Below are 288,358 nucleotides of genomic sequence, written 5' to 3'. Positions count from 1 at the left end.
AATATTTTAAATAACCATGTATGGTAATGAACGTTAAGATTGATCATGGTGATCATTTTGGAATATATATACAAATATTAAATCATTATGTTGTAAGTTGAAATTGCTTTACAATGATGTGTTAGTCTCTGCTGTAACACAAAGTGAATCAGCTACACGTATACATATAACCCAATATCCCCTCCCTCTTGCATCGCCCTTGCACCCTCCCTATCCCATCCCTCTAGGTGGTCAAAAATCACGGAGCTTATCTCCCTGTGCTATGTGGCTTCTTCCCACTAGCTATCTATTTTACATTCGGTAGTGTATATATGTCCATGCCACTCTCTCCCTTCGTCCCAGCTTACCCTTCCCCCTCCCCATGTCTTCAAGTCTATTCTCTATGTCTACATCTTTATTCCTGTCCTTCCCCTATGTTCTTCAGAACAATATATATATTTTTTAGTTTCCATATATAAGTGTTAGCATACAGTATTTGTTTTCCTCTTTCTGACTTACTTCACTCTGTATGACAGACTCTAGGTCCTTCCACCTCACTACAAATAACTCAATTTCGTTTGTTTTTATGGCTGAGTAATATTCCATTGTATATATATGCCACATCTGCTTTATCCATTCATCTGTCAATGGACACTGAGGTTGCTTCCATGTAGTATTATAAAGAGCGCTGCAATGAACATTGTGGTACATGACTCTTTTTGAACTATCGTTTTCTCAGGATATATGCCCAGTAGTGAGATTGCTGGGTCGTATGGTAGTTCTATTTTTACTTTTTTAAGGAACCTCCATACTGTTCTCCATAGTGGCTTTATCAATTTACATTCTCACCAACAGTGCAAGAGAGTTCCTTTTTTTCTGCACCCTCTCCAGCATTTATTGTTTGTAGATTTTTTGGTGTTGGCCATTCTGGCTGGTGTGAGGTGATACCTCATTGCGGTTTTGAGTTGCATTTCCCTAATGATTAGTGATGTTGAGCATCCTTTCATGTGTTTGTTGGCAGTCTGTATATCTTCTTTGGAGAAATGTCTATTGAGGTCTTCTGCTCATTCTTGGATTGGGTTGATTGTTTTTTTTATATTGAGCTGCATCAGCTGCTTGTATACTTTGGAGATTAAACCTTTGTCAGTTGCTTCATTTGCAAATATTTTCTCCCATTCTTAGGGTTGTCTTCTTATCTTGTTTATGGTTTCCTTTGCTGTGCAAAGCCTTTGAAGTTACAGTAGGTCCCATTTGTTTATTTTTAGTTTTACTTCCCTTTTTTCTAGGAGGTGGGTCAAAAAGGATCTTGCTGTGATTTATGTCATAGAGTGTTCTATGTTTTCCTCTAAGAGTTTTATAGTGTCTGACCTTACATTTAGGTCTTTTTCATGTCAATCCATTTTCAGTTGATTTTGGTGTATGGTATTAGGGAGTGTTCTAATTTAATTCTTTTACATGTAGCTGTCCTGTTTTCCCAGCATTGCTTATTGACGAGGCTATCTTTTCTCCATTGTATATTCTTGACTCATTATCAAGTTAAGGTGACCATATGTGTGTGGGTTTATCTCTGGGTTTTCTGTCCTGTTCCATTGATTTATATTTCTATTTTTGTGTCAATACCATACTGTCTTGATTAATGTAGCTTTGTAGTATGGCCTGAAGTCGGAAACCTTGATTCCTCCAGCTCCATTTTTCTTTCTCAATATTGCTTCAGCTCTTCAGGATCTTTTGTGTTTCCATACAAATTGTGAAAATTTTTGTTCTTCTGTGAAAAATGCCATTGGTAGTTTGAAGGGAATGGATTGAATCTGTAGACTGCTTTGGGTAGTACAATCATTTTCACATTGTTTATTCTTCCAATCCAGGAACATGGTATATCTCTGTATCTATTTGCATCATCTTTAATTTCTTTCAGCAGTATCTTTTAGTTTTCTGTGTACAGGTCTTTTGTCTCCTTATGTAGGTTTATTCCTAGGTAGTTTATTCTTTGTGTTTCAATGGTAAATGGGAGAGTTTCCTTAACTTCTCTTTCAGATTTTTCATCATTCGTGTATAGGAATGCAAGAGATTTCTGTGCATTAAGTTTGTATCCTGCTAATTTACCAAATTCCTTCATTAGGTCTGGTAGCATCTTCAGGATTCTCTGTGTATACTATCTTGTCATCTGCCAACAGTGAGAGTTTTACTTCTTTTCCAATTTAGATTCCTTTTATGTCTTTTTCTTCTTCTCTGATTGCTGTGGCTAAAACTTCCAAAACTATGTTAAATAATAGTGGTGAGAGTGGGCAACCTTGCATTTTTCCTGATCTTAGAGGAAATGGTTTCAATTTTTCACCTTTGAGAATGATGTTGGCTGTGGGTTTTTCGTAGATGGACTTTATTATGTTGAGGTAAGTTCCCTCTATGCTTACTTTCTGGAGGGTTTTTATCATAAATCAGTGTTGAATTTTATCAAAACCTTTTCCTGCATATATTGAGATTATCATATAGTTTTTATCCTTTACTTTGTTAATATGGTATATCACACTTATTGATTTGCATATATTGAAGAATTCTTGCATTCCTGGGATAAACCCCACTTGATCATGGTATATGAGCCTTTTAATTTGCTGTTGGATTCTGTTTGCTAGTATTTTGTTTAGGATATTTGCAGCTATGTTCATCAATGTATTGGCCTGTAAGGTGTGTGTATTTGTGTGCGTTTGTGTGTGTGTGTGTGTGTGAAATATCCGTATCTGGTTTAGTATCAGGGTGATGAAGGCCTCATCATCATCAGTTTGGAAGTGTCTCCACCTCTGCAGTTTTTTGGAATACTTTCAAAAGGTTATGTGTTAACTCTTCATTAAATCTTTCGTAGAATTCACGTGTTAAACCAACCAGTCCTGGACATTTGTTTCTTGGGGTTTTTTAAATTACTGATTCAATTTCAGTATTAGTAATTGGTCATATTTTCTATTTCTTCCTTGTTCAGTCTTGGGAGATTGTACCTTTCAAAGAATTTCTCCATTTTTTTTAGGTTTTCCATTTTATTGGTGTACAGCTGCCTGTAGTAGTCTCTTATGATCCTTAGTATTTCTGTGGTGTCAGTTGTAACTTCTTTTAATTTCCAGTTTTATTGATTTGGGCACTCTCCCTTTTTCTCTTGTTGAGTCTGCCTAGAATTTATCAATTTTGTTTATCTTTTCATAGAACAAGCTTTTAGTTTCATAAATCTTTTCTATTGTTTTTTAATTTCTATTTTATTTATTTCTCCTCTGATTTTTATGACTTCTTTAGTGGTATATAGTTTAGCCTCCACAACTTCATACTATTTTGAAGGGTTGGTTTTTTTTTCTTGTTGTTGATTTCTAATTTTACAGTGTTGTGATCATCAAAGGTACTTGAGATGATTTTAATTTTTGTAAATTTACCAAGGCTTGTTTTGTGGTCTAGTCTGTGATCCATCCTGGAGAATATTACATGTGCACTTGAAAAGAATGCATATTCTGCTGCTTTCAGATGGAATGCTCTATAAACATTAAGTCCATTTGGTCTAGTGTGTTATTTAAATCCTGTGTTTCCTTATTGATTTTCTGTCTGGATGATCTGTCCTTTGATGTAAGTGGGGTGTTGAAGTCCCCTACTATTATGGTGTTACTGTCAATTTCCCCTTTTATGTTTGTTAATATTTTCTTTATATACTGAGGTGTTCTTATGTTGGGTGCATTTATATTTAAAATTGCTATATTTTTTTCTTGGATTGGTCCCTTGATCATTGTGTAGTGGTCTTCTTTCTCTCTTATAACAGTCTTTATTTTAGAGTCTGTTTTGTCTGATATAAGTATTGCTACTCTAGCTTTCTCTTTATTTCCATTCCATTTCCATACCTTCACTGTCAATCTGTGTGTGTCTTTAGATCTGAAGTGAGTCTCTTGTAAGCAGTCTATATGGGTCCTGTATTTTTATACGTCACCCACTCTATGTCTTTTGGTTGGAGCATTTATTCCATTTATATTTAAGGTAATTATCAATATGTTCTTATAGCCATATTGTTCATTGTTTTGGGGTTGTTTTGAAGGTCTTCCCCCCACTCTTTTTCTTTGTTCTTTTAGCTTGAGATTTGATGATTAACTTTAGTGATATGTTTGGATATCTTTTTCTCTTTTGTGTATATCTATTATAGGTTTTTCTGGTTTGTGGTTATCATGGGTATTTGTATAGAAGACTATATACATACATGGTTGTTTAAAGCTGCTGGATTCTTAATTTCAAATGCATTTTGAATTCCCTATATTCATACTCTCTTTCTTCCATGATTACTGTTTTTGATATCATATTTTACATAATTTACATATTTTACTAACAAAAACAATCTAATTGTTTTTGTATCCCTTAATTGCTTATTGTAGACACAGATTATTTTAAAAGTTTTGTCTTTTAACTTTTTAACCTTTTAACTAGCTCTGTGTGTGCATGATTTCATACCTTTACTGTATGCTTGCCATTACTGGGGAGTTTTTCCTTCCATAGTTTTCTTGTTTCCTGCTGTGGCTTTTCCTTTTCCTTTTCTTTTCTTTCTTTTTTTTTTTTTCTAGAGGAAGTATTTTCAAATTTGTGGTAAATCACGTTTGGTGGTGGTGAACTCTTTTAGATTTTGAGTGTCTGTAAAATTTTTTTATTTCTCCATCCAATCCGAATGAGAGCCATGCTGTTTAGAGTATTCTTGTTTGTAGCTTTTCCCCTTCCATTACTTTGAATATATCATTACAGTCCCTTCTGGCTTGCAGAGTTTCTGCTGAAGAATCAGCTGATAGCCTAACAGGAGTTGCCTGGTATATTATTTGCTGCTTTTCCCATACTGCTTGTAATATTCCCTCTTTATCTTTATTTTTTTCATTTTGATTGCTATGTGTCTTAGTGTGTTCCTTTTTGGGTTAATCCTGTATGAGACTCTCTGTGTTTTCTGGACTTGGTTGACTGTTTGCTTTCCTAGGTCTAGGAGATTTTCAGCTATTAGCTCTTCATATATTTTCTCAAGGACTTTCTCATTCAATTCTCTTTCTCGGACCCCTATAATGCAAATATTAGTGCCCTTGATGTTGTCTCAGTTATCTCTTAAACTGTCCTCACTTCTTTTTATTATTTTTTCTTTTTTTTTTCTGTTCAGTGGCAGTGATTTCCACTATTCTATCTTCCAGCTCACTGGTCCCTCCCTCTGAGTCATTTAGTCAACTATTGATTCCTTCTAGTGTATTTTTCATTTCAGTTATTGTATTCTTCATCTGTCAGGTTGTTATTTATATTTTCTACCTCTTTGTTAAATCCTTCTAACTGCTTACTCTGTGTATCCATTCTCTTACCGAGTTCTTTGATAATTTTTACTATCATTACTCTGAATTCTTGCTCAGGTAGATTACGTAACTCCACTGTACTTAGTTCTTTTTCTGGGGGGTTAATCTTGATCAATAATCTGGAAATTATTCATTTGCTGTCTCATTTTGTCTAAGGTTCTATTGGCATTTTTCTGTATGTTGTAGGGTATTTACGTTTCTTGGAGAAGTGGCAATCTGTAGGAGACATCCTATTCCTGCCAGCAGTTTACTTTCCTCTCATTGCTTGAGGTATATGCTCCAGAGGTTCCCCCTCAAAGGGCTGCATGGTCCTTCTTTCACGGTTAGCTGACCATGTCAATGGTCTTGTAGGCTTGCTTGGCCCCTGGTCCTGCCTTATGTGGATGCTATTGCCTACAGTTTGGTGGGGCCTTGTCATGAGGTGGCTGGTTGCCGAATCCTAGGGGCCCCTGGAGCTAGTGCTGGTCTATTTGTTGGTGGAGCAGGGTCCTGACTGGGACCCTGGGGCTTTTGCCCACCCAGTGACAGGTGAATGCAGACCCTGGGGTTAGTACCAGACTACTGACAGGCAGAGCTGGTTCCTGGAGTCTGGCTGTATGGCCCAGGGATCCTAGAGCTCATTTCAGATCATGGTGGGGGACGTGGGGAGGGAAGATTTCTGATACTGTTGGGTATGGGGCCCAGGATGTCAGAATGATTGTTTTTGGCCTATTTGTGGGCAGAGCCAGGGCCCAGCTGGTCAGAGTAAGGTCTGGCATGCATTGCAGGATCATAGTTTTTTGCTTCTCAGGACTGCTCTCTGGTGGGTGAGGCTGATCTAGAGGTTTTGCCAGGCTTCAAGGTGGGAGGTGCTGGTGCCTGTCCAGTTGTTCATGAATCTGGCTCTTGGCCTGCTGGTAGGCTGGACTCTTTTTAGGGACATGTTTAGAGGTGGATGTGGGCTCTTCAGTCTTTAGGCAGCCTGTCTGTTGATGGGAGCCAACAGGCTGTTTGGGTAGGGCCAGGTCTTGCATTAATGATCCAAGATATGAGGTACCAGGAGTGTTCACATGGCTGAATGTTCCCCAAAATGGCTGCCACCAGTGTCTAAGTCCCCAGGGTGAGTTGTAGCTTCCCACTCTCTCACCAGGAGACTCTCCAAGATCAGCAGGTAGGGCTCGCCCAAGCTCCTATAAAATTACAGGGTTTGCCCTCGGTCATTGTGCACATGAGGTTTTGTGTGCATCCTTAAATAGTAAAGTCTCTAGTCTTTGGGACTTTTGCAGCTAAGCCCCACTAGGCTTCAAAGGCAAATGTTCCACAGGCTTGGCTGGGAAGCCTGATGTGGGGCTCAGAACTCTCACTCATGTGGGAGAACCTCTATAATATAATTATTATAGAGTCTGCCCTGGGGGATTCGGGACTTGATTATATTGAAAATCTGGTCCTCCTACCCCTCTTGTTGTGTTTCTTCTTTACATCTTTAGTTGTGGAAAATCTTTTCTGGTAGATTCTAGACTTTTTCTCTGATGGTTATTATGCAGACAGTTGTGATTATAGAGTGTTTGTGAGAGGAGGTGAGCTCAGGGTCTTGCTACTCTGCCACCTTGGCCACACTCTTCAATCCATTATTGAGGGTACATATTAATGTCCCCAAACATTATTGTATTATTATTTCTCCTTTTAGCTCTCTTAGTGTTTGCTTTATACATTTATGTGTCCCACACATTTTCAGCTGTTGGTTGCATAAATATTTATAATTGTTCTATCTTCTTAATGGATTAATGTTCATTATCATAATGAAATTCCTTGTCTGTCATTTTTAGTTTAAACTCCATTTTATCTGATATAAATATGGCTAACACTTCTGCCTCTTCCTCTTCCTCCCCCTCCTATCCCTCCTTCTCATTTGTCTTCTCTTTGTTTCAGGTTCCCTTTGCTTGAAATGCCTTTTACCATCTCTTCACTATTGGTCTGTGTCTATTTTAGATATTGTATTATTGGAACTTATGGTTTATTCATTCAGCCATTCTAGGTCTATGTACTGATAAGTAAGGACTTCTTTTTTTAACATCTTTATTGGAGTATAACTGCTTTACAATGGTGTGTTAGTTTCTGCTTTATAACAAAGTGAATCAGTTATACGTATACATATGTTCCCATATCTCTTCCCTCTTGCATCTCCCTCCCTTCCACCCTGTCTATCCCACCTCTCTAGGTGGTCACAAAGCACTGAGCTGATCTCCCTCTGCTATTCAGCTGCTTCCCACTAGCTATCTATTTTACGTTTGGTAGTGTATATATTCATTGTGGCTCATAATTCCTGCAGTCTTTTTGTCCCTTTTCAATTTTTTTTTCCTTTTTACTCCTGTGACCTCCTACCTTCCATGTCATTGATTTTTCTGTAAATCTCTACTGAATTCTTCAGTTATTTTATTTTTCAACTCAGAGCTTTCTGTTTGCCTTCTTTGATGTTTGCTATTTCCTCATTGAACTTTTTATCTTCAGTCATCATTTTCCTAATTTTGTTTCACAGTCAGTATGTGTTTTCTTGTAGTTCACCAAACTTCCTTAAGTGAGTTACCCTGAATTTGTCTGACAGTTCACAGTTTTCCTTTTCTTTTGGGTCAGTTATTAGTGTTTTATTTGATGTCACATCTACCTGATTTCTGTGAACCTTTATTTCTTATGTTGTTACCTGTACATTTGAGTAATGGAACTCCTCTTCCAGACTTTACAGGTTTACTCTGGCAGAGAGAGTTTTTCACCAGTCAGCTCAGTTTGGTTTTCTGGGTTTGGTTTTCTGAAAACCATTTCTGGGAAAGTCCTTGGGCAGGTGGGTCCTGTTCTTATTATTTATTTGGGAGATGAACAATTCTTCAAGATCTGAGAATGGGATGGAGGGATGCGACCCTGGCTTAGAACAGTTAGGCTTCCTGGTTCTCTATGCAGGTTAAGCTATAGAGTACACTACACATTTGCCTAGGAGCTCTGGTCAGGCTTACTACATGGTCAGGATTGGGTACTCTTTTCAGTAGTAGATGAGGCTATGAATTAGCTTCTTTGCCATGACAGGCAGCAAGGTGTATCCCAGGACCTGCACAGCTCATTGTCTGGGGATCCAAGTCAGCCATTAGTGTGCACTAAATTCCCTGGTCAGGTCATACTCTCTATTCAAGTGTCACTAAACATAGGCTGTTGCATGGGCTTTGCAGCTTCCCATGTGATCTGGTTTGGTCTCCAGTCTGGACATGCTGACGGCTGTGTTCTACAAAAAATGGGGTTACAGGTTAGATTCCCTGCAGTGGGAGAAGCCGCTCTAAAACCAGCAGCTCTTGTTTTCTTATCCCATGCCAACCCCCATTCTAGTTCCCTGGCCAAACTGGGCCACTGTCTTTGTTCTCTAAACCATGTTTTTGTCTGCAATACTCTCACTACAGTGCTGCTGAGCCCCATAACTTTCAGGTCTTTTTGTCAGGACTTCTGGTGAGATGGAACTGAAAGGCATTCTCCATAGGAGTTGTGGCTATATTCCAGCCCCCTTGCCTGGATGGGAAGAGGAGGTGCTGCTTCAGGCATATCTCAATTTCCAAAACAGCCTCACTGGTTGGGAGGGGCTGAGGGTTACACTCAGCCCTAGCTATGAATTAACCCCCTACCTATCGGTAGCAGGGGACACCTCCATGGCTGATACTGACTTTAATCTGGGAGTAATCAGCTCTGCCCTCCTGCCTCTTAGCTTGAACATCCCTGGACTGCATAGCTTCCAGTTATCATTGACCCTTCTGGTCATGAGACTTGAAAGCACTTTCCAGTGGGTGGTGCTTCGACTCAGCACCTTGACTGGGCAAAGACAAACTGATATCTAGGGCAGGCAAATCTAGTTTGTGGATCCTCATCAGGCAGATATGCACCCCACCAAGTTACCTGCCAAGAACGTGCCAACTTAGTTCTGCGGATGAGAAAATCAGTGGTTGAGATTGACTGGATGCTGCAGGCGTAAACTCAGCCTGCCAAAACTCACATGCTGGTTTTTGCAAGTCCCTGCTCCATCACAGTCAGATACCCAATGGTTGTGCCCAAAAAAACTCTACATTGCCCACAGTGTGAGCTCAGATTACAGGTTCCCACAAAGCAACCCACAATGCTGAGGATAATGCTAATTGTCCCTCCTGGGTTCTTTCTTCCCAATGGGGTAACCAACCAGAGGGTCAGAGGAACCTCTTCACATGGTGCTGCGTTTGACTGGGGGAAGTTTTCTCTTACCCTCTTAATGTGCTCTGTCTTGGTCTCAGATGCAGGGGTGTGCTTTAGGCTCACCTCCCTCCCACCATATTTTAGGATTCTATGTTGTCTTGTTCAGAATGGTTGTTAATTTTCCCAGTGTGGGGGAGCAAACTCAGGAAAGACCCATGTCCCAATCTTGGTGACATCATCTCACCTCCTGACTAAATTTTGAGGAATTTCTACTCATTCCCATACCAGCTACACAATTTTACATTTCCCTAAGCAATTTACAAGAGTTCTAATCTCTCCAAAACTTCATCTTATTGTTATTTTGCCTATGTCATTTTTGGACTAGCTGGTATGAAAAGGTACCTCATGATTCCGATTTGCATTTCCCTAGAGATTACTAAAGTTTCATTTCCTACCTTATTACATACCTTCTTTGGAGAAGTGTCTATTCACTTTCTTTCCCAAAATTTTTACTGTTGTCTTTTTGTTGTTGAGTTGTAAGAGTTCTTTGTATATTCTGGTTAGTATAACCTTATGCAACATATGATTAAGAAATACTTTCTCTCATTTTATAATTAGCTTTTCATTTTCTAGAAAATGTTCTTTGATGTAAACTTTTGTAAATTTAGTTGTTGCAATAGAGGGGCTGACTCTCAGCATTTTCCAACCATTGTTCACAATATTTCTCTTGACCTCTATTGTTTAGTGATGTATCTGGACACTCAAGACAAATATTAGTTTTCTTCTAGGTTGTTCAACCAAAAAATAAAAATTTGCTGCTTTGCTTATGTAGACTTAGGTAAACACAATTTTTGGTTATCAAAACATAATTGAATAAAAGACACTGAAACTCCATATACAGATATCCCTTACTAAGGTCATCTAAGACTAAAGAAATTCATAGTTTTTAAAGCCTTGGCAAAAGTTACACTACAGCTATCTTCTAAAACACCTACTTTAAAAGAAAAAAATAAGGTGTGAAACAAACTCTGGCTGAATAAAACGACTTCTGCCAGTCAGTCAGGGGGTGGTATCCTTTACCCCACACCCCACCCACTTATTTAAATGGTACAGTAATTACCTATGCTTCCAAGGCCTGAGAAATCAGCCATTCACAATTATCTTTTCAGTTGATTATTGTCATATGAAGTCACATTAAGTTAAAAGAATACACAGAGACAGTTAAATTAGTCATTACATATTTACTGAACCTTTAACAGAGTAGATGAAATAAAATTCACATTTATGAAAAATCTACAAAATGTCTTTGAATTGCAAAATAAGACTGTCTCAATTTTTTATCTTCAGGAAAAATGTAAGCTGTAAAAATAAAGCAGTGTATTTAGCACTTTTCAGTTTTTCATTTACAGTTTGAAAGAGGTAGGTAATTCTGCAACACCTGAGAAATGTATGGTGATAGCCAACTGTAATAAAAGTTTCAAAAGTAACTAAAAAAAATTGGTCTCATAACCACAGAATGTCTTCCTACACATCTCAAAATAAAATGGTAATTTATTCTACATCCACATTTTTTCTGTACCTTGGTATCCACTGCCACTATAGATTTTACAACTCTAGAAGATTCCATAAAATGGTGCAACGAGCACAATTCAACTCTTCGCAACCTTTAAACTTTTCATCATCCAGCTAAAGTGTTTTCAAACAAGGGTTGAGGAAAAAAAGGGTCATATAATAACAATTAGCCAGAGGAAGATTTCTGAAGGGAAACCAAATACATCCCAAACATAACCCAGAACCTTTGTATATCTCTGTATTATTTCACACAATTATCTAATATACCTAGCTACACCCAAAACAGTAGACTTAAATGTTGTCAACCACATTGCTTTCAGCCCAAGATTTACTTTCCACAGAAAACAAGTGCCACAAAGAAGTGTGGTGCGCCACACAACTACCTTAACATTAAATGTCAGGATCTTACATGCAGCAGGATTCTGGTGAAATATGATCAATCACATTAGTTTTAAGGTAAATTCTTACTTCTAACATACATGTTCATTTCCTCTCATAGAAGTGAGTCCAATATTTAACTCAGTAACTAAAGGAGATATTTATAAAAATTTGTTAAAGAACTTTATCTGCTTTTGTTAATTTTGGTAGGGTAGTTAGTCAATTTTCATGTACTTTGTTTTGCTTTCATGTACTGTCTGGACCCTTGATCATCAAGGTCAGTGATGGAACTTTTTAAGTATCTCACATTCGGGGCTCTCTTTCCCATTATATAATTAAATTTTGAATCCATTTTAGATCATAAATGTGACAGGAACATATAAATAAGATTATTCAGCTGTTAGATATCAAACTAACAAAGTTAAATAAAGAACAAACTTCAGAAAACTTCCCCCTTCTAAATACTATTTTTTTTCTTCAATCATCTGTTCCAACCTGTAACTAAAGGAATACAAATATTTTTAATTCACATTCAACCTGTCTGTCCAACAACTTGCCTGAATATAATGCCTTCTCTACAAATGACATCTTCATTTACATATTCTGCCACAACTTTGAAGGAGTCAAAACTTGCAGTTATCTCAGTTTAAGTGATAAAAATATTATCAAAAACTAATCTGAATCAAATATGCTGTGTTTTTTCATATCACATACTGCACTTTTATTTCTACCTGGCATTTAAATGAGCTACTAGACAAAAGTAATCATCTTTATATTTTCTTTTACATTAATGAACTAGAATTTAAATTAGTATTAGTTTTTACAGAAAGGAACCATTATCAGACAAGTGTCAATTTAATTCTGATAAATATATGCAAGAGGCAGGGAGAAGGCAATGAGCAGATGAACCGATACATTCAAAGGAGAAGGCAATGAACACATACAGTCCAATGAAGGAAAAAGAAGGCAGATGTGTATAATACAGCTGTGGAAAAATGTATACATTAAAACAACACCTAACTGCTAAGCAGCCTCCTGTACCATGTAGTACAACAGCTAAGAAAATACAGATATGGTAGAAAAAGTAAGAAAATTTTCATCACAAGAGGAAGAGGAACTACTATAGAAAAGTTATATGCAAAATATATCTCTCATTACAGTGATCACACTTCATCTTAGTCAACTGAATCAATGCCCAGAAAAGATCACGTGGAGAGGATCTTTTAAGCTGCATTTTGTTTCATTTGTTCCTTTGGGCTTAGCCTTCAGGTTGCCTCCTGGAGCTCTTTTAGAGGAGGTGTTCAGCTCTTTCTTAGAATCAAGAGCAGTGCAGGGCTGTATTACAGGTGTTGCTGAATCTACATCCGCTGCTTTTACACAGACCTGCTCTTTCAGGATTTCCACCTTCTCACTGAGCTCATTTCTTTCCATCTGAAGAGCTCTGCACAGCTTCTCTAATCGTTCCAGTTTTATCTGAAAGGGCTTGTACTCTTTATCACGGACAGTTTTCTGGGGAAAAAAAGACAAAATTTATGGAACCTTCATATTTGGAAACACAAGTTAGGTTATTATGTACAAAACTAAGTTATCTGAGCCAATCTGTAAACTACTTTTTATCATTTCTTGAACACCACTATATTTAAATAGTTACAACTATTCGGGAGCAATGCAAAAATTAAATTCTCTTGTATTTCTTGAAAGCAAGCAAAATCCACTTCTTGACTTAATAAGTACTAAGTAGACTTAATAAAGTATTATGGAAATTCAGGATCTTAATTTAAAATGCTATAAGTAAGAAGATGAAAGTTCTTATTTCTACAAGTTTTCTTTCCTTCCACCACTTTTGAGTTCCAATATTTTCTCTTGTGAAATATTATAAATTACTCTTATCAAGTATATTAAAGTGAGAAAATTACTAACTGCAAATGAAATACATTTCAACAGCAAACCAGACAAACAGTACAGTGTTGCCTTTTGTAAAATAATAAGTCAAGGTAGAAAAGCAGCTGAGTTTGTGCTCTCTCCATAAAAAATATAAAGAAAGTTGTGTTTTCTGAAGAGCAGAGTCTCTCAGGTTGCAGCCTTCCAACGAGAGCATCAGTATTACCATAATACATGAAAGAAATGCAAATTCTTGGACCACACCAGATATTTAACTAATTAACTATGGGGGAACAGCACACCAGGTTTAACAAGTTTATTCTGCAAAAGTTCAAGTTTGCTATGGAACAAAGCCAAACCCAGATACTTTATAGCTGTCTACACCATAAACATGAGCTAACTGATTAAGAAAAAAAGTTTAAACGCCTCTCTCACAACAATCTAAATCACTGTATTAAAGAGAACATATAATCAAACCTACAGTTACCTAGCAAACCTTCGTAAGTTCTAGCCTGCATTAATACTGAAATAAATGAGCATTTTCTATTCAGTCATGTAAAATCTTCTCACCTCTTCAGCCATTTGCAGAAGTGCTTTATTATTATTTTCCCATTTGGTACGCCATATTATCATTTCTTTTTCCAGTTTTTTAATTTTCTTTGTCATCTGTGAACCAACAAAATTGCAAATTTAAATTCTAAACTGCCTGACCCACCACAAAAACATTTTATAATGTTCTTCTAATCCCTCAACACTCACTGTACTTGTCTCACATGGCTGATAGCTATTTATATCTTTATAAAAGTGGCTGTGATGGTCTGTTACATGCAGAGCTAACAGAAGTCCCTATGGTAGAGCAGTAGGAACCAAAGTTGAGACCTGCATATTATGAGAAAAACATATTTGATCTCCTCAGTTTCACAGGAAGCAGCAGCACATGGAAACTTCAGATACCACATTCTGAACTCTCAATTAGGGTTGGAGTGCAATTCATTCCAGCTGGAGGTAACAAGAGATGAGAACTCCTTCTCCCCAAGTTGTATGAAAAAAGTGTCCATGTTCTCGAGTAACTCATCAGATTCTTGGAAGGACAGAGATTCACAGCCCCCAACAGATTTAAGAATCATAAGACATATTAGTATCAGAACTAGAGGCAGGATAACAAGTGATCACGAAAAATACTTTAATTATTAAATCCTTAGCTTTAATCATCCTCACAACTCACAAGACAGTTTTATTTCAGACTTTGTTAAAGATAAAATGATTCAAAAAATGACGTCCCATGCTACAAGATCTCAGTTTTCAGAAATTCAGAATAAGATTCAGGTATGCTGGTCTATCACCCTTGTTTCTAATAATACTTTATTGTTGGTCTGCACATTAGGTCTTTTCTAGGTAGAGATATTGAGTCAGGCACTGTTGAGGGAAACAAGGATAAGACAGAGCCAATGCCGTGTGCCACGGTATTTTAATTACCCACAAAATACCACCATGCAGTGAGACAAAGACTATGTGGCTTGAGTGCTGATCTGTAGTAACCTCTACAGCCACTAGCAGAGAGGAATGTGTTCCAGTCCAAAGGATTCTCCAGCAGGATAACAAATTTGGGAGTCCCCGTCTTAAACTGTCCTTCATCAAAAGCATACATGTGTTGGAGTCCAGCTGACACTTCCACTGTGTCCCTCGACCAAAGCCTCAACTGAGAGGACTGTCACTGAATTCTCCACATTACTGGGTGTAAAAATACCTGAAGGTGGTAAACAGAGCACTTAACATCGCCAAGCACTGTTTGAAATACAGCAGATACATTTATTACTTTCATTTTTAAGAATAAAGGAACAAAAAGGAATAGAAAGGTTAAACAACTGGCCCATGGTCTACAATAAATGACAACAATTATTGATCCAAGAAATGTGACTGCCAGGCATGTGCTCTAAACCACTATGTTTGTTAAGATTTAATAATAATCATGACTAATACCTATTGAACGCTTACAAAATTCCAGGCCCTACTGTTACTTATCCTCCATTGACCACCTTTTATAAAAAATCCCAATTTTAAGGGGAAATGCCAAGCTAAACAGCTTGCCCCAAGGAATTCACACAACGCAAACAAGAGATCTCAGTTCCAGCATCCATGCTCCAAACCAAGGTACTCCCTGCTTATTTTGAGAAAGAGGCAGGTAACTATACACTTTAAAATTGTCCTTTAGCCCATATTCTGAACTAGAATGACCCAAAACATTTTTGTACACCAAACTTTAACTACTTTATAAATTTTATAAAGATGTCTCTCTATATTATATGTATAGAGATCAAATTTAAAAGACTAAAAACATTTTAGGCAAATAATCTACCAATGTTTTATGAAAGAACTGGGAGTGATCATCTGAAGTGACTCTTTTAAAAATCTACTCCTAACAACAATTCGCCTTTAGTACAAAAATTTAATTTTAAGAGTATTAAGATCATTAGCAACTTGGGGTAATTTCAGGGCAAAATTTCTAAACAAGCCAGCAGAGGATAAGAAAAGATAAAGTTAAGATCAGGATCAGACTCCATCCAAATAGTAATTATGCTTAAAATAACCTCTTATAAATTTAGTAGTGATATTCTACTAAAAATATGTAAATACCTTTTCCATTTCCTGCCTGAAGGTTGTAAACAGTTCATTGCTTTTTGCCATGGTAGTCTGGAATTCTTCAAACTTATCCATATAAACAGAAAGCTACAGAAAAAAGTATCAAATATTCTGAGTTCCAGATAAGTGACATAAAATCCCAAAGACTATCAAAATAACACAATGTGGCGAAACATTAGTTACTTGTTATAAGTGATAAAAAATGAGGGCAAATGCATAATAAATCTTTGAGCAGACATAAATGGCTAAAATTCTTATAACTCACTGAAATGCACTGAGACTTACGAAATTTTGTTGGTCTAATGTAACTGTACATGTTTAAAATGTACATTTACTAGCTCCATTTCACCAATATAAACTACAGTGGTATAACTACACATTTCATATAATTATAATGCTTTATGCACTACCCTTCTCCTTACATTTGTAAAACTGTTCTTAGAAAAAGATCAATCTTTCAGAGTACAACCTGCATAATTATTAGCTTGATATCAAGGCTATGTCTTTCCGTACCTAAGCAGGAAAATACAACAGAAGTCAAAGAATAGTTTGGCTGAAGGAGAAAGAATTTAGTGGGAGTACGGTTGAGAAAAAGATCTTCGAAAAGAGGCAGAAACAACAATTTTTATTTTAACCCCTATCCTCAAGGAATTTTTATTCTAGCTGGGAAAATAATGCTAACTGACAAGACTAAAGAGAATACAGAATGCAGAGTCACCTTTTCCTCTTCCACAGAAAATGAGTTCAGTTGGGGAGGGGAGTGCTACTGTAATATAACTGTATTATCTTCAAGACGAGGAAACAGAGGTTCAGAAAATAAAGTGGTTTGCCAGAGAAGTAGAAAAGAATAAAAGATGGAGGACAAAAAAAGTGGCTTTTCCACTTTCATTAGTGCTATATTAGGAATATTAAATAGATTCATGTGAATAGGATGGGGAGGGAGTAGGATACGATGCAATGACACTTAAGGGAGATTAGAAGTTATGGCAGTTTTAGCATGGTCCATTTTTACTGAAAATGGAACATCCAAGTATCCTGTTCCACCTGAGAGTTCAGTGCTGGCCAATACTGTGTAGTTAGTACGTGGTAACTACCATACACTTGAACTTATGTGCCTACATTACTAAACAGTGGTCAAGACACACCAGTAAGACTATGAAATCATCAATGAAAGCTGGAAACTGACATAGTAAGAACATACAATGAGACTAATACTTGGAAAGGACAGCCACATTTAGGGAGCAGGTGGCAGTAAAGAAAACTAATGATTAGATAGGAAATGTCAAAAAGTGACACGTCCCTAACAACAGAAATTGCACTGATAACATTACAACAGAATCAGAGCTGGCCTGTGAGCTTGGTAAATAGGTCCTCTTGGTGTCTCATCCTGGAGAAATTATCAATGACTCCCACATTAAAGACCATCTCCCAAAGCAAATACAGAACTTTTTTATACACTCTCCACATCAATTCTCTTCTCCATTTATATGAATCACTGAGTATACAGGGATAATAAAGAAGGTAAATAAACTGGTAAAACTTTACAAGATGAGAAGCATAATCCTTCCAATATCTTTCCTTTAAAGCAAGGATGCAGCATCTGCTCAAGGCAACCAAATTAGAAACTGGAAAGGACAACACAAGAAGGCTGAACTGAAAACCAGGGAGAACTCCAATTCTTTTAAAAAGAACAAACATGCAACCTTACCTGGAAGTGGACCTAACACTACACATACAACAAAATATGTACTTTCTACTGTTTTATTTTCCTCATAGGAGAAACTCAAAAGATACGGGAGAAACTATCCGGGATAGTATTGATAGAATGGGAACACTGAAAACAGTCTGACCAGACATACCAATTTGCCTGGAACTGAGGGGTTTCTTGGGATACAGGACTTCCAGAGAAAATTCCTAGTCAAAACATGATAAGTAAGTCACCCGAAGTGAAGAGGAAAATTTCAGGAGGCCAAAAGACCTATTATTCCGTTCAGCTCTGGCTCTGGCTGGGAACCAGGAGACTCACAAACTCTGCTAACCTCTACTGTCAAGTTACCTGTTGTTTTAACTGTACTTCTTGCTGTTTCATTTCTTCAAACTTGTGCCTCGATTCTGTTGCTTCTTTTAATAGCTAGAAAACAGAAACATTCTGGCAAAACACTAGTAGTAATTACACATTTGACTAAAGTGTCAGATGGCCGAACACTAAGCCTCTCCTTCATTATTTTAACAAGAATCATGGGTCAGTGAAACATCCTATTACATCAATTGCCAATTATCCCTATCTTTGATCTGTTAAACCCTTGTTAATACTTAGGAATATAGAAATAATCTTTAAACCACTTACAGATAAAAAGTACCTGAGAGGCATAGTAAGGTTTATAAAACTCAGGGTTGGGCTTCCCTGGTGGCTTAGTGGTTGAGAGTCTGCCTGCCGATGCAGGGGACACAGGTTCGTGCCCCGGTCTGGGAAGATTCCACATGCCACGGAGTGTCTGGGCCCGTGAGCCATGGCTGCTGAGCCTGCGCGTCCGGAGGCTGTGCTCCGCAGCGGGACAGGCCACAGCAGTGGGAGGACCGTGTAACGCAAAAAAAAAAAAAAACCTCAGAGTTAAATTGTTCTGTTATAGGTGAAAATAATCAGATGTCTACACTTCAAAGCAGAAAACAGGGTGATGAATCTTGACCTTATCTGGGTGGTTGAGAAAGCTCATTGACGTCATGAGAGGCAAGATGAGGCAGGTAGAAAGTATGTGTAGCAAAGCAATGAAGACAAACTGGGTCTCCAATTACCTTTTTAAAAGTGGGGCAGATGAGTATCTAGTTAATACACCCGGGTTTTTAAGAAAATGGTACAGTAAATTTTCTTGGTAGGCAGCTGTGAAATTCAATCCTTGAACTTCTGAAATAATGTTACATACAGTGTAAATAAGGCTTAAAATATCGTCAAAGCAACCAGAAAGTATACTTATGTAATACGTGTATGTATGTACATGTGTTATATATGTACACACACAGACACATTCACGTACACTCATGTGTGCAAGCAGTTCATAGTCCACATTGAAAACAGCAACTGTATCTTCACTGTCTATGGCTTTGTACTGAAGGTCCATGCTGTAAAAAATGTATGTCTCTAAACCCTAGACTCACACTAAGGGTGAGTTGTTTACATCATGAGGGACACACAGGAATACTACTCATGGTATATGTATGCCATACCATGTTTACCTCAGTGCCTAGGCTACTTGAATGAAATGCTGGATGGAATAGTCCACATTACTAGAATCATTTCTCACTTTATTAATTTAAGTTAAGCACAGATGATTTAATTTATGTATGATAAATATGAGATTTCACTATGTTCACAATTGACAAGCAAAATAATCTGAGCAGACTCAAGGAACAATACCATATGATTAGGAAATAGAGAATTCTGTTAAATTTAATCAGAAAGTTATACCAGAGTAATTAAACAAGCAGTTTACCTGCCTTAAACTTTTAGAAAAAATGTAACAGAGAGTGTAGGAGACCCATTTTTGGTGTGAAAAAACTTGGTGTGAAATTTAATTGCCCCTCACTCTCAAGGCCTAATTTGCCAATAACTGGCATAAATCTTGAACCTGGTGACTCACTATCTAAAAATCAAGACAACATTCTACATACAGAAAATCAAACATGTGCAGGTCTTTCCATTAAACTTGGTATAATAGTTCCAGTATATATTTTATATGAAAATTTCATCAGAAATACAAAACCAAATGTATTCTTACATTTCTCAATCTAGACAGTAAAAAAACAAATCACATGACCCAAGATCTACGTAAAATAATGTTGAATGAGTTTAAGAGATTTAAGTGGCTTTGGTAACAATTTTGACACTATAATTAACTTACCATCTCTCTTTCTCTTTGATGTTTGTCATCAGCTTCCTTTATGAGCTGTGTTGTTTGCTGAAGCTTGGCATCCACAAGTTGTTGTTGCAGTTCCTTGTGTTTGAACACTTTATCAATATGCTAGAAGGAAAATAAAATTTCTTCCATCACTTAATGAAAAAGGGTACACACTGGTGAGGGAAGTATATAACACAAGTTACAGTATCTTGCCTCCCTGTTGTTCCTACCAATACTATGATAGCTAACAACACTGGGTCTTTCTGTGCATATGCTTGAAGAAGAATCTATTTATATTACCTTGCAAACCACCCTATACCTACAAGAAATATCCCCTCTGACTACTTCCCCATACTTGTTCCTTGTTGGAGGTGGGCTATTACCATCAACAGTTTTGTATATCCTATTTCTGCTCTATATTGAATATTAGGCTCAAACTATCAAGAAAAAGACTGAAAAGGAGCTCAAACTATTAAACCCATTCAACATACACAGGACTCCCGGACATTTTTTTCTCCTCATTAAATTTTCCAGAATTTCATACTGTAGGTAGTAGTATGTAGTACCATGGCATAATGGTAGGAATAGCCTGGAGTCATATCCTGGCTTAGTGGAGGATCTTGGACAAATTCTCCCCATTGATGAATCCCAGTTTTCTTAACTAAAAAGGTTGATAAACACATCTACCTTGCAGAGTTATTGTACAAATCAATGCAATGGTTAAACTAAGGGGCTTGGTGCCTGACACATTAGTAAACACTTGGTAAGAGAAGATGTCATATTTCCAAACTAAACTGTTAAGTGGCACTCATGTACAATAAAGTAATCAGAACATCCATCTCAGAGAAATAGTAACTCTCTTAGTTAAATAACCCATGTAAGAGAAAGAAAGGCTAATTGATAAGACATAACCTAATTAGCTTTTGAGGACTGTACCAGATCTGTCTTGAATTGCAGACAGTTTGATTATTAAATTATATTCTTACCCAAAGGAAGACAAAATTCTGTAATATCTCAAAAAAGATTTAGAAGTAATATGACTTGGACATACATTTTCCAAATTCACTACATTAATAGCCAGGTAGACTGTCATTCTTGAAAACAACAAAACATAAAAGACTCCTTTAAGAAAGTGCTGACTCTATAAAAATAAATACAAGAAAAAAGAAAATTCACTGCATAGGCTTAAAAATTGTCTCTTCAATAAGCAGAATCCAAGGAGAAAAAAAGAGAGGGAAACCTATATATTACAAAGACTTGAGACGTAACAACCAATCAATTGTTTAAGCCTTATTTGGACCTGATTCAAACAATCTTATAAAGTGGGAGATGGAGAAATGTAAACAGTGATAAAGTATTTGATTAGTTATTGTGAAATTTTTAGGTATGAAAATGGTATTGTATTCTGCTTCAAAAAAGTCTTGCCATTTCAAGATATGCATTTAAACAGTGGACTGAAATAATATATCATCTTGGATTTGCTTGAAAGTAGATAAAAAATGTTACTAGGCACAAAAGTGAATAACTGCTGAAACTAACTGATGAATTCTACTTTTAATTTTCAAATTATGGAAGTTAGAAAACTGTTAAAAGATAGAAGAATGGTTTGGAAAATGCTCAAAATCTTAAAAATGTTTTCAAACACTACATAAAATTATAAATTGAAATAATCTGAAATTTGAAACTGCACAAATGCCACAATCTTTTTCTGTTGTTGTAAAATACATATGAAGTTTTCCATTTTAACTGGAGATAATGTTTTTTAGTTAGCAATTTTTACCTGTTTGCATAAGGATCAAAATACATAAAAGAATAATATTTTACTAGCTTAAAGCACATTAAAGACAGGGTATGCACCCTTTGGAAAACCCAAAGCCTCTCATCCTGCACATTTGACCTGTGAAAGTAACAAAACTTAGATGAGCAGGTTATCACCAATTTGCTTTTAATCTAGACACCACCCAACTTCCAGACTAGTTTGTAAAGTAATTGCAATGACCAGGTTCTGCAGCCACAGATCATTCCTATTAATTTTTTACTTCATTAAGTATACCAACAGGACTAGGTAATGGGTTATTTTCTTCTCCCAAATACAATATAGTAGGGGGAAAGCAATGGTACTGTACTGTACAGATTATTACAGAAGTCTGAGATATTCAGTGTTTGGGTGCCAAATATTTATTTATTGTTAGGTCAGATATGGGAAAAACTGTCTCTGTGCTAAAATCATATTCTTCCAGTACTACATGGGAAACAAGTACTACTTAACATGTCTCCTAGAAATTACCTTACATATCCAAATCCACTGACTCCTGGGACATCAAGTGATGATCCCAATTCAGTTCACATAGTGCCTAACCTTCTCCTAAGAAATCACTGACTTCCACTATAAATATGCATAAGTTCTAAAACTGTCCGGTGACAATAAAATTTGTAAGAAGTGGCACAAAGTTTTTGGAAATAACAAGATGTCTAAACACAGAAAACATCTTTACCTCCTCCCTCAGTGCATACTGTTCAATGAGCTTCTTCAGTTTCTCTCCCAGTTCAATATTTTCCTGGTGGAGTTTGGCGTTGTGTACATCATGTTGTTCTAGTTGTGCCTGGATTTCATTCAAAGTAAACTGGAAATGTGCAGTTGCTTCTTTACGTCTTTCTTCTTCTTCTCTTGCCTGCTGCATATTTTCTTCCTAATTAACCAAAATCTTTTTGTTAATACTGTGAAACTATAGCGCAAATGCTGAAAAAAAAGATGTTGCCGCTATGTGCGTTCATATAATGCTGCCCAAAGTGTTACTTCTGAACTAAAATCTTCTCCCTTCTGGTCTACAGCCAGAAAGCTCTCACTGAAAATCAAGCAGATTTTCCAAACTAGACAGAGTAATCATAGAAACACAAACTGCCCTGCTATAAATAAAGTGTTATCTGACCATCTACATAATCACTATACTACAGTACAAGTGAGGAGCCTGTCCACACAGTGTGCTTCTTCCACATTATTTTGCCAAATATCCTCCTCACTGGTTAAGCAGAGCATCTTCTTAGATCAGCCTCAAGTGATATATATCCCATTTAGCAGCTTACTTTCTGAGTCACATTCCCTAAAGGGCAAGGGACAAATGGAATCTTTATTTTAAAAAGCTTACTTTCAACTCTTTCAAATGCCAAAAGACCTTTACCTAAACAATTATTAGTTCAGTCAAAATTTTGACCTGTTGTAAGAAAAAAAATCTACTTTTACTATATCTAAATCCAAGGTTTCAAAAGCAAAGGGGAAAAAAATACCCACACACTAGATGATTATTTCTTGAGTTGTCCTATATTCTAGGTCCTTGAGACTTTCAGAGATAGGGGTAATCAGAGATCAACCATGCTCAATCAAAATCATACTCCAACTGTACCTCTTTATTGCTAAAGGCAGACATGTTCCCATTATAGGAGGTAGATTCTTTCTAGAGTCTACTCTTTGTCCTTCTTCCCCTACTGATACAAATTTTGATACCTGTTCCCTCTTCCTTCACTTCCTTTACTAATTCCTTTATATCAGCTCAGGTATGACTAGTATTCTGAAGTATTCAGCAACTAAATAGTTGAAAATGCACTGAGTAGAAAGCAAACTACCCAATTAGCATCCATAGGAGAGCTCTGCCACATGCTTTTCCTTTAAACTCATTCTGACTCAAGTCTGTAAGTTTCTTCATTTCAGCCAAGCCATTTCATTCCTTATCCAGGGGAAACATGGTAATCAACTACATTAATGGTCAGAAGACTATGCAGCAGCCTTAAACTTCCTAAGCAGGGGGATTATTGACATAAACATCAGTACATTCTAGCTTCCCTGTGATCAAGTATGAGGTAAGGAGCTCTTCCTTGAATCTGAAACCAAATGTTAGATATAAAAAGTCTTTGATTTACAATGACATCACACACAGCATTAGCCCAAGCAAAATAAAAAGCAAGGTAGTTTGTCTCTGAGGACCCCACAGACTGGTCTGCTCAGGAACCTAATCTACCAGAGCAATTGTACCCAGGATTTATCAACCAGCACCCATTAATGTAACTAAGTCCCACTAAAGCAAATGACATAAGGATTTACTTCAAATACATACAGGGTAATTATAAAATCAGCCTAAGTACCTCCTGTAAAACAGAAAAAGAAACCAACTAACCTTTAATGTCTTATTGTGACGCTGAAGTTCCCTGCAAAGAGACTCTAGTTTGCTTCTTGCCAAGATAGCCTTGCTGTGTTCACTCTGCAACTGAACTTTCTCTTTCACGATCTGGGCTTGCTTCTTCTGCAGAATCTTCACTTGCTTCTGAACGTTCCTGCTCTCCTCCAGCTAAAAGTAATAAGCACTTTCTTTAGGTTTAGAAAGTAAAAACTTTTGAATTAAAACTGGAAAAATAGCAATTATAGTCATGGAACTTTTTCTCTTACTTTTTTACTCAGATGTCACAAGAAAGTACACAAATCATTTAATGCAGGAAGAAAACCAATTTCATTGTCTATTATTTTATTAAAAACTAAATCTCTTAAGAACACTTCTTATGAATCAACACTATCTAGAGTTTTATTTTTCTAAAAGAAAAATGTGAAACACACTTTGTTGAAAAGGGTAAGCAGCACTCAGGAGTCTTTGTGAGTAAAGAAGGCAATTTTAGAGTTAGAGCAAATTCTTCTGTTTTATGCTAACAGACATTTCAATAAAGCTTTCAAAACGAATAAACGTTCACCCAAATACTCCAAGTGCAAAAGTAACATATCCAAGAAACCTATCAAGTCTCCTTACAGGTAAAATATTTACAGCTACTAAAAACAGCTTTATTGAAATTCCTGCAGGGAAAAAATAATCTTGCTTTTGTATCTTACTATGGTCTATGAGCAGAGCACACTAATTTAAGTGTAGGTTAAACAGGTTCCATAGGTTCTATACAAATTATCTGTAACCAGACCTCTTTCTTTCCCCGTCCAAAGTTCTCACATACCAGAGGATTAGTATAATCTCTATTGTGCCTATTGTAATTATACTCTTCAATGGTAACAATAATTTAAAAAAATACTGGTACTGCATCTCAGAAGCTGATATATTACACTGAATTGATTAGGTACTGACGTTGAAATAATAAACATTAATAAACATTAATGATTAAAAAGACTGAATGAGCGTCCAGAAGATGGGCACAAATGCAATTAATTTTTTTGTTTGGTTATTTATTTATTGGCGCGTTGGGTCTTTGTTGCTGTGCATGGGCTTTCTCTAGTTGCAGAAAGCGGGTGCTGTTCTTTGCGGTGCACAGGCTTCTAATTGCAGTGGCTTCTCTTTGCTGCAGAGCACCAGCTCTAGGCGCGTGGGCTTCAGTAGTTGTGGCTCATGGGCCCTAGAGCGCAGGCTCACTAGTTGTGGCACATGGCCTTAGGTGCTCCACGGCACGTGAGATCTTCCCAGAGCAGGGATCGAACTCATGTCCCCTGCATTGGCAGGCGGATTCTTAACCACTGCACCACCAGGGAAGTTCCTGTATTTAATTTATTTGATGTGGAGACACTGACAGATTGATGGTTTCTCTACAGAAATATACTGCAGAGAGGTAGAGGGAATTTGAGGATTAATATTTAACAAAAAAGGTATCATCTCACTGTGGCACTTTTATAATACTATAGTGACTGTGGAGAAACAGGTATTAAAATGATCTTCAGCGATGAAGATCCAGTTGCATTTTCATCTGCCTAGTTATATTTTTGGATACCCAGAGTTGGCATTACACCAGGCAGGTGGAATGAACAAAGGGGATAAGGAGTATTTCCAAAGAGAAATACTGATTATGATGATGTATGAAACCTAAGGGAAAAAAACAGACATAAAGACAGAAGGTGGTATGGGTAAAGACAAAGCAGAGAATGTAGAGGTGGCTACAGCAGTTACAGAAAACAACTGCAATGGGAATACTTCAACAGGTATGCTGCACCAATGGTTACAGTCTGAATAGAGTATCTTTTGACTTTTCACCTCTGGAGCAGAGGACAGCCAGGGAGGGCACAGTGATGAGGTAGTCAGGAACAAGAAGCTGAAGTGACATCAGGGAAGATGGCACAGTGGACAGAGCCAGGAATCTGTCTCCACATCTAGACAACAACTACACTGACAGAAACTGATATAATTATTTTGGAACTCTGAGGTCTATTCAAAGGCTTGCAATTTCAAGAGAAATACTTGGTCAGTAAATTGTAATTAATTTTGGTTCATTTAAACCAAAAGCAGTGTAGCAGTACTTATTCTTCCACTCCACAGCGCCATGGCAGGCGGCCATACTAAAATTCTTGGAGCGACTCACATGAGCCAGGGTAGGCAATGAAGACTCAGTCCTCCAAATGTCAGGGATCTGTGTTCTGACTCTGGATTTATAAATACACCTGATCATAAAAGGGTAGACACAGAGGTGAGCCACCAGTGTTGCAAACACCTCCATGTGAAGAAGCATGTAGGGGACTGAAGGAAACAGGATCAATTTTATTATTTTCCCCTTCATTTATCCTTTTTTATCCCCTTTGAAGAGACATTAAGCACTAGAACATGCAAAACCAACCCCATCTGGGGAAATTTAGAAAGTCACCATGCAAGTCTAGGATCAAAGATGACGTGAGAAGACCTTAGATTTGCATCACAGGCTGATCTCTAACAAAGAGACACTCTACAACAATAACAAAACAAAATTAAACAAAACAACAAACCTTGGCAAAGAGAGAGAATCTCATATCCAGAACTACCACACCGTAAGATTCAAATGTCCAGTTTTTAACAACCACAAAAAAATCAATAGGCATACAACAAAATAAAGTATGGCCCATTCAAAGGAAAAAGACCAATCAAGCAAATTGCCCTAGAGAAACACCAGATGGTAGACTTATCAGAGACTTTAAAATAACTGTAGTTAAAATGCCTAGAGGTAAAGAAAGATGCAGACAAAGTCAGGAAACAATGTATAAGTAAAATGGAAAAATCAATAAGGAGACAGAAACCACAGAAAGGAACCAAAAGAAAAAATCTGGAGTGAAGAGTACAGTAATTGAAACAAGAAATTCACTAGAGGGATTAAAAATCTGATTTGAGCAGGGAGAAGAAAGAAACAGTGAACTTGTAGAATAGAAATTATCAACTCAGAGGAAATAGAAATAAAATAGACTGAGGAACGATCTAGGAGCTAAGGTACCTGTGGGACACCATCAAGTGGACCAACACACCCATTGTGGGAGACCAAGAAGAAAAAAGAGAGAGGGAAAGGGGCAGAAAGGTTACTTGAAAACTAATGACCAAAACTTTCCCAAATCTGATTCCAAGATATGAATACACAAGCCCAACAAACTCTAAGAATGATAAAGTCACCACACTCACACTGCGACAGATAGTAATAAAACTGTCGAATGTCAATGACAGATCTTGAAAGCAACAAGAGGAAAAACAACTCATCACATACAAAGGATCCCATTAAGATGATCTAATTTTTTAAAAATTAGAGTATAATTGCTTTACAATGTTGTGTTAGTGTCTGCTATACAATGAAGTGAATCAGCTATATGTACATCTCCTGCCTCTTGGACCTCCCTTCACCCCCACCCATCCTACCCATCTATGTCATCATAGAGCACCCAGCTGAGTTCCCTGCGCTATATAGCAGGTTCCCACTAGCTATCTGTTTTACACGTGGTAGTGCACATATGTTAAACTTATTCTCCCAATTTGTTCCAACCTCCCCTTCCCCTCCCCCGTCCGTGTTCACATGTCCGTTCTCAACATGTCTCTATTCCTGCCCTAGAAATAGATTAATCTGTACCATTTTTCTAGATTCCACATACATGCGTTAATATATGGTATTTGTTTTTCTCTTTCCAACTTACTTCACTCTGTATGACAGACTCTAGGTCCATCCAAGTCCCTACAAATGACCCAATTCCATTCCTTTTTATGGCTAATACTCCATTTATATATGTGCCCATCTTCTTTATCCATTCCTCTGTTGATGGACATTTAGGTTACTTCCATGTCCTGGCTATTGTAAATTGTGCTGCAGTGAACATCAGGGTGCATGCATCCTTTCAAATTATGGTTTTCTCCATATATATGCCCAGGAGTGGGATTGCTGGGTCATATGGTAGCTCTATTGTTAGTTTTTTAAAGAACCTCCATACTGTTCTCCATAGTGGTTGTACCAATTTACATTCCCACCAACAGTGAAAGAGGATTCCCTTTCTCCACACCCTCTCCAGCATTTATTGTTTGTAGAATTTTTGATGATGGCTATTCTGACTGATGTAAGGTGATACCTCATTGTAGTTTTGATTTGCATTTCTCTAACAATTAGTGATGTTGCACACCTTTTCTTGTGCCTCCTGGCCATCTGTATGTCTTCTTTGGAGAAATGTCTATTTAGGTCTTCCATCCACTTTTTTGACTGGGTTGTTTGGTTTTTTTGATATTGAACTCCATAAGCTGTTTGTATATTTTGGAGATTAATCCTTTGTACATTGCTTCGTTTGCAAATATTTTCTCCCATTCTGAGGGTTCTCTTTTCGTCTTCTTTCTTACTTCCATTGCTGTGCAAAAGCTCTGAAGTTTAATTAGGTCCCATTTGTTTATTTTTGTTTTTATTTTCATTACTTTAGGAGGTGGGCAATAAAGCTCTTGCTGTGGTTTATGTCAAAGAGTGTTTTTCCTATAAGAGTTTTATAGTGTCCTGTCTTACATTTAGGCCTTTGATCCATTTTTAATTTATTTTTGTGTACAGTGTTAGGGAGTGTTCTAATTTCATTCTTCTACATGTAGCTGTCCAGTTTTCCCAGCATCACTTATTGAAGAGGCTGTCTTTTCTCCATTGTATATTCTGGCCTCCTTTGTCATAGATTAGGTGACCATAGGTGTGTGGGTTTATCTCTGGGCTTTCTATCCTGTACCATGGATGTATATTTCTGTTTTTCTGTCAGTACAAAACTGACTTGATTACTGTAGCTTTGTAATATCGTCTGAAGTCAGGGAGCCTGAATCCTCCAGCTCTGTTTTTCTTTCTCAAGTTTGATTTTGCTATTTGAGGTCTTTTGTGTTGCCATACAAATTGTGAAATTTTTTGTTCTAGTTCTGTGAAAAATGCCATTGGTAGTTTGAAAGGACTACCATGCATGCACCAAGAAAAAAACAGAACTCATATAAATAGAACTAAAAATGAAAGAGCAGGCATTACAGCTAATGCCACAGAAATACAAAGGATTATGAGACTACTGTGAATAATTATACACCAATAATGAACAATCTAGAATAAATGGATAAATTCACAGGAGCATTCAACCTAAAAAGAGATTCACAAAGAAACAAAATCTGAACAGATCAATTACAAGGAAGGAGACTGAATTAGTAATGAAAGAACACCCAACAAACAAAAATCCAGGACGATATGGTTTCACTGATGAATTCTACCAAACATTTGACAAATAAATACCAATTGTTCTCAATCTCTTCCAAAATCAGAAGAGGGAACATGTTCAAACTCATTTCATGAGGCTTGCATTACTCTAATACCAAAACCAGACAGGATATTATGAGAAAATTACAGGTCAATATCTCTATTGAACATAGATATAAAATTTAATAAAATACTGGCAAATTAAATTCAACAATATTAAAAGAATCTTACACCATTGATCAAGTGGAATGTATTTCAGAGATGCAAGGATAATTTAGTATCTGCAAATCAATCAATGTGATATATCACCTTAACCAAATGAAGTATAAAAATCATAGCATCATGTCAATAGACAGAAAAAAAGCATCTGACAAAAATTAACATCCTTTTGTAATTAAAAAAATAACCACCTTCCCAACAAGTGGGTATTACAGGGAAAGTATGTCATTACAAGAAAGACAAATATATGACAAGCCCACAGCTAAAATGTCCCTCAGTGGTAAAAAGCTTAAAGCTTTTCCTGTAAGATCAGGAACAACACAAAGATGCCCACTCTCACCACTTTCAATCAACATGGTAATGGGAGTCCCAGCTAGAGCAATTAGGAAAAAAAATAAAACATATTGAAATTGGAAAAAGAAAAATTGTCAATATTTGCCAATGATATATAAATTCAGTAAAGTTGCAGAATACAAATTTGATATACAAAAATCAGCTTCATGTCTATATACTACTAACAAACTAACAGAGAAATGAGAAAGCAATCCCATTTACAAATTGATCCAAAAGATAAAATACCTAGGAATAAACTTAACCAAGGAGGTGAAAGACCTGCAGTGAAAACTATGAGACACTGATAAAAGAAACTGAAGACATAAACAAATGGAAATATATTCCATGCACAAGGACTGGAAGAATTAATATTGTTCAAAATGTCCATACTACCCAAAGCAATCTATGGATTCAGTGCAATCTCTATCAAAATTCCAATGGCATTTTTCACAGAACTAGAACAATCTTAAAATATGTATAGAACAAAAGACTTGGAATAGCCAAAGCAATCTTGAGAAAGAAGAACAAAGCTGAAGGCATCACAGGCTATATTACAAAGTTATAGTAACCAATGCAGTTTGGTATTGTCATAAAGACAGACACACAGATCAATGGAAGAGAATAGACAGCCCAGAAATAGACCCTCACACCTATGATCAATTAATCTATGAAAAAGGGGCCAAGAATATACACTGGGGAAAGGGGAGTCTCTTTAATAAATGGTGTTGAGAACACTGGACAGCCACATGCAAAAGAATGAAAGAGGACTCCTATCTTATATCATATACAAGAACTAGCTGCAAAGGTAACCATCAACAAAATGAAAATGCAACTTACTGAATGGGAGAAAGTATTTGCAATTATATATCTGATAAGGGGTTAATATCCAAATTCAACAATTCAATAGCACAAACAAACAAAAAAGACATTCAGTTAACCAACAGGTACATAAAAATCCTCAAGGTCACTAATTTTCAGGGAAATGCCAACAAAAAACAAAATGAGCTATCACCTCACACCTGGCTCAAAGGCTATTATCAAGAAGACGAGAATAACAAGTATTGGAGAGGATGTGGAGAAAAGGAAAGGGAACCCTTGTGTACTGTTGGTAGGAATGTAAACTGGTGCAGCCACTATGGAGAACAGTATGGAAGTTCCTCAAAAATTTAAAAATAAAACTACTACATGATCCAGAAATTCTACTTGGGAAAATTTTTCTTGAGGAACCAAAAATACTAACACATAACTGGATAGCCATGGCATAAAAAAACCTAAATGTCCAAGGATGGATGAATTAAATTTTACAATGATATACACACATACACTCACATGATATACATATATATATGATATAGACAGCCAGAAGATGATATAGACACACACAGACAATGGCATATTATCCACCTACAAAAACAGAAAGAAATGCTGGCATTTGTGACAACACGAATGGAATTTGAGGGCATTATGCTAAGTGACATAAATCAGACAGAGAAAAACAAATACCATGTGATCTCACTCATATGTGGCATCTTTAAAACAACAACTCAGATACAGATAACAGATAGGTGGTTGGCAAGTGAGTCAGGGAGCCAAGAGGGGGGCCATAATTGGTGAAGATGGTCAAAAGGTACAAACTTCCAGTTATCAGATAAATAACTGCAGGTGACTACAGTTAATAATACTGTATTTTATACTGGATAGTTGCTAAGGCAGTAGATCTAAAGTTCTCATCATAGGAAAAAAAATGTATAACTATATATGTTGATGGACGCTAACTAGACTTATTGTGGTGATCATTTTGCATTATATATTGACACATATATACATATCTATCATTATGCTGTACATCTCAATGAAAAATATAAATAAACATATATAAACACAACTGAACTATATACTATCTATGAGATTCATTTTATATCTAAAACATAAACAGGTTGAGTATATGACAGAAAAAGATATTCCACGTAAACAAAACCAAAAGAGGTGTGGAGGTAGCTATACCAATCAGAATATCATTAAGATCACAATACTACCCAAAGCGATCTACAGATTCAATGGAATCCTATCAAAATACCAATGATGTCTTTTGCAAAAGTAGAAAAATTCCTCCTCAAATCCTATGGAATCTCAAGGGATCCAGAATAGCCAAATAATAATGAAAAAGAACAAAGGTGAAGGTCTCAAACTTCCTCATTTTAAAACTTACTACAAAGTTAGAGTGATCAAATAATGTGATACTGGCATAAAGACAAAAAAGGGAATAAACACAGAAATAAATTTTCAAATATGTGGTCAAATAATTGTCACAAGGGTGCCATGACCACTCAATGGGGAAAGGACTATCTCTCAACCAAAGATGCTGAAGAAACTGAACATCAACACTCAAAAAAGAATTTGACCCGGGCTTCCCTGGTGGCGCAGGGGTTCGTGCCCCGGTCCGGGAAGATCCCACATGCCGTGGAGCGGCTGCGCCCGTGAGCCATGGCCGCTGAGTCTGCGCTCCGTGACAGGAGGGGACACAGCAGTGAAAGGCCCGCGTACCGCAAAAAAATTTAAAAAAAAAATCCTTTGCTCTTTAAAAAAAAAAAAAAAAAGAATTTGACCCTTACCTAACACTACTGCAATAATTAAATCAAAGTGGATCAATGACTTAAATGTAAGTCCCAAAACTATAAAACTCGCAGAAGAAAACTTAGGGGAAAAAACTTTGTAACATTGGATCTGACAATGATTCCTGAGTCTGACAGCAAAAGCGAAGGCAACAAAAGGAAAAAACTAACAAATCTGACTTTATCAAAATGTCATCAAAGGATACCATCAAATTAATGAAAAGGCAACCCTCAGAAAAGCAGGAAATATCTGTAAATCATATAGGTGATATAAGATTAATATTCACAATATATAAATAGCTCCTAAAGCTCAAGAACAAAAAAAATTTTTTTAATGGGCTAAGGACTTGAACAGACATTTCTCTAAAGAAGACATACTCATGGCCAATACATCAAAAATACACAACGTCACTAATCATTAGGGAAATGCAAACAAAATCACAAGGAGATAATCATATACCCACATAGGGTGACTATTACCAGAAAAACAGAAAACAAGTGTTGGCTATGATGTGGAGAAATTTTAATCCTTGTGCATTGCTAGTGGCATGCAGTCACCATAGTAAACAGAGCATTACCATATAATCCAGCAATTCCACTTCTGTTCGGAATACACACAAAAGAATTAAAACAGAGTACTTGAACAAATGTTTGTACACCCATGTTCACGGCAGCACTATTCAAAGCAGCCAAAAGACATAAACAATCCAAATGTCCATCAAAGGATAAATGTGATACAAACAAAATATGCCTAAATAGACTTTCATCAAGGAAAACATACAGATAGCCAAGAAGCACATGAAAAGATGCTCAACATCACTAATTATTAGAGAAATGCAAATGAAAACTACAATGAGGTATCACCTCATGCCGGTCAGAATAGCCATTATCAAAAAAGCTCGAAACAATAAATGCTGGAAAGGGTGTGGTGAAAAGTGAACCCTCCTACACTGTTGGTGGGAATGTAAATTGATACAACCAGTATGGAGGTTCCTTAAAAAACTAAAAATAGAACTACCATATGACCCAGCAATCCCACTGCTGGGTATATACCCTGAGAAAACCATAATTCAAACAGAGACATGCACCACAATGTTCACTGCAGCACTATTTACAATAGCCGGGACATGGAACCAACCTAGATGTCCGCTGACAGATGAATGGATGAAGAAGATGTGGCACATATATACAATGGAATATTACTCAGCCATAAAAAGAAACGAAATGGAGTTATCTATAGTGAGGTGGATGGACCTAGAGTCTGTCATACAGAGAAAAGTAAGTCAGAAAGAGAAAAACAAATACCATATACGAACATATATATATGGAATGCTAAAAAAAAAATGGTACTGATGAACATAGTTGCAAGGCAGGAATAAAAAGGTAGACACAGAGAATGGATTTGATGACATGCGGTGGGAGGGGGAAGCTGAGGCGAAGTAAGAGTAGCCATCGACATATATACATTACTGAATGTAAAATAGTTGGCTGGTGGAAGCAGCAGCATAGCGCAAGGAGATCGGCTCGGTGCTTTGCGATGACCCAGAGGGGTGGGATAAGGAGTATGGGAGGGAGGCTCAAGAGGGAGGGTATATAGGGACATGTCTATGCATATGGCTGATTCGCTTTGTTGTGCAACAGAAACTAACACGGTATTGTGAAGCAATTATACTCCAATAAAGATCTTTTAAAAAATAATTAAGTAAATAATTATCGCTAATCACACACACACAAACACACAAATGTGGTATATACATACAACGCAGTGTTAGATAGAAAGGAATGAAATTCTGATACAGGCTAGGACAAGGATGAATCTTGAAGATATTACACTAAGTAAACTAAACAAGGCACAAAGGGACAAATACCGTATGATTCCACTTACATGGGATACCAAGACTAGTTAAAACCATAGAAATAGGAAGTAGAATGATTGCAATTAGTGGCTGAGGGAGAGGAGAATAAGGAGTTATTGTTTAATAGGTATAGAGTTTCACTTGGGTATGATGAAAATTTCTGGAAAAAGACAGTGGTCAATGGTTGCACAACAATGTGAATGTTTTTAGTGCCACTGCTTTAAAATGGTTAAAGTGATAATAATATTATAGATATTTAACCACAATTCAAAAAGTTCCTCAGGGGCATGGGGGGAACCCAGCAAGTGCTGACAAGAATGTAGAGAAACTGAAGCCCTTGTGCACTGTAAGACTAAAAGAATGCAGGTCCTGTGAAGAAGACAATTCCTTAAAAAATTAAATAGCAATTAAAAACATTTTTTAAACAGTAATTTTATGTCATGTATATTTTACCACAACAGAAACGAAAACAAAAGGCCAGGGTCAGAGTTTCATCTGGACTGTTCACAGTGAAGAAGCAGCGTAATTACTGGGACCACAGTGGGTCAGTGCAAAAGCATTCAGTGTGGGAGAAATGATCAGGAAAGTTGGTAAGTGACAGCAACAAAAAGAACAGCAGAACAGCTAGATTTGTCTTAAATCTTAAGATAAACGGAGGACACAGAAACAGGAAGGGTCCACTTACAAGCACTGAGATACACGCAGAAGAAAAGACCAAAATGGAGTAAGGTCTTAAGGCGAAAACCAGCTTTCAATAAATACAAGCTGAAGTACTGATCACAGAAGTGGCCATGAGTTTTGGAGATTGCCATTTCAAAAAACCATTAAGTTTTTATTCTTTGTTTTTCCTTGGAGAAAGGCGGGGCAGGGGAGGACCTTTTCAGATACCTTCCATCTTCCAAGCCCTAATCCCCCCAGTCCAAGATACTATGGATTTCACTGTGCTCAGAAGGCAAGGTTTATTCTGGCTTTCTTACAGAACAATAAGGGGCAGGGCTTCCCTGGTGGCACAGTGGTTGAGAATCTTCCTGCTAATGCAGGGGACACGGGTTCGAGCCCTGGTCTGGGAGGATCCCACATGTCACGGAGCAACTAGGCCCGTGAGCCACAACTACTGAGCCTGCACGTCTGGAGCCTGAGCTCCACAAGAGAGGCCGCAATAGTGAGAGGCCCACACACCGCGATTAAGAGTGGCCCCTGCTTGCCACAATTAGAGAAAGCCCTAGCACAGAAACGAAGATGCAACACAGCAAAAATAAATAAATTAATTAATAAACTCCTACCCCCAACATCTAGGAAAAAAAAGAACAAGGGGCAAGTCAGAGCCGACAAATCTGCTACAGTTTGGTATACAGACTGGGAAACCAAGACCTAGAAATTTATTTCTCAAAGACAACTGGCACTGGCAGCTGTGATTATGCAGGAGTTAATAACAAATGCAGAGACGAGGGGAAGACGGCGGAAGAGTAAGACACGGTGATCACCTTCCTCCCCACATATACACAAGAAATACATCTACACGTGGAACAACTCCTAGAGAACACGTACTGAACGCTGGCAGAGGACGTCAGACCTCCCAAAAGGCAAGAAACTCCCCACGTACCTGGGTAGGGCAAAAGAAAAAAAGAAAAATCAGAGACAAGAGAATAGGGATTGGACCTGCACCAGTGGGAGGGAGCTGTGAAGGAGGAAAAGTTTCCACACACTAGGAAGCCCCTACGCGGGCGGAGACTGCGGGTGGCGGAGGTGGGGAGCTTCGGGGCCGCGGAGGACAGCGCAGCCACAGGGGTACGGAGGGCAAAGCAGGGAGATTCCCGCACACAGGATCGGTGCCCACCAGCACTCACCAGACTGAGAGGCTTGTTTGCTCACCCGCCAGGGAGGGCGGGGTTGGGAGCTGAGATACGGGCTTTGGTCGGAGCGCAGGGAGAGAAGTGGGGTTGGCGGCGTGAACACAGCCTGAAGGGGTTAGTGCACCACGGCTAGCCGGGAGGGAGTCCTGGAAAAGGTCTGGAGCTGCCGAAGGCAAGAGACTTTTTGTTCCTTCTTTGTTTCCTGGTGACCGAGGAGAGGGGATTAAGAGCGCTGCTTAAAGGAACTCCAGAGACGGGCGCGAGCCGCGGCTAACAGCGCGGACTCCAGAGACAGGCGGGAGACGCTAAGGCTGCTGCTGCCGCCACCAAGGGGCCTGTGTGCGAGCACAGGTCACTATCCATAACCCCCTTCCAGGGAGCCTGTGCAGCCTGCCACTGCCAGGGTCCCGGGATCCAGGGACAACTTCCCCGGGAGAACGCACGGCGCGCCTCAGGCTGGTGCAACGTCATGCCGGCCTCTGCCACCGCAGGCTTGCCCCACACTCCGTGCCCCTCCCTCCCCCCTGGCCTGAGCGAGCCAGAGCCCCCGAATCAGCTGCTCCTTTAACCCCATTCTGTCTGAGCAAAGAACAGACGCCCTCAGGCCACCTACACGCAGAGGCGGGGCCAAATCCAAAGTTGAGCCCCCAGAGCTGTGCTAACAAAGAAGAGAAAGGGAAATCTCTCCCAGCAGCCTCAGGAGCAGCAGATTAAAGCTCCACAATCAACTCGTACCCTGCATCTGTGGAATACATGGATAGACAACGAATCATCCCAAATTGAGGAGGTGGACTTTGAGAACAGGATTTATGATTTTTTCCCCTTTTCCTCTTTTTGTGAGTGTGTACGTGTGTGCTTCTGTGTGAGGCTTTGTCTGTATAGCTTTGCTTCCACCATTTGCCCTAAGGTTCAATCTGTCCTTTTTTTTTTTTAAATAATTATTTTTTAACTTAATAACTTTACTATAACTTTATTATAACTTATTTTATTTTATCTTCTTTCTTTCTTTTTTCCTTCCTTCCCTCCTCCCTTCCTTCCTTCCTGCAACCGTCCCTCCCTCCCTCCCTCCTTTCTTTCTTTCTTTCCTTTTTTTCTTCCTTCCTTCCTGCCGTTCTTTCTTCCTATTTCTACTAACTTTTTCTCGCTACTTTTTCTCCCTTTTATCCTGAGCCGTGTGGATGAAAGACTCTTGGTGCTCCAGCCAGGCATCAGGGCTGTGCCTCGGAGGTTGGAGATCCAACTTCAGGACACTGGTCAACAAAAGACCTCCCAGCTCCACATAATATCAAACAGCGAAAATCTCCCAGAGACCTCCATCTTAACACCAGCACCCAGCTTCACTCAATGACCAGCAAACTACAGTGCTGGACAACCTATGCCAAACAACTAGCAAAACAGGAACACAACCCCACCCATTAGCAGAGAGGCTGCCTAAAATCATAATAAGGCCCCAGACACCCCAACACACACCACCAGACGTGAACCTGCCCACTAGAGAGACAAGATCCAGCCTCATCCACCACAACACAGGCAATAGTCCCCTCCACCAGGAAGCCTACACAACCCACTGAACCAACCTTAGCCACTGGAGACAGACACCAAAAACAAGGTGAACTACGAACCTGCAGCCTGCAAAAAGGAGACCCCAAACACAGTAAGATAAGCAAAATGAGAAGACAGACACACCGCAGATGAAGGAGCAAGATAAAAACTCACCAGACCTAACAAATGAAGAGGAAATAGACAGTCTACCTGAAAAAGAATTGAGAATAATGATAATAAACATGATCCAAAATCTTGGAAACAGAATAGGCAAAATGCAAGAAACATTTAACAAGGACCTAGAAGAACTAAAGATGAAACAAACAACAATGAACAACAAAATAAATGAAATGAAAAATACCCTAGATGGGATCAACAGCAGAATAACTGAGGCAGAAGAACGGATAAGTGACCTGGAAGATAAAATGGTGGAAATAACTACCAAAGAGCAGAATAAAGAAAAAGAATGAAAAGAACTGAGGACAGTCTCAGAGACCTCTGGGACAACATTAAACGCACCAACATTCGAATTATAGGGGTTCCAGAAGAAGAAGAGAAAAAGAAAGGGACTGAGAAAATATTTGAAGAGATTATAGTTGAAAACTTCCCTCATATGGGAAAGGAAATAGTTAATCAAGTCCAAAAGCACAGAGAGTCCCATACAGGATAAATACAGAGAGAAATACGCCAAGACACATATTAATCAAACTGTCAAAAATTAAATACAAAGAAAGCATATTAAAAGCAGCAAGGGAAAAAGAACAAATAACACACAAGGGAAACCCCACCAGGTTAACAGCTGATCTTTCAGCAGAAACTCTGCAAGCCAGAAGGAAGTGGAAGGACATTTTTAAAGTGATGAAGGAGAAAAACCTGCAACCAAGATTACTCTACCCAGCAAGGATCTCATTCAGATTTGATGGAGTAATTAAAACCTTTACAGACAAGCAAAAGCTGAGAGTTCAGCACCACCAAACCAGCTTTACAACAAATGCTAAAGGAACTTCTCTAGGCAAGAAACACAAGAGAAGGAAAAGACCTACAATAACGAACCCAAAACAATTTACAAATGGGAATAGGAACATACATATCGATAATTACCTTAAATGTAAATGGACTAAATGCTCCCACCAAAAGACACAGATTGGCTGAATGGATACAAAAACAAGACCCATATATATGCTGTCTACAAGATATGCACTTCAGACCTAGAGACACACATAGACTGAAAGTGAGGGGAAAAAGATATTCCATGCAGGGCTTCCGCGGTGGTGCAGTGGTTCAGAGTCCGCCTGCCGATGCAGGGGACACGGGTTCGTGCCCTGGTCTGGGAAGATCCCACATGCCGTAGAGCGGCTGGGCCCGTGAGCCATGGCTGCTGAGCCTGCATATCCAGAGCCTGCGCTCCACAACAGGAGAGGCCACAACAGTGAGAGGCCCATGTAAAGTTAAAAAAAAAAAAAAAAAAAAAAAGATATTCCATGCAAATGTCAATCAAAAGAAAGCTGGAGTAGCAATTCTCATATCACACAAAATAGACTTTGAAATAAAGACTATTAGAAGAGACAAAGAAGGACACTACATAATGATCAAGGGATCGATCCAAGAAGAAGATATAACAATTGTAAATATTTATGCACCCAACATAGGAGCACCTCAATACATAAGGCAAATACTAACAGCCATAAAAGGGGAAATCGACAGTAACACATTCATAGTAGGGGACTTTAACACCCCACTTTCACCAATGGACAGATCATCCAAAATGAAAATAAAGAAAGAAACACAAGCTTTAAATGATACATTATACAAGATAGACTTAACTGATATTTATAGGACACTCCATCCAAAAACAACAGAATACACATTTTTCTCAAGTGCTCATGGAATATTCTCCAGGATAGATCATATCTTGGGTCACAAATCAAGCCTTGGTAAATTTAAGAAAATTGAAATTGTATCAGGTATCTTTTCGGACCACAACACTATGAGACTAGATATCAATTACAGGAAAGGATCTGTAAAAAATACAACACATGGAGGCTAAATGATACACTGGTTAATAACAAAGTGAGCACTGAAGAAATCAAAGAGGAAATCATAAAAAATACCTGGAAACAAATGAGAATGGAGACATGAAGACCCATAACTTATGGGATGCAGCAAAAGCAGTTCTAAGAGGGAAGTTTATAGCAATACAAGCCCACCTTAAGAAAAAGAAAAAGGAAACATCTCGAATAAACAACCTAACCCTGTACCTAAAGCAATTAGAGAAAGAACAAAAAAACCCCAAAGTTAGCAGAAGGAAAGAAATCATAAAAATCAGATCAGATATATATGAAAAAGAAATGAAGGAAACAATAGCAAAGATCAATAAAACTAAAATCTGGTTCCTTGAGAAGATAAAATAGATAAACCATTAGCCAGATTCATCAAGAAAAAAAGGGAGAAGACTCATATCAATAGAATTAGAAATGAAAAAGGAGAAGTAACAACTGAAACTGCAGAACTACAAAAGATCATGAGAGATTACTACAAGCAACTCTATGCCAATAAAATGGACAACATGGAAGAATTGGACAAATTCTCATTAAAGCACAACCTACTGAGACTGAAACAGGAAGATATAGAAAATATGAACAGACCAATCACAAGCACTGAAATTGAAACTGTGATTAAAAATCTTCCGACAAACAAAAGCCCAGGACCAGATGGCTTCACAGGTGAATTCTATCAAACATTTAGAGAAGAGCTAACACCTACCCTTCTCAAATTCTTCCAAAATATAGCAGAGGGAGGAACACTCCCAAATTCATTCTGCGAGGCCACCATCACCTTGATACCAAAACCAGACAAGGATGTCACAAAGAAAGAAAACTACAGGCCAATATCACTGATGAACATAGATGCAAACATCCTCAACAAAATACTAGCAAACAGAATCCAAGAGCCCATTAAAAGGATCATACACCATGATCAAGTGGGGTTTATTCCAGGAATGCAAGGATTCTTCAATATACGCAAATCTGTCAATGTGATAAACCATATTAACAAACTGAAGGAGAAAAACCATATGATCATCTCAATAGATGCAGAGAAAGCTTTTGACAAAATTCAACACCCATTTATGATAAAAACCCTGCAGAAAGTAGGCATAGAGGGAACTTTCCTCAACATAATAAAGGCCATATATGACAAGCCCACAGCAAACATCATCCTCAATGGTGAAAAACTGAAAGCATTTCCACTAAAATCAGGAACAAGACAAGGTTGCCCACTCTCATCACTCTTATTCAACATAGTTTTGGAAGTTTTAGCCACAGCAATCAGAGAAGAAAGGGAAATAAAAGGAATCCAAATAAGAAAAGAGAAAGTAAAGCTGTCACTGTTTGCAGATGACATGATACTATACATAGAGAATCCTAAAGATGCTACCAGAAAACTACTAGAGCTAATCAATGAATTTGGTAAAGTAGCAGGATACAAAATTAATGCACAGAAATCTCTGGCATTCCTATATACTAATGATGAAAAATCTGAAATTGAAAACAAGAAAACATTCCCATTTACCATTGCAACAAAAAGAATAAAATACCTAGGAATAAACCTACCTAAGGAGACAAAAGACCTGTATGAAGAAAATTATAAGACACTGATGAAAGAAATTAAAGGTGATACAAATAGATGGAGAGATATACCATGTTCTTGGATTGGAAGAATCAACATTGTGAAAATGACTCTATTACCCAAAGCAATCTATAGATTCAATGCAATCCCTATCAAACTACCACTGGCATTTTTCACAGAACTAGAACAAAAAACCTCACAATTTGTATGGAAACACAAAAGACCCCGAATAGCCAAAGCAATCTTGAGAATGAAAAAAGGAGTTGGAGGAATCAGGCTCTCTGACATCAGACTATACTACAAAGCTACAGTAATCAAGACAGTATGGTACTGGCACAAAAACAGAAAGATAGATCAATGGAACAGGATAGAAAGCCCAGAGATAAACCTACGAATATATGGACACCTTATCTTTGATAAAGGAGGCAGGAATGTACAGTGGAGAAAGGACAGCCTCTTCAATAAGTGGTGCTGGAAAAATGGACAGATACATGTAAAAGTATGAGATTAGATCACTCCCTAACACCATACACAAATATAAGCTCAAAATGGATTAAAGACCTAAATGTAAGGCCAGAAACTATCAAACTCTTAGAGGGAAACATAGGCAGAACACTCTATGACATAAATCACAGCAAGATCCTTTCTGACCAACCTCCTAGAGTAATGGAAATAAAAACAAAAATAAACAAATGGGACCTAATGAAACTTCAAAGCTTTTGCACAGCAAAGGAAACCATAAACAAGACCAAAAGACGCCCCTCAGAATGGGAGAAAATATTTGCAATTGAAGCAACTGACAAAGGATTAATCTCTAAAATTTACAAGCAGCTCATGCAGCTCAATAAGAAAAAAACAAACAACCCAATCCAAATATGGGCAGACCTAAATAGACATTTCTGCAAAGAAGATATACAGACTGTCAACAAACACATGAAAGAATGCTCAACGTCAATAATCATTAGAGAAATGCAAATCAAAACTACAATGATATCATCTCACACCAGTCAGAATGGTCATCATCAAAAAAATCTAGAAACAATAAATGCTGGACAGGGTGTGGAGAAAAGGGAACACTCTTGCACTGCTGGTGGGAGTGTGAATTGATTCAGCCACTATGGAGAACAGTATGGAGGTTCCTTAAAAAACTACAAATAGAACTACCATATCACCCAGCAATCCCACTACTGTGCATAGAACCTGAGAAAACCTAAATTCAAAAAGAGTCATGTACCAAAATGTTCATTGCAGCTCTATTTACAATAGCCCGGAGATGGAAACAACCTAAGTGCCCATCATTGGATGAATGGATAAAGAAGATGTGGCACATATATACAATGGAATATTACTCAGCCAGAAAAAGAAACGAAATTGGGCTATTTGTAATGAGGTGGATAGACCTAGAGTCTGTCATACAGAGTGAAATAAGTCAGAAAGAAAAACACATATACTGTATGCTAACACATGTATATGTAATTTAAGAAGAACCTAGGGTAAGAGAGGAATAAAGACACAGACCTACTGGAGAACGGACTTGAGGATATGGGGAGGGGGAAGGGTGAGCTGTGACAGGGCGAGAGAGAGTCATGGACATATACACACTAAAAAACGTAAGGTAGATTCCTAGTGGGAAGCAGCCGCATGGCACAGGGATATCGGCTCAGTGCTTTGTGACCGCCTGGTGGGGTGGGATAGGGAGGGTGGGAGGGAGGGAGACGCAAGAGGGAAGAGATATGGGAACATATGTATATGTATATCTGATTCACTTTGTTATAAAGCAGAAACTAACACACCATTGTAAAGCAATTATACCCCAATAAAGATGTAAAAAAAAAAAACATTATTACTAATAAGAATGTCTATACCTCTTAGAATCTCCACCATATAATCCAGTACTTGATTATGAACTGTATTGAATTCTGTTGTTTCATAAGTAAATATTTGTCTTTCCACCTAAAAGTTAAATTTCTTTTAACTTTTTAAACTTCTTTTAATTATGAGGCAAACTCCATTCCTCATATTAAACCTAAACTGTCATTTCTCATGACATCACCATTTTTGACTGACAGGATTAGTAAAATATTAAAACAGCAAAAACAAACAAAAAATCAGATCAGAAATAAATGAAAAAGAAAAGTAGGAAATGATAGCAAAGATCAATATAACTAAAATCTGGTTCTTTGAGAAGATAAACAAAATAGATAAACCATTAGCCAGATTCATCAAGTAAAAAAGGGAGAAGACTCAAATCAATAGAATTAGAAATGAAAAAGGAGAAGTAACAACTGAAACTGAAGAAATACAAGAGATCATGAGAGATTATTACAAGCAACTCTATGCCAATATAATGGACAACCTGGAAGAAATGGACAGATTCTTAGAAATGCACAACTTGCCAAGACTGAATCAGGAAGAAATAGAAAATATGAACAGACCAATCACAAGCACTGAAATTGAAACTGTGATTAAAAATCTTCCGACAAACAAAAGCCCAGGACCAGATGGCTTCACAGGTGAATTCTATCAAACATTTAGAGAAGAGCTAACACCTACCCTTCTCAAATTCTTCCAAAATATAGCAGAGGGAGGAACACTCCCAAATTCATTCTGCGAGGCCACCATCACCTTGATACCAAAACCAGACAAGGATGTCACAAAGAGAGAAAAACTACAGGCCAATATCACTGATGAACATAGATGCAAACATCCTTCACAAAATACTAGCAAACAGAATCCAACAGCGCATTAAAAGATCATACACCATGATCAAGTGGGGTTTATTCCAGGAATGCAAGGATTCTTCAATATATGCAAATTATGTGATACCAATATTAACAAATTGAAGGAGAAAAACCATATGATCATCTCAATAGATGCAGAAGAAAGCTTTTGACAAAATTCAACACCCATTTATGATAAAAACCTTGCAGAAAGTAGGCATAGAGGGAACATCCTCAACATAATAAAGGCCATATATGACAAACCCACAGCCAACATCATCCTCAATGGTGAAAAACTGAAAGCATTTCCACTAAGATCAGGAACAAGACAAGGTTGCCCACTCTCATCACTCTTATTCAACATAGTTTTGGAAGTTTTAGCCACAGCAATCAGAGAAGAAAAGGCAATAAAAGGAATCCAAACTGGAAAAGAAGAAGTAAAGCTGTCACTGTTTGCAGATGACATGATTCTATACATAGAGAATGCTAAAGATGCTACCAGAAAACTACTAGAGCTAATAAATGAATTTGGTAAAGTAGCAGGATACAAAATTAATGCACAGAAATCTCTGGCATTCCTATATACTAATGATGAAAAATCTGAAATTGAAAACAAGAAAACACTCCCATTTACCATTGCAACAAAAAATCTAGGTATAAACCTACCTAAGGAGACAAAAGACCTGTATGAAGAAAATTATAAGACACTGATGAAAGAAATTAAAGATGATACAAATAGATGGAGAGATATACCACATTCTTGGATTGGAAGAATCAAAACTGTGAAAATGACTCTATTACCCAAAGCAATCTACAGATTCAATGCAATCCCTATCAAACTACCACTGGCATTTTTCACAGAACTAGAACAAAAAACCTCACAATTTGTATGGAAACACAAAAGACCCCGAATAGCCAAAGCAATCTTGAGAACAAAGAACAGAGCTGGAGGAATCAGGGTCTCTGACTTCAGACTATACTACAAAGCTACAGTAATCAAGACAGTATGGTACTGGCACAAAAACAGAAAGATCAATGGAACAGGATAGAGCCCAGAGATAAATCCATGCACATATGGACACCTTATCTTTGATAAAGGTGGCAGGAATGTACAGTGGAGAAAGCACAGCCTCTTCAATAAGTGGTGCTGGGAAAACTGGACAGGTACATGTAAAATTATGAGATTAGTTCTCTCCCTAACACCATACACAAAAATAAGCTCAAAATGGATGAAAGACCTAAATGTAAGCACAGAAACTATCAAACTCTTAGAGGGAAACATAGGCAGGACACTCTATGACGTAAGTCACAGCAAGATCCTTTTTGACACACCTCCTAGAGAAATGGAAATAAAAACAAAAATAAACAAATGGGACCTAATGAAACTTCAAAGTTTTTGAACAGCAAAGGAAACCATAAACAAGACCAAAAGACGCCCCTCAGAATGGGAGAAAATATTTGCAATTGAAGCAACTGACAAAGGATTAATTTCCAAAATTTACAAGCAGCTCATGCAGCTCAATAACAAAAAAGCAAACAACCCAATCCAAAAATGGGCAGACCTAAATAGACATTTCTCCAAAGAAGATATACAGACTGCCAACAAACACATGAAAGAATGCTCAACGTCAATAATCATTAGAGAAATGCAAATCAAAACTACAATGAGATATCATCTCACACCAGTCAGAATGGCCATCATCAAAAAAATCTAGAAACAATAAATGCTGGACAGGGTGTGGAAAAAAGGGAACACTCTTGCACTGCTGGTGGGAGTGTGAATTGATTCAGCCACTATGGAGAACAGTATGGAGGTTCCTTAAAAAACTACAAATAGAACTACCATATGACCCAGCAATCCCACTACTGTGCATACACCCTGAGAAAACCATAATTCGAAAAGAGTCATGGGGCTTCCCTGGTGGCACAGTGGTTCAGAGTCCACCTGCTGATGCAGGGTACACGGGTTTGTGTCCTGGTCTGGGAAGATCCAACATGCCGCGGAGCGGCTGGGCCCGTTAGCCATGGCTGCTGAGCCTGCGCATCCAGAGCCTGTGCTCCGCAACGGGAGAGGCCGCAGCAGTGAGAGGCCCGCGTACCGCAAAAAAAAACAAAAAACAAAAGTCATGTAACAAAATGTTCATTGCAGCTCTATTTACAATAGCTTGGAGATGGAAACAACCTAAGTGCCCAGCATCGGATGAATGGATAAAGAAGATGTGGCACATATATACAATGGAATACTACTCAGCCAGAAAAAGAAACGAAATTGAGCTATTTGTAATGAGGCTGATAGACCTAGAGTCTGTCATACAGAGTGATGTAAGTCAGAAAGAGAAAAACAAATACCGTATGCTAACACATAGATATGGAATTTAAGAAAAAAAATGTCATGAAGAACCTAGGGGTAAGACAGGAATAAAGACACAGACCTACTAGAGAACGGACTTGAGGACATGGGGAGGGGGAAGGGTGAACTGTGACAAAGCGAGAGAGAGGCAAGGACATATATACACTAACAAACATAAGGTAGATAGCTAGTGGGAAGCAGCCGCATAGCACAGGGAGATCAGTTCGGTGCTTTGTGACCGCCTGGAGGTGTGGGATAGGGAGGGTGGGAGGGAGGGAGACGCAAGAGGGAAGAGATATGGGAACATATGTATATGTATAACTGATTCACTTTGTTATAAAGCAGAAACTAACACACCATTGTAAAGCAATTATACCCCGATAAAGACGTTAGAAAATAAAAATAAAATAAATAGTAACAAATGTAGATAACCCACGAGCTTCACCACACTGGGGTAGTCCAGGAGAGATTCCAGGCAAATGCAGAAGGTATTCTGCAACATCTAATCTCATCTTAGACACACAACCAGTGTTTCCAACAGAGAAAGTACCTCAAAGATGGTTAGAGTCCCACAAGGGACTCATTGCTACTTAAATGTCTGCCCCATAGGAAGAGGCACTGATAAAACTGTAAGATAATAAAAGTGGCAACTCAAAGGCCTATCTCTGTTCTTTTTGTCCTATTTTGGCGGGAAGTAGGTGGATAAGATTGAGATTTTTGAAACATGGCTTTTGAGTCAAAGAAGTAAAATTATGTTCTCTTCGCTGTAATAAAAAGTGCACAGCAACATTCCAAGGGGAAAAGGGGCAAAGGAAACTAGATAATCAATATGCACAGAAACACAATTAATCAATACATAAGAAAATATTAAAGTCAACGAAGTGCAAAGATATTTTCCATTTAATAAGCATTACTGAGGAATTTCTATATATTCTATCCATACTTTTTCTGTTATCTCTCCCACTTAAAAAATGTACAAACCAAAACTTTTTCTCTTCTTCAATAAAATGCCTCATGTCTCCTGTCCTTTTTCTACTGGGTTATTTGCCTGTCCTTACCACTCTGTACATGCTATTCATATATTCATGATTCTAATCCTTTGTTGGGTATCTGCTGACAATTTCTCTAAGGTGTCTTTAATGAGACAGGGTTAATTTGAATAAAGCCACACTTTGCCATTATTTTCCCTTATAAGTGTGTTTGGTTTCTTAAAGAATTCCTTGGTTCAAAATTGAAAAGTACTTATGTATATTATTATCGCAAACAATTTAGTTTATTTAATTTTTCTTATATTTTTGATTTTTAAAATTCAGGTATAACTGACATAATATTCTATTAGCTTCAGGTGTACAAAATAATGATTTGATAGTTGTATACACTGCAAAAGGATCAACACAATGAGTATATTTAACATTTATCACCATATGTTGTTACAAAACTTTTTTTTTTTCTTTTGAGGAGGATTTTTAAGATCTAGTCTCTTAGCAACTTCCAAATATGCAATACAGTATTATTAACTGTAGCCATCAAGGAGTACCTTACATCCCCATGACTTATTTTATAGCTGGAAGTTTCTACCTTTTGACCCCCTTCACACATTTGTTCACTTCCCATCCACCTCTGGCAACCACTAATTTGTTCTCTGAACCTATGAGCTTGTGTGTGTTTAATTCCACATGTCAGTGAGATTATATATTTGTCTGTCGTATTTCACTTAGCATAAAGCCCTCAATGTTCATCCATGCTGTCTATGCAAATGACAAGATTTATTTTTTAGTGATCAAGACTGAATATTTCATTGTTTGTATGTATATATATTGTATATATATTTCCCAGATATACATGTATACATTTCCCACATCTTTTTTATCCATACATCCACTGATGGACACTTTGGTTGTCCCAAACCTTGGCTATTACAAATGATGCTGCAAAGAATACTTAACTTCAAATTAGAGTTTTCATTTTCTTTGGAAAAAAACCCAGAGGAGAAACTGGTGGATTATATGGCAAGTCTATTTTTAATTTCTGGATACAGCTCCATAATGTATTTACATTCCCACCAACAGTGCACATGGATTCCCCTTTTCCCATATCCTTATCAACACTTATCTTTTATCTTCTTGATAGGCATACTAAGGATGTCAGATGATAGCTCATTATAGTTTTGATTTGCACTTCCTAATAATTTGTGATGTTAAGCAACTTTTCATGTACCTGTTGGCCATGTCTTTTTTGAGTAAAAAAAAAACAAAAAAAAGGTCTATTCAAATCTTCTACCCAATTTTTAACTGAATTGCTTGGTCTTGACTATTGAGTTTTATGTATATGTATTTATATATTTTTTATCTACCTTTACATATCCTGCATATTAACTCCTTAACAAATATATGATTTACAAATATTTTCTCCCACTCAGTAAATTACATTTACAATTTTTTCATGATTTCCTTTGCTATGCAAAAGCTGTTTAGTTGGACATAGTCCTACTTATTTATTTTTGTTCTTGCCACCTTTGCTGTGGCATCAAATCCAAAAAATTACTGGGAAGACCAATGTTAAGGAGCTTACCACTCATATTTTCTTTTAGAACTTTTATGGTTTCAGGTCTTACATTCAATGGATTCTTTAATCCATTCTGGGTTAATTTTTATATATGGTCTAAGACATAAGTCCCCTTTTTTTCTTTTACATGTGGTTGTCCAGGTTTCTCAAGACAATTCATGCAAGAAACTGTCCTTTTCCCATTGTATATTCTTGGCTCTTTTCTTATAAAATAATTTAGCCATGTATGCATGAGTTTTTTGGGGGCTCTCTGTTCAGTTTCACTGATCTATGTGTCTGTTTTTATGACAATAACACACTGATTACTATAGCTTTGTAGTACAGTTTGAAATCAGGGAGCAAGATGCCTCCAGCTTGTTTTTCCTTTATAAGTTTGCTTTGATTATTCAGGGTCTTCTGTGATTACATCAAAAAAAAACTAAGGTTGTTTGTTCTATTTCTGTAAAAAAAATGCCATTGGTATTTTCATACCAATTTTAATGAATCTGTAGACTGCTGTGGGCAGTACAGACATTTTAGTATATTAATTCTTCCAATCCATGAGCATGAAATTTATTTCTTTCCATTTAGCTGTGTCTTCTTCAGTTTCCTTCATCAATATCTTATAGTTTTCAGCGTACAGGTTTTTCACTTCCTAGATTAATTTTATTCCTAGGTATTTTATTCTTTTTTTTTTTTTTTCTTTTTGCAGTACGCGGGCCTCTCACTGTTGTGGCCTCTCCCGTTGCGGAGCACAGGCTCCGGACGCACAGGCTCAGCGGCCATGGCTCACGGGCCCAGCTGCTCCGCGGCACGTGGGATCCTCCCGGACCGGGGCACGAACCCGTGTCCCCTGCATCGGCAGGTGGACTGTAACCACTGCGCCACCAGGGAAGCCCTATTTTATTCTTTTTGATACAATTTTAAGTGGAACTGTTTTCTTAATAGCTCTTGCTGAGGAGAAATGCAGCTCATTTTTGTAAATTGGTTTTGTATCTAGGAACCTTACTGAATTTGTACATTAGTTCTAAGAGTTTTTTTGGTAGGGTCTTTAGGGGATTCTGTACAGTATCATATAATGCCACTTGCAAATAGTGACAGTTTTTACTTCTCTTTCTTGCCCAATAGCTCTGGCTATGACTTGCAATACTGTGTTGACTAAAAGTGATGAGAATGAGCATCCCTGTCTTGTTCCTGTTTTAGAGGAAAAGCTTTCAATACATCATCTTTCAGTATGTTAGTTGCAAAATTTTCATACATTGACTTTTTTTTATGAGGTACATTTTCTCTACACTCACTTTGTTGAGAGTTTTCATCATAAATAGATGTTGAATTTTGTCACATGATTTGTCTCCATCTACTGAGGGGATGTTATGATTTTTATCCTTCATAGTATTAATGAAGTGTATCACTGATTGATATGAGAGGCTGAATCACCCATGCACCCCTGGAATAAATCCCACTTGACCATAGTGTATTATTCTTTTAATGTATTGTTAGATTCAGTTTGCTAATAGTTTGTTAAAGATTTTTTATCTATATTCATCATGGATACTGGAGTGTAATTTTCTTTTTCTTGTGGTATCCCTGTCAGGTTTGGTAACAAGGTAATGCTGGCATCATACAAGTAGTTAAGAAGTGTTCCATCCTTTTCAACTTTTTTGAAGAGTTTGAAAAAGAGGTATTAATTATTAAATCTTCTTTGATTGTTTGGTAGAACTGACCAATGAAACTGTTTGATCCTGGACTTTTGTTTCCTGGGATATCTTTGATTATTCAATCTTTCTACTAGTTATTGGTATGTTCAGTTTTCTATTTCCTCATGATCCAGTCCCGCTTGCTGGTATGTTTCTAGGAATTTATCCATCTCCTCTACAATTTGCTAGTATATAACTGTTTATACTAGTGTGGACTAAGAATGCCACCAGCCATTGCACTAAACAAAGGATGCTGCAGCCATCAAGCCATCAAACACTCCAATTGCCCCCAACTGTGCACCCTGAGGGGACTCAAGATAGGAGACAACAGGATAGTGACCCTACATAGCTAAGGTGTGTATCAAAGGAATGATTTCCGTCAGCCCAGACTCCTGCACCTCCCCATAGAGAGAAACGTGCTAAATTCATTCACTTGAGATGTCTGGTTTTCTTTAAATAACAGAAAGCTTCTGATGTTCCAACTACCTGGTTTTTGTTGCAAAAACTCCTATATATTCTGGCTCCTCCTTTACCTCTCTGGAGCAGTCCCCCAGAGCTATCTGAGAGGGTGTCTCCCAGGCTACAGTACTCAGAAAGTCTGCCAAATAAAACGTAATTCTCAACTTTTAGGTTGTGCATTTTTGTTTTCAGTTGACAGTACACTCTTACAATCTTTTTTATTTCTGTGGTGTCTGTCTCTTTTATTTCTGATTTTATTTATTTAAGCCCTGTCCTTTTCTTGACGAGTCTAGCTAAACGTTCATCAATTTATCTTTTAAAAGAAAAAAAGCCTCTTAATTTCATTCACCTCTTCTATTGTCTTTTGAGTCTTTGTTACATTTATTTCCATCCCGATCTTTGTTCTTTCTTTCCTTATAGTAACGTGGGGCTTCATTTATTCTTCTTTTTCTATTTTCTTGGTGTGTAACAGTTAGACTGTTTATGGAGTTAGGCATTTTATCACCAGGAACCTACCTCTTACAACTGCTTTTCCTGCATCCCATAAATCTGTTATGTTGTATTCTCATTTTCTCGAGGTTGTTTTTCTTTAAATTTCTCTTTTGATTTCCTCATTGACCCATGGTCGGTTCACTACATGTTGTTTGATCTCACACATTTGTAAACTTTCTAGTTTTGTTTCAAAATTGATCTCTAGTTTTATACCTGATGCTCAATACACTGAAATCTTCCTTTATTTATTAAGAATTGTTTTGTGGCCTAAAACATTTCTTCTCCAGAATGTTCCATGTGCACTTCAGAAAAATGTGTGATTCTGCTGGATTCCTTTTTCTTTTTTTTTGATGGAATGGTCTGTATATATCTGATAAATCTATGTGATCTCACATGTTCTTTAAGGCTGACATTTTCTTACTGATTTTCTGTCCGGATGATCTATATGGTTGATGTAAGTGGAGTATTAGAAGCCCCTACTATTATTGTATTGATGTCTATTTCTCCCATTAGGACTGTTAATATTTGCTTCATATATTTAGATGGTTCTATGCTGGGTGCATAAATGTTTACACATGTTATATCCTCTTACTGTACTGACCCCTTTATCATTATGTAATCCCTTTGTCTCTTATTACAGTCTTTGTTCATAAACTCTATTTTGTCTGATATATATATATACCTGCCACAGCTTTCTTCTGGTTTCCATTTCTATGGAATATCTTTGTCCCCCCTTTCACTCTTAGTTTGTGCCTATCCTGATACCTGAAGTGAGTCTCTTGTAGGCGGCGTATAAATGTTATTTATTTTAGCCATTCAGTCACTCTACTACTTCTGAATGGAGAATTTAGTCCATTTGTACTTATTGCCATTTCAATTTTTTTTAATTGTTTTCTCATTCCAGCATTCCTTTCTTGTTTCTTGCTCTCTTCCTTTGCACTTTGCAAATGGTATTATTAGATTCCTTTGTCATTATTTTTTGTGTTATCTACCACAGGGTGTTGCTTTGTAGTTACCATGAGGTTTACATGAGGTAACAAATTATACCATTCCATTTTAAGTTGATAACAACTTACGTCTGAAAGCATTCTAAAGCTCTAAATTTTTATCTTCCCACACACACTTTTCAAGTTTTTGATGTCATGTTTTATATCTTTTATCTTGTGTATCCCCTAATACCAATTATTATCCACTAATACCAAAGTAGTATTTTTACTACGTTTGTCTTTTAACCTTCATACTAGCTTTACAAGATTAATCCACTGTCTTTCCTACATAATTACCTTTATCAGTGACATATTTTCATATATGTTCCTGTTAATTAGTGCCCTTTCTTTTCAGCTTAAGGAAATCCCGTTTACATTCCTTATAAGACTGGTTTAGTGGTAATGACCTCCTCTAGAATTGCTTGTATGGAAAATTCTCTCTCCTTTACTTCTGAATGGTAACTTTACTGCGTATTCTTTTTTTCTTTCAGCATTTTGATAATATTGTGCAACTTCTTTCTGGGCAGCAAAGTTTGTGCTGAAACATCTAATGATAATCTTCTGAGTATTGCCTTATATGTAACAGGTTGCTTTTTCTCTTGCTGCCCGAAGTCTCTGTCTTTAACTTTTGACATTTTAATTATACTGTGTCTTGCTGTGGGTTCCTCTGAGTACATCTTATTTGGAACTTGGAGCTGGATGTGCTTCCTTCCCCATTTTAAGGAACTTTTCAATCATTCTTTTTCAAATAAGTGTTCTGCCTGTTTCTCTCTCTTTTCTCCTTCTGGGTCCCCTATAATATGCATATCAGTGCACCTGATGTTGTCTCACACATTCCTAAAGCTGCCTTCACTTTTTAAATTTTTTTCTCCTTTTGCCGCTCTGCTTGGGTGAATTCCACCGCCCTTGCTTTAAGTTCACTGATCCTTTCTTCTACTTCATCTAGTCTGCTGTTGAACCCACTAGCGTATTTTTCAGTGTTTTTCAATTTTCTAGTTCTGTGACTTTGATTTTTTACTTTCTTATATTTTCTATCTTTGTTGAAGTTCTCACTGTGTTCATGCATTCTTCTCCTAGCTCAGTGGGCATCTTTATGATTATTACTTTGAACCCTTTATCAAGAAAATTACCTATCTCCACTTCATTATGTTTTTCTCCAAGGTTTTATTTTGTTGTTCCACGTACAGCATATTTCCCCTCTTCCTCATCTTGCTTGACTTTCTGTGTTTGCTTTTATACACTCCATGAAATAGCCACCTCTCGCAGTCTTGGAGGAGTGGCCTCACTTAGGAGATGAATCTTATCCTTCAACCTTGCAGCTCTTCCTTGTCTCTCAAACGTTGGTGATTGCTTGTGCAAGCAGCTTATTTTATTTTTAATGCCTCCCGGTTGTTGAGTGTGTTCCAGGACCTGTCAGTGTCCCAAAGAGGTCAGGGGAGACTTCAGCACAACCTAGGTTCAGGCTGATTGGAAGCCTGACCCTGAAAGGCAGCAGTTTTTAAAGAATGCAAATATGTACAGTCCTGTACAACTGTAAGCTAAGCTCTGCTGGCCACCAGACCAGGCCATCTGCGGGTGCCCCTTTGGTGACAGCTGTAAAATTCAGGCCTCCATAAGAATGGATCAGCACCTTCTTGTAGATTATGGTAAGCTGTAGTGAGGCAATGGGAGAGTACAAAGATCTCATCCTTCAGCCTGTTTTCCTAGAGAGCGAGTCCATAGGCCTCTGGATGTGTGCAAAACCCAAAGACTGACCCTCACACCAACGTTCCTGGACAAGCAAACAGGTGTCTTCCACAGAAGGAGGGGGTGTTTTCAGTGTGCTATCTGTGCAGTGCCCTGGGTGTGGTAGCCAGCTGTGTCTGTGACTCGTATGAGACCCAGGTACACAAACCTCCCTGGTCAACAGGCCAGGCATTCATTGGGGGCGGGGGGGATTCCATGGTCAGCAGCCACAAAAGCAAGGCACCAGACACGTGTTAAGAGCTCCGCTCCAAGAGAGTCTAGCACTCTGGAGCATAAGAGGGGGAGCTCAAAGATAACACCTGCTTTCCTAGGTCTCTGGAAGGCTTACAGTTAGCCCTTTGATGTGTGTTTAATTTAGAAGCCTGCCCCTCAGTCCATAGCCATGAAAATAAGCTCATCAGCCTCTTTCACAGAAAGCCCTAGCTCCCTGTTCCATTGCCTCCTGCTGTGCTCTGGGATGGTAGCTGTTTAAGAACTTTCCTCCATTGGATACGGTCTTCTGGTACCCACTGACCATCACTGGCCCCCAGAACCAAGCAATGTAGAGGTGTCCCCTGGCAGCAGACACAACAACTGGGGCACCAGATAAGGTGCGTTATGGAAGATAGCAGCAACCTGAAGCAAAGCAGAGGGAGAGTGCAAAGATCCTGTCCTCCAGCCTCTGTTCCCTGACAGCAACTCCACAGGCCTTTAGAAGTGTGCCACACTAGAAGCCTTCCCCTCAAGCTAAAGCTCCTGGACAAGCAAACAGTCCTCTTTCTCAGAAAGACTAAGGCTGGGTTTAAGTCTGTTGTCTGTGCAGTGCCTTGCAAGTGGCAGGTTGCCAAGAACTGTCTCTCCAATTGTTATAGTCCTGAGGTACCCAGGAACCCAAGACTGCTGGCCTGCAGGGCCAGGTGATCACAGGGCATCCCCTGAGCTGCAGCTGCAAAATCAGAGAACCAAACATGTATAAAAGCTCCTCTCCAGGAGGTACTGGAGTGGAGCAGAGGGAGCATGAAAACGTCTCCCACTGGCTTTAGCAACATTTAACAAGATTTAGTGAAAGTGCAGAAATGGCACCCTCCCTAGAAGAAAAATGTCTAGAGGGAAAAATAAGGCACCCATTGGCTTTAGAGTGAGAGTACAGAAATGGCGCCTGCACCTCCATCCTTGGAGAGTATCTCAACCAGCCCCTTCTTCTCAGGCCCATGCTCTGAGATTAGCAAATCAATCTCTTTCACATAAAGTCTGCATGCTTTTCAAACAGCTGCATCTGCACTGGGCCCCGGGGAGAGTAAGTCTGTGCAGCTTCCCTTTAAGAAGCATTTCTCAGTCAACTACAGCCCTCGGGGTCACACGGGTGCGATTCCCCTGTTGTTTTTCAAAGCCAGATGTTTTGGGGGCTTCTTTCAGGTGCAGGACTTAAAAATGTTGGGGTGCCTGATGTGGGGTTCAGACCCTTTGCTCCAGGTTTTTTTGTTCTCTTTTAATTGTGGGTTGCTACCCTGAGGGTGAGGTCTGTGACTCAACTTCTCCAACCCACCTTGATTTGACAGTGATGTTATACTCCCAAGGTGATCCAACTGTTTAGAAAATGAGTTTTTCAAGAAACAGTTTTTGAACATATTTTTTAAACCAAAATACACCTATTTTGTATTATTCACCAGAACTACTGATCTCCACAAGGATAAAACCACATCAAAAAGAGGCTACTCCTCAGTCAAGTCTCCAATGTATCACTTTTGCAAACAAATGCAGTAACTCTTACTTGCCATATCCTCCTCCTTCAAAAACATATCTAAATAAATAAATAACTTGATTCCTGTTTCTCAAAGTCTAGTCCCTGGACCAGCAGCTCTGGCCATCAACTGGAAACTTGTTAAAATGCAAGTCTATCTTAACCATCTTCCCCATCTCCACTTAAAATCTACTGTAAAGTGTCTTTTGTATCTACTGACTCAGAATCTGCAATTTGACAAGATCTCTAGGTGATATGTATGAGTCTGAGAAGGACTGAGTTAGCCCACTATGCTAGTTAATTTCTTTCTTCCCTAATCCTTTCATGGCTGGCTGCTGCTGTCACTTCAGTAAGTCAAACTAACCTATTCTGCTGCTTTTCCTACCCAAATTTCACTCCTTTCTCCTTTTTCTTTTCTCCCCTTTTTTCTTTTTCTGCCAATTCTTACTTGATTTCCATCATGTGACTATACTATTAGAGACTTTGATATCCAATGCAAGCATTCTTTTCTGAGGCCAGCAATGCATCAACACTGACTGCTGCCATCTTTGCATTCAGATGGCTCTAGGTCATTTTCATTGATACTCGGGGGGTTCCTACTTCTCAAAATATCAGAAGATGCCAGGCTCCTAAATGAGACATGCATGTACCACTTGAAGAAACAGTAACTAAAGTTGTTCCAGCTTTGTTCTTAGAACCGTTACTGACAAAATATAGTAAAATTTATGATACAGGATAGTTTTTTAATAATAGATGAAAATGCACAAAGTTTATCAGTGATAATTCACACAAGTTCTTCACAAAATCAAGAATTTTGGCATTTAAATTAGAACCAACTATTCTAAAAATTTCCCACATCTGTTCTTCAAAAGATTCTATGCCTTTTCCATTCTTTGCTTTTAAAAAGCTAGCAAGGTTTCCATGTTGACAATGCTTCCATAATCCTAGAAGAGTGCTACTTGAAATAACATAGGTTAGAACAAACTCTTCCATGAGTCAATTTCTTTGGAAGATGGAAAAAGGAACAATGCCTAGCATATAGTAGATGCTCAGTAAATACTTCCTGAGAAACAGTACTGTTTTTCAGGTAACTCAAAATTTCAATCAAAATGGTTAACACTTTTATTTCTAACATTCCTTTCATGTATAGAATTCCTGAACTTGAATACAGAAACCACTCCCTCCCAACTGGGAGGCATCTAAAATGCTGATCTGGAAACACTAAGGCTGACTGACTCTCAGGATACATCTCAGAAAGCACTGTAATATACTATATAGCGTATCATAAAACTAAGCCATACTATCAACAACAGTGCCAAGAAATTTAATTCTTCCCTTCAATTTTGTAATAAAATATAATTTTACGTGTGAAACTATATCAAAATTATATTTTTAAAGTTTATTAAGAAGTTACACATATTTTGCCCTACTATATACAGGTCTCACTCCCTTAATACTCACGAGATCAGCATATTTCTTACACAGTGCTGCCAGCTTCTCCTCTGGAGTTGAAAGAGTGTTTAAGGCTTGCATCAATAATACTACTTCTTTTCCTAATGATTTATAAAAGAAAAAAGGTAGCAGAAGGATGACTTAAATTCAACATAAAACTAATGTTTACAATTTAAGGCTATAATTAAACATAGAGATTCACCTACTAAATTAAAGAAGCTATTTTCAAATCAGTTTATTAGCCTCACCATCATCCAAATTTCTTCACTTACCAACACTGCTACCCGTTAGCTATTTAGCATTTGAACAGTGAGAACACCACTTTAAAGAGTTTTGGTTTTTTGGGAGTTTTTTTTTTTTTGTGGTACGCGGGCCTCTCACTGTAGTGGCCTCTCCCGTTGCGGAGCACAGGCTCCGGACGCACAGGCTCAGCAGCCATGGCTCACGGGCCCAGCCGCTCCGCGGCATGCGGGATCTTCCCGGACCGGGGCACGAACCCGTGTCCCCTGCATCGGCAGGCGGATTCTCAACCACTGCGCCACCAGGGAAGCCCTAAAGAGTTTTAAATGAGTAATTTAATAGCTTTGGCAGGGAGAAGCAGGTGATCAAGACAGGTGAAGGCAAATGGGCTTTAAAGTAAGAAATAACGTTCTATTGCTTACCTTGGTGGTAGAAAACTTTTTATTTCCTAAAATGTTCACTCTTGTATGTAGACTATTTCATCTAAAAAGCTGAAGAAAACTTTGATTTGATATCAAACTTATATTTGATATACTTTACATGCTGCTATAAGGGTGGGAGAGAGGAGGAACAGGCCACTTTCAAAAAGAATACTTTCCTATCCACATAAAATTTTAGTACTGAAAATTTTTTACCTTCAGGTCAAGATGAAATAAAAAAGAGGAAATATAATGATTGAATATTTAGACATAACAGTAATGTGCACTTCAGTATATGAAGATTTTAAACTCTAACCATTTTAAGCTATTTAAATGATTTTAACCTGAAGCTACATTTTATGCATAGCGGTGGGGTTAATGACTCTGAAGGTATTAGTCTTGTACGGAAGGAATTATAAACACTTCTCATATTCATATAAATTTTAAAGTCTTTAAACCATAGCAGAAAGTAGATTAAGAAAGAGAATTTCAAGTTACAATCCTATGCACAAATCACTGAAACCAAACAAGGTAAATATTAGGTACAATAGGAATGAAAAATTGAGGGGTAACCAATAAGGTGAAATAGGGTTTCAGGTTTCATTCATAAAATTTAACATATCACGTTCTTAGTCTGAACTGTCAAACTAAGCAGAGGGATAAAACATATCCTAGAAGCAATCTTATTAAGCTACTTTCTAAACTGCAAAAAAATATCATTTCCAAATTTTAGTGAATATTCTTTAAAAAGCTAGGCAATTATAACAGTTTTCATAGTAATTATTAGTCAGACTACTTTAAATGATCAAACAACAAAGGAAATCAAATACTACTTCTGCCAAACTGCCCACAAACTCTTTCTGGAAAACAAGTCTTAATGAGAGAGAAAGAAGCAAGGTACCCATAACTAAGCTTTCCACTCTGCTACTTGAGCCTCCTGCACATAATTGCAGGAGACAGGCATACTGACCTGACCAAAGAAACTAGATGTGTATTAGCTAAACATCTACCTCAAAAATGGTCATGCTCAATAATTACCTGTGCTGCAGAAAATATAAGTTAAACAAGCAGCATGTGCAAATGTCCAAACCCTAAGCAGAGATTATTACCTAAGATATTTCCTTTGTTTCTGCGGCATTCTGAATCTTGCTGACCATCAGAGGGATCTGCTCCAGCTTCTGGCCCTGAAGGTTCCTCTCTTGACTCTTGTGTGCAGTACACTGGACTCAGCAAATCCCTGCTCTGTGTTATAAAGTTACTGCTTTCATCCTCTTCCAGTGAATGCTTGTTAGTTGGGCTACTGTAATTTGAGTCACGACGTTGAGGAATATCATTTGATTGAGAGTTATGCAACATATCTGCGTTTACTCCTAGTCTGTAAATTCTAGATTCTTCAACTGTGCCAATCACAAGCTACAGAAAAAGAGCAGAAAAAAATATGGAGAAAGGAATTAAATCAAATGTAATCAAGGGAGGAAAACAATGCAGTATATAAAAGCTCAGTGTTCACCCCATTCTGCTCATTTTTTTAACAGTGAAATCAACCTGTTTTCCTTTCCTTTTGTCCTGGCCACACAGCTTGTGGGATCTTAGTTCCCTGACTAGGGATCAAACCGGGGCCCCCTGCAGCAGAAGCGTGGAGTACTAACCACTGGACCACCAGAGAATTCCCCACTTTGCTCATGCTTAAATGTAGTTTTCACTTTTTGTACGTGGTACAATCAACAGGCATGTCACTATTAGACAGTTTAATTTTTTCCCTTTCATACTGGTTCATAAAACAGCAGTGCTTCTTAGAATCAAAGGAGGAAAAGGGAGGGGAAGAGACTACTGTAATAGTGGAACAGGGAAAAAATCCAAGTTTATGTCCCTCTGACAAATAATATGCTGGCAGCATCTATCAGAATCAACCTCTGCAAAACTCTAGAATCTGCTAAAAGCTTGCAAAAGATAATTCAAATTTACAGCCCAAATTTACAGCTTAGTGAATAAAAAAAAATTAGGAGAGCACGATAGGATTTTAAACTTCTTGTCTACCATCATGCATACCCTAGGTCAACAAAGACCATAAGGAGAGCAGCCCACACTCTCAGTGAAGGCTACTGGTGCCAAAGGGAACAATACAAACATTATTTTCAAAGGACTGGGTCTCATTCATTCTTTCGGGTAGCTCCCTAAGAAATCTGTACAGGAGTTTGCCTTTGTTTCGTCCTTGGAAGAGCTGTTTCAGGACTAGGGCAGCTTCCAGGATAGCTTTAGATACAAGTATGAAAGTACTGACTTCAGCAGCCTGGGGTATGGGGCAAAAACTTGGAAAAAGCAATAAACATAAATATCTGAGTAGAGAGAGACTGAGAAAGGAGATGACATAGGCATATGAAAGCTCCCACATTAGACTAATCTTATTATCTCTGCCTGGCCTTCAGTCTGGCCTTCCAGCAGAATTAAAGGCTAAGGTAAAGTTGTAAACACCCTGACTAAATATTCTAAGCTGATGAAAAGTAAAAGAGAAAACATGTCTTGCTTACTGATGTGAAACTAATCTGTCTTCACATCCACTGATTTCTCCCTGGGTACTCTGTGTGTACCCTGACTTTAGCCACCTTACGCAGAAAGGTGGCTAGGATTGTGACCAAATTCTCCCCACCCCCAAATGGAACCCATTTTAGTATGCTGGGGCGCTGTGGAGACTAGAAGGACTCAAACATTTATGGCTCTTTGGAAACAGGTATCCAAGTCACTCACTGTTCCATCTGGTTCTGTAGGGGAATACGACCTCCAAACTCCTGCTTCCCCAATGAGTATGCCAACCTTTCATTTGTATGCCCCTCATAACTGGCTTGCCAATGGAACCCAGGGCAGCAGCTCCTCACCTATCTGCCTGCTCTCCCTCTGAGAACGTATTCTTGCTTAAATAAATCCTCACTTTACTTCTTAACCTCGCTGTCTCATCTCCAGATTTCTTCCACGATGAGGCAGGAACCTTAAATTCACTGGGAACACACAGACTGGTGGATAAAAGTACCACAAACTGGAGAAATAAATCATGGCTACTACGGGAATCATATGGTTTATTCACACAGACACGTATGCTGAGTGAAGTCAAGCTACTGATCAAGCCTGCACTGCCTTGATCATTGGGTACGATCAAGATGGGTATGATTGCTATCTGCACTACACTCTTTGCACTGATTATGGCTGTGTGTCTACCCTCACAGAAAGGGCACCAAGTAAAAGAGTCTTTTTTTTTTTGCAGTGGCTACCTTGTGACGCATGCTGAAAGGTGACCCAGTTGTCTCCAGATTGGGAAGGCCATGACACACAGAGCATTGATTCTCCTCATTCTGGAAGTCTGAGTGCATCCAACCTTTAAACCTATTCAGGTCTATTCATCCTGGATGCCCCATAGTTGACCACCATTTCAGGTCATGGGATTGATGGTCCACACCAATCAGCTGACTCTGGCCACATCATTGTAGCCTTTGAACTGATCTGCCATGTGGTCAGCTTTCTGGATAATATGCAGTCTGAAAATGGTACACATTCTACCACAAAAGTAAAAGTAGTCAATGTACCTCCACCATTCCCATCCACACTCCCTGTCATCCATAGGCATCTGGAATTATTGAGCATTAGGTCTGCTTTTCAAAAACTGACTCAGAAAAGAATCCTGATATTAACCCCCTCACCTTCACCTTTTCTACAAACTGTGGAAAGGCAAGTTGGGTCACTGAATGAGCTGGTCCCAGAGAGGGACAACCCCCTCTCAGTCTCTTCCTTGCTAAGGATCAGGACAAATTGGGTGCTGGGTTATACAAACCCATTTTAAAAACTCAGCATTGAATGTCAAGGAGATTCAAAGAAACTTAGCCATTCTTAGGCTACTGTTTTTTTCTTTCTGCCAATAGCATAACCATGTCAGCCCAAGTGGCATGCTCTAGTCCAAACTGGCACCTAGAGGATTCAAACTTGGTTTCTACTACCTGGATTCTCTTGTGAGACTGAAATGGTTCTAGATCAGTGTACCCAGTGGATAATTACCCCTTCCTAAATACACTGCCTATGGAGCCTCCCTATGGTGACCTTTGCAGGTCAAAGAAATGGGGCATAATGGATCTCTGCAAGGCTTACAAAAATCCCCTCACTCCTCTAGTACCTGGCCTTTGTGAGCCAAAGGACTGTCATGAGTAGGTGATGACTGATTGGACAAAAGTTGAAATTATAGCTACTGGAAATACAGCCTTTGTTAACAAACCTAACAACATTAATCTTCCCACATGTTTAAAAACTGTCTCTGGAGTCTTCATCATAAAAATAGGTGTCCTAGTGTGGCTCTCCCAAATTGCTGCAAGCCTCTTGAATTTAAGGGTGTTGAATCTGCCTTCCAGCCAGAGAGCTCAGGTGACAATTTGACTGCCATTCAAATAGAAATAGCAGGAATGTCCCAGCTACTGCATTTCCTATGCAAAACACTTAAGTGTCATCACTGAATGTCTCCCACACCATCATTTCTCTAACCATAGATAAGTCATTCCAGGGGTAGACAAATGCCATCCAGCTGGTATCAGAGCCAGACGGTAGGACTGTGTGGCCTTCGGCAGGCCTTTTAAAAAGAAGGATGTGATTCAGTTTTTCACCTGGAAACGCTAAGGTTAGTAACTGGCTAGGGAGACATGATGTAAAGCACTTTAAATCTGTGCCCACTTGGAAATACTAATGTTAAGTCCCATTTGAGGACTTACATAATCAATCAGAATCAACCCTTTCTTGCCAGAGGTACCAAGTATGCCCTTTCTCACATGGAAGCCAGGAATTAACTTGCATCTCTCTAGAAAACACTGTTTCCCACATTAAGGGGAGGGCATAACAGATCATCAACTGTTTCAGGAAACATAGTCAGTAGTCATGCAGCCTTTGGACAACTGCAAAGTGCTCTCCAAAATGAGGCCACTTTTGGTTCCTTGGAGAAACTCACCAGAGGGGCAACTGACCTCTGGCTTAGGGTCACACTGCAGGTAGTTATCCTCTCAACGGGAGCCATTCATTAATGAAAGGTAGTATGAAATCTCTCCACAACTTCAGCTGAAACGATCAGTGGACTGCATTCAAGTGCGTCTCGAACTGTCTGGCCACAGTTATCAGTTATGGCAAAATTGCCCTAGACTTTTTTCTTATGGGCCATTCATGAATATATCCTGCTGCAACTGAATCGGTGATTCAGGCTAAGTGGCAAGGTCAACACATAGCCTTAAGGAAGCCAGATGGTAGACTCTGATTATGTATGGAACTTGTTCATTTGTTTAGGTCTGGGACTCTGAAGTCAATCCTAAGTTTTGGGCTCTTCCTTAGGCTTGGAGTCCTGTTCCTAGTATTCTATAAGATAAACTGAACAGATCTGGTCCTAGCCTATTTTGACCAAATTTAACAGTGTGGCCAATGAACTTGCATACTCAAGGAAAAACTCAATAGAAGCCATGACAGTGTTTCTGCTTCTCTTGTGAACAGAGGTAGTGACTGTCTTTGTTTCAAACTATCTTTTCAAGGATGCTCATACAGCAAAGAGCCTTAGAAAAAAAATAGAAATGATGTCTACCTCATCTGCAATGGGCAGGTTTGCTTATTGCCAATATGTTTCCAATTGCTGTTGTAATAAAATACCACTCATTTATTTACCTTACATTCCTTCTGGAGGCTCCCTGAGAGAAAAGAGATTTGCCTTTGCTGACTTCTAGGGGCTGACTGTATTCCGTGGATCATGATCCTTTCCTCCATATTCAAAGCTAGTAAAAGGCAAGGCAAGTCATGCAAAATGCCATCTCTCTGGATCTGACGTTTATCTTCCTCTTTCTTTTCTAAGTATACTTAAGATTTCATTGTGTATACCATGATAATCCAGGGTAATGCCACAAAGTCCTAATCTATGCAAATCCTTTTAACCAATAAGATAATTCACAGGTCCCTGTTTAAGACACAAACAGCTTTGAGCAGCCACTATTCTGCCTACCACACTGCCCATTATAAAAGATTTAATATCCCTAAACTTAGGAGTTCTTTTTTGTAATGCAAATATCTAGTTCTCTTTATATAACCCTGTAGGAACAAAAGCTCGGGAATCAGGTGCAAAAGTGGACACTAGTAAATACTACTGTAAAAAAGTATCCTTTGTCTCCAGATTTCTCCCAGTATCCATAAGTTATGGGAAAATTATGAATTTGCAAGTAAATTAAAATCTCTGACCCTTCAGAGTTTCTTGCTGCTATGATTACATATTCAAATTTGGGTATCTGCCAGACATTTTTCAGAAAATGTCTGTCAAGATAAACCAACTGACATTATTCGTTTTAATGATAATATCTTACAGAGTTTAAGTTTAGATAAGGCTATAAATTGCTGGCCCACAACAGGACTTTCATAATAATTTGTGAAGTTTCCTACTACTGTTATAACAAATTATCACAAACCTAAAAATGGATTAAAAATTCACATTTATTATCTTACAGTTCTAGAGGTCACAAGTCCAAAATGGATCAGCAGGGCTGTGTTACCTCTGGAGGTTGAAGAATTATTCCCATGCCTTTTCCAAGTTTAGAGACCACCTGCCTGCATTAGCTTATCATCCCCTTCTCCATCTTCAGGGTCTGAAGCATAACATCTTCAGATCTCTCTGTCTCTAATCTCTGTTTCCATCATTACATCTCTTCTGATTCTGACCCTTCTGTTTTTCTATTATAAGAAACTTTGTGATTACACTGAATCCACCAAGATAATCCAGGACAGTCTCTTCATCACAAGATCATACTTAATCAGATAGGATAAACATATTCACAGGTTTCAGAGACTAGGACATGAGCATATTTGGGGGGGGGCATTATTTTATCTACCACACATACATTGTCACATTAACATGGTCCACACTTCAATTCTTAAAGAAGAAATTATCTTTTAAATTACTGGCATAACTTCTACAAACTATATACCCCACCAAACTGCTCTGCACTATAGGAGCAGGAAATAAAGTATCATCTTAGCAAGTAAATATTAGTTATGGCAGATTAAGGGCAAACACTGGGGAGAGTGAGGGGCATCTGGGAGATACTTTGGAAATATTACATGGGATTCAAATCAACACTCAAAACAACAAATATTTGTTTGTTTGTTTGTTTGCAGTACGCGGGCCTCTCACTGTTGCGGCCTCTCCCGTTGCGGAGCTCCGGACGCACAGGCTCAGCGGCCATGGCTCACGGGCCTAGCCACTCCGCAGCATGTGGGATCTTCCTGGACCGGGGCACAAACTCGTGTCCCCTGCGGCAGGCAGACTTTCAACAACTGCGCCACCAGGGAAGCCCAAAACAACAAATATTAATAAAACTTGCTCAGTAGCACAGGGAGACAGCATAGGTCGTTTGGTGAATCTTTTCCATCAAGTCAAAGAACTTACAGAAATTCATTAAAATAAATAAATTTAACTAGGAAGTGGACTGAATTATAAAAATAGAATCCCTAGGTGTGAATGGAACTTAAAGCTTATCTAATACTTGTTCTCTTCTGAAAACTGCACAAATGGAAAAAGTTAAACATAGCTGATACTCAATAATATATTAAATTTGTTTAACACGTTAGGTATGTCAAATACCACTACATTCATTATATTATCTGAAAGTGACTCATAATCACATTAACAGCAAAGAAAAAGGAATTGGAAGGAGGGAAGGAAAAGGAGGCAATAAAGTTTATTTGGGACATTAGTATAAATCTTATTTTACATAAACAACAACTGACTATGAAGTAAGGTCTGTCATATGCCCTATCAATTAATCATGTATTAATTATAAATGAAAATCACTCTCTAGGAACTATGTCATTTAAACAAGTTTTAATTTTTAAATAAGAGGCATTATTTATCCAGATACCACTACTTTATAAAGGTAAGCTCATACCTGGAGAGGAATATCACTAAAATTGATAACGTATTAATCTGTGACAAAGGGGGCAAGAATATAAAATGGAGAAAAGACTGGTGCTGGGAAAACTGGATAGCTACATGTGAAAGAATGAAATTAGAACATTTTCTAACATCATATACAAAAATAAATTCAAAATGGATTAAAGACCTAAATGTAAGGCTGGAAACCATAAAATTCTTAGAAAAAAATACAGGCAAAATGACAACCTACCCGATGGCAAAAAAAGTTTTGCAAATTATATGACTGACATTTTGGTTAATATCCAAAATATATAAACAGCTCATACAACTCAACATAAAAAAAACAAACAATCCAGTTAAAAGATGGCCAGAAGACATAAATAGACATTTCCCAAAGACATACAGATGGCCAAGAGGCACATGAAAAGATCCTCAATGTCACTAATTGCCAGGGAAATGCAAATCAAAACCACAATGAGATTATCACCTCATACCTATCAGAATGGCTATCATCAAAAAGAACAGAAATAGCAAATGTTGGTGAGGGTGTAGAGAAAATTAACCCCCTCTTACACTGTTGGTAAAATGTAAATTGGTGCGGTCACTGTAGAAAATTGTATGGCGGTTTCTCAACAAACTAAAAATAGAACTACCATATGACCCAGCAGTTCCACTCCTGAGTATATATCCGAAAACACGAAAACACTAATTCAAAAATACACATGTGGGCTTCCCTGGTGGCGCAGTGGTTGAGAGTCCGCCTGCCGATGCAGGGGACACAGGTTCGTGCCCCGGTCCGGGAAGATCCCACGTGCCGCGCAGCGGCTAGGCCCGTGAGCCATGGCCGCTGAGCCTGCGCGTCCGGAGCCTGTGCTCCGCAACGGGAGGGGCCACAACGGTGAGAGGCCCGCGTACCGCAAAAAAAAAAAAAAACAAAAAATACACATGCACCACAATCTTCATAGCATTATTTACAATTACCAAAATACTAAAGCAACCCAACTGTCCATCAAGGGATAAATGGATAAAGATGTGCCCCCCATGCCACACATACGCACAAAGGAATACTACTCAGACACAAAAACAAATGAAATTTTGCCTTTTTCAACAACATGGATGAACTTGGAGGACATTATTCTTTGTGAAATAAGTCAGACAGAAACACAAGTACTGGATGATTATCACTTACATGTGGAATCTAAAAAATAAAACTAGTGAATAAAACAAAAAAAGAAGCAGACTCACAGATCTAGAGAACAAATTAGTGATTATCACTGGGGAGAGGGAAAAGGGGAGGAACAACATAGGGGTAGAGGATTAAGAGGTATAAACTACTTTGTATAAAATAACCTACAAGAATACATTGTGGGGCTTCCCTTGTGGCGCAGTGGTTGGGGGTCCGCCTGCCGATGCAGGGGACGCGGGTTCGTGACCCGGTCCGGGAGGATCCCACATGCCGCGGAGCGGCTGGGCCCGTGAGCCATGGCTGCTGAGCCTGTGCGTCCGGAGCCTGTGCTCCGCAACGGGAGAGGCCACAGCAGTGAGAGGCCCGCGTACCGCAAAAAAAAAAAAAAAAAAAAAAAAAAAAAAGAATATATTGTGCAACACAGGGAATATGGCCAATATTTTGTAATTGTAAATGGAGTATAACCTTGAAAAATTGTGAATCACTATGTTATACACCTGAAACTTACATAATATTGTACATTGACTATACCTAAATTTAAAGAAAAAAATTAAAGAAAGAAAATGGTGAGGTAGCAACCTCCCACTTCTACACGAAAGCAATGATTATGGTGACAAAAATTGTCCAAATCAACTTTTTGGAAACTCTGGGAAACAGTTGAAACCAACAACCAGAGGAATCTTTAACTAGGAAAGAAGCTGCTGCAGTTCACTTAAGGAATATTGTAACTTTTTATTTTACCTGCCTACAACCCCCTAATCCCCACCCTGGAAGGAGCGAGCATATCTGGTGTGGCTTGCTGGTGCCAGATGGATAAGAAACCTTGTTCTTAAAAGTTCTGATAGTGGGCTTTGATCTATATGGCAGACCCCCAAAGGGAGCTCAAGAATATCCTCCTGTTTTGCCAGCCTCAAAATTTTCTCACAGTTGGTGCAGCTTCTTGGTGTGAAATGTTGAAATAACAGCCACAGCTACGTGGGCTAAGGACAAAATGACAAGGCAAATGGCAGACAGACTGAAAAGCCCCAAAATAAGGAGGGTGTTAAGAAGAAACATGGAAGGATAAGGGCTTTGAATTGGCCCCAGGTATACCAGGGAATCTCAAAGCCTACATGCATGTCCAGGGCAACATACATGCCAGAAAAGACTGCAGAAGACCCTACACTTTTGTATCTGGCTCTGTGCAAGAAGGAAGTACATGCTAAGCCTGGGCTTACCTAAGCGTTAAAGGAGTGGCCTAAACAAAATCAATTTGCAAAGACGTGGAGTTTAGTTTTTGTTATTTTTGTTGCTCCAGGATTTCAAGAAAATCTCTTTTAAATTCCTGGCTGACCTCTAAGCTACCTGGCTGACCTCTAAGCTACCACAGAAGACTTCAGAGACCACGCAGGACAAAGAATACAATCTTTATAGAACAGCTTACCACAGAATTACTAAGCAAACATTTACAACCCATAACAATCAACAACAACAAACCCTAGGGATGTGGGGAGAGTCTGATTCCCAGAGTATAGGGTTCACAATTGCACATTTCTTAACTGTCTTGTCTTAACCAGACTTCAGTCAAGCTTCTCTCTTCGCATAAACCCCTGGATACTGGCTTACCCACCATGATCAAGCACTCAAATGCACAGCGTGCCCCTAGTAACAACTCATCCCAAGGATCCAAGAATCAGCTGACAATCATCTCCCATCAACCATGCCAATTATGCTGTCTGCTCACTCTCCTTTGCTTGCTCGATTTCCCCTTAAAAAGTTTCTATTAACCTGTTTACCTGTCTCAATAAAAGTCATTCTCTGATTTTAAGACATTTTCAGATTTCTGAAATCAGAGTGTTCTCCGTATTGCAGGAGTGCCTCTGAATAAGGTCTCTTGTTATCTAAATCAGGATTTGTTTTTGTTTGACAGTCACATTATAATACTAAAAACATTCAGTTGCCAACAAAAAAAATCACAAGTCATGCAAAGAAGAAATTAACTATAGGCAAGTCATAGGAATAAAAGAAATTAAGAATCAGCCATCAATAAAAAGGTAGAAATTATTTTTTAAATGAACCAAAGAAAAATTCAGGGCTGAAAAGTATGACAACTGAATTTAGCAGGAAGAATAATCAGCAAACTAGAATCTAAGTCAATTGAAAATACAATCTGAGAAACAGAAAGAAAAAGGAATAAATAAAAATCAACAGAACTTGAGACTTGTGGGACACTAGCATATACATAATGGAAGTCACAGAAGAGGAGAGAAGGAGGCTGGAAGAATATTCAAAGAAATGAAAAAAAACTTCTCTCATCTGATGAAAACCATTAGTCTACACATCCAATGAGTTAAGTAATGAGTAAACTCTTAAGTATGATAAACTCAAAGACTATCTTTCAAAATGAAGAAGACATTAAAACATTCCCAAATACACAAAAGCTGAGGGAATCCTTTACTAGTAGACCTGCCCTGAAACAAAACAAAACAAAACAAAACACCACAAAGGAAGTCCTTCTGACAAAAATAAAGGGACATTACAAATTAACTCAAAAGCCATACAAAGAAATAAAGAACAATAGTAAAAGTAACTACATAGGAGAAATTATCAATTACAGATCCCAACAGAAGAATCATCAATAGGAAAAAATTCTCAACTACCAAAAGGTGCCAAAAGGGAAAAAAATGTACAGTGCATCTCCTCCAAGAAATCGACTACTTCAACAACTCAGCCAGTGAGAAATTATCAACATCCTGAACTCTCACTTTTCTGCAACAGATTTTCATTCAAACCTCCCACAACCTCTCCTTTTTGTCTATAAAATAAGATTTCTCTTCTTTGTTGGAATATCGTAAACTGCATTGTTGTCGGTTTTTTTTTTTTAAATCAGAGTTGTCCTTGGAGAAAGTAGTGAAAGTGATCATTTTGAATCTCTACAGTACTATGCACTCAAGTTTTTTTCGCAATCCTTTAAGAACTGGATCTTTCTTTCAGAATACAAGGAGAGAGAAAGGAAAAAAAAGAAAGAAAGATGTGAAGTACTGACACCTTCATACAGAGGCACAAGAAAATACCTCACCTCAGAAACAGGTCAAAAAAAGCTAATTCTTGACACTTTGCTCAAATCTAAACTGAGATTTTTGAAGTTCATGAAACATGTTAGAAAAATATTATTTCATACGTTCAAACAGGAATGAACGCTTCAACAAGTTTAAATGAACGGAAAAAGAAAAAAGATTTCCACTGTACCAAGCCCTTTCCCTGCAATTCTCAACTCTAGGGTAGGGCTCTGGAAACCGTATATACCTGTATGCAGCCCAGTCATTGTGGAAAACTTCCTGATTCTACAAACTCAGCCCAGGAGAAGTGGGATTTTTACAGTCTGAAGCAGATCTAGATTTTCCTGTCACCAGAGGAACAATGAAATGCCCCTGATGTAAGTAAAGTAAGACAAGGGGAACGTTCCAGCATGTCTACCGGATTGAGAGACCAAAAGTACGGGAGGCGCTAAAGCACAAACCAAAGGAAAGATAAAGGTGTTCAGTTTTGTTTTGGTTTGTTTTAAAAGGAGTTAGAAAGACAAGTTATTGCATGATGATGCTCCCCAATTAGGTTGGAAAGAGGTACTTCGGCGTCACCTCTGTATCCTAAGCCCCGAATGTTGCCTTGTCAGTGACGCTAAGCAGCAGCCCTACCAGTTCCGCCACCGCCGGCCACCATCTGCGTGGTAACAGAGAGTAAAGGAGGACTGGGAAACAGAAACGCAGCGCATCCCCGGCCCCCGCGCCATTATCTAAGTACGCAACAGCCTTGCCGGCGCTAACCCCAACGCACCATGCAGAGCGACGCATGCAGTCGCCGAAAGCTGAGAAGAGCAAATCCCTGTCACTAGTCGACCGAAGGTGGCGCCGAACGCAGGGAGCACGAGGACGTCAGAAACTGGGAGAGAGAACATCAAGCTCACAGGACCCCGGAGCACCCGCAGTACATCGTTGCAACACATGGCGCACCCCCGCCTCGCACCCTTTCACCCACAGACAGGACTGCGTTCCCCGCCTCTTCTAATACCCAAGCCGCACACATCCCTCCCCAACCCACAGCGGTCCCCTCCACCCCATTTATTCCGATTCCACCTCCTCGCCACACAAACGCCCTAGTATCGCCACCGTCTGAAGAAAGCGGAATGTTTGTCCCGTACCTAAAGTAACTGAAGAGAGTGCACAGGCAAACCTGTAAAAGGTAATACTCTCCCTCACACTCCACCCTCGCCACCCGGTGGAAACCAGGACTGACCTGCTTCTGGCTGCTCAGTCGACCGCTGCGTCCGGCCTCAATCGTCTCCTTAGCCCCCACTCCGCCGCCTCTTCCCGGCGCTCTTTATCCTACCTGCGTCGCCAAGAAGTGACGGAAGCACTTAAACCGGCACCTTTGACCCAAAGAACGGAAGCTCGCAAGGCCTATCTACTACCTTCCAAGCCTCAGCAGCCAGTCGACGATCCGGCCCTCTCCACGTGACGGCTGGATGTTTGCCTCCAGAGAATTGAGTGAGGTGGGGGAGGGGAGCATCGGAGGCCAAGCCCGGTCTCAGGGCCAAAGGGCTAACAGAATGCCCCAGTGACTCTGCGCAGAAGAGGATAAAGAGTGTGGAAAGAACTGCAGGTCCTAGCAAACTGTCCCGCCGTAGTTTGCAAGCCCAGATTGGGTTTAGGGCGGAACTCCGCGGCATTCTGAGACGGGAGGAGTACTTACTGTGCTGCGCCTGCTGCTTAATGGGATTTGTAGTTTTTTAGGGGCGATTTCACGCTAAAGGAAACTACTTTGAAAAGGGAAGAGTTTAGGGTCAGGTGAAAACAGGAGTATCTCCTGTTTTTGTTCTTGTTAGGTTATCCTTATTATGGGCCCTACTAGCTATTATTATCCTGAAATAATTGGGGGTAAGAGGCGCTGCAGGCATACCTTGTTTTATTGCACTTCACACATATTGCATCATTTTACAAATTGAAGGTTTGTGGTAATCCTGCATCCAGAAAGTTTATTGCCACCATGTTCCAACATTATTTCCTCACTTCCTGTCTCCTGTGTAAAAAAATTAACAAACAGAAACCGCAGTTAAATAGGATTGGGTGACCAGAAGGGTAAGACCACTGCAGACCCTTCCCCTCCGCCCCCCTCCGCCCCGCCCAGGAAGAAGAGAGCCCTCTTCTTGTCAAGGACTCAGCCAGTGAGAACCCAGGGACTCTGTTTGCTACCGCCCTCCCACCTTCTTTCTCCTCTCTGCAATAGCGTTCTCCTGCTGTGGGGGAGTTACATGTGGCCTGCCCACTGTTGCGGGTCCTAAATTACAATTCTTTGCTGATCCTGAAAAGAACCCATCTGTGCTGGAGAAATAACCGTGAGTCTATTTGTTTCAGCTAAATACTCAATTTCAAAATTTTTCATTATTACATTTGTTATGGTGATCTGTGTCCAGTCATCTTTGATATTACTACTATAACTTGCTGAAGGCTCACATGATGGTTAGAATTTTTTAGCAATAAATTATTTTTAATTAAGGATTGTACATTGATTTTTGTATGTAATGGTATTGCACACTTAATAAACTACAGTATAGGGGAAACATAACTTTTATACACACTGGGAAACCAAGAAAAAAATGTGTGTGACTCGCTCTATTGCACTGTTCACTTTATTGCAGTGGCCTGGAACAAAACCAGCATAATATCTGAGATATGCTTGTACTTTGCAAAAAGCAGAGGAGTATTATCTTTCAGAATTTGAATTTTCCAGCTCCAGCACCTGCCCAGGGTCCTGACCCTTCACCAGAACTTTCACCATTGTTTACAAGTCCTGAGTTAATGTGCCTTGGGGGCCACACCCTGTTCACCCTGTTCAGTAAAGCCTGCGCTGCATCTTTTACTGCAAATTTGCAGAATTCATTTATTACATTGTGTCTGTGTTCATGTTCCTTGTATATACAAGAACATGTCTTGCAAATAGTGTTACTTCTTCCTTTGCCAATCGGGATGCCTCCAGTTATTGTTTCTCCAGAGTTTCTCCAGGTGCTCAATTGTTGAGAAGTTTGGAGGGATGCTTCAAGCGAAATAACTGGAACATAACTTTCCAAGGTAAGACTTACCCAACTGTTTCAATAGACCAGAGAACTACATATTTAGCCCTTAGTTTGGTAAAGGTAAGTTCCAGAGCCTCTTGCTTGGTGAAGGAGATGTCAGGGAAAGTCTTTAAAAGAACTCTTTTCCACACTCTCCCTCCCCACTCCCCCACACGCCCACCCCCCCGACAGCAGCCATCCTCCCCACTATCCATCCAACTTCTGGCAGTCAATTATCACTAGACTACTGGGGATCTTCTTACCTTATTATACCATTGGACCGACTCCTTCATGGGCCCCAATGTGGGCAGTCAAACCGCATCTCTGGGAGCCAGAGATCCGAAGGAAAACCCCAGCTCTTCAGTCTAGGGTAGGGACAGGTAGTTCCGAGTTGCTTACTCTTGCACTGCTTCCCCTTACACCCGTGCCCCATGCATGTATACACACTCTGTGTGCTGTGCCCAAGGAAAAGTCATGAGAAAGACTGCAATGCCCTCCTTCCAAAGTGCAGCATGCTGGTAATTAGATCAAAGCCAGCTCCCACGATCCCTCCAAAAAGGTTGCGGTGGTTAGCAGGGATTTGTGTGCTGGTTGTTCAGTGTTCCACCACATCCCCAGGATCTGAGGAAGGGTCTGAGTAGTAATGCCCGCAGCAGGATGGGGATCTCTGACGGTAAATCCCTATTTCTGAGATTGCCCTTTCAACCTCTACTCACACTACCATAGTTTCTACTAGTCATTTTTTGCACTGAACGCAGCCTACTGCTTTCTTGAGCCTACAGGTGCTTGGTGTTCAGTGAAAGAGCATCCGTTTCACCCCAAACCCCCGAAGCTTACTTTGTAGTTTGCAAAGACAGACTAATGCCCTGCTGAGTGGAGTTAAACAGATTCACACCCTAACCCAGTGGGTCGCGGTTTGCGGTCTGCTGCTCTAATGACTTCCAAACACAGAAAATACAGATTTCTGGCTGGACAGGAGAAAGTCAAGCCAGTGTTGTAGACATTAGAGAAGCTCCTGCGTCCCTCAAGGCAGACCCCACGAGTTTTCCAGAACTTGAAACTCTGGCACTGTAATCTTCTCCAGTGATTAAATGTTTCTTTATGACTTCCTTCCTCAGTGTGGCTCTTCATTCCACAGAACTGGAATAAACAGATGTGCAAAGGCATGCAAAACTGCACTCTTCGTGCGAATACTTGTCTCTCAGGATTCCAAAATATGGCGTGCCCTGTGTCTCCATGCATTGTTTTTCACTCAAGGTCATGGACTAGATCCAGGACACACAACTGGGTTTCTACCCAGCCCAGGCAAAATCTAAATTTACTGGGAAGGAGAGCATATACTGACAAGACACCTATGCCTCCCGTTCCTGTGAGAATTATATCTATCACAGATATTGCTCTACCCATAACAGGACCAATCCTGCTGTCCCTCCAGGAATCAACTCCCTCACAAGCCCAAAAGCTATTGCAACAGTCCAGAGGGTCCGTCTGCAGGAAAGCTTTAAAAATTGTTCTCCCTGCATTAGGTGAACAGAAACAGTTGAAAGACACAGTTCCTGCATTTCCAGGCTGTGGAAGGAGCTGCCTAAAAATGTGTGCTGCTGGGACTGCCTGGGCAGAATATGGTGTGGATCTCAAGCATACAGAGCTCAGAAAAGGATGCAGTATTTACTGATGACATTGACCTTTACGGCAGGTGGGGGCAAAAGGAGGCTAATTTTATCTGGTTTCCAACCAAGGTCAGTGAGTAATACTAGCTTCCTGAAACTTACCTGGTGAGACGACTTATATATGTGATATGTAATATGAGAATAATAGCTTCATCCTGCAGAATTCACATGTGTTTCTGATGACCAAAAGATAGAATATGTTAAAGCACTTTGTAAACATGGCCTAACCTCTCCCTTTCACTGTGAATAATGTTTAGTCTCCCTTCTCCTGGAAAAGGCATTCATTTCCTGATTTAAAGAAAGAAAAAGAAAAAAAACGGTAAAAGACTTTGCAAATCCATGTAGGAATGTAAGAGATAAAGAGAATCCAAAGCAATCTAATATTTTGAACCTCTCTCTGTTACATTACTTCCAATTCAGTTTCTTAAGTAATAAGCACATGGGGGATAAACAAAAAGATTCCTGATATCTTCAATGTAAAACTAAGCAATGTTTACATTACATTCTTCCAGGTTATAAAATTCTATCCTTTAATTGTCTTACAGCAATGCAAAATTCTTCTACAGACAGATAAATGAATTCTCTGAAGTGGAATTTTCATACTTTCCCCTACATGTACTAGCCAAAAGATGCCCATGATTATCAGCAAACCACTGAGAGCTAGGAGGAAGTCATGAAACAGATTCTCCCTCAGAGAAAGCCCATAGAATGAACCACCCTATCAACCCCTTCATTTCAGACTTTTAGGCTCCAGAACTGTGAGGAAATAAGTTTGTTGTTTTAAGCCACCTATTTTGTGATAATTTTTTTATAGCAGCCCTAGAAAAATCATTTACGTGTGTTTCTCAACATTCCTATACTCCATATTAAAAAGGTGCTTATTTGACTTGTGTACTGTTTATGGTACCTCACTGATACCCACATTTATAATATAACCACAATCTTTAACGTGCTTTTTAGTGTATTTGTATGAGTTATGACTTTGCCCTTTAAGTCCTTTGACATAATTATTTTTAAGAGTTGGGAGTAACAATGACATATTTTGCAGATCTCAAGGGACCTCAAATAGCCAAAACAATCTCGAAAAAGAAGAACAAAATGGAGGAACTCATACTTTCTGATTTCAAAACTTACCAGAGAGCTACAGTAATCAAAACAGTATGGTACTGGCATAAAGGCAGACATAGAGACCAATGGAATAGAATAGAAAATCCAGAAGTAAAAATCCCATTATGGTCAAATTATTTTTAAAAGAGTGCCAAGATTATTCAATGGGGAAAGGATAGCTGGATATCCACATGAAAATAATGAATTTGGACCCTTGCCTAACACCATCTACAACAGTTAACTCAAAATAGATAAAAGACATAAATGTAAGACCTAAAACAATAAGACTCTCAGAAGAAAACATAGGGTAAAAGCTGTACAATATTGGATGTGGCTACTACATCTTGGATATGACTCAAAAGGCACAGACAACCAAAGAAAAAATAGACAAATTGGATTTCATGAAAGTTAAAAAATTTGTGCATCAAAAGACATCAACAGAATAAAAAAGCAGAAAATATTTGCAAATCATATATCTCTGATAAGGGCTTAATATTTAGTATACAAGGGGAACACCTAAAACTCAACAACAAAACCAAACAATCCAATTAAAAAATAGGCAAAGGACTTGAATAGGCAACTCTGAAGGATTTTCACAAATTTCCATAAATAAGTTTGTTGTGCATGGCCAAGTGAAAAACAGTGGTGTAGAAGATGCTAGATCCAAATTGAAGTAAAGTTGTGAACAAACATTTAAAATAAAATAAAAACTAAAATTATTACTTTACACACTATATAGTTATTGCCTAGTATCATCCAGCAAAGCACTAAAAGACAGAGAAAAATGCAACAGAAATTAATTAACTCATAGTCAATTTAACCAGGGTTTTCTTTGAACCTAAAAATATAGAAAGTGATGACACTGACAAAACTCTTGAACGAACTTCCTCGTATAATTGGATAAAGTATGCAATTTCTGAATTTAAAAAAGTTCTTCACAAAAAATAAAATATTTAAATTAAATCTTTAATTTAAATTTAATTTAATTTTAATTAAATTAAATTAAATTTAAATTAATTGCACTTACAGAAATAAATTTAACCTAGTCAAGACTGAGTGTCTCATTTGATTTGAAAATTTTCCTATGCAATTCTTTAATAGCAACATATATCATAAGCATATATTTCTAGCATCTCTCTTTTTATAATATGGAAGAACAAATCTCTATAACATTTTCTGTTTTTTGTTTTTGCGGTACGCGGGCCTCTCACTGTTGGGGCCCCTCCCATTGCGGAGCACAGGCTCCAGACGCTGAGAGTCAGCGGCCATGGCTCACGGCCCAGCCGCTCTGTGGCATGTGGGATCTTCCCGCACCGGGCCACGAACCTGCATCCCCTGCATCGGCAGGCGGAACCCCAACCGCTGCGCCACCAGGGAAGCCCTGAAAGATAGTTTTAAGTGTTAAAGATATTCTGAATTTTTTTCTATGCTTAGGGTATCTTTAGAAGGCAAAAGTCAGAAACATTATCTGAGCAGAATTGGACATGATTAAAATTAGTTTTTTGATATATGATAATAAATGCTTATCACCTATTTAATTAAATTGACAGTAAAAATATTTTAAACATACACGTAACATGGCTGTAAATAAAACAAGCTCTTCTGTAAGTGATGAAATATTTTGTCTGTCTTTGTTTTTTCCTAAATAATAAAACAATATTAAAGTCAACCTAAAGCACAGAAATTATTCTGGTAAGTCACAAATCTTTACCATGTAGGCAAGTAACACAGAACGTTAAGAAAATCCTTTCATATTGTAGGCAAACACATTAATCAGTAAGACAAAACAAGGAACGCCATGAAAACAGAGCAAACATTGCCAAAAAAATCAGTAACACTTCTTCTCACGTTCAGGTAATATAGACCAATGCAGGTAAAATTCACTTTCCAAATTTTTTGGAAATATATCTTTTTATATTCTGGAAGAAATTAACATTTTTCTTGAACATGGAGGTTTTTTTCTCAGTGGGTACTCAAGATCAAAACAATTCAAGATGCTATTTGCATAACATCTTACATATGTTAACCCATGCAATATGTGTATTAGTGCTATTTTAAAATGAATCAGCAGGGAATTCCCTGGCAGGCCAATGGTTAAGACTCCTCGCTTCAGCTGCAGGGGGCATAGTTTGGAGCCCTGGTCAGGGAACTAAAATGCCACATGCCTCGTGGCGCAGCCAAAATAATAATAATAATTAAAATGAGTCAGCGATAAAATTACTATTTCATTATTGATAATTATAACTCATGTAAAGAAAAATATTTTGGTGTCTTAAATAAGACTTCAGAGTGTAACAAGGTCTGGACACCACCAACAACAAAATAATAAAGACAACAAACTGTTGAAATCTGAGTTACTTTGTTAGAACGAAAAAACTATTTTGCCTTGAAAAACAGAAACATGTACAATTTATTTCTCTGCCATTGTTGCTCCTAATACATAAGATATTCTATCTTACTTAGAAGTAATCTAGGAATTCAATAAATAAACATTAACCTACTCAATTTTCTAACAGTTCAACATTTTAAGATACCTAAATATCTTGGAAAATAATCATCCAACTTACAAATTACAAAATATGATTACTGTTGAAATCAGTTTGTCATAACAATGATTCAATTTGGTTTAAAAAACAGATTTACTTTCTCTGTAAGCCTAAACATTAAATGGAAATAACTTTAGCTTACTTATCAGTAAACCTGGAAAAAGAATACCTAAGTAGGATAAAATGTATGCTTGTATTTTACCTAACAATTATTAATCAGACAAGACAAAGGTGTTTTTATTGAACAAAAATGGTTAGTCTCATTTGAAAAAAATTTGACTGGATTTGTGAATTTGGATTTTTAAAACTGTTCTGAGTTGTTTCCTACAAGAAGAGTATTTATTTTCCTAGCACAGTTACATTTTAAGGAGCTTCATTTTATTTTCTGGATATTTAGAAATATTTAATTCAGAATTCCTTTGTTTTGTATTCTAAAAAATTACAAACACAAAATGAGAGGTACCTTCTGAGTTACAGAGAGACACTGGGACACAAGAACAAAAGTTTGCATCTTCAATTAAACCATTCCAACTACAAGAAAAGTTAAACATAGAAACTGACAGGCAAAACACTCATTATTCCAAATATCAAAGATCTATTATCTTGCTTCACAGGATGAAAAATTCTTAATTGCTTTGAGCTAAAATAGACAGAGATTAATAAATTAGATTCTTTCATCTAACCAGATGTCCATAAACCTCTAATTGTTTTACAGAAAACATCATCTGATCAGATTATACAATTAAAGTCCCCATCATTGCTACCTTTAATGGGAAATAATTTCACTATCATAAATGAGCTAAAGTCGATTCAAAAATAAACGCAAAATTAGTACAGGGGAAAAATAGAGAAACTAACAGCACCCAAAATTAAAGTCTTATTATAGCTTGAAATGCACGTGTGGGAGCTTATAAAAGATGTGTGGCGTTGAAGCGTCCACTTCCCACGCAATTGAGTTTAACTTGCTCTGTCAAGCTCGAAGCCATTGCACAATCTTCCGGAAACCTCCGAAAGTGTTTTGGAAAACTATTTTTAAAGGTCAGTGTAACTGTGACTTTCAGAAAGGCTTGGGCAGCTAGGTGATACCTGCAAGCATCGAAGGAAGTTGAGCCAGTGGGTTTGAAGATGCTGTCTCCAACACTAGGAGTCCTTGTGAGGACAATCTATGAAATTAGTGGTTATCCTGTGCAGCAGCCTTATGAGTTATCCGCACCTTATTGTCACGGACCTTTTTACAACTGTACAAAGTGTAGACAATTGAAATGGACCAACAGTACCTCCCTCTTTTCTTCCCACTTCTATCCCGGCTATTTTTCTCTTCTCTGATCACGCAACCCGCTTCCTCCAAAAAACTTGGAGCTTATATGTTGCTGAGAGGTGGCATGCCTGCGAGTAGGTTAACCGGTTCCCAAGAGGACGGATTAATTTGACATATTAAAAGGGACGACTTTCAGTAAAGGGTAAACCATTCCCTCTCGGCTTTACCCAGGCTGTTGATCAGCTGCGGTCAGGGAAAGATCCCTACCCTGCGCTCTTCACGCACGAAGCGATCCCCTCCTACCCGACTCGCTCATTTCTTCCGTAACAGACCGACACAAATGCCAAGAAAGCACTGTCTGCTCTTGCAGACGGTGGCTGCAGCCCAGGGCTGTGCCCCCCACCACCTCGCGTCCCAGGACGCGGCCGCCCCCTATAATTACTCCCCACGGCCCACTACCAAGCCAGCTCATCCTCTTAGCAGCTTCTTGTTTGGGCTTCGCGTCCGGAACTGCAGGCGCAGAAGGTCCTGCCATCCGGAGCCTCGGGCGGTTCCTTGGTGGGGCGGACCTTTCACCGAGTCCTACACAGCACTCACCAGGATGCTTCCCTCTGAGCCCTACTCCTGGTCTTCATTTAACAAGCCAGGGCTTCCCTGGTGGCGCAGTGGTTGAGAGTCCGCCTGCCGATGCAGGGGACACGGGTTCGTTCCCTGGTCCGGGAAGATCCCATATGCCGCGGGGCGGCCCGTGAGCCATGGCTGCTGAGCCTGCGCGTCCGGACAACAGTGAGAGGCCCGCGTAAAGCAAATAAAATAATTAAAAAATAATAAAATAAAAAACAAGCCAGCTCTGTGCTTCTTCTCAACTCCTCTACTCCGGGCTTTTGGGTCTGCTTTTGCCATTCCCCTTAAGGGCTCCTACCCGCTAGGGTAAAACTGACCCGCCCCCTTGGAAAGGCAGAGCCAGAGCAGGCAAGGGGACTTATCTGATTTGTGGTCAATCCTAAAAAGAGACCAAACACCCCTCAGACCTCACACTGTCCCCCACTTTCAGCGTGAGTGAGCTAAGTGGACCTTTGCTTACTCCACCCTCCCCGGCTCTCCAAGGTTGAAAACTGTTAAGTGTTGGCTCTTGGAAAATACAGTTTAAACACCTGTTGGTAAAACAAATAGCTTACTTCATTATTACCGCGATAAGAGAGTTCACTACCTCAACAGGTCCCAACGTATTAGTAGGAATTAAAGGGGGCTGGAAAGGACAAAATTGGTATGCATTTTTGAAGATTTCACTTTTCAATTAACACTGGTGTTTTCAATTGGCAGTAGCGTACTTGGTTGGTTAGTAAGGTGTAAAGATCTTAACACAATACAGCGTTAATTGGTACAAAGATTGGAGAGTTTTCACGGAGGATATTCAAAGAGAGTTGGGGGATATAAACTGTGGTTTGATGCGTCAGCAGAATAGTCTTTCAGCGACTTTCATTAATAAAATTTATTTGACATTTTTATCTTCCAGGCAACTTTCCTGAAATACTGAAGTATGTTGAAGAAGAAAATGAAATAATAAAACCTGAAACATGAAACTATCTTCGGATTTTCAGCATGAAGCCTGATTCTAGGCCATTCTTAAGGTGTGTGTGTCTGAGGAGCGTTGTGCAGAAAGCACTACTTTGAGTTTACTCATGATTTTCTCCCCAGTCCCTCCTTACTGGTCCAACAATTCCTGCCCAGGCTACCGCATACCCGGCTGCTCCGCAGTGGCTGGCATCGATGTTAAGTTACCACAGCCGTGGCTAAGTAGTCTCCACTAGGTCACAAGGTCGGCTAATTACAACTTGCTCTGTACCTTTGCGCTCAGTCGAGCTGCTAGGTTTCCAGCTCGGTTAACCTTACCAGCTTTCCCTCCACCCTGTGCGCCGGCCTCTCTCCCGGGTCTTCCTGTAAGCTTTTCCCCTTCAATGTGTGCCTCTTGACCCCTGTATCGAAGTCAACTGCCTTTCCCCAGACTGAAAAGTTTTGTACTTTCCGAGGATAACAGGCAAGTGCTTCCCTTGTTTCCCCCTGGCGGAGAGGTGGAGAGAAAAAAAGAAAAAAGAAAAGAATATTCAGTAGGGAAGTGGGGCACGTTGATTCCCTCTCCACCCCTTAACATCCTACACTCCAATTTAAAACTCTCTCTGTTTTGCTGGTGGTAGTGCTGGTAACTTTGAAGGAAAGGATCCTCAGGGCCACTGGCACGCCTCACTTCTAGGCTATTTCTCCTGCCTAGTATGCTGAGCGCCCCATTAGCAGGATTCTGAAGTGCTTCTCCCTTAGGACAGTGACCAGCAACCTCACCTTCCCCTGCCCCCTTTTCCCTGCGAACGTGCTGCCGCTGTTTGCTTCCTTTCTGGGTACCAGAGGAGCCCTGAGTGACCTGGGGCTGTGGTCGGCCCCCTATGCCTCCAGGGATATCAGAAAGTTAAAGCTAAGTGGGATGGGCAGCATGTAAATGCCAGAAGTGCTCCGAGAGAACTCAGCAAGAGCCCGACAACCACTTTGCGTTCTATTCATATTGTCTCAGGAGGAAAGTTTATGGAAAGAACATACCCAAAATTTGTCTAAAATATTAGGCCCATTACCTGTTGGGTGTGTGTTTATGTGGGTGCACCACTGTTGTCTACTATTCCTGGGACTCTGAGAACAACTATTTTTGAAGCTTAAAGCTACATTCAGCATTGCTGTTGTTGCTTTTAACTTCTTAAAAAGAGGAGTGTGTGGGGCTTCCCTGGTGGCGCAGTGGTTGAGAGTCCGCCTGCCGATACAGGGGACACAGGTTCGTGCCCCGGTCTGGGAAGATCCCACATGCCACGGAGCGGCTGGGCCCGTGAGCCACGACCGCTGAGCCTGCGCGTCCGGGGCCTGTGCGCTGCAACGGGAGAGGCCACAACAGTGAGAGGTCCACGTACCGCAAAAAAAAAAAAAAAAGAGGAGTGTGTGTGTGGAGGGGGGTTGGAAGAGGGGTAAATTGAACCTCTCTTGAACAAAATGTACATGTTTACAGAAAAGATTGGTTCTCTAAATTTACAGACTTGAAATAGCTCAGAGGAATGAAATGCTCAGAATCCCTACAGATCAATATAAGTGACTACTGTAATTTGCATAGTTTATACACATATACATTGCTCTTGTTGACTTTTTTTTAACATCTTTATTGGAGTATAATTGCATTACAATGGTGTGTTACTTTCTGCTTTATAACAAAGTGAATTAGGTATACATATACATATATCCCCATATCTCCTACCTCTTACACCTCCCTCCCACCCTCACTATCCCACCCCTCTAGGTGGTCACAAAGCACCAGGCTGATCTCCCTGTTCTATGCGGCTGTTTCCCACTAGCTATCTATTTTACATTTGGTAGTATATATATGTCCGTGCAACTCTCTCACTTTGTGCCAGCTTACCCTTCCCCCTCCCTACGTCCTCAAGTCCATTCTCTACATCTGCATTTTTATTCCTGTCCTGCCCCTAGGTTCTTCAGAACCACTTTTTTTTTAGATCCCATATATATGTTTTAGCATACGGTATTTGTTTTTCTCTTTCTGACTTACTTCACTCTGTATGAGAGACTATACATCCATCTACCTCACTAAAAATAACTCTGTTTTTTTCTTTCTGACATAACTTCAATCTGTATAACAGACTATACATCCATCTACCGCACTACAAATAACTCAATTTCGTTTTTTTATATGGCTGAGTAATACTGCATTGTATATATGTGCCACATCTTTATCCATTCATCTGTCGAGGGACACTTAAGTTGCTTCCATGTCCTGGTTATTGTGAATAGACCTACAGTGAACATTATGGTACATGACTCTTTTTGAACTATCGTTTTCTCAGGGTATATGCCCAGTAGTGGGATTGCTGGCTCGTATGGTAGTTCTATTTTTAGTTTTTTAAGGAACCTCCAGACTGTTCTCCATAGTGGCTGTATCAATTTACATTCCCACCAACAGTGTAAGAGGGTTCCCTTTTCTCCACACCTTCTCTAGCATTTATTGTTTGTAGAGTTTTTGATGATGGCCATTCTCACTGGTGTGAGGGAGGTGATACCTCATTGTAGTTTTGATTTGCATTTCTCTGATAATTAGTGGTGTTGAGCATCCTTCCATGTGTTTGTTGGCAATCAGTATATCTTATTTAGAGAAATGTCTTTTTCAGTCTTCTGCCTATTTTTGCATTGGGTTGTTTGTTCTTGTGATATCGAGCTGCATGAGCTGCTTGTAAATTTTGGAGATTAGTTCTTGGTCAGTTGCTTCATTTGCAAATATTTTCTCCCATTTTGAGAATTGTTTTTTTTTTTTTTTTGTCTTGTTTATTTTTTCCTTTGCTGTGCAAAAGCTTTCAAGTTTCATTAGGTCCCATTTGTTTATTTTTGTTGTTATTTCTATTTCTCTAGGAGGTGGGTTAAAAAGGATCTTGCTGTGATTTATGACATAGAGTGTTCTGCCTATGTTTTCCTCTAAGAGTTTTATAGGGTCTGGCCTTACATTTAGGTCTTTTCATTTTGAGTTGATTTTTGTGTATGGTGTTAGGGAGTGTTCTAATTTCATTATTTTACATGTAGCTGTCCAGTTTTCCCAATGATTGAGGATGCTTTCTTTTCTCCATTGTATATTCTTGCCGCCTTTATCAAAAATAAGGTGACCATATGTGTGTGGGTTTATATCTAGGCTTTCTATCCAGTTCTCTTGATCTATATTTCTGTTTTTGTGTCAGACTGTCTTCATTACTGTAGCTTTGTAGTATAGTCTGAAACCTGGGAACCTGATTCCTCCAGCTCTATATTTCTTTCTCAAGATTGCTTTGGCTGTTTGGGGTCTCTTGCGTTTCCATACAAATTGTGAAATTTTTTGTTCTAGTTCTGTGAAAAAAATACCATTGGCAGTTTGATAGGGATTGCATTGAATCTATTGCTTTGGGTAGTATAGTCATTTGCACAATGTTAATTCTTCCAATCCAAGAACATGGTATATCTCCCATCTATTTGTATCATCTTTAATTTCTTTCATCAGTGTCTTATAGTTTTCTGCATACAGGGCTTTTGACTCCTTACATAGGTTTATTCCTAGGTATTTTATTCTTTTTTGTTGCAATGGTAATGGGAGTGTTTCCTTAATTTCTCTTTCAGATTTTTCATTATTAATGTATAGGAATGCCAGAGATTTCAGTACATTAATTTTGTATCCCACTACTTTACCAGATTCATTGACTAGCTCTAGTAGTTTTCTGGTAGCATCTGTAGGATTCTTTATGTATAGTATCCTGTCATCTGCAAACAGTGACAGCTTTATTTCTTCTTTTCCAATTTGGATTCATTTTATTTCTTTTTCTTCTCTGATTGCTGTTTCCAAAACTATGTTGAATAATAGTGGTGAGAGTGGACAACCTTGTCTTATTCCTGATCTTAGTGAAAATGGTTTCAGTTTTTCACCATTGAGGATGATGTTGACTGTGGGTTTGTAATAGATGGCCTTTATTAAGTTAAGTTCCCTCTGTGCGTACTTCCTGGAGAGTTTTTATCACAAAAGGGTGTTGAATTTTGTCAAAAGCTTTTTCTGCATCTGTTGAAATGATCATATGGTGTTTCTCCTTCAGTTTGTTAATATGGTGTATCACATTGAGTGATTTGTGTATATGGAAAAATCCTTGCATTCCTGGGATAAACCCCACTTGATCATGGTGTATGAGCATTTTAATGTGCTGTTGGATTCTGTTTGCTAGTATTTTGTTGAGGATTTTTGCATCTATATTCATCAGTGATATTGGCCTGTAGTTTTCTTTTTTTGTGACATTGTTGTCTGGTTTTGGTATCAGGGTGATGGTGGCCTCATAGACTGATTTTGGGAGTGTTCCTCCCTCTGTATTTTTGGAAGAGTTTGAGAAGGATAGGTGTTAGCTCTTCTATAAATGTTTGGTAGAATTCGCCTGTGAAGCCACGTAGTCATGGGCTTTTGTTTGTTGGAAGATTTTTTTTTTTTTTTTTTTGCAGTACACGGGCCTCTTACTGTTGAGGCCTCTCCCGTTGCGGAGCAACAGGCTCCGGACGCGCAGGCTCAGCGGATGTGGCTCACGGGCCCAGCCCCTCCGCGGCACGTGGGATCCTCCCGGACCGGCGCACGAACCCATGTCCCCTGCATCGGGAGGCGGACTCTCAACCACTGCGCCACCAGGGAAGCCCTGTTGAAAGATTTTAAATCACAGTCTCAATTTCAGTGCTTGTGATTGGTCTGTTCATATTTTCTGTTTCTTCCTGTTTCCGGGTCGGAAAGTTGTGCTTTCCTAAGAATGTGTCCATTTCTTCCAAGTTGTCCATTTTATTGGCATAGAGTTACTTGTAGTAAACTTTTGTGATCCTTTGTATTTCTGCAGTGTCAGTTGTTACTTCTCCTTTTTCATTTCTAATTCTATTGATTTGAGTCTTCTCCCTTTTTTTCTTGATGAATCTGGCTAATGGTTTATCAATTTTGTATATGTTCCCAAAGAACCAGCTTTTAGTTTTATTGATCTTTGCAGTCGTTTCCTTCATTTCTTTTTCATTTATTTCTGATCTGATCTTTATGATTTCCTTCCTTCTGCCAACTTTGGTGTTTTTTGTTTTTCTTTCTCTAATTGCTTTAGGTGTAAGGTTAGCTTGTTTATTTGAAATGTTTCCTGAGGTAGGATTGTATTGCTATAAACGTGTCTCTTAGAACTGCTTTTGCTGCATCCCATAGGTTTTGAGTCGTAGTTTCATTGTCATTTGTTTCTAGGTATTTTTTAATTTCCTCTTTGATTTCTTCAGCGATATCTTGATTATTAAGTAATGTATTGTTTAGCCTCCATGTGTTTTTATTTTTTACAGATTTTCTCCTGTAATTTATATATAGTCTCATAGAGTTGTGGTCAGAATAGATACTGGATACGATTTCAATTTTCTTAAATTTACCAAGGCTTGATTTGTGACCCAAGATATGATCTATCCTGGAAAATGTTCCATGAGCACTTGAGAAGAAAGTGTATTCTGTTGTTTTTGGTTAGAAAGTCCTATAAATATCAATTAAGTCCAATTTGTTTAATGTTTACTTTAAAGCTTGTGTTTCCTTATTTATTTCCATTTAGGATGATGTGTCCACTAGTAAAATTGGGATGATAAAGTCCCCTACCATGATTGTGTTACTGTTGATTTCCCCTTTTATGGCTGTTAGCATTTGCCTTACATACTGAGGTGCTCTTATGTTGGGTGCATAAATATTTACGATTGTTATATCTTCTTCTGGTAGATCTCTTGATCATTATGTACTGCCCTTCTTTGTCTCTTGTAATAATCTATATTTTACAGTCTATTTTGTCTGATATGAGAATTGCTACTCCAGCTTTCTTTTGATTTCCATTTGCATGGAATATCGTTTTCCATTCCCTCACTTTCAGTCTGTAATTATCCCTAGGTTTGAAGTGGGTCTCTTGTAGACAGCCTTTCTTGTTTTTGTGTCCATTCAGCCAGTCTATGTCTTTTGGTTGGAGCATTTAATCCATTTACATTTAAGGTAGTTATCAATATGTATATTCCTATTACCATTTTCTTAATTGTTTTGGGTTTGTTATCGTGGGTCTTTTCCTTCTCTTCTGTTGCCCGCCTAGAGTAGTTCCTTTAGCCTTCGTTGTAAAGCTGGTTTGGTGGTGCTGAATTCTCCTAGCTTTTGCTTGTCTGTAAAAGTTTTAATTTCTTCGTCAACTCTGAATGAGGTCCTTACTGGGTAGAGTAATCTTGGTCATAGGTTTTTCCCTTTCATCACTTTAAATATGCCCTGCCACTCCCTTCTGGCTTTCTGAGTTTCTGCTAAAAGATCAGTTGTTAACCTTATAGGGCTTCCCTTGTATGTTGTCTGTTGTTTTTCCCTTTCTGCTTTTAATATTTTTTGTTTGTATTAAATTTTTGACAGTTTGATTAATATGTGTCTTGGCGTATTTCTCTCTGTATTTATCCTGTATGGGACTCTCTGTACTTCCTGGACTTGATTAACTATTTCCTTTCTCATATTAGGGAAGTTTTCAACTATAATCTCTTCAAATATTTCTCAGTCCATTTCTTTTTCTCATCTTCTTCTGGGACCCCTGTAATTGGAATGTTGTTGTGTTTAATGTTGTTCCAGAGGTCTCTGAGACTGTCCTCAATTCTTTCCATTTTTTTTTCTTTATTCTGCTCTTTGGTAGTTATTTCCACTATTTTATCTTCCAGGTCACTTATCCGTTCTTCTGCCTCAGTTATTCTGCTATTGATTCCTTCTAGAGAAATTTTAATTTCATTTATTGTATTGTTCATCATTGTTTGTTTGCTCTTTAGTTCTTCTAGGTCCTTGTTAAATGTTTCTTGTATTTTCTCCATTCTATTTCCAAGAATTTGCATCATCTTTACTGTTATTACTCTGAATTCTTATTCAGGTAGACTACCTATTTCCTCTTCATTTGTTTGGTCTCATGGGGTTTTACCTTGCCCCTTCATCTGCTATGTGTTTCTCTGTCTTCTCATTTTGCTTAACTTACTGTGTCTTGGGTCTCCTTTTTGCAGGCTGCAGGTTCGTAGTTCCTGTTGTTTTCTCTCCAGTGGCGAGAGGCCTGTTGTTTTCGCTGTCTGCCTCCAGTGTGTTGTGTAGGCTTCCTGGTCAAGGGGACTTGTGCCTGTGTTCTGGTGCATGAGGCTGGTTCTTGTGTTCCTGGTGGGCAGGACCACATTCCGTGTTGTGTTTTGGGGTGTCTGTGTCCTTATTATGATTTTAGGGAGCCTGTCTGCTAATGGGTGTGGCTGTGTTCCTGTCTTGCTAGTTGTTTGTCATATGTTATCCAGCACTGGAGCTTGCTGGTCATTGCGTGGAGCTGGGTCTTCGCGTTGTGTTGGAGATCTCTGGGAGAACTTTCGCCATTTGATATTACTTGGAGCCGGGAGGTCTCTTGTGAACTAATGTCCTGAACTCAGCCCTCCCACCTCAGACGCACAGGCCTGACACCTGCATGGAGCACTAAGACCCTGTCAGCCATATGGCTCAGAAGAAAAGGGAGAAAAAAAGAATGAATGAAAAATAAAATGAAGTTATTAAAATAAAAATAAACTATTAAAAATAAAACAATTAAAAAGTAATAAAAACAAGAAAGAAAGAAGGAAGAGAGCAACCAAACCAAAAATCAAACCCACCAATGATAATAAGGTCTCAAAAGCATAGTAAAAAAAAAAAAAAAAAAAAAGGGCTTCCCTGGTGGCGCAGTGGTTGAGGGTCCGCCTGCCGATGCAGGGGGCATGGGTTCGTACCCCAGTCCAGGAGGATCCCACGTGCCGCGGAGCAGCTGAGCCGGTGGGCCTTGGCCGCTGGGCCTGCGCGTCCGGAGCCTGTGCTCTGCAACGGGAGGGACCACAGTGGTGAGAGGCCCGCGTACCACAATAAAAAATAAAAAAAACCAAAACAAAACAGAAAAACAACAGACAGAGCCCCAGGACCAATGGTAAAAACAAAGCTATACAGACAAAATCACACAAAGAAGCATACACATACACACTCACAAAAAGAGAAAGGAAAAAAAAAATATATATTTATATATATATATAAATAAAGGAAGAGAACAACCGAATCAAATAAACAAATCTACCAATTATAATAAATTCTAAATACTAAACTAAGATAAACATAAAACCAGAAACGAATTAGATGCAGACAGCAACCAAGTCTACAGCTGCTCTCAAAGTCCACCTCCTCAATTTGGGATGATTCGTTGTCTATTCTTGTATTCCACAGATGCAGGGTATATCAAGTTGATTGTGGAGCTTTAATCCGCTGCTCCTGAGGCTGCTGGGAGAAATTTCCTTTTCTCTTCTTTGTTCGCACAGCTCCCAGGGGCTCAGCTTTGGATTTGGCCCTGCCTCTGCGTGTAGGTCGCCGGAGGGCGTCTGTTCTTCACTCAGACAGGACGGGGTTAAAATAGCAGATGATTAGGGGCCTCTGGTACACTCAGGCCGGGGAGAGGGAGGGGTACGGAATGTGGGGTGAGCCTGGGGGGCAGAGTCCGGGGTGACGCACCAGCCTAAGTCATGCCTTGTATTCTTCCAGGGAAGTTGTCCCTGGATCACAGGACACTGGCAGTGGCGGGCTGCACAAGCTCCTAGGAGGGGTTGTGTGGATAGTGACCTGTGCTTGCACACAGGCTTCTTGGTGGCTGCACCAGCAGCCTTAGTGTTTCATGCCCATCTCTGGGGTCTGCACTGATAGCCGCAGCTCCCACCCATCCCTGGAGCTTGTTTAGGCGGTGCTCTGAATTCCCTCTCCTTGCACACCCTGAAACAATGGTCTCTTGTCTCTTAGGCAGGTCCGGACTGTTTCCCAGACTCCCTCCTGGCTAGCTGTGGCACACAAGCCCCCTTCAGGCTGTGTTCACGCAGCCAACCCCCGTTCTCTCCTTGGGATCTGACCTCTGAAACCGGAGCCTCAGTTCCCAGCTCCCACCCGCCCCGGCGGGTGAGCAGACAAGCCTCTTAGGCTGGTGAGTGCTGGTTGGCACCTATCCTCTGTGTGGGAATCTCTCCATTTTGCCCTCTATACCCGTATTGCTGCACTCTCCTCTGTGGCTCCGAAGTAGATGTGTTTCTGATGTATTTGTGGGGAGGAAGGTGATCTCCATGTCTTACTCCTCCAACATCTTCAGGATGACTTTTCTGTTGATTTCTTTTTAAATCTCATAAGAAGATGAAATTTTGTTTTTCTGAAGGTTTTCATAAGAAATCTCATTTAAAAGCCCCTAAATCTAGAAAGTCAAATTCAAGAACTGACATCAGATTTTACTTGCAGCACTTATGTATTTCAGTGATTCCTCTATTTTTGAGGTTCCCAATACTCTAAGTTAATTGGGTCAGCCAGGAAGTGACCCTCCTTACTAACTGTACACCTAGACCCTCTAAATGAGGTACTGGTCCAGTTTTCCCAAGACAGCTCTGTGAGCACTGAATCCACAAGGTCAAACTTAGTTCCTTGAAAGTCCCTGGTCATATCTTTTTGTGTCCTTCCCTGCTGGATGTATCATGCCTGGCTCTCTGTGGAGTAGCACTGGGGAAGAAGACATAGATTGATTGGTGTTTTCTTTTAGACTTTGAACTATAAGTTTGACCTGTGGGCAGTAGTTCCCAGCCCTGGCAGATTTTTCCTGGATTGATTTGATATTAAATTACTATCATTTAAAAATATGACATTCCAGGCAAGATCTTGGTTGTCTACAGTGCTTCCAATTGTATCTTGTTAACAGGAAGGACAGTTCTTATCAAACCTATGCAAATAACTATATTGCCATGAAAATAAGAATACTCAATAAGAGATTCCAATGTCGGACCCTTCAGAAAGGTCAGGCAGGGAGAGTGAGATATTCTTTTTAACTATTTCATTTCAGTTTAGCAAAGCAGAATAAAGCTACTAAATTGTTTTGAATTATAGATAGCTTAAAAAGAAAGAGATAGGGCTTCCCTCACAACCAAAAGTAGAGCCTCAAAACAATATCAACAATATTTCCCCATCAGTTCATTCAGTCCTGTGTATTTAATTCATGTTCTGTTAGATCTTAGGATAGTTGTATTATGAAAATTTTTCTCTACTAAAAAGAGTGCTGGAGATCTTGATTCTGTCCAACAATACAACTGCAATATTGTCTAAACTATATTACCAGAAGCCTACCCAACAATATATTTGAAGTGGCAATAGTTTGAATAACCATGGGGTCTGAGACAGTCCTTTCTGTGGAAGATGAAGTATTCTGGCCTGTAGATGATTGCAAGTACTTTCAATGAAACAAATAAAGAGCTATCTACAGACAGACATCTAAAGGCTTAAAATGGTTGTAGTTAACTTATTACTGATCATTTTCAAATGTGAAAAATCTGATAATAGCTTATAATGAGTATTGCAACTGATAAAGAAATTTGGTTGTTTCTGTAGCATATAAAACAAAGCTAACTCATAAAAGTTTTGAACAAAATGTCTATAAAAAATAATAATATGGCTACTTTCAAATAAGGCAGTACACAATATATTTGACACAAAAATAAGCAAAAGTTTTACAGTGGAAAAATCTTAACATAAAACATAAATCTAAGACAATGTGCATACTATCCAATGGATATAGCAAAAATATTAAGGATATACCAAGAATATGTTAAGGATATACCAAGAACATCAAATGAAGAATATCAGTAAGTCTGAAAGAGATCATAATCATCTGTAAATAAATAAAATTCAATAGGTAAATCTGACATGCAACCCAATTGAAAACCACTGGCCTAAAAGATGCTGTACTCAATAGAAGAAATAGAGTTGTGGGACTTCCCTGATGGTCCAGTGGCTAAGGCTCCATGCTCCCAATACAAGGGGCCTGGGTTCGATTCCTGGTCAGGGAACTAGATCCCACATGCTGGAACTAAGAGTTCAAATGCTGCAATTAAAGATACTGCACGTGGCAACGAAGATGCCTTATGCCTCAATGAAGATCCAGTGTGCTGCAACAAAGATCCCGCATGCTGCAGCTAAGACACGGCGCAGCCAAATAAATAAATAGATAAAAAAAATAAAGAAAAAAAATAGGGTAGTGATCAAGTTAACACTGAAAACACTAAAAACAACTGAATATGACTGCTAATGCTGTATCGTTTTTGTCTAATATCAGTCAAAGTAAATGACATGAACAAATCTCTAGGAGCTTTGTGTAAATTATACAAGTTCTGAGCCATTTATGTTAATAAGATTTTCCCTATTCAAATTTAACAGAGCATAGGCTGAGCATCCTTTCTTATTTGATAACACTTTCTATCATATTGACAGTGAAGTTGAACAAAAAACAAGGAAATGAGCCCATCAAAACTGAGTAAACTTTGCTAGGATAAAATCTCTGAACATATCATAGCTTTTCAAAGTCAAGCAAAATTTGCTTTCAAAATTTTTTCCTTCATTGTTTAAAACTATCTGGAACAAATTAACATTTTAGGGTACATTATAGAGGGTGTGCTTCTCATGGCAGCGACTTCAGACACTTAGCTTTTGGTGCAAATAGTGGGGTATGGAGGAGGAGGACATCTGTAGGAAGTCTCAGAGCTTAATAGTGGCACATCCTCAAAGTTACTGGAAATGAAAAAGCTGTTACTATATAGCAATATCTGCCCTAGAATTTCCTTTCCTCTGAGGGATGTTTTTCAGAGGTTCTTGTTGGTCCCCAAAAATAGGTGAACCCCAGACTCAAAATACCTAATGCACTTACAGGCTGCTAGGCCTAAAAATAAGTCAGAAGGGGATCTGTAGCAGTCTGAGGGTATTAACTTTACCTGTTTGTGTTCAGAGAAAAGTGGCATGTTCTTTCTGTTTGATAGTTTTCTGACAATCATTACAGGACAAAGAGTCATAGGTGCATTGACTGTTATTTCCCAATACTTCTTCCCTTTTACCTAACATTTATTATTTCCCATACTATTGCCATGAATTTCTGAGGTGATTTCTCAATCTTATAACCAGGGAAAAATTTCCAAGTCAATCATACTACTTTCAAGCTATGATAAAAGAAGGGAGTCTATAAAATTAATAATATTATATGGTGTCTAAGACGGCACTTCAGTGGGTTTTTTATCATCTGGAATCCTTAGTTCCTCTTGTTTTTCTGGAGCAGAAAAAAAATAATGTCTCAGATGTGTTTATTCTCCTTTGGTTGTGCCCCATGAGTATATGAGAATCTTGCTTGTGTTTAAGAGCAAGGAAAAATGTGTTTTTATGTTTTCATTATGAAGAAGATAATTTGTGTTTTTGTCTACGTAGGTGGTTATTTGCAAGCAGAATTATAATCTTGCTTTTCTTCCCTGAGAACTAGCCTTTTTCTACTGGATTCTGTTATGGCAGGAGTGTCTAGCCACCTGAGTTTCTTGTTTGTCTTACTTCTACCATCTAGCTATCACCAGGCCACAGGACAGACTGTGCGGTTTCCCAGTACACTGGCAGATTTTTTTTTTAAGTGTGAGAATAACATGTGTATGTGTTAGGGTGGGTGCTTCGAGCACAAGAGGGAAAGCTGCAGGTTTCATCCCAGGCTGCACCGGCTGGGAGAAGTTATAGTTAATAAGAGGTGATTGTGATCACCTGGGGAAGGCAGCAGAGGACCTGAGATTGAAGGGTTCTTCGAACATTATATGGTTCCTACTTACTCAGACAGGTGTCATACGGGTCTCTTTCCATTGTCAAGGGACCCACAGACGGAAACTAATTGGAGTGTACATGTCTTGAACTACAAAGTTAAATAACTTGTTAATCAAATCTACCAGGGCGGAGATGCGAGCTCGAACTCTCCAGGCGCGAGCTCGTGCCAGTAAACTTCACATTGTCTCGGGCTCAGGGAGGGGGAGGGAAAAGAGCGGGACGGATCAGTGATGACCACCCCCTCCACAGCAGATCTCAGGGGAGTTGGTGTCCTGGTCCCCTGGCGAGGTTAAACTGGGCAAGCTAGTCAGCGCCTGGCTGCATGCCTCAGCGTCTCGGCTGCGCGGCTGGCACTCTTGCATTTGTCATAGGCCCTCTCTGGCTCTCTCCTTCCACTTTGTCTTGCTATCAGCCCCTGCCCTGCCATTACCAGAGTCTGGTGTGGACTTACAGTGCTCTGCCACACCCAGTATGTCCTCGCTTTAACACCAGCTTACTGTTAACAGCATTTGTGGCCTCTGTACTGGACTGACTTTCCTGAGCTTGGGCTCACCTTGGCGTCTCTCTACTGTGGAGAATTTGAGCACACGGTACCGCCACTGGCCTGAAAGTTCGCGGGACCTGTTGGCCCGAGTAGGAGTGACAGAGGTGTGTGTGTGTGTGTGTGTGTGTGTGTGTGTGTGTGTGTGTAGGTGTGTGTGTGTGTAGGTGTACGCTCGCATAGCATCACAGGCACTCTCGGTCAATTACCGGTAGCGTTGGGGGAAATTTGCCAGACTCCTGCGCTTGGGAAGGAGGCCAGCCGGAGGCCTAAGAACACCCTAGGCTTCCGTGCTGGTGAAGAAATCCTTCCCAGCCCGCAGGGAGTTCTCTCCTATCCCCTGTACAGCACACTGTGAGCTTTCGCGGCGGAAACAGGGACCAATTTTTTGAAAGTAAACTTGCCACGAGGGGCTAGGGAGAGGATGTGCAAGAGTGTCTGCCCGGGGAGGTGGGGAAGGCTTGTGTCAAGTTTCAGCCACTAATGACATTAGGTGGCTGTGTCTATATGCCCAGTCCCCGGGAACGGCAGTCTGCGCTGAAAGCTCGCGAGGAGGCGGCAGGCAAGGGCACCGGCAGGGGCTGCACTCCTACGCTTTCTAATACGCCCGTTTAGTAAGCGGCTGAAATGCGGCCGCTGACAGCATGTGGAGTGCGTCATGTGTGCTCTCCATGCTTGGCGACCGACCCCTGGCAGCTCTGCTCTCTTTGCTTTCCAAGGACTTGCATTGCATTCCTGTCCTTTATTAGTTCCAGGGAGCCTTACAAATAGGCCTGATTTATTTTCCAGAGAAAATGTCTAATTTGTGTATAAGAAAAATTAGAAAGTATGAAAAGAAGGGGTTTGAAGTTATATTTTAGCAAGTAGACCAAATCAGATTCGCAGCTTTTTCAATATGTTGATTTTTTCATGTGGAAATCTGACCACACTGGCCAAGAGATCATTTCTCCTTCCTTCAACCTGAGAACCTGACAATGATGAAATGAAGTGAATCGTATCTACCCTAGAAAGACACTAGCAGGATTTAGAGGTGAAAAAACCCTACAGAATTTGAGAGTAAAATCTGGTCACAAAAGCAAAAAAGGCTCAAGTCCTAGCAAGTCAACTCTGAAGAACAAAGTAAAAGATCCCTTAAAAGTTTGTTCAGTAAATAAGCTTCATTGGCAATAAAATGAACAAGAAAGATGGAAACTCTGGCTTAAGATAGTGAAAATATAATAAAAATAAATAACTTTGAAGTGGCCTGAACATGTGCTCAGGCCACCCTTCTGCAGGTCCCTAAAGAGACCCACCTTACACAGGCCTCTCTGGAGCACCCTCTCCTATTGAAAATTCACCATTGGTACAAACAATGTAGTTTGGCATGATTAAGCAACTTCCCAGGACTTCCCTGGTTCTAGCACGTTAGTGAAGCAGACATAATTTCTATAAAATTGGTCTTCTTCTCTATGTTTTGATTAATCATTACCATATGAGATTTGAAGTCTAAACTCTTATTTCACTTATTCCAAGGGAATGAGGAAGGTTATTAGAAGTCGTGCCAACTGACTACTTCGGTGTTAAACACTGAAGTAGTTCCCATTACCCTGGGTAAAAGAACTTACTGAAATTCCCGTGGATCTCTTTCTGGTCTGTGCTACCACTTTCTTACTGCATCTCCACGTCTCAGCTTCAGTAGCTATCAATAGGTATAGTACAAACTGAAGCCTTTTGGAACCTTCCTATTTATAAGGAAAAAAGGATTGATGTCTAAAAATAAGAAAACAAGATATATATATATTTCTTTATTGAAGTATAGTTGATACACAATATTATATGTTACAAGAGTACAATAGAGTGATTCACAATTTTTAAAGGTTATACTCCATTTATAGCTATTATAAATATACTTGTTCTAAAAGAACAAAGAATCCTAAAATTTATATGGAATAACAAAAGACCCAGAATTGCCAAAACAATCCTGAGGAAAAAGAATAAAGCTGCAGATATAATGCTCCCAGACTTTGGTTTTTGCATCAAGGTGATACTGGCCTCATAGAATGAGTTTGGAAGTGTTCCTTCTTCTACAATTTTTTGGAATTGTTTGAGAAGGATGGATATTAACCTTCTGTAAATGTTTGATAGAATTCACCTGTGAAGCTATCTGGTCCAGGAATTTCATTTGTTGTCATTTTTTTTTTTTTTTTTTTTTTGCGGTATGCAGGCCTCTCACTGTTGTGGCCTCTCCCGTTGCGGAGCGCAGGCTCAGCGGCCATGGCTCACGGGCCTAGCTGCTCCGCGGCATGTGGGATCTTCCCAGACCGGGGCACGAACCCGTGTCCCCTGCATTGGCAGACGGACTCCCAACCACTGCGCCACCAGGGAAGCCCGTCATTTTTTTTTTAAATCACTGATTCAATTGCATTACTAGTCATATTATCTATTTTTTCCTGGTGCACTGCTTTAATTGGCATATAGTTGGAGCTTTTAACCTATTCAATTGGTTTGTATGTCTGGCTTTATGCCAGTAACATACAGTTTGAATACTGTGGCTTTGTAGAAAGTTTTAAATTCAGGAAGTGTGGGGATATCCCTGCTGGTCCAGTGGTTAAGACTTCACCTCCCAATGCACAAGGTGCTGGTTCAATCCCTGGTCAGGGAGCTAAGATCCCATATGCCTTGCGACCAAAAAACCAAAAACAGGGCTTCCCTGGTGGCGCAGTGGTTGAGAGTCCACCTGCCGATGCATGGGACACGGGTTAGTGCCCCGGTCTGGGAAGATCCCACATACCGCGGAGCGGCTGGGCCCGTGAGCCATGGCCACTGACCCTGCGCGTCTGGAGCCTGTGCTCCACAACAGGAGAGACCACAACAGTGAGAGGCCCATGTACCACAAAAATAACAAAAAACAAAAATGGTCCACATTTTAAAAAATCTAAAAAATAAAAATAAACTCAGGAAATGTGAGTCCTTCAGTTTTGTTCTTCTTTTTCAAGATTCTTTTGGCCATTTAGGGTCAGTAGATATTTCATATGAATATTAGGATGGGTTGTCTATTTCTGCAAAAACATCAAAGATTTTGGAAGGGATTGTATTGTATCTCTAAATCATTTTGAGTATATGAACATTTTTAATAATATTGAGTCTTCCAATTCATAACATATGGGTGTGTTTTCATTTATTAATTTCTTCTTAAATTTCTCTTAGCAATGTTTTGCAGTTTTCACCTCTTTGGTTAGATTAATTCCAAGGTACTTTATTTTTTAAGATAGTACTATAGGTGCTTGCTGGCAGGCTGCAGTCGAGACCTCAGCGCTTGGGCTCTCCCAAACGGAAAGGATGGATCCGTTGCCTCAGGAGAGCCCCTGCCTCACTGCTCATATATAGCAAAGTTTCTTGCCAGGCTCCTGGGCTACACGTAGTCAAGCAAGGGTGCCTCTCCCATCTATTTTTTGTTTTGTTTTGTTTGCACCACGTGGGCCCCTCAGTGTTGTGGCCTCTCCCGTTGTGGAGCACAGGCTCTGGACACACAGGGTCAGCAGCCATGGCTCACAGGCCCAGCCACTCCGCGTCATGTGGGATCTTCCTGGACTAGGGCACGAACCTGTGTCCCCTGCATCGACAGGTGGACTCTCAACCACTACGCCACCAGGGAAGCCCCTCTCCCATGTTTCAGTCCAAAAATCACTCCCAATTTGTCTGGAAATCAAGCACCAAGCGAAAACTCTTCCATCGTCTGTGCCACCATTTACCGGATACTAAAGTCCCTGTTTTAGCCATGTAGCTGACAGGGTCTTCGTGCTCCGGCTGGGTGTAGGCCTGTGCATGTGAGGTGGGAGAGCCAAGTTCAGGACATTGGCCCACTGAGACCTCCAGGCTCCATGTAATATCAAACAGCAAAAACTCTCCCAGAGATCTCCATCTCACCGTAAGACCCAGCTCTACTCAGTGACCAGCAAGCTACAGTGCTGGACACCCTATGCCAAACAACTGGCAAGACAGGAACACGACCCCACCCATTAGCAGAGAGGCTGCCTAAAATCATAATAAGTTCACAGATAACGCAAAACACACCAGCATGGGAATGTGAACTGGTACAGCCACTATGGAGAACAGTATGGAGGTTCCTTAAAAAACTACAAATAGAACTACCATATGACCCAGCAATCCCACTGCTAGGCATATACCCTGAGAAAACCATAATTCAAAAAGAGTCATGTACCAAAATGTTCATTGCAGCTCTATTTACAATAGCCTGGAGATGGAAACAACCTAAGTGTCCATCATCGGATGAATGGATAAAGAAGATGTGGCACATATATACAATGGAATATTACTCAGCCATAAAAAGAAATGAAATTGAGCTATTTGTAATGAGGTGGATGGACCTAGAGTCTGTCATACAGAATGAAGTAAGTCAGAAAGAGAAAGACAAATACCGTATGCTAACACATATATATGGAATTTAAGAAAAGAAATGTCATGAAGAACCTAAGAGTAAGACAGGAATAAAGACACAGACCTACTAGAGAATGGTATTGAGGATATGGGGAGGGGGAAGGGTAAGCTGTGACAAAGCAAGAGAGTGGCATGGACATATATACACTACCAAACGTAAAATAGATAGCCAGTGGGAAGCAGCCGCGTAGCACAGGGAGATCAGCTCGGTGCTTTGTGACCACCTAGAGGGGTGGGATAGGGAGGGTGGGAGGGAGGGAGACACAAGAGGGAAGAGATATGGGAACATATGTATATGTATATCTGATTCACTTTGTAATAAAGCAGAAATTAGCACACCATTGTAAAGGAATTATACTCCAATAAAGACATTAAAAAAAAAACACACAACAGAAGCAGACATGGCACAGCCCACCATAAAGACAAGATACAGCCTCATCCACCAGAACACAGGCACCAGTCCCTTCCACCAGGAAGCCTACACAACCCACTGAACCAAACTTACTCAGTGGGGGCAGATGTGAAAAACAACGGGAACTACGAACCTGCAGCCTGTGAAAAGGAGACCCCCAAAATAGTAAGTTAAGCAAAATGAAAGACAGAGAAACACATAGCAGATGAAGGAGCAAAGTAAATACCTGGCAGACCAAACAAATGAAGAGGAAATAGGCAGTCTGCCTGAAAAAGAATTCAGAGAAATGACGGTAAAGATGATCCAAATTCTTGGAAATAGAATAGAGAAAATACAAAAAATGTTTAACAAGGACCTAGAAGAACTAAAGAGCAAACAAACAATGATGAACAATACAATAAATGAAATTAAAATTTCTCTAGAAGGAATCAATAGCAGAATAACTGAGGCAGAAGGATGGATAAGTGACCTGGAACATAAAATATTGGAAATAACTACCACAGAGCAGAATAAGGAAAAAAAAGAATGAAAAGAATTGAGGACAGTCTCAGAGACCTCTGGGACAACACTAAATGCACCAACATGTGAATTATAGGGGCCCCAGAAGAAGTATAGGAAAAGAAAGGGACTGAGAAATATTTGAAGAGATTATAGTCGAAAACTTCACTAATATGGGAAAAGAAATAGTCAATCAAGTCCAGGAGGCACAGAGAGTCCCATACAGGATAAATCCAAGGAGAAACATGACAAGACACATATTAATCGAGCTATCAAAAATTTAATACAAAGAAAAAATATTAAAACCAACAAGGGAAAAGCAACAAATAATATACAAGGGAATCCCCATAAGTTTAACAGCTGACCTTTCAGCAGAAACTCAGCGAGCCACAGGAGTGGCAGGGCATATTTAAATTGATGAAGGGGAAAAACCTACAACCAAGATTACTCTACCCAGCAAGGATCTCATGCAGATTCGACGAAGAAATTAAAATCTTTACAGACAAGCAAAAGCTAAGAGTATTCAGCACCACCAAACCAGCTTTACAACAAAGGCTAAAGGAACTTCTCTAGGCAGGAAACAGAAGAGAAGGAAAAGACTTACAATAACAAACCCCAAACAGTTAAGAAAATGGTAATGGGAACATAATATCGATAACTACCTTAAATGTAAATGGATTAAATGCTCCAACCAAAAGACATAGACTGGCTGAATGAAAACAAAAACAAGACCTATATGTGCTGTCTACAAGGGCCCCATTTCAGACCTAGGGACACATACAGACTGAAAGTGAGGGGATGGGAAAAGATATTCCATACAAATGGAAATCAAAAGAAACCTGGAGTAGCAATTCTCATATCAGACAAAATAGACTGTAAAATAAAGACTATTACAACAGACAAAGAAGGACAGTACATAATGATCAAGGGATCAATCCAAGAAGAAGATATAATAATGGTAAATATTTATGCACCCAACTTAGGAACACCTCAATACATAAGGCAAGTGCTAACAGCCATAAAAGGGGAAATTGACAGTAACACAATCATAGTAGGGCACTTTAACACCCCACTTTCACCAATGGACAGATCATCCAAAATGAAAGTAAAGAAGGAAACACAAGCTTTAAATTATACATTAAACAAATTGGACTTAATTGATAGGACTTTCCATCCAAAAGCAACAGAATACATGTCCTTCTCAAGTGCTCATGGAACATTCTCCAGGATAGATCATATCTTGGGTCACAGATAAAGCCTTGGTAAATTTAAGAAAATTGAAATTGTATCAAGTATCTATTCGAACCACAACGCTCTGAGACTAGATATCAATTACAGGGCAAAATTGGCAAATAATATAAGCACATGGAGGCTAAAAAATACACTACTAAATAACCAAGAGATCACTGAAGAAATCAAAGAGGAAATTTTAAAAAATACCTAGAAACAAATGACAATGAAAACACGGCAACCCAAAAACCTATGGGATGCAGCAAAAGCAATTCTAAGAGGGAAGTTTATAACAATACAGTCCTACCTCAAGAAACAAGAAACATCTCAAATAAACAACCTAACCTTACACCTAAAGCAATTAGAGAAGGAGGAACAAAAAAAACCCCAGAGTTAGCAGAAGGAAAGAAATCATAAAGATCAGGTCAGAAATAAATGAAGGAAACAATAGCAAAAATCAATAAAACTAAAAGCTGGTTCTTTGAGAGCATAAACAAAATTGATAAACCATTAGCCAGACTCATCAAGAAAAAAAGGGAGAAGACTCAAATCAATAGAATTAGAAATGAAAAAGGAGAAGTAAAAAATGACATTGCAGAAATACAAAGGATCATGAGAGATTACTACAAGCAACTCTATGCCAATAAAATGGACAACCTGGAAGAAATGGAGAAATTCTTAAAAAGCACAACCTTCCGACCCTGAACAGGAAGAAATAGAAAATATGAACAGACAATCACAAGCACTGAAATTGAGACTGTGATTAAATATCTTCCAAGAAACAAAAGCCCAGGATCATGTGGCTTCACAGGCGAATTGTATCAGACATTTATAGAAAACCTAACACCTATCCTTCTCAAACTCTTCCAAAAATAGCAGATGGAGGAACACTCCCAAACTCATCCTATGAGGCCACCATCACCCTGATACCAAAAGCAGACAAAGATGCCACAAAAAAAGAAAACTACAGGCCAATATCACTGATGAACATAGATGCAAAAATCCTCAACAAAATACTAGCAAACAGAATCCAACAGCACATTAAAAGGCTCATAGAACTTGATCAAGTGGAGTTTGTCCCAGGAATGCAAAGATTCTTCAATATATGCAAATCAATCAATGTGATACACCATATTAACAAATTGAAGGAGAAAAACTATATGATCAACTCAATAGATGCAGAAAAAGCTTTTGAAAAAATTACCATTGCAACAAAAAGAATAAAATACTTAGGAATAAACATACATAAGGAGACAAAAGCCCTGTATGCAGAAAACTGTAAGACTGCAGAAAGAAATTAAAGATGATACAAACAGATGGAGAGATATACCATGTTCTTAGATTGGAAGAATCAACATTGTGAAAATGACTATACTGCCCACAGCAATCTACAGATTCAGTGTAATCCCTATCAAACTATCAATGTCATTTTTCACATAACTAGAACAAAAAAAAGTCACAATTTGTATGGAAACACAAAAGACCACGAATAGCCAAAGCAATCTTGAGAAAGAAAAACAGAGCTGGAGGAATCAGGCTCCCTGACTTCAGACTATACTACAAAGCTACAGTAAGCAAGACAGTATGGTACTGGTAGAAAAACAGAAATATAGATCAGTGGAACAGGATAGAAAGCCTAGAGATAAACCCATGCACATGTGGTCACTTTATTTTTGATAAAGGAGGCAAGAATATACATGGAGAAAGATAGCCTCTTCAGTGAGTGTTGCTGGGAAAACTGGACAGCTACATGTAAAAGAATGAAATTAGAACACTCCCTAACACCATACACAAAAATCAACTCAAAATGGATTAAAGACCTAAATGTAAGGCCAGGTTTTATAAAACTGTTAGAGTAAAACATAGGCAGAACACTCTCTGACATAAATTACAGCAAGATCCTTTTTGACCCACCTCCTAGAGAAATGGAAATTAAAAACAAGCAAACAAAAAAACAATTGGCACCTAATGAAACTTAAAAGCTTTTGCACAGCAAAGGAAACCATAAACAAGAAGAAAAGACAATCCTCTGAATGGGAGAAAATATTTGCAAATGAAGCAACTGACAAAGGACTAATCTCCAAGATTTACAAGCAGCTTATGCAGCTCAATATTTAAAAAAATAAACAACCCAATCCAAAAATGAACAGAAGGGCTTCCCTGGTGGCACAGTGGTTGAGAGTCTGCCTGCCGATGCAGGGGACACGGGTTCGTGCCCCAGTCCGGGAAGATCCCACATGCAGCGGAGCGGCTGGGCCCGTGAGCCATGGCCACTGAGCCTGCGCGTCCGGAGCCTGTGCTCCGCAGCGGGAGAGGCCACAACAGTGAGAGGCGCGCGTACCGTAAAAAAAAATAAATAAATAAAAAATGACCAGAAGGCCTAAATAGTCATTTCTCCAAAGAAGATATACAGATTGCCAACAAACAGATGAAAGGATGCTCAACATCACTAATCATTAGAGAAATGCAAATCAATACTACAATGAGGTATCACCTCTCACTAGTCAGAATGGCCATCATCAATAAATCTACAAACAATAAATGCTGGAGAGGGTGTAGAGAAAAGGGAACCTTTTTGCACTGTTGGTGGGAATGTAAATTGACACAGCCACTATGGAGAACAGTATGGAGGTTCCTTAAAAAACTAAAAATAGAATTACCATACGACCCAGCAATCCCACTACTGGGCATATACCCTGAGAAAACCATAATTCAAAAAGAGTCATGTACCACAATGTTCACTGCAGCTCTATTTACAATAGCCAGGACATGGAAGCAACCTAAGAGTCCATCGACAGATGAATGGATATAGAAGATGTGGCCCATATATATAATGGAATATTACTCAGCCATAAAATGAAATGAAAGTGAGTTATTTGTAGTGAGGTGGATAGACCTAGAGTCTGTCACAGAGAGTGAAGTAAGTCAGAAAGAGAAAAACAAATACTGTATGCTAACCCATATATATGGAATCTAAAAAAAAAAAAAAAAAAATGATTCTGAAGAACCTAGGGCCAGGACAGGAATAAAGACGCAGACATAGAGAATAGACTTGAGGACACAGGGAGGGAGAAGGATAAACTGGAATGAAGTGAAAGAGTGGCAAGTAAATATATACACTACAAAATGTAAAATAGATAGCTAGTGGGAAGCAGCCACAGAGCACAGGGAGATCAGCTCAGTGCTTTGTTGCCGCCTAGAAGGGTGGTATAGGGAGAATGGGAGGGAGACACAAGAGGGAGGAGATATGGGGATATATGTGTGTGTATAGCTGATTCAATTTGTTACAAAGCAGAAACTAACACACCATTGTAAAGCAATTATACTCCAATAAAGATATTAAAGAAAAATTAATAAAAGAATTTTTAAAAAGATACTACTATAAATGTAATTGTTTTTGTAATTTCTTTTTCATATTGTTTATTGTTCGTGTATAGAAATGCAACTGAGGGACTTTCCTGTTGGCACAGTGGTTAAAAATCCTCCTGCCAATGCAGGGGACACGGGTTTGAGCCCTGGTCGGGGAAGATCCCTCATGCCGCGGAGCAACTTAGCCCGTGTGCCACAACTGCTGAGCCTGCGCTCTAGAGCCTGCATGCCACAGCTACTGAGCCCACGTGCCACAACTACTGAAGCCCGTGTGCCGCAACTACTGAAGCTGGCATACCTAGAGCCCATTCTCTGCAACACGAGAAGCCACTGCAGTGAGAATCCCGCTTACTGCAACAAAGAGTATCTCCCCACTCATCGCAACTAAAGAAAGTCTGCGTGCAGCAACGAAGACCCAAAGCAGCCAAAAATAAATAAATAAATAAATAAATTTATAAAAGAGAAAGAAAAGAAAAGAAATGAAACTGAGTTTTGTATTTCTTTGACTTATTTTCTTGTTACTGTGCTGAATTCATTTATTAGTCCTAGTCAGTTTTATTATGGAGTCATTACTTTTCTGTATATAAGATCAGACGTATATGATAAGAGAGAAATCTACTTCTTTCTTCCCAATTTGGATGAACTTTTTTCTTCTTATTGAGGTATAATTGATATATAACATATTAATTTCAGGTATACGGTATAATGATTCAATACATGTATATATTGTGAAATGATCACCACAATGTCTGGTTAACAGCCATCACTATACAGCTACAAAATTTTTTTTGGTGAGAATTTTTAAGATCTACTCTCTCAGCAGCTTTCAAATGTACAATGCAGTATTGTTATAGAATAATCAGCATACTATACTTTTCATCTCAGGATTTATTTATTTTGCATCTGGAAGTTTGTACCTTTTTACCACCTTCATCCATTTCAGTCACTCCCCACCCCCACCTCTGATAACCACCAATCTGTTTTCAGTGTATATGAGTTTGGGGGGGTGTTGTCTTTCTCTCTCTTTCTTGCCTGCTTGCTTTCTTTTTTGGTTCCACATATAAGAGAGATCACACAGTATTTGTCTCTCTCTGACTTATTACTTAACATAATGCCCTCAAGGTCATGCATTGTTGCCAAAAATCCATGTTCTTTTTGTGTGGCTGAATAATATTCCACTATATATATGCATATATATCACATTTTTCTTTATCCCATTCATCCATCAGTGGACACTTAGGTTGCTTCCGTATCTTGGCTACTGTAAATAATGCTGCAATGAACATGGGCATGCAGACATCTTTTCAAGTTTGTGTTTTTGTTTTGAGAGACCTCTATACTGTTCTCCATAGTGGCTGTACCAATTGATATTCCCTCCAACAGTGCACAAGTGTTCACTTTTCTCCACATCCTTGTCAACACTTGATTTTTGCCTTTTTGATGATAGCCATTCTAATAGGTGTATGGTGATATTTCATTATTGTTTTGATTTGCATTTCCCTGATGATTAGTGATGTTGAACACCATTACACATGTCTTTTGGTCATCTATATGACTTCTTTGGGAAAATGTCTGTTCAGATCCTCTGCCCATTTTAAATCAGAATGTTTCTTATTTTGCTATGGAGTTGTATGAATTCTTAATGTATTTTGGATATTAACCTCTTATGAGATGTATAATTTGAAAATATTTCCTCTCATTTCATAGGTTGCCTTTTAATTTTGTTGATGGATTCCTTTGCTGTGAAGAAACTTTTTAGTTTGGTATAGTCCCACTGTTTGTTTTTGCTTCTGTTGCCTTTGCTTTTGGTGTTAAGTCCAAAAAAATCATTGCTAAGACCAATGTCAAGGGGATTACGAACTATGTTTTCTTCTAGGAGTTATATGGTTTCAGCTCTTACATTCAACTCTTTCATCCATTTTTAGTTGGATTTTGTGAACGGTGAAGGTAGTCCAGTTTCATTCTTTTGCATGTAGCTGTCCAATTTCCTCACCATTTATTGAAGAGATTTTCTTTCCCTGTATTATATTCTTGGCTCTTTTGCTGTAAATTAATTGGCAAAAAAAGTGTGGGTTTAGTTCTGCACTCTCAATTCTGTTCTTTTCTTTTCTTTATTTCTTTTTTTGCTTTCTTTTTTTTTTCTCCCTAGCTGCACTGCGCAGCATGTGGGATCTTCGTTCCCAGACCACGGATCGAACCCCTGCAGTGGAAACATGACATCTTAACCACTGGACCACCAGGAAGGTTCCATCAATCCTGTTCTTTTCATCTATGTGTTTTTATATCTATTTTTTTCCTAATTGCTCTGCTTAGAACTTACAATACTATGTTGAATTGAAGTGGTAAAAGTAGGCATCCTTGCCTTTTCCTTACCTTAGAGGAAAAGCTTTCAGTCTTTCATCGTTGAGTATAACGTTCACTGTGTATGGCTTTTATTATGACGTAGTTTTCTTTTATTCCTAGTTTTTTGAGTCTTTTTGTAAATTACTAAACAGTGTTGAATTAAGTTAAATGCTTTTCTGCATCAATTGAGATGATCATGTGTTTTTTTTCCCCCCTTCATTCTGTTAATGTGGTGTATTACATTGATTGATTTCCTTATGTTGAATGATCCTTGCAGTCCAACAATAAATCCTTTTTGGTTAGGCTTATAAGCCTTTTAATATACTGCTGAATTTAGCTTTCTACTATTTTGTTGAAATATTTGCATCAAGATTTATAAAGGATAGTGATCTATATTTTCTTTTGTGGTAATGTCTTCATGTGGCTTTGTATCAGAGTAATACTGGCCTCATTGAATGAATTAGAAAATGTTTGCCCCTCTTCAACTGGAAAAGTTTGAGAGGACTGGTATTAGTCCTTTTTTAAATGTTTGGTAAAATTAATCAATGAAGCCATCATGTCCAGGGCTTATCTCTGTTGAGAGATTTTTTGTTACTGATTCAACCATCCTATTAATTATAGGTCTATTCACACCCTGTATTTCTTTGTGATTTAACCTTTGCAGGTTCTATATTTTTAGGAATCATTCATTCATGTAAGTTGTCCAATTTGCTGGCATAATTGTAGTATTCTCTTACAATAAGTTTTATTTCTGTAGAATCAGTGGTAATGTCCCCACTTTCACTTCTAATTTTAGTAATTTGAAACTTTTCTCTTTTTTTCTTAATACAGCTAGCTAAAGTTTTCTCAATTTTCGTTGTTCTTTTTAAAAAACAAACTTTAAAAAATTGAAATATAGTTGATTTACATTATTGGCTTACTATCAGATGTTCAACATAGTAATTTGGTGTTTTTTTCAGATGATATTACACTATAGGTTGTTGCAAGATATTGGATATATTTCCCTGTGCTATACAGTAAATCCTAAAACAAACTTGTCATTTTGTTGATTTTCTGTTATTTCTCTATTCTCTATTTCATTTATCTCTGCAGTAATCTTTATTATTTCCTTCATTCTGCTACCTTGGAATTAGTTTATTCTTTTTTCAAATTTCTTAATTTGTAAATTTAAGTTGTTTACTTGATATTTTTCTTGCTTTTTAAGGTAAGAATTTATAGATATAAATTTGCCCTTAGTACTGCTTTCACTGTGTACGGTAAGCTTTGGTATATTCTCTGTTTGCTTTCATTCATCTGTATTTTCTAATTTTTCCTGTAATTTCTTCTTTTATGCACTGCTTGTTTAAAAGTGTGTGTAATTCGCCCATCTTGTAAATTTTCCATTGTTTTCTGTTATTGATTTCTAACTCTCTTGTAGTTGGAGAGTATACTTTCTATAATATCTATTTTTTAATCTCTATTGAGATAATTTGTGCTCTATATGATCTATTCTGGAAAATGTCCCTTTTGCACTTGAGAAGAATGTATATGCTGTTTTTATTGGGCAGAGTGTTTTGTGTATGTCTGTAGGATCTAGTTGGTTTACAGTGTTAAGTCCTCTGTTTCCTTGCTTATCTTCTGCCTGGCTGTTTTATTCAGTGTAGTGAGTGGGGTATTGAAATATACAACTATTATTGTAGAATTGTCTATTTTCCTTCCCATTCTATCAGTTTTTGTTTCATATATTTTGATGATCTGTCATTGTGTACGTAATGTTAACAACTGTTATATCATTGTGCTATTTGAACTTTTTATTCATAGGCAATATAATGTCCTCTTTGTCTCTTGTAACCATTTTTTTGAAACGAACTCTATTTTATCTGATATTAGTACATCAGTCTTGCTCTCTTTTGGTTACTAGTTGCATGGATATAGTTTTCCATCCTTTCATTTTCCACCATTTTGTGTTTGGGGATCTAAAGTAAATTTCTTATAGCAAGCATGTAGTTGAATTATGTTTTTAAAAAATTCATTCTGCCAATCTCTCTCTTTTGATTGAAGAGTTGAATCATATTTAAAGTTATTACTGATAAGAAGGGACTTCTTTCTATCATTTTGCCATATGTTTTCTATATGTCTTATAACTATTTTTGTCCTTCTTTTCCTGTTACTGTGTTTAAAAAATTTAATTGTTACTTTATAGTGAAATGTTTTAATTCCCTTTTCCTTTTTTTATATATTATGTAGCTGTTTTCTTTCTGGTTACTATGGCAATTATATTTAACATCTAAAAATTATAACACTCAATTTTTCTTTCAGTTCCTGATAATGTCCATTGTGCTACCTTCAAGTTCACAGATTCTTTCTTCTGCCTGCTCAGATTTGACTTTGAATCCCTTTAGTGAATTTTTCATTTTAGTTATTGTACTTTTCAGCTCCAGAACTGTTTTGTTTCTTTTTAGGTTTTCTATCTCTTTATTGATTTGCTATTTTGTTTATACCTCATTTTCTTGATTTTCTCCACATTTTCCTTAGTTTCTTTAGCTGTTTAAGACAGTTGCTTTAGAGTCTTTGTCTATTATATCTGCCATTAGTTATTTTTCAAGGGAAGTTTTGGTGGTTTTATTTTTTTTCTCTTTGAATGAGTCATATTTCCCTCTTTCTTTGTATGCCTTTTTTTTCTTGTTTGTTTTTGAAAACTGGACATTTGAATCTAATAAAATGGTAACTTTAGAAAGTATATTCTTACCTTGTCAAGGTTTGTTCTTCAGTCATCTCTTGAAGAACCCTCAAACACTGTTTGAACTGTGGATCCAATTATATGCAAATTTTTTTCAATATGTATGTACCACAGTACTACATGATTTGCACTTGTTTGAGTCTGTGGATGCACAATCGTGGATATGGAGGGCTGACTGTCACGTTATACACAGATTTTCAACTGTATAGGGGTCAGTGCCCCTAACCCATGCATTTTTCAGGGGTCAACTGTATTTTGTTATTGCTTTTGTTTATTTATTTATTTTTGATTTTTGTAGGCTGTCTCTGTGCCCAGGGATCAACCTAAGGTATAAACTTAAGGTCTTCTCTGAGTCTTTCCGGGGCATGTGCAGTCACTTTCTAATTTTCCCCATTATGCAGTTGTTTTTTAATGTCATAGTCTTTAATGTCTGGCTGTCAGAAGTGGAAAAAGAGAATGAAGAGCAACTAAAAAGGCACAGGTTCTTTAAATCCTCTAGAAGTCATTTCAGGTCCAAAGGGATGGACCTACACCAATGAGAGTAAGAGAAACAGCAGTGGCTGCCAGCTTCTTTGTACCTCGTGATCATAAGCAGCAATCGACATCAACATTTAGAGACAAGGTCATTTTTGCTCACCCTGTTCCTGCATGCTGTATGCAAGCTCCTCCTGGAACATGGGCAGCTTCCTGCCACGAGCATTTTGACTGGGTAGCTGCTGTTTTTCTAAGAGCAGAAGTTGACCAAAATTATCTGCATTTTACCATATAAGTCTTCTGGAACTTGCAAGCCTCAATAGACTTTAGAGTTCCAAAACAGTTTTACAGACTCTGCCAGTGCTATTGTTGTCTATGTGGGGAGGCAGATTTCTGGTGCTTCTACTCTGCAATTCCCCAGGATCCTCTGAGGAAGGCAATTCTTTAGTTGGATAATAGATTCTATAAATTATTATGTCCTATGGTGAACAAAATGTATCATCTGACACCTGCTGATCCCAGAAAGGAACAGACTTCTTTTGTGGTATTTATCACAGTTAGCAAGTTGCCAGGATGGTATTGAAGTACATAATTGAAGAAGTTATGTAAGATCTGATCCCAGAAAGAGTTTAAGGTTTGGGAGAATGGTGCAGGTACATGGGAGCAAAGAGTACAGTCTACTGGAGAGATCCTAGGTTTGGAGACAGGTAGACGCCTGTAGAAGCTATATCTGTTTTGAGGGTAACTGTACAACCTCAGTTTTTTCTATTATAAAATGTGAATATTAATACCTATCAAATAGGATTACTTTGGGGATTAAATGCAGAGCAAAATGTACCTAATAATGTGATTTATAACAGTGAGGCACTCATGCAGAAATTACTCATAATTAAGAAGGACTTGTTTTGCTATCAAATGCATTGTAGACATACTGTTACTGTTACAGTTCAAATGGCGTAACTTAAAAGTACTTCAACACCCGAAGGTCAAATGTGATCTCAACTCACTCTTCTGGTTTTAGCAGGTCACAGGGAATGACAGTTGTGGTCTTCTGCTGTCAAGTAAGGACCCACTGCTTGGCAACAGGCACAGTGTTAAAACAAGTCTTTGATTTTTGGCTTCATTTTGCTTGTGGCTAGGGTGCTCTTCTCTCGTCTCTTGGTCGTGATGTTCTGCAAGGATAGGATTTATAGGGCATCACATATTCCCATGGATGTCCCCTGGGCCTTTCTCAGAGGGTGAGAATCTTCTGGTTTCAAACTTCACTTTCCACTTTTTTCTGCTTCAATCCTCAGCAGAACTACAAAGCCCTACCTGAAAATCCAGGCACTCCCCTTTCCCTATAGCACACACCTACAACTAACTTGTTCCCTGAAATGCAGTTCCTTCTCTGTCCAGGAGTCATCAGAAATAGGTGATATTTAAAGGCATGGGTTTTTCTATGGTGGTGGGGAATAGGGGAGGCCCAAGGCCCAAGGCAACGGGTAGAGTACAGAGAAGAGTAAGAAGGAGATTGGAAAAAGTTCAGAAACCCAGGGAACAGAAAGTAAGATAAACTTACTTCCAAATTTTGTAATAAGCCTAACTTCTCTCCATTCTCTCACATCCACATTTATTATCCATGATTATTATTCCAGTTGATCTCTGCTTCATCCTCCTCTAGGCCATCCTCCACAGGGCAACTAGGAAGATCTTTTAAAAACATGTCAGATGTCACTGTCCCAGTAGTTCCCGCGGCATTGGAAACAAAATACCAAATTCTTAGCAAAGCTTACACTCCATGCCACGTCAGTGCTTGCCACGGTTTACCTCATTGTCCAAGGGGCAACCACACAGGCCACTTGTCGGCTCCTTAATAGGTTCTGAGAGGTCTTCCTTGGACAGTTATCTCACCAACAAGACTGTATACACTTCTCTATAAGGGCAGGGCTGTGTATGCTGAAGCCAAGAGAATCAAGTAATTTATAGAAGTAGTGCTCATGCTTGTTGAGTGTTCCTGAAAGGCCAAGTAAGGGGAGGTGTGACAAATGCCCATCATTTTTGAAAAGAAGGAAGTATGTACTGATACTGAATACTTTCTGCAGAATGTGGTGGAAAGATGGAGGAGTTAGTTGAAATTGATGTTATCTATAGCACCACAAAATATAGCACCACCTTCTGTTATCATTGGCAAAGATATGCTGTAAGACATGTCTACAAATTTCACAAAGGAGATACCAAACAGCAATAACGGGTTCTCATTTATGAAAACAGGAGAAACATGCCTTCATGCTTGTTTGTCCACTGTTACCAAGAGAAGCCTATAGAGAAATGGCTGAGAAATGGAATGTGTCTCCTATTCTTGCTGCGTGACCTCCCAGATCCAATTTCTTGCTTTTTCCAATGAGATATTTAAAACACATTTTATACAAATTGTTGTATGCCACCCCTTTTTTTCTTAGTAACAGTCCTTGGGATCATTATCAAGGGATCATTTTAAAGTACAGATCTATTTAATCAAGAATAGATTTGATATTCTCATCTAGAGAATACTGTGTTGTATGAATGTATCATCAAAGTAATTGCTGGACATGTTCATTGTTTCTAATCTTATGCTATAAAGAAGCTGCACTAGGGGGCTTCCCTGGTGGCGATAGTGGTTGAGAGTCCGCCTGCCGATGCAGGGGGCACGGGTTCGTGCCCCGGTCCGGGAGGATCCCACGTGCCGCGGAGTGGCTGGGCCCGTGAGCCATGGCCGCTGAGCCTGCGCGTCCGGAGCCTGTGCTCGGCAACGGGAGAGGCCGCAACAGTGAGAGGCCCGCATACCGAAAAAAAAAAGAAAAAAAAAAAAGCTGCACTAAATAACGTTATGCAAAAATCTTAGAATGACTTTAATTTACAAGCATAGGAGGCAAAGAAGTAATCTCTGCTGGGGACAATAGACTGCAAAGCCAGGGGCAGCTCGTTCATGCTCAAGCCTGCCCTGAGGCATCGCAATAACTGACTTTCCAACCGCGGCAAGGTGCGCAGTTGAAAGGCCTGGAGAACTGTAGTTCCTGGAGACGACCCAATGCACTGGTAGGACCCGCCCTCTCCCTTAAGGCTTCCAGCTTGCTGGCAACTGTTCGGCTCCCAACCCAGGGTGAGGACCTTGCCCTGGCTCCGATGACTTGGCTCTGATCGCAGCTCCCTTGCCAAACCTCGCCTGGGGTTAATGATTGATTTACTGGCTCCACGTGGCTGGCGCCATCCCAGCTACTTGTCCAAGCAAGAGGAGCTGTCGGCGAGCAACAGAAAGGCCGCGAGTGCTGGGGGGTCGCCCGGGGAAAAAAGCAGTGGTGCAGACTAAAACTAGCGGCCAGTTGCCGGAATGTGGGTCGAACCCGCTGGAGAGAAAGGGAGCACCGGGTAGCGCCACACGTGTTGGCAGCTGGTGATTAGGCAGCCCTGACTTGAGTCCTAATATGCCGCCCAGTGGCCCCTGCTTACTGTGGACGCAGCGCGGCGGGGCCCGGGAGATGTACAGATCTGGGCAGGGCACAGGGCAGCATATCCTGGGGTAATCGCACTCCCCTTATTTCTCACCAGAGGCAGTACAAACACCCTGAACTCTTTCCAACAACCGAAAACTGCAAACATGAGGCATCAATAAGGAGTTCTCCGTGCAACGAACGAAACACTTGCTTTATTTTTATGCAGATTATGCCCCCCAAAAGATCTCGCAGGTGGGGAAAAGGGGCAGGGGGATTAGAGAAACCGAACCCCCAGCTAAGAAGAGATGACAGGGTCGAAGTTGCCAAACCCACACTCAGAGACCGTCACGGCCTCGGGCGAAGCAGTACTCAAAGCTGCAGGCTCTGGCCAGGTCCGACCCGCCTTACCTCCCCACCGGAGCGGTCAAAATTGTGGCGCCTCAGCGTGCCAGCAGAAGTGTATTAGGGAGGCAGCGAAGCGACCTAAAATGGAGCTCCAAGACCACGTGCGATTGCCAGGATCCATATTAGCAGGGGAAAAGGCACACTTTGCTGAATAGCAGGTGGCGCGCCAGGGTAGAACGCCGCTGGAGGGCTCCGACACCCCGGCCCTGGGCTTGCCGTCTCTTAGATGGGGAGACTGGCTGTCACTCCCCGCAGTTTGTAGAGTCGCCACAAAAACGTCCTAAATGAATGTGGATGATATGATCCAGCCCCGAAAACTAGTTTTCATCTTCTTTCTCCTTTACACCTACATTTCCTTCTCTGGGTACTATAAAGGAGGCAAGTGCAGTTGTGGATGAAGAATGCCAACAAATCCTTAAAATCATACACCTGAAACCCCTTTCCATTGGCAGATACAAAACCGGAGTGTCTGTTACCCTAAATAGCCAACATATCTTGAGAAATAACAAAGTTGGAGGTCTCACACTTTCTAATTTCAAAACATACTGCAAGCCTACAAGAATCAAAATAGGGTTTGACTGGCATAAAGACAGACAATAGATTAAGAGAATAAAAAGTCCAGAAATAAATTCTCACAATGGTGGTAAAACCCGTGCAATGAGGAAAGGACGGTCTATTCAACAGTGTTGTGAAAACTAGATACCTAGGTGGAGAAGAATGACATCGGACTCCTACCTTACACCACACCAAAGATTAATTCAAAAAGGATCAAAGACCTAAATGTATGAGCTGAAACTATATAAATCCTAGGGGAAAAGTGGGGAGAAACTTTATGACATTGGATTTGGCAAGGGGTTTGGGCACATGACACCAAAAGCATTGTCGACCAAAGCAAATAGACAAATGGTACTACCTTACACTTAGAAACTTAGTGCATTAAAACCCCACAATAATTACAGTGAAAAGGCAACTCACAGAATAGGAAAAAATATTTGCAAATCATTTATCTGATAAGGGGTTAATGTCCAGAATACATAAAGAACTCTTACAGCTCGACAACAATAAACAATCACAACAACAAATGATTAAAAATAGGTAAACAGACATATCTCCAAAATAATATAAGTCAACATATGAAAAGATGTTGTACATCACCAATCATATGGGAAATACAAATCAAAACTGCAATGAAATTAGGATGGCTAATTTTTTTTTTAATAACAAGTGTTGGTGAGGTTATGGAGAAATTGGAACCCTTGTGCACTGTTGGTGAGAATGTAAATTGCTGCAGCTGTTATAGGAAACAGTATGGGAGATACCCTGGTGGTCCAGTGGTTAGGACTCCACACTCCCACTGCATGGGGCCTGGATTCAATCCCTGATTGGGGAACTAAAATCCCAGAAGTTGTGCGACACAGCCAAAAAAAGAAAAATGAGTAGAAAACAGTATGGCAGTGGGGGGAAGGGATAGTTAGGGATTTGGGAACTGACGTGTACACACTGCTGTATTTAAAATGGATAACCAACAAGGTCCTACTGGGTAGCACTGGGAATTCTGCTCAATACTGTGTAACAACCTAAATGGGAAAACAATTTGAAAAAGAATAGATGCATGTATATGCATAACTGAATCCCTTTGCTGTACACCTGAAACCAACACAACATTGTTAATCAACTATACTCCAATATAAAGTAAAATATTTTTAATAATTTAAAAAATAAAACAGTATGGCAGTCTATCAAAAAACTAAAAATAGAATTATCATATGGTACAGCAATTCCACTTCTCAGTATATATCTAAAGGTATTGAAAGCAAGTTTTGAGGAGATACTTGTAAAGCCATGTTCATTGCAGCATTATTCATAATAGCCACAATGTGGAAGCTACCCAAGCATCCACTGATGGACGACTGGATAAACCAAATGTGTTTCATACATATATACAATGCAATATTATTCCCCGTTAAAAAGAAAGGAAATTCTGCGATATGCTACAGCACGGATGAACCTCACCCATGACATTATGCTAAGTGACATAAGCCCATCACACACACACACATGCACGCACACACACACTCATACACTACTGTATTATTCCTCTTATACAAGGTACTTAGAGTGGTTAAAATCATAGAGACAGAAAGTAAGAATAGTCCATTACTAGAGGATGAAGAAGAGGGGGGAGGGGGTGCTTCCCTGGTGGTGCAGTGGTTGGGGGTCCGCCTGCCGATGCAGGGGACATGGGTTCGTGCCCCGGTCCGGGAAGATCCCACATGCCGCGGAGCAGCTGGGCCCGTGAGCCATGGCCACTGACCCTGTGCGTCTGTAGCCTGTGTTCCGCAACGGGAGAGGCCACAGCAGTGAGAGGCCCGCGTACCCCCCCACCACCACAAAAAAAAGAGGGGGGATGGGGAATTACTGTTTAATGGGTTTAGAGTTCCTAGTTTACAAGATGAAAGAGTTCTGGAGTTGGATGGTGGTATGGTAGCACATTATGAATGTATTTAATCACTCTAAGCTGTCCATTTTAGATGTTATATGTGCTTTTCCACAATAAAATTTTGGATAAGTAAATAAACATTTATGTAAACAACATATGTATGTACACACACACATAAGAGTTGAGATTTTAGGACATGATTCTTCGTGACATTCTGAGTTTAATTCTTCTACGATCTCCAATTTGCTTTGGTTGCACAACAATGTGAATATAGTTAACACTACAGATCCCTATACTTAGAAATGGTTTAGATGGTAAATTTTGATATGCTTTAAAGAAAAGAGAAACAGTTAAAACAAAAAACAAACAAAAACGAGTGTCAAAAATAAAGATAGGTATCAGCTGCAGAGATTGAGATCACCCAGTGCCCAAAACTGGATGCTGACTGACACAAACTGTGGGACTCCTTTTACAGGTCACAGTTCCTCAGGATTAATTTGCTGGGCCACTAAGACTTCTGGAGGAGAGAGGGAAAGAGGGAGGAAGTGAGGGTGAGTGGCAGGTAGGAGGGCCTGTTAGTTTGTGGTTCCCCCCAATTTCTGCTGTGTTGCTGTGCAAATTTCCCTGACAAAACTTTGGTTTAGGAGACATCAGTACAAATGCAGATGTTCTGTGTAGAGTACAAAATAATAGTGAAAAAGATGTGTGAAGCTGTGGAAAAGTGGAAAGCAGGGTGTTAAAATTGAAAAGTCCAGTTGGGCTGGTGGCAGGCAGTTGCTGCAGTCTCTGCCAGCATCTCACCTGCCTAGAAATAGTCCTCCTCCATGCTGCCTGGCTGTGTGCACTTACATTAGTGTAAAGAGGGTTGTCTATGTTGAACTCCCCCAGTTCTTCCCATCCAGGAGATCAGGGATGGTGTGGTAGTAGTGTGACAGATAAGACAGGGTGTGCAGTGAAGGAATGAGTGAGGATGGGGAATGTACCCATTAATATTTTTCCACTGGTAGCTGATTGTTCTGTGAGGGTGTCAGCACCACCAGGACCTAACGAAGCCCCATACTGAAGGTTAGTTTGAGGCTGAGGTAAAAATGAATACTCTCGTTTGCAGAAATAGAAGGCTCCCACAGCAGGTTTCTGCCTACTTTGTCTTAAACAATGTCCTCCTCTCTTGTAGCCTGATACTGAGGCGGCACGTCCTCAACCCTGGGAAGGACACCTGGACCGCTAGCAGGCAAACCGGCTTGGAGCTGGATAACCAGACAGAGAAGCCAGAGGCCAAGATGGGTCGTGCTTCACCTGGAGCTTCAGAGCTCCATTTTCTCTTCCACGTCTGGGCAGTTTTTCCTGGCTGTGCATCACTATGTGCAGTGCTTAGGAGCTAGTGTTCCATGACATGAATGCAGATGCTCTGCGGCCCTTGCCTCCTAGCCCCTCCTAGCCTGGAGCTTGGTAGAGGGGTTGTATGTTGGGGTGGGGAGGTGGGGAGTAAGGTGGAGAAGATGCCTGGTCCAGTAGCAGAGAGAAGGCTCCCAGCTTAGATGGTTTAAACGGGAATTGGGCTGTTGCCTGAGGCCAGGGTGGGGGGTGCCGTGTGGCTGACCTGAAGGCCAGCTCCTGGTGGCACAAGGGCTTATGGTTTCCTTAACTGTGGCACATCCCTGGTTCCGTTCAACCTCAGTAAACAACAGTCTTATCCCCCAGGAGAACATCTGAAACCCAAACCCCTTTGCTGAGGTGCTGAGTGGATTTCCTTCTGACTTCATTCCCTCTCGCCAAACATATCCTTTTTTGAGCAAGGCTGGGAGACATGACATGCTGTAAAATGTAAAGATATATGGAAGGGTCTGCAGACACTTAAAAAAAATTTTTTTTAAAGATGAATGATTTAAAAAATTTTAAAATCTTATTTTGGAGTATAGTTGATTTACAGTGATTTGTTAGTTTCAGGTGTAAAGCAAATTGATTTAGTTGTACATAAACATATATCTATTCTTTTTCAGATTCTTTTCCTATATAGTTTATCACAGAGTATTGCATAGAAGTACCTGTGCTAATAATGCAAACACTTTTTAAATGGTGTTTCCCCATCTAAACTGGTATATTTAAACACCAGAGTGAATTGCATTTCTTCCCATTCAGTTTTTTTCCTGTGTCATCCACAGGCCTTTAACGGCCAGACTTCCAGGCGCTGTGCATTATGTGTTAGCTCCTCCTTTGATGCACACCGTGTTCTGTCCAGCCTCTAATACAATAATCTTGACAACCCCTGACCGCCATCCACTCCCTGCATGAGCAAGAGCTTTGCTCTTGGCTTCAGACTTCCTGAGGTAACCATCCTGTGCCACGCACTTCTGTTGTCTTTTGTGAGTGAGTTACTTGGAGACATGCCAAGGTTGTATTTGCTGGCTGCTAACTAATTCCTAACCCAGAAGAGGTTAGGAACATGGACACAGGGCTGGCAGAGTCGTCTGTTTTTCTCCAGTCCCAGAATGGTGCTGACTAAAAGTCTAGGGATGGTGCCTCTTTGAAGAGACCCTGCGGAAGTAGAAGAGCAAAGATAGGTATAGTTGGCCTTAGTTGCCCCGTCTCCTGAGGTTCCCATTTACTGCCCCCAATCCAGTACAGGAGTACTGGTCTGAGCACAGCAGATTCCAGGGGCTGGGTTGAGCAAAGAGATCACCTCCTGAGTCGCCACACTCACTAAATTCCTGTGCAGCCTGTATTTACGTCCACTGAGCTGACACTAGAACTCTTGCCTGACTCTGCAGTATAGACACCAGCTCACCCACTGGTGCCTCAATTTGGGGGCACTAAAGGTCTGACATTAAAGTAAGCCCAGGCCGGAAATTCTGAGACAATATTACTGATGCTATGTTGGGCCTGCCCTTTAGGGCCTCTTTCCTAAAATGCTCAATAATCCTTCAAAAAGGACAGACAGAAAGACTAGCCTTCTTCTCCCTAGTGACCCCCTGATTCCAACAGTTTCATTCTCTGGGCCCCAGATCCAAGCTCTAGACTAGGTTCGTTTCCCAGGAAGACAGTGACCTTAGATACTTCCTGATCCAGAAATCCCTGAGAAAGACTAAGTCTTCAGATATTATTTCATTTACCAGGGAAAGGAAGGCAAACAAAACTATGCTTGAAGGTAGCTGGCAGGTGGAGAAGAAGACCTGGGGTCAATGGATCTTCTAGTGCCATTCAGTAGCTGCTTACACTTCTTTTACAAAACGACTGCAAGACTTTCATTGTGTTTGTCTTGTTGTCTTATATTGCTGTTTCACATGAACAAGCTACTTTATACTACGTAAAGTAGAAACACAATATCTGTAGTTACCCAAATCCTCCTGATGAAGTACTGGTGTCTCCGAGCCCAGAGCAAAGCTTCTGGGAAGGACCACCGGACAAGCCTGTGAGGTTGCCTATTACAGATCAACCCCAGGACAGAGTTGGGAGCCACCAGTCTCCAATATAACCAGGGTAAGGGCCTTACCACAGGTGTAGTGGCCTCGCCCTTTAGCCTGAGAGGAGCGAAAGGGTCCTGGCTGATCTTGGCAACATCAGTGTGGTATGAAAGCAGTAACTAGGATAGAGAGGCCTGCATACAGTAGCATCAAGCAGAGTGTAAGAGGGTTAGAGACTGAATAAGAATCTGCATGAGGAAAGTACCTTAGATGGAGCCATGTTTTATAATCACAGGATCTTCTGCCTGTGGAACCTCACATCTTTCTTTTTTCCTCTGCTATCTGATGCCCTCCACTCCCTCCACCTTGCTGATTGTAGTTCTCTAGTTCTCTCTGTCTCCTTCAATTTCATGAGAGTTTCCCCTTTGCTGAGTGTCAAGTAGAGCAGTCTGACTACCCTCTCAGTTTTTAAGGGGCTAGCAGAGAGTTAGGATGCAGAGAGAGAAAGGGAGAAGAAGGGTCTGGTGATGCTGCACAATAAGCAGTCTATAAGGCTATCATGGAGAAGATCAGCCTCAGTTCCTTGACAGTGGCAGTCGTTGGAGATGGCGTATAAATTGTATAAATTGTTCTTTTGCAGCTTTGTGACTGACTTCTCTCAGTTTCACCTAACCAGATGCAGAACTAATAGCAAACTGTAAATATCTCAAATGGATAAAGAAAATCTCACATTTTAATTTCCATTAAATCCCATTCAATCCGTTTTAGAATTTCTCTCTCTCTCTCTTTTTTTTTTTTTGCCACGCAACGCAGCATGTGGGAACTAAGATCCGACCAGGGATCTGACCAGGGATTGAACCCAGGCCCCCTGCATAACCATGGAGTCTTAACCACTGGACCACAAGGAAAGTCCCTAGAATTTCTCTTAAATCATTCCAAACTCTTTAGAATGTAGGATACAGTTGGGTTTCCTTATAATAATGCTTTAAAAAGTCAATGGAATTGGAAAATATATTCCTTTAGAGATGAAAAGGAAACACTTTTAATTCCACCAGCCTGTGCAGAATACAATGGAGCCAGGTTCACTTTTTTTTTTTTTTTTTTTTTAATTCTTGGCTTATTTATTTATTTATTTTTGGCTGTGTTGGGTCTTCATTCCTGTGTGAGGGCTCTTTCTAGTTGTGGCAAGCGAGGGGGGGGGGCACCCTTCATCGCGGTGCGCGGGCCTCTCCTCCCCTGTTGCGGAGCACAGGCTCCAGACGCGCAGGCTCAGTAGTTGTGGCTCACGGGCCTAGTTGCTCCGCGGCATGTGGGATCTTCCCAGACCAGGGCTCGAACCCGTGTCCCCTGCATCGGCAGGCGGACTCTCAACCACTGCGCCACCAGGGAAGCCCCAGGCACACTTTTAAAAAGGATGGCTTAAAGAGCAAATTACCTCAAAGGCAAATCTACTGGCCTGTTTGTCTCCAGCAACAATTTATTTTTCCATAGTCAGCCCTCCTTGCACGCTTGCCCCCTTTAAAATACTCCCTTCCTACTCATAGTACCTCCAGAACTTTGAAAGGTAGACAAACAGGCCCTTTTGTCAGCCCTACCCCACCCTCACCGCTAGAGGCCCTTGGACTCAGAGAAGCAGCAGGCTCCAAGCTCTTGCTCAGTTCTTGGTTTTTCCTATTACTTGTAATTCTGGGGAAAGCCTGTAGCTTGAGGAGGAGTTGAGGAAGCGAGGGGTGGAGGAAGAGGTTTTTGCATGTGCATAGTGCAGCCTAATCCAGCTGGAAGAGGCTGGCATGACCTGTGCTCACCCAGGTCAGCGCTCCTCAGCAGCTCAAAGAGGGATAGCGCTTCCTTACCTGGAGGCACATTCAGAGGATTTCCTCAGAAATTCCCAACTCAGTCATCTGGTTATTTTAGACTTGTTTTGAATAAAAGGAGATGCTTAAAAATAAGTGTTGGTATATAATACAACAAGAGGCCTTTCTGCGTCTGTAACTCACATTCGGTCTAAGAACTTTTAATATTTGGACGAAAATGTCTTTACAAAAATTAGCTGTCTTTCTGCTTGTTACCACGGATTTAAAAAGAAAAACGCGTGGGTTAGCTTTCAGAGACATCCACCCCGCCAAAAGAAAATAGAAAGGTATGCATTCTCTTTTGCCTCCTAGGTGAAAGTGTGCGCAGTTGCCTGCATTGGCAGTCCAGCCCAACTTGGGTACTGGTCGGAGGGCAACTGCCCAACTGTCTTGTTTGTTTGTTTGTTTAATTGGGGTATAGTTACCTTACAATGTGTTAGTTTCTGCTGTATAGTGAAGTGAATCACCTATGTGAATACATATATCCCCTTTTTCGGATTTCCTCCCCATTTAGGTCACCGCAGAACACTGAGTAGAGTTCCTTGTGCTATATATATAGTAGGTTCTCATTTTGCATCAGTGATTATAAGCAAGTTTGGACTGTGAAGGTGTAGCTGTGCCTTAAGTTTACGGTTTCAACAGACAGAGATGTTTCACTTCTAAAAGACCTGTTGTTATAGCTATGCACTGAGAAGTAAACAGAACGAATACTATCTAACCTAAATCCCGCTGTGAATAATACTTCGAGTTTTTAAAGGTAAATATCTGGTACGTAGAGCTGGTTTCAATCTTGATCTTGACTTAGGAGTCAACTTACTATTGATTGTTTTTAGAATGAGGACACGCCCGGGTATTTTAAAACTTTCAGTGTGGATTCACAAGTTACTTCCATTTCAAATTGATATTCTCATCGACCCTGCATAATTCTGTCCTTAGGCAGGAAGAGAGTTCCCGACCCCGGCATAAAAAGACCTTCAGGAGGAGATGACTGGGACATCTTTGTCAGCGATGTCCTTGTCTGCAGCCTTTGAGGCTTAAACTGGAGCACTCCTCCCCGCGCGGAGGAGGTGGGAGCTTTGCCTCCCTGCTTTGCGCTGCCGCCTACCGGCTCTCGCCCTTGCTCCGTCCCCGGATCCCTAGCAGCTGAGCAAGAGGGTCTCAATACGTGCCAATAAAATCGATCCGCACAGTGCAGGCTACGCATGGAGCTCAAGCACAGATCAGCACCACCATACAAGACGAAAGGTTATTAGAGAACACTGTAAGCCAAAAATTGCTCCGTGCCAAGAAAAAGAAAACGCTGAAGAAAATTTCCCAAGGCCGGGGATAGGAAGCAGGGCAGATCCAGCAACCATCTGAGGTGCCTGCGAACTGTGAGAAATTAAGGCGGATTTCCTCTACTCTGTCATCCGCTCACCTAGTGCCCCCACGGGTATTCCCCCTTCTCCTCCCCACTCTTTAAATAATTACTGTACGATCAAAACATCCCAGGAATTCGGGCGTTGAGTTCGGGGCACCGGCTACTATTTTCTAGGTAGTGTTTTCTTGAGCACTTGATAGGGAAATGCGAATGGGCGCCACTGGGAGGAAATGGAGATCTGGCGTGAGGCTTGGCGTTGACGAGCACTCGCCAAGTTCTGTGTAGTCCCAGAGAGGACTCGAGGCCTGGAGAAAGTAGCGCAGGTGACAAGAGACTGCTGCCGATGGTATCTGGTAACTCTGGCTGAGTGGAGTACTAGGTGAGTTACGGCAGCTGTGGTCCTCCACAGGCCTTCTGGATAGCCAGGGGATCCTTGGAGCACGGCTAGGAATGCGCCCCACTAGTCCCCTGCTCAGGCGCCGAGGGGCAGCTCTCGCCGCAGTTGCGTACGCGTGCTGCCTACTTTGCCTGGTGGGGGAGGGGAGAACTGGGGGAAGAGGAGGAACGCCCCGGAGTGGCCGGGGATTGCGATCAGAGAAACTAAACGGGTCAGGCTGCCGACGTCCCGGGAAACTCAGGCACACCTTCCCTTGTGAATCACCCGTCCTGAAAACCCAACCACCGAGGAGGCCGAGGTGAGGGAAGGCTGGGGGAAGATCAAAACTGCAACTGGAGGGCTTCCCTGGTGGGGCGGTGGTTGGGGGTCCGCCTGCCGATGCGGGGGACGCGGGATCGTGCCCCGGTCCGGGAGGATCCCACGTGCCGCGGAGCGGCTGGGCTCGTGAGCCGTGGCCGCTGGGTCTGCGCGTCCGGAGCCTGTGCTCCGCAGCGGGAAAGGCCAGGGCACTGGGAGGCCCGCGTACCGGAAAACAAAACAAAACGAAACAAAACAAAAGAAAAACTGCAACTGGAGGCGGTGGCGGGAGGGCTTTTGTCTCTCCAGCTACGTTTGCCGGGGCGGCGGGGGTGGGGGGGGGAGGGAGGGCGTGGGAGGGAGTGGCTAGTGGGAAAGGAGGGCTGGCGGAGGGAGTGCAGTTAACCCACGAGGAAGACGCAGTGGGATCGAGGGGTGCAGCGGCCGACTGACTGAACTCCGGATCTTAGCAAAAAGGTGAGGCAGAGATGCACTCCTCGTTGAAGGCAGGCGTAACTTCGCGGCCTCGCGGCAGAGGCGCTGGGGCTCGGACAGCCACCGAGCGCTGGAACGAGGCAGAAATCAGAGGGGAAGCTGATGCGGCTTCTGGGGCCCCGCCTAGTCGCTGGGTCCTGCAGGGTCCCGTAGGGTTAGGTCACTTGCCTGAAGTGGCGGAGCCCGCTGCCTCCACCTGTGCCCAGAGCCCAGCCCTCTACTAGTCGGACCTGACAGCACCTGGCTAAAAACAGGTGACAGGGGCAAAAGCAACGTCGGGCACTCGGAGATGGCAAACTTTGCCGCTCCCGAAGCTTCCTCAGCCGGACCCCCTTCGCTTCTTAACATACCCCTTTCCATGACCCAATTACGCAACTTCCCTCTCGACCCACTTTTCGCCAGTCCCTAGTTGAGGACTTCAGGTCAGCGCCGGAACCCTCTCACTCAGGAGGCCGTAGCTTCATACTCTTTTTAAGGAGCTTCGGGCTGTAGTTGGCTGCCTTTCCTCGGACTCCCGCACCGGTTTCTTCGCGGATTCTTTCACGCATCCTGTGAGGCTTTCTCCTTCGCGCGTCCCTTTGGCTGCATTGTTCGCTCTCGTTTTTGTTTCATAGCTAGAAGTAATTAAAACTGCAGCCAACTTAAGCAGCGCCGCATGGAAACCGGGGAAGAACGGGAGGGTGTGAAAGGGGCCCCGCCATTTTCCTGGGGACTGCGCTGCGGAAGACGTTCGCCTAAGGGGAGAGAGCTGGGCTGGAAGCTCTGCTGCATTCTCTCGAGAGCAGGAAAAAGAAGGCGGCGGATTTCCACGGTTTTCTTTTTTGGACTTGGTTCTCTGAAGACACGCCGCCTCCCCGGCCTTACCTCTTGGCGGATGGATAGTTCCCTAGAATTAGTGCCACGGCGGGTGCGTGTTTTAAGATTACGTAGCGAGCGTCCAGGACGCGGCGGAGCGAGACCTAGGGCAACGGTAGCGCTCGGCGCGGCATCTCTGGGAGAGAGAGACCGAGTTTCTCTCAGCGTGCTCCGGAGTGTTAATCTCGTAAACTGTTGGAAAAACCAACTGCCAGGAAACAGAACAAAGTAAGGGGTTCCCATTCGGTTGATCCGCCGTCGGGTTAGACATGTTGATAAGTAAATACAGTTTAACGGTTGTCTCCATTCTCAGGCGTTGCTGTTTTGAATTTTTGGTTATAAGTTCCTGGGAGTGGAAGAAGAATATCCGTGTGCGGCGTGAGGTCGTGGGTTGGGGTTTGCGGGTGGCTACTCGGTTCCCCTGTTGTGTGCAAGGTGTGCGGCTGGACGCGAGCGTTGTTCCGGCTGGCTCACCGCCTGTCGCTTGCCAGACGGCACATTCCGGGGCTCTGGAGACAAACACCTTCCCTGGCTTGTAGGCTCAGGCCGGGCAAGGGTAAATTTACCATTAAAGAGGTTTTTCCAGAAAGTTCGCGATTTGCAACTAGACGCTGAGTGCCTGTATTGGCGTTCGGCGTCTTAAGGGTGGCGGTTGCAGAATGGATGAGGGAGGGGGAAGAGGAGAGCAGAAGGAGAATTATTTGAAGAGGTGTATTTAAATACGCGAAGGCTGTATTTTAAAACAAAGCTCAGAGAGGAATTAGCTCGCTTCAAGTAGGTATTTGTATAGAGTAGTGTGAATGAGACAGCTCTGTGTTTTAGCTGCATTTGTCCCCTTTTGGGGATGAGGCTAGGGCAGGACAAGTGGTATTGCGTCCCTGGAGAAGCTTCTTGACATGGGACTAAAAATGAGGAAGAAACAGCATCATCCCAGAAAGTGTGCTGAGTGGCCAGCACAGATATATTTATTTCTGACACTTGCCCTACCCTCTGAAAATGGACGCTGCGTCTGTTGGATTTCTTTTGCTGTGACAGAATTCCGTATGTGGAGGGCATTTAAATGGTAGGTCATTAAATAGGTGCTCATACTCGGAGATTTCAATTATAACTAGCTTCTCCAGCCTTCACACTACACTCCCACCCGTTGTGTGGTCTGGACTTTCTCATGTTTCTTCTCGTATTTACTTCGGACACTTACTTCACTGCTTAGAGGAGCGCAGGAGATGGCGATTATTAATAGGTGGTTGATGTTTATTTCTAGACTGGTCGCCCTTGTGTAACTAACTATATGCCTTCCTAAGCCGGGATTTCCTCCGTTGGGAAGTAGGTCCTGAGGCTTTTTGGCGCTTTTGGCTGGGACTGTGTGGGGCACATTGAGGTCCTTTGAGGCCCTGGGTGCCTGAGAGTTAATAAATGTTCTGATGAATGAATTCGACAGGTCATTGGCCATTCTCTCTAGACTTTTGAAGTGAGGGCCAGTTCTGTGCCTCCTGGGCTGTGTCCCTGAGGCACCGGTTGAGAAAAGCTCCGCTGGCAAGTGGAGGGTTACTGGCAGTGAGGACGGCCATGAGGGTAGCATAACTTATCCCGACTGACGCGTTATACGCTGCGCGTAAAGGCCGAGCACTCAGCCCTTTGTTCTCGCTCTTTGTCTCCTGGACACATGTCTAACTTGCTCTGCTTCGCGTCGCTGCCGACCAGCTCCTCCTTGCCTCCCTCCCTAAACTCTTGTCGAAGCGCTACGCCTGTGCTCCTTGCCCGCTTGGGGATTAGGCAAGAAAATAAATACGTAAACAAACTTTATACATAGACTACATACGTGTGTGTATATCCTAGAATGCAGCACTGTGACTGCGCAGGCGGCCAGGCTGGCCCGGGAAGGAACACCTATGCACTAGTGCCTTCGGGTGCATGTATGTCCCCGACCCCCACCACGTAGGCGTCATCAGGGTTGCTTGGTTGTGTCCGCCGTGGACTGTACTGCGCCCTCGAGGGGATTGTTGGTGTGCTTGTAATAGATTGGTTCGACAGAAACGGACACTCCTTCTGGCTGAAGAAGGGGGAGAGGAGGAAGACTGGTAGCTGGGGGAAGGGTGGGATGCAGAAGCGCTGGCCAACACCCACTAGCAGGATTGTGCAACCCAGCCTTACAGATCTCATGGAGCAAAGTGGAAGGAAGGCTTCTGGGTTTTCTTTGCTCTTAACCCTGTAGAGGTACTGGAAATTATATAATGGACAAGGTGGTGGAACAAAGTCTAATGGATATTCCTGGAGGCAGAGTATCCTCCATAGGGAAAGGATGGCAGTCTTGGCCTGCTACTTTCTTTTCTTTTCTGTTCACATCCAGGTGCATGGGGTTTAATTCTTTGACGTACCAAAAGCAGGTGCTAGAGTGTCTAGTTTTACTTGGTCATTCTTAGTGGGGTAACAGTGAACATACACAATAGGCATGCTCCCTTAAGGAATGGAACTTGGCGTACTAACCCCAGTATTCAGAGAAAGGATTCATGCTGGTCTTCAAATACAGGAAAGTCTGCGTAGAGCTCTGTGGTTGCATAGAGACCCTGACCAATGTTTATGCAGAAGGAAGACCTAAGCCTAAAATACCAGAGCAGTGTGTACAGGTAGCCACTGGAGAGAACAAAGAGGACCTTGAGTCATATGTATAAATAGACACACCTTCAACCATGACCTTTTGGGGGAGACAGATGAGAAATGGGCAGGGAGACAGCCTCCAAACAGGAATTGGAGACTAATATGTGGATGCTTTGGAGCCAGTATTGGATTGGTCTAAAAACTTAATATACTGATGCAGGTATTTGTCTAGTTCTTTCCAAAACTTGATTTGAGTGGGTGGGTTACAGATAACACATTTTACACCCTGGAAATAAAAGTTGCTAATTCTTGAATCTACTGTCTCTTTTTCCCTTGTAAACCTGTGTTGTTCTGGCTTGGGAATGTGTAATGTTATAGGCAATAGGCGGAACAAAAACGCCGTAAGGACCTAGAAAGCTGTATATGTTAGGAATATTTAGATTAAGAAGTTCCCCTGATTAACATGTGCTGAAACAAATCAAGACAGGTGGACTCGGATGATGTACCAAACTAGAGATAACTGGCCAATTGAGAAGTAAACATGGGTATGTAAATACAGAGGACATAAGGTATTGCTGCATTCTAAGACGAGATACAGGATTTTGTTGAATTGAAAACTGGGCAGAATTTCTATAAGATGTTTCTAGAGACAAAAGTCATTTTAAAAATGTGAAGAGGGTCACTTGGAAACAAAAATAATTCAAATACAAATATTCATGGTTAGATACACAGTCTGAATGACAAAAATTCCTCAGTGCTTGACAAAAACTTTCCTGCTCAGTGAAAGCAACACAGGCAGCGAAGCCTGGGCCCAACTATTCATTCACAAACTCACTTACAGTGAAGTAGTGCATCTTTGGCCAGGAAGGGCAAAGTGTTCTAGCTAAGTAGGATGGCCCTCAATTGCTTCTGGTTATATTTTCTTCTCTCAAGCTGGGGATAGGGTATGTGTTAAATATAAAGGAACACTTCTAAGAGATTTTGAGTTATTGACCTTTAGTGGATGGATGGTGGTGGAAAAAGAGGAATATCTTTCTACTTTGTGGTCATGGGGAGTGTATATTGCTTGTGGTTCTGTTGCTTAGGTGGAGCAGGGCCTAGTGGACAAGGACAGAACTGAAAGAAGTACTGCTTCTGGGAGGAATAAATGGTAATTATTGCCTTTTAATTTGGGATGCTTTAATTTTTTTTTTTTTTTTTTTTCTGGAGGAGACCAAGGGAATATGGCACTTGTAGGGTGGATTAGCAGGTGCCTGACAACCCTAGAGGCACACTTAAATTCCAGCCTGGTTTGCCTGCAGAGTCTGTTTGCCTCTGTTTGAGCCCATCCCAGCATTCCAGTTTTTATTGGGAGGCTCACACATGGATGAAGCTTGTGTGGGATCAGGCAGTGCAGGGAACAGTGGGATGCAGTGCTTCCCAAACTCCAGCATTGCCGGGATGGTCCTCATGACATTGCTTCATAGAGGGCAGTGGGTTGACTCTTCTCCCACCGTCCTAAGGAGGAAAGGCCCTTTGTTTGTTAGGCGTCAGGTCAGATTGGTGCCCTGGGAGCCTCAGATGGGAAGGAGGGTGGTACTTTCAGCAAATACACACCTTCTCCTTGCTTCAGGGCCCTAGCCACTCCCTCACATGGTTAGGGCCTGGAATGGAGGCAGATGCTGACTTGGGCCACCCCAATTTCTTTGCCAATGTTTATGGCCTCTGGGAGTCTGTCTGTTTGCAACTGTGTACCTTGCTGACTCCTAGGTTGTGGCCACCACAATGAGAAGCAGCTGGGGCTGGAGTGATGGACTCCTCAGTTTGCCCAGGGGAGTGAGTGATCCATTGACCTCTCCAAAGTCAGGCCAGGCTTGCTGGTTGTCCCCAAGGTGTTCCTTGGGAGGAATATCTGATTTTTTGTTGAGTAAGAGTTCATTGAGGGTAACAGAAAGTAGAATGTTCTTCCTTTATTTTTTTTTAAATTAATTATTTATTTATTAACATCTTTATTGGTGTATAATTGTTTTACAATGGTGTGTTAGTTTCTTCTTTATAATAGAGTGAATCGAGCTGTGTCTCCCAAGCTAACACTGGCACTCGGCATCTCTGTGTTGCACACCCGGTGATCAGGTGTGGGAAGTCAGGTTGGAGAAGGTCCTAACAGGACAAAATATAATTTGTGAGCCAAAAGACAGGAGGCGAACAGTGATCAGTTTACCCTGATTTAGGATTAGGGGACGATTTAGATGGTGATCGTCATAATTGATTTACATGTAGTGGTCATGCTAAAATTAAAGACCATAAGCGAAATTAAATTTGTTTAGGTGCAAACAGAGGGGAGTGGATAATTCAGGTCAAGATGGCAGGGGCAGAGCAGGTGAGAGGTCCAAGAACTTCTGGTGGTCACAACTTTGGGAGCAGTCTTTGCCCTGTGCAAATGTGGGGGTGGTGTTGTAGGGGATGTTTATAGGGTCCTAGGATGCGTCTTTTGGCAAGTGTTCTAAAGTGAGTCTCTATTAGACAGCATATAGTTAGATCCTGTGTTTTTATCAAGTCAGTCAATGTATTTATTTTGACTGGAGTTTAATTAATTTACATTTGAAATAATTACTGATAGGGAAGGATTTACTGTTACCTTTGCTGTTTTCTGTATGTCTTGAGTGTTTTGGTCCCTTATTTCTTCTTTTAATGTCTTTGTTTTGTCAACTTTCTGTAGTGATATGCTTTGATTCCCTCCTTATTTCCTTTGTGTATATTCTATACATATTTTCTTTCTGGTTACCGTGGGGATTATATAAAACATCTTTCAGTAGTAATAATATATTTTAGATTGGTAGCGTCCATGGTGTATAAAAACTATGTATTTTTAGGTTCACTGTCTCCATATAGGTGTCAAAAATTATGTCTTTATATATATTGTATCCATTAACATAGATATAATTTTTTTGTTTCATAATAGAGTTAAAAGATGGACCCACATTACAGTGGTACAAGGTCCTTTATTTACCTGGGTATTTAACTTTATGGGAGAATCTTGTAATCCATGTAACTTTGTGTTGCTATAGAGCATCATTTTGTTTCAACTTCAAGGACTCCCTTTAGAATTTCTTCTAGGGAAGTTCTTGTGGTAATGAATTCCTTCATCGTTTTTGTTTTGTGTGTGTGTGTTTTTTAATCTGGGAAAAGCCTTAATTTTTCCTCCGATTTTGAAGGACAGTTTTGCAGATGTTGTAATGTTGTATTCTTGGTTAACAGTTATTTTCTTGCACACTTTTAATTTTATCATCCACTGCCTTTTTGCCTGCAAGATTTCAGCTAAGAAATTGGTTAATAATTTTATAGAGGTTCCCATGTTTGTGATGAGTCACTTTTCTCTTACTGCCTTTGAGATTCTGTCTTTGGCTCTGTCAGTGCCATCAGCTGGATACATTTCGAGCCTTTAAGTAGACCCTTACGGTTTACCTTTTACCAGTAAAATATGAAACACAGGACTATCTTCAGATACTAGGGAGAGGAAATCAAAAGATGCAACCACAGTTTGACCCTTAGACTCTTCATTGATTTAGAAATGAGACAGGTAATATGCCATGTTCCAGTTGTCCAATGGAAGATTGTTTCTGGTTATATTAATTTGTGCCTTCCTATATCCAGGAAAGAATCCCTCCCACAACCCTGACAGGGCTGGGGAGGTTTAGTGTGAGTTCTGAATCCCATGAGGGTAGTGCAAAGTGGTGGAGATGGTGTCCTCTCAATTGTAATATAGAATTTTTGCCAAGAAGGTGAACTTCTCAGAGTTAATAGATGACTTAATTAATATATATTAACTCTAAAGGGGTAAACATTTCACATGCTTTTAGAATGCTAGTTGAACGGAGCAGTGAAGAAAGCAGGCAGCACATTTCACTGCCATGAGATAGGATTTATTTGTAGTAGTGGAAAAAGCAAGCCCTGTGAGTATTTTATTTTTAGTTCATCTTTAACCATGGATGCTCTAATGTTAGGCTGCTGTCATAATAAATTAACTTGCAGATTTTCTTTGGGGTGGGTACTGCTGCTTTGAAGGAATGGTAAGTAACACCCATGTTCTTTTTCTGTAAAGGTGGATGTGACTACTGCCCACTGGATCGATGGCGTGGCAGTGGTGAGCATGGACCGCAGTGGCCTGATTCCAAAAGAGCTCTGTGTACCTGAAGGCATTATATCTTCTGGCTTGTGTGAACTGGGCTCAGAGAAAGGTCAGGAGGCTGCCATGAGCTCTTTAGGTGGCCCTGGGTTTTCTTCAGAAAGAAGTCCAGAGATGCAGTTCAAACTGAATATACCCGAGACAGTGGAGGCTTCTGCTGTCTCTGGAGAACCCCCAGATAGCTTCAGTGCTGTTTACAAAACACCACCTAGTATACAAAAAAGCGTTATACCTACAAGAGAAACATTGGGCTTAGATAGCTCTGCCAGTGCCAGATACAGCCCTTTCAACATCAGGGGTGCTAATTACCAGCAGATGCCCTGGGTCAATCCTTACATGGAGCAGGCCATGCCAGCCATCTCTCCTTTCCACAGCTCACCAAATAAGTATTCACTGTTCAGTGAATACAAGACCTTGCCACTTCAGCAGTCTCACAGCTTAGCCCAGCCGCTGTATTCTCCAGTTTTCGCAAATGAGCGAAAACTGTCAGTCCCTACATCCCATCATCTCTTGCTTCAGCTGTGAGGCTCCCAGTGCCTTCAGACTCTCCACCTGTCCTGCCTCTGGTCCACTGTGCAGACAAAAGCCTGCCCTGGGAGATGGACGTCAGTCCTGGGAACCTGTTTAATTCCCACTCACATTTCCACGTTCAGAACAGTGAGCACTCTAGGGTGCTCTCTGCCAAGGTAGTCACCCATGGCCAGCTGGAAGACACAGCTCCTCTACTGCACCCCTCCCCTTGGCCTTTACCAAGAGTCCGCTTTCCTTCCCAGCCCAGTGCAGACACCTACTCTGAATTTCATAAGCACTATGCCACGATTTCCACCTCGCCCTCCATTTCCCTGTCAAAGCCATATATGACGGTCAGCAGCGAGTTCCCCGTGGCCAGGCTCTGCAGCAGCAAATATCTGAAGACTCCAGAACGAGGCAGAAGTACTCAGCCAGTTCCTGAGCACATCTGGAAAACAGCAGGTGAACACAGAAAAGGTGTCTGCTCACCTCCTGTGTTGGAGAAGCAGATGGTTACCAAAGATGTCACTAATAAGCCCCTAGACTTGTTTTCTGAAGTGGTGGGCGTAGATGCTTCCACAGCTGACCACATGAAAAAGATGGCTCCCAAGGTCCTGGTTTACAGCAGAACTGGAAGTGGCCAGGTGCTCTCCAGAAGTGAGATTCCGAAAGAAACACTGTCTCCTCCAGGAAACAGCTGTACTGCCTGTAGATCTGAGATCACTAACATGGCTACCTCATCCTGGGTGGTGCCTGGACCAAGGTGTAACAAAGAGAACAATGGCAAAGGCCTGCCACTGAAAAACAAGGCCTTGGACTGGGCCATCTCCCAGCTGCACAGTTCTTCACGTCTCCAAGTGGGAAACACAGGTACTGCAGTCACTAACGTTTCGGGATCAGTGCTGAGCACGGGTCACCCAGCCTTTGTGTTGCCAGTCCCAAATGCCAGTGCAGATGGCAACAAGACTAGCAGGAGCTCCATGGATTCCATGGCATGTTTTAATCAACACATGGGCCAGCCCCTGGCCACAACTGCCAAGCATGGCAGTGGCATCAGCAGCAAGGGCACCAAAGCCAGCAACCCAGAACCGAGTTTCAAAGCAAATGAGAATGGCCTCCCACCAAATTCAATATTTCTATCTCCAAATGAGGCGTTCAGGTCCCCACCAATTTCTTACCCTAGGAGTTACCTCCCTTACCCAGCACCTGAAAGCGTGCATCTGAGTCGCGTCTCCTTACATGGTGAGCAACCTATCTACCCTCACCCAGTTTTGTTGCCAAACAGTACTGTCTTTCCCGGGCACCTTGCCACAAAGCCTAGATTGCCCTACAGGGTACCCTTGGGCCAGCCAGAGTTTGTGGCCAACCAAGATGTGTTGGATATGGTGCAGCCCATTATGCCCACTAAAGAAGAGAAAACAGAGAAGTTGTCCTGGTCCCACGACAGAGCCTCCTATGAGGACTCAGCCGTTTGGAATCAGTTTCCTGAGGTGTTGGAAGCTAACAGCACCATGTTACATCCACAAGTCTCCACTGAAAAGAACCTAAATGCAAGCCTTATCTGGAATCAAGGGAAAACTCTCATCAGGAGTGACATCTGTGTACATCTTCCCAAGGAAGAGCCAGGTGCGAAACCTGATGCAGACCTATCCAAAGCCAGGTTCATGACTGAGAGTGTTGGCCAGAGTGCTGAGCCCACCAAACCCCCAACTGGCCCAGCCCTGCAGCCACGCCAGGATTTTATTGCCCTGAAAGAGGAGTCGGGGCAGATCAGTGACTTTCAGGAAGCTTGTACTTTCAAACAAGCTCCAGGCCAGTCTGTCTTCCGTTTAAGCACGGAGAATATTCCAGTGGGAACCAACAAGGAGAACCTGGCGATGTCGGTCTTTACTCTATTCCTGGAGCCAAGCCTTGGGAATGATGGCCCTGTGGTAACTTCTGGTGAAACCCAAAAGGATCCCAAACCACTTTGCTTGGGCAGTGCCCCACCGAGCGTGGACATCACCCCCATTTATACCAAGGATGGAGTTGATGAGGCAGAATCAAACAATATCAAAGTTCTGAAACCAAAGCCATCTAAGCTGGCAAAGAGAATTGCAAACTCTACTGGTTATGTGGGTGACCAGTTCAAATGTGTCACTACTGAACTGTATGCAGATTCCAGGCAGCTCAGCCGGGAGCAGTGGGCATTGCAGGTGAGCCCCCCACCCAAATTTCAGGAGGTTGAGTAGTTGTCAGTGTTTTAAATGTATGAAGAGGATTGGGGGGACATGGTAGGGCAGGACAGTAGGCAGATTTAATTAATGAAGCTTATGGTAATTGAAATGTTTGAAAGGTCTCCAGTAAGGGGAGTACATGGTAGGACTTAGGAGGTTCGTGTATCTGCATACTCCAAATTATTGTGTAGACTCTAAAAGGACTTCACTCAAATGCTAATATCAGAAGTTTTAATAATTGCAAAGATTGTGTGATGTTTACAAGTTGCTTTAATTTCTGTGCTGTTACTGTATGTTAACAGTTATACCTAGAATTGCTGTTCAGAATGCCCTATGTGGTGATAGTTGGTGGAAGTGTGTGGGAGCTGCATGTCTGTGGCATTCGTGCAGCCTTCACACACACCCCTTGCATAATGAGCTATAGCCTGTTACTAAACTCAGTAGTGAATTATCATTCATGCAGGAATTTATCAAGATTTTTAGCATTATTTAAAAGATGAATAAAGTCAAATTATTGCTGTAAAGTCATGAAAAAAGTTGGCACATGTTTATAAAAATGGATAAAGTTATGTAAATGACTCATTGAATGCCCACCTTAATTACATGAATAGAAGGATTGCAAAAGGACAGTATTACATCTACCTGGCTCACCATCAGTTCTGCAATTTTCTGTTTTTCAAATTATTTTTACTAGAATATTACATAAACTTTTAGAATTAAATTTTATTACAAAATATTTGAAGGGAAGCTTATAGCTTACGCCCATCTTTGTTCATTGTGCATCTCTTCTTACTACTGTTTTATCTTTGTTGTTTTTATCTCCAAAAGAGAATGTATTTTTGCAATAGTGTGTTCATGAATATACATACATGCAGCATATGTATTTGCATGCCAAATTTTATGAAAAGGATACGGTAAAACAGCTTTATTTCATAAATTGTATTTGTTTTCAGGCAAACCGTTTTTTGGAGATACTTTCCTTTAAGATAAGGCAACTAAAACGTCTTTAATGGTAAGCTGTACTTTTTCCATATTCATTCTCTTTCTAGCGTGCAATGTTGCGCTTCTTGGAGATGGAGAGGAAAGAGAGAAAATGTGGCCACCCTGCAACCAAAGACTCTGAGGTGTGCAAGTTCAGCCCTGCTGACCGGGAAAGGCTGAAAGGAAATCGGGGCAAAAAGTGGAAGAAGGAAACCCTGGAGGCCATTGACAACCAGAATGATAGTGAGAGAGGTAAGTAGCTTGAGTGTGGTACCACATCTATGAGAATGGGGTCGAGTCTATTCTCAGAGTTGAGAGGAAGGAATTCACTCTGCAGTTTGGTGGCTGCAGGGGGAAATAGGCTGCTCTTTCAGTCTGCAGAGTGAAGGGTTGATTGTCCTTTCGAAAGCTGTGGCATCCAAGAAAGAAGCACCTAGGGTGGGTTATTTCTTGGGACATATATCCTTTTTCAAAGAAGCACTGGCCCTGAATTTAGAAATACTCTAATATGGTACGTCTCTGGGTACATCTCTGTGGCAGTGGCCTACAAAAAGGTGAATTAACTTGAAAATGTGGTCAAGATTTTCATTTACTCTATGATAGTATAGGCAGTTGAGGTAAATTTTCACTTTAGAAGACAACATATGAGTTAGGTTCTTAAAACTAGGACGTGCATAAATAGGAACCATCAGTGGGAAGGACAAGGAGGCATTCATCCCTTCCTTCTCAAACACGCAGTGACGGTCTTCTTTGCCAGCTGTTTGGCTGGGTCAGACTTAGGACCTGCTCAGTGGAAATGGCTGGGCAGGAATTGGAAGAAGGCTGAGTCAAAGAGCTTCATGAAACTTTTTAGGTCAGGAAACCTCTCTTACACTACAGCATGTGTATGTTTTGTAAACTACTTTGAGTTTTGAACAGAGATTCCCAATGCCTCTTCTGTAGAGGAAATAAGTTTTAACAAGGTTAGCTTTTGCTGGAGTTTCCATAATTACCTGCAGAGGATGGAATTTAGATCATTGGTAAGTCTTAAACAATCAATACTTCCCCATTTTGTTTAGTGCTAACTGGGCATGGCTCAATAGTAGAGAGGTTGCTTTCTTGCTGTGATGACTTGTAAATGTTGCCGTGGTGATGCTTTTGTGAGGAAATGCTGTGGTACAACATGATATATTATGGGACATATGTGCTGTGAATCATATGACCGTGCTGCAGGAAGCAAGTGTTAAACATAGACATGGGGCTTCCCTGGTGGCGCAGTGGTTGAGAGTCCGCCTGCCGATGCAGGGGACACGGCTTCGTGCCCCGGTCCGGGAGGATCCCACGTGCTGTGGAGCGGCTGGGTCCGTGAGCCATGGCCGCTGAGCCTGTGCGTCCGGAGCCTGTGCTCCGCAACGGAGGAGGCCACAACAGTGAGAGGCCCGCATGCTGAAAAAAAAGAAAAGAAAAGAAAAGAACATAGTCATGGTAACATCTGCCTAGACTGCAAGACCAAGGACATGTGACTTTCTGTTTTTAGAAAAGTAGCTACAATGGCAGATCCTCATGGTCAGTGCACCTACATATCTCTTTGTCTGTCTTCTTTGTCTTCAAGGGTAGTCATTTGGATAGGCCTTAAAATGACCTCAATTGCAAAAGACTAAATTGATATCTGCAGGAATGTGCTGTATAGCTTCTCTCCCATGTAGGTTGTATAGCCTGTGTATCTTGCACAGTCATAGGTGTTCTTCAGGAGCCCTCTTGAGAGGGCTTCATTTAAGAGAATCCAGATCTTTGCTGTGAGAGGCAGCACTGAAAAGGTCTCAGTTGTTCTATTTTTTTTTCTTGTAGTGTCTTAAGTGGGTATTTGGGGAAAGGGTGGATGGACCTAGTTTGGGAAAAAGATCCTCTTGTGAAAAGCAGAAGAAAACATAAACTGTGTGTGTGGATGAGTGATTTCAGTGAACCATGACTTTAGCAATGGAGCTTTCTGATAATAGTTCAGAATGAGGCGCCACAGACATCACACTTTGGGGTCCCTGGGGACAAGGCATGAGGAGACTGTAAGTTCAGGCACAGGAGTCCCATGCCTGGCTGAGCGGGAAGGGCAACACATGGGCTGCATGCTCCCAGACCTGGTGGGTGAAGGGGCACCCTCTGCACCCAGGCAGGTTTTACCAGGTGGGAAGCCTAGAGCCTGTCAGGAAAGGGCTCTTTCTGTGGGGGTGCTGTCATTCAATGAGGAGCAGGGAGATGAGGTTACCAGTGAATCACTCTTTGCCAGCACATGTGAAATAAGTCATCACAAGTGTTCTGGGTATTTTCTGTGGGCAGAAGATGCCAGCCAAAAAATCAGGTGGGTGAGATATAAACTAATATCACTTTTACGAAGTTTGCATGAGGGTGAAAACTTAAGTAGAAAATATTCTCCTTGAGAATGATGCCTGTTTAGGAATGGTTGAAACTGTTATTAGAGATACAGGTGATTACATGACACCTGAAGTTAAAATGTAAAATTTGGACTTGGAATCTGAAACACTTGTGCTGATAAACTGATTCTTAATCTGATGATAAGTTATATGACAAGGAAGATAGGGTCCTGTCTATTCAACAACTGTTTTGTTGTTCATCTGGAAGACACAAAATATCACCTAGCTAATCAGTCTTCAAACCACCTGTCTTGAGACATCCGTGAAAGGCATACGTGCCAATGAAAGGGATAGAAGTACATAGTGTCACGGGGGTGCTGAGATATCAAGGACCTTTCTCCTGGACAGGAAATGGTAACAGTTACATGGTTTCAGTGATACGGTTTTCACTTTAAGTGTGATGAGAGGACAGAGAAGGATTAGCAGTAACTAGATTGATTTCTTTGAAGTTGCCTCTGAACCTGTACATACACTAATAAACTTTGCTAAAGGGTTCCTCGTCCTAGTGCCATTGGTCTTCTCAGGTTCCCTGCATTCCTCTGCTTATCTTGAAGGTTGCAGTAGTAGCCTGGGCTGTAGGCCCAGAACATATAGTAGAGACCATATGCTTTGTCCCATAAAGGATGTGGGCTGTCTTTCACCACTTTGTTTACTGTCCCTTTTCCTTCATCATTTTTCCTGTTGACCCAAGTGAGTATTAGTGTTTTTCTTTCTGTAGGTGATATTTGGTAGATACTTGGTCTGTTTATTATATCAGCCTTCACTTAATTGAAAATATGGACATATGTTTTCATAGAGGTTTTCAGGTCAGTCTTGGCTTGCTTAGATTTTGCTGCCAAAAGAAAGGACCATGTATGCTTAAAAGGACTGCATATGCTTCGTGCCTCATTTTGGTTGTTTCATTCATGCCCCCAACTGTAAAAGCATGAAGTTACTAGTCCATTCAGTATAGAAGATAAGGCATTTGTATTTTGAACAGTTGTAGTGGAAGAGCTCTGTTCTCATACCACCTCCAGGGCAGTATAGGAATGATTACATACAACCTACAGGCCCTTGGAAAGGTGCTCGTACCCCTTCTTCCCGGTTGCTAGATACTTAAGCCCCAAGATAGCTAAAGACAGAGAGACAAAGTCTCCCAAGACTTACGTTCCAGCAAAGAGAGTGACCACACTCCTCCTCCCTTCCTATACTCCCATTACTGATGTGTAAGACAGGCTAACTAACCCACCCCGCCAGGGTACTTTTTGATTAATTTGTAGTTATTTCTCCATTAGATGACTGGCCTGAGAGGGAAATGACAGGTGTGCATTGAATTAACAGGGCTCCATCCCAAAAAGCAGCGCTACTTGCTCCATCTTACAGAACGGGAGCATCAGGTGTTGGCGGCAGAGAGCAAACCTGCCTGGCAAGGCAGGAAGGAAGTGACCCAGGCTGTTAAGCCTGAGGTCATTGCCCAGAGCAGTGAAATCTCTGAAGAGAAACCCAGCAGAAAGAGTGCAGAGGCCAAAGGCAACAGAAGCTGGTCGGAGGAGTTCCTCAAATCCAGTAACAATGATCAAGGTACACGGGGGGCCTCTCCTGGAGGGTGGGTCACCTGTCGTCTGTGGCAAAGGGCCTTGGACGGGACCTGAGCACCATCGAAGTTGGCTGAGTAGTACGTGGTAGGTGGGGAGTTCTCTCCTGAGGTCCTACTAGCCTCCATACTTCTTCCTTCTGCAATGTACAGTGAGGAGCTCAGTTGAAAGGAGGGAGATTTATTTCTTGGGCTTTTCTTACCCAGACCATGGCTGCTCAGGAAGGTAAGTCTTGTTGACCCTGTGGCGTGACAGTGCCCTCATTCCAGCACCTTAGTATGTCAATTTGGTAGTTCCTTAGAATGTAGGCTGGTTGTCCTTGGTTGGGAAGGTCCTGCATCTGAGCCCACTAGGTGGGGGTGTAAAATCATGAAGAGCTGACTCTTGCTCTCTTGTCATGGTTCTTTGAACAAACATGACACTCATTTTGTGGGTTAACTTATTTGCTGTTTGAATTTGAGTCATTAAAATATTAAGGCTTGGGCTTCCCTGATGGCGCAGTGGTTGAGAGTCCGCCTGTTGCTGCGGGGGACACAGGTTCGTGCCCCGGTCAGGGAAGATCCCGCGTGGCGCGGAACGGCTGGGCCCGTGAGCCATGGCCGCTGGGCCTGCGCGTCTGGAGCCTGTGCTCCGCAACAGGAGAGGCCACAACAGTGAGAGGCCCACGTACCGCAAAAAAAAAAAAAAAAAAATTAAGGCTTTGAAATGTAATTAGTATACCTTTGAAAACTGAAGTGATCAGTGTTAACAGTAGTTTTTTCTTCCTGTACCAGCTAAAACTTGTAACGCACGTTTCTGCCTTCCCTACACCTCACCCCTCCACCCCCCCTTTTAGACTTTCCTGTATCCTCCAGCTCCGTGCCCACGAAGAGGCTTTTATCTACCACTGTGGGCAACCAAATGCAGCCCCAGCCAAGCTGCACATCAGGCTTGATGATGCATACCAAACAGCAGAGAATTAAACAAAGCCATAAGCCAGGTGTACTGCACAGAGATGATCAAGAGGATTGCCAGGGTGCCATGCTGCTGCAGAAATACACTAATGGCACTGAGAAAACATCTGGGAAGAGACTGTGCAAAACCAAGCATTTGATTCCTCAGGGGCCCAGGCGGTGCACCTCACTGAAAAGCAACAGTGCAGATAGCCAGGTACCTTTTGACATCTCCTCCTGAATCAGGCTTGTGCAGGCACTCCATAAGTTATTGCTTGCCTACCTGTTTCCTGCTTCTCAAAGAACAAAGCTTTCCTTTTCCTGATCTCATTCCCCAAGTTGACTCACTTGTCCTAGCGACCATATCTCCTAGGTGGTGATGAAGTTTCAAACTAGTACGAATGAAATCCTTTCCCCAGTACCCTCTGACACCCCTCCCTCCTCCAAACACCTGAAAAGGAAAAAGTGCCTCCTTCTCAGGTTTGTAAGTCAGGGCAAGAATCAGCTGTTGGAAGATGGCCTTAAATGTTTGTACTGCCTGGTTTTGTGATAGGTGAACATCCAGAGATTCCGAAATCAGCCTGAGCTCACTTCTAACTGCGAACAGTCACCAGCCAAGCAGGACCAGAAGTACTTCAACAGTGTGCAGCAATTGCTGCCAGCTTCACAGACCTCACAGCTGCTATACTCAGGGTCATCTCCACAGACAACCCAGTGTCGCCCTTTGCACCCGAAAGCACGGAGACTTTCTGTCAATAAGAATACTGGAGAGACCCTCCTGCAGCGGGCTGCCCGACTTGGCTACGAGGTGGGTGTCCTCGTGTGTGTTTTTGTGGGTTCCTAGATTCAGAAATCACTGGCCACTCCTCCGTGACATGCGGTAGGAGGGTGTACTGCCTGGGACCAGGGCAGGGGAGGAGATGGCATTCAGAGCCCAGCGCCCTTCACATTAGGAGCTGGGCTTAGGTATTCTCCCAGGATGTTTATATTAGCCCTGCTGGTGCTGCCCTTCTTTTGGTGACTTGTTCAGTCAGGGTGTGAAAAGAAAGGCCGCTCTGATATTTACTTTGTTTAAGCAGGTGGCTTGGTTTGGCATCCTCTAGGCTTGCTCACTTACATCTGCTATCAAATTTGACATAATTCAGGGCTTGTGGAAATAAGCCTTTTGGATTCTGATTAGCAAGGGGAAGAGAACTTACTAGCCCCATTTTGGCTTGTTTATGAACAGATACACATGGGGGTCAGCTGTTGGTCAGTGTCTGCAGGGTAGGTGCTGAGGCAGCAGGGTTGTGGAAATGGAGGGGGACAGACCTCTATTCCTGGGAGGGTAGGAGAGCCCAAGGGCAGATGAGAGGAGGGACTTAGACTTTGCTCCGAACTCCCTGCCCATTTCACCTGCATTTCCCCACCTAGCGTGGCTGATGTCAGTGGTAGATTGTATTGTCTCAGCACTCGTTCTAAGCCCACAAGATCATGGTAACGCATTTCATCCTTTCAGCCTTTTCGTGTGGTAGTAACAAGTATTATCTTGACTTCAGATGAGGAATTTGAACCCCAGAGGGGTTAAAGTGCTACTTATGCAGGTAGCAGTTCACCAGTATGGCTCCAAAGCCAAGCCCCCCCCATCTTCCCTTCTCTCCCCTACCCCACTGCTCTCCAAGGACTGTGTCACATTGGAATTGCCCTACTTACAATTTGAAATATCTGTGAAATAGATTACTGCCACTGTGCATCTTTACCACCACACAGGATTTAACTGAAACTGTGTCTCCTTCACCTTGGCCAGATTTGTGCTGCTGTCCAGTGTCCCGTGAGCCCTTTCTGAGTGCCCAGTTGTAGGTCTCCCATTGACCCTGAGCACACTTCATGAGTGGGTGGGAAGTTGTAAGTAAGCTAGCACCCTGTGGGACAGTCCTTTGAAACAGTAGCATTTTCTTAGTCTGGGATATTTTTAATTTGTGCCAACAAAAACAGTTTGATTTTGTTTGGGAATGGGTGGGGTACCCTTCAGATATTCCCAATTTCTAGTGTTAAAAAATAAACCAGAAATGTATTGTATGGGAGACTTGCCTGGCCTCATAACCATTCTGACTGTTGGTGACAGCAGTTATCATTTGTTTAGAAGCCACCACCCTTAAAAATTAGGAGGCATGTATTTAACCAACTTGCCTGCAACAGAGAAGGGTTTTCAGGTGGTTATCACATTTAGGTTACATTTCTCTAGCCGGGGCTATTGATTTGACCTTTTGACTCTCAACACTAGACATGAGTTATAAGTTTCATAGGTCATGTAAACTTGAAGTTGGGGTTTGACCTCTCTTGTCTGCAATTTCCCCAGGTGTTGAGTAAGAATAATCCTGTTCCTGGTATCTCATAGGTATTTCTGTGGGATAACATAAGATACATTCATTTGCAGAAATGAAAAGTACTATGTGATAGTAACACAGTTGAGTTGACAGTTGATGGCAGAAAGTCTGACCTGGTTACTGCTGCTTTGTTGCCACCCTCCACGTGAAGAGAGTTGAAATACCCATTAGCTATCATGTCTTTTTATTTCTGTGTACCCTTGAATTAGCTGTGGTAGTGATGAAGGTCTCCAGATGAAGGCCATAATTGTGAGAGCAAATAAACCCTGGGTTGATAGGATACCAGGTGGGCTGCCAAGATCTGGGTAAATTCATCTGTACAGAGCAGTCAGTGCCTTTCAGAGCCTTGTGACAGGGCCTCACCCTGGCTGGAGCACAAAACTCATTAGCTTTGCAGGTGTTCACTCGAGTCTGCCTAGTGAGGGCCTGCTAAAAGAGCAGCTTCATGCGGTATCCCAGTTCAGTAACCAGGGCTTCGGTGCAGGTGGCCTGGGAGTCCAGAGGATTGTGGGCTCTCTGGCAGGTTAGGATCTGAATGAAGGAATCCATTTGTGGGCGTGCCTTCTCTCTTTCTTCTCTTGTTTTGGGAGGGAGCTGCTGCAGTGACCCAAAGTAACAGGGTGCTGATGGCCAGGTTTGCCAGCATGTCACATTAGGTTCATGGGATGAGCAAATGGAATATCCTAGTTAGCTCCCAAGTGGGTGGTCACCTTTGGTTGATGTGTCCTTGAAAAGTCATAAAAGGCTTCTCACTTCTGTGAGTGGCTGGAATGGCCCTTGTTTTAAATTTAGCAGGTGAGTTATTTAAGAGTTGTCACAATGAGGCCTGCTGTGACTCCAGTGAGCTCCCCCTTAACAAGTATTGGGTCCCCTGTAGTCTCCATCTACTTTGTTTCCTTTGTTGTCAGAACATGATAGCTCTCTGCTGAGCATGCCTTGTAGGAAAACAGTGTAACTTGTTTATTGGTGGCACATTTTGTTCTATATTTATGAAACTTTCTTAACCAAGGTGATAAAACATTGAATAAGTTGCTTCTCTTGTGTAGTGGGAGTATATCTGTGTATATATTTACACATTTTTAATAAACTATTTTTTTAATAAACTATTTTTTAGCAGCTTTAGGTTTTTAGAATTGAGCAAAAATACAGAGTTCCCTGTATTTGTACAAACTTCTCCCCCCCCCAAATTCCTATTATTAATGTTTTGTTACAGTTGATATGTTGATAGTGACACATTATTAGTAACTAAAGTTCATAGTTTACATTAAAGTTCACTCTGTTTTCTACAGGCTCTGGTTTTGATTAACTACTGATATTATAACATACCAAAGAAATGAAATTAGTAACAGTGATTCTAATACAAACTCATTATATTCTGTTCACATTCTGAAAAGTAGGAGGGATACACTTTTACTTAATACGTGAAATGCGTAGGTTGATTCCTGTCACCAACATAAGTAAATATGAAATATTACATTGATTCAACCCCAACTGGGATGGAGAATGAAGCAAAATACAGCACTTTATGTAGTCCATGGGGAGAGCCTCTTATTTTTTTCTGTATTTTTTTATTGCAGTATACTTGCTTTACAATATTGTGTTAGTTTCTGCTGTACAGCAAAGTGAATCAGTTATACATACACATATATCCATTGTTTTAGATTTCCTTCCCATTAAGGTCACCACAGAGCATTGAGTAGAGTTCCCTGTGCTATACAGTATGTTCTCGCTAATTACCTGTTTTATACATAGTAGTGTATATATGTCAGTCCCAAACTCCCAGTTCATCCCACTCACCCCCCATCCCCCTTGGCATCCCATATGTTTGTTCTCTACGTCAGTGTCTCTATTTCTGCTTTGTAAATAAGATCGTCTATACCAGTTTTCTCAGATGCCACATATGTGAGTCAATATACAATATTTATTTTTCTCTTTCTGACTGACTTCACTCTGTATGACAGTCTCTAGGTCCATCCACGTCTCTACAAATGGCCCAATTTTGTTCCTTTTTATAGCTGAGTAATATTCCATTGTGTATATGTACCACATGTTCTTTGTCATTCGCCTGTAGATGGACATTTAGGTTGCTTCCATGACCTGGCTATTGTAAATAGTGCTGCAATGAACATTGTGGTACATGACTCTTTTTGAATTATGGTTTTCTCAGGGTGTATGCCCAGTAGTGGGATTGCTGGGTCGTATGGTAGTTCTATTTTCAGTTTTTATAGGAACCTCAATACTGTTCTCCGTAGTGGCTGTATCAGTTTACATTCCCACCAGGAGTGCAAGAGGGTTCCCTTTTCTCCACATTCTCTCCAACATTTATTGTTTGTAGATTTTTTGATGATGGCCATTCTGACTGATGGGAGGTGATATACCTCCTTGTAGTTTTGATTTGCATTTCTCTAATAATTAGTGATGATGAGCATCTTTTCATGTGCCTCTTGGCCATCTGTATGTCTTCTTCAGAGAAATTTAGGTCTTCTCCATTTAGGTCTTCCACCCATTTTTTGATTGGGTTGTTTGTTTGCTCCATGAACTGTTTGTATATTTTGAAGGTTAATCCTTTGTCCGTTGCTTTGTTTGCAAATATTTTCTCCCATTCTGGAGCATTGTCTCTTCGTCTTGTTTATGGTTTCCTTTGCTATGCAAAAGCTTTTAAGTTTAATTAGGTCCAATTTCTTTACTTTTGCTTTTATTTTCATTACTTTAGGAGCTGGGCAAAAAAGATCTTGCTGTGGTTTATGTCAAAGAGTGTTTTTCCTATGTTTTCCTCTAAGAGTTTATAGTGTTCTAATTTACATTTAGGTCTTTAATCCATTTTGAGTTTATTTTTGTGTATGATGTTAGGGAGTGTTCTAATTACATTCTTTTACATGTAGATGTTCAGTTTTCTCAGCATCACTTATTGAAGTGGCTGTCTTTTCTACATTGTATATTCTGGCCTCCTTTGTCATAGATTAGGTGACCATAGGTGTGTGGGTTTACCTCTGGGCTTTCTGTCCTGTACTATGGATGTATCTTTCTGTTTTCTGCCAGTACCATACTGTCTTGATTACTGTAGCTTTATAGTATAGTCTGAAGTCAGGGAGCCTGATTACTGCAGCTCCATTTTTCTTTCTCAGGTTTGCTTTTGCTATTTGAGGTATTTTGTGGTTCTATACAAGTTGTAAAATTTTTTGTTCTAATTCTGTGAGAAATCCCATTGGTAACTTGATAAGGATTACATTGATTCTGTAGATTGCTTTGGGTAGTACAGTCATTGTCACAATGTTGATTCCTCCAATCCAAGAACATGGTATATCTCTCCATCTGTTTCTGTTGTCTTTGACTTCTTTCATCAGTATCTTGTAGTTTTCTGTGTACTGGTCTTTTGCCTCCTTAGGTAGATTTATTTCTAGGTATTTTATTCTTTTTGTTGCATTGGTAAATGGGAATGTTCCCTTGATTTCTCTTTCTGATCTTCCATTGTTAGTGTACAGGAATGCGAGAGATTTCTGCGCATTACTTTTGTATCCTGCAACTTTACCAAATTCATGGATGAGCTCTAATAGTTTTCTGGTGGCATCTTTAGGATTTTCTAGGTATAGTACCATGTCATCTGCAAACAGTGACAGTTTTACTTTTCCAATTTGGATCCCTTTTATTTTTCTTCTCTGATTGCCACGGCTAGGACTTCCAAAACTATGTTGAATAACAGTAGCGAGAGTGGACACCTTTTTGTTTCTGATTTTATAGGAAATGCTTTCAGTTTCTCACCACTGAGAATAGTGTTTGCTGTGCGTTTGTCATATCTGGCCTTTATTATGTTGAGGAATGTTCCCCCTATGCCCACTTTCTGGAGAGATTTTATCATAAATCGCTGTTGAATTTTGTCAAAAAATTTTCCTGCGTCTATTGAGATGATCATATGGTTTTTGGGTTTTTTTTTTTTTTGGATCATATGGTTTTTATCCTTCAGTTTGTTACCATAGTGTATCACAGTGATTGATTTGCATATATTGAAGAATGCTTGCATCCCTGGGATAAATCCTACTTGATCATGGTGTATGATCTTTTTAATGCGTTGTTGGATTTATTTTGTTGAGGATTTTTGCATCAGTGTTCAAAAATTTGATATTGGTCTGTAATTTTCTTTTTTTTGTGCTTTCTTTGTCTGGTTTTGGTACCAAGGTGATGGTGGCCTTGTAGAATGAGTTTGGGAGTGCTCCTCTGTGTAATTTTTTCCAGAGTTTTAGAAGGATAGGTGTTAGCTCTCTGTAAATGTTTGATAGAATTAGCCTGTGAAGCCATCTGGTCCTGGACTTTTGTTTGTTGGAATATTTTTAATCACAGCTTCAGTTTCATTACTTGTGATTGGTCTGTTCATATGTTCTATTTCTTCCTGGTTCAGTCTTGGAAGGTTGTACTTTTCTAAGAATTTGTCCATTTCTTCCAGGTTGTCCATTTTATTGACATACGGCTGCTTGTAGTAGCCTTTGATCCTTTGTATTTCTGCGGTATCAGTTGTAAGGTTTTTTTCATTTCTAATTTTGTTGATTTGAGTCCTCTCCCTCTTTTTCTTGATGAGTATGGCTAAAGGTTTATCAATTTTGTTTATCTTTTCAAAGAACCAGCTTTTCATTTTATTGATCATTGCTATTGTTTTTTTTTCATTTCTATTTTATTTATTTCTGCTCTGATCTGATCTTCTGATCTGATGATCAGATCTTCTGATCTTTATGATCTTTCCTCTACTAAATTTGGGTTTTATTTGTTCTTTTTTCCCTAGTTGTGTTAGGTGTAAGTTCAGTTTGTTTGAGACTTTTCTTGTTTCTTTTTTCTTTCTTTTTTTTTTTTTTTTTTGGTGGTACGCGGGCCTCTCACTGTTGTGGCCTCTCCCATTGCGGAGCACAGGCTCCGGACGCGCAGGCTCAGCGGCCATGGCTCACGGGCCTAGCCGCTCCACAGCACGTGGGATCTTCCCAGAATGGGGCACAAACCTACTTCCCCTGCATCGGCAGGCAGACTTGTCAATCACTGTGCCACGAGGTAAGCCCTTTTCTTGTTTCTTGAGTTAAGAGTGTGTTGCTATAAACTTCCCAGTTAGAACTGCTTTTGTTGTGTCCCATAGATTATAGACAATGTTTTCATTGTCATTTGTTTGTAGGTATTTTTTTGATTTCCTCTTTGGTTTCTTCAGTGATCTCATTGGTCATTTAGTAGCATATTATTTATCCTCCATGTGTTTGTATTTTTTACAGTTTTTTTTCCTGTAATTTATTTCTAATATCATAGCATTGTGGTTAGAAAAGAGGCTTGATATGATTTCAGTTTTCTTAAATTTACCAAGGCTTTGATTTGTGACCCAGGATGTGGTCTGTCTTGAAGAATGTTCCATGAGCACTTGAGAAGAAAGTGTATTGTGCCACTTTTGGAAGGAATGTCCTATAAATATCAATTAAGTCCATCTTTTTAATGTGTCGTTCAAAGCTTGTGTTTCCTTATTTATTTTCATTTTGGATGATCTGTCCATTGGTGTTAGTGGGTTGTTAAAGTCCCCCAGTCTTATTGTTTTACTGTCAATTTCCCCTTTTATGGCTGTTAGCAGTTGCCTTATGTATTGAGGTGCTCCTATGTTGGATGCGTATATATTTATAATTGTTATATCTTCTTCTTGCATTGGTCCGTTGATCATTATATAGTGTCCTTCCTTATCTCTTGTTACAGTCTTTATTTTAAAGTCTATTTTTCGTGAAACGAGTATTGCTACTCCAGTTTTCTTTTGATTTCCATTTGGATGGAATATCTTTTTCCGTCCCTTCACTTTCAGTCTGTATGTGTTCCTGAGTGAAGTGGGTCTTTTGTAGACAACATATATAAGGTCTTGTTTTTGTATCCATTCAGCCAGCCTATGTCTTTTGGTTGGAGCGTTTAATCCATTTACATTTAAGGTAATTATTGATAAGTTTGTTTCTATTACCATTTTCTTAATTGTTTTGGGTTTGTTATTGTAGGTCTTTTCCTTCTCTTGTGTTTCCTGCCTAGAGAAGTTCCTTTATTATTTGTTGTAAAGCTGGCTTGGTGGTGCTGATTTCTCTTAGCTTTTGCTTGTGTGTAAAGCTTTTGATTTCTCCATCGAATCTGAATGAGATGCTTGCTGGGTAGAGTAATCTTGGCTGTAAGCTTTTCTCTTTCATCACTTTAAGTATATTCTGCCACTCCTATCTGGCCTGCAGAGTTTCTGCTGAAAAATCAGCTGATAACCTTATGGGGATTCCTTTGTATATTATTTTTTGCTTTTCATTTGCTGCTTTTAATATGTTTTCTTTTAATTTAATTTTTGTTAATTTGATTAATATGTGTCTCGGCATGTTTCTCCTTGGGTTTGTCCTGTACGGGACTCTCTGCACTTCCTGGACTTGATTGACTATTTCCTTTCCCATGTTAGGGAAGTTTTTGACTATAGCCTCCAAATATTTTCAGACCCTTTCTCTCTTCTTCTGGGACACCTATGATTCGAATATGGTGCATTTAAGGTTGTCCCGGAGGTCTCTGAGATTGTCCTCATTTATTTTCTTTCTTTTTTCTTTATTCTGCTCTGCAGCAGTTATTTCCACCATTCTGTCTTTCAGCTCACTCATTCTTCTGCTTCAGTTATTCTGCTATTGATTCCTTCTAGAATAGTTTTAATTTCAGTCATTGTTTTGTTCATCTCTGTTTGTTCTTTAGTTGGTGTGTTGTGGGGTGTCTGTGGGCTTAGTACTTTAGGCAGCCTGTCTGCTGGTGAGTGGGTTTGTGTTCCTGTCTTGCTTGTTGTTTGGCGTGGGCCGTTCAGCACTGGAGCCTGCAGGCAGTTGGGTGGAGCTGGGTCTTGGAGTTGAGATGGAGACCTGCAGGAGAGCTCTAGGAGAGCGGTTTAATATTCCCTGCGGCTGGGAATTGTCTAGTGTTCCAGCATCCTGGACTTGGTTCTCCCACCCCAGAGGCTCAGGCTCGACCTCCAGCCTGGGAACTAAGACCCAGCAAGCCACACAGCTTGGCATAAAAGGGGAAAAAAAGAGAAAGGGTTGAATGAAAACAAACATTCAACCCCAAGACAAATAGCAATGACAAAACAAGCAAACAGCAACAACAATTAAGAACAAACAAATGAACAGACAGACAAGACCCCAGACAGATGGTAAAAGCAGAGCCAAACAAGAACAACAACAAAAAAAGAAACACGCAAACGTACAAAAAAAGAGAAACAAAAAAACAGGGAAACCAAAAAACAAGAGAAAAAAACAGAAACAAAAGAACCCCAAAATGAAATCAAACAATTAAAAACAAAACTGACAAAAACAAAAAAGAAAAAAAGGCAGAATGCAAACTGAAGGAAAAAGGAAAGAAAACAAAGCAAACAGAAAAATGATTAAACAAAAAATAAAGATGAGAAGAAATAGAACATAGAAAAAAACAACAAAATAGAACAAAGGAAAGGAAAAAAACAAGGAAGAAAAACAGAGCAAGAAAAAAGTAACAGAGAAATAGAAATATAAAAACAATTTTAAGAACCTGAAAAAATTTAAAAAACTAAATGAAAAGAAAAATAAATTTTTAAAAACCAACAGAACAGAACAAAACATACACACATACAAAATAAGAAACAAAAACAGAGAAAACAAAAAACAAGAGGACAACTAGACAAACAAAAGTATCCCAATATGAAATCAAACAATTAAAAACGGAAATAAGAAATACAAAGAAATAAAAAATACAAAAGCAGAATGCAAACTGAAGTAAAAAGCAAAAACACAAACACACAAATAAAAAAAGTAAGAAAAGATAAGAACAAATTGAAAAAAGGAAAAAGATAGAAAGTAGAACAAAGGAAAAGAAAAAACACAAGGAAGAAACAGAACAAGGAAAAAGTAACAGAGAAATAGATAAAAAATTAAAAACATATGGAAAGTATAAACAATAGAAATAAAAATAAAAACAAACAAAAAACAAGAGAACAGAACAAAACATAAAAAATAGTAATAATAATATTTTCCTGGGTCTCAGATGTCAGTGTCCTTGCCTCCACCATGAGGCACGGCGAACCTCCGCCTCGCCAGGAGGCCCTCCAAAACCTCTCAGTAGGTCTCTGTTTCCCCTGTGGGCACTGTGGAGGCAGCTCAGACTCTGTCCTGGCCCAACTCCTGCATGTACTAGTACCCAGAGTCCACAACTGCTTAGAGCTAGACCAGTGTCATTTGTGTGAACACTAATCCATTCAGTTATTCCATAGATGCAGGGTTTACCAAGCTGATTGTAGGGACTTAATCTGCGACTTGTGCATTTGCTCAGAAAGATTTTTGTTCTTGTTCCTTAGTTGCCCTGCTCCTGGGGCTCAGCTGTGGTTTTAGCCCCACCTCTGTGTGTGGGCCACCCACAGGGTTGTGCTTCTGAGGCTGCTCTGGAGCACTCGGGTCTGCCCCTGTGAGGGCAGGTTGTGGAGGTGGCACAACTCCCTGGGTTGCGGGAACCCTGGCAGTGACAGGTGCATGAGAAAGCTGGAGGCCGTGGGCACAATAGATGTAGCCCTAATACCTGGCTGTCTGTGCAAGAAGGTTAGCCCTGGAGGGGGCTTTTCTTAGCCCTAGCTGCAGGCACAAGAAGCTCAGCCCTGGTGGTGGCTTTTCCTTGTGCCTGCGGCAGGTGTGACAAAGTCAGCCCTGGAGGAGGCTTTTCTTAGCCTTGGCCGCAGGCATGAGAAGATCAGCCCTGGAGGGGGCTTTTCCTAGTTCCTGGTAGCAGGCCTGAGAAGGTCAGCCCTGGTGGGGGCTTTCGTAGTGCCTGGCAGGGCATGGGGCCAGCACATGGAGAAAGAGGCTGCGATAACAGGCTCCACTCCTGCATGTCACTCAATGGTGGCTCCTTGCTTCTGTGACAGTCTGGGTTTTCTCTATGATCATTTTCGAGAGGGACTCTTCTTTAATATAAAAACAGAAGCATTTGCTTCCCAGGTTCTGATCTTTACAGGAGCGAGAGGACCTGGCTAACCTCCTGGGTTTCCCTCCCTCTTTAAGGTTAGGGATGTTCTTTACCTCATTTACTCTCTTCTTGTGTGTTGGTTTTCTATATTTTTATCTAAACTTGTATTGTCATCCACTACCACCTGCCAAGTATACCCATCAAATGGGAGTGCTTTTGTACTTACCAATGCATCGTCTAAGGTATTAGCAGTCCTTGACAACACTGTCTCCGTCATCAAGACTTTCACACACACACCTTCCACCAAGATGGATATTGCCTGCCCATGCTACAGTGGGTTCTCAGGCCTGAGGGTGGACGTCTTTGAAAATGGATACTACCAAGCTATGGAGAGATCATTATTATGAGGTTTATTGTGTGCAATCTGATGGCATCCCCTTTTCTCCTCCACGTAGGAATTGGTCTTGTACTGCCTGAAAAACAAGATTTGTGACATTAATCATCAGGACAATGCAGGTTACTGTGCTCTACATGAAGCTTGTGCAGGAGGGTGGCTCCATATTGCTGAACATCTTCTTAAATACGGTGCTGACGTCAACTGCAGTGCCCAGGATGGAACCAGGTTAGTGTTGTGTCTTGCTAGGGCACTAGCAGTGGTCCTCAGGTATGTGGGAAACACTTAAGGAAATATGAGTAATCACATTGATGACAGAGTACTCCAGAATTGAATCAAATGTATATTTCTGGCCAAGTTGAGTATTCAATTTTTCTTATGTTTTTCAATTGAAGTATATAGGTGATTTACAGTGTTGTGTTAGCTTCAAGTATACAGCAAGGTGATTCAGTTATACCTATAAACATATGTATATTTTTCTGATTCTTTTCCATTACAGTTTATTGCAAGATATATATAGTTCTTTGTGCTATACATTATAAATCCTTGTTGATTGTCTATTTTATATATAATAGTGTGTATATTCATCCCAAACTCCTAATTAATCCCTTCCCCCCTTTCCCTTTTGGTAACAATAAGTTTGTTTTCTATGTCTTTGAGTCTATTTCTGTTTTATAAATAAGTTCATTTGTATCATTTTTTAGATTCTACATATAAGTGGTATCATATGGTATTTGTCTTTGACTTTACTTACTGTGACAATCTCGGAGGTCCATCCATGTTGCTGCAAATAACATTACTTCATTCTTTTTTATGGCTGAGTAATATTCCATTATATATATGTGTCTCATTTTCTCTATCCATTCATCTGTCAGTGGACATTTAGCTTGCTTTAGTGTCTTGACTATTGTAAAAGTGCTGCTGTGAACATTGGGGTGCATGTATCGTTACTAATTAGAGTTTTCTACTTATACATGCCCGGGAGTGGGATTGCAGGATCATGTGGTAGTTCTGTTTTTAGTTATTTTTAGAAACCTCCATACTGTTTTCCACAGTGGCTATACCAATTTACATTCCCACCAATGTGCACAAAAGTTGTCCTTTAATTTTGTGGTTGGTTTCCTGTACTGTACTAAAGTCTAATTACGTTCTGTTTGTTAATTTTTGCTGTTGTTTCCTTTACTTTAGGAGATAGAACCAAAACGATATTGCTGCAATTATGTCAAAGAGTGTTCTCCCTATGTTTTTCTCAAGGAGTTTTATACTGTCCCACCTTACATTTAGGTGTTTAATCCATTTTGAGTTTATATTTGTATATGGTGATAGACACTATTCTAATTATATTCTTTTACATGGAGCTCTCCAGTTCTTCCACCATGCCTTATTGAAGAGGCTATCTTTTCTCTAGTACATATTCTTGTCTCCGTTGTCATAGAGTAGGTGACCATAAGTGCATGAGTAAATTTCTGGGCTTTCTACCCTGTTCTGTTGATCTCTTTATCTGTTTTATGCCAATACCATACTGTTCGGGTTTTTTTTTTTTTGGGGGGGGGGTTAAATTTTTTAAATTTTTATTTATTTATTTTTATTGGAGTAAAATTGTTTTACAATGTTCTGTTAGTTTCTGCTGTACAAGGAAGTGAACCATCTATGTGTATACGTGTATCCCCTCCCTCTTGGACCTCCCTCCCACCCCCCTCATCTCACCATCTTGGTTGTCACAGAGCACCCAGCTCAGCCATGTGCTATATACAGCACGATCCACTAGCTATCTGTTTTACACATGGTAATGTATTTATGTCAAACCAAATCTCCCAGTTTGTCCCACCCTCCCCTTCCCCGCTGTGTCCGTATGTCCATTCTCTATGTCTGTGTCTCTATTCCTGTCCTACAAATGGGTTCATCTGTATCATTTTTTTAGATTCCACATACATGCATTAATATATGATATTTGTTTTTCTTTTTCTGGTTAACCTCACTCTGTGTGACAGACTCTAGTTCCATCCATGTCTCTGCAAATGACCCAGTTCATTCCTTTTTATGGCTGAGTAATATTCCATTGTATATATGTACCACATCTTTATCCATTCATCTGTTGTTGGACATTTAGGTTGTTTCCATGTCCTGGCTATAGTAAATAATGCTGCAATGAACATTGGGCTATATGTGTCCTTTTGAATTATGGTTTTCTCAGGGTATATGCCCAGTAGTGGGATTGCTCGGTCCTATGGTAGTTCTATTTGTAGTATTTTAAGGAACCTCCATACTGTTCTCCAGAGTGGCTGTTTCAATTTACATTCCCACCAACAGTGCAAGAGGGTTCCCTTTTCTCCACACCCTCTGCAGCATTTATTGTTTGTAGAATTTTTGACGATGGCCATTTTGACTGGTGTAAGGTGATACCTCATTGTAGTTTTGACTTACATTTCTCTAATAATTAGTGATGTTGCACATCTTTTCTTGTGCCTCTTGGCCATCTGTATGTCTGCTTTGGAGAAGTGTCTGTTTAGGTCTTCTGCCCATTTTTGGATTGGGTTGTTTGCTTTTTTTAGATATTGAGCTTCATGAGCTGCTTATGCATTTTGGAGATTAATCCTTTGTCAGTTGCTTTCTTGGCAAATATTTTCTCCCATTCTGAGAGTTGTCTTTTTGTTTATGGTTTCCTTTGCTGTGCAAAAGCTTTTAAATTTCATTAGGTACCATTTGTTTATTTTTTTTATTTTCATTACTCTAGGAGGTAATCTCCCAGCACCACTTATTGAAGAGGCTATCTTTTCTCCATTGTATGTTCCTGCCTCCTTTGTCATAAATCCATGCACATATGGTCACCTAATCTATCTCTGGGCTTTCAGTCCTGTACCATGGATCTGTATTTCTGTTTTTGTGCCAGTACCATACCGTCTTGATTATTGTAGCTTTGTAGTATAGTTTAAAGTTGGGGTGCCTGATTCCTCCACCTCCATTTTTCTTTCTCAAGATTGCCTTGGCTATTCGGGGTGTTTTGTATTTCCATGCAAATTGTAAAATTTTTGTTATAATTCGTGAAGAATTCCATCGGTAATTTGATATGGATTGCATTCAATCTGTAGATGGCTTTGGGCACAATAGTCATTTTCACAATATTGAATCTTCCAATCAAAGAACATGGTATATTTCTCCATCTGTTTATGTCATCTTTGATTTCTTTCATCAGTGTTTTATAGTTTTCTGAGTACAGGTCTTTTGCTTCCTTAAGTAGGTTTATTCCTAGGTATTTTATTCTTTTTGTTGTGATAGTAAATGGGATTGTTTCCTTGATTTCTCTTTCTGATTTTCCGTTGTTAGTGTATAGGAATGCCAGAGATTTCTGTGCATTAATTTTGAATCCTGCAACTTTACCAAATTCATTGATTAGCTCTAGTAGTTTTCTGATGGCATCTTTAGGATTTTCTAAGTGTAGTATTATGTCATCTGCAAACAGTGACAATTTTACTTCTTCTTTTCCAATTTGTATTCCTTTTATTTCTTTTTCTTCTCTGATTGCCGTGGCTAGGACTTCCAAAACTGTGTTGAATAAGAGTGGCGAGATTGGACATCCTTGTGTTGTACCTGATCTTAGTGGAAATGCTTCAGTTTCTCACCACTGAGAATAGTGTTTGCTGTGGGTTTGTCATATATGGCCTTTATTATGTTGAAGTAAGTTCCCTGTATGCCCACTTTCTGGAGAGTTTTTATCATAAATGGATGTCAAATTTTGTCAGAAGCTTTTTCTGCATCTATTGAGATGATCATATGGTTTTTATTCAGTTATTTTTTTTGGGGGGCGCGGGGGCGGTACGCGGGCCTCTCACTGTTGTGGCCTCTCCCATGGCGGAGCACAGGCTCCGGACGCGCAGGCTCAGCGGCCATGGCTCACAGACCCAGCCGCTCCGCGGCATGTGGTATCTTCCCGGACCAGGGCATGAACCCGTGTCCCCTGCATCGGCAGGTGGACTCTCAACCACTGCGCCACCAGGGAAGCCCCTTCAAAGTTTTAATATGGTGTATCACACTGATTGATTTGTGTATTGAAGAATCCTTGCATCTCTGGGATAAATTCCACTTGATTGTGGTGTATTATGCTTTTAATGTGTTGTTGGAGTCTGTTTGCTAGTATTTTGTTGAGGATTTTTGCATCTACATTCATCAGTGATGTTGGTCTGTAATTTTCTTTTTTTGTGATATTTTGTCTGGTTTTGGTATATCAGGTGGTTGGTGGTTTCGTAGAATGAATTTGGGAGTGTTTCTCCCTTTGCAGTTTTTTGGAAGGGTTTGAGAAGGATCTCTGTTAGCTCTTCTGTAAATATTTGATAGAATTCACCTGTGAAGCCATATCTGGTCCTGGACTTTTGTTTGGTGGAAGATTTTAAATTACGTTTTCAATTTTATTACTTGTGATAGGTCTGTTTATATTTTCTAACTCTTCCTGGTTCAGTATTGGAAAATTGTGCCTTTGCAAGAATTTGTCCATTTCTTCGTGGTTGTCCTTTTTATTGGCATATACATGTTTGTAGTAGTCTCTTATAATCCTTTGTATAATCCTTTGCATTGTCAGGTGTGATTTTTCTTTTTTCATTCCTAATTTTATTGATTTGTGTCCTCTCCCTGTTTTTCTCAATGAGTCTGGCTGAAGGTTTATCGATTTTATCTTCTCAGAAAACCAACTTTTAGTTTTATTGACCTTTGCTATTGTATTCTTCATTTCTATTTCATTTATTCCTGTTCTCATCTTTATGATTTCTTTCCTTCTCCTGACTTTGGGTTCTCTGGTTGCTTTACATGTAGGGTTAGATTGTTTATTTGATATTTTTCTTGTTTCTTGAGGTGAGATTGAATTGCTATAAACTTCCCTCTTAGAACTGCTTTTGCTGCATCCCATAGGTTTTGCGTTGTTGTGTTTTCTTTGTCATTTGTTTCTGTGTATTTTTTTTATTTCTTCTTTGATTTCTTCAGTGATCTCTTGGTTATTTAGTAGCGCACTGTTTAGGCTCCATGTATTTATGTTTTTTAGTTTTTTTCCTGTAATTGATTTTCTGTCTCATAGCATTGTGGTCAGAAAAGATGCTTGGTACAGTTTCAGTTTTCTTAAATTTTCCAAGGCTTGATTTGTGACTCAAGATGTGATCTTCCTGGAGAATGTTCCGTGTGCACTTGAGAAGCAAGTGTGTTTTCACACCTTTGGGTGGAATATCCTATAGATATCAATTAAATTTATCTGGTCTGTCATGTCATTTAAAGCTTGTGTTTCCTTACTTAGTTTCTGTTTGGATAATCTGTGCATTGTTGTAAATGGTGTTAAAGTCTCCTAATATTATTGTGTTACTGTTAATTTCCTCTTTTATGGTTGATAGTATTTGCTTTATGTATTGAGGTGCTCCTTTGTTGGTGCATAAATATTTATAATTGGTATATCTTCTTACTGGATCGATCCCTTGAGCATTATATAGTGTCCTTCCTTATCTCTTGTAACAGTCTTTATTTTAGAGTCTATTCTGATACAAGTATTGCAGCTCCAGCTTTCTTCTGATTTCCATTTGCGTGGAATCTTTTTCCATCCCTTCACTTTCAGTCTTTATGTGTCCCTAGGTGTGAAGTGGGTCTCTTGCAGACAGCATATATATGGGTCTTATTTTTGTATCCATTCAACCAGTCTGCGTCTTTTGGTTGGAGGTTTAATCCATTTACATTTAAGGTAGTTATCGATATGTATGTTCCTATTACCATTTTCTTAATTCTTTTGGGTTTGTTTTTGTAGGTGTTTTCCTTCTCTTGTGTTTCCTGCCTAGAGAAGTTCCTTTAGCATTTGTTGTAAAGCTGGTTTGGTGGTGCTGAATTTGCTTAGCTTTTGCTTTTTTGTAAAGGTTTTAGTTCCCCTGTGAAATGTGAATGAGATCCTTGCTGCGTAGAGTGCGGTAAGTTTTTCTCTTTCATCACTTTAAGTCTATCCTGCCTCTCCATTCTGGCCTGCAGAGTGTCTGCTGAAAAATCAGCTGATAACCTTATGGGGATTCCTTTGTATGTTATTTTTCACTTTTCCTTTGCTGCTTTTAATATTTTTTCTTTTTATTTAATTTTGATAGTTTGATTAATATGTGTCTAGGAGTGTTTTTTCTTGGATTTATCCTGTATGGGACTCTCTGCGCTTCCCTGACTTGATTGACTATTTTCTTTCCCATGTTAGGGAAGTTTTCCACTGTAATCTCTTCAAATATTTTCTCAGACCCTTTGCTTTTCTGTTCTTCTCTGGGACCTTTATGATTCGAATGTTGGCATGTTTAGTGTTGTCCCAGAGGTCTGTGAGATTGTTCTCAATTCTTTTCATTCTTTTTTCTTTATTCTGCTTCTCGGAAGTTATTTCCACCATTCTGTCTTCCAGCTCACTTACTCATTTTTCTGCCTCAGTTATTCTGTTATTGATTCCTTCTAGTGTATTTTTCATTTGTTATTTTGTTGTTCATCTCTGTTGGTTTGTTCTTTAGTCCTTCTAGATCATTATTAAACATTTCTTGTATTTTCTCAATCCGTGCCTCCATTCTATTTCTGAGATTCTGGGCCTTTATTGTCATTACTCTATATTCTTTTTTCAGGTTGGTTGCCTATTTCCTCTTCATTTATTTGGTCTTGTAGGTTTTTGTCGTCTAATTTTTTTTTTTTTTCTTGGATGGGTGAGACTGTGTTCCTGTCTTACTGTTTGGCCTGAGGCTTCTAGAACTGGAGTTTGTAGGCTGTTGGGTGGAGCTGGGTCTTTGTACCGAGATGAGGATTTCTGGGAGACCTCACCCTGAGGAATATTCCTTGGAGTCTGAGGTTTTCTGTTAGTCCAGTGGTTCATACTCAATGCTTCTACTACAGGAGCTCTGGCTTGATCCCCGGCTCATGAACCAAGATCCCAGAAGCCACATGGGGCGGGGAAAAAAAAAAGAAATAAAGGAGCAGAAGAATAACAAATAGTAAAAAAATAAAATAAGATTAGATAACTAACAGATATATTACAAAGAATTAAATAAAAATATAGATGACAAAATAACCGTAAGATAAAACAGAACCACAATAGTGAAAAAAAGAGGAGTAAAACCAAACAAAAAGCCGGAAAAGACCTTGGCTGTGGGGGGTGGGGCTTAGGCAGGGGCGGGGTTTAGGCCGTTGTGGGGAGTCTACGCTTAGGACCCACAGGGCCGGAAAAGGCCCTGGGGGGCTGTTGGGGGTGCGGCTTAGGCTCAGTGCAGGAAGAGGGTCCCAGGAGTGCCTCTGGCCTTGGAGGGCAGAGGACCAGGTCCAGGACCCAACAGGCTCATCACTGGGCCCAAGTGGGCATGGGAGACACTAGGTGTGTTCCCCCCGATCCTCCGATCCCAGAGGGCCCCTTCCCCTTGGGTTCTCTTCTTGCTCCTTCCTCCTATGCCCCCTGGGGCAGCTAGAGGGGGCCCCAGAAGGCAGAGGACCAGACCTGGAAGCCCAAGAGGGTTCCTGGAGCTGAGTGGGTGGGGGAGCGCCCGCTTCACCTCCTCTGGTTCTCTGGTCTTGGAGGGTTCCCCCTACACTGTCTGCCTCTGCTCCCCGTCCTCCTCCTGCCTCCCTCCCTCCCATGCCCCTATGACCCAAGAGGCCAGAGGGGGCCATGGAGAACAGAGGACCAGGCCTGGGCACCCAGCATCCTTCCCTGCGCCCAAGTGAGCAGGAGAAACTCCCTCCATGTCTCCCCTGATCCTCTCCGGTCCTGGACGGTTCCGCCCCAACCGTCCCCCTCTGCTCCTCTTCCCCCCTCCTTCCTCCCTCCCACGCCCCTATGACCCAAGAGGCCAGAGGGGGCCATGGAGAACAGAGGACCAGGCCTGGGCACCCAGCATCCTTCCCTGGGCCCAAGTGAGCAGGAGAAACTCCCTCCATGTCTCCCCTGATCCTCTCCGGTCCTGGATGGTTCCGCCCCAACCGTCCCCCTCTGCTCCTCTTCCCCCCTCCTTCCTCCCTCCCATGCCTCTAGAACCCATGAGGCTGGAGGGGGCCCCAGAGAATGGAGGACCAGGCCCAAGAGCCCGGCAGGCCTCCTGGGGCCCCAGTGGGTGGGAGAAATGCCTGCTGCACCTCCCCTGATCCTCCAGTCCTGGAAGACCCCTCCCACCACCTCTTCTCTTCTCGCCCCCCCTTCCCTCCTATGCCCTAGGATCAACGCGGCCTGGAGGAGGCCTTGGAGGGGGGAGTACCTGGCCCAGGAGCCCCGCAGACTTCCCGGGCCCGATTGGGCAGGGGAAATGCCTGATTCTCCAAGCCCCTGAGGGTCCCTCCAGGCCTGGGAACCCCTCCCCCTCCCAGCCATCCCTCAGGGGCACTGGTGCTGTCTGGTCTCCACTCTTCTCCTACCCCTGCATCCTACCCAGGCACTCGGGGGTGCCTCCTGTCTCCTTGGGCGTCGAGGGCACCCACCAATGTCCAGCAGGTGCCCTATTTGTGGGGAGACGCAAACTCTGCGTCCTCCCCGACTGCCATCTTGACTCTGCCCTACCATACTGTTTCGATGAGTAGCTTTGTAGTATATTCTGAAGTCAGGGAGCCTGATTCCTTCAGTTCCATTCTTTTTCAAGATTGTGTTGCCTGTTCCATGTCTTTGTGGTTCCATACAAATCTAAACATTTTTTATTCCAGTTCTGTGAAAAATTCTATTAGTAATTTGGTAGGCATTGCATTGAATCTGTAGATTGTCTTGGGTAGTATAGTCATTTTGACGGTATTGATTCTTCCAATCCAAGAACATTGTATATTTTTCCATGTGTTTGTGTGGTCTTCAGTTTCTTTCATCAGAGTCTTACAGTTTTCTGAGTACAAGTCTTTTGCCTCCTCGGTAGGTTTATTCCTACCGAGGAGGCAAAAGGTGCTTTATTCTTTTTGATGCTGTGGTAAACGGTATTGTTTTCTTAATTTCTCTTTCAGATAGTTTGTTGTCAGTGTATAGAAATGCAGCAAATTTCTGTGTATTAATTTTGTATCCTGAAACTTTACCAGATATATCTCATATGTGACAGATTGATAGCTGATACCATACTCAACAGTGAAAAGCTGAAAGCCTTCCCTCTAAGATCAGGAACAAGAGAAGGGTGTGCCCACTCTTGCCACTTTAATTCAATGTATTCTGCTGCTTTTGGATGGAATGTATATATCTCTGTTAGGTTCATTTGATCTCATGTATGATTCAAGCCCAATGTTTTCTTGAGGATTTTCCATCTGGATTTCTGTCCATTGTCAAATGTGTTGTTTTGAAGTCCTCTGATCTTACTGTATTGTCTGTTTCTTCTTTCAGATGTTAGTATTTGGTTAATGTATTTTGGTACTCTTATGTTAGGTGCACATGTATTTACCATTGTTATGTTTCCTTGATAGGTTGACCCTTTATCATTATATCATGACTTGCTTTGTCTCTGCTAACCCCTTTTGGCTTAAAATCTGTTTTCTTATATGAGTATAGCTACCACTACTCTCTTTTTCATTTGTATGGAATTCTCTTTTAATCCCTTAAATATGAGCCTGTGTATGTCCTTAAAACTGAAGTTACTCTCTTGTAGATAGCATACAGTAGAGTCTTGTTTTTTTTTTTATGCATCCAGCCACTTTGTACCTTTTGATTGGACAACTCAGTCCATGTAAATTTAGAGTAGTTATTGATATGTAGGGACTTACTATTGCCATATAACCGTTTTCTGGCTGTTTTGTAGTTCGTCTTGTTACTTTCTTATTCTTTCAGTATGTTTCTTTGAACTATTGATTTTCTGTGATAGTTTGCTATGATTTCCTGTCTTTATTTTTGTGAATCTACAGTTAGTCTTTGCTCTGTAGTTACCGTGAGACTTACATTAAACATCTTTTAGGTATAACAGTCTATTTTATGTGGTTGGCAACATCATGTCTATGCCTTACAAACACATTATCCTTTCATGCACTCCTTCAAGTGTTTAGAGTTGCAATTTGATTTTTATATTATATATTCTTCAACAGATTATAGTAGCCTGAGTAATTTTTGATACCTTTGACCTTTTTAATATAGTTAATTGGTTTAACACACCCTCATGTTACAGTATTAGAGTTTCACAATTTGACTATATATTTGCATTTACCAGTGTGTTGTATATTTTCATATGTTTTCATTACTAATTAGCATCCTTTCGTATCAGCCTGAAGAACTCCTTTCAGCATTTCTTTTAAGACAGGTCTGGTGGTGATGAATTCTCTCCTGTCTGTTTCTAAAGGATAAGTTGGCAGCTTTTCTGTTTTAACACTATGAGTATATTATTCTGCCTTTTTGCCTGGCCTATAATTGTGCTCAGAAATCTGTTGGTAGCCTAATGGGATTTTCTTGTAGGTTACAATATTTTTTTCTCTTGCTTCCTTTAGAACCTTTGATTTTTGACAGTTTGCTAGAATGTTTCTCAGATAAGAACATTTTGAACTGAAATAATGGGGGGGATATATATCTTCACGATTTTTGGATTCCAAGTCTCTCCCCAGGTTTGGGAAGTTCTTGGCCTTCCATTCATTCATTCATTCATTCATTGAATTATAGTTGGTTTACAATATTATATTAGTTTCAGATGTACAGCATAGTGATTCAATATTAAACTTTTCTGTTCCCTTCTCCCTCTCTTTTCCTTTTGGATTTTCGGTGATTTGGATGTTGTTGTTGTTGTTAGCTTTATGGCATCTCTTTTCCTTTCATTGACTCTATCTCACTGATTCTGTATTCTATTTGGTCTGTTCTGATATTGGTGCTGTCTGTTGCATTTTTCATTTCATTTATTGAATTCTTCAGATCCAGAATTTCCCTATGACTCTTTTTATGATTTCTGTCGCTGTTAAATTTCACATTTGGATTGTGTTTTGTTTTCTTTATTTCATTGAATTGTTTTTCTGTATTTTCTTGTAGCTTATTGAGTTTCCTTAAATAGCTCATTTGAATTCTTTAATTAGTAAATATAGATGTCTGTGTCTTTGGGTTGGTTACTGGAAGATTGTTGAAATCCTTTGGTGATTTTATGTTTCCTTGAGTTTTCAAGTTCCTTGGAATTTTGTGTTGCGGTTTTCATGTTGGCACAGTCACCTCCTCCACTTTTTAGCTAATTTCCTTCAGGGTGGAAATACGTTTAAGTCAGTCCTGCTACAGATTCTGAGGCTTTCTTAGACCTTGTATAGATAGGCCATACCTGATCCATGCTTCTAGCACTCTCTTGAGGCAGAATTCTTGAGCTTGTATGCATTCTCCTGATCCTGCAAAGCTGGGCCATGAAGTTTGGAAGTGATCCCGCTTTCCATGTTTTTAGAAGGAGTTGAGGGGTATGTTGTTAATTTGACTTTAAATGTTTGGTATTTACCAGTGAAGTCATTTGACCCTGGGGTTTTCTTTGTTGGGAAACTTTTGATTGCTTACTCATTACTCGTTCAGATTTCCTGTTTCTTCACGATTCAGCTTTGAAGTGTTTCATGTTTCTAGGAACTTATCTTTTTTTCCAGGTTATCCAATTTGTGGAAATTCAACTGTTTATATTAAATAATTACAGAGCAAATTATTTCTCTCCATTTCTATAGCATCAGTTATAACATTTCCTCTTTCATTTCTGATGTTATTTGAGTCTTGTTAAAGGTTTGACAGTTTTGTTGATTTTTTCAAACAACTAGCTCATTTCATCCCTTTTTCATATAGTATAAATTGAAGAGGTAAATAATTCACATGGTAACCACGAAGAAAAAACAATACGACATGAATAAAAGGAACTGAGGTCATAAGAGTAGGACCCTAATACAATAGGCCTGTGGCCTTATTAAAAGAGGAATCTCTTTTTCTTTCTATCATATGAGAACACAGTGAGAAGGTAGCCACCTGCAAATCAGGAGGTGAGTCAATCACTAGGAATCTTTATCTTGTACTTGCCAACTTCCAGAGCTGTAAGAAATAAATTTATCTTTTTTAAGCCACCCATTTTGCTTTATTAATTTACGGTAGCCTGAACAGACTAATATAGCATCCAAAGAATACCTCTGTCCACTTCAGTGTTCTGAGTCAGGCATATAGACTCAGTCCCTCAGTCAGTCCCTCAGGTAGACCCACTGCAATGCTAGAACATTTGCTACACATTCCATTCTTGCCTTTCCCTCTCTAGGAAGAAGCTGAGAACTTTTTCCTGATTGTTCCTGCATTGTGCTAAGTGTAGGGGGTGGGAGTCCCCTCACATGTAAATGGAACAAATATTCTTACCTGCTTCATTGCAGCTCTTCTTGATTTTGCACTTGCTTGGGTTGCTACAGCTTCTTAACCAGTTTCTGGTATTATCATAAAGACAATTTAGTCTGTATATTGTTGTTAAGTCAGTGTCTCTTGGTTGGGGAATGATGGCCTAAGGCTTCTGATTCCTTTGTCTTGTCAATGTTACTCAGTTCTATGATTTTAGTGCAGTCTTATGAAAGTACCAACAGTATTTATTGAAGAGAGAGAAAAATCCATCTTACAATTCATGTTGAATTTCAAGGAGCCCTGAATAATTTTTAAAATCTGTTTTAAAAGGCAAGGTTTGTTTTTTTTTGTCTTGATTTGTCCTGACTTCAACATTTAGTACAAAGCCACAGTAATGAAAGTGGCATGTGAGTAGCATAAAGACAGCTATATTGTCCAATGGAATAAAATAGAGAAATAAACCATTGTGTATATAGTCAAATGAGGCTCTGCAGGTGTGGCCACATTGCTCATGGGATGGACAAATTTCTTCATCCACAGTTGCAAGTAAACTTACACGTCCGCATGCAAAGCAGTGAAGTTGAATCCCTTCCTTACTCCATATACGAAAGTTAACTTATGATGGATTAAGTATGTAAATGTAAGACGTAAAACTATAAAACTGCTAGAGAAAAACTAGGGATAAAGCTTTATGACATTTGACTTGGTATTGATTTGTTGGATATGACATCAAAAGCAGAAGCAGTAAAAGCAAAAACAGACAAATGGGATTATATAAATTTCTACTTGTCAAAGGATACATTCAATAAGAGGGAAAACAACGGGAGAAATTATTTGAAAATTTGTACCTAAGAAGGTGTTAATAAAAAGGGTTCGACAAGCCTCTTAGATAGCCTCATCCACCAGAGGGCAGACAGAAGAAGCAAGAAGAACTACAATCCTGCAGCCTGTGGAACAAAAATCACATTCACAGAAAGATAGACAAGATGAAAAGGCAGAGGACTGTGTACCAGATGAAGGAACAAGATAAAACCCCGGGAAAACAACTAAATGAAGCAGAGATAGGCAACCTTCCAGAAAAAGAATTCAGAATAATGATAGTGAAGATGATCCAGGACCTCGGAAAAAGAATGGAGGCAAAGATCGAGAAGATGCAAGAAATGTTTAACAAAGACCTAGAAGAATTAAAGAACAAACAAACAGAGATGAACAATACAATAACTGAAATGAAAAGTACACTAGAAGGAATCAACAGCAGAATAACAGGCAGAAGAAGAACAGATGAATAACTTGGAAGACAAAATGGTAGAATTCACTGCTGCGGAACAAAATAAAGAAAAAAGAATGAAAAGAAATGAAGACAGCATAAGAGACCTCTGGGACAACATTAAACGCACCAACATTCGCATTATAGGGGTCCCAGAAGGAAAAGAGAGAGAGAAAGGACCCAGGAAGATATTTGAAGAGATTACAGTCGAAAACTTCCCTAACATGGGAAAGGAAATGGCCACCCACGTCCAGGAAGCACAGAGAGTCCCATACCAGATAAACCCAAGGAGAAACATGCCGAGGCACATAGTAATCAAATGGGCAAAAATTAAAGACAAAGAAAAATTATTGAAAGCAGCAAGGGAAAAACAACAAATAACATACAAGGGAACTCCCATAAGGTTAACAGCTGATTTCTCAGCACAAACTTTACAAGCCAGAAGGGAGTGGCATGATATACTTAAAGTGAAGAAAGGGAAGAACCTACAACCAAGATTACTCTACCCAGCAAGGATCTCATTCAGACTCGATGGAGAAATCAAAAGCTTTACAGAGAAGCAAAAGCTAAGAGAATTCAGCACCACCAAACCAGCTCTCCAACAAATGCTAAAGGAACTTCTCGAAGTGGGAAACACAAGAGAAGACAAGGACCTACAAAAACAAACCCAAAACAATTAAGAAAATGGTAATATCGATAATTATCTTAAATGTGAATGGATGAAATGCTCCAACCAAAAGACACAGGCTTGCTGAATGGATACAAAAACAAGGGCAATATATATGCTGACTACAAGAGACCCACTTCAGACCTAGGGACACATACAGACTGAAAGTGAGGGGATGGAAATGATATTCCATGCAAATGGAAATCAAAAGAAAGCTGGAGTAGCAATACTTATATCAGGAAAAATAGACTTTAAAATAACAAATGTTAAAAGAAACAAGGAGGGACACTACATAACGATCAAGGGATCAATCCAAGAAGAAGATATAACAATTACAAATATATATGCATCCAACATAGGAGCACCTCAATACATAAGGCAACTGCTAACAGCTGTAAAAGAGGAAATCGCCAGTAACACAATCATAGTGGGGGACTTTAACACCTCACACCAATGGACAGATCATCCAGACAGAAAATTAATAAGGAAACACAAGACACAATAGACCAGATAGAATTAATTGATATTTATAGGATATTCCATCCAAAAACAGCAGATTACACTTTCTTCTCAAGTGCGCCCGGAACATTCTCCAGGATAGATCACACCTTGGGTCACAAATCAAGCCTCAGTAAATTTAAGAAAATTGAAATCATATCAAGCATCTTTTCTGACCACAAGGCTATGAGATTAGAAATGAATTACAGGGGAAAAAAGTCAAAAACACAAACACATGGATGCTAAACAAGATGTTACTAAATAACCAAGAGATCACTGAAGAAATCAAAGGGCAAATCCAAAAATACCTAGAGACAAATGACAATGAAAACACGATCCAAAACCTATGGGATGCAGCAAAAGCAGTTCTAAGAGGGAAGTTTATAGCTATACAAGCCTACCTCAAGAAACAAGAAACCCCTCAAGTAAACAATCTAACCTTACACCTAAAGGAAATAGAGAAAGAAGAACAAACAAAACCCAAAGTTAGCAGAAGGAAAGAAATCATAAAGATCGGAGCAGAAATAAATGAAATAGAAGCAAAGAAAACAATAGCAAAGGTCAATAAAACTAAAAGCTGGTTCTTTGAGAAGACAAACAAAATTGATAAACCATTAGCCAGACTCATCCAGAAAAAGAGGGAGAGAACTCAAATCAATAAATTTAGAAATGAAAAGGGAGAAGTTATAACAGACACCGCAGAAATACAAAGCATCCTAAGAGCTACTAAAAGCAACTCTATGCCAATAAAATGGAAAACCTGAAAGCAATGGACAAATTCTTACAAAGGTATAACCTTCCAAGACTGAACCAGGAAGAAATAGAAAATATGAACATACCAATCACAAGTGATGACATTGAAACTGTGATTAAAAATCTTCCAACAAACAAAAGTCCAGGACCAGATGGCTTCACAGGTGAATTCCGTCAAACATTTAGAGAAGAGCTAACACCCGTCCTTCTCAAACTCTTCCAAAAAATTGCAGAGGAAGGAACACTCCCAATTTCATTCTACGAGGCCACCATCACCCTGATATCAAAGCCAGACAGAAATACTACAAAAAGAGAAAATTACAGACCAATATCTCTGATGAACATAGATGCAGAAATCCTCAACAAAATACTAGCAAACAGAATCTAACAAAACATTAAAAGGATCATACACCATGATCAAGTGGGAGTTATCCCAGGGATGCAAAGGATTCTTCAGTATACGCAAATAAATCAATCAGTGTGATACACCGTATTAACAAATTAAGGAATAAAAACCATATGATCATCTGGATAGATGCAGAAAAAGCTTTTGACAAAATTCAACACCAATTTATGATAAAAACTCTCCAGAAAGTGGGCATAGAAGGAACTACCTGAGCATAATAAAGCCCATGTATCACAGACCGACAGCAAACAACATTCTCAGTGGTGAAAAACTGAAAGCATTTCCACTAAGATCAGGAACAAGACAAGGTTGTCCACTCTCACCACTCTTATTCAACATAGTTTTGGAAGTTTTAGCCACAGCCATCAGAGAATAAAAGTAAATAAAAGGAGTCCAAGTTGGAAAAGAAGAAGTAAAGCTGTCACTGTTTGCAGATGAGATGATACTATACGTAGAGAATCCTAAAGATGCTACCAGAAAACTACTAGAGCTAATCAATGAATTTGGTAAAGTAGCAGGATACAAAATGAATGCACAGAAATCTCTGTCATTCCTATACACTAAATGATGAAAAGTCTGAAAGTGAAAGAAATCAAGAAAACACTCCCGTTTACCATTGCAAGAAAAAGAATAAAATATCTAGGAATAAACCTACCTAAGGAGACAAAAGACCTGTATGCAGAAAATTATAAGACACTGATGAAAGAAATTAAAGATAATACAATTAGATGGAGAGATATACCATGTTCTTGGATTGGAAGAATCAACATTGTGAAAATGACTCTACTATCCAAAGCAATCTACAGATTCAATGCAATCCCTATCAAACTACCACTGGCATTTTTCACAGAACTAGAACAAAAAATTTCACACTTTGTATGAAAACACAAAGACCCCCAAATAGCCAAAACAATCTTGAGAACGAAAAATGGAGCTGGAGGAATCAGGGTCTCTGACTTCAGACTATACTACAAAGCTACAGTAATCAAGAGAGTATGGTACTGCCAAACAAAAACAGAAAGATAGATGAATGGAACAGGAAAGAAAGCCCAGAGATAAACCCATGCACGTATGGTCACCTTATTTTTGATAAAGGAGGCAAGAACATACAATGAAGAAAAGATAACCTCTTCAATAAGTGGTGCTGGGAAAACTGGACAGCTACATGTAAAAGAATGAGATTAGAACACTCCCTAACACTATACACAAAAATAAACTCCAAATGGATTAGAGACCTAAATGTAAGACCGGACACTATAAATCTCTTAGAGGAAAACATAGGAAGAGCGATCTTTGACATGAATCACAGCAAGATCTTTTTTGATCAACCTCCTAGAGTAATGCAAATAAAAATAAACAAATGGGACCTAATGAAACTTAAAAGTTTTTGCACAGCAAAGGAAACCATAAACAAGACAAAAGGATAGCCCTCGGAATGGGAGAAAATATTTGCAAATGAAGCCACTGACAAAGGATCAATCTCCAAAATTTACAAGCGGCTCCTGCATCTCAATATGACAAAAATAAACAAGTCAATCCAAAAATGGACAGAAGACCTAAATAGACATTTCTCCAAAGAAGATATACAGATTGCCAACGAATACATGAAAGGATGCTCAACATCACTAATCATTAGAGAAATGCAAATCAAAACTACAATGAGATATCATCTCACACCAGTCAGAATGGCCGTCATCAAAAAATCTACAAACAATAAATGCTGGAGAGGGTGTGGAGAAAAGGGGAGGCGTCTTGCATTGTTGGTGGGAATGTGAACTGGTACAGCCACTATGGAGAACAGTATGGAGGTTCCTTAAAAAACTACAAATAGAACTACCATATGACCCAGCAATCCCACTACTGGGCATATACCCTGAGAAAACCATAATTCAAAAAGACACATGCACTCCAATGTTCACTGCAGCTCTATTTACAATAGCCAGGACCTGGAAGCATCCTAAATGCGCATCAACAGATGAATGGATAAAGAAGATGTGGTACATGTATACAATGGAATATTACTCAGCCATAAAGAGGAATGAAATTGGGTCATTTTCAGAGACGTGGATGGATCTAGAGACTGTCATACAGAGTGACGTAAGCCAGAAAGAGAAAAACAAATATCGTATATTAATGCACGTATGTGGAACCTAGAAAAATGGTACAGATGAACTGGTATGCAGGGCAGAAAGTGAGACACAGATGTAGAGAACAAACGTATGGACACCAAGGGGGGAAAGCAGCACGGGGGATGGGGGTGGTGGTGGGATGAATTGGGAGACTGGGATTGACATGTATATATGTATAAAATGGATAAGTAATAAAGGACTTGCTGTATAAAAAAATATAATAAAATTCAAAAATTGAAAGAAAAAAGGCATTCTGTAAGTAGTTACCCTCGTAGGATTGATTGTGGTTTCTAAGTTGATAAGTGTGTGTATTTGTGTGTTCATGTGTGCACGTGTGTGCTTGTTCAGGCCAGTTAGGGATGCGTCAGTGATGGACTCTAATTTTGTTGTTCTGATTTTATAATATTATTGTTTACTGTTGTTTTTAAAAACCTTGATCATTTCCACTTTAGTTCTTGGCCTTTCAGTTTTTTTCTTTCCAAAAGTCAGTAACTAAATTATTTCACTGTTCAAAACCAATAAAAAGTAAGATACAGTTCAGTTCAGGGCAACGAGACATTATTTTGACCACTTTTTTTCCCCCCCGAATTTATGTAGCTTTCCACTGTGTCCAGCAGAAGAAACTTTCTGCTCCATGAGGTATGCTTGGCCTCCATAATCCTTCTCCACACTTTATGCCTCTTCTCAGTAATTGCAAGCTCCTACTCCAACGTTCAGTACCAGCCTTTGTTTTGGGGCCTCCTCTTGCACATTATTGGCAATTTGCACTATTGTTTCTTCTTAATTTTCTGTGTGTTTATTTCTTCTCCTCAGATGGCTTATTAGAGTCAAGGCGTAAAACATTGGTGAGTCGTACAACGCCCCCGTAGGTTAGTCCCTGAAATAATCAAGGGTTATATGAATAAATAGTAGTGCTAAGTTTTAAGACACTGAACTCTTTAATCATTTCTTTAAATCACTGTGTTCAAAAAATATATGATCTTCAAGTCCCAATAGTACAGAGTACAGACCTGTGTTGGCTTTGTGTACAACCTGATGTCATAACCCACATCCTCAGACCTGGCCCCATCCCCAATATGGTCACAATTTATTGGCCTGAGGACCAAGTTTGTGCTTGTGTCCACGAAATGCTACCAAGAGGCAATGTACTAGGGCTCTCCTCACAGTTATAAAATAAGCAAAATTGAAATGTTTGTGGTATTCTATAGTTTCAAATTACTACCCATTCAGGTTGGGAATGCAGGCAATGTTTCATTCCCTAGTGCAAATGGATGGAGGACTCTGTATCCTCATGAGAACTCATCGTAATGACTCTGGTTCTGGGCTGACTCTGGACCCTGTTTCTTCTCTCCCCTTCAGTCACTGAGGTTCTGAGGCAGAGAGTTCATCATTATTGTCTATAAGTTCCTAGAGCCCAGCTTCCAAGAGAAATTTTCACTGATCACTGATATTTGTACCCTGGTTCTTTTTAAAATGGAGTAGGTATTTTAAAAAATTGTGTAACAATTGATACTTCTATTGGCTTCCATAACGATGGGATTTTTTTTCTCTCTGATTTATCGTTATACAGTCTGTCATTAGTTAAATTCCTTCAAAATATTTTCATCTTTGTCTTGAATTAGGTCTTGGACTAAAATAGATTTTCATTTGAGAATTATTTCTGAAATTGTTTGTTCACCTGTCTTATAAATGACTGATACAGAACTAACAGTAATTTATTATTTCATCTTGGGTCAGTTATCATGCCTCAGTTTCCCTTTGTGTAGAATGGTTTGAAAGTACATACTTTCTTCGTGAAATATTCCATGTAGGAGGTTTATCACACATAGTACACACACCGTATTTTGCTTATTGTTAAATGAAACTACTCCAGAAGCAAGTATGTGTACACAAGGTTAATCCCACTGCACATCTCTTCCTAGGCCTCTTCATGATGCAGTTGAGAGTGATTTCTTGGATATTGTTCGCTTGCTTCTCTCCTATGGTGCTGACCCCACTTTGGCTACGTATTCCGGTAGAACTGTCATGAGTATGACTCACAGCAAACTTATGGAAATGTTTCTGGCAGGTAGGTAACTTCAAAGAATAGGAATGACAAAGTTTAACAAATGTTTTAAATTAAAAATTAGGTGGTAATTTGCAACACTTCTAATTTCTCTAGATCCTCACTCTCACTCACTGTTTTTTGTTCTAATTGATGTGAGGTGGTATCTTACTATAGATTTTATTTGCTAATTAATGAAAACGTGCTTATTGGCCATTTATAGATCTTCTTTGGAGAGATGTTTATTCAGGTTCTTTGCCCATTTTAATATTAGTTTATTTGTTTTTTGTTGACTTGCAGGAGTTCCTTTTATATTCTGGCTATAAACCCCTATCAGACTTGCAGTATTTTCTCCCGTTCTGTAGATTGTCTTTTCACTGTATTTCCTTTGATACGGAGAAATTTTTTAGTTTGACGTAGTCAGATTTATCTGATTTTGCTCTTGTTGCCTGTGTTTTGGTGTCATATCCAAGAAATGTTGGTCAAATTCAATTTCCTGAACCTTTCCTCCTATGTTTTTATGGTGTTAGGTCTTATTTATTATATCCATTTTGAGTTAATTTTTGCATTTGGTGTAAGGTAAGGGTCCAGCTTCATTCTTTTCCCAGCATCATTTTTTTGTTGCTGTCGTTTTGTTTTCTTGGCCACACCACATGGCTCGTGGGATCTTAGTTCCCTGACCATGGATTGAATCAGGGCCACCGCAGTGAAATCACGAAGTCCTAACCACTAGACCATCAGGTAGTTCCCGCAGCATCCTTTGTTGAAGAGGCTTTCTCCACGTGTAGCCTTGGCACTCTTGTCAAAGATTATTTGACAGTGTATTGTCTTTATGCCAGTGCTGTATTGTTTTGATTACTTTGTTTTGTGGTGTGTTTTGAAATCAGGGAGTGTGAGGCCACCAACTTTGTTGTTTTTCAAGATTACTTAGGCTATTCAGAATCCCTCGAGATTCCACGTGAATTTAGAATAGACTTCTCTAATTTTGCAAAAATATAAAAAAAAGGCTGGGATTTTGAGAAAGATTGCCTTGAATCTGTAGACTGCATTGGGTAGTATGGACATTTTAACAATAAAGTCTGCTTAATCTGTGAACATGGGATATCTTTCCATTTATCTGAATCTTCTTAGATTCCTTTTAGCTAAGTTTTGTAGATTTTAGTGTACAAGTCTTTGTCTCTTTGTGTTTTGTTTTTACATCTTTTTTGGAGTATAATAACTTCACAGTGTTGTGTTAGTTTCTGCTTTATAACAAAGTGAATCAGTTATACATATACACATGTTCCCATATCTCTTCCCTCTTGCATCTCTCTCCCTCCCACCCTCCCTATCCCACCCCTCTAGGTGGTCACAAAGCACTGAGCTGATCTCCCTGTGCTATGTGGCTGCTTCCCACTAGCTAGCTATCTTACGTTTCGTAGTGTATATATGTCCATGCCACTCTCTCACTTTGTCACAGCTCACCCTTCCCCCTCCCCATAACCTCAAGTCCATTCTCTAGTAGGTCTGTGTCTTTATTCCTGTCTTACCCCTAGGTTCTTCAGAACCATTTTTTTTTAGATGTCCCTTCGTTATTAAGTTTATTCTTAAGTATTTTTTCAATGCTACTGTGAGATTGTTTTATTTCCCTTTTGAATTGTTTATTGTTAGTATATAAAATTGCAACTCATTTTTGTATGTTGACTCTCATGCAACTCTGCTGAAATCATTTATTACTTCTAACATTTTTTTAAAAACCCTTTTATTTTGTCATCTCTCTAGATTATTTAAAGGACCTACAGGGTCACAATGATGATAAACTTGGTGGCCCTTGGGAGTTCTATGGAAGCTCTGTATGTGGTGAGAAACATTTTTCCTCCACATTTTTCTTTCAGTGGGAAGTGAATGAGTTACAGAATATTTCTCTCTGGTATGGGTGAGGGGATGATGGGTGATGGGTACTGTAAGCAGGGATCATTAGGAAATTATGTTTTTATTTAGAATTGTTTAATTATTGAGAGCTGAAATGTGGTAGAGCCTACTGACTCCTTTCTTTCTTTTTACCTGCATTAGAACCAGATAAAAAGGCTGGACTTAATGTTTTGACAGATCCTCCAGGACCAGAGGATGAGGATGATGAGGATAAGGCTTTCAGCGATGTGTTTGAATTTGAATTTTCAGATAGTCCTCTCTTACCTTGTTATAACATCCAAGTGTCTGTTGCTCAGAGGTAAGGATGTATATATCATGTAGTTGAAAAATAGCTTGCAGTAGTTTTCTTGGGGAAGCAGGACCTAAAACCCCTTTTAAGCAGATGAGGGTGGGTGAATGATTTCTAATTCTCCATGAACCTCACTTAATGAAAATTTCTGGAAAAGATTAATTATACACAGTGGGGATCAGATTCATAGCCCAGTATAAACTATCCTCAATAGAACACCACCAAGGCAAATAAGACGCTGGGCCCAAAGTGTTGAAGCTGTCATTCAGTGGAATTTCACAGAATAGTTGCTCCCTTGGAGACTTTGGTCACGAAATCTTTGGGAAAGAGTCCTAGGAGCTCCCAACATAGGGGACTCCTTAGGCACACGAAGTGTGTAACAGTGTATTGATAATCTGCCTTCTCGTGTAGGATTAGAAAAATCATTTATTCATGGGCTTTTATATATCGTATACACATAAGAGATTAATCCTTTGCTGTGTAAACAAAGGTACTTAATAAATAAAAGTATATATGCCATTAAAACAGTGAAATTTTATAGTAACAGAAAACATAAAGTTGTGTTGCACTGTGCATGTAAGGAATGTTACAGTTTGCTTCTAAAAACCATCAATCCCGAAAGAGATGAAATTTAGTGTGTGGCATGTGTGAAAAGAAATGTGGTGTAATGTGTGTTTAAAATGTATTCTATTGTGGGGGTAGGAGGAGGGATCAGAAAAGGTGTTTGTAATCAATCCTCTTGGGTTGGGATACAGACTTCCCTCAGTGAATATAGTGGAACACACAGAGAGTTATAACTTGAATTGTGGTAAGAGCTGAGTGAATAGGAATTAACCCATTTGTTAGCAGTGAGAGCAGTGAAAAGCACATTTGATGAATCTCATTAAGATGTTCCTTCTGCTTTCTAAAAATCAGATGGCCTTCTCTAGATGTTCTCTTAAAACCAGATGAGTTCTGAGTTACTCATACTAGAAGTAAATACTTTCCCTTACTTTGATAAGAGAGCATTGGTCAATGATGGGTATAGTTAGAAAAAGCTATTGGCTCTTGTTATGGCTGTAGATGGGTTTATTCAGGATAGTAGTCAGTAATTTTTGCCAGAAACTTGAACCACTTTCTTTTTTATTTTGTAGGCCACGAAACTGGTTATTGCTTTCAGATGTGCTTAAAAAATTGAAAACGTCCTCCTGTGTATTCCACTGCAATTTTCCCAATATTGAAATTGTCACAGTCGCAGAGTCAGAGTTTACAGGCAGGTTTCTGCAAGTCTCTTGTTCTCTTGCCCCAAAGACCTGGAAGCCTTCAATCCTAAAAGCAAAGAGCTACTAGATTTGGTTGAATTATCAAATGAACTTCAGACTCTGCTCGGCCCCTCTGTGGAGTGGTTAAATCCCAGTGATGTGGCCCTGGAAGACCACTGAGCAGTTTAGTTTCACTGTATACAAAATGTGTTGTGTTAATCCTGTGCATTATTGTTTAAATACAGCTTTGTCTGTAAAGAAGGGACATTATTACATATGAAAATATATATCTGCTTTATCTAAAACACAATTTGGAAAACGTACAAGATTGTCTTTCTTTTTAGTTTTTATGAAGTTGAAGTGTTTTACCATTTTATTATTATTATTTTTTTACATCTTTATTGGAGTATAATTGCTTTACAATGGTGTGTTAGTTTCTGCTTTATAACAAAGTGAATCAGTTATACATATACATATGTTCCCATATCTCCTCCCTCTTGCATCTCCCTCCCTCCCACCCTCCCTATCCCACCCCTCTAGGTGGCTGCTTCCCACTAGCTATCTATTTTACGTTTGGTAGTGTATATATGTCCATGCCACTCTCTTACTTTGTCCCAGCTTTTTGTTGTTGTTTTTATACAGCAGGTTCTTATTAGTTATCCATTTTATACATACTGGTGTATATATGTCAATCCCAATCTCCCATTCATCCCACCCCGCTCCCCCCAGCCCTGCTTTCCCACCTTGGTGTCCATATGTTTGTTCTCTACATCTGTGTCTCTATTTCTGCCTTGCAAACTGGCTCACCTGTACCATTTTTCTAGATTCCACATATATGCGATGATAAAAATAGGTTTCACTACATGCAGGAAAGTAAGCTGTTAATTCTACTGGATGCTTTCCCATGCTTTTCTCTCAATTGCCTCCAATTTTATTGCAATTTATGCTCACTCTTGGTATCCCATCTTCATCTCTTTATACACTATCTTTAGTCTGTAATCAGCTCCATACAAACTCAAATGTTAAACGTGAATGGTGAACCAAACACACTTCTTCAAAAGTTTTCCTCTAGTACGCACTATTTTTTTAAACATCTTTATTGGAGTTTAATTGCTTTACAATGGTGTGTTAGTTCTGCTTTATAACAAAGTGAATCAGTTATACATATACATATGTTCCCATATCTCTTCGCTCTTGCGTCTCCCTCCCTCCCACCCTCCCTATCCCACCCCTCCAGGCAGTCACAAAGCACCGAGCTGATATCACTGTGCTATGCGGTTGCTTCCCACTAGCTATCTACCTTACATTTGTTAGTGTAGTACCCACTATTTTTAAATAGTTTTGAAAAGCATACTTCCGCACCTATTTCAAAGTCACCACCCAAAATGTTCATATGCTGAGCCCTGGCAAATCATTTACATTATCAGCATATTATGTATGGATTATACATATATCAGGTATATTTCTGCAGAAGTACTGGACCAGCAGATTCAGATATATTGATGGAAAAATGTGCAGTGTATAATGAAACTTGTAAAAACCAATTCCCAATCCCCATGGTCTGATCCAAAATCCGGATTAGACCTATTGTCTACCAAAAAATGGGATTCCACTTTTCAGTTCAAATAAAGGTGTTGATTTTGTGAGGGAGCAGTGTCATTCTAAATTCTGAAAGGTGTTTGATCAATGAGGCGTTTTATCCTTGGATGAAATAAAACACTGCCACGAGGAGGGTGGAGCAAAATGAAGATAACGAGTTGCTTGGAGATGGATGACCAGGTGTTGATGCCCTTTCCGTCGTCTGCATGGCACTTGGGAGGTGACTAGAGTGAGTATCTGTCACAGATGGTTCCCCTGAAAGACGAACCTCCATTGCCACTGATTCCATCTGGATGTCCCGTTGGCCCTTCAACCTACATCGTCCCCTGGGCATTCCTACCATCCTATGGCTACCCTGACATCAACAAGAATAGCCCAAGCATTACCTTGGCTAGATAGTCAAGGTCAAGTACAAGATCAAGGTCATTGCCAGTGATAAATCAGGTTGCTCTTCTGTCCCCCATGGTATGAAGTGAGCAGAAGGACCCTTCACCTTGTGGTCTTCAACCTGAAGCCCTTAACCCCTATCTAATCATGAGAAAAACTTCAGGAAAACTCGAAATAAAAGATGTTATACAGGATACCTGCCCATTACTTCTCAAGACTGTCAAAGGTTTGAAAAACAAGGCAAGTTAGAGAAATGATCACAGAGCAGAGGAGACTAAGGACGGAAATACAGAATTAGTGAAATCCTGATAACGTACAGCATTTGTTTAGCACGAATATACAATGTTGGCCTTTTAGTTGTGACAAATGCACCATAGCTATGTAAGGTGCTGACATTAGAGAAACGGGTGAGAGGTACACACTGCACTATCGTTGTAACTTTCCCATAAATCTAAATGTATTCCAAAATTAAAAGTTCATTTAAAAAAAAACAACAGGAAACCTTGACTCTGAGGCTTTTGCATCAGTTTTGCAGCTGTAGCATTACTTCTGTTTGGGAGGTGTTTCTCTGGCTGGGTCATCAAATCCTCAGTTGAATTCCCACCCATCCCTTAGAATATTTGTTCTCAAGCTTCACTGCCACTCTGAGCTCCATGAATGCGAGGATAAGTGGGATTTTGTTTTTTAATTTTGTGTGCATCCAATGATACGCTCTTTTTTTAAAAAATTATCACCCAAAGTCCATAGTTTACATTGGGTTCATCTTGCTCTTATACCTCGTATTATACCTAGGACAAATGTATGACATGTATCCACCATTACAGTATCATATAGAGTAATTTCACTGCCTTAAAAATTCTCTGTGCTCCACCCATTCATCCCTCTTTCCCCCCGAACCCCTGGCAACCACTGAGCTCTTCACTGTCTCCATAGTTTTGCCTTTTCCAGAATGTCATCTAGTTGGAATCATACAGTGTGTATCCTTTACAGATGTACAGATGGGTTTCTTCGCTTAGGAATATGCATTAAGGTTCCTCCATGTCTTTTCCTGGCTTGACAGCTCATTTCTTTTCAGTGCTGCGTAATATTCCATTGTCCAGATGCTTTACAGTTTATTTATCCATTCAGCTCCTGAGGGACATCTTAGTTCCTTTCAGTTCTTGGCAATTAGGAATACAGCTGCTGCAAGCATCCACATGGATGTAAGTTTTCATCTCCTTTGGGCAAATATTAAGGAATGAGATTGCTGGATCGTCTGGTAAGAGTATGTGTAGTTTTGTAAGAAACCACCAAACTGTCTTCCAAACTGTCCGTACCATTTTGCATCCTCTTTGCTGTTTTACACACTTTTATCTTTAGGACCTTGAATGGCATCTGGTGCACAGAGGATACTAATAAATATTTGTTCAGTACTGAATGATAAGAAGCACCTGGGCCGTGTATTTAAAATGCGCATTTTCCCAGCCAAATCCCTAGAGACTCTGATTCAGTGGGTCTGGAGTGGGTCCCAGGAATCTGCCTGTGTATCAGTGCCAGAGGACGCTAGTGTGCCTGGTCTGAAAACCACGCTTTGAGTATCACTGCTTTCCAAGCTCGCTCTGGCGAACTTCGTTCTGCTGCCTAGTCGAAGAGGAAGGTTTTCCCCACTTCTGAAAAAGGTTCGTTCCTGGTTTATGCCATTCATACGTCACTGTGTTCTGAAGTTGCTGCTAGGTTGTCTTGAAAATAAACCAGGCTGCTACAATGGGAGATGGAACTGTGCTTCATTACCAAAAAATATTTAGTTGAATGAGAACTGTTGCATATAAATGTGAATTCAGAATGGAGAACTCTGGGAAAGCATGGGAGACTGCAAGGTTGGAAGGGATACATTTTTCAGACATAATATAGACAGTTGAATCCTACAGAAGTATTCAACAGCACTTTCCTGCAACACGTTCAAAACTTGCGCAGGTACAACACGTTCAAAACTTGCGCAGATAAGAGCAGTAGGAATAGTACACTAAAACGAGGCCTTGTGTTAACGTAACCACAGTGCAATGATGAAAATCGGTAACCTAACATGGATCTAATACTATTGTCTCTGTGGAGACTTACTCAGATACTGCCAATTGTAAGAATAATGTCCAAGTTATCCTTCAGCTATCCTGTCTTTTAAGCTGGAATAACTCCTGAATCTTTCCTGGTAATGTAGGACTTTGACACTTTTGAAGAGAGCAGGTTAACTCTTTTGCAGAATGTCTTTAGGCTTTTTTGATCTCTCTTTAGGTTCAGGTTAGGCTTATTTTTTTTAAATAAAAATTTTAAGTTTACAGGGGATATACTTATCTCCATAGTGCAAGGTCCCAATCTTAATGGAAGACGGGTGGCCAAAAAATGTTGGAAACCTTTCAAGATGAAATTCTGATTTTCTATAAGATGGAAGATTTCCATGAGGAATAAAAGAACTGTGTACAGTAAGAACCTTTCTTCATTTTATCTGTATTCCAAACTGGGAGCACAGAGACGAACACATTGCTGAAATGTATCTTTTTGTTATTTAAACTTTTATTGCCTCCCCCTCTGCCTTTTTCCGTGCCACCCATTTGTTGGGGAAGCCAAGCCATTTACTGTAGAATATCCACATTCTAGGTTTTGAAGGATGTTTTTTCCTGGTGCCTTTTTACATGGAATTCCTCTCCATAGACTAAATAGTACATGAGTGACAGAAGTATCAAGAAAAGTGTGTGGGTTTGTACCAGTGATTGCCTGTAGGGGTGAATCACTTAGACTTTATCTCTAGCTGTGGTAGATTGAAGATATGGTCGCACGTTTTTGGCAGTTCCCAAGAGATGGAAGCTCTTTCCCTACCCCTTCCATTGGGACTGGCCTCATGGTTTGCTTCCACCAATAGAATGCCATGAAGTGCTGCTGTTAAAAATCCAAGCCTGAACTTCTAGAAGCTACATAGCCTCCCCTTCTGCTTTCTTTGACCCTGTTATAACGTGAACAAGCCCGGGCTACCCTCCTGGAGGAAGCGAGACCCTAAGGACAAGGGGCAGAGCTATTTTACCTGTCCCAGCCGAGGCCCCAGAAATAAAATACAGAGATCCCACAAGCCACAGAGTTGAGCCATCTCCTCTGAGCCCCACCCAAATGATCACCCCACAGTATCACGAGAAAAATAAACAGTGGCTGTTTTGAGCCATTACATTTTGAATGTATGATTCTGCATCTCTACAGAAAGGAGACAGTATCCCTCACCAAACATGCCCAAAGAGTTCATTACAAAATGAAAGTAGGCAAAGGCTGATCAAAGATAACAGCGTTAATTCACACCTCAGTTGATGTAGAAACCGCAATTATGTGCTAATATTTGCTCTGTTCTTTTTGCAGTAAGGTGAGGCACAAAATCGTCTTTTTTTATAAGGTTGATCAAGGAAGCAAACAAGTTTGTCAGATAAATTTTCTCTTTCTGATGCCAGATTTTAAGAGGGATTTGTCTCATGGGCAGTTTATATAGTAGCTATGTTAAAGAAAATACAAAAAAATGTTTTTATATGTCTCATTCTAAAAACAGATGCTTACTAATCAAAGGGAGATAGTCTAATGTGAGAGGGGTGACTATTTCTGAGGACATATTTCGATAAAGGAACCACTTAGAAAGTATAAAGGTTATGTGCGATGATATGCCACTTAAAATACTTTCTCCAACAGATGCATAATTTCAGTTGTGTTTTTGTAAGAAGTTGTATACTAAATTCCACATTGTCCAGTTTGTCCCTGAATTAAGGCCTCTAATAGAATTATTCTGTGGGTGATGGCCTTGATGTTTTATTGTTGAAAGAAAGATCTTTACTTACATGGTTGTCAAGAAAGAGAATCAATCCCAGTTTTGTCCACACACCCGATTTTTATCAATATGTATCTCATGAAACGGTAGCGGTTCAACAGTGCGTGCACCTACTCACTCGAGACTTCTCCCTTCTGTGACTTAGAGCGAGAAGGTACTATTTTGGCTTAGACAGTATTGTGCGTGGGTTACCCGTGGATCGTTACAAATGTAGAAGCGCAACCGCGTCGTGCTTTGGTGGTTCCGGTTTTGTGCATCACAGTGTCCCAAGGCAGCTGCCAGGATGAATTAGGTATGGGGTCCGCCCTGGTTTACCCGCACTCCTGTTGAATTAAACTGTGAGAAGCATCTGCTCTAAACAACGTTTTGTAGGGTCTACATAGCTGTTCTTTCTAACAGTTATTTTGCACCATATTCAGCTGTTCCTTGAGGTATAGAGATTGCATGAGCGCCCTGATCCGTCATCCTTTCCTGCCGACACACCCTTCACAATGGGAGTTTGTGGCTCCATCTAGCACAAGGTGGGAGAGAGCTCTGCACCGCTTGGTAATAAGTTTGCCCCGGTTTACATGCTATAGCCAGTGGGTGTCCACACTTGTGATATAAGCAGAGGTTTTGAAAGGGCTTGTGCTTTTCGGTTTGCTGCCACTGCTCACCCCAGTCCTGAGAGCGTGCCTGAGCAAGCTTGTTGGAAATAAGACATCTATGGTGACATTTCTCAGCTGACAACCAGACCTAGGCAGACCCTGTGAGTGAAGTTAGTACACAGCAAAGAACCCAACTGAACGCAATCTAAAGATCCACCCTTCTGCTCATTAGCTAAAGAACTGTACTTTAAGCCACTGAGCTAAGGGATGTTTGTTATGCGGCTTTACGGTGCTACTAGATAAGGGATCTTTTCTTCAGCGTGCTCTTGTTTGATTGGCAATACACTGAAATCACCCCCCCAGAATAGAGTATGTGCATCTTATTTTTTGCCATGTATGCGGGCATGCGGTCAGTCCATCTTTTGGTTAAATTAATAAATTTAAGTTATTATGAGTTAATATAACATCCTCCAGCCCTCATATATTAACATAATGTGTTAATAATTATAACAATTATGTTACTACAAGAGGGGCAGAGTTCCATCGTTTCACACCATTATGAGGTTAACAGCTGTGTCACTGAGATGAAAAGTGGGTTTAGAGGTTATCACTTTTGAGGCATGCTGGTACTACTGCATCCTGGTGTCCTATGAAGGAAATCAACTAATAAAGGGGGAAAAGCTTCAAGATATATTCAGATGTCCTTAAGAACACCAGGAAATTGGCCTCTTAATCAAAGCCGATAGAGAACCTGCATTTATGGGTTCTTGCCCGAAAGATAAAGCAATAAAATGGACATTGGCTGTCGAATCCCATGGCAGTGTGGCCTGCCTTTCTCTGCAGCAAAGGAGCCCTGTGTTCAAATCCTGGTATGATCATTAATTGGTTTGGAGAAGGTGGATAAGATTCTTAAGTTCTCTACACATCAGCTTTCTCATAAAAAAAAATCAGGCTATTAATATTGCTTCCATAAGAGTTGCTTGGAGAAATGAATCAAACGGCATATTCAGAATGCTTGGCAGAGCACCTAGCAGATATTTAAGTGTTCAGTAAATTGTAGTTATTATTATTAAGATGGCTTCCTGCTCCTATGAACCTGAAAATTCAGGAGCAACAGTTTATTTGGAACAAAATTAGTGTAGCATTCTGATGAGCTGTGCAGAAAAGCAATGAATCACAATATTTGTGATATAGAGAGTTGCCTCTCTTTGAAAATGGGGCAGATTTTTAAAAAAAATATTTCATCCTAAGGGACCCAGGCCCAAGGGGTTAGAAGAAGCACGGCAAGGATTGAGGTGTCTCATTGGAAACCAGATGTGGACACATCTGGAGAAAAGAGATCATCCAGAGCAATGCTCAGGTAGGTTATTCATCATACAGATTAGAACGGACCCTGCAGACAAAGTTACTGATGCTCCCAAATCATTAGTGATTTTTGGAATCCCACGAAGACTTTAGGAACTATGGAATCACCAACTTTGGTATATGTTAAATAATCAGAATGATAAAAATAATTATCCATTAGGAGAAATGCAGAAAATGTAGAAAAGTGAAAACAAGAAGAATAAAACCCCAGAAATCTCTTTTTTCAGAGCATCAACGTTATGGTGTATTGTCTCCCAATCTTTATTCTTCTTGACATTTAAAGGAGAGCCACAAACTAAATTGGAAATTACTCCACAGAAACAGAACACTTTTTTTTTTCCCCTGAAAACAAAACAGGTGTTATTTCATTGTCTCTGACAGAGAAAGCTGAACAATGAATCTCAGACTCCAAACAAAGCATTTCAGAAAAATATCAGAGTTACCGTTTGCGCCCTTAAAATTGCTGTAATAGACCTCGGCAGTTTTGAATCTTTGTTCTACTAAAAGGTGAGAGGAAAATGTGCACAGGTGTCTGACATAAGCAAGATGGTATTAAACGGCCCTATATTAGTGGGTGGGAAATATGCTGATGAAATAGAACTAACACAATACCTTGACTAAAAAAGAAAAGTACTTACTCGGGTCTCTCTGTTAGAAACAAAGCACAACTCTGAAATGTGCTTCCGTTTTGAGATTATGGGCACTCCAGCTAATCTCTTTTCTTCCTTAGGGTGTTTGAAAATGATCCGAGAATGCTTCCATCAGCATAATCCATGGATCATAGTGGTAGAAGTTTATTCGATTCCCTGATAGCCGCTCTAATTAGGCACATGAGACTATAGTGGTTGCCTCAAAATTCTGTCCGGATCCCTCATAGGTTATGGATCCAAAAGGAGGTGGGATGCAGTACAGATTGACCCGAGCTGGGAAGGCTGTTGGAAAGCTAACAGGGCAATTGCTCTTTTAGGATTTGAGACAAACTCAGTGGATATTGGGTGGAAATAGATGTCCTGAGCTACAGTGACTCGCTGGGACCTTATAAAAACAGCATCTTGCCCTGGAGTGATGTAACTTGGGTCATGCCGTATACTCCTAGGTCTCCAGCTTGATGGACATCCGCCCAGCATCTCGATCAGCCAGCTCTGCATGGGCACACGTGCTTCTGTGGTTCTGAGTGCACAGCCCAGAACACTGAGGACCAAACAAACCTTCCAGTACATACGGGAAATTGCTAGTGAACCACTTCTGTGACTGAAAATTTAAGCCATATGAAGGCAAGAGATGTCTATTCATCATCCCCACCCCTGCATCCTGCAGAGGCAACGCAACAACTGAAGAGAACTTTTCAGGGCATGTGCTGAAGACGTGAATTTCTCTTTTCATTCTCTGTAGGGTTAATTTCCAAAGATACAGCAGAATGTAACAGAACAATGAATCAGTGCCTGGAAGATCCATAAGTCTTAACGAAGAGGCCTGACTGGTCATCTGCCAGATGACAGAGGAATCCCTCTTCCAATCATTGCCTTAACTCGATTTACAAAGAGATGTTAAAAGTACTGAAGGGAGGTTCCAAATCACTGGCTTTAAAAGAGAATATCCGGAGCACTCAAAATCCTGTTTTTTTCTAGCCAGTACTTTGTTTTGACCATATATTAACTGAGTATCTACTTGAGTCCTTCTGTGTCTTTTCTATCAACACACCATGGTTTTGCACTTCTTAATCTGTGTCCGGTCAGTAAATTTGTTTTTCATTGGGGTATAGTCGCTTTACAATGTTGTGTTACTTCCTGTTGTACAACAAAGTGAATCAGCTATATATGTACACATAACCCCTCCCTTTTGGACCTCCCTCCCACCCCCCGTCCCACCCATCTAGGTCACCACAGAGCACCGAGCTGAGCTCCCTGTGCTATACAGCAGGTGCCCACTAGCTACCTGTTTCACGCGTGGTAGTGTATATACGTCAAACCTAATCTCCGTATTCATCCCACTCTCCCCTTCCCGCACTGTGTTCACGTCCGTTCCCTACGTCTGCGTCTCTATTCCTGTCACGCAAATAAGCTCATCTGTACCATTTTTCTAGGTTCCACATACGAGATAATGTTTCTTTTTCAAAAAAATTTAATTGGGGTATAGTTGTTTTACAATGTTGTGTTAGTTTCTACTGTACAGTGGAGTTCCCCATGCTACACAGTAGGTTGTTATCTATACTAGTGTATATATGTCAATCCCAATCTACCAGTTCATCCCACCCCTCACTCTCCCACCTTGGTGTCCATACATTTGTTCTCTACACCTGTCTCTATGCCTTGCAAACTGGTTCATCTGTACCACTTTTCCAGATTCCACATATATGTGTTAATATATTGGTTTTCTCTCACCCCCCTCTGTACGACAGTCTCTAGGTCCGTCCACATCTCTACAACTGAGCCAATTTCATTCCTGTTTATGGCTGAGTAACATTTCATTGTGTGTATACACCGCATCTTCTTTATCCATTTGTCTGTCAATGGACACAGACATTAGGTTGCTTCCATGTCCTGGCGATTGTAAATAGAGCTGCAATGAACCCTGGGGTACATGTGACTTTTTGAATTATGGTTTTCTCAGGGCATTCCCAGCAGTGGGACTGCTGGGTTGTATAGTTCTACTCTGCAGGCAGAAGCTCAACTCTTTCACTACATTATCAGTATTTTCCATTAAATGGTAATTCTCAAAACAGTGAGCTGCATATGTAAACTGTGAGAGAACAAATACAGGGAGCAGATGCTGTATTTAGAAGACACTCTTTAGAAAATACAAAATTTCTGAGGCCCATGGGGAGTCATAGGTCCTTTTGCCACATTGCAGAGGAAGAAGAAAGACACAAAAGCTTAAGAAATAATTCTTTTACTTCGATAAAATATCACAAGACATTCTATTTTACCTGATCCTTATGCTGCAAGAGGATATCACTTTTTTTTTTTTGGACAAGTGAAAAAGGTAAAACTGGGGGAAAGAGACTATGATTAGGTTTCCCAGTAACAAAGCTATACTTTAGGATCACCTGCTGGAATAAAGAAAAGGGAAGAGAATAAAGAGGGTGGCAGTGATTACAGGCATGGAATTTCATAGAAAAACAAAGAAGTCTACACTGGCTGGGGTCAGCAGGAAGAGAGGGAGCAGCATTGACTTAAGACATTCAAACCAGGTTGACAGAATTAGATTACTGGAAAGGAGTAATAGTACAACAGCATCTATATGACTAGACCCCTTAGAGAGAAACACGAAAAACTGATTAAAGGTCTTGTACTGGTGTTGCCCGAGATATTTACACATTGAAATCTTACAAAAAATACTATTAGATGAGATGTTATATTTATCATTTGAAAGCACAGGAAAAGCTTAACAAGTAACATTTTCAACTTCAAATCTATATGAAACAGAACTCATAGCCAACTGTATATGGAAAAACAGATTGGTTCTAGGCTACTACAACGATTTGAAAAAGAAAGAAGTGGGAGGAACCACTCTACCTTAATGTAAAACTTTCTAAAAGCTACATTAATCAAGACAATGGAATATTGCCAAAGGGACAGACATAATGGAATAGGTCAAAACACAGACACACAGTAGAAGCAACATTTTTGACATAATGATAATAAAGCAAGAAAGAAAGTAACTTTTCAGTAACTGGTGCTGAAACTGGCATCCATGAGAAAAAAAGTGAACCTTGACCAAAGGCTAACACCTTATACAATTAACAGTCCTCCACCCCTACCAAGAAAGACATTATGCATTTTAAAACTAAATTTTTACATTTCCAAACCTCAGCCCTTCACTTTTCTTGTATTCCCAAAAGTGCTAAAAAAAACTGCAGTTTCAAAACACACCTCGTGATGTTTTATTTCTAAGTAAATAAATTAAACATAGACAACAGCTCTAACCAACAATTTGTTTTGCTCTATTCTTTTTTGCCTTACCGAATAATTACATCATAAATGTCTCTTATTACAATGTGAACTAAGGTGAGAAAATAAAAGGAGGTAGAATGAAGTTGGAAAAAGACTTCAAGCACCAAAATATTTTAAAGATATAAGAGGAAAAAAAGAGGAATACAGGAAGAGAAAAAAAAAAAAAAAGAGACATTTGCCTTTCTCAAGTTTTATCTGCACCAGTCTAGGAAAAAAAATGGCTTGGGAAATATCTCCTTGTATGCTAGTCACAGTAACGTTGCTGGGAAAAGGTGCTATCCATAGGGACAGAGCTTAAAAAACATCACCTTTAGGAGTTAAGATTTGAAAACTATCTGAAGTGACAAATCCCAGATAGAAAAGAAGGTATAGGACCTACAAAGGTCCAGGAGGCAGTGGTATTAAATAAAAATCTTTTGTGTTACTGTCACACTTTTGCTGCTCAGGGTATGACAGGTGTACCAAAGGTGTTGAAGAAGGAAATGGTGTTGTAGAAGCTGAATCCTTCTCTTGTAAGTTATTTTGGATCCCTTTCAAGATAGGGTTATGCTCTGCAGGAGGTGTCATGAATATATTTTCACAAACTGTTCCCTCTTCAAATTCTTTTTCCTCTTGGCCCTCCTCAGGCTTTATCTGTGAACTCCGGGCCTTTTTTGACTCCAGCTCTTCTTGAACAATACGCTCACTCTTTCTACCCAGATCTACTTTCCGCTGCCGCCGCTGTCGCTTCTCAAGTACCTGGCTCCTTATCTGACTTCCTTGGTGCTCAGGCTTCTCCAGCTAGAATAATACACAGACAAGTAGAAAGGAGTTGTGGGTCAGTGGCCAGGCCTGGAATTTCTGCCTACTTGGTCTGCTCTCCTGGCCCTGGCCATCACCCCACCACATCACCTCCAGAAGCGTGCGGATCCGTGCTAGGTCTGGAGGTTGCCCAGCTTGCAACAGCTGCCAGATGCTGTGGTTCTCATCCAGAGTCACCTCAAGGAGATCCCCCTCCAACATGAGCTCCTCCAGCGGGGCCCTAGTTGCCTCAGGCAGTTCCAATACGGGGCCAATCAACTGAGGCAGTACTGAGGAGAGCTGTTCCAAGTCTGGGGCATGTGGAGACAGGCTGCGTTAGAGTGTGCCTCTGTCTGATCCACAACACCTTGACAAAGCCAAGGACCACATGGATTACTCTGGTAGTATCTATTCAACAGCTTACCCACACTTAGACATACCTGTCTTATGTGAGTCATAACTGGCAGCTACCTTCTCAGGACTGCTTACACTGTCTCTGTTCTCCAGCAACCCCTGGACCTGCAAATGAGAGCAAAGATGAGTCACAATAACAGAAGAACCAGGCCCTATTGTTCCTCCCCCAACACCAAGCATGGGATCCTCCACCTCCTGGAACAGGAAAGCAGACACAAGTTTATAAAAGTGGGAAGTCTAGGGATCTGCAGAACATGAATGGGGCAGGGAGGCTAGACCAAGGGAGACTGAAAATTCAAGAACAAAAACAGGGATGCATAGTAAATATGGGTAGTGAGAGGAGACTGAAATTTAAGAACAAGAGCTGGCACTCGGCTGCTAACCTTGGTCATCTCCTTGCCATTGTCTTTTCTGAGACAGTCAGAGACAGCAGCTGAAGAGCAAGTATGGGGATCCTTGGGTGTGGGTTCAAGCTGCAGCTGCTGGCGAAGCTCAGCCAGCCGTTCCAACAGAGCAGTCACATCCTTAGACGCCAGAGCTTCTCTGGCACGGCCTTGCCACCGAATGGCCCTCTCTGTGAGGCACTGCAGGGCCTCACCCTCAGGCAGCCGCACAGGCAGTCTCTGCAGTGCTACCAGCAGTGCCAGTATGGTCTCCAGGCGTGGGCGCCGTGAGCGCATGCACAGTGGACACAAGAATTTGGTGTCCCACTCCCACCAGGCCAGCAGTGGTGATGAGGTGGCACTGGGTCTCAGGGAACTGAAGAGGTGGGGTACTGACACACATCGCCCATGGAACCAGTCCTGACATAGGTCACACTGCAGAGCTCCCACCCCGGCTGGCACCTGCCCACACACACAGATGGAGGTTGCAGAGGAGGCTGTAGCTGATGGACTGAGCTTGGCGGAGTTGGTGTGACGAAGCTGCAGGATTCCCTCCTTCTCCTTCTGTTCCCCCTCCTTGAAGGCCATAATCTGCCAGGCCCAGGACAGAAGAACGGTAGATCAGCACTCTACCCCCTCCCTCTTCTGGTGCCATTAACACCACAAACCACGAGTACTAATGCTCAGGGAGCAAGTGGTCTACCTACAGTCACACAGCTGTGACACTTGCAGGCAGTTTCTTCACCCCATCTGTGCCCAAGTTCCTTACCACGGATCCTGGGTCCCTGAGGTCCTTCGCAGAAAGTCCCAGCAGCTCTGTATCAGATTTATATAACCCCATCTCCTTCTCCAGCCACCGGCGCTTGGTCCTGTCTGAACCAGTGTCTGCACATGGGCAAAGCACCTAAGGCACACAGCAGAGAAGTCAGGATTTCCCCACCTCACAGTCACTTTCCTCTCCTCCCAGGACCCTCCAAGGTCCCATGTTCTCATGTGAGTCATGTCACAATAGCAAGGCCAGGGATATGACTGGTGTGGTTCACGGTCACAGGACGCACCTCCAGCAACGTGTAGCATGAATTCTTCTTCAGGAATATCTTGGAAGCCTTCTCTCTCCAGGAGTGTGCTGTCAGTACCTGCAACTCTAGCTGTCTCAGCTCTTCCAGCCCTACCGGTAGGTCCCGGCCCACAGCTACCAAGCCCTCCAAATCATCCAAGCATGGGTAGTGGTCACCATTCTGGGACAGGGGCAAGAGAAAAGCTCAGGTGAGTCATGTCAAAAACTACTAAGTGCATGGGGGCTTCCCTGGTGGCACAGTGGTTGAGAGTCCGCCTGCCAATGCAGGGGACACAGGTTTGTGCCCCGGTCCGGGAGGATGTGCCGTGGAGCAGCTGGGCCCGTGAGCCATGGCCGCTGAGCCTGCGCGTCCGGAGCCTGTGCTCCACAGCAGGAGAGGCTAGGGCAGTGAGAGGCCTGCGTACCGCAAAAAAAACCAAACCAAAACAAAACAAAACTAGTAAGTGCAGACATGCTGACCAATGTTGAGTTTCAAGCTGCATAGTCATGATAAGACTCTATAGACTATTCTGGAGGAAAAAGAGGGATAGCAACAACTTTTCTAACAGAACTCCTAGTTTCACCAGTTCAGGAAAAAACACCTACTTAACAGGCCACTTGTTCTGTTCTGCTTTGCTTTGTCTGGCACTTTCCACATTGATACTCTCTGCTCTAGGCCCATGCACGTGCTTCCCCCTTTCACCTGTTCTCATGCTGATATCCTTAGTTCCTTAAGAGTGCCCTTCAACCTGCAGCTTCCACTTTCTAGCACAACCCAACTGAGTTGTCTAAGACCAAAGTGTCCGTCTTTCAGCTGAATGTTTGAGGTAGGAAAAGAAACAAAGTTCTCACTTGTATCTCATCCACATCAGCAATCCAAGCCTGTGCCTTGGTCAGAGCCTCTTTGAGTGCCTGGATGTTAGGCAGGTGAACAGGGATGTTTTCTGCCTCACGAATTATGGCTTCCAGCGTAGCTGGTGGATGCTTCTGCCTAAAAATGTTTGGGGAAAAAAGAACCAATCCTTAAATGTATACATATACTGGGTTCTTTTCTGGTCCTAGATTTCTTTGGCAAAATCAGAGGTAATGAAAACTTTGACAGAGAAAGTGAGCAACAATTCTCCAATTCTTAGGAACTCTCTAAACACTGAAGTAAACTCTTTTAGAAGTCATGTCCAGTGTCTCTCATCCGAGAACAAACTCAGGCCAGGAGTATTTCCTCAATTATTGCCTTTAAACAGTAAAGTATCTATAGGACTGTATGACATGTCATATTAATCGTTTATAGTTTACTGGATGGGTAACTGGGACTCTGGTACCAGAGTCGTGCATTAGAAGCCATACTTAGGATCATCCCCAAACTACAAAGACTTTGAGTCACAGTAATATGAAAAAAGTGCGGGCTCCACCTGGCCTCCAGGCAGAAATGAGCCTTTTCTTCCCAGCGCTCTGCAATGGTCAGCAGTTCCTGAAGCTCAGCCCGGGCCTTGTCCACAGAAGGGCTGGAAGCTACTTTGGCACCTGTAACCAACAGCCCCTGCATGATGACCAGGGAGCCCCTTTGGGCCGAAGGGTCCAGTGCTTGCTTTACTTCATCTAGCCATCGTGCTTGCTCCACTTGCTGCTGGAGCTGACGGGCTTCAGGTACTTCCACACCCAGCTGCTGCCCCCTTTCCAACAGGGACCGCAGTTGCCCCAGACTGGCTGGCAGTGAGGCCAGGGTTTTCCGGGCCTCAGCTTGGTAGTCCTCCACCTGCTGCAGGAAATCCTGCAGAGAAATTGAATAACAAACATATTCTTTATTCATCCTGATAGTCAACCAGCTGGCCTTATTGTGCTCCCACTTATCTTCAATGATGTCCTAAGACATGGCCTGCTTGATATCAACTCATTTATTTACCATAAATACTCCTGCTTCTCCTTTAATTATTTGAAATTTTGTTTGGCCTTTGTTTGTTTGGCCTACTTTAATACCTACTTTTGTTTGGCCTACTTTAATACCATCTTACTCTTCTAGAAAGCTTCCTGACACTTTAAAGTAAAAAAAAAAAAAAAAAATCTTCCCACCCCCTTCAGGTTCTCCAATGCCAGGAGTAAGACTTTCATGTAGCCCTCTGCTTAGTATGTACAGTAACTTTTGTTTGGAGGATATCACCTTGTACTGTAAGCTATCAGGATAGACATTGTTGGACCAGCCATCTCCGTAGCTTCTAAGAAAGATGTATTATAAGGAGCTACTTAGAACAATCAGTTCTCACACCTTCCTATAGCATCTTAGACTTTGCTAGTATCTGATGTTAACAAGGATGCCACGCCACATCCCTCTTCACCTTGACAAGCCCCATCTGACGCATGGCACAAGGGAGGCTGCCCATCTGCTCAAGAAGGACCCGGAGCTCAGTCAGGGTCAGTTGTGGTGTTTCAATCCTGCAGGAGTCAGGCAGAAAAAATTCACTCAATAAACCTGCGAAGTCCATACTTCATGCATTCATGAGAAACCCATCATCCTTATTTCTCTTCCATGTAATAGTAATGCTTCCAAAGTCATTTTCTAAATTGGTACTGTGAACCAATAAGTTAAGATAAAAAAGACTTGAGGACAATTGACAGCTGACAGAAACTGTTAACGAAGACTGGAGATAACCTAAGCGAGAGAATCTAACTTTTTGAGGAAATTTAATAGTTTGGGGTCTAGGGTAAGTGTCATTAGTTAGAAGAGTGAAAATAAATACAGAGTTTTTCTGGACATAACAAAAATATGAGATGGTCCCTAGATAACTTATTTGCTGTAGTATTCAGTTAAGACATATAAGGAGACCTAAATGTAGAATAAGTAAGACATAAAAGTAAACAGCCAGCAGGATATGAGCAGTAGTCAAGGCCACTGACCATGAGTATCCCTTGTCAAGGTGCGAAAGTTTTTATTTCTTTTGAAGTAGAAAAAGAAAACAAGTTATCTACAAGAGGGAATCACCTCTACTATTTTAACTGTTTAAAAACTTCAAGTTAAAAAAAAATGACTCTGACATTCTGATTAATAGCTCCTATTTTTCCTTTACTTAAAATTTATAAAGCATATGTATATAAATAATAAGTTAATTTTTCAGTCAGAGAAGCAGGCGTGTATCAGTTAATCATATACTTCTGCAACCAATTATGTAAACACAATGTGAGGATTTCTTCCAAATTCTAAAATTTTGTGGAAATTCCAGTGGTTGAATATCTTCATGAAATTTGCTGATAGGTCAGGACTACAATTTTTCCATTCATGACATATTATGTTTGAAGTTGCCTATTTTCAATGGTTTGTTGTTCATATCCCACTGTTTTCATGTCTTAATAAGTTCTCACTGTAAGTTATCCTATGTTGAATCCATGCCTTGTCAACTAGATTATTAACTATTGGTCACCAATAAATATAACTGATTATATATACACAGATATAGAACATATTAATTTTTGTTACATGGATTCTTCACTTACAGTCTACCCATTTTTTCTTACCGATTTTCACATACTGCCCATCCTTTTTGGATCTCTTCTCTAACATACCTGACCTCTTGGCCACTGACCAGACCCAACACTTGGGTGACACAAGCCTCTGCTTCATTCAGGCAATTCGTCAATCGCTGAAGCAGCTCACTGTTAGGGAACCTTCTTTCACGGGCCTCAGACTCCAGTGCCCTTAGCTCTTCAAAGCCTGGAGAGACAGTTAAAGTTTCAAGAGGTAGGCAGTATTATGAACAGCTGGAGAAGAGGGATTGGGAGTGCTGAAGAAAAAGAAACAGCGCTTGCCCTTGGGTTGTTCCACCTCTTATCACTTACTCCGCTTCCGGCCATCCTCTACCTCTAGGGCCTCTCGCACTTTGTTAGCCCAGGTGTCAAAGGACTCGGCGTGAACCTTCAGCTTATGTAGCATGGCGGGGAGCTCATCCAAGGTGTAACGGTATCTGGGGGAATGGTGCAAAGAAAAGCACATCTGGCCCAGTTCTATAAACTGCTCTGTGTCCTCCAAGTAGGCCCCATGCTCACCGCAGGTACTGCCGGCTACTGGAACACTTGCAGAGGTCATTGATGTGGGAAAGGCAGACGAGGCCATCTGGGCAGTCATAGCAGGCCAGGGCTGATAGGAAGCATGTGGTCTTGCACTTGATGCACTGGCGTTCATCATCTGGGAGCAGCTCAAAAGCCTCTCGTTCAGCCTCCGTGATGCCCTGGGGGTGTTCAACCCACATATACTGTAAAGACTAGGAGCAGGGTTGTGGACACCCCACCTCAGCCAACACCGAGCCCTGCTGTGGGCTCAACCGTGTAAGGACAGCTGTAGAAAAATCGGAAGAAAAAAATATAAACAAATATAGTTTTCCTTCATCTTCAAAATGTGTGACTTAGAGATGAGGAACAGAATTCTTACTCAATTTCTGTCTATGTCTCCCATCGATAGTCTACTTCACTGAATCCCTGAGTTCTGTTCTCCACCACGCACCTTGTCCAATAGGGACTTCCGTAAATGTCGCTCCTCCTGCACCATAATGAACATCTCCTTGTACACAGCCACAGCCAGGTTCAAGTCTAACTTCTCTGGAAAAGCAGCCATTTTGCATATGAGCTCCTCATGGGAGAAGACACAGTAGCGCCGAAGTCGGCGGTAGTGTTCGATGCACTGGCGTCCAGAAGGCAGCTGTAAGCAGTTCAAGTCTTTGTTAGAGAATCTGGAGACCAGAGTGCTTACCTTCTCCACAATAACCTCTACTCATATTCTTTACACTTTTCTATCTGCAAACCCATCCATTCCAGACTCACCCAATCAGCAGTACAAAAGTTGACAGCCTCTGCAAAGTTGTAGCCTTGGTTAAAGCCGCTGTGATAAGCTCGAGGGAAAGTGATGACAAATTCTCCTGCACACTGATTTGTACGCACAACCTGAAAAGAAGAGACAGGAGGGTGTGGGTCAGGACTAAGGATGGGATGTAGAGTCAAGAATGCCTTTCACATAAATTCTACTTCAGCATTTATGTGCCCTAAAAGAGAAAATGAAGAGTGTGATGGTTAAAAGTGATATTCAGACAAAAGTACAGATGAAAATAATGCACAATTCAAGAATTAAATACATCAGTCATCCATAAATGAGAAGAAAATTCGTAACATCAACAAATAAAGAAATGTCAATTTCAAAGGTTGGGAAATAATATCAGCACGAATGATGGAATGGGAACTCCAAACTTTTCTCCCTCTACCAATGACTAGGCTGGCAAAAAGTTTCCTAACCATTTTCAAAATTCTGCAGTAAAATCACAAACTACAAAAACCATAAATTAAAAAAAGGAAGAAACAAAAAGAAATTTTTAAACTGTCACAAGTACACAATGGTGTCATAACTTCTCAGTCTATGACCCCTTCACCCAATCTCAACAGCTACCTTGAGGACAGCAGTTTTAAGATCCTGGTGCAGCCTGCTGGTGCCTGCAGCACAATGTAAATCTTGTTTTCAAAAAACTGATGTGTATTTTGACCTGTCACATGGCTCCCTGAAAAATCAGCTCAAGTATCTCCCCTTATTTCATCTGCCTGAGGGTTTCCCCTCACGAATAGAAGCGGCTTCACATGTTCTGTTTGTTGAAAGCATGCAAAGAAAAATGTATTACCCGCTGTCACCTTTACTACGATAAAAAAGGCTGACCAAAAAATAAATTCTAAAATGCCTGGGAAGTAAAAGGCAAGGGAAAGAGATATTTGGGGAAATAAGGGCTCTGAAAACCTCCTACTTATTTCTGAAAATTGAGAAGGCTATATGAATACTAAGGAAAAAAACCTGTGAAGACCCTAAACTCCAACCTCTGGCTGATTTTTTGGCTACAATCAGGTGGTGACAGTTTTAAACAGCTTTCACTAATCACTGAAAAAGAGCCCCCAACCAGAGCCAACCTGGGAAGACTGGGAGGATATATTTTTCTTTCTCTCTTCTTGGTTTAAGGAAAAGTCTCACTGATAGATGACTACCACTCTAATGGAACAGAGAAAAACAACAGACTTTACAAGATTACTTCAAGCCCATAAAAAAGACACTCAAAGTCATTAGTCATTAGGGAAATACACATCAAAATCACATGAGATACTTCTTTTTACCACTGTGATGGCCAAAGATTTTTTTTTAAAGAAAATAACAAGATGGGGAAGATGTAGAAAAAAATGGAACCTGTCAGTAGGAAAGTATACTGGTGGATCCACTATGGAACACAGTACGGAGGTTCCTTAGAAAGATAAACGTTGAATCATATGACGCAGCATTTCTGGCTATATAACAAAGAATTGAAAGCAAGCGCTCAGGGACTTCCCTGGCGGTCCAGTGGTTAAGACTTCGCCTTCAAGGAAGACCTTCAAGATAGCGGAGGAGTAAGACATGGAGATCACCTTCCTCTCCACAAATACATCAAAAATACATCTAAACGTGGAACAACTCCTACAGAACACCTACTGAACGCGGGCAGAAGACCTCAGAATTCCCAAAAGGCAAGAAACCCCCCATGTACCTGGGTAGGGAAAAAGAAGAAAAAAACAGAGACAAAAGAATAGGGACAAGACCCACACCTCTGGGAGGAAGCTGTGAAAGAGGACAAGTTTCCACACACTAGGGAGACCCTTCACTGGCGGAGATGGGGGTGGCGGTGAGGAAGCTTTGGAGCCACGGAGGCGAGCACAGCAACAGGGGTGCGGAGGGCAAAGTGGAGAGATTCCCACATAGAGGATCGGTGCCAACCGGCACTCACCAGCCTGAGGCACTTGTCTGCTCACCTGCTGCAGCAGGTGGTGGCTGGGAGCTGAGGCTCGGGCTTTGGAGGTCAGATACCAGGGAGAGGACTGGGGTTGATTGCGTGAACACAGCCTGAAGGGGGCTAGTGTGTCACAGCTACCTGGGAGAAAGTCAGGGAAACAGTGTGGAACTGCCTAAGAGTTAAGAGACCACTGTTTCAGGGTGCGTGAGGAGAGGGGATTCAGAACACCACCTAAACGAGCTCCAGAAATGGGCATGAGCCGTGGCTATCAGCACAGACCCCAGAGATGGGCATGAGACGCTAAGGCTGCTGCTGCTGCCACCACCAAGGGGCCTGCGTGCGAGCACAGGTCACTATCCACACCTCCCTTCCAGGGAGCCTGTGCAGCCCACCACTGCCAGGTTCCCGGGATCCAGGGACAACTTCCCAGGGAGAACGCACGGCGCGCCTCAGGCTGGTGCAACGTCACGCTGGCCTCTGCCGCCACAGGTTCGCCCCACACTCTGATCCCCTCCCTCCCCCTGGCCTGAATGAGGCAGAGCCCCCGAATCAGCGGCTCCTTTAACCCCGTCCTGTCTGAGCAAAGAACAGATGCCCTCCGGCGACCTACACGCAGAGGCCGGGCCAAATCCAAAGCTGAGCCCCGGGAGCTGTGAGCACAAAGAAGAGAAAGGGAAATCTCTCTCAGCAGCCTCAGGAGCAGCGGATTAAAGCTCCACAATCAACTTGATACACCCTGCATCTGTGGAATACCTGAATAGACAACGAATCACCCCAAAATTGAGGTGGTGGACTTTGGGAGGAACTGTAGACTTGGGGTTTGCTTCCTGCACCTAATTTCTTTCTGGTTTTATGTTTATTTTAGTTTAGTTTTTATCATTGTGGATTAGTTTATTGGTTTCGTTGCTCTCTTCCTCTTTGTTTTTCCTTTTTTCTCTTTTCGTGAATGTGTGTGTTTCTTTATGTGATTTTGTCTGTTTAGGTTTGCTTTTACCACTTGTCCTAGAGTGTTTTTGGTTTTTTTTACACTTTTTGTTTTGTTTCTTTTTATGAGTGTGTGTGTGTTTCTTTGTGTGATTTTGTCTGTTTAGTTTTGCTTTATCATTTGTTTTGGGATTCTTTTTTTTTTTTTTTCTTCCTTTTCTTCCAAGCTGTGCAGCTGGCAGATATTGGTGCTTACGAACAGGTGTTGGGCCTGAGCCTCCAAGGTGGTAGAGCCAAGTCCAGGACACTGGACCAGCAGAGACCTTCCAGCCCCACATAATAACAATCAGTGAGAGCTCTCCCAGAGATCTCTGTCTCAACACTAAGACTGAGCTCCACCCAACAGCAAGCAAGCTGCAGTGCTGGATGACTCATGACAAACAACAAGCAAGAGAACAACAACCCCACCCATTAGCAGAGAGGCTGCCTAAAATCATAATAAGTTCACAGACACCTCAAAACACACCACCAGATATGGCCCCGCCCACCAGAAAGACAAGATCCAGCCTCATCCACCAGAACACAGGCACCAGTCCCCTCCACCGCGAAGCCTACACAACCCACTGAACCAACCTTACCCACTGGGGGCAGACACCACAAGCAATGGGAACTATGAACCTGCAGCCTGAGAAAAGGAGACCCCAAACACAGTAAGATAAGCAAAATGAGAAGACAGAGACATACACAGCAGATGAAGGAGCAAAGTAAAACCCCACCAGACCAAACAAATGAAGACGGAATAGGCAGTCAACCTGACAAAGAACTCAGAGGAATGACAGTAAAGACGATCCGAGATCTTGGAAATAGAATGGAGAAAATACAAGAAACCTTTAACAAGGACCTAGGAGAACTAAAGTGCAAGCAAACAATGATGAACAACACAATAAATGAAACTGAAAATTCTCTAGAAGGAATCAATAGCAGAATAACTGAGGCAGAAGAACGGAGAAGTGACCTGGAAGATAAAATAGTGGAAATAACTGCCACAGAGCAAAATAAAGAAAAAAGAATGAAAAGAATTGAGGACAGTCTCAGAGACCTCTGGGACAACATTAAACGCACCAACATTCGCATTATACGGGTCCCAGAACAAGAAGAGAAAAAGAAAGGGACTGAGAAAATATTTGAAGAGATTATAGTTGAAAACGTCCCTAATATGGGAAAGGAAATAGTCAAGTCCAGGGAGCGCAGAGAGTCCCAGATAGGATAAATCCAAGGAGAAAAAACGCCAAGACACATATTAATCAAACTATCAAAAAAGAAATACAAAGAAAAAAATATTAAAACAGCAAGGGAAAAGCAGCAAATAACATACAAGGGAATCCCTGTCAGGTTAACAGCTGACCTTTCAGCAGAAACTCTGCAAGGCAGAAGGGAGTGGCAGGACATATTTAAAGTGATGAAAGGGAAAAAACTACAATCGAGATTACTCTACCCAGCAAGGATGTCATTCAGATTCAACGGAGAAATTAAAACCTTTACAGACAAGCAAAAGCTAAGAGAATTCAGCACCACTACAATAGCTTTACAGCAAATGCCAAAGGGACTTCTCCAGGCAGGAAACACAAGAGAAGGAAAAGACCTACAATAACAAACCCAAAACAATTAAGAAAATGGTAATAGGAACATACGTATCAATAATTACCTTAAATGTAAATGGATAAAATGCTCCAATCAAATGGTAGAGACTGGCTGAATGGATACAAAAACAAGACCCATATATATGCTGTCTACAAGAGACACACTTCAAACCTAGGGACACAAACAGACTAAAATTGGGGGAATGGAAAAAGATATTCCATGCAAATGGAAATCAAAAGAAAGGTGGAGTAGCAACACTCATGTCAGACAAAACAGACTCTAAAAGATTATTAGAAGAGACAAAGAAGGACACCACATAATGATCAAAGGATGAATCTAAGAAGAAGATACAATTAAATATTTATGCACCCAACACAGGCGATCCTTAATAGATAAGGCAAATGCTAACAGCCTAAAAGGGGAAATCGACAGTAACAGAGTAATAGTAGGGGACTTTATACCCCACTTTCACCAGTGGACAGATCATCCAAGTGAATATAAATAAGGAAACACAAGTTTTAAATGACACAGATGGACTTAATTGATATTTATAGGATATTCTATCCCAAAACAACAGAATACATTTTCTTCTCAAGTGCACGTGGAACATTCTCCAGAAGAGACCATATCTTGGGTCACAAATCAAGCCTCAGTATTTAAGAAAACTGAAATCATATCAAGTATCTTTTCTGGCCACAATGCTATGAGACTAGGTATCAACTACAGGAAAAAAACTGCAAAAAAATACAAAAACATGGAGGCTAAACAACACACTACTAAACAACCAATGGATCACTGACGAAATCAAAGAGGAAAACAAAAAGTACCTAGAGAGAAAGGAAAATGAAAGCATAATGATCCAAAACCTACGGGAAACAGCAAAAGCAGTTCTAAGAGGGAAGTTTAGAGCAATACAACCCTACCACAAGAAACATCTCAAATAAACAACATAACCTTACACCTTAAGCAATTAGAGAAAAAAGAACCAAAAAAGCCTGAAGTTAGCAGAAAGAAAATAATCATAAAGATCAGATCAGAAATAAATGAAAAAAAAATAAAAGAAACATTAGCAAAGACTGATAAAACTAAAAGCTGGCTCTTTGAGAAGATAAACAAAATTAATAAACCATTAGCCAGGCTCATCCAGAAAAAAAGGGAGAAGACTCAAATCATCAGAATTAGAAATGAAAAAGAAGTAACACTGACACTGCAGAAATACAAAGGATCATAAGAGTCTACTTCAAGCAACTTTATGCCAATAAAATGGACAACCTGGAAGAAATGGACAAATTCTTAGAAAGATATAACCTTCTAAGACTGAACCAGGAAGAAACAGAAAACATGAACAGACCAATCGCAAGTAATGAAATTGAAACTGTGCTTAACAATCTTCCAGCCAACAAAATTCGAAGACCAGATGGCTTCACAGGTGAATTCTATCAAACATTTAGAGAAAAGCTAATAACCATCCTTCTCAAACTCTTCACAGCAGAGGGAGGAACACTCCCAGGGTCATTCTACAAGGCCACCAATGCCTTGATACCAAAACCAGACAAGATGTCACAAAGAAAGAAAACTACAGGCCAATATCACTGATGAACATAGACACAAAAATCCTCAAAAAAATACTAGCAAACAGAATCTGACAGCACATTAAAAGGATCATACACCATGACCAAGTGGGGTTTCTTCCAGGAATGCAAAGATTCTTCAATATGTGCAAATCAATCAATGTGATACACCATATTAACAAACTGATGGAGAAAAACCATGTGATCATCTCAACAGATGCAGAAAAAGCTTTTGAAAAAATAACGATTGCAACAAAAAGAATAAAATATCTAGGAATAAACCTACCTAAGGAGACAAAAGACCTGTATGCAGAAAACTATAAGACACTGATGAAAGAAATTAAAGATGATACAAACAGATGGAGAGATATACCATGTTCTTGGATTGGAAGAATCAACATTGTGAAAATGACTCTACTACCCAAAACAATCTACAGATTCAACGCAATCGCTATCAAACTACCCCTGGCATTTTTCACAGAACTATAACAAAAAAATGCCACAATTTGTATGGAAACACGAAAGACCCCAAATAGCCAAAGCAATCTTGAGAAAGAAAAACAGAGCTGGAGGAATCAGGCTCCTGGACTTCAGACTATATTACAAAGCTACAGTAATCAAGACCGTATGGTACTGGCACAATAAAAGAAATATAGATCAATGCAACAGGATAGAAAGCCCAGAGATAAACCATGCATCTTTGGTCACCTTATGTACGACAAAGGAGGCAAGAATACAGAGTGGAGAAAAGACAGTCTCTTCAATAAGTGGTGCTGGGAAAACTGCACAGCTACATGTAAAAGAACGAAGTTAGAACTCTTCCTAACACCATACACAAAAACTCAAAATGGATTAAAGACCTAAATGTAAGGCCAGACACTGCAAAACTCTTAGAGGGAAACACAGGCAGCTCTCTATGACATAAATCACAGCAAGATCCTTTTTGACCCACCTCCTAGAGAAATGGCAATAAAAACAAAAATAAACAATTGGGCCTGATGAAACTTAAAAGCTTTTCCACAGCAAAGGAAACCATAAACAAGACACAAAGACAACCCTGAAAATGGGAGAAAGTATTTGCAAATGAAGCAATTCACAAAGGACTAATTTCTGAAATACACAATCAGCTCATGCAGCTTAATATCAAAAAAACAATCAACCCAATCCAAAAATGGGCAGAAGACCTAAACAGACATTTCTCCCAAGAAGATATACAGATGGCCAACAAACACATGAAAGAATGTTCATCATTCATCATTAGAGAAATGTAAATCAAAACTACAATGAGATATCATCTCACACCGGTCAGAATGGCCATCATCAAAAAATCTACAAACAATAAATGCCGGAAAGGGTGGTGGGAATGTAAACTGATACAGCCACTATGGAGAACAGTATGGAGGTTCCTCAGAAAACTACAAATAGAACTACCATATGACCCAGCAATCCCACTACTGGGTATATAGTGTGAAAAAACCATAGTTCAAAAAGAGACATGTACCACAATATTCATTGCAGCTCTATTTACAATAGCCAGAACACTCTATGACATAAATCACAGCAAGATCCTTTTTGATCCTGTTGCAGTTTATCTTATGACAGGGTTTCCGAAAGCAAGCTCATCACATGGGATGAACTGTGCCGAAGCACAGCAGTAGAGGGCTGCCGCTCGCTCAGGCAAAACAGTGCCGTCTGTCCTGCTGTGGTAGCTTTTATTTAAGCATTATCTATGTTTACACCTTAAGATTTGTTTTCTTAACATTCCAAAAATGCCAAAGCAGCAACATATGCTTTTATTGATTATACAGGCAACAATGGGCTTTCTTGAAGACATGCCGTGCTTCGTCCTTGAGCTCATAAGCAGCACAAGGACATCTCCTTGTGTTCCCATCATTCTGATTATACTAAAGTAGCACAAGGACGTTTCCTTGTGTTCTGATTATACTGAGGTCATTTCATGGATCAGTGCCCAAAGTATCCAGGACTGCCTGCAGTCCTGGCTTATTCGCCCGCCCTCGGTTTGCCGAGGGCTGCCAGCCCCTTGCTTTGCAGAGGGGTTCTGGCTTATGGGTCACGTCTCCTTTCCATGTCCTCAGTTATTCCACTACAGATCCAACTCCTAGATTAATTAAAATAAAAACAAAAGTAAACAAATGGGACCTAATGAAACTTAAAATGTTTTGACAGCAAAGGAAACCATAAACAAGACAAAAAGACAACCCTCAGAATGGGAGAAAATATTTGCAAATGAAGCAACTGACAAAGGATAAATCTCCAAAATATACAAGAAACCAAACTGAGTTATTTGTAGTGAGGTGGATGGACCTACAGTGTGTCATACAGAATGAAGTAAGTCAGAAAGAGAAAAACAAATACCATATGCTAATACATATATATGGAATCTAAAATAAATGGATGTGATGAACCTAGGGGCTCAATGGGAATAAAGATGGAGACGTAGAGAATGGACCTGAGGACACGGAGGGGCGTGGGAAGAGTAAGCTGGGATGAAGTAAGAGAGTAGCACTGACATATCTACACTACCAAATGTAAAATGGATGGCTAGTGGGAAGCTGCTGCATAGCACAGGGAGATCAGCTCAGTGCTTGTGACCACCTAGTGGGGGGGATAGGAAGGGTGGGAGGGAGGTTTAAGAGAGAGGGGATATGCGGATGTATGCACACATATAGCTGATTTGCTTTGTTATACAGCAGAAACTAACACAACATTGTAAAGAAATTATACTCCAATAAAGATGTTAAAAAAACATCTTTGCCTTCCAATGCAGGGGTGCGGGTTTGATCTCTGGTCCGGGAGCTAAGATCCCAAATGCCTCTAGTCCAGAAAACTGAAACATAAAACATAAAAGCATAAAACATAAAAAGAGGTAATATTGTAACAAATTTAATAAAAAAACTTAAAAGAAAATGGTCCACATCAAAAAAATCCTTAAAGAAAAAACTGCTCAAACATTTTTATAGACAAATGTTGAAAAGCATTATTATTCACAATAGTCAAAAAGTGGAAAAAACCTAAATGTCTATGGAGAGAAGAATGGATAAACAAAATGTGGCATACATATATAATGGAATACTTTTAGGCCAAAAAATCAATGACAAACTGACATGCTACAACATGGATAAACCCTGGAATTATAGTAAGTGAAAGAAAGTGAGACACGAAGGCCACATACTGTACAATTACATTTACAGGAAATATCCAGAATAGCTCATCTGTACAGACCAAAAATAAGTCTTTGGCTCAAGGACTAGGAGAAAGGGGTGAATGGAGACTGACTAGATGGCCAAAGATTTGTTTTTGGAACTACACAGAGGTGGTAGTTGCACAACACTGTGGATGTACTTAACCCACTGAATTATTCACTTTTAAATCGTTTATTTTCTACAGTGTATTTTGTATTATGTATTTGTATTATGCATTATCTCAAATGACAACCCCCAAATTAGTTCAGAAAAGTCACTAAACAACAACGCTACCACAAAAGCAGTAATAACAAATACTGAGAGGAGGTGGTAATGACACAATCTGATTTCTGGAGCTGCCACAATACAATACTCAGAAGTCCTATTTTCAAGAAAATATGTATAACTGATTCACTTTGTTATAAAGCAGAAACTAACACACCATTGTAAAGCAATTATACCCCAATAAAAATGTAAAAAAAAAGAGAAAATATTAGAAGGCAAATGAAAAAATAGGAAAGTATGGCCTATTCAACAAAACTATCCCTGAAAACTGGACCTGACAAAATCTGAAAATCAACTGTCTTAAATAAGCATAGTTAAAATACTGTTCAAAGAACTGAAGAAAAACAGGGGAATGGTGTCCTCTGCAAATAGAGAATTTCAATAAAGAAAAAAATTACAAAAAGGAGACAGAAAAGTATTCCTAAGCTATAAATGAAAATAATTAAGGGGAGAAAGTCACTGGATGGTTTCAACAGATTTGGGTAGGCTAAAGAAAAAATCAGCAAGCTTTAAAATAGGTTGACTGAGATTATTCAGTCTGAGAAGCACTGGAGAAAAAAGAATAAAGAAAAATAACCTAAAACACCTGTGGGACACCAATAACAACATCAATACATGCATTATGGAAGTCCAGAGAAAGAGGACAGAAATAAAATGGCAGAAAGACATTTGAAGAAATAATGGCTGAACAATTCCCAGATTTTAGGAAAAAGTGTGCACATCCAAGAAGCTCAATCCACTCAATCCACTCTAAGTAGAATAAATTTAAAAACTTTAACCAAACTCTCAAAAGCCAAAACCAAAGACAGAATCTTGAGAGTAGCAACGGAGAAGCAATTCATCATATATAATGAATCCTCAATAAGACTATCAGCAGATTTCTCATCAGAAATCAGGGATGTCAGAAGTTTGCGATAACACAGAGTGATGAAAGAAAAAAGAATGAAGAAGAAATAAAGATAACATTGCTTATATGTGGAATCTAGAAAAACGATACAGATGAATTTATTTGCAAAGCAGAAACAGAGACACAGATGTAGAGAACAAAACATAAGGACACCAAGGTGGGAAAGGAGGGGTGGGATGAATTGGGAGATTGGGATTGACATATATACACTACTGGATTGATATATATACACTACTATGTATAAAATAGATAACTACCAAGAACCTACTGCACAGAACAGGGAATTTTATACTATGTTGTGACCTAAATGGAAAGGAAATCCAAAAAAGAAGGGATATATTTCTATGTATAACTGATTCAATTTGCTGTAGAGCAGAAACTAACACAACACTGTAAAGCAACTGTACTCCAATAAAAATTAGTTAAAAAAAAAAGGAAATTAAAAAAAAGAGAGCTATTCCTAGAGAATCAAAAGCTGAGGAAGTTTGTGTCTAGCAGATATGTGTGCTCTGTAAGAAATGTTAAAGGGAGTCCTTCAGACTGAAATTAAAGGACACTAGAGTGTAACCAGAATCCATACAAAGAAAATAAGAACACTGAAAAAGGTATCTAAATTGGCAAACACAAAAACCAGTGGTGCATTTTTTATGACTCCTATTTTCTTTATAAATGACAAGTGCATGGAATGAAAATTTTAATACCATGTCCAAGGGCAAACAAGTAATTTGTGACAATAATAATATAAAAGAAGAGGGACAGACCTACATACGAATGAAGAATTTTGTTTGAAACTTACTATTGAAAATAAATTGGTATTAATTCAGACCAGATTGTTTTAAAACAGTAATTGTAATCACCAAGGTAACCATTAAGAAAATAACTAGAAAATAAACACCAGATAAGGGCATTAAGTAGAATTAAACTGGAATAAACCAATTAATCACAAAGAAGGAAGTAATGGAATAACTGAGGAATAAAAAGGATTCAGAAAAAAAAAAAAAAAGATTCAGGACATGCACAAAACAACAAATGGCAGAAAGAAGTAAAGTTCTTCCTTACTGACAATTATATTAAGTTTAAAATTAAAGTTTCAAAAAGCAAAGACTGGCAGAATTAATAAAAAACTTCATTCAACTATTATCTTCTTTATAAGAAACTCACCTACACATAAGACACAAGTGGACTCAAAGTAAAACAATGAAAAAATAGACTACAGGTAAATAGTGATGAAAAGAGAGTAGGAGTGGTTGTAGGAATATGAGATGAAATTAGACTTCAAGTAAAAAACTGTCATGCAATGAAGACGGACATGATATATTTATAAAAGGGTCAATTTCTTAACAAAATAAGTAAAATAGAGAATAGAAAACCAACAGAGAATCACCAAAACCATAACCTAGTTGCTTGAAATGATTAACAAAATTGAGAAACCTTTAAGAAGAGTATGACAAAAAGAGACAAGACAAATTATTAAAATCAGAAATGAAAGTGGATTACTGCTAACTTTACATAAATAAAAAGGATAATAAGAAAATACTATGAATAACTACATCAGCAAATTAGATTACAAAAAAAAAGATGATGCACAAATTCTAGTCCCGAATATGAATGGTAGTCCCCAATATATGTGGGGGAAAAAAAGTAAGAATCATGAGGCAAGAGAAACGGTAAAACTAGATTAGCTGTATGATCTCATTATAATCAATATTCAGGGCTATGTTTTTTAATGAAACAATAGTGGTGTTATTAGGAAGAAAGGAAAAAAATTCAAGAACTTGTAAAATGTCAGAACTGGAAGAGAGTACTGGAGGTGTCAAGTCCATTTTATGTGGATGGAAAAACTGAGGGAGATGGACATAAAAGTTATGAAAATGTTTTGTGGAGGTTAATCTAAATCTAAAAGTTGTTCAAATGAGAAAATGTGTAGTGTGTTGCAGACAGAGAGAGTGTGCTATTTTATCTCCTAGAAATTCCTGGCTTAGTAACCTTTGCAAAACAGGGTGATATAAATGAATCCTGAAAAATTTGAAGTCTGAAACCACCCCTCCCACCTCTGTTTAAGCATTATAAAATTAGAATCTATATCCAGTAATGTTATCAGAAAACCTATTACAGACTATGAGGCAGATTAAAAGGCCAGAAACAAGGTTTTAGGTTTTATGCTGTTCAATAATTTTCTGATTTCTCTTTTCTCTTCGTTTTAAGGATACCCCACACCCTGGTGGTCTACACAGGATTGCAGCTTGAAATAGCATATAAAGGGAAAGAGAGATGCATTGCTAAACCCAGTCTCCAAAACTTTTATTTCCTCCAAAACTAAGCTTTTCATTCACTGCCATTCACTTCATGGCAAACATTAAATCCATTTGTCCCCTATTTCCAGGTACTTACTGGCACACCATGAGACATGAGGGTGTTGGGATTCATGAGGGTGACGAGCTGATGTAGGAGGTCAGGCTGGCTATCAAAGAGCTCAGGTGTTAGCCTCTTCATCACCTCCTCCAAATGCTCTGCTGCCAGTGAGGGTACACCATACCAGGTCTTCGGCTCACCCCTGCTCAGGTAAAGAGAGACACATAAAGACTGGAAATATCCTTGCATACTGAGGGAATCTTGATATCCATCCCAGCCATTTGGAGCCTGCTCACCAGTGTAGGTAGTTAATGGAGTAACTCCAGTGATCCTCAATATGCCAACAAAATGCTGAGAATACCATGCCTACATAGAGCCAGGGAACCTTCATGCCTGAGATATCTGCATTAATGTGGCAGAGAACAGACTGATCCAGCACTGGTATCACATTCAGGTTCCATCCACTGTTTGCATACTCCTGTCAGGTCAGAGATTTACCAGAGTGAGTAGGGAGCAGGTGGGTGAAGAAAGATAACTGCTTGCTCTAGTTTGGGAATAAAAACCTAGTTTTCATGGGCCCACAGAAGGTCCACTGTGTTTTCTGAATGCAAATCATTTTTCTGCATAAAGAGGGAAGACTATGACTCAAAATATTAATTATCTATAATCCAGATTAAGATTTATCTGCCCCTGAAATTAACACTCTTCATAAATGTTCTTTAAAATCACTTTATCTCAGTTACACTCCAGGTATGCTGTGCCCCTAATGAAAATTTACAGACAATGATGTTACTCCTTAAATTACTTACATCTTCTAAATATCATTATCATATTTTTCTTTTCTTTATGCCTTTCTATTACTTGTCCAAAACAAACACACACAGATATATTATTCTGGAAGTCTTGCCCAAACCTTAGTACTACTCTGGGTAGTTTCCATAGGATATTTTAGGCTGTCTCTTACTTCCAAACTACTAAATTATTAAGTAAATTATTTATACCATCTCATTTATTTCTTGGTTGTGTTTGACACATTGTTATTAATTCATTTTTTGGAGTATCAAAGTCACTGGTGAAATCTCAGAGTAGGAAAAAGCGGTTGGGTGAAACAACAGATACTGCAGTACACTTGGGAGGAAAAACTCCAAAACTCCTGCTTTTGAAAGCTTCCTTATATTTCAAGGAATACCACCTCTTGCTATACCTCCAAGCTGTGCTTAAGTGATGAGCTGTAAATATCTATGCATTGAAAGGTCATACACAGAGCCAATCTGCAAAGAATTTAAAAAGAGTATTCAGAGATCTAACAAAAAATTTTTCTTTGCAAAATCCTTTAAAAAAAGTCATATAAAACATACACACTACACAATCCCAAAAAATAGCAATACCCCAAGGGAAGGAGAATATGATTTCCAGAGCTGTCACATTAAAATACTCAAAATGTTCAGCTGTCAATAAAAAATTATGATGCATGCAAAAAAAAAAACCCAGAAAATATGACCCATTCAATGACAGGGGAAAAAAAAAAGAAGAGAAACTGTCACTGAGAGAGCAGAGACACTGGACTTGCTAGAAAAAGGCTTTCAGCATCTTAAATATGCTCAAAAAGCTAAAGGAAACCATTGACAAAGAACCAAAGGAAACCAGGAGACCAATGTCTCCTCAGAAAACTCGAGAGACAGAAGAAAAAAAAGGTCTCAAATAGAAATTCTGGAGCTGAAAAGTATCATATTTGAAGCAAAAAATTCACTGGAGCAGTTCAATAGAATGAAAAGTCAGAACTTAGTATCAGGAAATCCGAAGACAGGTCAATTGAGATTATTTACACTGAGGAGCATAAAGAATAAAGGAAAATGAACAGAGCCTTTAAGTCAGCTGTGGGAAACATTGAAGCAAACCAACATACTCTTAATAAGAGTCCTAAAAGGAGAGAAGATAAAACAAGAAATAGAATATTTGAAGAAATAACAGCTGAAAACTTCCCTAAAGATATTAATCTACACATCCAACAAGCCTAATGCAATCCAAGCATAGCCAAACTATTGGAAGCTGATAGTGATTCTTACAAGCAGCAAGAGAGAAGTGTTATCTCTCCTACAAAGTATTCTCAATATGATTAGCCTATTTCTCACTAGAAACTATGGAAACCACAGACAGTAGGCTGACATATTGTAAGTTATAAAAGAAAAAATAAATAAGTCAAGAATTCTGTAACTGATAAAAACTATCCATCAAAACTGAAGGACAAACTGACATTCCCAAACAAAAATGAGGGATCTGCACCACAAGAAATAGTAAAGAGAGTTATCTAGGCAAAAGTTCAAAAATCACTAGATGGTAACTCAAAGATTTATGAGAAAATATGATACAGGTAACTACACGTATAAATGTAAAAGCTCAATACTATTGCAGTTCTGATTTGTGACTCTTTTTACCCTTATGATATAAACACAAATGTATTGATATAAAATAATAATTATAAGTCTATGTTAATGGGCACACAATTTATGAAGATATAATTAACCATAATAACAAAGGGATAGAGAAGACTCTGTGCAGGAACAATGTTTAAAACTAAGGTGGTATTAACCAAGTGTAATATATATTAGTTGTATAAGGTAACCACCAAAATAACTAAAAAATATACAAAAAGGGAAATGACATACTGAGGAAAAAAGTCAATTAAACAATCAATTAAACACAAAAGAGCAATGATAAATGAGTAATAAAGGAGAAAAATAATCAATTAAAAATTAAACCCAAAATGAAGGAGTAATGTGGGAACTGAGAAGAAAAATGATTAACGACGTAAGAAAAAAAGAGCAGAATTAAGTTCTTCATTATCAGTAAATACCTTAAATGTAAATGGATCGAAGAGGAATGCCTCTTCAATTAAAAGGCAGAAACTGGCAGAATAAGAAAAAGACCTGATCTATTATGTCTTGAAAAGACTCAAAGCCTTAAACACAAATTAAAAGGGAAAAAATCTGAAGAACTTATTTTGTGCAAATAGTAACCAAAGGAGAGATGGGGTCATTGTATCACTATCAGACAAGGTAGATTTTGAGAATTATTCAAGATAAAAAGACATTATACATTGATAAGAATGGTCAATCCATCAAGAAGACAAAACAACACACACCTAAAAACTAGCCCCAATATAAATGAAGCAAAAATTGACAAAGTTGAAGGGAGAAATAGAAAATTCTATAAAAATAATTGAAGGTTTTAATATTGCTAAGACAATAATGGCCAGAACACCACCAGAGCAGATATGAATATGAAAATAGGAAATGTGAACAACACTATAAATCAGCTTAAGGTAGACACAGACAATCCCATCCAGTAACAGCAGAATTCATATTTTTCACAAGTGTAAAACAGACCATTCCCCAGGATAAAACATGTTAGGCCATAAAACAAATCCCAATGAAGTATAAAAAAACTAAAATAATAAAATCTTTCTGCACCACAAACAAATGAAACTAGAGATCAATATCCAATGAAAAACCAGAAAATTTACAGATATGTGAAAATTAAACTACACACTTTTAAAAACCATGGGTCAAAGATGAACTCACAAAGGAAAAATTAAAAGATACTTTGAGACAGATGAATAACAACTGAAAAAGCTTAATCCAAGAGAAAGAAGTTCAAATGACTAAAATCACAAAAGAAAATGGGTATAACTGAAAACTTCACAGAAAAAGGTATTATATAAGAGGACAATGTAAAAACTGTATACCAACAAATCATATAATCTAGATGAAATGAACAATCTACTAAAAACAATCTCCCCAAACTGACTCAAGAAATAAAAAATGTGAAGACTGATAACACATAAAGAGATTTAATCAGTAATCTAAAACCTTTGAACAAAGAAATGCTAGAATGAGATGGCTTCACTGGTGAATTCTACCAGTGAAAGAAAAATTACAAGAAAAACTGCAATCTGACTCAAACTCTCTGAAAAACAGAAAAGGAATGAATCCTTAACTCACTTTATGACATCAAGTCAGACAAAGACAGCACACAAGAACTACAAACCACTATACATTATACACTGATACAAGGCACTTCAGCAAATACTAACAAACCAAGTCTAGCTGCTTATTAAAAGGATTATACATCATGATCCAGTGAAATTGTCCCAGGAATATAGAGGATGGTTCAAATATAAAAACCAGCCAATGTACTACCCTATATCAGTAAAATAAAAAGGGTTAAAAAACTCATGATCATCCTAACTGATGCATTTAACAATAATCAGCACCCTTTCATGGTAACTATCCTCAACAGTCTCAGATTAAAAGAGAACTTTCTCAACCTACTAAAAGCACTTGTGAAAAACCCACAGCTAATATCATACTCAATGATTAAAGACTGAAAGCTTTCCTCTAAGATCAGGAACAAGACAAGGATTCCAACATTTTGCCACGTCCATTCAGTACTGTAGTGTAAGTTCTATGCAAAGCAATTTAGCAGAAAAATTTTAAAATATTAAGTAAAGTAGATGTATAGCTATATTTGCATACCACATGATCTAATACACAGAAAATCCTGAAGAATGTACCCATAAAAAACCGAGCTAGTAAAGGAATTCAGCTAAGTTACACAACACACAATCACACAAAATTCAATTGTGCTTCTTTACCTGAAAAGAAAATTTAAAAAACAAGTCTGTTAAAAACAGCATTATAAAGAATAAAATATTTAGGAATAAATTTAATCAGAGATGAAAAACTAATACAATGAAAACCACAAAGCTCTGCTGACAAAATTAAACAAGACAAAGAAATGGAAAGAGATGTGTGTTCATAGGTTAAAAGTCTTTATTTATTTATTTATTTATTTATTTTTGGCTGTGTTGGGTCCTCGTTTCTGTGCGAGGGCTTTCTCTAGTTGCGGCGAGCGGGGGCCACTCTTCATCGTGGTGCGCGGGCCTCTCACTGTTGCGGCCTCTCCTGCTGTGGAGCACAAGCTCCAGACGCGCAGGCTCAGTAGTTGTGGCTCACTGGCCAAGTTGCTCCGCGGCATGTGGGATCCTCCCAGACCAGGGCTTGAACCCGTGTCCCCCGCATTGGCAGGCAGACTCTCAAACACTGCGCTACCAGAGAAGCCCTGGTTAGAAGTCTTAATATCATTAACGTGGCAAAAGTACTCAAAGCAATCTACACATTCAATGCAACCCTTATCAAAATTGCAATGACTTTCTTAGCAGTACTGGTAAGCCAATCTTAATATTCAAATACAATTACAAGTGATCCAGAACAGCCAGTCTTGAAAAAGAACAAAGTTGAAGGATTCACAGTTTCAAATTTCTAAATTTACCACAAAGCTAGAGTAATCAAAACAGGGTAGCATTTAGACTAATGGAGTAAAAATGAGAGATCATAAACAAAGCCACATTTCTATGTCAATTTTGACAAGGATGCCAAAACTACTCAGTGGAGAAAGAGCAGTCTCTTCGAGAAATGGTGCTGTGACTACTGGATATTTAACTTCAAAAGAATGAAGCTGAAACTTTATTTCACATTGTAAGGGAAAAGTAAAACAAAATGGGTCCAAGACCTAACTAGAAAAAGAAAACACAGTGGTAAATCTTCACTGCTTTGGATTTGGTGGATTCTGAAAATAACACAAAAAGTACAGGTGACAAAAAAAAAAAAAAAAAAAAAAAAAAATTGCACTTCTTTAAAATGAGCACTTTTCAGAACACTATCAAAATTATTTTTAATCCTGTAATATGACAAAAAACTCTTTTAAGTCACGTTAAGTCATGTATCTGATAAGGGTCTTTTATTCCAAACATACATAAGAACTCAAAGTCAACAATAACCTCAACAAAGTATAATATGAGCAAATCTAATTCAGCTACACATTAGAATACTACACCGCTTATAAGTGGAAGTGGAAATTCCACCTGTAACTGGAATTTATTCCCGAAATGCAAAAATGGTTCAACATACAAAAATTAATGAATGTAAACTTTTCATTAATAAAATGTAAGGGAAAAAGACACACAATCCTCTTAAGTTATTCAGAAAAAGCACATCTGACAAAATTCTACAACTTTTCCTAATACAAACAAGAAATGGAAGGAAACAGACATTTCTTCAGGACGATAAAGACTACATATGAAAAACCTCTAGATGACATTATACTCAATTCAATATTAAAAGACTGAAGCTTTGCCCCTAAGATCAGAAACAAGTCAAATGCCTACTTTCACCATTTCTATTCAACACGGAATTGCAAGTTACAGTCACAACAATTAGTCAAGAAAAAAAAAATGCAATCAAAATTGAAAAGGAAGAAGTAAAATCATCTGTTTGCAGATGACATTATCCTATACGTAAAGAACCCTAAAAAATCTACCAAAAACCTGTTACAACAAATAAACTTAGTGAAGTTGCACGCTACAGAAATCAACCTACAAAAAACAGTTGCATTTTTAAAAGCTGACAATTAACAATCCGAAAAGAAAATTAAGTAAATAATTCTACTAACAACAGTATCAAAATGAATACCAGGCAGTAGAAGTATACAAACATTAAAAACTACAAAACATCGCTGAAGGATATTAAAGACATAATTAATGGAAACACATCTGTGTTCATGAATTCTAAGACTTAAGATGTCAATACTACCGAAGTATTCTACAGACTCAATCTTTATCAAAATTCAAACAACAATGGAGAAGTGAAAAAATCCATCTAAAATTTTCCTGAAATAGAAAAATCCACCCTAAAATTCACATGGAATCTCAAGGACACCAAATAGCCACAAAGTACAGTTGAAGGTATTATGTTTCAAGAAGCTACAGAAATCAGTGTGGTACTGGCATAGGATACATTAGAGACCGATGGAATAGAACAGAAAGCCCAGAAATAAATTACTGCAAATACAGTCAACTGATTTTGACAAGGGTGTCAACACCACTTAATGGGGAAGGACAGCCTTTCCAATAAATAGGAAACTTAGATATCCACTACAAAAGAATGAGGCTGGCCCACATACAAAATTTCAACTCCAAGTAAGTCAAAGAGATATACAAAAGAGCTAAAGCTGTAAGACTCCAAAGTCGGCAACAAGTACATGAAAAGATTCTCAGCGCCTCATCATTTAGGGAAATGCAAATCCAGATGGAAGATAATAGTTTACTTTCACACATTAGGAAACTGCTATTACCAAAACAAAAAACCAGCCCACAAACTGACCAAAAGACAAATAGCAGAAAACATGTGTTGACCTATACACGGAGAAATTAGAAACCTGGTGCACTGCTGGACAGAATGTAAAATGGAATCGCTGCTGTTGGGGTTTCAAATTATATAATCTAGTAATTCTAATCTAAGCCTATACCCAAATAAAAGCAGGAAGTCAAAAAGAAATTTGCTACACCGATGTTCACAAAAGCATTATTCACAATGGCAAAAAGATACAAACAATCCAAATGTCCAACAACAGAAGAATTAATGAACAAAATGTGCTATATATATATATATTATTCAGTTTTAGAAAGGAATGAAAGTCTGTTATATGCTACAATACTGATGAATTTTTAAGACACTATGCTAAATGCAATAAGCAAAACACAAAAGTATGACTCCATTTACATGATATATCTAGGGCAGTCAAATTCATAGGCAGAAAACAACAGTGGTTACTAGAAGCTGGAGGGAAAGGAGAATGGGAAATTATTTAATGGGTACAAAGTTTGTGTTTGGGGTGATAAGAAAGGATGATGGTGATGGTTGCATGACCTTGTGACTGTACTTAATGCCACTCAAGTATATAATTAAAAATAATACAGTAAATTTTATATTATGCATATTTTACCGTAATTTGAAAAGTATCAACTACAAAAGTCAAAAACTTCAATTAAAATATGAAAAGGACCTAAATAGGTATTTCTCCAAAGGAGTTACATAAATGGTCAACATACACATGAAAAGATGCTTGACATTAGTTATTATAATGAGATGACTACAACCATGTAACAGTCAATAACAAGCATTAGTAGCCATGTGGAAAGCGGAACCCTCATTTGCTACTAGTGGTGTGGTAAACAGTTTAACAAATTAAACATAGATTATCACGTAATCCAGTAATTCCATTCCTAAATACATACTCAAGAAAAATGGAAACTGGTGTTCAAACCAAAAGTGTACAGGAATGTTCACTTAACAAATTCAATACTCTTTCATGATAAAACATTAACAAACAAGGAAAAGAAGGAAAATACCTCAACATAATAAAGGATATACATAAAAAGCCCACAGCTAATTTCACAATCAATAATGAAAGATTGAAAGCTCTTCCTCTAAAGAATAAGAAACAAGAAGAATAAGGAATAAGTCTGATCATTCTTCACAGTACTATTCAGAAAAAGGTACTGGATTGCCTTTCTGGTGGGAGTGTAAAATGACAGAACCACTGTGAAAAATGACATGGTTGCTCTTCAAAAGATTAAACTTTATGTTTCAGGAATTCCACCTCTGGGAATACTATACGCAAAAGAACTGAAAAAGGGTCTTGCACAGATATCTGTACATCTGTATTCATGAAAGTATTATTCAATATAGCCAAAAGGCAGAAGCAACCCAAATATCCATCAACGAATGAAAAGAAGATCAAATGTAGGAAATTATGACACATGCTACAAGATATAAACCTTGAAGATTATAAACTCTGAAAACAGTACACCAAGTGAAAGAAGCCAGCCACAAAGGACAAATACATATAAGGTACCTAAGCAGTCAAATTTAGAGAAAGTAAAGTTAGAATCATAGTTGTCAAGAGCTGGAGGAAACACTCCATTCACCACAGCAACAAAAAGAATAAAATACCTAGGAATAAACCTACCTAAGGAGGCAAAAGACTGTATGCAGAAAACTGTAAGAGACTGATGAAAGAAATTAAAGATGATACAAACGGATGGAGAGGTAGATATATCATGTTCTTGGACTGGAAGAATCAACACTAAAATGACTATAGTAAAAATGACTATACTACCTAAAAGCAATCTACAGATTCAATGCAATCCTTAACAAATTACCAATGGCATTTTTTACAGAACTAGAACAAAAAATGTTAAAATTTGTATGGAGACACAGAAGACCCTGAATAGCCAAAGCAATTTTGAGGGAAAATGTAAACAGAGTTGGAGGAATCAGACTCCCTGACTTCAGACTACACTACAAAGTTACAGTAATCAAGACAATAGGGTACTGGCACAAAAAACAGAAATATAGATCAATGGAACAGGATAGAAAGCCCAGAGATAAACCCATGCACCTGTGGTCAACTAATCTATGACAAAGGAGGCCAGAATATACAAGGGAGTAAAGACAGTCTCTTCAATAAGTGGTGCTGGGAAAACTGGACAGCTACATGTAAAAGAATGAAATTAGAACATTTCCTAACACCATACACAAAAATAAACTCAAAATAGACTAAAGATCTAAATGTAAGATTGGACACTATAAAACTCTTAGAGGAAAATACAGAAAGAACACTCTTTGACATAAACCACAGCAAGATCTTTTTTGACCAACCTCCTAGAATACTGGAAATAAAAACAAAAATAAACAAATGGGACTTAATGTAACTTAAAAGCTTTTGCACAGCAATGGAAATTACAAACAAGATGAAAAGGCAACCCTCAGAATGGGAGATAATATTTGCAAACGAAATCAATGGACAAAGGATTAATCTCCTAAGTATATAAACAGCACATGCAGTTCAGTATTAAAAAAACAAAAAACCCAATGAAAAAAATGGGTGGAAGACCTAAAGAGACATTTCTCTAAAGAAGACATACAAATGCTCAAGGACTACATGAAAAGATGCTCAACATCACAAATTATTAAAGAAATGAAAATCAAACTTAAAATTAGGTTATCACCTCACACCGGTTAGAATGGGCATAATTAGAAAATCTACAAACAGCAAATGCTGGAGAGGGTGTGGAGAAAAGGAAACCCTCTTGCACTACTGGTGGGAATGTAAATTGACATAGCCACTGTGGAGAACAGTATGCAGGTTCCTTAAAAATCTAAAAACAGAATTACTATATGACCCAGCAATCCCACTACTGGGCATATATCCAGAGAAAACCATAATTCAAAAAGACACACGCACCCCAATGTTCATTGCAGCACTATTTACAACAGCCAGGTCATGGAAGCAACCTAAATGCCCATCGACAGATGAACAGATCAAGAAGATGTGGTACATATATACAATGGAATATTACTCAGCCATAAAAGGGAACGAAATTGGGTCATTTGTAGAGACGTGGATGGATCTAGAGACTCATACAGAGTGAAGTAAGTCAGAAAGAGAAAAACAAATACCGAATATTAATGCATATATGTGGAACCTAGAAAAATGGTAGCGATGAACCGGTTTGCAGGGCAGAAATTGAGACACAGATGTAGAGAACAAACGTATGGACACCAACGGGGGAAAGTGGCTGGGGGGTGGGGTGGGGGTGGTGGGATGAACTGAGAGATTGGGATTGACATGGATACAGTAATATGTATAAAATGGATAACTAATAAGAATGTGCTGTATAAAAAAATAATTTTCAAAAAATAAATAAAAATAGAAAAAAAAAGTAGAACATGTTGCCACTTCTTCTGTGATAGTAAATGCTGCTGAAACATCTGCAAAATGGAGGAAAAAAAAAAGAGAGAAAGATCCCGCATGCTGCAACTAAAGATCCCACATGCAGCAATGAAGATCCTGTATGCCAAAATGAATATCTGGCACAGCCAAATAAATAAATAAACAAATAAATAATTTTTTTTTTTTTTAAAGAGAAGCTCTGGGTGATTTTCTTCCTTTTCATTTATATTTTTCAATTTGCCACAATTGATGTAAATACTATTAAAAAAAAACTGGGGGGAAACAGACTCTTCAAGTGTTTCTACATACACACAAACATATATACAGTAACACAGTATACATACACAAAAACTGAATGTGCCTTGCTGAATCTCTATCTTCTTAGAATGAGTACTTCTTAGAATCCAGACTTTTTTGCGGTCTGGATCAATTGTCACATAAGGCTTAACATGTAGGACAATCTATATAAAAAAACCAAACACTAATTTTCTTGGTTGTAACTAGCATGGCAAAACAACAATTATTATAGGGATAATTCATCAATAACACATGAGATGGATTATTTTTTTAGCTTCTTCACCCCAAATAAGGTTGCTTCATCCATCGTATTTTTTGGTTCTGCACTGAGGGAGAGATTGCTAACAAGATTTAGTCAGAATTTAGGACATCTAAATTGACCTCTGAGTAGGTAAGAGATCTCCTTGTATTAAAGAATAAAATGAAGCCATTTCTTGATGCCCTCCTAATTCTTTCAAATCATAAATGTGTGAACAAGTTAGTTGTAGCATTTGTGTTTTTCTATTATGCAGATAACCAAAAGGTGGTAACTTCCAACAATTACATGTGGGGAAAGAGGAAGGACTACTGTGGATTCTAACAGATAACTGCAAGGTATCATGCTATTCCTTGTGCCTATCCCCAGGAAAATACCAAAGAGGAAAATGTGGTAGTAATAGTGGCTATCCAAATTCTGGGTCACTGACAAGATTTTCCAATGGCATTAAATTTTATTGGCCAGTGTAAATATGAATTACCAACCACATTACCTCCTCCTCAGGAGACAGGTTTCCTTTGCTACTGCTAACAGGAAAACCACTGCCAAATTCTTTGGAATGAATGTCTGCTCCATACTCAACTGTCACATCCTCCTCAATGCTGCTCACCAGCCTCCAGAATTCCTTCTCCACAAGTTCCGTAGGTACCATCTGTGATAACAGGTGTAAAAGATGATCGTAGCCCACTATATTTTGGCCCCACGTGTCCATGAGCACTAAGACTATCAGACACCAATCCCTACATACGCATTCCACAATCACATACGTGAACAGGCATGTTGAAGTAGTCCACCTTGAAGGAATCAGCCATTTCACCAAAGCTCTGCAAAGTGTACTCCTGGGTAGCCTGCTCAAAGCCAAAGGCTTCCGGGGGTCTCTTACACTCCTGAAATAGAAAATATTTCAGTAAGACAGAGGCAATAGACAACAAACCCCTTCAAAAAACCAGCTAGAGATATATCTTATGCTATTCCTCCACTTTAATTTTCCAGGTGGAATAGTTTCTTTAATATCTACTAAACTTATTTCCTTTTGTTCCTTTGGTTCACATCATCTGGATTACAGTCCTTCCTGTCTGTCTTAAATTTCTACCATCCTACAGCTACTCTACCCAGCCATTCTCTCATTTACTGTGTCACTGATAGCTAATTATAACCTAACAAAAGTTATTAACTTAGAAAAATGGAGGAACCTACTTTACTCTTCCCTAAAACCAGGAGTCTGTATTAAAAACAATTACCAAGAACTAAATTTAAAACATCTATGGTGGACAGCCCTTACCGCCATGATACACTTTGGGCACCTCCAGACCCCTCTGGGGATTTCAGGAAGGGGTGGCAATAGGCAAAAGATGTGATAATTGTCATCACAGACATCACAAAGAAGAAGTTTATCATCTTCATCCCCTCTAGAGCACATTCGGCAAACATATGAGTCAATCTACCAGGAAAAATAAAATAATATAAGCTGCTTGTTCAAGGAAACTTTATCCTAGGCTTCCAGACCATTCATTCTGAACAGCCACCACCAGTCAATGACTATGCATTGTTCTACTCATGACTTCACTCATGACTTTTCACTGTCTGGTGAAAAATATGACAACATAAATAATTACTATGCATGTTAAGAAATGAACCATAATTAAGGTGTGTTGGAAGAAACAAAAAGTAGACTTTATTTAAGTTTCACGGTACAAACCCAAAGCATGAAGGTACATACTAGCATAGATCATTCAGAGAATTACCTATGTTAGTAATAGCTGGTATAGACTGCAAGTTGAATATAAATAGGTCCAATGACCCACTATCCAGTTATACCTGCTATTCTAATGTGAAGTTTAATAGGTTTCCATTTCATTTAACTGTCTTCAGTTTAGATAATGAATTAGATAGGTCATAAGGAGAGAAAGATTAAGGCAAGGTCTAACAACTTGGATTCTTAGCTACTACAGAAATAATTTATTATCAAGTACACTTTAAAAAGAAGAGACACTAGTAGACTTTTACCAGGAAGGATTCATTACTGAAAAATTACTTGCAGTGAGGATAGGCTACATTGGGAGAATGCAGAAGTAACAAGATCAGTAAAGGGCAAAAAGACACAACTGAGAGTGGGAAAAAAAAATCTGCTGAGTGTATGGAGGTAGACACACACACATAAATTCTCTTATTAATCTGTAGATATAATAATTTGTCAAGAACATGTATATGTAAATATATGTATTTACACACATACATAAATATATGTAAATTTATAAAATATACACGTTTATACACAGATATATACATTGGCATATACTTACATATATGTATGTAGGCAGTTACCCTCAGTCACAGCAATTCCAATACTATATATATACACCACGTAAGTGTCTACATAGCTTACCTAAAGTCATGTAATTTAATAGTATTATCTATAGTAGCCCCAATCTGGAAAGTACTAAAAACACAGGGTTAAGTGGGGACACAATCCCAATGGTGGTAGTAACGATAATCTCTCAGTGAACATGATTAAGAGGAAGGAAAAAGCAAATTTATCACTTTATAAAAATGTAGCAACTCTAGCATACTAAAGAGATTATAAAATCTTTCAGATGAGGTGGAGGAAAAGGTGAAAAGAAAGATTTATATACATAAAAGACTTAAGTAAAGCAAGATCATAGGAGAGGCACTACTATGTAAAATGTGATTTTTAGAGCCCTGAAGCATTTGCCAGAAAACAGCTCTTTCACATAATTTATATTTAATCACATTGTCTCCTACTACATTAAGATGTAAAAGTTAAGAATGTGCTTATCACTGGAGTTGAAAAGACACAAAAATTTGGAGGAAATTTCTGATATAGAACATAGGATATGAACTTTGCTCCTGACTATAATACTTGAGTATGTTCTTTCTCCCTCCTGGCCGTCACTGTCTTCATATTTAAAGGGCTTAGAAGTAAACTGAAGGAAGGAGAAAGTAAGGTGCGATAAAATAATTTTAGCTTCCACCTCGTCCTGATAGTTCATAAACAGTGTTAAGAGTCCTTACAAACTGGGTATTGCTTTGATTCTTCCGCAGCTGCATGGTCATCTTGGTGCAGGGCTCTAGGCTGTTACTCGAATCCTCCTTGGGCAGTGCCGACATCACTTTCCAGTTCCCACTCGGTTCCTCCTTCATTGTAACAGTTGAGGGGCATATGACCCCTTCTTTATCTAGGGGAGTCAGAAACAAACCTGAAAACAAACAAATCCATCTGCCATCAGGATTAACAAACTGTCTCCCCCATGGTACTTTAGTACTTTACCCTTCACTTTGCCTCATAGCCTATTAGGCTTCACCTTTCTTCCGTAAAGTCTTATCCTTGGCTACAAGGCCCAAGCCCATCATCTTGGGACCTGCCCCATAGATTTGTAGCTTCTTCAGCTCTGGGTTTTTCTCAATGTCTTCTTCTGTGGGTTCTGGCTGTTGAAAGAAGGTTCAGAGAAGGAAGTGGTTTTATATAAACGGGCATTATGCTTAAGATCTAGACTTTCAATTCGCAAAATATTCCAGCAGTATAAATGGAAAAGAGGTCATAAAAATTCAAGTCAGTCAACAGCCTCCACCTTGTTTACTGATGGATGTATTTTTATCTGTGGGTAAGGGGTGACCAGGGATGGACAAACGAACACAGAAATTTGAGAGGTAATAGTCTCGATTTTTTTCACACTATAAAGGATATGGTACAGTACTCCAGTATGTTAAGCTTAAGTATCACAAAATATATAACTTATACCAAAGAGTACAATAAATAAATTATAAAAAAAGCCCCTTTCTGCAACTCAGTTGAAGACGCAAATGGGAAGATAAGAGGACTCCTACTATTCTACTGTTCTGTTTGAACTCAGATAATAAGAAATAATTCCCTTCTCCTGACAATGTATTTAAAGACCTAGGAAAGCAGAAATGTTATGTGTCAAAAAATACACACATTATATGCCATTTTCAGTACATCTCTTTTTAGTGAACACCACGAAATGTATTTTATCGACTGTATCAGTTTTGAACAAAAACTTAAATTTAAGCTCTATTACATTTCTTCTTTGCATCTAAAATCTGACGTTATCTAACTTTTATTCTACATATATATATAAAAACACATATGATAACCGATTTCCTGGTTTTATTTCCAAAATAATTTATGCAAACAGTATATATATTGTATGACCATATCCATGACAAACACAGCATTAACTAGGGACACAGTGGTAGCAAAGATATCACTCAGTGATTAGGCAGAAATGATTAAAAGAAACGAAACACAGGAGGCTTGAGTTTAAAAGGACCATCAACATATATATCTGTCCCCTAGCTTATTATTCTATTATTATGGCATCAGGAAAGATTCAACCTACTCTTTTATTTTATTTTTTTTTGGTATTATAAACAAATGATGTAATTACTTATACTAATCATGTTCTAAATTTTTTATATTTTATGTTTTGACATCTTTTGAAGGGCCTTGCTGACTGGGGAGACTGTTCCTCCCAGGTCTAGCTAATTTCTAGAGGCAACAAACAACTGTCATATACAAACTAACTAATCCCAAGTCCATACCCCCAACCACCTCCTTATCTAACACTTACAAATGACGACCATGGTTTGGTTCCTGGCCAAATCAACCTCTGGCCAGGAACCAAACAACTAGGAAAATTCCCTAGGCCCCAAAGCTTGCTGGGATTATTCAAACCAGCCAGTTAGTTCTAGGATGTTTACCCTACTTTGCCTTGCTTTCCCTGAGGATACGCTGATAAAGGCTGTGGCCTATGCCTTCTCCCTACTCTTTTCTGCCCCCCACAGACACTAATGTTTCCTTCCTCCTGTCGCCCCATGTGGCATGGTATTCCTCTTGCTTCTAGGGGCACTGTGAGTAACATTAAAACTTTTCTTTCAAAGGCACTGAGATCTCCCTGTTGGCATTCAGGCATTTTTATAAATTAAGTCCTGGGAACAAATTATAATACTCATATAATGGCTGCATGCTATTATGAAAGATTAATTGAGTTAAAACAGGAGTGCATGCACATCTAAAATTTGAATTAAAAATTTTAATTTTAGTACAATCTTTCACCCTACCAACAATATACTAAGATCCCTAGTTCCTTATCCTTGACACATTTTCGCTTTTTGGCCAATTAGTTATTGTAAAAAGAAATATGTAACTATTTTATATTTTCAATTTGTAAGGTAAAACATTTAATTATTTAGTAAGGTTAATGTAAGAGGAATCTTGAAAACACACTGTGAAAGACAACTGCATCAGTTTGTAGGCATGGGACTCCTAGGTGCCTTGTACGTTTATAATTTCCCCTTATATCATATTAACTATACCATGACATATTCCCTTAATATACTCTATAGGTGATGGCTGGCAAACCAAATACCTTTTAAAAGACCTAATACCTGCTTGTCTTAAAATATGAACTAACACAGTACTACTCTTAATCTTTCAGACATCTTACTATTAATTCCTATATTACATACACTTATGTATGAAGTGGAAAAACGATGTACATGTTAGTCCTCACAATTTCTTTGTCACTAGATTTACTTGTTTTCTTTTCTGCTTTACTTAGAATTTATTTGTATTTTTTCCCTGGTAATAATGTTTTGGAAATACAACCCCTTTCTTTATTTTAGTAACCATATGGTTTTCAAGAATTTTTAAAACCTTTCCAGCACAGTGGACAATCCCATTCGACTAAAGATCATTTGATTGTGAAAATTTTTTTGCTCTTGACTGGCACTGACAACTTTCAAACGTATCTGTTTCCAAGTTATTACCTGCTCAGTTTTTCTTATTCAACTCATTTTCAGACACCTGTCTCTATAAAGAACTAAAGTATTAATGCAGAATCCATTTCAATTTCAATAATCTGAACATCACTATTACTCATTTCTTCATTCTACATTACAGTGTTAAGTATTTTAAAACTTAATAGTACTAGGATTATTCACAACATAACTAAAGATACACACAACCTTATGCTAAGATATTTCAGAAGTAGACACATTCAAAATTTTATGAAAATATATGCAGACATACAAAACAGGCTAAGCAAAACAGGCTAAGCCAAATAATAAGACTGTACCTGTTCATATTTAAAATTTTCTGTACATTATGATGTGTGACATCTTGAAAGGTTTTCTGGCAGTGGAGAGACTGCCCCTTCCAGGCTAGCAAATTCTTCAAGATTGGACTCACCAGAGAGCACACGTTGATAAGCAAACTAACCAGCCCAGAGCCATATGTCCTGTGTCTGGCTCCTGCACCCCAGGAGGCAACATTTCTCTGCCATAATCATGCAGGGTCAGGTGTCAGGAAAGTAGGGACCACCCTGCAGGTCAAAGCTCGCTGAAATTGTTCAAAGTAGCCAATCCCAACCTGCCCTTCCCTTGGAAACCTAAATAAAGGCTGTGGTTTAGGCTCACCCTTCTCTCCTGCCCCACACTCATGTTTCTATTGTATTTTGTTTTCCTGAGCCTTTCTTATGTCACCTCATCTGACTGCCCATCTCATAAAAGAACACATAATGAAAACCAATTAAAAAATAAACTATATAGTATGCTTAATAAAAACATCACAAGATTCACAAAAGTTCACCCTTAAGACAACAATAGAAAAATACACGTTTGCTTTTAAAATGTACAAAAGGAAAACTACAAAAGAAAAATACTGCACACCATACCTATGAAACAACTCATTCACTTTCAATTAATTCAACCGTGAACCAGCTATCGGTTAAAAAAGAAAAATGTCTTATACAAATGGACTGTCCCTAAAAGGGAGTCCTAGATGAACTTTGGCAGTTTGTAGGGAAAAACAACCAGGCACTCACATCAGGCTGTAGTCTTTTTGCCCGCCGACTATAGCTGCTGAACTTGGAAGGCTGTACAGACTGTCTAAGGGGAATGCTGTGGGGTTTGTATTCCTTGTCTTTCTCCTCAGTGTCAAATGGTTGAGTGTTACACTGCTGGGGATACAGGGAAAAGTGAAGTATCAGGAAATGTGTAATATTCACAATCAGCAAATAACTGATTCTCTCATCCTAAATCTCTGGCAAGAAAAGCTGTACTTCTTGGTAAATTATAGAAATCTACCCTTCTGTTCTTTGGAATGACAGAACACATCATGAAAATTCCTCTACATCTTTGCATACATATAAGCAGTAGAGCCTAGTGAAGGCCCACAGTCTTGGACCAAGGTTTGAACCTGGACTTCCCCCCTTACTCTCTGTGTGCCTTATGCACTTCAAATCTAATAGAACCAGGTAAGCTAAATTTAATATGTTTGCACACTACATGATACACACGTAGTTTTAAAAAGAGTTCTGGAGGTAATAAAACCTAAAAAGTTATTATTTAAGATAACCAGCTAAATCAGTTGCCACTCCTTGTTAAGCCCAAGTCACACCATGGTTTTATTCCTAAACTCTTTTTACATGAACTATCCTCCGAAAATTTAATAACTCTTAAGAATTATCTTTTTCACGGAGGATGACTAAAATAAGAACTGCTTTTCTCTAACTCCTACTTTAAGACCTTGTCCATGAAAACCCTAAGACAGAGGGAAAGGACACTCCACTTCCCATGATCTAACCTAGAAGGTGTAAAACCTCTTCACACATGCTACAAAATATTTTACAGGGCCAATTCTTGAAATTTCTAATTTTGTCAATGAGCTTAAAACTCTCTAAACCTTGACTATTCAGAAGAAATCCCAACCAGAAAAGGGAAGGTAAGAGGAAAAACAGCAAAATCACATTAGGCTCCAAACCAGCTAAGGGACCTCACCAGAAGGTTAGCTCCAGACTGAAACATTTCATAAGGATAAATGATACGTTCATAGTGAGATCGTAACAGGGAGCCAATGTTTTTGCCTGCTGGGTAGTTGAGGCGCTGGGCAACTCGGGCCCATCGTCGGTCCTTACAGATGGCTTCATAGCCACCTTCCTCCATCACAATCTGAAAGGATAAGAAAGGGTATAGATTAACTGTGAACACACTGGAAAAACCTAAAAAATTGCAATGAGGCTTAAAATGAGTGCTCTCTGCCCCCCAGTACCAATGATTCCAGGTCTCAAATATTGTGTCAAGCAATGTTGGCAGGACTATGAACCAAGTGAAAGTTAAATTAGGGTTTTCATCTTGAAGACTGAGCCCTAGTTTACCTGCTCTAGTACTAGTTGGTATAGGAAGTCCCATCAGACTGAAAATCTGCATACAAGTGACTCTCTCTAGGTCCTGGTTTCTATGAAAATCTAATAAATCACTGCTGGAGCACTGAGGGAAAAGATGTTGGCGGACTCTTGTGTTCTTTCCTTTCCTGTCCAAAGACAATGTTCAACAACAGATGTGTCCAAAGTAAGGTTTTTTATTTGTTTTTCCTTTTAAAAGCAGAAGTACTCTTACCTTACTAAGACTGTAGAGGTCCAAGATCCTCCGCTCCACATTGGGAATTTTTAAAGAAGAACCTTGAATTTCCCAGAATTTTGCAATCTGGTCCAAATAATTCAGTTTCACTCTGGTCTGAGCCTAGAGAATAGAGAGCTCTATGAGTTTGTCTTACTCCTTATCCGAACTTTGGTGGAGTATGAAATGGATGAGCAAGTATCGTTCTGTATTTTCTATGGTTTTCTACTAGGCTAGAATCTAGGCTTCACTGCCTTTAACACCACTGTTGTCCATAAAAAGCTCAAATAAACTAATTCTTTCACGTGAGAGGAGGAACTCAGAAAGTGATGCCTCAAAGTCAAAACACTTCGTGCCTAAGTTTAAAGCGTTATCTTTGGGCTTACTGAATGCTGAATAAGAGTATTTAGGCTCAATCTAATATCTTCCTCCAGATAGCCATCTAGAGTCTACAGAAACACAACTCAAGGGAATAAAGTAGTTTTCCTTTCCATGTCAAAAACTTAAGACATGAGACCAGTTTATGAATTATCATTCTCTTACCCTAAGTCATTTTGGTGCTTTTAGTCACCAACCACAGTCAAAACTTCTAACAGACAATGCCAAACCATTCATATACTTTCCAAAAATAATACTAAACCGAATATGGACACTCTTGAGTACTTTAAAAAACAAGATTTTCCTCTCCTACTTACTCTAACCCATTCTTATATACAGTCATACATACACCACCACCAGCCTTAAGGTAGAAATTCAGGAGGCCAGATTTTTGCTCTGTACTTTGCTTTTGTTAAAGAAATCAGGGAAAATCCAAAATAATAAAATACAAAGGTATGGGGGAAAAAATGGGAAAGACAGTATCTCTTTTCTTGATAGGTCTAGTTTTAGCCCATTTATGGCAGAAAAAAATATGTGATTCATCTCCCTAAATTTAAACCCTCCATATGTCCTGCCATTCTGCACAAGACTTTTTGCAGGATCAATATTGTTGGAAATAATGAAGCTGGTGTTACAATCAAAATATATTTACTTCAAAACCTAACCTCTTAAATGCGTTGTTATCAAACTACAAGCAAAACAAGATTACAGCTGAGATTCCACTCTAAGAGGGTGACTTAAATATTAAAATACCTCTAGTTCATTTAGCCTCTGGATGCGTGGAGTAAATTTGAAGTTGTCGACTTCTACTGCGAACGGAGGCTGCCAGTCCTATAATAAAGAGAAACAACTTGGTTATTATGGCATAACAAAGGATAAAGATAGAACTAGAACCACCTGTTTCTATCTTAATATCCCTCACTTTTAAGACATTACTATTTTTGCCTCTAAAAGCCTCAAGCTGTTGCATCTTTAACACTAGGTCACTGGGAAAAAAAAATCTACTAATCCAGAGGTCTGCTTGGTATGTCTCCTCCAAAAAAAGACAACAAACAGAAACAAAAGAAAAAAGTCCCAAATTCTGACAAAATGAGGCCTAAAGCTCACTTTAAGAACAAAGGACAAAAAGGCTGTGAGAAAGGTCCTTACTGAAATGAGGATAACCCTATTATGAACAAGAAACTGTTTAATTTTCAAACTTAGACCATTATCTTTTCCTACTCTTGGTGGTCTGGAAAAGATGAACCAACGCATAACTACTATACGGAGAAAAGTACTGCCATTGAAATAGAAAAAAAGAGAATCTGGGAGTCTGGCTCAGCATGTAACTAATGAGCAGCATGCTGTGCAGTAAGTGGACATCTACTCTGGATGTCATATTAGTTGTTTAAACTGATGGCCTAGGTTCATTTCAATTTGCATTCTAAATTCAGTCAAATAACGGTTTCAATTAGCAGTTTTAAGTATCCCAAAACAGAAGAGAAGACTCTAAGTGAAATAACAGTACTTCGGTTGGTGGTAGGGGTTCCATATCCCTTCCCATTTTTAGGTATGTTTATTATACACATCGCAGGTCATATGAGAAAATGTAAACAACAGAGGCTCAGTGGCACAAATTCATGCAACTTTTCATCGGTTCAATTACATATCAAATAACTTGGAATGAACTAAATGTCATTTAAATAAAGTATAAAAGACACATATCCCTATAATAGAGATGGGTGTAACACTGGCACAGTTGAGAATTGGTACCGATTCAGGTTTTTTAGTTATTCACATAAATTTTTTGTTACTCCACGAAGTCTAGTGATAGGATATTAGTTTTCCGACACCAGCGCGTTTTAGTCAAACATTTACAAGGGGAGAAACTAGGAGCTACCTGGAGGATTCAATTAACTGGTTCCGAATCTAAGGCGTTGTTAAAGTAGCACAGTGGTCCTGCGGTCACTGCAAAAGTCACCTTCAGGCCAAATTCTGCTTTAGAGGCTTACCGCGGGTGGGCGAATCTTGCAAATACCCGATTTCTCGGCAATGGGCCTGATTTTCGCGATGTAGCCTAGGGGGTCTCGAAATTCTGCCCAACTAGGCTCGAACACCGGACACTCTGGCGGCGCTAGGAAGTCGTCCGTCTCCGGTTGCATGTCGGGCCCGAACGCTAATCTGTAAAATACGATTTTGCTGTTTTTTTCAATAGCGCATGGATCCTTACTACATAAAAAGTAAGTGCCACACAGCCTTTATTTTCTAGTAAACTCCCGAGTTATTTTAACGCATTTACCTGCTTACCAATCGTCAAGGACGCGTTTTAACAACCACCATCTTGAACCGCCAGCCTTTCCGGTCTCTTTGCGTGCCGTGTCACTCCGCGCACCGATTCTTCAGCAGTTATCTACAAACCTGAACGACGTTCTGAACGCCAGGTAAAAGCTGAGATTGCAGAAGCAAGTTCACCACCGTAAAATCACCACAAATTAGCCGCTAGCGTGATATTAAGTAGTTCTTTAACGGAACAGAGGGGTAGAGTTACGACCAGAAGCACCGGATCTTTTTTTTAATGTGCCATTGCGCATGTTACGCCTGCGCATTAGCGAGGAAAAAAAAAATCTGAAAAATCACCAGTGTGGCTGAGCACTGAAACTGCAGCCCAAATGTTCCTCCGTTACTCCACCAGTGTAAACCACAGCAACGTGCATGCGTTTGCCAAAACGCAGTTTCTCTAGACCCTTACCGAGTTATCTGTGACAGGCCAGGCTTTAAGGGAGAAGAACCCGTTGCAGGAGTTTTACAAACCTGGAACCATGATAGAATATAATTTATTTACGTTCATGTACAGTACTTCACTCACGACCCACTTTCCATGCGCACGTTTATTATTCCATTTATGCAAACTGCAGATTGGATTCTTAATAGCAAAAAAAAAAAAAAAAAGCAAAAAACAAAAGTACCGTGTAAACACTCTGACTACAACTTGTCCCGCTTATTTCTACGTTATTCTTTCAGTGGATGGAATAACTATGCTCAATTTTGCGGTGTCGAACACTTCACTGTTTTCTCAAAACAAATTCTATTTGTTCGTGAGGTTTTATGTTAAAACAAGCTGTTAACACTTTGCTGTCCATAACATTATTTACAGTTTTTTACGTCTTTGTTAATGAGTGAAATTTCCCATAATTGGTGTTCTCCACTTAGCTTGAAGTCAATTTTACATTTGTAAAATTTATTTCATGGTATCTTCTTAGCGCTATATTTTTTAACATTTTGCAAAATTTAGGAAGTATCCATTTCTTTTAAAAAATGCTTTAAAAAATTAACTGTTAGGCCCCGTTTTAAAGGGAACTGGAAATAAATCTTTGATTCAAAGTTTGTTAGTCTGACTTGAATATTGTTTTATTTAATTCTATTCTTACCATTTATGTTTTTCCAGAACTTTATCCACTTGATCTGTGTTATCAACATTATTTTATTATGCTAGATTAAACATTATTTATATTTAAATGTTTTTATGTTTATTTTGTTTCTATCTGTGGGACTTTTACTTTTTTTTGTTTCATAAAATCAGATTTGCCATAGTTTACGCAGTATTATTAATCTTTCAAATGATTAGGTCTTTCAAATGGTTAGATCTACTTCTCCACAATTTTTTAATGCGTATATTTATTGTGTATTGAATTTGTTAATTTCAAGAGTGTTTGCACTGCCAAACCATGCCTGAGAATTCAAACAAAGAAATGGTACAATGGACAGCCTTATCCACCCATCATACAGCATGTTAAAACTTCATTCATGTGTATTTTGACAATATCACAATCTTCTTTAAAAAGTTACAACAAGGGTTGGAATTTTTAAATCTCCTGCAGGTCTTCAGATTTCTAGGACAGTATGCCATTAAATACCAGTTCCACATATTCATATCAGTTCATTCTTCAATAACATAAACCCCAACAAAATTTTGCTGGAAAAAAAGGCATACTTTTCAGGGGAAATATGTGGCTAAGGTCCAAGACATTATTAAGAGTTTTGGTTGCCAAATGAAGTCTTCATATTAACCAAGAATGCTTTGTTTCTCAATCATCCAACCTCTCCTTGCCTGGCTCAAATACTCACCCAAGTATATCAGAACGTAGGCATCCTCCCTGTCACCTCAAATAATGCCAACATTATTGCCCAGATGTTGTTTGCAGGTCCTGTCAGGTGATTCTGTAACCCTCCTAGGAGTAGTATTGACACTTTTATCAAGACTGAACTCCTAGAGGAAAACATTCCCACATCAGGATAGTTTTGCTTACCCATTTGCTTCACTCTCACCAGTAGCAAGTCTGCAACTCCAACATTTGACAAACGGATTTATTATGGACAAACCCAGACTCTGAATCAAGTGGTCACATGACACTTTGAAATATTTCTACTGAACCAAAGATACAGAACTAGGAAACTACCAGACTATCTCATTAAATGGAAAGACTTTTCGGTAATCCTGGGTAGCCTTTACATCAAAGGCTGTTTGGTTCCACTCTAGAGATTGGCAAACTCATGAGGCATTTCATAATTCCAATGCATATTTCATGTTACTTAACCAAGCAATATGCTCTGCCAAAAACTATTCCAAGTCAAAGAAAAAAAAAAGCCTTAACATGGAACACAGAAAAGCACTACCAAATTAAAAAATTGCTAAAAGAAATAAGATTATTTCCTCCCCCACCCCTTTTCCCACTTGGTGGACTCAAGTTTGGTTGAATTTAGTTTGTGGTTACCTCAGGAGACAACTCAAAGTTTAAATTATGAATCACAGCCCTACACAGATTATCTGAACACATCAGTTCTTTTGAGAGTAGCATGGTCCAGGAAGTCTAATAAAGCCACCGCCCACTACAGAGTATTCCTTAGGGATGGAGCACAGGACAGGGTAATTAAGGTCACTTAAATTTACATCTTTTATAGCAGATCAGAGCCAAGATGTCTGACTTTCTGCAGGATTTCTGATAGGAATCCAGTAGAGCTACTTTCAAATTTCACTTCGACACAATAGCTGTAAACTTCTTATCTAGAAGTTGTGATCCACAATGAGTGCAGCAAATCTGAGGTAGTCAACCCTTATGAAGGCTCAGTATCTGAATATAAAAAGATTTTGAAATGATCACAGGCTGCAGTTTTTTTGTATATGCAGAGTAATTATGAAAGAACTCTGCTGAATCTAGTTTCACACATTTATATAACAATGAAAATCTCCCTAAATCAGTGAAGAGCAGTTTTGATACTTTAAAATAGTTTTTTATACAACAGCTTTATTGAGATAAACATAAAATTCTCCACTTTTAAAGTACACAACCTAGTGGTTTTAGTATATTTAGAGTTGTGCAACTCTCACAGAGTTGTGTCAAATATCAGATAATTTTTTTTCTTCAGAATTTTCTAATTTTAAAAAATTTCTACAGTGAACATATGTTGTATTTATAGTAAGAAAAAATGGTTGAAATAAATTGAGAGGCATGAAACAAAATATAGTGAAACTTATTTTCCTAGAAGAGTACAGGTGCCTGAACCTTATCCAAAGTATTAATTACTATATTAAAATTACTATTATTATAATATATTATTATTTCTCCATTGACTTCTTGGCACATTTGATGACAATCAATAGTCCATAAATATATTTTGCTCTATTTCCAGAGTCTCAATTCTTTTTTTTTTTTTTCCTTTGCAGTACGCGGGCCTCTCACTGCTGTGGCCTCTCCCATTGCAGAGCACAGGCTCTGGCGCAGTCCCAGCGACCATGGCTCACAGGCCCAGCCTCTCTGCTGCATGTGGGATCTTCGCAGACTGGGGCACGAACCCGTGTCCCCTGCATCGGCAGGCGGACTCTCAACAACTGCACCACCAGGGAAGCCCCCAGAATCTCAATTCTTTTCCATCAGTCTCTCTATATATCTTCATGTCAATACCACACTGAGGTCCAAAATGGTCAAGTGACTTGCACAAATCTAAGTCTTCTTATTTTATGATCAGAATGTATTCCTTTCAAGGGGAGGATTTTGCCAGAAGGATTGGGTAGTGGCATTTTTCGTGGATAGGACAAATTTGTGAAATAAGTGAAAAATCTGATAATAAGCATCCAACACCTCTTACACAACCTCACAGGCCCTGTGCTCGTAAGCTGTTGTTTGAGATCTGCCCTGCCTGACCATCCTCCACTCTCTTCCCACCACTCCTTCAAACACCAACAATTTCTTACTGCTTTGTTCCCTGTTCTTCTCTCCTTCAAATGAAATTTACCCATTCTTCATTAGAAAACCTGAGCTAATATTAATGGAAAATGAGATAGTACTGAATATACTGATATCTTCTCCCAAATGAAGACTGTCTCTTACTTTTGTTAACAGAAACAAACAAACAAAAATCAACCAAAAATTTTCCTAGTTCTGAGTTTTAAACCAGAGAGCGAGGAAGCAAGACCCAGAATATTTGGGAGAAAATCAGGATGTTGGCAAGCTCCCATTCACATCATGTAAACAACAAACTATGCACCCAGTTCAGCATCAACCTTGATTTGAAGTGATTCAGGGTATGGAAGAAGATGGTCATGAGGAACCAAAACAAAATAAAAACAACGCAATGTACCATAGATGTGTTCTGGGATCATTTTTACTGCTCAGATATAGGGAAAGACTGGGCCTCTGCCTAACAGGAAGATGCTGGAACACACAAAGGCCTCTGATTGTAAAAATCCTCCTTTAACTTTCTCCCAAGAAAGGGATATCAAAGTTTAAAATTTACCAAAAGCAACTGATTCAGAAAATAAATCAGATCTAAAATTAAAAGAGGACTAGGAATAGAAAATGAAGACATCCCAAAATAATGATAAAAGTGTCCTAGTTTTAACTAAAGTGCTCTAGACTGTTCATACATATTACTAAATATTTTCTGCCACAGCGCCTATGGAATAGCCAAATGGTTTTTAATTTGCCTATGGTTTTCATTTACTCTTTACAGACATACAGAAAATTTATCTGATTTCTCCATTGACAATGATGGCCTAGTAGAGGATATGGAAACACCAAAATCATAATTTTTTTGTTAGATGCCCTTTTTATAAAGTAATGCAAGGTAGAGTACTTGAAAAGTAAGAGGTTCCCATGATCATACTCTCTCCTCTTGTTTTGTAAACAAAATTATAACCACATGCTGACACAGTGGAAATTTTCTCCTACTGAAATAACAGTAAACTCACCATGAGCAATCCGAATCCACAGCATCTAAGCCTTCCTCCAGCTGCCTGTGCTCAACTGATTTGTCTGCTTGTCAACGCTTCTTCCCATTCTCCATCTCACTGGAGGAATAGCGAGAGTTTTTTAGTCTTGTGCCAAGCTGGGGAAGCATCATCTATTCGCGCAGGCAAATGGAGTGGCATGTTTTGTCAGGTAGAGCCAAACATCAAGAGCTTAAACTGAACCAAACCATAAATCCCAAACTAAAATAAACTGAGATTTATTTGCTGAACCTCCAGTTAGCTCCAAATGTCTTTCTTTATAAATGTAGAAATAAAAACATTTTTTAAATCTTCATGAAAGCATGTAATCTTCATGAAAGTATGTAATAAAAGTCTGTATCGTCTAAAACAATGCATAACTGGAAAAATGGACAAACCCTATAGGAGATGGACACCATTGTTGAGAATGCCTCCACTCAAGCCACATAATACGCGCAGGCCCAGCGGCCATGGCCCACGGGCGCAGCTGCTCCGCGGCACATGGGACCCTCCCGGACCGGGGTATGAACCTGCGTGCCCTGCATCGGCAGGCGGACCCCCAACCACTGCGCCACCAGGGAAGCCCAAGCCACATAATTTTAAAAGCTATTTAACACGGACATTGGCTTGTTTCTTTAGCACATAAAAGACAACCCTGTGAAGTTAAGAGGAGGTAGGGTGTTCCACCTCCCATCATTCCAGGGCCAGACTCCTTAGTGTGTTCTGGATGATTTCATTTTGACAGTTATTCATGTGGTCAGCAGCCCTTGCTCGTGTGTACAAACTCCATCTTTAGAGGCTCCCCCAGGAATGCTTCCAAAAGACATCCCTTCATTCTGCTGTTCCAGGAAATCAGCCACACTCCTAAACGCTGAGTCCCATTTCATACAGACTTGGACAGCCTTCACTTGAGAGCACCGGTGTGAAGCCTTGTGAACAAATTGGTGCTCTCTGGCCACACGCAGGCCTAAGGTTTTCTGTCACTAAAGCATGAGTTCCACGGTTTGCAGGGTGTCATAAGCCTCAGTGTAGGGTCCCATGGGAATGGAGCAAGGCTTAGTGTGGAGGAAATATGGTGGTTGGATCCAAAAATGCAGGACATGTAAAGAAAACAGTGCTAGGTGTGGGGTTGTATTTGATTGGCCCATTTGTTCTGGTCATTGCCTACATCTATTTGTCAAGTCTCTGATTCTGAAATGTGCTAACTGTCCCATGGAGTTGCTTACCTTAAGAATAATTTTGGATTGTTTTGGCCACCTATAATTCCCATAGACACCGAGGGCCACAGGAATGGTCAGGCACACAAGGGTAACTCCTGAAGAGAAGAAAAATCTGTCAGATGGTATCCCCTCTCACCCTGACTGCCCAGTCCTCAACAACTTATGTCTATTTCAATTAGATAAAAGCTTTAATTAAAGATGCATTTTATTTCTGCATCCACCTCCAAAATAAATTTTTTGAATCTTTATAAGACAATCTTTGAAGGGTATATGATACCACTGAATGCCATCACACACAGTCTATCATTTCTCTCAGAATCCCTCAACAATCACATGGAATTTTAGACACAACTGAAAATGTAAGGATTAGAAAAAAGGAGGACCCTTTTATATCTGCAAAATTCTCTGGTTGCTATGTATGGAGTTACCACTCTACAACTATAGCTATTATTTCTCTATTTGAAGCCAATGGGTGATTTGCTTCGCAAAGTAAAGAATATCTATTACAAGACAAAGATGGCATTTGCTACAGAAACCAAAGCAAGTTCTCATATTTCCAAGCGTAGCCAGGTAACCCAAAGGCAGGTAGAGAAATACATCTTTTAATTAACATAAGAGAATAAGGACAGGCTCAACAGAGCAGAAGTCTACTTGCCAATAGGATCCATACACTGACATTTTCCAGTGCCACTTTCCAAACCTGCTCACTTGCAATACTAGCTCCAAAGTCATATGAGTTGTTCATATTTGGGGCTTTAATTGTTTACAAGTGACTTTTAGAGTATATTATTAAAACAGAATATGGTAATAACTTAGTGATAAGAAAAAGTTGCACATAAAATCATGATTTCTAAATTAAGATTTAACTCAAACTTTACAAATTTAATGGGCTTCAGCTGTTATCAGGACATGGCTCTATTCATGGTTCTGAACTATGGGCCATGGGTTGTAAGCTCTGTAAGTAATTACTTGAGACTCCAGATTGACACTTTGGAGTTTACGAATCATAGTTTCTACCAATTCTCCAAAGACTCTGATCAAACCAGAATAGACATCATCTCACCAAGTTTTTCTTCCAAGCCTAGTAAGTTCACAGAGCTCTCAGAGTTTAAGGAGATAATGAAAGAGATATGGGTGTGATTGTGACATGTGGATATGCTTTTAATACTCAATAGGAATCATTATGTTGATCAGTAAAGAAGTCAAGGCTCACAGGTGATGTAAAAGGTGGAGCTGAGGGAACTAAGGTCTCATTAGAGGCACTGTGATTCAGTTAACCTGTGGGTCATGATGAGTCTAATTGCTTTCTAGGGAATTATATAAGGGTTATTTGTTTTTTTAATAAGTAAGTTTTCTGGCTTTGTTTTCAAAAGTGAATACTTGCAGGGGTTCAGAGCTTGGACTTCGCAGTCAGATTCACGAGTCAGAATTCTAGTCTGCACTTACCAGCTGCACAACCTTGGTCGAGTTACTTCACCTCCCTAATTCTGAAAATGCAGGATATGGAACTGGTAATAGAATCTATATTGTAGGGTTATATGGAAAATTAAATTAGATAATATATTAAAACCCCTGTATAAATGAGACACATAGTAAACAACAGCTATTATTATTACCATCTCCATTACTATTATTATTTCATGTCACAAGCCCAATACAGACCTATGTTTTTTTTTTTTTTTGCTGTACACGGGCCTCTCACTGTTGTGGCCTCTCCCATTGCGGAGCACAGGCTCCGGACGCGCAGGCTCAGCAGCCATGGCTCATGGGCCCAGCCACTCCGCGGCATGTGGGATCTTCCCGGACCGGGGCATGAACCCGCGTCCCCTGCATCGGCAGGCTCTCAACCACTGCGCCACCAGGGAAGCCCCAGACCTATGTTTTGATATGAAATGGTGAGATTCTGCTCAAGATTCCAGGACAAGGTGTAGAGATAAAGGTGGAGGGGCATCATTCTCAGGGCAGCCACTGTGGAACAGGTTGTCATACTGATGCTGAAAGTAAAATTAAAGTAGTTGCTTAAGATGGAGAGTTTGAAATGAAGAATTTAGTCCTTACAAAAACAACTTCTGGGGTACAACTTCTTAGAGATTATGTAGGGCAAGTTACTTGAAACTCCCTCCTGTTTTATTATTCAACAAATGATGACTGTATTTGTGGCCTAGAAAAAAGTTTCTTGCAGTTCTTGCCATCTATCAATTAACTCATATTTTATGAGCATTTACTCGTCCTAAACATTCTGCTGGTCACTATAAGATTCATATTTTTCCTTATACGGTTCTCCTTTATTGATATATAATTCATAGACAATAAAATTCATTCATTTTAAAGTATCTTTTAGTATATGTGACTACTATTCTATTTCCAGAATCTTTTTATCACCCCAAAAAGAAGCTCCGCCCCATTAGCAGTACCTCCCCATAACCTTCTTCCCCCAGTCCCTGACAACCAGGAATTGATTTTCTTCCTTATAGGATTTTGTCCCTATCTGATAAAACCAGCAACAAAATCAATCAGTAAAATTAAGGGAAATAAGGTAAATGGAAATGAGATATTCTTCAGGCCAACAAAATACTTTATCTTTAAATCACTGAGAAAATTACACAATCTGTTTAAGCACATACAAACTGTTTATAGATACGATTAATGCTGCTCTACAGATGAGGCAAGGCACGGGGAACATCATGCAACACAACCCAGTGGTAAAGCAAGAGTTTGTTCCCTTCAACACTAGGCTTCAAGAGTCTGGGATTGTTTTAATATTCATTGTTTAAGTTCTCACAACAGACTGCCTTGCACATAGTATATGCCCAACCTGTGTTTATGGTGCAAATGGCCGAGAGACTGAGGCTCACTACCTCCCAGCCCACCAAGGAGGGGAAGGAGATCCTTCGTAAGACTAAGGTCTCTTCCAGAGACAGCAAATGTCCTCCAGCACTTGATCAGGCCTGCAAGTCATCCATCATTCTTCCTCATAATATGAATCACCAATGTTTCCATCTAATTACCCTGACTATAAAATAATCTGTCTGTGATAACTTTGACATTTTCTATCAGAACAATGTTTATACTCCCAGCAAAACAGTAACCATTATACTTCAATGATATTGAAAATACTCCTTCTGTACTCTCAGTCATTGCTGGTGAAAATGCAAAATGGCACAAGCCCTGGAGGGAGTTTTGTAATATCTAGCAAAATTACATATGTGTTAATTCTTTGGCCCAACAATTGCCCATCTGGGAATCTAGCCCAAAGATGCACTGTCAAATATTTAACTAATTGGTGACCCCCTTCAGAAAACCAGACTTAGGTAATTCACAAGTATTTGTATATATCTCTTTTCCTCTTTGTTTTCATTTGAACAATCCTGTTTCATAGCTGCTTGTTCAGGGAATAGAGGTTTATTCTTTGTTGCTTTCTTTTTAAAAAAATCAAAGGATACAACTTACTCTGCAGCTTTGCTGCTTTTGTTTTATTCTCCACTTAATATCATAGGCATTTTTCAGGACAAAAGATATAACAAATTTATATTTTTTAAAGAACTGCAAGTACAATATAAATATGCCGTAATTTCTTTAATCACTCCATTAATGATGAAAAACTTGAGTTTTCTTCCATTATAAACAATGTTATAATAAACATTCTTACATATATTTCACTTTAAATAATTCTTTTCTTTCTGTAGAATAGATTCTCCAAAGTGGAATCACTGTGTCAAAAGTCTATGTTTTTATTTTAATAGATACTACTGATTACTTTCAAAAAAAGTTTGTTGCATTTCACAATCTTGCCTACACTGGAGGCCATCAATCCCTTTTAACTCTCATGAGAACACTGAAAACTGCATCTCACTCTTCTTTTGTTATACACCTGACTCTCTACAAGGTTGTGCTTTCCGTCAAGTTTATTACCTCTTGTATACCCCCTCTCAACAGCCTTGCTTGTCTGATTATTTTCTCAACTTGTAGGAGCTGCTTTAAAATTAGGGTACATGTAATCAAATGTAATACAAATATTTTTGCCAAGCTTATTTTATATTTTTATTATGCTTATGACTTTTGTCATGGTAAATAACTCTGAGCTAGTCAAATCTGTCCATCTGTCAATTTTTTTTTTCCTGGCTTCTGAGTTCCTTGTCTTGTTAAACATTCCCCCCTCTCCTGAGGTTATTCAAATATTGCCACCACTTTTTACATTTTCATAGGTTTATATTTTACATTTATATCTTTAACCAATCTAAAATCTATATTTTATATTGTGTAAGGTATGAAACTGATCTATTGTCTTCTATATTGTGAGGCAAGTGTGTTAAATTTTCCAGATAAACACTTTTCCACTAAACTGAAGTTCCAGCTTCATTATACATTAAATATATGTTCAAGTATGTTCAAAATGTCATTTTTTCCTAAGCAAATACCAGACTTTTAATTATGGTGTTTTCATAGTGTATTTTGGTATACGATAGAGCAGACACTTCCACGTAAGTCTTTCTTTTCAAGCTTTTCTGAGCAGTTCTTGCAAATATTTTACTCCATATGAGATTTAAAATTATGTTATCTTATCTTATCTCCTCCTAACTAGAGAGCAGGTGAAGGAAGAAAAGCAGCTTGCCACAGCTCTCAAACCTCTGTATCTATGAAGAGTGTGTTTGGAATGCTTCTCCAACTTCCTAGTCTATGATAGTGCTACATTCCTGGCTCTTCATATCACCACATCCTGAAAGGAATTCCATATTATGTCACTTTGATCTTGAACTTCTGTTGAACTAGCAGAGCATTTTCCTCCTGTATGGCTTTGGCTCAAACACCAGAAAGGTAAGATTCATGACTGTGAGAAGCAAAGTGTAAGATTATATCAGACTGATTCTATATCCTTGATTACACAGGTTACTACTTCCATCCTTTATACAACTACCCATAACGTTCACAGTAATGGTCAAGGAAGGCAACAGATGACCCTGGTGCTCTGCTGACAGTTATAAATACCAACAAAGCTGGAAAAGCTAACAGTGAATGTGCCAGAGTACATTGGATAGTCACACCTTTTGTTTTAATGCCATGAAATTCCAATGTAACATAAACAGAGGATGTGGTCAACTGAGTCTCTTGGCTGTTCACATATAGGAAAATTGTTGGCAAAATCTAACTTCAATATAACAAGATTCCACCTGCACTTAGAAGAATGGCATAACTATCTGCAAACTACTACAGAGAATAATGAGACAGATTCAGCAAGTGTGCAAAAACGTAGAAATCCTGAACCTCCTTTAAAACATGAAAATTATACATATATGCATTATATCAAAATGTAGTATTGATGAGTATACCATTTTGCAGTTGGGATTTAAATTATACACATGTTATTTTAGTTTGAAACCAATAAACTCAGGAACTCTGACACTCAAAATTACGAAAGTACACACTTGCTTCCCCACTGAAAAAAATCTTTAAAATTACCTAGCTAGTCAGATGGACATGGAATATGCTATAAGATCAGATCAACAGACTTGGTCCTACAGAAGAATTAAAGGCCAGGTTTTCAACCCCCAAATATACATGTTATTGCTGTCTGCTCCATCTCAAGAACAGTAACCAGCATTTATTGAGTACCACCTGCTAAGTATCAGACCTCATTACATACACTTTCTCTTTTCATCTAAAAGACAACCCTATGGGTGAGTATTATTTTCATTTTATAGACAAGATGCATAGCATTATAGAAACACACTACGTCACATGGATTCAATCTAAGTTCTGTCTCACAAGATGATCTTCAGTTCTCCACCAGGCCCTGTCAGACAGACCTGAAGAATCTGAAGTCCTATTTTCAGGGTTTCTGCTGAGGATCAGGAGCTCCTTTAAAGTTCAAAAGTCAAAATTGGCCACTGAATCCCTCAGGCTCTACCACTACCAGTGGTCTTTCTCTGCTGTAGAGGACACCAATATGTCCTCAGGGATGAATAGACCTCACATATCAAAAGTTATCAAACTAGAGTTCCCTGGTGGCCTAGTGTTAGGATTCCAGGCTTTCAATGTTGGGTACAGAGTTTAATCCCTGGTTGGGGAACTGAGATCCTGCAAGCCACACAGAATGGCCAGAAAAAAAAAAAAAAAGTTATCAAACTAAGGACAGTGCAAGCTATCCTGAGTTGTGCCAATAAACTGATTGCATTTCAAAAGAAGCTTTCGTAACACACAGGCAATCAGAAAATTTCCTTCAGTCATTCACTCTCGTCTATCAAGCACCTGTCACCACCAGGCTAGCACTAAGCATGCAGAGGAACAAGCCCTGGAGGAGCTCAGAGACCTAGTGAGGCTGAAAGTAGCCCAACTACTGCAGTGTCCTCCAATAGATGACAAGAAAGCATTGCATATTTAGTGCTATAGGACAAAGGAGAGGCATCTCTGTAGAATAGTTTCAGAAGAAACACTAAAAACTGGGGTGGGAGGGGGGGTGCTTAGATTTTATAATTTGCTTTTCTTTTCCTATTGTCACAAAATACTTAAAAGAGCCTCAGATCCATTTCTGGTTTATACCCAAAAGAATTGATAGCAATGACTCCAACTGACGTATTCATGGCAGCATTACTTACAGTAGCCAAAATGTAGAAACAACCCAAGTGTCCATCAATGGATGAATGGATAAACAAAATGTCTTATATACATACAATGGATTATTATTCAGCCTTAAAAAGAAAGGAAATTCTGACACAATCTACAATATAGGTGCACTTTGAAGACATTATGCTAAGTGAAATAAGCCAGACACAAAAGGGCAAGTGTTTTATGATTTCACTAATATGAGATATCTAAAGCAGTCAAATTCATAGAAATAGAAAGTAGAATAGCTGTTGCCAGGGCCTGAAGAGAAGGAGAAATTATTGTTTAATGGATGCAGAGTTTCAATTTGGAAAGATGAAAAAGTTCTAGAGATGGATGGTTGTAATGATTGTACAGCAATGTGAATGTATTTAATGCCACTGAACTGTACATTTAAAAATGTTAAAATGGTAAATGCTATGTTATGTATATTTTATCACAATATAAAAAAGGACCTCATATGACACAAATGAACTTATCTACGAAACAGAAACGGACTCACAGACATAGAGAACAGACTTGTGATTGCCAAGGGGCAAGTGGGCAGGGGAGGATGGATTGGGAGTTTGGGATTAGTAGATGCAAACTATTATATGTAGAATGGATAAACAATAAGGTCCTACTGTATGGCATAGGGAACTATATTCAATATCCTGTAATAAACCATAATGGAAAAGAAAAGAAAAAGAAAAAGGGACCTCAGAAAGTCTAACCCAATGATTTTACAAATGAGAACACAGGTCCAGAAAGGTAAATTGCTCAAAGGCACATGGCTCCTTGAGCAGAGACTAAAACACAGACCCCTGATACAGTGCTCTTTTGCCTGACCCTTATAATAATAACTCATAGAGAATTTTGTACCAGTAAGACTCTAAGCACTTTATATATATTAACTAATTCAATCCTTACAACAACCCATTTATGTTTCTCCCTATTTTAGTAGTGAGGAAACTAAAGCATAGAGAATTTACATAACCTACTGAGATGACCCAGTTAGTAAGTGATGGATCTACTTTCTGGTGCACTTAACTATGACACTGTACTGCCAGATCTCACTTTTCATGTCCTACTGTCCAAGGCAAGAATTCTGTCCATCCTTAGTACAGTACATTGCAAAAAATGTCCCCAGTTCCTTTACCCCCACTTTTCCATGCCCTCTGCATTATGACTTTGCAGTTCATTCCATTGAGAGGCAGAATCTACTTCTCCAGTCCTTGTAACTCGGCTGGCCTTGCAATCTGCGTTAGCCACTGCAATGTACTGGAAGTTATGATGAAATGCTTTCAAGCTCAGGCCTCAAGAGACCTTATAAGCTTTCCAGACACTGTCATTTGGTTAGGTCTAGGCTAGCCTGCCAGGGAATGAGAGAACACATGGAGGAGAGCCCAGTTGTCCCAGCTGAGGCCATCTGAGATCAGTCTACATTTAGCCAGTCCTGGACATGTAACAGAGCCCTGCAAAGATGAGCAGAGCTCAGTCCATGGGCAGGATAATTTTAAGGCTCTTCATACATGTGGGCCAACTGCTTTCCAGAACAGTTATATTGAAGGATGATTGGAGGAGACAGATCAGGCCAGTTGTCATTGCAGGCTGTGAGGACAATGAGCAAAAGAAAGTTGGAAAAGTGCTGGGTATGTTTAAAAACAGTTAATAGGGACTTACCTGGTGGTCCAGTGGGTAAGACTCTGCACTCCCAATGCAGGGAGCCTGGGTTCAATCCTTGGTCAGGGAACTAGATCCCACACACATGCCGTAACAAAGATCCCACGCCACAACTAAGACCCAGCGCAGCCAAAATAAATAAAACTAAAATCTATTAAAAAAAAAAAGAGCAGTTAATAGCTCATTTTGACTAAAGACCAGTTGTACTTAAGGGCTTAATGGTAAATAAACTTGCAGGAGTTTGTTAGACCCAGCTTAGGTTCTACCCAGTTTAGCAGGTGTTGAGAAGCCTTCACACATATACTAATGTTCCTTTTCACCTCACAACACCATACAGGAAGTACTATGATTTGCAGTTACAGAAAAGAGGTCCCAAGTCAGGATATAAAGACAGGCAACCTGACCCCAGAGCCTGCCTTACCCACTTACTACAAAACCGTGAAGCAGAGATTGAAGGTAGAAGAGAACATTGTGAAGATACTTCAATTGACCAAGAAAGAAATTGTGGTGTCTGACCTGAGGTGATGGCAGTGGACAGATAGGAAGCAATAGCTATGGGTGACATCAAGAGGGTGGGCTACATACTAGCCAGAGAACTAACTAAAGAAAGTGAAGCATGAAGGGAATCAGGGGGTGGGGGTGCAGGACTGCTAAGATGATGAGCCCAGGTGACTGGGAGGATGACTGGTGTCAGCATCAGATACTCAGAATGCAGAAACTGGTTCACACATGTTCATTCTGAAACACCTTGGTTGGTGTGAATGCATGGAGAACTGCAAGTAGATTGAATGAAGCACGGAGTTAAGGCATGAGAAACACACTTAGATTTAGTGCTCATCTCAAGAGCGCTAAATCTAAATTTCCCCATTTGTAAAATGAAGACGTTTTACTAAATGCTCTTGGATTTTTTCTGGTATGAAAAATAGAATTTTTGTCAATGACTGTCTATTGAGTTTTGCTTAAAAGTTTTCTTTGCTGGTAATTAAGTCAGAAAAACATAATGAACTTGGATATTGTTTCACTCGATAGTACTGAATTTCCTATTTGCAATTTTTACTGAGAATTAAGATATATTACTCTTGTATCTATAAGCTTTTGAAAATCTAATATTTAGTCCCCATTTTAAAATTTCATTTCTTAGAATTTAAATTTTATGCTTGTTTTTGTTTGTGAGACTCAAAATCAAAATTTTAAGAAAAATGGGAAAGTAGCTAATATTTACTACATACCTACTCTGTGCCTGGCATCCTGCATATATCTTTCCCCCTTAAAATACATCCTTGTGAGGAACAGGTAATTTTAACCCTGTTTTACTAATAAGGCATATAGGTTAAATAATTTGACCAAAGTTAAAAGCTAATTAAGGGAAGTAAAATGAGATTTATCTTTTATAGACTTCCTATTAATTGGTGTTTTTATTATAATTTTGGCTAATAAGAGATGTAGGTAATAAATGTTCTCTTTTCTAGAACAGAAGTGTTTGAGAACACTGTTTAAAGATTTATGTTCCTACTCAGAAGATCTAGTTGTGTTAATAAATGGCATTGAAGAAAGTCCCTAAATTGCTGACTGATGAGAAACAGATGTGCCTTTAAATCTGAGTTCTGCCATACTCATTTGTAGGATTTGGCACCATACTTAACCGATCTGACACACAATTTTCTCAGCTGTAAAATTCAGAATAATAAAAGGTCATTTACAAGGTTATTTTGAGAGTCAAGAAAGGAGAGAAAGAAAATACATGAAAGCATAAACCTCCTGACTATCAGGATACTTAATAAATGTCTTTCCTTCTTCTTTCCCAAAACTTTCAGGCCCTGGAATTTATCACTGTTATGTGGACTTTGTGTAAAGAATATTTGTCATTTCCTAATTATTATATTAATGGTCAACTTTACTGAATTTGAATTAGTGCACATTAAGGAGGTTTTTTAAATTAGCAATGCAAGTGATTCATTTCAAATCTTTGATAAGTGGGTAACTAAAAACATATGCCATATGAAAATTAATTATTGGCCTGCTTGGCATGAACTCATTAAAATTAATAGGTGAAATAAGTTCCATATGCTGAACATGCAGCACATGCAGGAAACTAGAAACCCATATCTGCAGCTGACTCAGTAACATCAACTCCCAGCACAGTCAGCACCTCTGATTCATTCATTCACTGTATAATAAATCTCAACCAAATGACATACACATCAAACAAAGATTAAAATTTGTAAGTAGTTCTTTCCCTGGGCAAAATGTGAAAGAGGTTTTTTGGAAGTAAGCAAAGATTCTAGAAAGACCACTGTCATTTTCTCCAATTGTGACTCCTCTATTCTTTATTCAAATGCCCTTTTTTCCCCATCAAAACAAGCACTGCAAAATACATGTGATTAACTCAATCTCATTAAAATGTAAATGAATGATAAAGCTTAATCTTTCCCAGGCGTATTTATCTACACCATAATTGGAAATAAGGTCACTGGCTTAAATGAAAGGAGGGAGATTCTAGTAATGAATGTTAAACATCTGCAAAGCAACAAGAAAGAACAGTTTTAGTCATAAGTCTTTATGTTGCTCTCCAAGTCAACTCAATAGGCCGCTCAAAACAGGATGCATCTATCACATACCACTAAAGCTCCCTTATCCAGTTCCCCAAAATACTTATCTCATAAAGTAGGTGTTCAGGCATCACTTGCTGATTTGAGCCATGAGGCCCTCATTCTGGTTATGCCACTGCCACCACCACTACTACAATAGCTACCAACAAGTATCCTTAGCTTCCTGGGATTCTGCCCTGGGAGACTGTGCAACCAGGACTGTTGCTAAAGTCATCAGTGTGAATGAGAATGAGTTCATGCCTAGGAAGGGCCACTGGGTGAGGAAGGAGACCTGCCTTCATTATTGCATATTAACCAAACCCCTCTATTCAGAAAAGCGGTTGCCAGTAAAACAGAGGACAATCACAGCAAAGTAAATTCTAAGCTCAGAAAAGGAAAGTCCTTCTAGGACTGAACAAGTCTCTGTAACATGTTTCTCACTGGAATCTCTACCTAGATTGGCAAAGTTTTTAACGTGAAGGTGTCAGTCCCCCCCATCCCCACCCCCACCCCAGACAGAGTGCTATCAGGGGAAGACAGCTGAGCTTCCCTAGTGTAACTTACCTGAGATCCATATCTCCATCAACCCAGTAGGTGAAAATGTTCGAGGTGGTTCCCCCTGGGCAGCACCCCACGATGAGGATAACCATAGCTTGGACTGGCTTAAGAGAGAAGCTGATGACCAGGAGATAGGCAGCAAGAGGCATGAGCCCAAATTGGCAGAGCAGTCGTACAGCAATTCCCCAGGGTCCCCTGCTGTGTGACCAGAGCCTCTGGATCTCCACAGAGCATCCCAAGGAGAACATAAGCAAGCCGATCATCACGGCTGACACCACTGTGAAAACAAGTTCCAGGTTCCCATAGGTCTCCAGCCCCACTGGCAACTCCTCCTCCGAACTATTGGCAAGGCAGGCTGAGCTGCTGGAAAAATTTGCTCTCATCTTCTTATCTCCTTAAGGCAGCATTACAAATGAACAACTGCTGCGATGCTGGGCAGGTCTATCCTGCCACATTTTGTAATACTTCCACCAGGTCACACATGGAGGATCATTCCAATAGCTGTTGGCCAGTCAGGTGATTCACCCTAATCTGATCAATTTATTCATGAGTGGCATTATAAAAGTAATTACCATGGGTATGAAACATATAATAAACTGTGATAAGTAAGGCTTTCCACTTCTGTTCTTACTCACCAGTGAATATTCAAGTGAAATGAGACGACAAGCAAACATTGTCAAGTGGAACAGCTGGTATGTCATCAGCAATCACATTGTGTTCCAGGAAAGAGGTTGGATGGCAAGGCATAATTTCTCCAAACTCAGTGGAGATTTGCAAAAGCCAGGATGCAATGTTTTTCAGAGAGCAAAGCTAACTCTGGAAAAAACAAAGGCAGCTAAGCCAAAACCACACCTCAGAGCATTAGCAAAACTCTTCTGCTGAAGACATTAAAACAAAAGGCCAGTTAAGGAAATGTCAGCAGGGACTAAGGATAATTTCAAGAGAGCTTTGGAATTAGTCTCACTTTTTCTTCTTTCTATTTCTATTAGAATTTGTGTCTAAAGCCAATAATTAAACACCTGTAAGACTAATATGGTATTAAGCACCTGATTTGTCTCATGAAACATGTGGTGACTCACTACTGAACCCAAAATAATTCAAGGGAGCTGTCACTTTCTTTTGAAGAATAGAGTCAGCTTTGAGATGCCACAACCCTGGGTCTTGTAGTGAGGTCTGGGAATTCAGCTATAAATGTAGTAAAGAGCTTGTCTTGAAAGCTGAAGACAGAGCGTGAGGTTGGCCTCTGACTGCAATGACCTGGGCCTCCTCTGTGTGCCTTAACCACACAGACACATGTTTTGTTGGCAAAACCAGACAAGGAATATATGGTTCCACTAAACTGAAGCTTCAAAACACTAGATGCCACACTCTTTCTCACAGAAAGCTATGTGTTCCCACCTAAATGATGCAGACGGGTGGTCAAGATGAGGGGGAATGGAGAAAGGAGAGAACTAACATTTTTTGAGCACCTAATAAATAACAGAGGCATGCTAGGTACTTTACACATATGTGGCTCTGTGGGGTGAAGCAGAACTTTTTTTTAACCTTATTTAGTAAGAAGGTATCAGATTATTTCTGTCTGGATATTGTCAAAAAGTCCCTTGGTTAAAAAAAATAAGTCCCTTGGTAGTCCTTCCTTGTTCCCAAATCACCTGAAAGACCCTTCTTAATAATACAAATTTAAGTTTAGTAAGCCATTCCTGATAGATGATGAAGTGATATGAACTTTGGTGATTTGCTTGGTACTCAGCTCTGATAGCTGGGAGGAGTGGGCTAAATATGCAAAATGGACTTAAGGAGTCTCCAAAGGTGAAGTTGTTCTTGGCCTTGCCTTTTGAAATTCAGCGTTATCAGAATTTCTCAAATGAATTAGGATGATTCCAACTGAGGTCCACTGGTAGGAAAATATATTAAAATCTAGTTACACATCAAGAAAGGAAGTGATGTCTGGACTGGTGACAAGTTCCTCTGGATCCAGTTGTCTTGACACAGATGTCACAGGGTGATACAGGACACAATAACTGAGTAGATGAATGTAACCAGTAGACAAGTAACCTTGAGAGGCCAAGCTTGGGCACCACCAAGTTGTGTGCAAGGACCTGGACCAGAAGGGGCATGCCAGCAGTGGGTGAGCACTCAATGGCCTCAGTAGAATCAATTTATTCAAAAGGTCTCAACAAAACAACAGCATTTGAGACCAGGACCTACCAGTGGACTGGTCGTGCTTTTCTGAGTTTCTCTCCATTTGGGGTTGACAAGAGGCTCCTTTGGAAGAGTAAGCACCTAGAGTTCTTAGTAAATTTGTAAAGGAGATTTTAAATAGGGGACCCCAAACCTATTTACATGTAGAGATTCTAGTGATTAATTAGAAAATTTTAAAATCCAAACTTACAACCCATGCTAGCAAGGTGGATTGTGAGATACCATTTAATCTTCATATCCAAACTAAGAGGTAAGTATTATCATTCCCCACTTCACATATAAGGAAACAAAGGCCTAGTAAGGCTTTTGTGATTTGTCCAAGGTTATTAGGCAAGTTAGTTGTAACCCTGGGGTATTAAATCCCAGTCTAATTCTCAGCTTACATTTCCCTGAACCACACTGAAGTGGAAACAACGAAAGTAGTTGGTAGCATGATCATGCAGAAAATCCTGGCAACCCTTAGAAATAGCTCAGGGATAAAACACTGCTATTTGGCATAAAGATGAAGAAACCAAATAATCCCTAATCTCTAAATTTATCTCATATGCTCACAAGCTTAAAGTGCACTTGAATATGTTCAACATACATGTACCCTAATTTTGAGATCTAATTCTACAAATCACAGGAAATGTTTCATGTATTTCTAATCTCTGCAGATAGAATTAGAGGTTAAAGATTTTCTTCAGGAAAACCAACTAAACAGCCCACCTTCTTCAGGTTGAGAAGGTAAAGGCAGAGTGAAAGTGCCAAAAAGAAAGGTGATTAAATATGGCTAAGGAATTGTTTACAAAACTCTGAAAATTAGCACAACACGAAACTTCTAGAAGCTTGAAGAACATAAAAAATCCTATAGGGCTTCCCTGGTGGTGCAGTGGCTGAGAATCTGCCTGCTAATGCAGGGGACATGGGTTCGAGCCCTAGTCTGGAAGGATCCCACATGCCGCGGAGCAACTAGGCCCATGAGCCACAACTACTGAGCCTGCGCGTCTGGAGCCTGTGCTCTGCAACAAGAGAGGCCGCGACAGTGAGAGGCCCACGCACCGCGATGAAGAGCGGCCCCCACTTGCCACAACTAGGGAAAGCCCTCGCACAGAAACGAAGACCCAACACAGCAAAAGTAAATAAATTAATTTAAAAAGGATAGAATTCTTTAAAAAAAAAAATCCTATAGGTTCCACCTCCTATACTGTTGGTGGGAATGTAAATTGGTGCAGCCACTGTGGAAAATAGTATGGAGGTTCCTCAAAAAACTAAAAATAGAGTTACCGTAGGATCCAGTAATTCCAGTCCTGAACATATATCTGGACAAAACTATAATTTGAAAAGACACAGGCACCCCTTTGCTCACAACAGCACTATTCACAATAGCCAAGACAGAAACAACCTAAATCTCCACTGACAGATGAATGGATAAAGATGTAAAATGGAATATTACTCAGCCATAAAAAGAATGAAATAATGCCACTTGCAACATGGATGGCCCTAGAGATTATCATACTAAATGAAGTAAGTCAGAAAGAGAAAGACAAATACCATATGGTATCACTTATATGTGGAATCTAAAATATGACACAAGCGAACCTACCTATGAAATAGAAATATAGATCAATGGAACAGGATAGAAAGTCCGGAGATAAACCCACACACCTATGGCCACCTAATCTATGACAAAGGAGGCCAGAATATACAATGGAGAAATGACAGTATTTTCAAAAGTGGTGCTGGGAAAACTGGATGGCTACATGTAAAAGAATGAAATTAGAACACTCCCACCCTTTGCTACTCCACACGTGACGTCACAGGGGACGCCAGCCTCTACCTGCCTCCAAGTGGCTCTTCCTGGATGCCCAGAACCCTCTGCTCCCCATGGGCATCTGCCAGGCAGGGCACAACCTGTATCTCTGCCTGGCCCACCACCCACCTCTGGTCTGTATCACTTTGATCCTGCTGCTTCTGGGCCTTTCTGGCCTGGGCCTTGGTTGCTTCCTCCTCACGCACAAGACTGGCCTGTGCAGCTCTGACATCCCTCAGGACTAGGTCTCCTTCTTGAGATCTTTTGGCCAGCTGACCCTTTGCCCTGTGAATGGGACAGTCACAGAGAAGTGGCGTGGCTCACGTTGTGGGCTTATTGACTACCTTGAACTTCAGAGATGGTCTAGACAGGAACAAGACCCAGACATTCCAAGCCGAGGTCCAGGGTAGTCAGATGGGATTGAAAGGATCTTCTGCAGGAGAGCTGGTCCTCATTACAGCCAGGGTGACCAAAGAAAGGACCCCAGGAACCTGCCTATATTTTAGTGGTGCTCCAGTAATCCTGCCCTCCAGCCAGCCTCCCATGTCCTGCTTGGAGGAGGGAGCAGGAAATTCTACCCTGAGCCCTAGGATGACTGAGGAGTATGTCAGCGTCTGAAGCCACAGAGGTCTTGTGCTCAGCAAGTTGCTCACCTCCGAGGAGTTGGCTCTGTGTAGCTCTAGGCTGCTGGTTTTGGGCTCCTTCCTTCTTCTCTTCTGTGGCTTTCTCTGCTGTCTCACTGCTGTGTGCTTCCAGCTGCGCCAGAGTCCTACTGGTCTAGAACCTGGTTCTGAGGGCACTGGCCTAGTTCCCGTCTCATTCTCAGGTGTGAGTCAACTTCTTGGGCCTTGATTCTGAGTTGGAAGAGATGTTACAAAAAGTGGAGAGCTGGAATGTGGGGGGGAAATAAAAGGATTTTTTGCCCCCCCTCAAAAAAAGAACACTCCCTAACAGCATACACAAAAACAAAAACAAAATGAATTAAAGACCTAACTGTAAGGCTGGATACTGTAAAACTCTCAGAGGAAAATATAGGCAGAACACTCTCTGACATAAATCACAGCAAGATCTTTTTTTGATCCACTGCCTAGAGTAATGAAAATAAAAACAAAAATAAACAAATGGGATCTAATGAAACTTAAAAGCTTTTGCACAGCAAAGGAAACCATACACTATACAAAAAGATAACCCTCAGAATGGGAGAAAATATTTCAAATGAAGCAACTGATTAATCTCCCAAATATACAAACAGCTCATGCAGCTCAATATCAAAAAAAAAAACAACCCAATCAAAAAATGGGTAGAAGACCTAAACAGACATTTCTCCAAAGAAGACATAGAGATGGCCAAGTGACACAAGAAAAGATGTGCAACACCACTAATTATTAGAGAAATGCAAATCAAAACTACAATGAGGTATCACTTCACACTGGTCAGAATGGCCATCATCAAAAAATATACAAACAATAAATGCTGGAGAGGGTGTGGAGAAAAGGGAACACTCTTGCACTGTTGGTGGGAATATAAATTGATACAGCCACTATGGAGAAGAGTATGGAGGTTCCTTAAAAAACTACAAATAGAACTACCATACGACCCAGCAATCTCACTACTCAGCATATACCCTGAGAAAACCATAATTTGAAAGGATGCAAAGCAGAAGTAGAGACATAGATGTAGAGAACAAATGAATGGTTACCAAGGAGGATAGGGGGGTGGGATGAATTGGGAGACTGGGACTGACATATATACACTACTATGTATAAAATAGATAACTAATGAAAGCCTGCTGTATAGCACAGGGAACTCTACTCAGTGCTCTGTGGTGACCTAAATGGGAAGGAAATCTAAAAAAACAGTGGATATTTGTATACGTATGACTAATTCACTTTGCTGTACAGCAAGAAACTAATACAACCATACTCCAATAAAGCTTAATTAAAAAAAAAAAAACTAAAAATAGAGTTACCATATGATCCAGCAATCCCACTCCTGGGTGTATATCTGGACAAAACTCTAATTTGAAAAGACACATGCACCCCTATGTCCATAGCAGTGCTATTTACAATAGCCAAGACATCAAAACAACCTAAATGTCCATTGACAAATGAACGGATAAAGAAGATGTGGTACATATATACAATGGAATATTACTCAGCCATAAAAAGGAATGAAATTGGGTCATTTGTAGAGACTTGGTTGGACCTAGAGATTATCCTACTAAGGAAAGTCAGCAAGAAAGACAAGGACAAATACCATATGCTATCACTTATATGTGAAATCTAAAATATGACACAAATGAATTTATCTATGAAACAGACTCACAGACCTGGAGAACAGAGTTGTGCTTGCCCAGGGGAAGGGAGAGTGGGGGAGGGATGGATTTGAAGTTGGGATTAGCAGTTGCAAACTATTAGGTCCTACTATATAGTACAGGGAACTGTATTAAGTATCCCGAATGAAAAAGAATATGAAAAAGAATATATATATATATATATTTTATATATGTAATATATATATAACTGAATCACTTTGCTGTACATCAGAAACCAATACAACATTGTAAATCAACTATATTTTAATAAAATCAATTTTGGGGATTTCCTTGGCTATCCAGTTAAGACTCTGCACTTCCACTGCAGGCGGCATGGGTTCCATCCCTGGCTGAGGAACTAAGATCCCGCATGCTGCATGCAGCGCAACCAAAAATAAAATAAATTTTAAAAAAATCCTATAGGGAGTTCCCTGGTGGCCTAGTGGTTAGGATTCCAGGCCCAGGTTCAATCCCTGGTCAGGGAACTGTGATCCCGCAAGCCATGGTGCAGTGTGGCCAAAAAAAAAAAAGAAAAAAAAAAAAGAATCCTATAGGTTCCAAAAGAGCTTAGGTAAACTCATGAGAGATATCTCAAAAACAAAACTATTTATTTAATCCAAAATTAAAATAAATTGGTGGTAAGGAAACAGACTGTTAAATGACACAAGATAGAAAGCCTAATTCTATATTTAAAAAAAATCAAACCTTGGGAAGTCCCTGGTAGTCCCTTAGGACTCTGCGCTATCACTGTCCAGGGCCTAGGTTCAGTCTCTGGCTGGGGAACTAAGATCCCACAAGCCGGTGGGTGCAGCCAAAAAAAAAAAAAAAAAATCACACCTTTTGATAGTATTCAAAAATACTATCACCTCACATCATGTGCATTAGCACCGTAGGGTCAGCTATGCAGCAGCTGTCAGGTGGGCAGGGAGGAGGCTGAGGCCACAGCTTGAGGGATGCCTTGGCCCCTCTGCACCTGTGTAGAGTCGGTGTGAGATGAAGAAACTACCCTTCCCAGTAGCCTGGAAAATGAAGAGTTTGTGCTGGACCTTTGAGCACATACTGAGGTAGTGAGGAGCCAGACAAAAAGCACAGACTATGGTGCTGAAATGAATTCATAAGGAACTTAGTGATTTGGTCCATGATCCTCTGGCACAATGTTCTGCAGGTCCAATTAGGAATGATATGTTTCATTGGCAAGTCACAATTATGGGACCTAATGACAGTCCATGTCAAAGTGGTGTATTCTTTTTTTTTTTAATAGGTAAATATAAAATTCAGTATTATTTTATTATTGGTTCTTATGACCCAGCAATCCCACTACTGGGCATATCCCCTGAGAAAACCTTAATTTAAAAAAAGACCTATACCACATGTTCACCGCAGCACTATTTACAATAGCCAGGACATGGAAGCAACCTCAGTGTCCATTGACAGATGAATGGATAAAGAACATGTGGCACATATATACAATGCAATATTACTCAGCCATAAAAAGAAATGAAATTGAGTTATTTGTAGCGAGGTGGATGGGCCTAGAAACTGTCATACAGAGTGAAGTAAGTCAGAGAGAAAAACAAATACCGTATGCTAACACATATATATGTATTCTTTTTGACAGTTCATCTTCTTATGGACTACCCCTTCAAACCAGATTGCATTTACCATAAGAATTTATCATCCAAATATCAACAGGAATGGCTGCATTTGTCTCGATATTCTAAGATCACAGTGGTCACCTGCTTTAACTATTTCTAAAGTTCTTTAATCCATTTGTTCACTGCTGTGTGATTCAAACCCAGATAACTCCCTAGTACCAGAGATTGCATGGATCTATAAGACAGACAGAGCTAAGTACAACAGAATATCTCAGGAATGGACTCAGAAGTACGCCATGTGATGCTGCCTTGAGGTCAGAATAAGCCACATTATAGCTGGAATAAACTTTAAATTACTATTCCTTTTTTGATTTTCTTATCCAGCTGCTCTCCTATCAGACCTTCTCTTTTTAAATTTTATTTTTTGTTTAACTCCCTCCATTCATTCACATGGCAAAGACTTAAGTTCTTCCAGCTTTGGACAATACTGCTTTTAGAAACTGTAAAATGGTTACACGAGAACAATGCCCAACATTCAAAAAATTTTTTTTTAAAAATTGAGTATGTAGGGCTTCCCTGGTGGTGCAGTGGTTGAGAGTCCGCCTGCCGATGCAGGGGACACGGGTTCTTGCCCCGGTTCGGGAAGATCCCGCATACCGCGGAGCGGCTGGGCCTGTGAGCCATGGCCGCTGACCCTGTGTGTCCGGAGCCTGTGCTCCACAGCGGGAGAGGCCACAACAGTGAGAGGCCCACGTACCACAAAAAAAAAAAAAAAAAAAAAAATAGTGCCAGGCCTTGTGATACATCTGTTACATAGGAAGGGTTATAGAATCTGCCACCCCAAAATATGCCACTTTGGCATAAGGATTATTTTGACCAGAGGCAATTAAGAAGAAGCAGATACAAGAAGAGTTCCTTATCCTCCCCCTATTTGACTAAAAGCAGGCCATAAATTTGTAAAAGTGTTTCCTCTCCCCTGTCTACCAGGAAGGACAGCAATTAATCACTGTAAACAACACAGAGACCCTTGGCAGCCCAAAGGAACCTACCTGACAAAACTTAACTACAACTGTTTTCCCCACATATTTGCCTTCTCACCCCTAGAAACTCAAAGCCCTTTTCTTTTGTCTTGTCACATCTTTAAAAATGTATTGGTTTTTTTAGATTCCATGTACATGCGTTAGCATACGGTATTTGTTTTTCTCTTTCTGACTTACTTCGCTCTGTATGACAGACTCTAAGTCCATCCACCTCACTACAAATAACTCAATTTCATTTCTTTTTATGGCTAATATTCCATTGTATATATGTGCCACATCTTCTTTATCCATTCATCTGTCGATGTATACTTAGGTTGCTTCCATGTCCTGGCTATTGTAAATAGAGCTGCAATGAACATTGTGGTACATGACACTTTTTGAATTATGTTTTTCTCAGGGTATATCCCCAGTAGTGGGATTGCTGGGTCGTATGGTAGTCCTATTTTTAGTTTTTTAAGGAATCTTCATACTGTTTTCCATAGTGGATATATCAATTTACATTCCCACCAACAGTGCAAGAGGGTCCCCTTTTCTCCACACCCTCTCCAGCACTTATTGTTTGTAGATATCTTTTTAGGGGCATAAAGACACAGACATAGAGAATGGACTTGAGTACATGGGGAGGTGTAAGGGTAAGCTAGGACAAAGTGAGAGAGAGGCATGGACATATATACACTACCAAACGTAAGGTAGATAGCTAGTGGGAAGCAGCCACATAGCACAGGGAGATCAGCTCGGTGCTTTGTGACCACCTAGAGGGATGGGATAGGGAGGGTGGGAGGGAGATGCAAGAGGGAGGAGATATGGGGATATATGTGTATGTATAGCTGATTCACTTTGTTATAAAGCAGAAACTAACACACTATTGTAAAGCAATTATACTCCAAAAAAGATGTTTAAAAATGTATTGTTCTTTTAAAATGGTATATAAGGTGAAGTTCTAACCACCTCTTTGAGTAACTTATTTCTGAGTGCTCCCGTATGTATGTGCGACACATAGGTCAATAAACTTGTTTTTCTCTTATTAATGTGTCTCGTCTAATTTACAAGGTCCCAGCTGGAGAACCCAAGATGGCAAGAGAAAAAGATTGCTTCTCCACTACACATATTTAATCCTTCCAACAACCCTATCATGCAGGTACCATTATTACCCTCATTTACCCATGAATGCTGAGAGCCTTATAGAGGTTAAACAACCTGCCATGGGCTAAGCTAGTAAATGACAAGGCAAGATGATGAGAATCTACTTCAGGGTCCATACTATATATGAAAAATAAATAAAATAATGAAATTTCATTTTCCCTTGTATAAAATATTATTTGTGCTACTCAAACTAAATATCACATCCTGGTTGCTATTATTCACCTTCCTAAACCCTTAACTCACATGCTGTATCAGATATTGAATACAGGTGCACAGTAAACACGTATTAACTGACACTATGAAAGAATAATATCCATGCTAAAAAAGGTAATATCCTAATTTACATGTCTGAATAACTCTTTTATTTTGAAGGAAGTACCTGATTCAAACATTCATGATCTTAAACACAAAGAATATTTCCCAGCACTTACTGTGGATTGTAAGCTACTCTACAGTGTCCTCCCTAAAAAAATAGATAAATGAAATAGATACTTGACCTGAACAATCAACTACCAAAAATGAGTGGAACCAGGCAAGTCAGACATTTTACAGTCATGATGAAAGTGGCCATTTACCCCTTCCTTATTAAACTTTCAACAGAGCTTTTCTAGCTACTATGCCTGGGATATGTAAATACTCAATAAATATCAGCTATTGTGTTGTTATTAAATATTATCATTAATAACATCTGTTACATCTAACCCAGAAAAATAACTATGTCAGTATCAAATAAATAAATAAATAAATAAATAAATAAATAAATAAATAAATTCTTCTTTGCTCCTGCTTCCAATTTTCTGGTTTGCTTTTCAAAGACTTTTGTTAGTAAAATTTAGTAATTTCTTTCAAATGTTAAAGAGTCATGCAATTCCATGATGAAAGGAGACCACCATTACAAAACAACCCTCCCCTTCTCTCGAAGGAAATGAAGTCAGCTACTTCCACTATGTATGTAAAGTAATTTTGACATTGTTAAACTGTCGTGATCGAGTTCTGACAGTTACACTCGTGGAAACACCCAAGGTCTGATGCAGCAGAGCTGCTGGGGAAGGAGGTGGTGCAGGTAATGAAGCCCAGGAAATGTTGGTCATTTGTTCGATTCAGATTACTCTTTTCTTAACTGCTCTACATACATGATGAGAGCAAGAAAAACTAAGTTCCAACGGGAAATATCCATATGGTGAGCAATCTGTAAAACAATGAGAGAGGGAGTTTGTTATTAGGACTTGGAAGAAGTTACTTTGACAAAGTTGATTTGATGTAGGAAAAATGGCACCTACAACTGCAGTGCATGAAGGAGGTGACACCTACATTCCAATACTGTGAAAGTCTCATAGTGAAAAACAAGTCTTTTGACTAGAGGTACATGATTTGAAGAGAAGGAGACGGATTGAAGCTAAAAGGAGCACATAAATGGAGGGTAGGAGCCTATTAGTAGAAAATTCCAAAATAGACTGAGACACCTGGTACATTGGCTGCTTTTTCCTTCTCTACTAATAGATTATGCCCATAATTATAAATAAACTAAGCGAAAGTCACTAGGTTCTTTTCATAGGTTATATCTGTTCTGAGGGACAATGAAAACATCTCTAAGCCTCCCTGTCAATACCTCTATTGTCTTGTTTCCTATCCCTTTAACTCCCAAATGAAGCAAAAGAAAACTGTAATTGGATTTCACCTTGGGCTCCATAATGGTGGATTGGTGGCTCAGTGAAGTCTGAATAGATTCAGCAACTCCTCTGCTGTCTGCCCCCAAATACCAAGTAAGGAATGGCAGCTTCGTGACCTAGCACCATCTATCTGCAAGACTAAAGATGGTCTTTATGTGGTTATCCTGTTCTCTCTCCATCATGGTATAACAATTGTGTTAGAGTTAATGGCATATTATTTAGCTATTGGTTGCAAGATCTAGACTAAAGACAAGGACTGTGTATCACCCTGAAATTCTGGACTTGGAGCTGATGCATTAGCTGCATATGATTCTGAAGAATAAATGAGTGGGTTTATGTATGTATGGAAAGAAGGGTGTGAATGAATGTCAGTATTCAAAAGGTACTGGAGACATATATTCACTGCTGCCCAGCATTCATTCTCCCCCTGTCATGGTAAAATAGAATGGCATTTCTTTTGGGGAAATATCCCACCTCGTGTTTCTCAGCCATGCAGTTTGACCCCAAATTCTGTTTCAGCAATGTATCCCAAGTAGCTTAAACCAATCAGCTAAATCAGGGTTTCAGCCTTGGAACTACTGACATTTGGGGCTCTACATTGTGGGGGTCTGTCCTGTATATTGTAGAATATTCAGCAGCACCACTGGACTATACCCACTACATGCCTTTATGATACTCTACAGTTAAGATAACCAAACATACTTCTAGGCATTGCCAAATGTTCCCCAAGGAGGAGAGGGATGAGGATAAAAATCACCCCTCATAGAGAACCACTGAGCTAAATTCACCCCTCATTTTACTAATGAGTGTTCTTGATTTCAAAAAATTAATAACAGGTATACCTTATTTAGTACTTATTATATGTGACGAATTGCTCAAATAATCCTCAGCAGCTCCACGAGACAGTGTACTAATTAGGGTAAAGACAAGATTTGTATAACAAAGAGATCCCAAAATGCAATAGCTTAGAGAACAAAGACATTTTTCTCATATTCAATGGTCTTTATATGAGTAGTGCAGGTTGGTGGAATTCTACAGTCATTTAAGGATCCAAGCCCCTTCCATTTATTGTCTATTTGGTCTACATTATCATTCTCTACATGGCCAAAGCTGGATGACCACCACATCAGGGTTCCACCCACCAAGAAAGGGAAAAGGTAATGGAGAAAGTATACACAATGCCTTTCAAGGTTGAGATTTGAAACTGGTACCCATTATGTCACACATTCCATTGGCAAGAACTTAGCTGCATCCCCACATTTAATTATAAATCAACCAGCAAATAGTGCCTAACTGCACAATTGTGTGTTCAGCTACAACTGTGGACTGAATGTTTGTGTTCCCCAAAATTCATGTTGAAGCCCTAATCTGCACTGTGATATTATTTGGTGGTAGGGCCTGTGGGAGGTATTTAGGTCATTATGGTGGAGCCCTCATGAATGGGATTAGTGCCCTTATGAGACACAGGAGAAATGATCTCTATCTCTGTCATGTGAAGACAGAGCAAAAGGTGACCATCTGTAAACCAGGAAATGGGTATTCACTAAGAATCTGACAATGCTGGCACACTGATCTTGGACTTCCAGCCTCCAGAACTGTGAGAAATAAATGTTTGTTGTTTGAGCCACCCAGTCTTTGGTATTGTTATAACAGCTTGAACTGACTTAAAAAATAACATAGCTTTGACAGAAGGGGAAATAATTTTGGTAGGAAACTAGCAGTCTCTGCATATTATCATGTTACAAATGAAGAAAGCAAGGTACAGAGCTGTAGTAATTTGCCCAAAGTCAAATGGCTGGCAAGTGGGACAGGAACACAAGCAGCTAATTCCAGAGGCCATGATCTTAAACCCTATAACACTACTTTCAAATCTCTGAATGATAACCTAAAACAAGAAAAGCATTTTACTTAGCAACTTAGTACATATATGTGTGTATCTGTGCATGTTTATATGTGTGTATCTGTGCATGTTTATATGTGTGTATGTTTCATGAAACAATCCCTACCCTTACCACAATCAATGAACGTCAATATTTCTATTCTATTCTATTCTATTCTATACTATCTAATTTTTTAACTGTTGGTCATACCCGCTAAATTGATTTCACAAACCTCCGATGTGTGATTATCAGTATGAAAACAGTGCACTTCACTCAGTTCTAGTAGGCGAATTGGAATTTGTTGGAAGGCTATTGGAGAGATCATGAATAAGAAGGCTAGAAAATAAGATTCAGAAAACAGGTAGGGACTTCCGGAAACCCAGAATCACAACTAAAATCTTGTCATGGGAAGGGCCTGTCAAGATGAAACCTGAAACCATTGTTGATGTTACTTCCACCTCTGCCCCTGGACACAGGATGTCATGACACTGTCACTGAAATCAATGCCAAACCAGGTTGTCTTCTGTGTCTCTCACACCCCAGATTCAATGTCCCAGGAGGAAGCATCCAGTTGGCATATTTTGGCCACATACTTATGCCCAGGTTCTTGGGATCAGGCAGAGCAAGAATCTGGCTTTTCAGCTCACAAAACCACAGAAATGAGGTTAGATTCTGGGCAGCCCAAAAATGAACAAACAAAAAGGAAAATGTCCAATATACTCATAAACCACTAGAAGCAGCATATATTGGTACAGCCATTTGGAGAGCAATTTGGCATTATTTTGTAGAACTAAAATATGTATCCTATGATGCAGAAATTCCATTTCTAGGCATACAGTCTGGATTGAAATTCCCACACAACGTGTATAAAGAGACATGTTTAAGTATGTTCACTGAAACATTATCTATAATAATGAAAACTGGAAACAAGCTAAAGCTTTATCATTTTAAAAATGAACAAGACTGGGTCTTGTTCATCTTTAAGTCCTAGCACCAAGCATTGCTGACAGATTATCAGAACCACATAAATACTTGTTGAAATGAACAACAATTGAATGAACTGTCAATCAGAAATTATCCAGTGAGTGATACGCAGGGATGGACCGAAATATTCAGAGATCCTTTAGAAGAAACCATCATGTGGTGAAAAAAATGTGGGTTTTAGGTTATGAAAAAGTTTGGTATGATACCAAGTTATGGTTGTGCAACCTAGGGCAAGCTGCTTAACCCCTGGGCCTCAATCTCCTTGTCTATAAATGAGAGGATTAATGGAATAAGGGATACTGGATATGTAGTGCAGGGCCTCCCAACAATTAGGTTCAATGCTGCACTGTGACTAAATGATGGGCATGGCAAGAATTTGATCCCTCAGCCTTTGGGTTGCCTAGAGCCCCTGGGCCAGTCACCTCTGGCCTTGAGCATCCTCATTCATCTTTTATTCCAGTATAAAATATTAGAATTTTCTACATGTGCCATGACATGAAAACTGATCAGAAACACTAGCATCTTGCAGTCCCTGGCACATAGAATATACTCAGTGAATGTTAGTTCCCACCACTTCCTGATGGAATGGGAAGCTCTCTCAGGATTTACTATCTACCAGGGTCACACGTGATCTGAAATCATGTAGGTCTTGCCAGATCTCCTGGAAGTGGCTCTCCTAAAAGTCACAAAGGATTTAAGAATGGCCTCAATATGTTCTTCACACAGGAGACCACCTGGGAACTTTCCAAATATACAGAACAAAAGTCATGGGGTCTAGAGTGAGTCAAACGAAGGATGGAAAAGAAATGTTCTTCAATCTTACCTCCTAAACTTCACCTTGACTCAGACCATCTTTTTTCCTATTCTATCTCAAGATCTTATCTGTCTTGTATGTTATCACACATAAAGGTGTTGAGAAGGAACACTTTTCTATTCTGGGTGTCTCCTTCCACGTGAATAGGTTTCCAAAAGTATTACACTCCTGGCTTCTTTCTGCCCCCTTATTCCACCTCAAGGGAAATGGAGCTAACTGATAAGTTTGGAGGGAGAAAGTAGTCACATGTGGCCCAACTTCTTAATTCTTTCTTCCCCATGGAAGCTAACATCCTAGAGAAACCATGTGTTCTTAACTTCGCACACAGTACACTTATTGGAAATCAGCCTGCTGCCCAGAAAGCCTGCTGTGGCCCAGGGTTGCCAGTAATGAAATGAGGAAATCTATCGCATTCCAAACTCCTACTTGTCCCATACCAGCCATATTCTCTGATATCAGCTTTCTCAATAGGTCACACAGGCAGCCAGGCCAAACCAGACCAAGCAGATGGCTTAACAGCATAGGTTTCTGGAAAAGGTTGGACTTAGAATCACACGAATCTAAAACCACATCTCAGTTCCACTCCTTGAAAAGCTGTGTCATTTTGGGCAAGTTACAAATCGTTCATCTAGCCCTCTGATTCCTTCAAAACTAAAATAGGGATTTGAAAATGGGTCAGTTAAACATATACCTACTATAGAACCAAGCCATTCATCTCCTTGAAGTATCCATCCAAGATAAGTTAAAACATATGCCCATACAATGCTCAGAGCAGCTTCATTTGTAAACACTCAGAACTGGAAACAATCCACATGTTTATCAATGAGTTCATGGATAAACAAAGTGGTATATTCATACAATAGGATACCACTCAGCAATAAAAAGGACCATATACACAACAACATGGATGAATCTTAAACTAATTATGCTGAGCAAAAGAAACCAGGCTAAAGAAATTGCATATTTTATTACTGCATTTATATAAAATTTTCAAAAATACAAATCAATTTATCATACCAGAAAGCAGCTAGATCAGTGGTTCCCTAGGGGAGGCTGGGGATGGGAAAAGAGCAGTGAGAAAGAACGAATTAAGAAGGGCACAAGAAAACTCTTGAGGGGGCGAATATGTTCATTATCTTAATTGTGATGATGATCTTACAGGTGTCAAAACATCAAACTGTACTTTAAATATGTACAGTTTATGGTATAGCCAGTGACACACTAATAAAACTGCAAAAAAATGTGTGTCAAAGCATATATAGGGAAGAAACAGCAGGAATCAAATCCCCTGATCACTCTTCAAGTGGCACCTTTTTAATAAACTAGACTTCAGTAAAAAAAGTTTTTTTTGATTACTGGACAGGCTCACCAAGAAGAAAAGAGACAGGCCCCAAATAAACAAAATAAGAAATAAAAGGTGAGAAATAAAAAACAATACCACAGAAATATAAAAAATCATAAGAAAATACTATGAACAGTTAAATGCCAACAAACTGGACAACCAAGAAGAAATGGACAGGTTTCTAGAAACATACAGCCCACCAAAACTGAATCAAGAACAAATAGATAATTTGAACACACCAATCACTAGAAATAATATAGAATCTGTAATTTTAAAAGTCCTTACAAAACCATTTTTTTAGATTCCATATATATTGTACCAAGAAAAAAAGAAAACAAAAAACTCCCTACAAACAGAAGTCCAGGACCAGATGGCTTCACAGACAAATTCTACCAAACATACAGAGAAAAACTTATACCTATCCTTCTCAAACTCTTCCAAAAGATTGCAGAGGAGGGAGCACACCCAAAGTCATTCTATGAAGCTATCATCACCTTAATACTAAAACCAGACAAAGACACTACCAAAAAAGAAAAGTGTAGGCCAATAGGATCATACACCATGATCAAGTTGGATTCATTCCAGGGTCACAAGGGTGGTTCAACATATGCAAATCAATCAATGTGATACACCACATCCACAAAAGAAAAGGCAAAAACCATCTCAATAGATGTAGAAAAAGCTTTTGAAAAAATTCAAAATCCATTCATAATATAAACTCTCACTAAAGTTGGTACAGCAGGAACATATCTAAACATAATATAAAAATTATTTATGACAAACCCACAACCAACATAATATTCTGGTGAAAAGCTGAAAGCCTTCCTACGATATTCTTGAACAAGACAAGGATGCCCACTCTCATCACTTCTATTGAACATAGTATTGGAAGTCCTAGTCACAGCTATCAAATAAGAAAAAAAAAATAAAATGTATCTGAGTGGGAAAAGAAGAGGTAAAATTGTCCTTATATGCAGATGACATGATACTCTATTTAGAAATCCTTAATGAGGCCGTACAAAAATTATTAGAACTGATAAATGAATTCAGCAAGGTAGCAGGCTACAAGATTAATATACAAAAATCTGTTGCATTTCTTTACACTAACAATGAAATATCAGAAAGAGAAAGTTTTAAAAATCCCATTTAAAAATCACATAAAAAATAAAATAAAATACTTAGGAATAAATGTAACCAAGGAGTTGTAAGACTTATATGTTGAGAACTATAAAACACTGATAAAGGAAACTGAAGATGATTCAAAGAAATGGAAAGATATTCCATGCTGTTGGATTGGAAGAATTAATATTGTTAAAATGATCATACTACCCAAAGCAAGATACAGATTCAATGCAATCCCTATCAAATTACCCTTGACATTTTTCACAACTAGAACAAATAATCCTAAAATTTATATGGAACCACAAAAGACCCAGAATTGCCAAAATAATCCTGAGGAAAAGGCAAAAGAGCTGGGAGCATAACCCTCCCAGACTTCAGACAATACTATAAAGATAAAGTAATCAAAAGAGCATGGTATTGGCACAACAAACATATAGATCAATGGAACAGAATAGAGAGCCCAGAAATAAACCCACACACCTATGGTTAACTAATCTTTGACAAAGGAGGCAAGGATATACAAGGGAAAAAAGACAGTCTCTTCAGCAAGTGGTGTTTGGAAAGTTGGACAGCCACATGTAAATCAATGAGAGAACACTCCCTCACACAGCCAAAGCAATCTTGAGAACGAAAGAAGGAACTGGAGGAATCAGGCTCCCTGACTTCAGACTATACTACAAAGCTACAGTCATCAAGACGGTATGGTACTGGCACAAAAACAGAAAGATAGATCAATGGAACAGGATAGAAAGCCCAGAGATAAACCCATGCACATATGGACACCTTATCTTTGATAAAGGTGGCAGTAATGTACAATGGAGAAAGGACAGCCTCTTCAATAAGTGGTGCTGGGAAAACTGGACAGGTACATGTAAAAGTATGAGATTAGATCACTCCCTAACACCATACACAAAAATAAGCTCAAAATGGATTAAAGACCTAAATGTAAGGCCAGAAACTGTCAAACTCTTAGAGGAAAACATAGGCAGAACACTCTATGACATAAATCAAAGCAAGATCCTTTCTGACCCACCTCCTAGAGTAATGGAAATAAAAACAAAAATAAACAAATGGGACCTAATGAAACTTCAAAGCTTTTGCACAGCAAAGGAAACCATAAACAAGACCAAAAGACAACCCTCAGAATGGGAGAAAATATTTGCAAATGAAGCAACCGACAAAGGATTAATCTCCAAAATTTACAAGCAGCTCATGCAGCTCAATAACAAGAAAACAAACAACCCAATCCAAAAATGGGCAGAAGACCTAAATAGACATTTCTCCAAAGAAGATATACAGACTGCCAACAAACACATGAAAGAATGCTCAACATCATTAATCATTAGAGAAATGCAAATCAAAACTACAATGAGATATCATCTCACACCAGTCAGAATGGCCATCATCAAAAAATCTAGAAACAATAAATGCTGGAGAGGGTGTGGAGAAAAGGGAACACTCTTGCACTGCTGGTGGGAATGTGAATTGGTTCAGCCACTATGGAGAACAGTATGGAGGTTCCTTAAAAAACTACAAATAGAACTACCATATGACCCAGCAATCCCACTACTGGGCATATACCCTGAGAAAACCAAAATTCAAAAAGAGTCATGCACCAAAATGTTCATTGCAGCTCTATTTACAATAGCCCGGAGATGGAAACAACCTAAGTGCCCGTCATCGGATGAATGGATAAAGAAGATGTGGCACATATATACAATGGAATATTACTCAGCCATAAAAAGAAACGAAATTGAGCTATTTGTAATGAGGTGGATAGACCTAGAGTCTGTCATACAGAGTGAAGTAAGTCAGAAAGAAAAAGACAAATACTGTATGCTAACACATATATATGGAATTTAAGAAAAAAATGTCATGAAGAACCTAGGGGTAAAGCAGGAATAAAGACGCAGACCTCTTAGAGAACGGACTTGAGGTTATGGGGAGGGGGAAGGGTGAGCTGTGACAGGGCGAGAGAGAGTCATGGGCATATACACAGTAACAAACGCAGTAAGGTAGATAGCTAGTGGGAAGCAGCCGCATGGCACAGGGATATTGGCTCGGTGCTTTGTGACAGCCTGGAGGGGTGGGATGGGGAGGGTGGGAGGGAGGGAGACGCAAGAGGGAAGACATATGGGAACATATGTTTATGTATGACTGATTCACTTTGTTATAAAGCAGAAACTAACACACTATTGTAAAGCAATTATACCCCAATAAAGATGTTAAAAAAAAAAAAAAAAAAAAAAAAGACATGACTCCATAAAACTAGAAGAGAACATAGGCAAGACATTTTCTGACATAAATCATAGCAAAATTTTCTTAGATCAGTCTCCCAAGACAAAAAAAAAAAAAAAAAAAAAGACAAATGGGGGCACTGCCCTGGTGGTGCAGTGGTTAGGGATCTATCTGCCAATGCAGGGGACACGGGTTCAGGCCCTGGTCTGGGAAGATTCCACATGTCGCAGAGCAAGTAAGCCCATGCACCACAACTACTAAGCCTGCACTCGAGAGCCTGCGAGCCACAACTAATGAAGCCCACACACCTAGAGCCAGTGCTGTGCAACAAGAGAAACCACCACAATGAGAAGCCTGCGCACCGCAATGAAGAGCAACACCTGCTCACTGCAACTACAGAAAGCCTGCATGCAGCAACAAAGACCCAACACAGACAAAAATAGGTAAATAAATAAATTTATAAAAAAACAAATGGGACCTAGTCCAACTTAAAAGCTTTTGCACAGTAAAGGAAACCATAAACAAAACAAAAAAACAACCTATGGTTTGGGAGGAAAAATTTGCAAACAATGTGACCAACAATGGATTAGTTTCCAAAATATACAAACAGCTCATACAGCAGAATATCAAAAAAAAAAAAAAAAAACCCCAAACCAAACAACCCAATCAAATACATGGGCAGAAGACCTAAACAAACATTTCTTCAAAGAAGACACACAGGTGGGCAACAGGCACATGAAAAGATGCTCAACATTGCTAATTATTAGAGAAATGTGAATCAACACTACAATAAGGTATCACCATCACTGTAGTCAGAATGGCCATCATTAAAATTCAACAGATATCAAAGGCTGGAGATGGTGTGGAGAAAAGGGAACCCTCTTACACTGTTGGTACAAATGTAACTTGTTTAGGCCACTATGGAAAACACTATGGAGGCTCCTCAAAAAACTAAAAATACAGTTGCCACATGATCCAGCAATCCCACTCCTGGGCATGCGTCAAACAAAACTATAATTCGAAAAGATACATGCACCCCTATGTTCATAGAAGCATTATTTACAATAGCCAAAGCATGGAAGTGACCTAAATGTCCATTGACAGGTGAATGGATAAGGAAGATGTCATACATATACATACAGTGGAATACTACTAAGCCTTAACAAGAATGAAATAATGCCATCTGCAGCAACATGGATGGATTATCATACTGAGCAAATTCAGAAAGAGAAAGACAAATACCATTTAATATCACTTACATGTGAAACTAAAATACAACACAAATGAACATCTCTACAGAACAGAAACAGATTCACAGACATAGAGAACAGACTTGTGGTGGCAAGGGAGAGGGGAAGTGAGGAAGGGAAGGATTGGGAGTTTGGGATTAGCAGATGCAAACTAATATATACAGGATAGATAAACAACAGGGTCCTACTGTATAGCACAGAGAACTATAGTCAGTACTCTGTGACAAAACATAATAGAAAAGAATGTGAAAAAAAATATATGTGTAACTGAAGAAAATGTTATATATTTATGTATATATATATATGTAAGGGGAAGACAAATACTGCACAATTTCACTTATATGTGGAATCTAAAAAAGTCAAACTCATAGAAACAGGGTGGTTACCAGGCACTGGGGTAATGGGAAGATATTTGTTGAAGGGTACAAAGTTACAGTTATAAGATGAATAAGTTCTGGGGATCAAATGTACAGCATGGGGGACTTCCTTGGTGGAGCAGTGGTTGAGAATCCACCTGCCAATGCAGGGGACATGGGTTTGAGCCCTGGTCTGGGAAGATCCCACATGCCATGGAGCAACTAAGCCTGTGAGCCACAACTACTGAGTCTGCACTCTAGAACCCATGAGCCACAACTGCTGAGCTCGCATGCCACAACTACTGAAGCCCACGCACCTAGAGCCCCTCAACAAGAGAAGCCACTGCAATGAGAAGCCCACACACTGCAACAAAGAGCAGCCCCCACTTGCCACAACTAGAGAAAGCCCACGCACAGTAACAAAGACCCAACACAGCCAAAAATAAAAATAAATAAACAAATAAATAAATAAATAAATTTTAAAAATGTACAGCACAGTGACTATAGTTAACACTGTACTGTATACTTAAAAATTGCTGAGAGTAGATCTTACATGTTAGAACCACATATACACACACACAAAAAGATAAATATGTGAGATGAATCTGTTAACTAACCTAAGTGTGGTAATCATTTCACAATATATATTTATATCAAATCACTTAAACTTATACAATGTTATTTGTCAATTATATCTCAATAAAGCTGAAAAAAAAGAAATGCAAATCAAAACTACAATGAAGTATCACCTCACACTGGTCGGAATGGCTAGCATCAAAAAGTCTGTAGATAAATGCTGGAGAGGTCATGGAGAAAAGGGAACCCTCCTATACTATTGATGGGAATGCATAAGATGGTTCAACCACTATGGAAAACAGTATGGAGGTTCCTTTAAAAACTAAAAATAGAGTTACTATATGATCCAGCAATCCCACTCCTGGGCATGTATCCAGAAGAGATGAAAACACTAATTTGAAAAGATACATGTACCCTTATGTTCATAGCAGCATTATTTACAATAGCCAAGAAATGAAAGCAACCTAAATGTCCAGCAACAGATGAATGGATGAAGAACATGTGGTATGTATATATAATGAATATTACTCAGCCATAAGAAAGAATGAAATACTGCCATTTGCATGTATGGATGGAAATGCATGGATCTAGAGATTATCATACTAACTGAAGTTAAGTCAAAGCCAAATATTATATGATATCATATATGTGGAATCTAAAAAATAATACAAATGAAGTTATTTACAAAGCACAAACAGATTCACAGACATAGAAAATAAATTTATGGTTACCAAAGGGGAAAGGATGGGAGTGATAAATTAGGATTTTGGGATTAACAGATACACACTACCATATATAAAACAGATAAACAACAAAGACTTATGGTATAGCAGAGAGAGCTATGTTCAATATCTTGTAATAACCTATAATGGAAAAAAATCCTATAATGGAAAAGAATCTGAAATAATTGTAAAGGCATTAGGGGAAAAATGTAATTTGTTAGCAGTAGTGGGAAAGGCAAATACTTTTGTGCAACTGGTCAGGTAAGTACAATTTATAAAGTTGTTTCACATATTTGAAAAAAAAAAGAAATAGTCGTATTTGCAAATGTTGAGTCAGTGAGTTTTCAGTGGCAGTTATTACTAGTTGTTGAAATAAATCTATCTTATGAGTTTTAAATGTTCCAGAAGGGATATATGTACCAATTAATAAAATTATACTGCTACTACATTGTAACAAAGTGAAGAATTTTTGCTGCAGTGGAAATAATTTTTGTTAAATCCCGAGAGACCTTCAAATCCCTCATATTAAGTTATTCAGTCCAAATTAACATAAGCTTTTAACTTGTGTCAAGGCAAAGGAGAAAATAAAATAAAATGTACGTGTTCTATCCTGTGGCAATCAACACACTTGATAGAACTTCCATGATGTTATTGATTTGATAAAAATAGATTAGTAAATGAACATTAAAACTAAGAACAGCAAAATGGCAATGGCTTAGATATTACACCAGCATTGATAAATATTTCACACAAAATGAAAAAATAAGGTTAAAAACAGCCAGAAAAATTATAGAGAAAATAATAAATATGAAATCAGAAAGACTAGTAAAGTTAGGAAAATAGTCTTGGTGAGAGATGTTAGTCAAAGAAAATGAAATTGGGAAGATTCTACTAAAAACATTCTGCGTCATCACCATTATTTCTTGCCTGGATTATTGGAGCTGTCTTTACACTCTGCCATATCTGCATTTATTTCCCTATGGTTTATTCCCCAAACAATAGCCACAGGAATTCTGTTAAAATCTAAGTCAAATCCTGCAATTTTGTCAGAATCATTCAGTTTGTCTCTGCGTAATGCAGTCAGTCTTTAAAAGTTGTCCCTAAAAATAACCTAAAAATCCTTCACTGTTACGGGTAGAATTACAGTCCCTCAAAATAGACATATTGAACCTCTAACCACCAGTACTTTAGAAAGTAACCTTATTTACAGATGATATTATGTTAAAATGAGATCATGAGAGGGTGAGCTCTCATCCAATATGACTAGTGTTCTTATAAAAGGGAAATTTGGACACACACACAAACATGCATGGAAGGAAGCGTTGTGACGTTAACAGAACACTATGAGATGAGAGAGGCACACACTGCAGTAATGCAGCTGCAAACCAAAAAAAGCCAAGGATTGCCAGCTACCTCCAGATACTACAAGAGTCAAGAAAGGATTCCTTCCTAGAGTGTTCAGAGGGAGCATTGCCCTGCCACTATCCTATTTCAGACTTCTAGCATCCAGAACTGTGAAAGATTCAATTTCGGTTGTTTGAAGCCCCAATTTATGATAATTCGTTGTGGTACTCTTGGGAAATTCAGTCACCATACTTCCTGATTTCATGTTCTACTATTCATACTGTTTCATTTTCTACTACTAAGGGAATAGGGGTACTACTATTTCATGAGTTCTGATCCTGCCAAACTGACTGCATTAATATTTTTTTAACATGCTAGACATCTCCTTCTTCAGCACCTGTATGTGCCTTTCCTCTAGTTTTCCTCAAGAATGACTTAAGATTTAGATGTCTACAAAAAGAGTATGTACTTAGAAAGGCGTTTTTTGAACCTCTATATCTAAAATGCCATCCCCCTGCCCCCCAAACCTCTCACCTGGCTTTGTTGACCTTTTAAAGTCACATTCACTTCCCTCTGCTCTCCAGTACCTTCCTTGCCTTTGATGATCACTAATCTGTCCTCCATTCTTATACTATTTTCATTTTGAGAGTGTTTTTAGATGAAATCAAACTGTATGTGACCTTTTGAGATTAACGTTTTAAACTCAGTATCATTTCCTGGAGATTCATCCAATTATAGCCTGTCTTAATAGTTCCTTTTACTTGCTGTGTAGTACCGATGCTATGACTATACGACAGTCTGTTTGCCAGTTCACAACTGAAGTTCATATAAGATAGTTTCTGTTTTTAGTTATTAGGAATAAAGCTACTGTAAACCTTCATGTACAGGTTTTTCCAAAAACAAGTTTTCACAAATGTCCAAGAGTACAATTGCAGGGATTTGTTGTAACTGCATGTTTATATTTATAAGAAACTGCCAAACTCTTTTGCAGAGTGAATGTATTATTTTACATGCTGACCAGCAATGTATAAGTGATCCAATTTTGCTGCCTCCTCACCAGCATTTGCTATTGTCACTACTTTTTATATTAGGTGTTTTAATATGTTTGCAGTGATATGACTAATACTGTTGAATGGTTTTTCATGTGTTTATTTCCCATGTGACTATCCTCTTTGATCAAACATCTCTTTTAATTGGCTAATTGGATTGGTTGTCTTTTTAATTTTGAGTTTTAAGGATTCTTTTTTTTTTTTTTTTTTTTTTTTTTGTGGTACGCGGGCATCTCAGTGTTGTGGCCTCTCCCGTTGTGGTGCACAGGCTCCGGACGCACAGGCTCAGCGGCCATGGCGCACGAGCCGAGCCGCTCCGCGGCATTTGGGATCTTCCCGGACTGCGCCACGAACCCGTGTCCCCTGCATCAGCAGGCGGACTCTCAACCACTGTGCCACCAGGGAAGCCCCTACTTTTTTTTTTTTTTTTAATTATTGGGAAAGCAATAGCCATTTGGGATCAAGAACTCTAAGGAGTAATATAATTTGAAAATCTAATAATTTTATGTTTTTTTCCTTCTAATAACTTTACCCAAAATTTGAGAGAATAACTTTTTTGTTTTTTAAAGTTTTTTTCAGTTTTATTTCAATATACTACATACGTTAAGGTGTATAATGTGATGATTTGATACATCTGTATACTGCAAAATAACTACCATGAAAGGTTAATTAACACATTCCTCACCTCACATCATTACAATTTTGTGTGTGTGGTGAGAATACTCACGATTTACTCTCTGCAGTTTTCAAATACAGGCATATTTTACTTTATCGTACTTAAAAGATATTGTGTGTTTTTACAAATTGAAGTTTATGGCAATCCATAAACATGAAGCAAGTTTATTGGTACTACTTTTGCAACAGCATTTACTCACTTCACGTCTCTGTCACATTTTGGTAATTATCACATTATGTCATACTTTTTCATTATTATTTTATTTGTTATAGTGATCTGTGATCAGTGACCTTTGATGTTACTATTGTAACTACACCCTTGAGGGAAGGAATTGAATGTAGGCCAATTCAAATAAAAAGGAAGAGTTGCATGTCTTTCAATTTAAGTCAAAAGTTAGAAATGATTAAGCTTAGTGAGGAAGACATGTTGAAAGCCTCTTGTGCCAAGTAATTAGCCAAGTTGTAAATGTAAAAGAAAAGTTCTTGAAGGAAATTAAAAGTGCTGCTCCAGCAAACACAAATTATAAGAAACCAAAGCAGCCTTCTTGGTGATGTGGAGAAAGTTTGAGTGGTCTGGATAGAAGATCAAACCAGCCACAACATTCCCTTAAGCCAAAATCCAATCCAGAGCAAGGCCTTAACTCTCCTCTATGAACCCTGAAAGAAATGAGGAAGCTGCAGAAGAAAAGTCTGAATCTAGCAGAGGTTGGTTCATGAAGTTTAAGGAAAGAAATTGTCTCCATAACATCAAAAGTACCAGCTGAAGAGGCAAGTACTGATATAGAAGCTGCAGGAAGTTATCCAGAAGATCTAGCTAATATCATTAATGATTGTGGATACACTAAACAATAGATTTTCAGTGTAGATGAAACAGCCTTCTACTGGAAGAAGATGCCATCTAGAACTTTCCTAGCTACAGAGGAGGAGTCAATTACTGGCTTCAAAGCCTTAAAGGACAGGCTGACTCTTGTTAGGGGCTAATGCAGCTGGCGAATTTAAGATGAAGATGAAGCTCACTTACCATTCTGAAAATCCTAGGGCCCTGAAGAATTATGCTATATCTATTCTGCCTGTGCTCTGTAAATGTGACAGCAAAGCCTAAGGATGGCACATCCTTTTATAGCATATATTTAATTTTTTTAGCCTACTGTTGGACCTGCTTCTCAGGTAAAAAGATTCCTTCCAAAATATTACTGTTCATTGACAATGCACTTGGTTACCTGAGAGCTCTGATGAAGATGTACAATGAGATAAATGTTTTCATGCCTGCTTATACAACATCCATTCTGCAGCCAAAGGGTCAAGGAGTCACTTTGACTTTCAAGGCTTTGTTAAAAAATACACATTATAAGACTATAGCTTATGAGGTGATGTTTGCTCTGAGAGTTCTGGATAAAATCAATTGTAAACCTTCAGGAAAGGATTCACCATTCTAGCTGCCATAAGAGCATTCATGATTCATGGGAAGAACTCAAAATATCAACACTAACAGGAGTTTGGAAAAAGTTGATTCCAACCCTCATGGATAACATTGAGGGGTTCATGACTTCGGTGGAGAAAGTCTCTGCCGATTTAGTGGAAACAGTGAGAGAACCAGAATTACAAGTGGAGCCTGAAGTTGTGACTGAATTGCTGCAGTCTCATGATAAAACTTTAAAAGATGCAGAGTTGCTTCTTATAGGTTAGCCAAAACAATGGTTTCTCGAGATGGAATCTACTCCTGGTGAAGATGCTGTGAAGGCTGTTGAAATGACAATAAAGGATTTAGAATATTACCTAAACTCATTTGATGCAGCAAATTTCATTGTCTGATATTAAGAAATTCCCACCCCAACCTTCAGCAACCAACATGAAACTAGTCAGCAGGCATCAAGATCAAGGCAAGAGCCTCCACCATCCAAAATGTAATGACTCACTGAAAGTTCAGATGATGGTTACCATTTTTTAGCAATAAAGTATTTCAAAATTAAGGTATGTACAGTGTTTTTTAGACATAATACTATTGCATAAAAATTAATACACTACAGTAGTGTTTAAACAACTTTTATATGCACTGGAAAACCAAATAAATTGTGTGACTTACTTTTTTCGATATTTGCTTTACTGCAGTGGTCGGGAACCAAACCCGAAACATCACCAAGTTATGCCTGTATGCAATACAGTATTGTTAACTACTGTCATGCTGATTATTAGATCCACAGCACTTATATAACTGGATGAATATCTTTCCATTGCCCTCAAACCTCAGCTGCTGGCAAACACAATATTCTGTTTCTATATGTTTGGCTTGTTTTTTGTTTTTGTGATATAAGTGAGATCACACCGTGTTTGTTTTTATATGTCTGACTTACTTCACTTAACATAATGCCCTCAAGGTCAACCCATTTTGTTACAAAAGACAGCATTTTCCCTCTACTATGACTGAATAACATTTTATTGCCACAATTTTTTTCTGCCACACAAAATACTTTTCTGTGCCATATTTCCTTTATCCATCTATTCAACCTAAGTGTGTTGTTTTCCTGTGTTGGCATTTGAGAATGATGGTGCAGTGTACATGAGATGCAGATATATTTTGAGTCGGTGTTTTTGCTTCCTTTATATAAATACCCAAAGAGGTTTTTCTGGATGACTTGGTAGTTCTATTTTTTACCTTTTTGAGCAAGCTCCAAACTGTTTTCTACAGTGGCTGCACCAATCTGCATTCCCAACAGTGTAGGAGTGTTCCTTTTTGTCACGCCTGCTATCTTCTCTTTTTTGAAAATAGCCAATCTAATAGGTATGAGGTGATATTCCACTACTGAGTTTTTGCACTTTCTTAATGTATGTTGGATATTAACCCCTTATCAGGTATGTGTTTGTAAATATTTTATACTATTCTGTAGATTGCCTGTTAATTCTGTTGTTTCCTTTATTATGTAGGAATGTTTCATTTCAATTTCACTTCACTTTACTTGTGATTTTGTTGCCTGCTCTTTTGCTGTCATAGCCAAGAAATTATTGCCAAGGCCAATCTTGAGAAGTTTGTTCCTTACTTTTTCTCAAGGGCTTTGAAACTTTTGGGTCTTATCTTTAAATCATTTTCCCCAACATTATTGAGATATAATTGACATATAACCTTGGTAATTTTAAGGTACACAGCATGATGATTAGATTTACATCTATGCTATGAAATAATACCACAATAATGTTAGTTAATACTTCTATCACCTCACATAGTTACCAATTTTGTGTGTGTGCTGTAAGAACATTTAAGATCTACTTTCCTAGTAACTTTGAAATATGCAATAAAGTATTGTTAACTAAGTCACTATGCTGTACTTTAGATCCCAAGAACTTACACATTTTATAACAGGAAATTTGTACTCTTTGACCATCACCTCCTATTTCTCCCAACCCCACACCTATTAAATACATATACACTCTCTGTTTTTATGACCTCAGCACTTTAGATTTCATAAATAAGTGGGACCACAGAGTTTGTCTTTATCTCTCTGATTTTTTCACTAAGCATAATGCCTGCAAGTTTATTCCATGTGGTCACAAATTGCAGGATTTCCTTTATATGGCTCTATAATATCCATTATGATAATATATACATTTCTTAATCCATTTAACCATTGATAAACACTTAGTGACTATGCCTTGCATATTTTAGCTAGATATTAATACAGTGGACATGGGAGTGAAAATATCTCTGTAAAGTAACTGATTTCATTTCCTTGAAATATGTATATTCAGAAATGGAATTGCTAGGTTATATGGTGGTACTATTTTTAGTATTTTGAGGAGCATCCGAATTATTTTCCATAGTGGTTGTACTAAGTTACATGCCCATCAACAGTCTGTAAGTGTTCCCTTTTTTCTACATGCTTGACAACACTTTTATGTCTTGTCTTTTTCATAATAACCATTCTGAAATGTGTGAGTTGATATCTCATTGTGGTTTTATTTTGCATTTCTCTTACTATTAGAGATGTTGAGCATATTTTCATGTGTCTGTTTGTCATTTGTAGGTCTCCTATGGGGAGAATATGTCTGCTAAGGTCTTCAGCCCACTTTTAAATTAGATTATTCAACTTTTTAAAAAAGATTGAGTCCTTTGTGTTTGGACATTAGTCCCTTAGCTGGCATGTAGTTGGCAAATCTTTTCTCCCATTCCATAGGAGAATTCTTATACCTCCTATTCCATTGCCTCTTCACTCTGTTCAAGTTTCTTTTTGTGCAGAGGCTTTTTAATTTGATGTTGTCACACATGTTGATTTTTCTTTTTGTTCCCTGTACTTTTGGTATCATATCCATAAAAGTCATTGCTGAGACAAATGTCAGGGAGATTTTTTTCTGTTTTATTCTAGGGATTTTCTGATTTCTGTTCATTTTGTGTTAATTTTTGAGTGGTCTAAGATGGGTGTTCAGTTTTATTCTTTTCCATGTGGATATCCAGTTTTTCCAACACCACTTAGTGTAAAGACTGTTCTTTCTCCATTGTTTATTCTTGACGTTCTTGTCAAATATTAGTTGACTGTACATGCATGAGTTTATTTCTGAGCTCTCAGTCCTGTTCTATTGGTCTATTGTCTGTTTTTATGCTAGTCTCACACTATTTTGATTACTGTAGCTTTGTATTATAGTTTGAAACCAGGAAGTGAGATGCATCCAGCTTTGTTTGTCTTGCTCAAAATTGCTTTGGCTATTTTCAGGGTCCTTTGTTGTTTTGTACAATTTTTTAGGATTGTTATTCTATTTCTAGGAAAATTGCCATTGAATGTTTGATTGGGATTCTATTGAATCTATAGATAGCTTTAGGTAGCGTGAACATTTTAACAGTATTCATTCTTTCAATTCATAAACATGTGATAGCTTTCTATTTATTTGTGTCTTCTTCAGTTTTTGTAAATGTCCTATTTTTTGGTGTACAGGTTTTTTATCTCCTTGCTTAACTGTATTCCTAAGATTTTATTGTTTTTGGTGCTGTTGTAAATGGAAGCATTTTCTTTATTTTCTGTCAGCTATTTTCTTGTTAGTGCATAGAAATGCAACTAATTTTGTATTTCATATCCAACAACATTACTGAATTCATTTATTAGTTCTAACAGTTTCATGGGGTTTTTGGTGGAGTCTTTAGGATTTCCTGCATACAGAATATGTCATCTTCAAACAGAGACAGTTTTACTTCTTCCTTTCCACTTTTGATCCCTTTTATTTCTTTTTCTTGCCTAATGGTTCTGGCTAGGGATTCTAATACTATGTTGAAGAGGAATGGTGCGGGTGGGCATTTTTTATTTGTTCTTGTCCTAGAGGAAAAGTTTTCATCTTTTCACCATGAATATGATGTTAGCTGTGGGCTTGTTAATATATGACCTTTATTACATTTAAAATGTTTCTTCTCTACCCAGTTAGTTGAGAGCTTTAATCAAGAAAGTTTAAAAAATTCTTTCAAACACTTCTTCTGCATGTTATTCATGTGGTTAATTAAATTTATTGATTTGAAAATGTTAACTTCCCTTGCATCCCCAGGAATTATCCCACCTTATCATGTTGATCCTTTTAGCGTGCTATTGAATTTGGTTTGCTAGAATTTTGTTGAGAATTTTTGTATCTAGATGTACAAGGATATTAGCCTGTAAGTTCTGGGTTTATTGTTGTTGTTTTTCCCTTATTATGTCCTTATCTAGCTTTGTTAATCAGGAAAATGCTGGTTTTATAAAATGAGTTTTGAAATGTTGCCTCTTTTTTAGTTATTTGAGAGAGTTTGGGAAGGACTGGCAATAAATCATCATTAAATGTTCAGTAGAATTCACCCATGAAACTATCTGATCCTGGGTTTCTCTTTGTTGGGAGAGTTTTGAATACTGCATCAATTTCATAAGTCATTATTTGTATGATCAAGATTTTTTTTTGTTTTTTGACTTCTTCATGATTCCGTCTTGGTACATTGTATATTGGTGTTGGTGGAGATTTATCCATTTTTGTCACCCTGTTTGTTAGCATTCTTTATAATGATTTGTATGCTATGGTGTCAGTTGCAATTTCTCCTCTTTCATTTAAAGTTTTATTTATCAAGTTCTATTTTTCTCTTTGTTAGTCTAGCTAAAGCTTTGTCAATTTTATTATCCTTTCCAAATACCAATTCTTGGATTCAGTTTTTTCGTAATTATCTGATTTTTATTTTATTCATTTCCATTTGAAACTTTCTTATTTTTTCCTTTTATTCTTGGAGCTTAATTTTTTTTTAAAAGCTTAACTCTTTTTTCCTAGTCCTTCAGGTATAAGGATAAGTTGTTTATTTTAGATCATTCTTTTCTCTTAATATAAGAATTTATGATTGCTAAAAAAAAAATCATTCCTTAGACTGATTTTGCTACATCCCCAAAGTTCTGGTATGTTGTCATTTTTGTCTGTCTGATGATAGTTTCAGATTTCCCTTTTGAATTCTTCCTTGACCCATTGGTTTTTTCAGTGTGTGCTGTATAATTTTACATATTAGGAATTTTTCACTTTTTCTCTTGTTATTGATTTCTAGCTTCATAACGTTATGATCAAAAAGGATGCTCAATGTAGTTTTGATCTTAAATTTGTTAAGGCTTGCTTTATGTCCCAAGACAGGGTCTATCCTGAGGAATGTTCCATCAGCACTTAAGAAGAATGTGTATTCTGGTACTGTTGGATGGAAGTTCTATATAAGTTTATTAGGTCCATTCTGTGTCTTTATTTATTTTCTAAGGTAGAAAGTGGGATGACATAGTTCCTTACTATTATTATTTTTACTGTTGATTTCTCCTATCAGATCTGTTAATGGTTGATTTAAATATTTATTTAATCCTTCAACATTCAGTACATATATATTTACAATTATTATATCCTCTTGATAAATTGACCCATTATCACTGTATAACGATCTTCTTTATCTCTTGTGAACTATTTTGACTGAAAGTCTGTATTACCTGTGATTGGGAGAGCCAGTCCTGCTCTTGTTTGGAAACTGTTTGGACTATCAGTTTCTATTCCCTCACCTTCAGCTTATGTGTGTCCTTAAAGTTAAAGTGGCTGTTGTAGACAGCATATTCTTTTTTTTTTTTTAACATCTATATTGGAGTATAATTGCTTTACAATGTTGTGTTAGTTTCTGTTGTATAACAAAGTGAATCAGCTGTACGTATACATATATCCCCATATCCACTCCCTCTTGCATCTCCCTCCCACCCTCCCTATTCCACCCAACTAGGTGGTCACAAAGCACTGAACTATCTCCCTAGCTATACAGCTGCTTTCCACTAGATATCTATTTTACATTTGGTAGTGTATATATGTCCATGCGACTCTCTCACTTCATGCCAGATTACCCTTTCCCCTCCCCATCTTCTCAAGTCCATTCTCTACATCTGCATCTTTATTCCTGTCCTGCCCCTAGGTTCATCAGAATCTTTTTTTTTTAGATTCCATATATATGTGTTAGCGTATAGTATTTGTTTTTCTCTTTCTGACATACTTCACACAGTATGACAGACTCTAAGTCCATCCACCTCACTACAAATAACTCAATTTCATTTTTATTTATGGCTGAGTAATATTCCATTGTATATATATGCCACACCTTCTTTATCCATTCACCTGTTGATGGACACTTAGGTTGCTTCCATGTCCTGGCTATTGTAAATAGACCTGTAATGAACATTGTGGTCCATGACTATTTTTGAATTATGGCTTTCTCGGGGTATATGCACAGTAGTGGCGTTGCTGTGTCATATGGTAGTTCTATTTTTAGTTTCTTAATGACCTCCATACTGTTCTCCATAGTGGCTGTAACAATTTACATTCCCACCAACAGTGCCAGAGGGTTCCCTTTTCTCCACAACCTCTCCAGCATTTATTGTTTGTAGATTTTTTGATGATAGCCATTCTGACTGGTGTGAGGTGATACCTCATTGTAGTTTTGATTTGCATTTCTTTAATGATTCATGATGTTGAGCAACCTTTCATGTGTTTTCTGGCAGTCTGTATATCATCTTTGGAGAAATGTGTATTTAGGTCTTCTGCCCATTTTTGGATTGTTGTTTGTGTTTTTGGTTTTGAGCTGCATGAGTTGTTTGTAAATTTTGGAGATTAATCCTTTGTCAGTTGCTTCATTTACAAATATTTTCTCCCATTTGGAGTGTTGTCTTTTCATCCTGTTTATGGTTTCCTATGCTGTGCAAAACCTTTTAAGTTTCATTAGGCCCCATTTGTTTATTTTTGTTTTTATTTCCATTTCTCCAGGAGGTGGGTCAAAAAGAATCTTGCTGTGATTTATGTCATAGAGTGTTCTGCCTATATTTTTCTCTAAGTGTTTGACAGTGTCTGACATTACATTTAGGTCTTTAATCCATTTGAGTTTATTTTTGTGTATGGTGTTAGGGAGTGTTCTAATTTCATTCTTGTACATGTAGCCGTCCATTTTTCCCAGCACCACTTGTTGAAGAGGCTGTCTTTTCTCCATTGCATATTCTTCCTCCTTTATCAAAAATAAGGTCACCATATGTGCATGGGTTTACATCTGGGCTTTCTATCCTGTTCCATTGATCTATATTTCTGTTTTTGTGCCAGTATCATACTGTCTTGATTACTGTAGCTTTGTAGTATAGTCTGAAGTCCAGGAGGCTGATTCATCTAGTTCTGTTTTTTGTTCTCAAGATTGCTTTGGTTATTCAGTGTCCTTTTTGTTTCCATACACATTGTGCAATTTTTTCTTCTAGTTCTGTGGAAAATGACATTGGTAATTTGTTAGGGATTGCATTGACTCTGTAGATTGCTTTGGGTAGCAGAGTCATTTTCACAATGTTGATTCTTCCAACCCAAGTATATGGTATATCTCTCCATCTGTTTGTATCCTCTTTCATTTCTTTCATCAGTGTCTTATAGTTTTCTTCATACAGGTCTTTTGTCTCCCTGGGTAGGTTTATTCCTATTCTTTTTGTTGCAATGGTAAATGGGAGTCTTTCCTTAATTTCTCTTTCAGATTTTTCATCATTGGCATATAGGAATGCAAGAGATTTCTGTGCTTTCATTTTGTATCCTGCTGCTTTACCAAATTCATTGATTAGTTCTAGTAGTTTTCTGGTAGCATCTTTAGGATTCTCTATGTATAGTATCATGTCATCTGCAAACAGTGACAGTTTTACTCCTTTTCCAATATGGATTCTTTTATTATTTTTCTTTCTCTGATTACTGTGGCTAAATCTTCCAACACTATGTTGAATAACAGTGGTGAGAGTGGGCAACCTTGTATTCTTCCTGATCTTAGTTAAACGGTTTCAGTTTTACACCTTTGAGAAAGGTGTTGTCTGTGGGTTTGCCATATATAGCCTTTATTATGTTGAGGTAAGTTCCCTCTATGCCTACTTTCTGGAGAGTTTCTACCGTAAATGGGTGTGGAACTTTATTGAAAGCTTTTTATGCATGTATTGAAATTATGTGGTTTTTAACCTTCAATTTGTTAATATGGTGTATCACATTGAATGATTTAAATATATTGAGGAATCCTTGCATTCCTGGGATAAACCCCACTTTATCATAATGTATGATCCTTTTAATGGATTCTGTTTACTAGTATTTTGTTGAGGATTTTACACCTATGTTCATCAGTGATATTGGCCTTTCTTTGTGACATCTTTGTCTGGTTTTTGTACCAGGGTGATGGTGGCCTCATAGAATGAGTCTGAGAGTGTTCCTCCCTCTGCTATATTTTGGAAGAGTTTGAGAAAGACAGGTGTTAGCTATTCTCAATGTTTGGTAGAATTTGCCTGTGAAGCCATCTGGTCTTGAGTTTTGGTTTGTTGGAAGATATTTAACCACGGTTTCAATTTTGTGGTTGTGATTGTTCGGTTTATATTTTCTATTTCTTCCTGGTTGAGTCTCGGAAGGTTGTGAATTTCTAAGAATTTGTCCATTTCTTCTAGGTTGTCCATTTTATTGGCATATATTTGCTTGCAGTAATCTCTCATGATCTGTTGTATTTCTACAGTGTCAGTCGCTTACTTCACCTTTTTCATTTCTAATGTTTTGATATGAGTCTTCTCCCCTTTTTTCTTGATAAGTCTGGCTAATGGTTTATCAATTTTGTTTACTTTTTCAAAGAACTAGCTTTTAGTTTTATCGATCTTTGCTATCATTTCATTAATTTCTTTTTCATTTATTTCTGATCTGATATTTATGATTTCCTTAATTCTGCTAACTTTGCTTGTTTTTGTTCTTCTTTCTCTAATTTCTTTAGGTGTCAGTTTAGGTTGTTTATTTGAGACGTTTCTTGTTTCTTGAGAGAGGGTTGTATTGTGATAAATTTCCCTTTTGGAACTGCTTTTGCTGCATCCCATAGGTTTTGGGTCATGGTGTTTCATTGTCATTTGCTTCTAGGTATTTTTTGATTTCCTGTTGACTTCTTCAGTGATCTCTTGCTTATTTAGTAGCGTATTGTTTAGCCTCCATGATTTGTATTTTTTACATTTTTTCCCTGTAATTGATGTCTAGTCTCATAACGTTGTGATGGGAAAAGATCCTTGATATGATTACAATTTTCTTAAATGCTTGATTTGTGACCCAAGATATGATGTATCCTGGAGAATATTCCACGAGCACTTGGGGAGAAAGGGCATTCTGTTGTTTTTGGATGGAATATCCTATAAATATCAACTAAGTCTGTCTTGTTTAACGTATCATTTAAAGCTTGTGTTTCCTTATTTATTTTCAGTTTGGATGATCTGTCCTTTGGTGAAAGTGGAGTGTTAACAGTCTCCTACTATGATTGTGTTACTGTCAATTTCCCCTTTTATGGTTGTTAGCATTTGCCTTATACATTGACGTGCTCCTATGTTGGGTGCCTAAATATTTACAATTGTTATATCTTCTTCTTGGGTTCATCCCTTGATCAATATGTAGTGTCCTTCTTTGTCTATTATAGTAGTCTTTATTTTAAAGTCTATTTTGTGTGCTTACAGAATTGCTACTCAAGCTTTCTTTTGATTTCCATTTGCATGGGCTATCTTTTTCCATTCCCTCACTTTCAGTCTGTATGTGTCCCTAGGTCTGAAGTGGGTCTCTTGTAGAAAACATATATATGGGTTTCTTTTTTGTATCCATTCAGCCAGTCTGTGTCTTTTCGTTGTAGCATTTAATCCATTTACATTTAAGGTAATTATCAATATGTATGCTCCTATTAGTATTTTCTTAATTTTGGGGGGTTTGTTATTGTAGGTCTTTTCCTTCTCTTGTGTTTTCTGCCTAGACAAGTTCGTTTAGCATTTGTTGTAAAGCTGGCTTGGTGATGCTGAATTTGCTCAGTTTTGCTTCTCTGTAAAGCTTTTAATTTCTTAATTGAATCTGAATGAGATCCTTTCTGGGTAGAGTAATCTTGGTTGTAGGTTTTTAACTTTCATCACTTTAAATATGTCCTGCCACTTCTTTCTGGCTTGCAGCGTTTCTGCTGAAATATCAGCTATTATCCTTATGTGGATTCCCTTGTATGTTATTTGTTGTGATTCCCTTGCTGCTTTTAATACTTTTTCTTTGTATTTAATTTTTGATAGTTTGATTAATATGTGTCTTGGTGTGTTTCTCCTTGGATTTATCTCTGTGCTTTCTGGAGTTAATTGACTATTTCTTTTCCCATATTAGGGAAGTTTTGAACTATAATCTCTTCAAATATCTTCTCAGTCTCCCCTTCTTTTTCTCTTCTTTTCTGGGACCCCTATAATTCAAATGTTGTTGCATTTAATGTTGTCTCAGAGGTCTCTGAGACTGTCCTCAATTCTTTTCATTTTTTTTTTTTTATTTTTCTCTGTGGTAGTTATTCCCACTATTTTATCTTCCAGGTCACTTATCTGTTCTTCTGCCTCAGTGATTCTGCTACTGATTCCTTCTAAAGATTTTAAAATTTCATTTATTGCATTGTTCATCATTGTTTGCTTGCTCTTTATTTCTTCTATGTCTTTGTTAAAACTTTCTTGTATTTACTCCATTCTATTTCCAAGATTTTGGATCATCTTTCCTCTCATTACTCTGAATTCTTTTTCATGTAGACTGCATATTTCCTCTTCATTTGTTTGGTGTGGTACATTTTTATCTTGCTCCTTCAACTGCTGCATATTTCTGTCTTCTCATTTTGTTTAAATTACAGTGTTTGGGATCTTCTTTTCGCAGGCTGCAGGTTTTTAATTCCCATTGTTTTTGGTGTCTGCCGCCAGTGGGTAAGGTGGTTCAATGGGTTGTGTAGGCTTCCTGGTGGAGGGGAGTGGTGCCTATGTTCTGGTGGATGAGGCTGGATCTTGTGTTGGTGGTGGTCAGGACTGCGTCCAGTGGTGTGGTTTGGGGTGTCAGTGAACTTATGATTTTAGGCAGCCTCTCTGTTAATGGGTGGTTGTGTTCCTCTCTTGGTACTAGTTTGGCATGGGGTGTCCAGTTCTGGAGCATGCTGGTCGTTGAGTGGAGCTGGGTCTTACTGTTAAGATAGAGATCTATGGGAGTGCGCTCACAGATTGATATTATTTGGGGCTGGGAGGTCTCTGGTGGTCCAGTATCCTGTACCTGGGTCTCCCACCTCAGAGTCTTAGGCTAGACACCTGGCTGGAGAAGCAAGACCCTGTTAGCCACATGGCTCAGTAGAAAAGGGAGAAAGAAAAGAAAGAAAGAAAAAAAAGTTATTAAAATAAAAATAGTTTTAAACATAAAAAAATTTAAAAATATATTATTATAATATAAACAGTAATAAAAAAAGAGAAGAGAGTAACCAAACCAATAAACAAATCCACCTATGATAACAAGTGCTAGAAACTAAACTAAGATGAACATAAAAATCATAATCTAGTCAGTTGCATACAGAAAACCCCAAGTCTATAGTTGCTCCCAAAGTCCACTGCCTCAAATTTGGAATGATTTATTGTATGTTCAGGTATTCCACAGATGTAGGGTACATCAAGTTAATTGTGGGGACTTAATCCACTACTCCTTTGGCTGCATGGAGAGATTTCCCTTTCTCATTTTTGTTCTCACATCTCCTAGAGCTCAGCCTTGGATTTGGTCCCATTTCTGCATATAGGTCGCCCTCTGTCGTCTTTTCTTCACCCAGACTGGAGGGGTTAAAGGAGCAGCTGATTCAGGGGCTCTGGCTGACTCAGGCTGTGGAGAGGCAGGGGTATGGAATGTGGGGCGAGGCTGGGTGGCAGAGGCCGGCATGACATTGCAACAGCCTGAGATGTGCCCTGTGTTCTCCCAGGGAAGTTGTCCCTGGATCACGGGACCCTGACAGTGGCGGGCTGCACAGGCTCCCAGGAGAGGAGTTTTGGATAGTGACCTGTGCTTGCACACTGTATTCTTGGTGGCTGCAGCAGCAGCCTTAGTGTTTCATGCCTTTCTCTGATGTCCTCACTGATAACCACGTCTCACGCCTGTCTCTGAAGCTCGTTTAGGTGGTGCTCTGAATCCCCTCTCCTCGTGCACCCCCAAAAAATGGTCTCCTGCCTCTTAGGCAGGTCCAGACTTTCTCCCGGACTCCCTCCCGGCTAGCTGTTGTGCACTAGCCCCCTTCAGGCTGTGTTCACCCCAGTCCTCTCCCTGGGATCTGATCTCTGAAGCCGGAGCCTCAGCCCCCAGTCCCCGCCCGCCCCGCCGGGGAAGCAGACAAGCCTCTCGGGCTGGTGAGTGCCGGTCGGCACTGATCCTCTGTGAGGGAATCTCTCCACTTTGCCCTCCGCACCCCTGTTGCTGCGCTCTCGTCCATGGCTCTGAAGCTTCCCCACCGCCACCCCACTGTCTCCACCAGTGAAGGGACTATGTGGAAACTTTTCCTCCTTCACAGCTCCCTCCCAGAGGTGCAGGTGCCGTCCCTATTCTTTTGTCTCTGTTTATTCTGTTTTCTTTTGCCCTATCCAAGTACGTGGGGAGTTTATTGCCTTTTGGGGGGTCTGAGGTCTTCTGCCAGCGTTCAGTAGGTGTTCTGTAGGAGTTGTTCCACATTTAGTTGTATTCTTTTTTTTTTTTTTTTTTTTTTTGCGGTACGCGGGCCTCTCACTGTCGTGGCCTCTCCCGCTGCGGAGCACAGGCTCCGGACGCGCAGGCTCAGCGGCCATGGCTCACGGGCCCAGCCGCTTCGCGGCATGTGGGATCTTCCTGGACTGGGGCACGAACCCGTGTCCCCTGCTTCGGCAGGCGGACTCCCAACCACTGCGCCACCAGGGAAGCCCCTTAGTTGTATTTTTGATGAATTTTTCGGGAGAAAGGTGATCTCCATGTCTTAGTCCTCTGCCATCTTGAACGTCCTCCCGAAATTCGCCTTTTAATTTTATTTCTTTACTTTAAAATACATCACACATTCAAAACATACAGGAAACATGTAGGTTCAGCTTTAAAAAAAATAGGTAACATTTGTTAAGAAAAATGTCACCTGATATTAAAAACTCTCCTCTCCCCCTCTTGAACTGCCTTCCCGTCCTGTACCCCAGAGATAATCTTTCTCTGAATTAAAAAAAAAAGAATGATTTGTATATATTTTAGGTGTATATGATAATTTGATATACATACATAGTGAAATGATTACTGTAGTCAGGGTAACATATTTATCTCCTTTCATAATCATACCTTTACAATTTACATTGAAAATTACTCCTTGTAATTACAAGGTTAATGATTTGATTCAGAATTCCCAGTTTTAATTATTCATCCCACAGATATTA

The 288,358-nt window shown here is 39.5% G+C and overlaps 4 protein-coding genes and 2 pseudogenes across 15 annotated transcripts; 3 read left to right on the top strand and 3 right to left on the bottom strand.

Annotated features, from left to right (window-relative positions):
• Nucleotides 1-10,712: 10,712 nt before the first annotated feature.
• Nucleotides 10,713-71,629, bottom strand: LOC132419203 (gamma-taxilin-like). 3 transcript variants are annotated; one of them, XM_069540389.1, is made up of 10 exons: nt 71,549-71,624; nt 59,276-59,579; nt 57,517-57,608; nt 24,019-24,189; nt 22,345-22,539; nt 19,853-19,972; nt 18,013-18,087; nt 15,951-16,043; nt 13,887-13,982; nt 10,713-12,944 (listed from the first exon to the last, which is right to left on the bottom strand). In XM_069540389.1, exons 2-10 carry the CDS (start codon nt 59,520-59,522, stop codon nt 12,624-12,626), a joined length of 1,410 nt encoding a protein of 469 aa, XP_069396490.1. In that variant the 5' UTR covers nt 59,523-59,579; nt 71,549-71,624; the 3' UTR covers nt 10,713-12,623. The 3 variants fall into 3 exon arrangements, with proteins under 3 accessions (XP_069396490.1, XP_059859162.1, XP_069396491.1); XM_060003179.1 differs by lacking the exon at nt 59,276-59,579 and having other exon boundaries at nt 71,549-71,629; XM_069540390.1 differs by lacking the exons at nt 57,517-57,608; nt 59,276-59,579 and having other exon boundaries at nt 71,549-71,619.
• A 53,324-nt stretch (nt 71,630-124,953) lies between these two features.
• On the top strand, nt 124,954-175,845 carry LOC132419243 (BCL-6 corepressor-like). Its single transcript, XM_060003234.1, is given in 14 exon segments — nt 124,954-125,205; nt 131,830-132,394; nt 132,397-134,618; nt 135,689-135,872; nt 136,563-136,639; nt 139,327-139,585; nt 140,435-140,748; nt 141,085-141,339; nt 152,293-152,459; nt 172,103-172,248; nt 173,986-174,063; nt 174,277-174,433; nt 175,558-175,667; nt 175,670-175,845. Coding segments are annotated over 14 exon segments (4,962 nt in total).
• A 10,066-nt stretch (nt 175,846-185,911) lies between these two features.
• LOC132419214 (lysine-specific demethylase 5D-like) lies at nt 185,912-230,145 on the bottom strand. Of its 10 annotated transcripts, none has more exons than XM_060003197.1 (28): nt 229,959-230,145; nt 229,672-229,858; nt 228,434-228,511; nt 227,303-227,425; nt 226,685-226,855; nt 225,730-225,864; nt 222,190-222,313; nt 221,900-222,084; nt 220,149-220,307; nt 219,634-219,753; nt 219,360-219,518; nt 218,658-218,774; nt 207,975-208,156; nt 207,718-207,880; nt 194,826-194,945; nt 194,509-194,703; nt 194,055-194,236; nt 193,848-193,972; nt 193,575-193,722; nt 192,353-192,449; nt 191,432-191,790; nt 190,875-191,013; nt 190,024-190,203; nt 189,735-189,869; nt 188,966-189,556; nt 188,609-188,687; nt 188,280-188,479; nt 185,912-188,168 (listed from the first exon to the last, which is right to left on the bottom strand). In XM_060003197.1, exons 2-28 carry the CDS (start codon nt 229,819-229,821, stop codon nt 187,764-187,766), a joined length of 4,821 nt encoding a protein of 1,606 aa, XP_059859180.1. In that variant the 5' UTR covers nt 229,822-229,858; nt 229,959-230,145; the 3' UTR covers nt 185,912-187,763. The 10 variants fall into 10 exon arrangements, with proteins under 10 accessions (XP_059859180.1, XP_059859178.1, XP_059859182.1 ...); XM_060003195.1 differs by having other exon boundaries at nt 229,672-229,840; XM_060003199.1 differs by having other exon boundaries at nt 221,900-222,063; nt 229,672-229,840.
• Nucleotides 230,146-236,080: 5,935 nt separating this feature from the next.
• LOC132419242 (sodium-dependent organic anion transporter-like) lies at nt 236,081-247,965 on the bottom strand. Its single transcript, XM_060003233.1, has 3 exons — nt 247,558-247,965; nt 238,019-238,137; nt 236,081-236,238 (listed from the first exon to the last, which is right to left on the bottom strand). The coding sequence occupies exons 1-3, from the start codon at nt 247,932-247,934 to the stop codon at nt 236,081-236,083; spliced, it is 654 nt and encodes a 217-aa protein (XP_059859216.1). The 5' UTR covers nt 247,935-247,965.
• A 3,654-nt stretch (nt 247,966-251,619) lies between these two features.
• LOC132419241 (insulin-like growth factor-binding protein 3 receptor pseudogene) lies at nt 251,620-252,339 on the top strand (annotated as a pseudogene).
• Nucleotides 252,340-254,954: 2,615 nt separating this feature from the next.
• Nucleotides 254,955-255,756, top strand: LOC132419239 (ubiquitin-conjugating enzyme E2 D2-like; annotated as a pseudogene).
• The last annotated feature ends 32,602 nt before the right edge of the window (nt 255,757-288,358 follow it).

Source organism: Delphinus delphis, chromosome Y (genome assembly GCF_949987515.2).
Source record: "Delphinus delphis chromosome Y, mDelDel1.2, whole genome shotgun sequence".
NCBI classification, from domain to species: Eukaryota; Metazoa; Chordata; class Mammalia; order Artiodactyla; family Delphinidae; genus Delphinus; species Delphinus delphis.
Note: the sequence above shows the minus strand (reverse complement) of the source record. Positions and strands in the feature narration are given on the sequence as shown.

Coding starts and splice junctions, on each gene's coding strand:
- LOC132419203 (XM_069540389.1), bottom strand. CDS start 59,522: ATGTTGCATAACTCTCAATCAAATGATATTCCTCAACGTCGTGACTCA. Junction 24,190..57,516: donor GTAAGAAATATGCTGATCTC/GTGAGTATTAAG, acceptor TATTACTTTTAG/CTGGAGGAGAGCAGGAACGT. Junction 13,983..15,950: donor TCAGGCAGGAAATGGAAAAG/GTATTTACATAT, acceptor GTTGGTTCACAG/ATGACAAAGAAAATTAAAAA.
- LOC132419214 (XM_060003197.1), bottom strand. CDS start 229,821: ATGCAACCGGAGACGGACGACTTCCTAGCGCCGCCAGAGTGTCCGGTG. Junction 219,519..219,633: donor ACTTCAACATGCCTGTTCAC/GTATGTGATTGT, acceptor CTGTTATCACAG/ATGGTACCTACGGAACTTGT. Junction 193,723..193,847: donor AGAGGATGGCCGGAAGCGGA/GTAAGTGATAAG, acceptor CTGTCTCTCCAG/GCTTTGAAGAGCTAAGGGCA.
- LOC132419242 (XM_060003233.1), bottom strand. CDS start 247,934: ATGAGAGCAAATTTTTCCAGCAGCTCAGCCTGCCTTGCCAATAGTTCG. Junction 238,138..247,557: donor GATGGAGATATGGATCTCAG/GTAAGTTACACT, acceptor TTTTACTTTCAG/CATCAGTATGACAACCTGTT. Junction 236,239..238,018: donor CATTTCATATCAAAACATAG/GTCTGGGGCTTC, acceptor TCTTCTCTTCAG/GAGTTACCCTTGTGTGCCTG.